The sequence below is a fragment of the Haemorhous mexicanus genome, chromosome 5 (genome assembly GCF_027477595.1).
Source record: "Haemorhous mexicanus isolate bHaeMex1 chromosome 5, bHaeMex1.pri, whole genome shotgun sequence".
NCBI lineage: Eukaryota > Metazoa > Chordata > Aves > Passeriformes > Fringillidae > Haemorhous > Haemorhous mexicanus.
Window position 1 is genome coordinate 51,858,398 of NC_082345.1, and position 273,387 is coordinate 52,131,784.

Consider the following 273,387-nt stretch of genomic DNA (forward strand, 5'->3'; position numbering starts at 1 on the left):
ACATTTTTGTTTTCTTTAGATGTTGTCTAGGGTGAGAGAGGAATTGTTCAGCCTGGAGAAGGCTCCAAGGAGAGTTTACAGCATCCTTCCAGTATCTGAATGGGCCTTCAAGAAAGCTGGAGTGGGACTTTTTACAAGGGTATGGAGTGACAGGAGAAGGGAGAATGGCTTTAAACTGAAAGAGGGTAGGTTTAGGTTAGATATCAGGAAGAAACTCTTTACTGTGAGAGTGCTGGGACAAAGGAATGGGTTACCCAGAGAAGCTGTGGATGCCCCATCCCTACAAGCGCTGAAGGCCAGGCTGGATGGTGCTTTGAGCAACCCGCTCTAGTGGAAACTACCCCTGACCACTGCAGGGGCAGGCAGAGGGGTGAGAGAGGGTGCAACTAGATCTTTATGGTCTTTTCCAATCCAAGTTATCACCTTTACAATATGCACTAAAAGAGATAAAAATTTCAGCATATGTTTCAAAGCTTTTTATTAGAATCACAGAATATGCTGAGGTGGGAGGAACCCACAAGGATCATCAAAATCAAGTTCCTGGCCCTGCACAGGACAACCCCAAGAGTCACACCATGTGTCTGAGAGCATTGTCCAAATGCTTCTTGAACTCTGTCAGGCTGGTGCTGTGACCACTTCCCTGGGGAGCCTGTTCCAGTGCCCAAACACCCTCTGGGTGAAAAACCTTTTCCAAATATACAACCTTAACGTCCCCTGACTCAGTTTCATGCTGTTTCCTCAAGTCCTGTCACTGGTCACAAGAGAAAAGAGATCAGTGTCTGCCCCTCCTGTTCCCCTCATGAGGAAGCTGTAACAGCAGTGAGGTCTCTCCTCAGTCTCCTCCAGGCTGAACAGACCAAGTGACCTCAGCCACTCCTCACACAGCTCCCCCTCAAGGCCCTTCACCATCCATGTTGCCCTCCTTTGGACACTCTCTCATAGCTTTATATCCTTCTTATACTGTGGCACACAGAACTGCCCAGAATATTCAGTGTGAGGCTGTCCCAGCTCAGAGCAGAGCAGAACAATCCCCTCCCTTGCCCGGCTGGTGATGCTGTGCCTGATGCCCCCCAGGACAGGGTTGGCCCTCCTGGCTGCCAGGGCACTGCTGACTCACATTCAACTGGCCACAGACCAGGACCCCTGGACCCCTTTCTGCAGCATTGCTTTCCAGTGCCTCAGTCTGCACCTACATCCAGGGCTCCCTTTCAGGTAAACAGAATACAGATTCAACTCCCTTTTCCCAAAATCCTATACAGTCCTCTGTATAGGAGGACTGTATCTAGCATCATACTTGGCTCTCTACACTACATTAAAGTACATTCATTGTCAGCTTTTAATATAGATTGCCTTAAACTACAAAAGAGACCCTAAAATTAAGGCTGTATATCCTGCAGCAGGAAAAGAAAGATTACAATCTCTATGCCAATTGCCTCAGATTCCTTTCTACCCTAAGGACTCATATTTCACTGGGGTTTTTTGTACCTATAGCCTGGTATCACTAATCTTTAATCCATAAAATATAGTGTCAGGCACGTCTCAGTTGACATTGGGCACACAGATGTGTGCAGCATGCACAGAAGTCAAGCACACATCCTTCAGACTTTGCAGATTTATTCATCAGCTTCTCCCTGACATCAGGGGAACCAGTCCACTGACATTCACTGAAAACACTTCACTGTTTGCTTTGGTTTCCCTTTTGTTTTGTTTTGGTTGGCCAAGAGAAATTCCTGTAAATGTTAACTTTGGTATGACATAGACCTGGCCCATTTTAGTCCATTCCTCTCCACCTTGTGCCATGGGCAGGATCAGGCCCTCACCACTGTCCTTCCCAGCCTCTGCCATCAGCAGGGCTGGACACCACCATGTGACCCCATCAGGCTGTCCACCATACACACAACAAAACCCCAATTTTGCCAGGTTTAGAGAGCTGCAACAGACTTTTGTGACTCAATCAGGATTTATTAACAGACCGTTTGAAAAATCCTTCCCTGGAACACAACAAGAGACAGGCTATATTGCATGGAAACTGTGAAGGGCGATGTGCTGTAAGAAAAAAAAATAACATGAGATCTGCTTCCCTTTTCTCCCCACCTTCCCATTTTCCCACTCCTTTCCTAGATGTCCTCTTTCTTCCCTGTCTCCCAGGAGAATCCTCAGCAGACAAGGCAACGAATGGTGGAATCAGCAGTCTGATGCGGCTCAGAGCAAAGACTGTGACTGAAAGGTATGAAGAGCCAAACCCAGAAAGAAGTGGCAATGAAGAGCTAAAACCACAGATATTGGCTCATACAGCTCCAAACATCCTGTAGAGCACAAGGGGATGGCCAGATAACCACGTGTGATGACATAAGTTGTATGAGGAAGCTGGACTCAGTTACAGCAGTTCTGTATGTGAGCTCAACCAGGTTTAGAAAAAGTTCTAAAGCTCTTCATGTCATCACATCAGCAAGCAGCACAGTGGTCCACCTGTGTCTTACCACCTCCACCATCTTTCCTTCTAGGTCTTTCATAGGTTATTAAACTCCTATCTTCTGCTACCAATAAATTCCAAGAAAACTCTGTCTTGTCCTATGTTGCTCCTGAAACATCTACAAAGGCACCTTGCTGCTTTTCTTCCCCCTTTTCCTAAAAATTACTTTTGAGGGCCACAAAAGTTTAAAAATCAAATAATAGGGAGAGTAGAGAACACTCTTCATCACATGAGATGGTGTTACTCTACATATCTAGATATCCCACTTCTGCTTGTAAGTCTTCATCACTTCATCCTACACATCTCAACAGAAACATGAGAATTCTTTTTTTGCTGCATTTCCTGATCTGCCATGAGAGACTTCAAAATCTCACTGTGAGGAAGGAAGTGGAGCACAGTATTTGCACTAGCTTTCCTCAGATTGCAAAAGCCTGAGCTTGCCATTTGGGAAGCATGTGCACCAGGCTTTTTCTCAGTCTAATACTGATCCATATCTGTCAGGAATATCATTATAGCACAGCAACAGGAATTAAAACAGGCACAGGTATGTACAAATGCAATTCTCTAAAAATTGGAAAACTGGTTAAAGCACATGTGGAAGAAAACTTTGTTCCCTTTCAGGATCAAAAGCATTTTCTTTGTTTTGAAATAATTCTACTAGATATTAAAATTTTTAGTGAGTTATTATTTACTACCAAAATACACTTACAGTTGTGAGGTTTTTCATTCCCAGATAGTCCATACAAAATGTTTTTTAAAGTGCCCCAAACAGGGAAATGACAGCATTTTTTTTGGAGTAAATATAATGATTTATTCCTCTGTGCATTTCTTGAGCCTGGGGAAATGAAACCAGTAAAATCAGACCTTTCATCTTTGCGTTACTTTTTTTTCTGAGTTGCTCTTCTTAACAAAAAAAATACTTCTTGGTGGGTTGTTGAGGACATTATGGTAGGATGTATTTTCTCTGGGTTTGCATTAGAAGTTTGTCAATTGTCTTCATGACAGCTGAGGGAGAACAATCCCTATAACATAATTTACTGCAACAGCAAAAAGTATTTTCCCTTTTTACAAGCTTCTCAGGAATAAACAGAATTGTTAATCTAATCAAAAACTCATTCCCATTGAGATAATCAACAGTGGAAATACTTGGAGCAGGGAGTGCAAATTCTTCCTTCTAAACAAATGAATAAGGGCTTGTCAATATGAAGCCTATGAAGCTGGTCACAGCTGAATTTCAAAACAAGCATTTGTTGATTAATAATGCTTGTTTTGAACTTATTAAATTAATAATACAAGGATAATTGCTGCACTAACTTTGTTATGCCTTTGATATTAATCTTGCTCTTTGCAACAGACCTCTGTATCACTGTAAACCAAATTAAGTAAAATTGAGGCCTCAGAATAAGAAAATGTAGGGGGTTTAAGTCAAACAAGTTGAATGCTATCTTGGGACAATGTATAGTGATATAGAACTTAGCATTCCCACAGACACACTGCACAGTTATCTGTAACCTTCTTTGATTCCCGCTCATTTAATTTAACTGATCTTATCCACAGTCATCATCAACTTCAGAATCCATGTGGGTAAAATCTTGGCTCCCTTGCAGTCTCAAATTTTATATGACAACAGAAAATTGAGAACAATGCAATTACCACAGTCATATATAGGACTATTTTGCTAAAGTCAAATGGCAAGATAAATTCTCCAGTATCTTTTACATCTAATGGGGTTTCACTGTGTTCCAGTGCAGTGTTAAGAAATGACAGATCTCCCAAGGAAGCAGATCTTGGGCTCTAAGGCCACAGGTGAGTCCTGGCTGCTACAGGCAAATTGCAGCACTGTCTCAACCAGTCTTTGATTCAACAGAACACTGCTGAAAAACAACAACAAAAATGGAAAAACAAAACAACAAAAACCAAACAACAAACAAACAAAATAATATACCACACCAAAAAAAAAGAAATGTGTTTTAATAGATCACTGTGATTTTATCAAGACACAACATGACAACTGTTTCAAAAGCAGATAACAGAAATAGTGTTCCTACATGAACATTTAGACACTGTCCTGACTTTCACAAGTATTCAGGACTTTTATTGAGGTCAGAGGCAAGTGTGCTCAAGTGCTTATGCTGTTTATCATTCAGATGTCCAACATTCAAAAATAAAATTATTTTATTTTAAAATCCATATTTCTCTTCCTACTATTTCTTCCAATATGTTCACAAGATCAAAAATTAAGGCCCCACACCACTGTTAAGCAGCAATAAGTACCACTGACTCTGTGAGACATTTTTCTCTACACTAGCCCAGAAATTCTCAGCTCTTTACTCACATCTGCTTAAATCGTTTATCTTTATTGAGATTTTATCTACATAAGACATTCAGTTCTACAGAGAATAAAACAAAAAAGGAATTTGGACTCCTACAGCGAATCTCAACTTCATTAAACAAATCAGCACATTTACCATTTCCTGTTGAAAAATAAAATTGCTAAACAATGTCTCCTTTAAAACAAAAGTAAATAAATCCAGCTATCCAGCTAGAAGACTACACTTCCTTTTTTTTTTTTTTTTTTTTTTTTTTTTTTTTTTTTTTTTTTTTTGAGAAGGGAGTAACTAAAAATATAAGCAAGAACCAGGCTCAGTGAGAGGGAAGGAAAAGAATTTTTATGCTTTCTCATGCAGCTTTTCAAAATCAGGGGGCTGCTCAAATCTACCATTCTATTCCTGTAACAATGTGATGGCCAGGGCAAGCAGTGCTCCTGTGCTGGGGCAAGCTCCTTTGCTTTCCTCAATTTTGCTTTCTCCTGCTGCTTTCTCAATCTATCCTGGTACAGAGCAGAGGCAAACAAATAGGCACACCAAAAGAGAGCAAGACTGGTTGAGGCTGGAGAAGTTTTGGACTTGCTGTAAGGCACACTGCTAACCTCAGGGCCCTCTGTATGGGGTGCAAAACCCTTACCCTGATTCTGGTCTGTTTGCTAATTCCCAGCCTGTTCTCTTCCTTTGTTAATCCTGATCCTGCTCTATCTCCATATTATCAATAGCTCCTGATGCAGCATTCCTGCTGTCTGAGTAGGAGCTGCAATAAAGGCAGTACAGAAGCACAGCCCTCTTGGTACAAAGTCCTTTGTGCATAAATATGTCATTTACCTTTGAGTTCTGCTTCCCTAGGGAGCACAGAGCAGTGCTGAACTACACGTGTAGTCCTCTCTCCTTCCCTTAGCTTCATAACTTCTGCTGCCCCTTGTGCTCTTCCCTTGGCCCTTGTGCCTCTTCTGGTCCATCACCTTCTTGCCTTTTGATCTTCCAACAGTAAAGGGGGATTTGGCTGTCATAATACAGGTACCTAATATTTAGACAGCTGGGTCTGAACTCATATAGACAATAATCTTGTCCTAAGACAGGTGTCTTAACTAGGCCAGATGACTCTCACCTTTGGAGTGCTTATTTCTCCCTGTTGATGGAAGCTGAGGGTCATGAGCAGAGACTCAGGTGTTTATCAGCTAAGTATCAAAAATACTCCCCAATAATCCAAGTTTAAATACTCAATGAGATCTTTTTACAGATTATTCATTTGACCATTCCACTGATTCTGTAGCCTGTATTCTTCAGACATAGGGGATCTGATTGTAGGTTTCTCCAAATGTGTTAGTTATCTTTTCTGTCCTAGTATGCTAGCTTTTTAAAAGCCACAGTGTTAGCTATTCAAATGTTGTCTACAGCGGCCAACTTCTTTTCTTTACCTGTCCTTTGACTCCTTGAATGTATTGTTTGATAAGATTTGCAGACTTGCAAAAGGGCTTAATTCAAAATTCTCTGAAGAAAGAATCCTGATTTCCTTATGAATTGTAAAAGGAAGTAGTCAAGCAAAGAAGATTAATGACTTCTTATAAAAAATCTTTCATTACAGAAAATCTTCAGAATGTAGTACATCCTCCAGGTTAAACAAGTAGGCCCCAAATATACCTCTCATGAGACTGTCCTTTGAGCAGATGCAATAGATAAAATATCAATCACTTGCCTGATGAAGAACAATGAAAACATAATTTATCTTTTCTGCATTGTTGATCTCGATGTTCAGGGCCAGTGCAGAAGGACAGAGGTGTGATGTGCTAACCACTATGCCCTATCACCTCATTGCCAATCTTCAGGAGGGCTTTAGCATAGAAACTGCACTTCTCTCAAGCCATACTGGTTGCCCTGCAGGGAGACCTTGCAGTGAGGAGCTCTGTGCTCTCCCTCCCAGGACCAGGGATCTGGCTCTACAGAGTCAATACAGAAAAAAATGACAGAAGCAGTTCAGCAAAATAGCAAGGTACTTGACTGGTAGTTCTACTATGTCTGATCAGATTAAGTGAAACTCAACAGCTGTTGTTTAGACAGTGGGTGGGTTCTTTTTTATAATTAATTAATTTTTCTCCCACTACATCACTAGTCCATGGTGAGTTTCACATAGTGGGACTAGACAGCTGCTAAGCCATGAGCTAGCTAGTAAGCAACAGGATATTTTGCTGTTCTGTATGTGATTGTAGTGCAATTTAGCCTTCGATCAATGTGTAAAGGCAAGGACACATGAAAAAATATGAATTTTGTATATGAGATTTATTGGCTGGAAATTGGCTGTATTCAATTAAAAGCAGCAAGCAGAGATATATGACTTCATAGAAGATGTGTTTAAATTCCAAATTAACTCATGTATCACTACTATATCCAAAATCACTTCTCAGTCTTGACAGCCTTAAGCCTCATAACCTGAATTTTTTTCTGCATCTCCAGGATTATTTTCAGTCCTCCTTCAAAATCCCTCTGAAATTTCTGTATTCTTCCTGAGAAGACACACAGAGTCCAAAATACTTTAGTCACAAAATATAAAGCCACAAAGTCACATTATTTCTGCATGATTATTCACTTCCCATTAAGTCCTAAGGTCACAGTAAAGTACCTGTGAGGGTACTATTAAGAAGATTCACATCAGTTTCTATGATGACTACAGGGTCCTCCTCTGAATCATTCACTTCATCACGTTAGTTTCAGCAAGCTTCCAAGAAGAATCTGGTGTAAACATGGTACATCTACCAGAAAGATATATTAACTTACAAGAAAACTGTTCACATTTATCTGAGAAGATCTACCTTTATGAAATATCTTCCTGATAGACATTAAATAAAGCAACACCCATGGCAATATATGGCAATATCCCCCTGCTGGAAAATCCCAAGGTGTGTTAAAAATTAACAGAAGCATTTCACAGACCTCAGGCAGCTCCTCTTAAGACTCCTGGGTGGAAGTTATAGAGTACTGTTGCATGACACTGAATGCTGCACAATGCTGTTCCCTGCTACAGACCATTACCTTTTATTATTGAGATATATAATCCACAATACATGCAAAATATTCAAAACCCAGATGTCCCTTAGATGCACATTCTCTGTTCTATACTTCACTCTAAATCTAACATTAGCTTTGGTTGTCATTTATCTTGTTCCTCACATAAATACAATACTGTCCATTATCTTTATCCTCCATGGCTTCAGGTATTTTAAATCTTTCTTCAGCTGTCCTGAACTAGCCATGTTGTCCAACCTATACATTAATTATTTTTACTTATTTTCATCTACATGTTTTCATTATATACAATGTATTTCATATATTATTATGACTTTCTTTGTGCCATTAGAATACCCAAAACATTTGGCTTGAACTACTTTTTGTCCAACTTCACGTTCCTTCACTTTCATGTGGCAGTCCTCTTACAGCATCTAGAGTAACAGCCCTGAAAGATTCTACAGATATAGGCATATTTTGCTCTGCTGCACGTTGGCAGCATTTGTGCAGAACGACAGATGTGGATGAACTTCACAGCATACCAAGATTCTTTGGCTTGAAGCTGGCTACATTCACACCACTAACCATGACCGATGTAGGTGTATCTCAGCACCTGTGATTTTCCCATCAACGATCAGCTTTTCCTTGTTCATCATAACTGAGATGAAGTACACTGTGCTGGACATTAAGAAATTGTATTTTTATATGTTACCAAAGAGGAACCACTAGCCCAGAGGCAATCCTTGCAAGTCATCATCTCAAATCCCGTGTAGCTGCAATGTCACATTGCTGGGTGACATTCCTCACAATTTCTTAGTCTGAAGGTAAAAAACTTTCTATCTACTTATTTTTCTCCCACTGATGCCATTCCACGTCCAATCTTTCACAGTACAAATCACTTCACACATTCCTGTCGCTGGTATTAGACCGAGCTTCCCACAACCTCACCCAGCAGCTGTGGGGTGCCCGGGCCCCAGCCCCAGCCCCGGCCCCGGCACGAACTGAGCACCGGCGGCCATGGGGCTGAAACCTGGACACTCCTCCTGCCTGGGGGCTGGTCTCTTCTCCCAGGCAACCAGAGAGACGACAGGACACAGCCCTCAGCTGTGCCAGGGGAGGTTTCTTTCGGATGTTGGGAGGAATTCCTTCACTGAGAGGGCGATCAGATATGGAAATGAGCTCCTCAGGGAGGTGGGAGGGGTACCGTCCCCGGAGCCGTTTAACAAACTGGATGTGGCACTGATGTAGTCTGTTCGTGTTCGTCATAGGTTGGACTCCATGACCTCAGAACACTTCTCCAACCTATCAGACTTTGTGAGTTTTACTTCTGGCTGCCCACAACTCCAGATGCTGTTCAAACCCTTCGAGGATCCCGTTTTCCACTCCCAACGCCCCCCTCCGCCCCGGGATCCCTCATTTCCCATTCCCCACTCGCCCCTCCGCCCCGGGATCCCTCATTTCCCATTCCCACCTCGCCCCTCCACCCTGGGATCCCTCATTTCCCATTCCCACCTCGCCCCTCCACCCTGGGATCCCCGCCCACCCGCCGCGCGCACGCGCACGCGGCGCCGCCTCCGCAGGGAGCGCGCGGGGGTCCCGCCCTTCCTGCCGGGAAGGAGGAGCGGGAGGGGGCGGGCGCAGCCGGACGGGAAGATGGCGGACCTGGAGGAGCAGCTGTCCGACGAGGAGAAGGTAGAGATGGATGGATAGGTTGCGCCGAGCCGCGCTGTCCTCTGTCCCTCTGTGCCGGCGGGGCTCCTGTTTCGGAGTGGCCGCGCAGCCGGGCCCGGCCACAGGAGGGGCGGGCGGAGGGTCGGGGTTGAGGCCGAGGCAGGGCCGGCCCGGCCCGGCCGCATCTCCCGCCGCGCCTTGTACGGTGCGGGTCTGGCGGGGGCGGCGCCCGGGGCCCGGCGGGGACGGCGGCCGCTCTGCCGGTCCCCGCGGCCGCCCCCGCCCGGCGTGCGGGGCGCGGGGCCGTCAGGGAGAGGCAGGAGAGACGCGGAAGGGCTTTCCCTTCCCCCACCTCCACTTCCCGTTCCCGAGGCGCCGTGCCCCTGCCCGCCGGCTGCTCCGAAGCACCGGCCTGCCGTCCCCAGGCAGCCCCGCGGGCTCCGGGAGGAGATGGGATGCATGTGATTTACGGGAGGAAGGAGCTATGGGGATGAGGAAGGCTGTTTTGCTTCCTGCTAGGAGGCAGTAATTGGGGAAGTGTGAGGTCAGGGAGCAGAGGGACTGCGTTAGAGATGTACCACATACTCTTTTTGTGGCAGTTGGAAACTCAAATCTAAGGCAGATTTTTCCAGAAAAGTCTCAAAAGGATCAGGATGTTTTGTGAGACCTCAGTTATCACTGCTCCTTGTCATCCTCTGGGGGATTCAGCTTCACAGCAGCTGCCTGTTTCCAAGCTAGGGTGTGGTGTTTTGTGTACATGGTGCACTGCTTCTGCCTTTATGTAACGCATGCTCTTGCTCATTTTCCCCTTTAAAAACTTATATTCTCATGTCTGTGGAAGTTGTGAGATGACTCAAATGTGGAAGGCGTCAAAAAATGATGTTTCAAACTTATATGAAGTTAGAAGGATGTCTAAAATATCCAAGTGGTTACAGTAAAACAGATTTTCTGTTTGACCCTGTTTTATAAGTAGAGGTGCATTGGTATGCCTAGGAGTGCATAGCACTAGATCTTGCTATCCTCTTCCCAAGAGCTTTGAAGACTCTGCCTTCATCTACTTAAATCACATTCCAAGGCCACCTCTCTCTTGATACAAGTAGTAATGTGATCCAGAAGTATAAGTGGTAATTGTGTTTTTTCTAGCCCCTTATAGAAAATATAAGCAACACTAATCCAGTGCATTGTTCCAGAAGGTATGCTGAAAATACTTTTACTATAAGTTATCTTGCCGTCAGTGAATGGTTAAGATTGAAAGGGATCCTTGGACATCATATTGTAGAGTCCTCTAGAACAGGCTGCCCAGTACTCTGTGCAGGTGGCTTTTGGAAATCTCTAGGGATGCAGACTCCACAGCCTCCTCGGACAACCTGTGGCAGTGCTCAGTCACCCTTGTAGTGAAAAAGTGTTTCCTTGTGCTCAGATGGCACCTCCTATGTTTCATGTTATGCCCATTGCTTCTTGACCTGTCAAATAATAAAAGACAGAATGACAGTTTTACCTTTTCTCTGTATGATCTTGGCAGCCCTGCCTGTGCTTTTGTGGCTGATGGAGTTAAGTTCTGAACTATCTTCCACTCACTGATTTTGTTTTTTCTTTTCTCTGAAAATGAGTGCAGAGACTCTTCCTGCCTTGGTGTAAGTGAATAGAATGAGCACTGATCCATTGTAAATTTAAACTGATTTCTCTATTAGTCCCATGTAAAATTGATTGTCCTGTATAAGTGGAATTTTCCAAGCCTGAGAGTATATTTTATTGGCTAAGAAACCAAAGATGGGTAACACTGCAAACTCATGGAAAATATACATGTGGCCATATACATGTGATACCTTGAGATTTTATTTCTGACACGTTAAGTTGTGCTGTCATTGTACAATAAAAATGTTATTTTGAGTATTCAGTTTTACTGAGCTTAAAAAAAAATCAGCTGAATGGCATTTGACAAACACACCCTTCTCACTCATCCAGTTGTGACTATAAATAAATGCAGGAGTAGATGCAAAGAGGCAAACAATGATTTTCATGAGAAATAAATCTGATTGCTCTTTTATATACTTTCCTTTCATGATACAGAACTGATAATTGAAGGCTGATGCAGATGACGGTGGTGGTGTAGTTTTATGGATCGTTTCAGTAGAGAACTTAACTAGAACCCTGAAACTCCTCAAGGAGGAAAGAAGGTGAACCAAATAACAATGTTTTTTGTCTCAGACTTGTAATAATGGTGGTGTATGAGCACAAATAAGTAGGAGATCGAGTGATGTAATGAAAGAGCAAGTTCAGAAAGGTCTTTGATTCATATCTTAGTTCATGTTTAGTCAAAAGATTTTAAGTGTTACAAAGGCAGTAAGCAGTTCCATGTACCTTACTATTGCTGGATTTAAGATGACTGTGTTTAGCTGTAGCATAATTCAAGTTTAAAACCTGCAGTGTTCAGCATAATTGAGAATATAGAAAGGGGCATAATTGGAACAGTGGCAAGCCAGATTATTTACCTGACCTGAAACAATCTTTAAAACCAAGGAAGGAGAAGAACCAGAAAGAGCATTTCAATATTCAAGACAGTTTTGAACTCAGTCTTGTTCCTCAGATTCCCGTTTTTAAAGAGATTTTGAAGCCTTGTTTTTCTTTCAGTGATGCAATGAGTGTTGCATCATTGCAACAATACAAGGACTATTTGTAGCAAATAAGGTGTGTAAGATTTGTGTGGATCCAAAGATCTGAAGTTGGACCATTGCCAGTGAAAGTTACTGGTTTTAGCATCCAGGAGCAGCGATTTATCAGTGCTAAAGACAGCTTTTGTGATCCACAGTGTTTTGTAGTTGGGTTATTCTCATAGGTCACTGAAAGTTCAGAAGCTTTTAGGTATGTTGAATAGCATAAGTTTGTTTGTTTATTGATTCAGTTTGTTTATTTAAAAATGGGGTGTAAGAGGTGGAAACCTTGAAACCCTGAACTCTCAAGCAGCAAAGTCATCACTTCTGCACCCTTCCTGTAGATAAAGCATCGTTGCTTAACAAGTTTTGAATGTAAAATCTATTCATGTGTGCAGGATATTTGAAGTAGTATTGTTGAAGTCCATTTTTTGCAGTACAATTTTATTCTATTTTATGTAGAAATTGTTTTCTTACCTGTAGCTACAAAAAACCTAATAAACATATATAAAAATATTTTAATTAGCATATTAGTGGGGATATTAAAGGTACAATTTATCTACATGAGTGTAGGCCATAATTAATGAAAGGTACGTATTTTACTGTAAAAGTTGCATTTGCTAATGTAAATACTCATTTGCAAACAATGGCACAAATATAAAACAGCACAGAAACTATTTAAATCATAAAACTAGTGTTCTCTAGTCCATTTTTGGTGACTTGAAGGGACATGTTTTCTGTAGGTGTACTTGGGATTTTTTGTTTTTAATGTGAATCTATAAAGTACAGGAGTTAAATAGCTGTGTATGAATTGAGATACAGCCTCAGAAAATCAGGATGCCTTCAGGGAGGAAAGGATAACACATGAAGTTTTTAAATACCAAATTAGCTCTTGCACTCCTTAAAACGCTAAACTTTAATAAACATAGGAATTGTCAAACATATTTTTTTTAAAAAGGCACTAGACCTCTTTCAGTAAGTTTATATCTCAGTAGTTTCACTTTTTGGAAAGATGGGGTTTAACAATATGATTGGAAGAAAACTTTGCTTGTAATGAGGAAGTAGTCCTGTTTGTGTAAGTGAGCCTGGATGGCTTCCAGGTATTTCCTGGTGCATTGAGTAACTTTGTAACTTCTTAAATTTGTAGATTTTGATGCCTAATTTACCTAATAAAGTTAAAGTAAACTCTGCAGTGTAGTTTTGTCAGATTAAGAAAACCCCATTTCTTACATTGGTGCTTTGGAGTGAAAAGTCTGTGCCAGTAAAATGAATCTCTCACCTGTAATGTTGTCTTTAGAGCATAATACATTTACAGCAGATTGCACTTACATGTACAAGCCCACCAATCTGAAAGGCTCAGGTACTTTTCTCAGTGCACATATAAACTTCTTTCCTAAAACTGCTTTGAAAGCATTAGCAGAATTTTTGACAGAAAAAAAAGTTACTTTTCTAATTTACATGTGTTAAAGCAATTCCTGTGCTCTACAGCATTCATTTTGAAAGGATTTAGACGTCTGACTTTCAGAATTGTGTCAGATGAGACCTGGAGACTGTAGATGAGAGGAGCTGCATTTGAATAACCTTTTCTGGGTATAATTGCACTGTAATCAATAAAGTAAACTTTCAGTCTTGCAAGTGTACTTGATAACATTTTGATGAAATTCTTTAGTAAGAATGAGGAAGTTAGGAGTGCTTTTCAGACTGACATGTAATTTTGAATATTGGAGCCCTTCCAAGATATAAGATTTTCATGTCCATGTCAGGATATACTTGAAAATGTGTGAAGATAGTATGTTGTCTTGAGTTAGTTTGGGTTTTTTTGACTAAAAATGCATCAATACCATTGAGGTTGAAGGACAGTTCACTTTGAATCACTTTCTTGGGAAACTGTTAAACACTGTCTGAAGAAGTGATCATATACTGTATGTGCAAATAATAGCTTGCTTTGCTTCTACAGTCATTCTGGCTGGAAGAAATTCCTGAAGGTAACTCAAATGCTGGTTAGTCAAATGGGCCAGCTTAGATAAGGTTGCTTAGAGACTTGCCCTTTGAGTTTTGGGTATCTCCAGGAACACAGACTGTAGTAGCTCTCTGGGTGAGGTATTGCAATGTTTGTCTAAGCCCTCGGTCAGTAACTTACCCTAATTTACAATTGTTGCAACTTGTGTACAGTGCTGCTTGTCTTTTACTCCGTACCTGCATAGTAAGTTACTGTGCAAATCAAAATCGTTTGCCTTTTTGATAAGTGAAAAGTAATTACTTGAAGTTTGAAGATGAATACAAATGAAACCTGTTATTATAAATAAAAGATCAGTGATTTCTAAAACTTCAGGTTATATATTCTTTCCTTAGTACTAGCTTGAAGAAACTGGGTGCCTTTGGGGATTATGAATTCTACCATGTTAGGGAGTATTGGAGTATTCATAATGCAGTGGCACCTCGGAACCATCAAAAGTCCCTCTTCTTTCTGTCTTTGTACTCTCAAAACTTCTTGCAGAAGCTTGCTACCTAGGAAACCTCATAGCTCAAGTAGATAATAGAAACAAATTGAAGCAAAAATAGAGTAATAGGACAAGATATCGGCAAATACAGAGATGAAACTGGAGACATTATTTTATGATGTAACAGATGTGATTTTATTGCCTACCAATACAGTGTTCAACCTACAAGTTCTACTGTGAAATTCTGTTTTTGCTTGGTTTCAATTTTGGCAGTCAAAAAAGAAGAGGAAAAGGGTTTTAGCTGCATTATTTAGCAAACCCATGTATTTTTTACAGGCAGCCCTGTATACTATTCACTTTCAGGTTCTGGGAGTGGGATGTAAATGAGTTGAAAGTGCTTTTTGAGAAATGAAAGCAGGTTTTTGAGCATGTGGCAATTACTTTTTTAATCCTTGAGTAAAAATCTTCTGAAATGTAAAAGACTTCAAATACTTTCTTAGCTTGATAGAAGGCATTAAAACCTTGAATAGATAACTTAGAGAATTGTAAGACGCTGGAATTGGGAGGGGGAGACATAACAGTTGGGGTGATCCCTTATTCTGTCCATTTTCATAGAGCAAGCTCTGTTACGTTCTTTTTCTCTTACTACTAATGAATCTGGGCTTAGTGTCCTTGGAGTATCTCATTATAACAGATGATCTCAGTGTAGAAGGAAGAATCACTTTAAAAACTTGGGCTTTGTAGCAGAAGAATACCTTACAAATATGAACCAAGTGCTTTTTAGCTTACAGTGGATACCACTTCGTAAAGACTGCTGAGAAAGAGAGGCCTTGATGCTGCAACTGAGAATCATGTGTGTTGATGTCCCTGTAACAGAACATCTTGGGTTTTTATGTGGGAGATGACACTGGTGGTTTCTTTTGTTGTGAAGTCTTAATTAGCCATTTCGTATACCATTTACTTCTCAAATAAAACTTAGTGCTTTTGTTTTTCATGAAATGTAAAATTTTACTACTTTTTCAGTTTTTAGTGAATGACTTTTGCAAGGAAGTAATTTTTTTATGCTGCTTATCTGTTGTCTAGCTGATCCGTAAGCTTAAGTAAACAGTTGCTCAGCTACAATTCTATATATTTATATATAATTATAAATAGTTGTATATAAATATATGCATTATACAATATAAATAGGCATGTATAAATATATATATAATAAAAGGTTTCCAATTTTATATGCTCAGGAGTAGTAAGAGTAACTACAGAATAACATGGGGGAGATTTATCGTCTCTTTTTTTTTATGGTTAGTCTTGTGTGTTACTCAAATAACATCCTTTGCTTTCATATTCTTTTTTGCTGTCTATGTCTGTTGCAGTGACTTTCAGGAGCCCTGTTTTGAGTTTGGGTTTTTTTAAATCTTCCTAATATGATGCGGTGTGTAAAGTGATTTTAAGATGTAGACTTTTATGATATTTACATACTCTTCTGCTGAAAAGTCCTACAGTGAAGCATCCACCACCTTTCAGAGTGGTTATTTTTGTGAAAATAAATCTCATAATTGAAGTCATGTTGTCAGGTAGAAAGAATGCAGCTAAATTACCACATGTTGTGTAAGATTTACTTTTTGCAGCACTGTGAAGGGCTGGTTACATATTCTTAAATACTTGTGTATTAAAAATAATTGAGGAAAACACATGTTCTCCAGATGCAATGTAGCTTTAGGCATTACAATTAAGGAAATGTCTGTTCAGTCAAGGCCATAGGTATGGAATGTGCCCCTCCTTTCCTGTGCCACAGAACCACATTTTTACAGGGTTTTTTTCCTTAGCTCTTCTAGAAGCAGAAGTGAATTGGATACTGCAGAGACTTTTCAGTTGAGCTTGGTAGGAAGGCAGTTGCAGTGCTACATTTATATTCATTCCCTCTCTACCAGAGTCACTGCCTTTGTTCCATGTTTGTGTGAGATGATGGATGTTTTGGGATGCTGTTTTGCTGTTTGAAGCTGTACCCATGGGTATGGTGAGGTTTTATGAGATGCTGTGAAGGCAGTTTGCTGCTGACATGGGGTAATTCCTTTCTCTCATTTTTGTTCTTGGAGCTTGTCCAGCTGTTTGGAGGCTTTTTTGCCTCACTAAACTGTCAGCAGCAGGAAGCAATAACAATTATTTAAAGCTCTTTTTTAGCTAAATTCGTTGTTATCATCTTGCCACCTTCTAAAGCAATTCTTTAGCTAGATCAATTTGCTTGTCTGAATGCTCACAGAAATAGATGAGCACTGATGATACATAGAAGTTTGTAAAAATACTGGTGTATTATCCTGGGAAGTATCTAACCCAAAGATTTAATGAGCAATTGGAGCCCAGTACTACTAAATATCTAGCTATCCAAAGGGGAAGCTAGTTACATTTTCTTTAAACACTGAAGGGTTTACAAAGTCAGAAACTAGGTTGAGTTTGGATAGAGCATCAAGCATTGTATCCTGCAAGTATTTGAACCTTAGACTGTGTTCCCTTATGTGTAATACATGTCAATGCAAAATTCATTTTGAGTGGTAGATGTCAAAGCAGTTTTGCTTTATAAGGAACAACGAAGGTGCATAATGAAAAATAATGGTGCAGCTCAAGCTGAACTTAAATCGCAAGTTTGATTCAATCTCAGAACTAAATAAAACTAGGTGCTATGTCCAGTATCACTCCAGTGAGTACAAACTGTATCCCTTATTTTGAGTGTGACTTACAGATCTTGAGAGAATTCAAACTTGCTTCATTTAACTGATGGCTGTGTTAATAGTTATGTGACTATGAGCTAATTGTGAGAAAACCCTGTAGCTACCTGTAAATAGTTAAGTGGGTCACGACAAACCCATTTGTTTAGTTGCAGACAGGTTTTTAACAAGAGCTACACAGAAGGCATGACTGAGAATAGCGCTCTCTAGTCTCTACTGTTCCTGGAGCTCCCTACTGGATGTGATATCTCATCATCTTTTTTTTGCCAAACACAGGTTTCTGTGAGTGGGAGATTTATTGTGTGTTGTAAGATAACAAGGGTACCCTCTGGAATTCAGAACGTATAAATGCATGATGTACGATGCTTTGAGCCTGCTGTAACAGTGATAAAAGTAACTTTGGAAAGCTCTTTTTATTCCCCTGTGATTAGCAACAAAGTTGTCTTTGACTGGAAATTATTGTGGGAATCTTTTGCACGCCCTCCCTCTTCCCCCCTCTCCCAAATTTTCATGCAATTTCTTAGGTAAAAAGAGCTTTTAGTATCTATTTCACTATTTCATTTTTATTGCTGTGGAGCAGTGAACTTTAACCTGTTAGGACTGTAGAGGAAGGGGTGGGTCTCTGCCGCAAAGAGTTCACAGCTGAATTTCTGAATCTGAAATAAGGAATGTATAGGAAAGAGTAAAGCTGAGTATATGGTTTCACAGTATCCTGCTTATCAGCATGTTTTTTCTGTGCAGCATGGATGTTGATTGAAGGAGTGAGCTGTCAGGGTGCCTGCCTAGCAAACAAAACTGAAATAACTGTCTTTCAGTCGAGTTACAAGGGGGAAAGAAAAATGGAAGAGGGAGAGTTTTAATGTGTCTGCTACTGTTAAAAGATGCACCTCAGCAGAGTCCGAGGAGCGAGCTGCCTTGGCGGAGCTGACAGTGGCACTGCGGAGCCCTGCGCTGGGAGCACATTCATTCTCCTTGACCATATATAGGCACACACAGCGCACAGGGTCGGCCTTCTCCAACCAGTGGCGCTTCTCATGTGGCAGGAACAGGAAGAGTGAGCTCGGGGCATTTGAAGGCGCTATGTATAACTTCTTAAAAATTAAATTAGCTTCGGAATGGCTTAGGCTGGAAGAGATAGAGGAGTAGGATTTCTCTCATGTACCTGATGGGCAGTGAGAAAAATTAAATTGTGAAATAAAGGCAGAAGTATGGAAAAAAAGTAGATTTAGCATAACTGCCACCATTCTGTATATTACTATGTTTATCTTTGCTTGTGTAGTCTGAAAACTGCAAATATTGTTGTAACTGAGTGTAGGAATTTGTTAATAGATCAATTGTTTTAATCCCTAGCAGAATAAAGAATTAGGCATAATGCCTAATAATTGTATTCATCACATACAACAGTCCCATCCTTTTCTCTTTCGCTAGGCTTCTCTGTATGAATTTTTACCTTACTTGAAATAGTGTATAAAATCAATAAGCTTGTAGGTTTGATAAACTTTGAATTGATGTGATAGGTAGCATTTGGCTTCACTTGAATTCTGAAAGTAAATCTTGCTAGCTCTTACCTACTGAGAGAAGACTTCAATTTAAGCAAGATTGTGAATGGTATAAATGTGAAAACTGGATAAAGAGAGTGGCTGCAGTGGGGAATGCTTCCCTTCTCAGTGTTTCAGAAGTAATTTTTATACTTTTTTTTTAAACTTGCTGTCAGCTTCTGTATGATTTGTGAAAATTAATGCTCAAACCTGTACAAAGACACAATTCATAAAAACATGTGCAGATGGGGTTTTTTTGCATTCAAGAAATTTAATGTAGAAAACACATGGTTCCTTACACAGGTTTGTGGTAAAAGCTGGTTTTTTTGTAAACCACTAGTGATCAGATGTTCTGGATTAGTGAAGTCTGAAGTTTATAGTTTCTTCCTACTCTGAAGACTTGAAGCTGAAAACTAACTCAAATCTACATCAATAAAACACTGTCTTAAACTTTGGGTAGTGTTTTGGGAGTAACTACAGTAATAAGTGGAGAAACTTCAGGTATTTTATGTCTTTGAGTTTTCTAAAGGAAGACTCAACTGTAACAATTTTTTGTTACTTGCTGATACATGTATAAGTTTCTTGTACTGCGTGTAAAGGTGTGTTTCTCTTGAAAGGAAAAAGGTTTTGTCAGCCAAATCAATTTTTAGAAGTCTCAATGCATTGAACAATCGGGATTGGTTGCAATTGTAATGCACCTGATTGGTTTTCCTAAAACTATTTTCAGCAGGTACAACTTCTTATCTCAGATTGACTTAAGAGCACTTTAGTTTTTTGCCTTTCACTTTGTATTACAGGCTATGTGCATTTTTAATTTATCTTTTTTTAGTTGCCCATGAACATAATATTTTATATGGACTGCGCCTTTGTTTTAATTGTGCTTCCCCAGGTTAGCTAGTTGAGGTTTTTTGCTGCCAAAGGGGGGAGATCTTCATCTCGTAGAGGTTCATGGAAGTGCATTCATTAATCCTTCAGTATCAGTCTGGGTTTGAAAAACAGGAGCCTCCTTTAGAGCATATATTTCTGGAAAAAATCAGTGGCAATAAATCTGTAACTGCTTTTCAGTTCTAATGTGTCAAGTGAGACTACTGGATTTGATTCTTTTATATGGGCTTCCTGTATGTATTAATTGGGGAAATAATGGCTTTATCAGATACTCACCACAGAGAAATTAATTCCATTTAGCTGCTGAAGGAAAGTGGATTACTTTTAAATTGGCTTCACAAAGGCAGGTGAGCATAATACAGAGTGTCTTAGCTGTCACATTCTCATCTTCTGAAAACATGCTGGATTTTTTTTGCTTTTGTAAACATGAATATCCTTTATACTTGTTGAGATATTCATTGCAAATTTGCATGATTGTTTATCTGTTCTATAAAACGTTTCATCTGTGATCAATTTTCATACATAAAACTATCAGTGAGAAATTCAATTTACTTGTAAAATGTTTGTAAAAAGTAATGTCTAGGTTGGTCTGTCATGAGGACATCTGTTACATCTGAATGTTTTTGAATTAATATTACTTATAGTGTAGCTAATCTGACTGATGAGAATAGTTCTTACTGATAGTGAAAAAATTAGCAAAACCAGATTTATATTACCAAAGCAGCGAAAAATGAGGTAGTGGCCCAGTTTTCGTATTGACCTAATGTCTCACCTTACAGCTGTTACTAGTTTAAAGCATGTGGCCATTCAGGGTGCAGTTTGGGCACCTATGTTTTGCTTAATTTTGCTTCTATAGCTGCTGCCTGCCCGGAACTGATGAACATGTTATTTCACAACTCCAAATGTCTATAAGTCTTGTTTCACTGCTTGCCCAGAGCTAACCTGGCCTTGGCAGGGGTAAGCAGTCCTGTTCACTTGAAGTCAAGGAATCAAGAATTGCTGTTCCTTCATCTTGAGCTGGGAGTCAGCCCAGTGATAGTCATGCTGAAATCACACAACTAAATACTTGCTTTTCAGGGCTGATCTGTGACCCTATTAATTGGTGTCATGGTTTAACCCCAGGCAAGCCACCAAGCCCCACACAGCCACTGTGGGATTGGGGAGAGAATCGGAAAGGTAAAAGTGGGAAAACTCATGGGTTAAGATAAAGACAGAAGGAAAGCAAAAGGTATGTGTGCAAGCAAATCTAAACAAGGAATTAATTCTCTGTTTCCCATGGGCAGGCAGTGGTTCAGCCATCTCTAGGAGAACAGAGCCCCATCACATGTATTGGTGGCTTTGGAAGTCAAATGCCATCACTCTGAAATCTACCCCCTTCCTCCTTCTTCTCCCACTTTATATACTAAGTATGATTTCATATGGTGTGGAATATCCCTTGGGGTCACCTGCTCTGGCTGTGTCTCCTCCCAACCTCCCATGCACCCCCGACTTCCTTGCCAATGTGTCAGTATGAAAAGCAGAAAAGGCCTTGGCTCTGCGTAAGCCATGCTCAGCAGCAACACAAACAGCTATGATCAACACTGTGTTCAGCACAAATCCAAAACACAGTCGTCTACCAGCAACTGTTATGAGAATTAGTTCTGTCCCAGCCAAAAGCAGCACAATTGGTCATTTGATAAAATGTGGTGGTGATAGAACCTTGGAGCCTGTCTTGTCCCTCTTGCCCTTGTCCTTCATAAGTGCTTTAATAATACTGTAGGTTAGCTTTGGTTCACATTTTTATATTACTTTGGCTCGAGCATTGAGCTGAGTACAGTGCCTTGACTTCAGCAAGAGGTAGAGGAGTGTGGGGATTCGTGATTTGGATAATGTTGGTAACGTGGATAAGATTTACGTTCTTTTAATTCAAAGGACACAATCCAAGTTGCTTTAATAAGTAGCCATAGAAGTCCTCTTGCCTCTCTGTACTCTTTGGAAAAGAGTGAACTCTGTGGCATTTATCTCAGTATAATGCAAATTCATATTTACATGGAAAGAGGAGTTCTGATGGTAGGCATTTGAGGTAGCAGACAAAGGCTGTCTGCAATCCAAAATGCAACATTGAGGTTAGAAAGTTGGGAACTGACAACTTTTCCATTTCCAGTATCCAGCTCAGAATGGTCATGTTCTGTTAGTGATCTGAAAGCTGCCTGGGCTGGTCACATGGGATCTCATGAGGGTTCAGCACTGCTAATGAGGCAGCTAAGTGCTCTCCCAGGACACTTTAACTTGAACCACCTCTCCTGGAGACCCTTGTCTGAAATTTGGGCCCTGTCCAGAAGCAGGGGCCCAAGCATTGACTGTATTGCTACCCTCAGTTGTAAAAGCTGTTTTCTTGTCAGTTCAAGAGCTCTAGCATGCTCAGACAGTTCTTTAGTAGTTTCAAATACAAAGAAATGTGCAAATCTAATACATTCTTTGATTATTTTTAGATATTTCTAATGAAACGTGTGCTTCTCAAACTCCTTAATTTCAAGCAGTGCTCCCTGGTGCTGAATTTTCCAGCTCTTCACTCCATAGATACATGATATAAGGTGTTGGAAAGGGAAACTGTTTCAAGTAGTATCCTGTATTTGAATAGCAACAGCATATCAGGATGCGAGAGCTTTAAGTGTCTGGAGAACTTGGGTAACTGTAAAGGTTAGGAAGTTTCGCCAGGTTAAGTTAGGGAACCAATTTTTAGTTTGTTAGTTTTTATAATGGGTGCCTTTAACAAGGCAAGAGAGAAAAAGAATGAATCAAAGTGTGTCCACTAAGTGACATTCTGCAAGTAAGGATGTCACTTAGTGGAGAAGTTTAAAAGTTGTTTCATATTTAGAAAGTATTTTTGTGGGGTTTTTTTGCAAGCACGTGTGTCTGCAGTAGTGTAGTGAACCAGCTCAGGAACCTGGTCTGGAAAGAAAGAGCAATAACTTTCCTGATTTTGCTCATTGTGCTGTTGTACGAGGGCTTGTGCAAGCAGAAGAAGAGAGAAAGCCAGGGCAGGTGTGCATACTTTCAGTGAAAATACTGGCTTATGCTGCATTGGCTCTGCAAGAAGCTGTGGCTGAAGGCCTTTAATTACTAACTAAGATCTCAAAGGTTTCTGTAAGCTTTATCTGCTGGTACTGTGGTACTAAAAGGTCTTAGGTAGATGCAGGTGAAATTACTTGCCTTAGTGAAATTACTAGCTTCAGTGAAATTATGAGCTTTAGTGTCTATGCCGTGTTTTTAAGTTTTATCTGTTAGTGTGGACCTTTTGGAAAGTACAGAACCATATGATATGTAGTAAAATTGGAAGAGAAGCTTTGAAGATCAAATGCATCTTCATCATGGTTTTTGGCTCTCTTGGATTCTGTATTGATTCCCTGGCACCCATGGCCTGAAAGCTGACATAGATTGTGAATATATTGTTAATCTTATGTGTTATATTCATCTGTTTGCCAGTAAAAGAAAACATGAATGACTCAATTTCACCATCTGCTTCCATCACATATCATCTCTATTCTGTTTGAAGAGGTGAAACTTTATAGTCTGTGTTTTTAATAAAGACCAAGTAGTTGAAATAATGTGAACAAATATGTGAAACAGTGGGAGTTGTACAGTTTCAAGTCTGGCTGTTAAAACTCCATAATGCATAACTGCTTTGAATAGTAATGAATGCAAGTATATACAACCACATGATTGTTTTTGTATTTAAGGTGCGTATAGCAGCAAAATTCATAATTCATGCTCCTCCTGGGGAATTCAATGAGGTGTTCAATGGTGAGTATCTGTCTGCTCTGCCCTTTTATTTAAGGTATCTATATTCAAAATTGCGTTGCTGATTATTCTCCTGAATTTCATGTAGCTTGTATTGTAGCAGCTCCCTTGCTATAAGGGCTGGTTTTGTAGCTGGGCAAGATAAGCTTTGCAGTCACAAAACAGCTTGAAGTTTAAATGCAAAACAAGGGAAGTACTACTTTTCTTTGTGATGTGAGAACAAGCTTTGTTTTGAATGAGTCATGAATTAACAGTTGCAAGGGTTTCTGTTTAGAAAACAGATACTCTTATTTTTCATCTTTGATAGACAATTATATTTTTCAACAAAAAGTAAACTAGCAGAAATTAAAATAATCCTTTTTTTTTTTTAAGAAGGAATATCATTACAAATACTTAACCTTGAATGCACAAAAGACTACTGCCTAGTGCCAGGTGTGGAAAGACTATTAACCTCCAAATATTTCTAACCTTTAAATTCTGGGCACACTCCATTTTACTGAGTGTATTGGTAAACTGATAGGAAACTTAAAATAAGCTTCTTTGAATTATTGTCTGAACTTTACCTAAGATGTTATTTGTTGAAAAAAAATTGGGTTTTGTCTGTCATCAAGATATTTGGGCATACATATAGTATAAAAAGTCAGACTTTATAGTTGTGGATTACAAATGTTTCTGAAGCTATTTAAGTAAAAAATGAATGTTTGGTATATTAAACCTGTAGTCTGTGTCAGACTGGAGAGAGCTTGAGTTTATTAAAGAATGCAATGCTTTTACAAGTACCTTGTTCTTAGTTAAACTGTGGCCAGCTGATTATTATTTGAGATTAGTTAGTAGTTAATTTTTGAAGTGAGCAGCTTACTAACTCAGCTTTCTGAAGATTATTAAAATTTCTTGGAGTAGTACTGCCTATAGATTCATTGTTATGCTAATTCATAGTTGCAACTGCCTGCTCAATAACAGAGTACCATGTGTTTGAAAACACATAATGAACATTAGATCACAAATGCCTGACCAGTGTTCAATGAGATTTAGGCTGCCTTCTTAAATAGACAGAGAAAGCTTTTAATTCCAATTGAAAAATTGTGCATTTGGTTGGTTGGTTTTGTGTGGGGTTTTTTGAGTATGTGAGGTGATTTTTTTCCTTTAGGGTATTTTGTGTTTTGGTTTGGGTGGGGGAGTTTGGTTTATTTCAGGCGGGTTTGCTTGTTTGTTTTTTAAAGAAAAAAATACCTTAAATATGATCCGGATTTTTTTTTTTACTTTTCACTTGAATGATACCTTGGAAATATTTAAAAGAGGTTTACTATGTTCTGGCAAGACTAGTGATTGGTTAGTTAATGAGCAATGAATTAAATTGTTATTCAAACAGTGTCCGGTAAAGTCAAGTACATAAATGAGAAATTAGCTGCACAATAAATATTAAATAATTTTGAGGAGAGTATTGACTTTATTCTATATTCATATGTTTCTTGTATCATGGAAGATAAAATGCTATGGTGGTGTCTAGTCTTCTGCCTAGTAAGTGTTATTTAGGAATGAGACTAAAAACGGTAGGGCTTAAAATCCAGTAAGTTCAGTGCATACCATATCAGTGTCATCAGCATACAGTAACAATAATATAGGGTGAGGGAGTTGGTAATATACATTTTAAAGGAAACTTGGTACAATTCTGTGCTGTTCTCATTCAGAGCTTTTCATAAAACTTGATTGACAGATTCCTAGAGCCTGTAGAATACAGCTTAAATCTCTTTGCCAGATTGTCTTGGAAGAGATCCATTTCTATACTTTTATTTCAATTTTATTCAGTGAAAATTATAAAATATGAAGCAATAAATTTCCTACCTAGTAATCTCTGTGGGTATAAAGTAGTTTTTGGGGGTTTTTTGTTGTTTTGTACAGTTTGTTGATACTTGTTATATGACTGAAACAAGTTTCTGAGTTAATTGTACTTATATGTTGTAAATACTCCTTTCAGATGTTCGGTTGCTGCTTAATAATGACAATCTTCTCAGGGAAGGAGCAGCCCAGTAAGTACCAGATGTCACATACTCAGTTGCATAAAAGCAAGATGTTTTTTCAGTAGGACTTGCATAATCAGTAAGTGGTTCATTTAAAGATGTGTGCTTGGCGAGTAAAACCCTATAGTGTGTGTTGGGCATCTTTGATCAAGATCAAATTCTCGGCAGAGGAGAGATCTGTATTGTATCCTAATGATTAGAGCAACTTCATTTTCTGTTTCAGGGTAGATGTTGCTTGAACATCTGTAAGATACTGCATCCTTAGACCCTACTTCTGTATCAGAACATTATGCCTACTGTACTTTCATACCAAAATTAGTTTCTTCTGTAAGAGTGGAGATACGTGGCTTAGTAGGTTGGATCCCTGTGGAATTTAAACTTTATCTGCTCCTCCAGTTTCTATGGGTTACTATAAAGCTTAGGTGTTTGTTTACATCAGGTTACTTCTGAATGTAAATTTTTGTGTAATGGCAGCTGGAATTTTAATGCAATCACTAAAATGATTCCAAGAATTTTAGAAAGCATTAATAAAGCATTAATATAATTTTTTAATGTGTCATTGCCCAGATTATTAGCTATTATTTATATCCCTTAACTACTACAAAGTAAAAAGATTGTGCTTGATGCAGGCTTTTGTTGGTTTTTTCTCTTGTAGTGCATTTGCACAGTACAACTTGGACCAGTTTACTCCTGTAAAAATTGACGGTTACGATGAACAGGTATGAATACAGTGAAATACTTGCAATCTTCCTTAAACTGTTCAAGATATTCTGGTATTGGAACAGTTCTTGGCAAGAAAATGAAAAGAAATGCATCTACCCTACCAAAACATAGAGATGGTGCCCATTCAGTAGTACCAGTACCGTAAGTTAATCATTCAGGGGTATCTAAAGAGCTTGAAATTTTAGTCTGCAGTGTTGGCTGAATTCAGTGTTTGTAAAAACTATTTGTTCCATTGTTAGTAGCAGAAGACATGAATTTCTGTCTTGCATGGTTTGTTGCAATAAGAGAGTAAGATTCAATATTTGTTTTTCTGAGGCAGTGTATCATATTTGCCTTCTCCTCTCTTGCTGTATGCATATTTTGTTTAAAATGTAAGTTTTAATGATTAAGCTCCCATCAAATGCAGGATATAATTCGATTTAGCATGGCATTTATTTTTTTTCACTGAATAGCAAATGTTATTAACTAATTTTATGGTTTAATGCATCTAATATAATATAAATATATATATAAAAATGAAATTTAAATTTTATAATACAGGTTTTGATAACAGAACATGGTGATTTGGGAAATGGAAAATTTCTGGATCCCAAGAACAAGATTTCTTTTAAATTTGATCACTTAAGAAAGGAGGCTACTGATCCTAGACCCCATGAAGTTGAAAACGCCATAGAGTCCTGGAGAAATTCAGTTGAAACGGCAATGAAAGCATATGTGAAGGAACATTATCCAAATGGTGTCTGCACAGTAAGTGCTAAATTACATAACCACTGTACCAATATAGATAGATATAAATTTTAAAAGGGAATTATTGTAAATCAGAAAGACAGGCAGTTTTGACTGTAAAGAATTTATTCCTGTTGGGGGTTCATGAAAAATGCAGGAAAACTTCAGAAATTTAATGTTTTTGCTGTTGGATTATTAGTGAGTGGTTACTGCAGGTCATAGTGAAGATTTACCTCTGTATTTGAGCATTTTAATTTAAATTTCTTGATGCATTTAGACATTTTGTGGACTGTTGCAGGTTGATCCTGCTGATCTTGGCTGTCTGGCTGGCTGCTTAGAAGGGGAGAAAAATTCCATAAAATAAAAATGTTTACATTGGCTTGATTTACTGACAAAACTGTCTTAGTAAAGCAAACTGCTTTTGTTCCATCATATCTCCTTTATATCCAAGTGCTGTATTCCTATTACCAGAACTGGTGGTTTTGATAGCTTCTTAAAATAAAACCTCTTAGTCTGGACTAAAATAGTATTTGCTTGCTGTTACAAGCCCTATGACTAAATCTCAGCAAACTTATCTATTGATAGCTGATCTGTGCTTTATGTTGATGTGACAGAAAAATTAACTTGGGGGGGAGAAAGTAAATCAGCTGCTGAGTTAACAAGTTGAATTGGATTTCCAGGCAGTCAGATGAATTCCAGTTCCTATAAAGGAAAAAAAGGAAACCAGTTTGGATGCCCGCTGAGATTATTTTTAGTAGTATTTGATTTGGGGGTATAAAGCAGAAAAGAGGCCCAAACCCACCCTTTTTGCTCTTCTGTACAGGTTTAAATTGTCATATAGTTGGTAGAATAACTGATGTTTGAAACCCAGCTGGTAATAAATGTATATTGTCTTAGTAGTCACTGTTACAGGCTTAGAATTCCTGTAGTGGTTGAAAAAGGAGTTCACAATATATAAAATTCAGTTGATTGGCCATCAGGTTTTTAATCTTAGATATTTTCTGCATTGTAATAAATACTTTAATGTTTCATGTACAGAATATTATATATAACCATAATGGTTATAAAACGAAATTTTAGTTATGTAACAATAGTAGAAACAGATATCTAAGCAGTTTGACCAAGGTCTACTCAAACTTTGACTGTTCTTTTTTTTTCCTTCTTTCTTTTTTTTTTCCTCATTAAGGTGTATGGTAAAACAATTGATGGACAGCAAACCATTATTGCATGCATAGAGAGCCATCAGTTTCAAGCAAAAAATTTTTGGTAAGTTCTGTATGGATCCACAGACAGTAAAATACAGCAAACTAAATAATTGCCATTACACTAATAATACTTAGTTCAGATAAGAAGGTGGATGCATATCTTGATTGGGACCCTTCTTCTCTTTCCACTTCACTCCCAAGTTTTTCTGCTAAAACTGTAGAAATCTCTTCCTTTGTGGTAAGTAAAATGGCAGATTGTGTACCTGCATCTTCTTTGTAGAACTTTGCAAAATTCCAAATTACGCATATGACATACGTGATTAATTTTCCTGTTTATCACACTGACACCAATACTCATGGCTGTCTTCCCTAATACAGTTGCTTTGGCTTGTTTTGCTTCCTTTTTGATTGACACAATAAGACCAGTTCCTTTTAGTTTGACTTTCTCAGAGAAAGAAAGTGACCAAAAATCACTTTACGGTGGGACTTAAGTAATCAGTTTTGGGGTTAGACAGATAAAGGTGGTTTTGGATGAAATAAAATCTTACAAACTGCAGCTTTCTTTCTTTTTTCCTGGACTTGGTTCAATGATGTTTTCCACAGTCTGGAATGAACTTTAGCTCCATACAGGAAACTGGCCAGAGTTGACATAAAATGTCACAGTATCAAGAATAGGTTAAGAACGTTATATCCTAAAGATAGCTTATATATGCAGTTGTCAGAAGAAAGGTATTTCATGATTTGGTTTGGTATTTTGCATCTGCTTGCAGTTTATATTAGCAATCCCACAAGTAATGAATGGAACTACAGAAATCTTTGGGTTTTGATTCTGAAGGTGTAATTTGCCCAGTACACTGATTTTTATTGAATTTGCATAGATAATAAATATTTTTCTTACTAAATTAAACTTGACAAGTTTAGTTAAGTCTGCATGTTTTATATCAATATTAGAAGTAACTTTAAATAATACTGGTTTCCTTTTTAGTTTGGAAGTATGGATGAATTTTGATATTCCAAATAATTAATTTTATAGTCTTTTAAGAAGAGAAACAGATATGCAGCAACTTTTTATGGATGGAGAAAATCTTTCTTGAAAGTTTTCTTTATTAAAGTTATGATTGGGCATCTATGGGTAAATATTGACCATGTTTTTAAGAGTTTTTCAGGGGTAGTCAGACTCTAGTGCTTGTACTTAGTAAGCTGTAATAAGTGCTTATTGGTTTGGGAGATTTAGAGATTAAGGAATGGATTCCAAGTTAACCAGATTCCTCAGTTATCCAGCTGTAGGGTTGGTTATCCAGCCCAAGCCACAGCCAATACTTATTCCCAAGGTGTTCCAGCTTTTTAGGCATTTGCAAGTCTGTCATCCTACTATGGGAGTACGTTTGTTGGGTGATAAAAAAATCAAGATATACCAATATATACCAAAGAGAAATACTTTCTGTTTATTTGAAATACTATCAACATAGTAGGATAGATGGAAGAGGAAAGTTAATCTCTTACAAAACATTCTAAGTCAGCCAAGCTAAATAAAGAAATTGTGTTGTTTTTACCTTATAGCATTTCCTACAGAAAAACCCTTCTGAACTTGAATTTTTTCTTTTTTTCTTTTTTCTTTTTTTTTTTTTTTTTTTTTTAATAGCAACTTAAGGACAAAAATGATATTCCAGAGTAGAAACAACTGTGGTCATGTTAACTTCAAGGGACCACAGACTAGCTGAGAAGCAAACAAATTTGTTAACTAGCCATTGAATCCCTGGCATTCAAAAACTAGAATTGTACCTGAGGTATAATCCAGCACGTAAGCTTTCTCATAATCACTGGGTCAGTCTATAAGGCTACTAGTAGTATTAGTGTCACTAAGTTGGGCAATCCTTTCAGTTTTCTTAGCAATGCCCACAAGCTTCTTAATTGTCTTAGTCTATATTTTCAGTGATAATTTAGATATTGTCTGAAATAATAACCTATGCCTTTATAGCTTAGTTACTATTGTTACTGTGGCATTATATAGATTTGTTAGTAGCTCTTAATTTTAATATTTTTTATCTTTCTCTCCCCTTGTTGAATGCACTGGAATTTACACCTAACATTAGCAGCATTGGAACACCTACTATCAACTTTCTTTCCTTCTTTAAGTGCAAACCATGGACTGCTGCAGGGCTTTCTTAATTCAGCTCTATAGTACTAACTTTCCAATCCACTAATCTCATTACTAAATAAGATGATGTCTAGTTTACAGGAAAGAAATCAGGTGAAACTACTCCCCATACTGTTTTCCAGGTGTTTGAAACTCTCTTTAGGCATTTTGGCAAGGATTCTGAATTTGTGGAAGGAAACTGAAGGAAATAGTTGTCCTGGAAGGGAAATGCTAGAAGAGCTGAAAGGCCTAGTTACAGTTAAACACAGCAGAAAGTCTTGCTACTTTAATATTCCTTCTATTCATGTTTTTGATAGCCTGAGGTGAAGTGTGGCTTTGCCTGATCGAGCAAAACATCCAGGTCCTAGAAACAAAATATTGACTGTGTGTGCCTAACTAATGCTATAGGAGAGAAAGAACATTGGAGGCTTTAGGTATTTTCAGAAGTTAAGTCCTCCTGTTAAAAGGTCCTGAATAATAAATCTCCTTGGTCCACATCAAAAACTGAGATTAAATATTTTGGGTAACAGTTCTGTTTTGGTCATGACTGATTATGATGCTGAATCTTTAGGGGGAAATTTTCTGCATGTGTAGTTGCACTGCAAATTTCATTTTCTGACTATCAGTTGTATGTTGGGATTTTTTTTTCATAACCATTGGGGTGACATCCAATTTCTGTTTTACTGTTTTCTTAAGGAATGGCCGTTGGAGGTCAGAATGGAAGTTTACAATCACCCCTTCAACCACTCAAGTGGCTGGCATCTTGAAAATTCAGGTATGCTTATCTCAAACTGTGTCCTGAGCCATAAAGTCTCCAGTCATTATCAAGGGAGACTCAGGCCAGTGTATCAAATATGTTAAGGGAAAATGGGGACACAATAAGCAAGGCAGCAGTGCTCATTCACTTAAGTGTTAATGACTTAATTTGCATATTTATCTAACCCTTAAAAACATAAAATATGTGTTTAATGTAATGATTCAGAGGATTTAGGAATGTGTATTCACCTCAGCTTGGCATATGTCTCTTTGGTTTCCTGTTGAATTCAGTGAGACAAGCCCTTCCTGAGGGTAGGCCTGTTCTGAAGTAGAATTTTTTTGCATTTTAACTGATTGTGGGGGTTTTTTTAATGTTATCGTATTGTTCAGAAAGGTGGAAACTCTCGTTTCACCAATTCCACCATCAGAAATTTTTGAATCTGTGTATTCTTCATTCAGAATTTGGCTTTCCTGTTGGCTTTAGGGCATTCAGAAAGGAGGAATTCCAAGCAGGCAGAAGTTCTGAGACTAACGGAAGTCTGACTGTCATGTGGTAGGCAGGGAGACTCGACTTTCTGGATTGATTCCCTGGAATGTGTACACATACATGGCAGCAGTTTATTGAAACACTTCTGGGATCAGGGACTAGAAACTTGGTGCAGTCTGACTCTCTATGTAGTACCTTTTTTGGGGGGGGTTCTTTGTTTTTTGGTTTTTCTTTGTTACACAACAGAGTCAAGTTTCTTTTTCTTGCTGCTTTTGTGTCCCCATGAGTTTTGCTTGTCCTTACTGCTCAGCGATGACTGCAGAAGCAAGACGCAAAGAAATGTTTTTCTAGCCTGAGGCTAGGACGTTATTTTAAGATGTGGTAGCTGTGTTTACATTCACACAAGCAGGGGGACCCTGAATCTGCTTTCCCATGCTTGTGCCAACATTTGGAATGATAGTCAAAATGTGAACCACCTTTATTATGTTGTCAGATCACAGCAGTCATGGTAAGCAGCACTTTAAGTAACTTGTATGCTTCTCAAGCCTTCTTTGTCACTTAAATCCAACTTGCAGCAAAGCAGGCATTTTCTCCACAGCATGCACTTTTGGTTAATGTCTTAAGAGGTTTTCCAGAACAAGGAAGCAGGTGTCCACCTAATTCTTGGAAAGGTTAGGGCAGCAGCCAAAATAATAGTCTGAACGAGGAATTCATTCAGATTCAGCTTTTCCATTTGGGCACTGCATGATTTTGTCTTTTAGTACTATTTCACATAATTAATCAAGTCATTATTTCTATTGATTAAAATCTGTGTTCTGGAGAGTGATGAAAAATTCTGCTTTTTTCTTTGTGTAGTAACTACTTGTTTCACCAAGGAATTTTGAACTCAGTTTTAAATTTTTAGAAGTTGGATACAATTTCTTCAATGTATGTGGGAATTCTCTCTCTTCACCTCACAAAACAAAAAAAATCACTTTAATTTTTTCTAATTAAGGAGCAAAATATTTTTCTAGAAAGTGAAGCCTCTACAGGATTAGTATAATTTTGGAGTACTGGAATTCAGTGTTGTTTGCAAAATCTTTGACAGCAATACACTATTGCTCTGTTTCTGATAAGACCTTTTATTAATAAGTTGGGAGAAATTGCAGCATCACCTGCTATCTTCAGGTGTCTTCAGTATTTTTAAGATCACTTCCACAATTTCTTTCTTTTTTCGTAAATTCTGTTAATTCTGATGTAAGAGATTCTCAATTGTCACAATCTCTTCTGGTTAATTTTCTTTAATTATATATAAGGGCAAAAGCAAAGGCATAGGTTTTACTAAAACTTAAGTCCCTGTGGCATGTAACATGCTCCAACTGTGCATGGAAAACAATGATAACTGTACTGGTTACTAATTTTATCTCTTAGATAATTTGTTATTCTCATCCCTCCTTAGTTAACCTTTCCAAGAGGTTCTGTTCATAAACATCCTCCTTCTTGTAGTCTTCTGAGCCCAGACCTAGCATTCTAGAAGGAAGTCAGCAGTGAGGTATAGTACAGAACAGTTACTCCTTGTATTTTGTTTAAGATATAACACATCCCAGAATTAGATTTGACTCTCCATCTCCACTAAGCTTTTAGGTCTGAACGTTTGCCAAGAATGTGACTCAGTTACACAGATAAGTTGTTTGTGCTGGTGTTGGCCTCCGAGCACAGGGGAGGTTTGGGCTCTCTGCAGTGAATCATGATGGCCAAGGGGGAACACTTACATTTCTTTGGGTTCTGCTGCTTCATTGGGAGTTCTTAGAATTGTGCACTGAGTAAGCACTTCTTATCTTTTAGGAAATGAATTGAAAAAGACTGGCAGATGTTTTACCCAGCAATGTTTAATTTGAAAAGAAACTTCTTTTGTGGATAGGTTAATACCTTTTGTTCCAAAACAAGTATTTGACAATAAGCAAAATAATCATTTAAAATGAATCACAGGAAATAAAGTTTTACTCCTATAGGAAATGTTTCCTTCTGCGTGTCTTACTGTGTGTCATGTTTTTTCTGTTATTTATAAAGTTGAGGGTCTTTTGCACACATGATCATAATGCAAAGGAAATTATACTGTTTTATATTAATCTCAAAACTGTTGTGTTGTCTAACAGGGTGAGACACAAATGTTTCATTTTCTCATAACATCAGCTATGTTGACTATCTTTACTTTATCAAACTTGTAAAAAATCTTCAAAGATACTTATTTAAATGTCAATGACCTGCATAGATTCAATAGCAATTATTGTCAATGGTCATATGTAGCTTTATATATGCTTCCTGTTTTTTAAGTTTTCCAACAGTTTTATTAGGAACTAAACCCTTTCATATCTGTCCCGACTGTATTTAAAAGTACTAAAGTTAGCTTGGGTAGAGTTTTAGTGTTCTCAGAATAATCAAGGAAGCTGTCCTGTAGATACAAAATTTCAAGCATAAATAATTTCATTCTGCTTTGCTATCTAACATTGGGAACTGCTTTGTCTAGATAAATACCAGCATTTGTTATGAGATACATCTAATAGAGGAAAATATCAAACCCAGACAGAGCCAGAAAGGGAAGCTTAACATTGCACTGTCCCTAGAAAACGAACAATGTGGGGAAGCAGTATCCTGATACCTTCCCAAATCTATTATAATTTTAAATATGTCTTCACCATTTAGAGTGGTCCAGTCTGTTCATTTCAAGAGTTTCTAGTAAGGTCACATAAATGAGGTGTTGTCATCTTCATGATGTTAACCAAAACCTAAACTTCTTTGCTTGAAATACTATTTAAGACACATCAAGTCAAATTATGTTCCTGGACTAGCCTGTTCGGTATTCCCCCTCAAAACCAGTAAATTCTACACTGTTTTGGTTTTCCTGTTTGCTTTTGTTCTGTAACATTCTGTATGTGGTTTTGACTAATTTGTATAGGTTTCTTACTATGATAAATAACACAACACTTTGAATTTCCTGCATGTTGTTGATTCCTAAACTTGATATGCGGTTCTTTGTTTAATTTTCCATAGGTTCACTATTATGAAGATGGTAATGTTCAGCTGGTGAGCCATAAAGACATACAAGATTCTCTAACAGTGTCTGTAAGTGACCTTTAAGGACCTTAGTGGGTATATTGAAGTGATTTTTTTAATTTAAAAATAAAGGCAAGGTTTTGAAAAGCTCACAAGTTTTGAGAAGTTTGTTTTTCTGCATGTATAGAAATTAATGTTCAAATTTACAGATACTTTATATGTAATATTTGCTACTTCCACCTAACATGTAGCTAGGGTCTTAAAAAAAAGTAAAAAAAAAAAAGATCAATGCATGTGGCTTACACAAGCTACATGAATTTGATTTTAATGCTTTAATTAGCTGGTCAGTCTTCCTGCACTTCTGCTGTATTTAAACTTGTCTGTGGAATGACCTATAGAATTCATTTCTGAATATGAAGGAGGTTTGAGTTAAAACAACTGACTTTAGTTGTACATTCTAGGAGATTGTCTCCTTTGCTCACTGGAAGAAGACAAGTATGCTAAAATAGTAAACAAATGGTACCAATTGAGAAGCAACAGCTTCTTCAACGGGTATTCTCCCTTCATTTTCTCTGTTTGTAATTGGTGCTGTCAGTGTCTTGCTCTGTACAAAAAGCCCTTTCAGAGATGGTTCTACTTGAGAACCATAGCACACTTCTTATTTAAAGCACAATTTTTTTCAACTTCTTGCTAAATGGATTATTATAGTAATGAAGAGCAAATAATAGAAATAAAAATTGTTTGGAAGTAGTACCAATTGTATCTTTTAAGGATTGATATTGTTCCACCATGAACAGCAACTACTTTGGAAATAATGTCTATAATGGCATTTATAAACTGCAAGATTTTCTGTTGGAGTGGTTTTTAATAAAATTTAAGACATTGAGATTAAGCTGGCAAAGAGAAATTGTAAAAGTGAACAGTAGAAGTATTTTAATGGCAACGACTAGCAGTGGTCAGTTTGGCTCAATAGCTCAATTCATCAATAAAGAGCATTGTTTGTTAATATAAAGCAAGGCTTGTTGGCTTTTTAGTTGCAATAGCACCAGAAAAAATGGGGAATGTGGTGCCAACTGATAACACTTCTGGACCTGTAGATATAAAATTACTTCTGACTCCCTGGAGCAAAGGGATCTATTTAGTGTTTCATTCAAATAAGAGTTGCTTCAGGGAACTCTTGCAGTTCTCCTGTTAACAGGTTTTGCTTCTCTTACTGTTGGGAAGAAACTTAATCCTGCTTTGCAATTCAGTAAAGCAGCAGCAGACCGATGAGTAGGAAAACATGTTTTACATAACTTAGCTAAAACAAAAGCAACTCTGCTGCTGGTTACCAATTTGTAACCTCAGCTGTGAGGGCAGAGGCTGTACAAGTTCTTATTTCACAGAGAAGAAATGGTAGGTAGATTAAAAGGACGCTCAATGACTCCTCTTTTTTGTTGTTTGTCAGAGAACCCATTTAAAAATCATTAAGAGGCACAACAGAAATAAATGACTGAAGAGTTCTCTTGTTGCTAGAGCTGTGAATAATTTTGCTGAAGGTTATTTTCTTATCCTTTGTTTTCCTCTGAGACAAATAAGACCTCATACCTCTGAATTTTTCCCGTCATTAGCAGAGCCTTTGAAAGCATTTCCTCAGTTCACTGAAAAGTCAAAACTTTTTCATTTGTTCATCTGCTTGCTCTCTGCCTCCTCCTTTCATGTCTCCTGCTGTGTCCAAGAGCACTTTCACAGCTGTTAGGTGCAGTTTCACTGAAACTTCAAACCAGTTATGGTTGAAGTTGTCAGAGTTTTCTCCAAGTCTTTGCTTTTGCAGGAATGAGGGATTACATGGGACAAGAACACTCCTAACTTTCAACAGCTTCTGCAAAAGCACTCTTAAGGAATGTCTCCAATGCTGATTGAAAGTTTGGAAATTCATGAACCCTCACTTCCTGCTGGAGACTTCTCTTCAGCACTTCAGCAAATATACCTTCAGATTGACTGATGGGGTGTATTGTATTTTTTAAAAAAACACACACTTGCATCCTCAAACAGTTTCTTTTCTGACCTTATCCTTATCAGTCATGATGAAATTTGCACCCTCATTTTTGCAAGATGTATTTGAGGATGATTTTGGAATACCAGATACATAAAGTCTAGTGTTTCCCTCAGCTTAGTCTCCAGATTCAGAATGTTTAGTGGTATACAAATCTGTTTTGATTTCTTGGTTATATTCTACTATAACTTCTGGGTTAGACATTCTTGGAGTTTTCTTGAATTTATACTGGAAATGTAGTATTGACAATGTTGTTACCTGTACTTCACATGTTTATGGAGACCTAGGTGGGCACTGTAATTTTTTCAAATGCTGTTCTGTATGTCTTTTTATCACACCATAGAATTCTTAATCAAAAGATGTTAATGACCTTCATGGCATTCTTTATACTTGTTGCACATTGATTTTATTTTTCTAACATCATTATTGTCATCATCATCCTATGGGATATGCCTTTTGGATGAATGGTCAGTTTTGGTTTAGCCACTGAATGGTCAAGTGTTCTCATCGAGTCTGTCTGGCATCACTCATAACTGTAGGAAAAACATAATCCAACTGGTCCTATGTCAGACCTAACTCAAATGGTTTTTTTCCTAGAATGAAGCCCAGACAGCGAAGGAATTTATAAAAATTGTGGAGGCTGCAGAAAATGAATATCAGGTATGTTGAAACAAATACTGTATTCTTACTCATGTTTATAGCATTACCAAGCTTGTATTCTATAACCAGCAAGGTAATGCAGTTCCATATAAATAGATTACATGCTGCTGATTCTGTCTTGCATTTTCACACCTTCTGGTGGTTGTGCTCACCTGCCTAACATTACAACAGAAGCAATCTTTTGAGAGCAGAAAAGTTCCTTGCATGATTAAGTATCAGCAATTCTGATGTCATAAAGCATTAGTGCATGCCCTAAGTGGAATTTTTGTACAGATTATGTTCAGAGGCTACTCTGTCAGACAGCCTTGCTAAATATGACTATAGGCATTACCTCTTTCAATTAGTCATTTCAAAGGTAGAAAAGTGTAACTGTTCTAGATACCCTCTGCAGAAGTGGATACGTGTTCATCCAAGCCCTGAACATAAGGTAAATTTCAGACACTGTGTTGTCAGTTTGAAAGAAATACTCTTTAATAAAATGTTTTGAAGTATCTGTAGTATGCATTATATTCAAGTTCAAATAATGTTGTGGACTGACTTTAGCTTCCCCACAGGAAAAACAGTGGAAGACTTTTCTGTCTGGAATTAATGATGTATGAGCTAACTCTGATCAGCATTTTATTCATGCTGCTGATTAACCACACTGTGGTTTGCTGAAACACCTTGGCTATGGCCAAGTTTTTTACATGTCTCACTCGTTTTCTTCACATAGTCTCAATCTATATCTAGCAGCTTTTCTTCATTAAGTATTATTTCAATTCAGCATGTTTTTATTAGGCCTGTTTAGGAAGTAGCAGGCCACCGAGTCATAGAATGTTGATGTGGCATCCTAGTTGTGTTTTTCACGTGTCTGTTTTGCATGACTTGTTTTTGACAGACTGCTATCAGTGAGAACTATCAGACTATGTCGGACACTACTTTCAAGGCCTTACGTCGACAGTTGCCAGTAACCCGCACCAAGATTGACTGGAACAAGATCCTTAGCTATAAAATTGGAAAAGAGATGCAGAATGCTTAAAGTGAACGTTGCATGACTGGATCATTTTAGTGTCCTTGTATACAAATAAAAATTATTACAAAAAATATTTGGAACTGTCAAATCACCCAGTCAGCATGGGCTTTTGCCATTGAAAATCACTGTAAGTAGTTTGGTTAGAGCACAAAGCTTAGCTAATTGACTTCTTTTCTTTTTCCTTCCTTTCAGAGGGTTGCAACTTCACTATAGCTGAATATCTTCCTTTAGAGTTTCCGTTGTACCTTTATTTTTTTATAATGAAGAGACCATGCCTTTAGTTTTCAATTAAACATTAAGAACAGTTGGAAAAAATATTTTTGCATATGATAACCCTTCCTCTTGCTTTAATGTGAAATGGACAACTTGCAAAATTTGCTGGATTCCTTGTGGAGATCAGTAACATGCATTTCTAGGTCAAAGTCAAAGTGGAGTTTGCCATAGGTGCTGTTTTTGAAATCATCTGTCCTTTCATTGTATGTAAAATTGGGAAAAGCATTTTCTGTATCATTTAAACCTAGAAGGCATACCTGCTAGCCCCATGGTAGCTAATTTTTTTTTTTTTTTAAAGAAAAGGCCAAGGTCTAAAGCTGTTTAAAGGTTTTGAAATTAAATAAAAGTACTTACTCCAGAAATGCATTTAATGCTTTGTTCTGATAATTACGAGCTCGAACTCCATCTGCCCTCCAGGTTTTTTTATCATAAAGCTACAAATGTATTATAGCAAGGCATATTGTAATATATATAATCCTGTACTCATTACTATGTCTGTTTATTTTTTCTTGGATTGAAATGTACTAAAATTCAATGTGACATTAAAACGCAGATTTTCTATTTATTTGAGTATCAGATTGCTTCCTGATGTAGCCTGGTTTTGGTGTTTCTAAATGTTTTGAAAATTCTGCTTGAAACAACCCCAAATTTGTATATTTAGGGATTGTAATATCATTATTGTTTTCACCTGCATTGAAAAAACTTCTGCATATGGAAGTCTACTTTAAACAGGTGTATTTTAGTTTCATATTGGCCACAGAGGATAGAAGAAATTCCAAGACCAAAAATTAATACATTTGTTTGGAGAATTCTTTCGCTGTTTATCTCATTTTGAAAATGGATGTCAGGTATCTAAAAACACAGTTTGTTACAAATGCCGTATAACACTTCCATGAAATGTATAGATTTCATTTTTAATTAGATAAAAACTTGTTTTACAATATGCTACCTACTTATATGCTCATAAATTAAAATTGAACAGCGTTTTTATCTTTTAGAAGGCAGGTGTTTATGCACACTCCTAAACCAGTAAAGCAAATGTTTTATGTCTTTGTTTACAGCATGATCTAATTCCCTTAAACTTTCAAGTTAAGACATAGCAAGAGAGTCTAGACTTGTACTGAGTATAAAAATGTACATATGAAGTAGTTTGTTGTTTGAATTTTAATAGCAATATCCCAGTATTCTGTTCTTCAGTGCTCTCTTACACAGAGGTATAGAAGTTCTAGAGAAGAAACTGCTGCTACTTTACAGTACTAAACTGTATAGTAGAAGAGTGGGATTTGTTCTACCACAGTCTTCCTGGATAGTTGCCCTCTCAATTGTCTTTGTAGTTCAGATCCTGAGCCATGTTGTTCTTTTCAAATTAGCTCATAAAAGCTGCATGTGAGATAATAACAAATGCTGAGTCACTGTCAAGTCAGTCAGTCAGTCTTAACCAAGATCTAAATACAAACAGTACTGAAGAATTTCTTCCAACGTATTAAAGAACAAGGCAAAAAAAGGCAGTGAATGGACAGTTAGGGGAATTGTTAATGGGCAACAACGGTGCAAATAACTTTTCTAGCTGTTTAGAATGTCGCAAATTATCAGAATCAGCACTGACTAAAAGTCAGAATGCTATTTTTCTTACCTGAAATAAAAAACTAGTTTTAAATATATTCCAAATAAAGAGGTATTTTACTGTGAAGTACTCTATTACTGTATTTCTCTCTCTGTTCAGTCCTGTGATAGTCTTAATTCTTTATCTTAAAAGAATTGCTTCCTTCAGGTTCAATTCTACCAGTTGGATAACATAAGTAAATCTGTGTTACTTATGTTTTTTCTTGTTGTGTTAATTTTTAGTCTGTGAGACAACTTTACACCTTGAATATCAAATTTATTAAGTTATAGCTTCAATAAAGCCATTTGTAAGTAAATCAACTATTCTGTTACTTTTTCAAAATGGTGTGCTGTATCATATTAGGGGTAATGACTCCTCAGATGAAGCTGACCTGACTATCAGCTGAAGCACTTGGCACAATTGGAGTTCTTGATTTCTAGCAAAGTTTTGGATGTCACTTGCACTTTTTTTTTTTGTTTCTATCCCTACCACTTCTAAATCGGAGAATTTTAGAGCTTGCTTGGTAGGCTTTAGGGTATTTTCTGTAGGTAAAGCACTTTTTCTGAGAAATTTTGCTGTGGCAATTGTCTTAATGTGAACTACTATTTGTTTATATTCTATTTTTAAATATAAAGACAAGCTTTGTATTGTTGAATCTTGATGTAATAGACATTATGGCTTGTAAAATGGACTTGTAAAATGCTTGTGTTTTTGAAGTGTATTACATCTTATGTATCTTAGTGCCCCTTTATATTAAGGAGTTTTTAACTTCTGCAAGTAAGCAGCTGTTTTTTGCAACATCTGCAACAGAGTGGCAGTTCTGCTTTCAGGTTTTCCTGAGCAGCCCATTTTTGTATGTCTGTCTTAAAATTCATACTGTGGGTAGAGTGAAACTTTAAAATCATTTTAACTTTGATTACATTGCTACTGCTGCTTATCTCTCTTCATGCTGATAACAATTCCACCATCTGGTTCTACTGGGAACATTGCAACACAGTTCATTAGGAGATGGTGATTCAGCCAGGGTTAAAAGCATTGTGTGAGGCTGAACATCCTAAGAGATATGTTCTCTTTAGGGGATGTCTTCTGCCACTTCTGTGGCAGCAATGTAGTTTGTGCAGTTTGGAAATCTCTCTCTCATCCCCTCATCTCACAGACTGGTTTGGCTGTCAAAGCCGTTTTGGTGCTTTTGAGTTCACTTCTTTTTGGAGAACTCAGAACTGGGACCTGGGCTCTGGGTGTGCTCCAGGTGCCTTCCAGCTCTTAATGGTGACCTGAGTCCATAGCAGTGGTTTCTTTCAGGCAGCTTGAAACCACCACCTACCTACCCACACCTACATGTGTTGAGGATGTCTGGAGCTTCAGACAAAAGTGGGCCTCTCACTTCCAGACTGTAAATACTGTAGGTATAGAAGTTTCATCAGCTGTACCATTCTGTGGATTCACTCCTATCGTATTGAATTACTTGCTGACACAGACATAGCTTCTGCTGCATTTGTTGACTGGAAAGACTGAAACTGTTCTTCATCTGATGCAATTGTAAACCTAGGTTTAGATTAAACTTAGTTTGTTCATAACCTTGAAGTGTCAATTTTTGTGTGACAGTGTCAACTCTGAACTTTTTAAGGGGAAAATTTGCATCAGATTTTAACCAAAAAGGTCACTTTTTTCCTTTTACAGCTAAACAAAAGGAACAGTGAATATGCACTTTATTCCTTCTATGAAAATGAATGTTTAACACTTGGTAGGTTCTCTTGTTAGCAATATTTTCCTCTGCTACTGTGACTTGCTTACCTGTAACAGGTATTGCCCAGCATGATGTTAGCCATCATGCTGTGCCAAATTTTTCTGTGCTCATCAGAAAAAAAGGGATCAGAATGATAATCATTGTCTAAAAGGATACATTTCGACTTTGCTCTACATCTTTTCTTTGCAAATCAGTAAAATTGTGCAGGGGAAAATCTGTCAGGTTTGTTCTCTTCAGTCAGGAGGAACATGTAGGGACTTTTTTGTGTGACTAGCTGCAGTTTGAAATAACGTCCGATCAGAAACAACTTCTAGCTCATGGGTTGTAAATATACCTACTAAACTAGGTATATTGTAGTTGGTTGGATGATTTGGGAGGATACCACCATATGTCCATAATGATTTGTAGTAATTTCAGTTTTGCCTTTAAATGTGCTTAATAATTTTCAATTTCAAGTGTATACTGAGTACAGCTGTTCTAGACATCAGTGAAAGAAATGAGACTACTTTCTTTAGTAAGTAGCTTCCCAGTATGCTACTCAGTTTGAGTTACCCTTCAAGATTATTTCAGAATTTACTTAATAATATAGAACACTGAGCTATGGCTTTGCTAGGCTTTGCCACACCACTGTGAATGACAAGTAGCATTGTGAAGAGGGGTTCAGAAAAACATGCTCCTTCTCAGGAAGTAAAATTGCCCCTAGAGGCCTTGTCCATTACAGTGCAGCAGTGTGATTGTGGTGTATCTGGAACCTAAGGTACTTTCTTCAAACACAGAGAACTGAGTTTTAGTCCCCTGAGGTAAAGAAGGGATTTAGCTTCCCTGGAACAAATGTTCTTTTAACTGGCTAAAAGAAAATTAGTCTGTCTCCTCTTTTGCAGATGTGGTGTTTATGAACAAAATTACAGCCACAAGCTCTTGAGTGCAGGAAAAATACTTACATTTCATTCTCTTGGACTGCGGTGGGTGGCAGGTGTTGTGCCTGCTCCAGCAGCCTCCCTGCCTGCTGTGCTGGATTGCCGGGGTGGTGGGTGGCAGTGTTGCATCTGTTGCAGAGGCTGGGTACTAAAAGTTAGATGCCCTAAGGCAAAAACATTCAAGTTGTTACTGTGCTGTGAAAGTGCCAGAAGACTGAACTGTGCAGCAAGGGGCCCACAGATTAGCCCTGGGATTTGGAAGGCTGTCATGCTGCCTTTTCCCAGGTGAGGCAGCACATCCAGTTGTAGCACAAGATGTGTCAGTAAGATGATAAAAGGTACAAGGCTGTGATCACTTAGGATTTTCTTTAAGGAAGAAAGGTGCCATGTGTTTCCATTCAACCACAGTTCCTGCTCAGCCTGTGACAGGGAGCCTGATACTGCAGCTCTGAGGAAAGGGTCAGTTCAGTTAAAGTTGTGCCCCAGGAGCATGGGTTTGATGGAGCATGGAGGTTGGCACAGCCCTCACAGCCAAAGGCTGCACAGGTGCCTGTGAGCTGCAACCTGTGCTACCCACCTGTGTGGTGGGCCCACACGTGCTGCAAGTGTTGATTGTGCTGTTCTCCCTGTCCTAGCACAGTCTGTCTTAAGCCAGGCACAACTGAGGCTGCTGCTCCAAATCCCCTGGTGGCCCTTCTGTTAATAACCTGCTATTTGGACAATGACCTGGGTCTAACCATGCACTAATAACTTCCGCATAATTTGGAAATTTGGGAAACAGACTTGGAAAAGAAGCAAGGTAATTACTAAAATCAATATTCAAAATAGGAACAGATTTTTAAAATATATACATTTTCAACTTTGCTGTGACACAAGGTTAATATCTGCATGATCACTGGAGTAGAAATTTGAGCTTTCAGGAGCCATTAGCAGGAGGAAGAAAAATCTGCTTTATTCTTCCCTTTTACATGTCATGTGATTGTCAAACTTGCTTTCAGATGCTGTAAAACTGGTAAGCTTTGCAAGTCTGTTACTATGTAACAACAGGGACAACGGGTAGCAAAAACAATTAGCCAAAAAAGCAGTTTTGATTACTGATTCCAAAGCTGAATATTCATTTGGAAAGTTTCTGAAAAATAGTGGTGTTAGAAATCCTTGAATGGAATGCGAAAGCTTATCTTGGGGTTTTTTTTTCCAGAGTGTGGCACCCTCAGCTGCATCTTGACTGTATATGGCAGGATAGACTTGTCTGCTTTGAAATAAATTGCTGAAGATTATCCTTCCTGTCAAATTCTTGTAGGTTTTGGTATTACTAGTATTAAGGTAGATAGCAGGAAAAGATAAATCTACCATCTGCCAGACCTTGACCTTTTTTAACTTAGCTGTGAGCAAAACCAAAGATTTTTTCCCATTCTCTTAGCAACATATTTTAGGTATTTGAAGAGTGTCCCCAGACTGTAGCTGTTTGATTAAAGATTGAATACTACAACTCCAGTTTCTACATGAAATCCAATATTCTTAAGTAACTTCCTTACATCCTGCTTTTTGCTTTCTGCTCATTTTGAGATGCTTGGTTTTCTCTGTATATTGTTCATGTCAGCCCTGATGATACTGGAGGCTGTCATGATGTTAAGCTGGTATTTGGATTTCCTTTTGCTAGAATCTGATCTTGATTGTAGTAATATTCTCTAGTATTATTTTCATCAGCTATTAGGAATTTTAAAACACATGCTGAACTAAGGAGATAAAACCAACCAACCAGCCACTGTGATCCTTCTCTACTGACAAAGCAGGTACTGGGAGTGTACAAAAAACGAGAGCATCTGTAGCCTAATAATGTGGACCAGCCAACACATGGATTCTGAACTGAGAGCATCTTGGCATGAAAAGATGGGCTGCTGTGAACTTTTCAGGGCAATGAGCTGAATCCTTATCTAGGATATTGTGCCAACAACAGGCAGTTTGTTTTTCAGTAGGTACTGATGTCAGTTAAAACTGAGTAGTTGAAATTCACTACCCTGTTTTGTACTAGGAAGCACTTAATATGCTGCTTTCCTGCCTTTTTTCTATGGAAAGGGAAAGGAATCAATGATCGGTCAGCTGACAAGCTCTGAGGTGTATCTCACCTGGTGAAAACTGGAGGTTGCTGGTCTAACATCCATGCAAGCACTTTCCATATGACTCAATGTGTGCAGGGACAGATCTCCTCCACCAAGCTAGCTAGAATTACCTCTATAGTATCAGAAAAGTGTGAGTCATTCAAGAGCCTGTTTAAAAGTTCCTGTAGGCGTGTATGAGTATGAAAGGTTCTTTAGCTGTCCTTGGTGCCAGGAGCCAGCTCAATTGCAAAAGGCTATACCTGAAGGATGCTACTAAGGAAATAAATGCCGTATGTTCACAAAGAATTGAAGTGCTGCTCCAACTCCAAGGCTTTGGTGCAAGGAAAAGGTTTCTGCAAGACTGAGTCTCTGGGTGCAACAGAATTTGTTAATCAGTAATTAGTACGTGTCTTTTCCCAGTTCATGACTAAACTCAGTGAGCTATCATGTTCTCTTTAAGAACTTGTCCACCTCTCCTTAGCTCTTTCAGCTGGAAACAGTGTGCCTTGCAGTCCTACCAGCAGCTGATGTGGCGAGAGTTACTCCATCTGAATGTAAATGAAGTGTGCCAGTATATAATTTCCCAAGGAATAAATCCAGCTACCTGATACTGCACCCTCCTGGTAAGGTCCTCTCAGACATAGTAAAGTTGCTACCCAGGTTGTAGCTGCTGACAGAGTGGTAACCCAGTGCCTGGTGTCAAAACACAGGTGATGAAAACATTGAGAAACAGGGCAGTAGCAGATGCAATTGGGGCACTGTCACAATCAAGGATTATGGTTCTAGGAATCATGAAAGTTACCAACAAAGTAAAAACCTGGTAAAAGAGGTTCCAAGGTTATCTATAACAGTGGGTTTTCAATGCAGTTGATGGGTTTGCTACAATCATGTGGCAGTCCTGTGATGGAGAGCACAGGACAAGTATCATGAAAGAACCCATCAGGGAATGAGTAATACTATATCTATAGCAGATTTCAGTAATAGGTAGTAAATGGAGCCAGGGATATGTACTGAATAATGAGACTGCAGGTATCCAGATGCTTGGAGTACAAACACATCTTGTTCTCAACAAGTGGGTGGCCTGTGTGAGAAATGCCCGTGTTTCCTGGGCTGCAGGCACCCACCTCACTCCTTCATCTGTGACAGTCTCAGCTAAGCTGTCCAATCACACTTGGCTGTGCAGTAAATTCAGAGCTGCATGGTAAGAGATAATAGGTAGGCTACCAGCCAGCAGTAATTTGTAATGGAGAAAGTCATTTTATATTGTGCTTACTAACATTAGCAGGTGTGAGAAGGAAGAAAAATCTTCTCAACCAGGTGACTTCATCACCTTACCCTTCTGTGTTCTTCACAATCAGAAGGAGGCTGAACTACAAAAATTTTATATAAAAGTATAGATATAAAGTAGAATTCACCTAGGCCTGAGTTTGGCTAAAGATCTTTATTTGAAAGATGTAGAAGAGGGGAGAGATTAAGAGGGGAAGGAAGGCCTACTGTGTAATCAATAAAATTAGTGATTAGATTAGATATTAGGAAGAAATTCTTTACTGTGAGGGTGGTGAGGCACTGGAAGAGGTTGCCCAAAGAAGTTGTGGATGCCCTATTTCTTGGCAGTGTTCAAGGCCAAGTTGTAGAGGGGCTTTGAGCATCCTGATCTACTGGAAGGTGGGACAGTGGGTTGCAAGTAGATTATGTTTAAGGACCCTTCCAACCCAAATTCTATGATATGATGTTCCATAAAATTCCTTCTCAAAATTATTTCAGGTAGTGAATATGAGCATCCCACTTCAATTCAAGATATGCCATTGGCAACAACAATTAACACTCAGCCTTGTTTTAGGTTGTTGGGCAGCCCTGGGCTCTGTACCAGTGGAGAGCTTTATTCTCTCTCTCCTGGACCCATCACCTGCCCACAATGGGCCTGAGACATGCTGCAGGGTCTGTCAGGTCCTTCTAACTGAACAAAATTATTTTAAAGACAAGGGCTTGCTATAAAATGTCACTTTTGCAGCCAAGAGACTTGAGAAGACTTGAGAAATGGCCATCATGATTTTTCCTTTCCAAACTCTTTCTCCTTAACAGACTACATCAAGGTCATTGACAAGGCTTTCTTAAATGTAATGTGGTATGGTGATTGCATCACTACTAAAAGGGGAGGCAGGATGGACTGAATTAAAGGATGCTGTGAAAAAGCTATTTGGATCTGAAGAATGACTGCTGGGTGCACAAGAAAGAAGGCTGTGACCCAGTGAGAACAGATCAAGCAAAACTGAAGAGCAAAGGAGGGAAGAAAGTAGGATGTGATGAAGCCAATATGTAAGACAGACAATTGTTCTGTATTCTAAATTTAAAGACAAGCTTATAGGGACCTTCATCTGTGGAGATGGTAAGAAGAAGAGGCTCTGAGGGAGTTTTTCTCAGCAGTGGTATACTAGATGGGGCTGGAAAGGCAAGACAAGCAAGCAAATGAGAAAATAACTGCATCAGACAAGGCAAAAGGATATTCTGGTCCTTGATTTTGCAAAGGTTTAACAAGATTTGGCTTGGGAGCCAAATCTAGCTGTGGTATGAGTAAATGACATGCCATTTAGATGCTACCTGCTTCCATGGCTTGCTCAATCCCTTCCTGCCTACAGGCAGAGCTGTTTTTGTCCTCTGTAATCATTGCCAGCCTCAGGCAGCTATAATTACCTGTACATGATCCAGCACTGTGACTGCTCTGTTTCTGTCCTCTGAATTTCTAGAGATTAGGTAAAATGTAATTGCTAGTGGATATCTCTGCTACTACCATTACAGAGCAGGTAAAGATGCTGTGTTGCAAATGCTAGAGAAAAAAAAAAAGCTACACTCTGCTAATTGCAGATTTCAAATGGAAGGAGTTGAGACCTTTTGCCTCACTTTAAAATGCCTTTTCATTAAATATAATATCAGCACTCACTAAACTGAAGATCACACTGAACATATTTTTCCTTAAAAGAAAAAGGTCAAGATACCAATCAGTGAAAAAGGCCATATCTTCTACATCTCCCACAAATGCAACTCCTTTAAAAAAAAAAAAAAAAAAAAAAAAAAAAAAAAAAAAAAAAGTAGATTTACTGTTTGGCTTCAGTCCAAGGCATGGATATGGGGAGCAGAGCTTTTGTCCTTTTCCTCGACCTCAGTAGGGGAGGGAGAAAGCAGTGCTGGTTCCCTCCGGGCTTTCTGCCATCTGTCTCTGCCTCCCTGTTTCTCCCACAGCCTCCCGTGACGTACAGAACATGTGTGGCTGCAGATGCCAGATTCTGACTCGTGGAGAGCTCCCTTCTGACCAGGGGCCAGCCTGGCAGCTCGCATGACTCCTCTGGGAATCCTAAGCACGTCCCATCTTGTACAAATAGGACGTGTCATGCCCCACCACCTCTCACAGAGAAGCTTACTAACATACCTCAACGAATGCGTGTGTCCATTTCGCAAAGATATGTAAATGCTCCTGGGGAAATTTCCATGGATTTAAAATAACCCCAAACAATTTGCTCTATCAAATGTGTGTGTCTGGGGCACTTCCCCACCTAGATGCCTAAGTGTGCTGAGAGTCAGGGTGAAATTCCCATCTCATTTTTAAGGGAAAAAAATGTAATTAGGCAAAAAAGCAGCAGAAGAAAACATGTCTGGATTTTTTTTCTTTTTTTTTCTTTTTGGAATTTGGTTGGGGTTTTCTTTCTGGTAATGAATTATTTTGAACACTACCCAAAAATACTGAAACTCTCCTCTGAGTTGCACCTTCCTTTGCCCTCTCTTTGCACTGACATCTGATTCTTAACTTAGCCAGTTCTAACCTGGGCTTTGTTACTTGTCTTGCAATTAGGGCAGTGGGTTGTTTGAATTTTTCGTCAGTAAAGATCTTAAAACAACTTTCAGGCAGGCTTTCCTTCTTCCCATCCAACTACTCTGACACATGATACAGCGCCCTGTTTTCTGGAAGAGTACCCACAGCTATGGACAACATTTTGTTAATAATGGAGACAATTTTTTTGAGCTTTTTGACAAGAGGTGCTCAAGGCATATTTGACTTTTCTTCATTAGTACTCGTGACATGTTTTTAAATATTACTGTCTTTAAGCAGAAAATGATTGCTGTAATGCTGTAATATCCCACTTTTAGAATAGGGAACAGAAACTTCAGCCTGGGCTCACTGTTAAGTCTGTAGTTGCATACTTTTTTTTTGCAATATCTTTTTTTGAATAAAAATACATCTATTAAATCGTTAATTAAGCATAAATTTTATTTCAGTGTTTCTTTGCATATTTGCAGTTCTCTGGATTGTGACTAAGGATTGTGTGTACTTTAGCTGAAGACAGATTTTTGGTATGTGATTACAGCATTTTATGCAGACTTTGGTATGTCTGAAAAGTTCTGTGTACGGGATCCCATGAACTCTCCTCCAGTGCTTTCACTCACATTGGCACACTGCTTCTCAACCTCTGCTGATTCCAGTTTATACTGCCATCTCCAGTTCAACCCTGGTATTGTTTAATATGCAGCTGATACACTTTATAGGTGCTCTATATGCATATGTATTTTTGTGGATGTAAATCCCCATCTGGACATAGGCATGCATACCCATGTACATTGTTTAATGTATATCTGCATTTAAATGTGTTGGACATAACGCTGCTTAAGGGGATTCAGTTGCTAATGAGGCATCAGCTGAAGGTCAGGGGGATGTCTGGCTCCTTTGAACCAAGCTGACAATGTCTCCCAGTGCTCACATATATATGTGGAGCTCATGTAGGTCTCATTTCTGCCCCTGCTGAATGTCCTTGTGCCTGGCCATCTTTTGGCTGCCAACACCTCAATGCAATCTTATTTTATAGCCAGGTTCCAAGAGGGTTACACATTATAGGCCTAGAAAAGGTCTCTCATTCTGATCTCTGAAATTATCAAACAAAAGATTTTTTTAAGGTTTACTAAAACACCCAAACATTAAAAGCTCTGCTTCTTTGGATCTTGGACTACTTTGGACCCATACAAAGATTGCATGGGCAAAATTTTCAAACTGGACTTTTGCTCCTCAGTGGTCCCATCTATTCTTTCTTATTTGCCAGGTCCCAAGCTCAAGAAATTGTCTTTCTTTTGAAAAGAAGCAAAACTTCACTGTACCTCATGTACTAACTGTCATGGCTTCTGCTTCCTGATTTCATTTAGCAAAGTCATCAACAGTCATATGAGAAATCAGAAACTCTGAACTGGGTTTATGGCAAACAAATTAATAGTGTTTGCACTTACAGGTATTATTTTGAGGTAGGAACTGAGGCCTTGTGTGAGAAACAAGTGACAATTGAGTGGAAAATCTTAGCAGAAAGGTAAAACACTATTTCCAAAATTATTTTTGTCCAATGATTCACTTCAGCTGTATTCTGTCATATCTTGACTTAGCAAATGAGTGCCTAAGCCAGATGACACTCAAAATGGTGTCTTTTCATAGCACTGAACTGTTTGCTTCTGACTTGGAAAATGCATATTTCAGGGCTTTGTATTTATTTGGAATTCATTCAAAGAGAACTGAGAGACAAGAGATAATTTGTGTTAAATAGAGCCTGAACACTGAACTTGCCTTGAGTGTCAGCTTAGGTGCTTCTTTAAAACAAACAGCAGAAATGTAATTTGTCATATGAATGCACAAAGCTAGTCATGAGTCACAATATCCAGCACATAATTGCTTGTCACCTCACACAAACATTTGAATTTGGACACATGCTTTTAATTTCCTGAGTTTTGGGGGGTTTTATTTGGGTTTTTTGTTATGTTGATTTTTTTAGGGTTTTGGGGGATTGGTGTTTTTGTTTGTTTGTTTTGTTTGATTGTTTTTTTGGTTTGGTTTGTGCCACTGTTTTTTGCTGTTGTGTTTGTTTGGTTGTTTGGGGTTTTTTTGCCATTTTTTTTCTTTGTATAGCACCCAATGAGAAATCCTTATTTTTTAAAATACTTTATGCTCACTGTAAAAATACTGGGGATCTAGAATTGAAATGCATAACATGACTGCAAAGTATTAATAACTTCTGTAATTTCAGGGGAAGAAGAAGAAGCAATGGTGCTTAGAGGAAGGAAGGCATAAAATTAATAACTGTGCTTTAACTGGGCAGAGTTCATAGTGTTTTGATCTTCTAGTAATACAAGAGATATAAAGAAAGAGAACTGGAGGAACCAACACAATTCCCTCCTGCCTTTCAATAAAAGACAATAGAATGAAAACTTGTTTATAAATGGAAACTTTGGAAAAGCCCTATACACCATCTCTATCTTTCATACATAAAAGAAATTGGTCATAGTCAATTTTTTAAGATAACCACTAATACACTGAAAATTAAACAATATAGAGAAAAATTTATAAATTGAAAAATTTCCTACTGCCTTGGTCTTCTCCTAATACACAAGAAAATGTGAGAGGAATATTTTGATTTATAAATAGCTGCATGATTGAATAAGGTTGAGGTTTTTTAGATGTGACCTAATGTATTAAGAATTTCTTCCCTTTAAAATTGGAAGGGGAAGCTGAAAAATTTGAAATGTGGTTTTCTTTGGTATGTAATTAAACTATAAATGACCTTTTATGTAGTTGATCTGTATATCCTAATTTTAAAAGTTTTGCAATTTATTAGCAAGAAAAACTTCTGTCAGTCCTGCACCAACATTCTCATAAGGGGACCGTGGTCCCTTAACCAGAAGATCCTGTCACCATCAAACGCAGAAGACACAGCCAGTGTTCATTTATCTTCTAGTCCTGCAGTAGTCTGGAAGAACAAATTTCCTGCCTTCACCACCATGAGAAGGTTGCAACTTGTACAGCTACAGATTTGTTTCTGTTTAATGTTTTTGGGTTGTAATTGTAAACATTCTAGGAAAGCTACTATGCTTTTCTCTGTGATGACTATTTCTTTGGCACACTAGAAAATCTCAGGTCGGACTGGTTACTACCAGAGAATTTTCAGGGGAGAAATTTTCAGGGATTTTTTTTTCTTTTGGCAGTAGTTTATAAATAGTACCTGTTTCTTAAGATGCTGGAGAGTGTTATCCCACTGGATACAGACTGTGAAAACACAGGAGAGAGATCCAAGCAAATTGCAGAATGTGGTGCATATTTACTTAAATGTTTGTAAGCTGTGTGACACCAAAAAAGGCAGGGATCAGCCGTGTTTACCGACCTGAATTTTTATCACATTCTGCTGTCAAATCTTGTTTCATTAATAAACACCTCATTTATGGAATAACCAAAATGTATTTCTCAAATGTACAATTTACTGACGTGAAGTTTATGCTTTACTGACACTACTTGAATGAGACACCTATCTAGTGGGTGTCTTCCCTGCCCCTGGCAGGGGGGATGGAAGTAGATATGGGTCCCTTCCCACCCATTTATTGCGCCATACAGTTATCTTCCAAGAAGGAGAGTTTTGCAGTTCAGGACTGTTCTGAGCACTGTACCCACCAACACACGCACGCAGGGACTTCTGTGCCTGTTCTGAGCAAGAAGCTCAGAGGAGTCAACAGCAGAAAAACATCCTACGCGAGCCCTTTTCAGGCTTAAACTCCTGTTGCGCGGTGAAAATGCCGCCAGAAATCATTGTTCAAGATCGTCAAGACGTGGTGGGGGGAAAGCTGCGCGGCGTTCCTGCCGGCCCGTTCCGCTGTGGCCGCACGCCGCCGTGCCCCGCAGCCGCCGGCGCTCCCGCGGCGGGGCGGGCGCGGGCAGGGCCGGGGTGCCGAGCGCAGGGGCCGAGCCGCGGGGCGCGGCCGAGCTCGGCTGGGGGCAGGTCCGGCGCTGCCACCGCAGCACGTCCCCACCCGCTGGATCGGAGGGGAGCTCGCAGGAGTCCATTTTATCGGGCCAGCCCTCGCCGAGGCTCGGCGGGCAGAGCCGGCAGCGGCCCGGGGGCACCCGCAGCGCCCGGCGGGCGGTGCGTGCGGCGGGCGGGGGAGAGGCGGCCCGGCCGGCGAGGGGGCTGAACCATCCCACGAACACACGCTGAGAGCTCGTGGCAGCAGAGAGCAGCGTTCGCGCTGGTTTCCCCCACACTCTGTTCTTCCCCCCCCCCCCTTTTTTTTTTTCCTCTTTTCTCTCCAAAAAACATGGCTGAAGCTGGGACGGGCTTTTTGGAACAGCTCAAGTCTTGCATCGTCTGGTCCTGGACTTATCTCTGGACGCTGTGGTTCTTCATCATGCTCTTCCTCGTCTACATCCTAAGGGTGCCGCTGAAGATCAATGACAATTTAACCACAGGTAGGCTGTGATCATCTGCCCCCTTGCCCTGCCCGGAGGCGGCTCAGCCGGGGGTGCCCTTGGGGGAGCGCCCAGCGCCGCCCCCTCGGGTGCTGGAGCCCCGGCTTAAGCCGTTTGTACTGTCCATATTGTACTCAAGCGTTCTTATTAACCAGGATTAAAACTTCAGTTGTGATTCTGATAAATATCCGATCTCAACTACTTTTTCTGAGTGATAATGAATAATGAGTGTAAGTTCGCTGGAAGATTATCGCTGTTGCAATGGACTTTGCTTTGGGTGCTTAGGCTCGCTGAGGTTGTGCGCCGCTGCTGTACTGAATCAGCAGTAACTTAGGTACTGTTAGCCGGTCTGGATTGGGCAGTTATTGCTTTATCTTAAAATTGCTTATTTTTCCTAACCATCTACTTTGATAATTTAATTTTTGCCCCTCCCCCCCCCCCCCCCCCCACCCCGTTGGACAAGACAAATTAGTTTTGGAGCAGATGACATGTAAGCCATGTGGCATCCCTGCTGTTGGGAACTCAAACATTATCTGAGCATTTTTCACCCATCCCTCTGGCCTGTTCTCTTTTGATAAGCATCGGCAATTCTAGCATCAAAGAAGAATTAAAAAAAAAAAAAGATTCAGCATAAGGCAGCTTTCACTTTAAGCATAAAGGCAATTATAAATTGTGTTTCTAAATTATAAACTTCAAATGCAATTTTGGTCAAATTTTCACAATATGTCTTTGGACAATATCCTGTTTCTTTTGACACTGCCACACTCTGATTAGAACAGGAAGGAATTCTTGTTGCTTGATTCTTAATAGTTTATGTAATGCATATGTCCCAGGTAAACATTGCAGGCCATGCTTGTCAAGCAGAAATGTCAGAATGTTTTATATTAAAATTTTCGCTATTGCAAAAAATCACAGGCATCCAAGACCTAATCAACCCCCTCTGATTTCTTCCCGAGTTCAAACAAACTAATTCTTGATGCACTTTGTCATTTGAAATGTTACTCCAGCTGAGTCATCTTGGGGTTTACAGAAATGTCTCAAAATGCAAGTAAAATGGCAGTATGAAATCTTTGAGGAGTTTAGAAAGGCTGAAGAAAGTCCCAAAGTGCCTGATAAAAATGGGTTACTGGGGACAATGGTAGGGACAGTATGGTCTTCATGCATCATCTGTTCCTAAATGGAATTTATTAAAAAATTACTACCGGTAATAACATTATCATTTTTGGTTTTATTTAGTTTTTCAAATTATTTGTGAATTAATTAAAACAGATTTAATTTAGTGTGGATCATCTTCCCCCTCTAGTCCCCCTAGCTGATTACAGTTGGATTCTCCTGCCATTAGTTTAAGGTTGATCATGAAGTACCACAGCAACTGATGATGTGATACCAATCACATATATTTCAGTGATGTGAAAATAAATATGTAAATGTTGCTACTAAAACTTCTATGTGGCATAAAGAAATAGTAGGGTGGTTTAAAAAATGACTGTGTGTTTTCCCAGAACAAGTTGGATCTATTAGTGAGTTGAGGTCAAACAAACTGGTTCTCAGTACCACCAGAGGCAGACTTAGGCAGCCAGTTAAAAAAACGCAGTTCCACAGGTATGGTTTGTACTTCATGGAGTAGTGATTTAGAGAGGATTTAGATCAAGCACCTTAAACAGAGCCCACAGTGGGCTGCCATGATAGGAAGGACCAGTGTGTCGTGTGTGGGATGGACCGCAAGGACCTGGTGCTTGCTGCTGCTGTATGATTTTTTTTTTCCCATGCCTAGTGTTAGTATTTCTAAAAGGAAGTGGAAAAGCTGGAGAAGAGAGTGGAAAAATTACTCTGGAGAGAAGGGCTGGAGAGAAACATCAGAATAAGATTACAGTAAGGCAGTATTGTCATGGAGAGAGAGAAAGAAATGGCCTTTTAATAAGAATTACAAGGACTGATGACTAGAAGGAGAGGACAAACTCAATTTTCTCACAATCAGGCATTAGTTAATTTGTAGCAAACTTGAATCAGCTGATAAAGGAGCCTTTGGGATTTGCATGTCTGAAAATCTTCAAATCCAGTGGTGAAATAGGAATCACAAGTGTTCATGCAGCCTTAAATTGCTTTTTGGCTAGGACAGGGCAGCAAGCTGTGCGCCCCTGGCAGTCAGAGTCATTGCAGATGGTTTCACCAAATAGAAGGGTGGTTGGTCACTTGTATCAGAAAGTCTGAGTAAGAAGTGTGGGGTCTTTCTTCCCTCTTTCAGTGTTGTACAGATGTGCACACCCAAGCATTAGTACATGTTGGCCATCCCTTGTGTTTCAGTGAGCTCCCAGGCTCAAATGTCAAGTTTGGCCAAGCATAATTTCAGTGTCCTCAGTGGAGTACATTACTGTGATATACCCAAAGGGAAATCTAGTCTGTCGTATAAAAATATTAATGGTAAGTCTGATTCTGGTGTTTCATGTGGTTTGGGTTTTTTTGGTTTTTTTAAATTTTTTTAAGGTTTGATGTCCAGATCAAATAATAAAAATATGAATAGGAGAATTTGAACTGTTGTACCATACCATTAGCCTGGAAGCAACAGAGGACATTTAATATGCCAGGCTAAAATATTAAATACAGAATGAGCAGTTGAGGAAGCAGATGTTATTATCTTATTCTAAAATAATTAAACATGCCTATTTTATATAACTTGCTGTATTTTCTTCCCATGTTGGCACTTGCATGACTTCCGAATGCCACACTAATCTGAACTAAGACACACCTCTTCTAAAAATGTGCTTGTTTTTCCTGACATGAGAATTTAGATTTCTAGTCAAATCCTAAGAAGGGAAGAGGCACTGAAGTTAAAATGTTTCTGATGATTTTATTTATCCTTTCAAAGTGCAACAGAAAGATGGATTTAATGACCAGAGCATTAAGTGTGACTGGCTTGTGACAAGGCAGACAGGAGGAAACCTCTGGCTTGCTGAGGGTAGAGAAATCAGATAAATTGATTTCCTAAAAGTGTGAAAAAGAAATACACGAGTATGAGCTCTGGGCTGATTCTGTCTCTGTTGGTGTCTGTGGAGTATTTTTATTATTCAGCTGTGCTGGAGCAAGGCCCTGTGGTGTTACAGGCTGAGCTGCTAGAGAAGGGAGCAGCATAAGCCTGCAGAATGGAAGGAAACAAGTAAAGTTGTCCTGCCAGCCCCTGAGGTCAGCAGACCCAGGGTAACCATGGTTGGAAGGGCAAGACTACATCACCTTGTGGTGGCTAGGATAGAGTTGTTATCTGAGGAACAAGGTATATTTTTTCATTATGAATTTTAAAAAACTATTATTATGACATCTCTACTGAAATAATTAGCTAAAATTGTCATTAATGTGGGATTTGTCATCAGGTAATAGACTTCTTAAAGCCAGTATCTGTAACAGTGTGCATGTGCTGGCCATTTGGAGAGGGAAGAGGCTGGTGTGGAGCAGGGCTGGCAGCACCGGCCATCACCAGGTCCCCACTCACCCTGTAGTTTGTGGAACCAGGGGGTGAAGTGAACATCTTAAAAGTCCTGTAAATTTATGATAACAACACTTTCTCTTTGTCCAAGAATCTCTCAGAAGACACAAAATGGAGAGGTTTTTTTTAGTCAGCCTGGACCACCTCAGATGTGTTCACCAAGTGTGTGCATTGCACTGACTTGAGGAAGCAAAGCAGTTGGAAAAGACCCATCTCATGAAACTACCTTGTGTTAAACCATGCAGGAAAGCTGAGGGTAATTTCGTTAGCAGAAATACTGCAGGAGATGGAGAGATGGAGCTTGCCTCTCAGGTTTGGGCTATGCTGTCTTAGGGTGGTGGCTGCTGTCAGCAAAATTCATCTCATCTTTCTGATCTTCCCTTTCTGTGCTTCCTGACTCTGCAAATCTATACTGCACACTGGTGCAATGTGCCCCAATAAGCTGCAGTGTGAGAAAAAAGTAACTTTTCATTCCCATGGTCTCAAATTCAAGTAGCAGCAGAAAACATTTGCCTGTTGTTTAAGTAATTTCACTTTCTCCTTGCTGCTGATAATTTGGCCGTGTGGAGCTGTGCGTGCACAAGCTGCAGTAATACACCACCCTTAGGACAGAAGGGTTTTTTGGGGACTGGACACCTGGGAGTGTGTCTTCCCTGGGCTGGGGGGCACGGCTGCAGGGGCTGGGGCTGCCAGTGCCTGCTCTGCCTCTGAAGCCACCGCCTGGCCTGTCGGTGTGTTTGCTGTGATAGCATCTTGACAGCTGCTCAGGAGGTATTGTTCCCCTTCATAAATTCAAGCTAGTGCAGTTAATCATGAGGGCTGGAAAACATTAACCTGACAAAGGCCAGGGAGTTTCAAATAGTTTGTAAACCAGTGAACAGATTCTTTCTTTTAAGCAGAACTGCAGCACAGTTAGTTTTAGTTCTGCAGACTTGCTGGTGGTTGTTAGGTCTTTCTTCAAAGCAATCTGCCATCCTTGTGCTGGCCTTCCCTGTAAGCATCTGCTGTGCGAGCTACAGAAGTGAGTGTGCTGGTGAGTGAGTCAACAGAAAAGCTGGAGCAAAACTCTCATGCCACCAAAGGAGATGGAAGAATTCGTAATTCCCTGCAAGTGCCATGTAGATTTGTTTGGGGTATTTTTTAGAATTTGACTGTTGAAAGTAAAATTTCAAAAGCATGATCACTTCTGTCAAGGTCAGCATCAGTCCTGCATATGAAATTCACAGAATCAGTTACAGATAGATAGTTTGCTCACTCACCCAAGATCACTTGCATTAATTTTTGCATTTCTTAGAATGTAAATTAAACATTTACTACATACTGATCTTATTTTCTACTTAGTGGAATTAAAGTACACAGTGTTTTCTTAACTGTGAACCCCTCTCTTCAGTTATATCACTTACAGCACCACATAGCATTTGTAGTTGCTGCTGAGCCTCCATTCAGGGTTTGGATATTAGAGGTTTTTTTGGTCTGCCTCTTTGGGTTTTGCAAAAATCAGTTTTTACTGCTGTAGGCTAATATTCAGGAGGTTATTGTAAAACAGGTTTTAACTGTTTTAAGCATGTCATGGTACACTTCAAAACTCTCCCTTTAATTTTTTAATGGAAGAGATGATGATATGCTTCAAAGTAGTATGTTACTTTTAACAGAAAGTAGACAAATCTCAGTAGATAAAACTGGGGATTCTAGGGGGAAAAGCCATATCAAAACTTGCTGAATCAATGCCCAGTGGATGCAGTATACAATGATACTTGTTTTCTACAGATTTTGACATTTCTTCACCAGCTTGACTTTTTGGTTGAGCTAATTTTTTCAGTCAGCATCAGATGCTGGAAACAGAGCAAAGTTTGTAGGAAATGCAAGGTTTTTAGAAAATACTATTTTAAGAAATTGACTTTCTTACTGCAAAAGCTGTAGAAGATTTACAGTCAGTATTTCAGTATTCAAAATAATTTTTGATAACATCTTGAGTGAGCTTTCTGTAACACTGACTGATGTGCAACCATGGAGCTGTACTGCCAGCTTCTAACTGAAGTCTGATGTTGTCTGTGTGCTGATGAAAATCTGTGAAAATGCTCCTAAAACTGCATATGAGCACTGGGATTTTCCCAAAGCATCCACTGAGTCACTGAGTGCCTGGACAAATTTAGCCCAAAAGAGCTTAAGTCCCACATCATTCACAGGGGTCACAGGTCATAACTGTCTGACCTGGCTGTGAGTTGTCTGTCATTGTCTGTGAAAATACCACCATTCTAAATTAAAGAAGGAATTTAAAATAGATATTTTTGGTGGTTATTTTGCAAAGCAAGTGCAAAAATCCAGATCATAAATTTGCATTTGTGAAAGACAAAATGAGTGCTAACTGGAGTCAGTGCCTCAAGGACTGAAAAGAGAGAGAAAATACATAAATCTGTGCAAAGGCTGTACATTAAATGAAAGATAGAAGGTCATGATGCCTGCCTGAGAGCAGCACCTGGCAGGAATTAGGAAGATAGTGTTTCATAAAACAGGGATTTTGGAGGGAATGACCTGCCTGTGTTTTAAAATGGGATTCTCTGAAAGGAGCTATGGAGAGTCTAGCAAAACCACACTGTTAGGCTAAAGAAGCTCAAGCTGTTTATCTAATCACAGAGAAGCTACTTGACAATTGCTGAGGAGATGTAAGAGCTTTAATCTAGTTGACAGACATATAGTGAGCTTCCTAAATATTTGGAGGTAAAATTCCTGTTAACTTGTCAGAATTGGGGCCCAAATCATCAGTGGTCTGAAGAAGCAGCCTGGCTGTGAGACATGCTGTGTGCAGTGCCCTTACTGTAATAGAGAGGTGGTTGCTTATGCTGTAAACTCTGTGGTGGGAGGAAAGTAGAATGTACTAAAGTAGCCTTTAATATAGGGGAGACACATCTTAAAAAAGGGGTGGCTGCAAACTGAACCCAGAGGAGTGCGCATGTGAAGTGTTTTTTATGAGATTTTTTGAAGATGTGTTTTTGGGCCCAGCTGATATGGCAAGGGATGCCTCTCCATCTTTGGCTCTTGCAGTATTAAGACCCTCAGCGTAATGAGGATTGCCAGGCTCTTCAGTGGGAGTGAAATCTACTGGCCCATAGTAAACAGGAGAGATGACTAGTTCAAACACTGTCATGCTGAGGTTTAAAAATCCCCACACTCAGCTAAAAGCACTTGCTGATGGTGTGCAGGTATGTTGTGCACAGAGGCTCTGATGGTCCCAGATGTGCCAGGGCTTTTGTGCCCATGCCAGAGAGTATTCCCCGCTGAGTCCAAGGTTTCTTTGTGTTGTTCAGTCAGCTGGCAAGCTCTGTGCTTAAGGGAGAGTTATTTGTCTTGTAGGCAAGTGGAAAAGCAAATAAAACCACTTCAGTGGTGACTGAGGTTGGAGAGCCAAAGCAGTTTCTTCCGGATTGAAGGAATGAACATTGCTGTCAGAAGCTAATGAAGTCTTTTGTGTGGCTGCCACAACAAGTCAGGATTCACCATTTTTATCCAAGATTAGTCATTTAAGAAGGCATTTTATATTTAGGAAAATCAGACCCTGCTGATACATGTCAAAATGTTGACTACAACTGAGAGTTCTACTGGACGGTACAGGGAGAACTAAGGCAAAGGGAAATGAGACCTTGATGCTGCAAACCTTCCGTGGTTTAGTTTGTTTCACAAGCATAGGCCCAGGGCTTTACTGCCCTGGTAATTAATATGCATGAATTCTCAAAGACTTGGGCCTAAGTTTTTTGCTGAGGTACTGCAGAGTGTCTGTAGCAATATGGGGGATAGAGTCCCTGGTTGTTTCTGCCCAAAGGTAGTTTTTCCTCATGTGGTTTGATGATCACACCTAAGTTTTGCTTTTTTTTTTACCAGAGCTGTTTCAGGAATGTACGTAGGGCATCTGTCATAGAATTCAGGCCTGTCCTGGTCCTGTGGAGAGACTGTGAGATGTTTGTGGGATGTTACTCCTCTGTTGGCTGTTAAAGGGGGTGGCTGAAGGCTCCTTCCACCTGTTTTTAAATTAGCTCTTTGTGGCACTGAAGGCATCTATTGGAAGATTGTGTTATAAACTCCAGCTTGTCCTCATGTCTGTGAAGTGTCATGTGGACCAGTGATGCTGTGTAAATACTAATGAGTTAAAGTTGCTTTGTGAAATCCCAGCACAGGCTAATTGGAATTGTTCTGTGTGTGTCTTAGTTGGGCACTGCAGAAGGGCAACCAGTTTTAACACCAAGAACACTAAGCTTAAGCAGCAATGATGTATTTAAAGACAAGAGTTAATGTCATGCTTTCAGCAGACAGAACAAACAAGTTGTAACTGTTAAGCCTGAGGGAAAGGGTCTAAATTCAAAGTCCAAATCAAACTTTACCAGCTGCTGAGAGAAGACAAAGATTTATTATTGTGGAGTCTAAATTGGAGATTTGTCACTGTGGTAGACTCATTGCTTAAGCGATTAAATGCACTTAAATATACCAATTAGAAGGATGAAAGCTATAGGGCAAAAATGAAATGCAGTCTTCTTTAAGATTCCTGTTCTGTGTAATGTGCCAACTGCCACCATGAGAACTAATTTCCAGCTCACTTTCTACAAATAAACTTGGCTTATTAAAATGTCAGGAATGTTAGGTTGAAATGCAGGGTTTTGTGTGCAGTGGCAAGACACTCAGAGATCATATTTAAAGCACAAGAAATGTTGTTATCATCGTCATCTTATTTTGTAAGGTGGCCATTTATTTCTCAAGAAAATATGCCTGTAACCTGAGAGTGTCATAGATGCTGAACTTCACATAACTAAATGTTTTCATGACATGTCCTCTATGTTTATGCTGAGGGCTGAAAATTGTTTACGGCGTGGCTTGGTCTGAAGCAAGGTTATGTGATCCGCGAATGCACTTAATCTTCATTGTGAAATTTCTTCTGCTATTTTTAATACTGAAGTTAACTTGATAGCAGTGTACCCATCTGGTATGTTTTACACAAATCTCGGCTTAGAGTCCCGGGCTAGTCATTTCCTCAGTTTTCAGAGAGAAGGTTAAATCAGAGAAGGCTTGCAGCTGGCCTTCCGCACCCTGCGTAGGGGACAAGGGGACACCGAGTCCCGGGGTGAGGCTCAAGATACTTCTTGAGCAGAAGCCAACTTTGTGCAGCAGCAGGATGCTGCAGCTGAGCTGATGAGCCCTCCCTGGGAAGGGAAGGACCTGAGGAGGTCCTGTGCAGGGCTGCACTGATAAACAATTACTGATCTTACAGATCAGAAGTGTCTTCTCCGTAGTACTTGACTTGATGGATTTATCTGCCTGCTGAGAGTAGACTCCTGTATTGTGCTGTGCTGTTATAAAAGTGCCTTCTGGTCCCTGTGTCTGACTGTCCTGCTCATTGGGTCACAGGACAAAGGATTGGTTCAAGCACAAGAGAATTGCTTTAGCAGTTAATATTGTTCTACATATTCCCAGAAATTCTTGTCAAGAGTTTACTGCTTAAAAGTGCTGATGACAGCTGTGCTAGCAGTCACCCCAAAAGCCACATAGTCTTGTGGGGAACCCAAGTCCCAAGGAGCTCTGATTTGCTCCAGGGTTTCCTCAGGTGTCCGAGCTGCAGGATTTCCTCAGACCTGGCCAGGAGGGTTTGGCCTGGGTTATGGCTGAAAGTGTTTTGTTAGCAGCTCTGCAGAAGGTGGAGTTTCCACCCCTGATACTCTCCTGTGAAGAGTATGTAGGGGCTGTGCTCTGTGCCACTGGAGAGGCCTCTCTGGGTCCTGACTCCAACGCTCAGTCATATTTTATATTATCTTCCCATAAACTACTGCACTGAAAGACTTTTTTCCAGAACTTGATAATTCTCATCGATAGAAGCTTTGCTGTCACTCTTGACTTAGATGTATTTGTGGCTGGCTTGCACGTGTTTGTGCTCGTGACAGCTCTCTCCTTCACCTGCAGAAGCAGCAGCAGTACTCTGAAGACTGGTTCCCAGGGTACTCATTTGGGGCTTTTCCTGCCTGTCCATCCCGTATAAGATACAGTCAGTTGGGTTGTCCTCATTTGTTCTCCTAAAACTGCTGGATGTCTTTGATTCTGCTGGTAGTACCTTATTCTTTTAGTTTTCTGGCCATTTCGTAACTGGCTTTGTACAGTCTCCATCATATGCCAAGGTAAGGCTTCACTAACTGCCTTATATAGTGTAATTAATCCTTCTCACCTTCCAGTGAAAATAGTTTTCCTTGCTGGTGCCTTGCCTTTTGCCCCATTAACTTTGATATGACGTCCTGTCAGCTCATGCCAGGTGCCTTCTGCACCTCCTGGTTTTGGTAATGAAAATACTCTGTAAGGCTCAGCTGGCAGCTCCATGTGCTCTCCACACCATCCAGACTGGCTGCAGGTTTCTCCATCTCCTGTTTTAACTAACTTTCTACATTACTGTCAGTACTTGACTGAAATCCAGTTTAGAGCTACACATTTTTCTTAGTAAGAGAACTGAATATTTTCAGTAAAGAGGCACATCTGATCGGTCTGGCATGATTTATTTATTCTGTGTTTCATCCTATTTTTTTGTGTACCTCAATTGCTTAATTTGTTGTTATCCTAAAAATTCTCAGTAGCTTGGGTCTGCATTTTAAAAACAGAAATATGAAGTACTCTGGCATAATTTGGGGAATTTTAACAGTTTAGTAAAACAGTCTCAATATGGGGCTTGCTTTTACAAATGTAATTTCCTTCAGCAAGTTGCTTTCTGTACATTCTCTTAATCTTACACTCAACCATGTCTTGAACATGTTAAGTCCTTTGAATTATATCTCACTTTCTCCTGTCACAGTGTCTCTTTTCTTGCCCTTCAATTATTTTTTCCCCAAATTCATCTGTTTTGTTCTCATTCAAAAATGTAGTAAGTATTCACTTTGGAAACTACTATATCCTCTTTTAACCTTGCTGTGTTCTTACTTATTTTCTTGAAATAGTCTTGGTTTGTTGGATTTGGTTTGTGATAACTGTTTTTATACAGATCTTAAGTTATTACTTAGTCTGACTTTTTCAGATATAGTTTTATTTCTCTGTATTTTGTCCTCACCAAAGCAGAAGGAAATCTTTCAGTGTCCCAGGTCTTGCAGGTGTTACTTGTACAGGGTTGATATTCTTTATTTGAAGGCCTTAGCTGATAGACTGGTATCATGAGGTAGAAATTGAAATTAACTTTCCATTATTGTTTTGAGAAAGTCTGTGTTGCAATTCTGGTCTCCTTGAAGCAATTGGTAAAGCTCCTGCTGAGTTAAGGAAATTATAAGTTGCCCTGAGAGTTTTTTTTACATTAGATAGAAGAGGTTATAGAGCATGAATGACTCTCATACCCCTCCCAGCAATCTGAAATGACTTTGCACATTTTCTGCCTTCCTGGATTTGAAACATGACAGGTATCAAGACCCTGAGAACTGATGACAGTGCAGGTTAAATAAAGGCATTTAGCATGAAAAGAAGGTGACCTGTCTAAACCTAATCTGCAAAGTTTCTTAGCTGCTGTTATGTTTAAAACTTTTTAATCAGCTCTCTTGCCACACATTTTTATAACTCGTGAAGTTGTAATATAATTTTTCAGTTTTACAAGGTATCATAGGCTTTCTGACAGTGTGACGAATTTTGCACGACATAAGCCAAACTCAATAATTAATAAATCACTCACTGAAATCTTTGGGTGCTTCAAGTACTATTCTACTCTTCTGTAAGTCAGGTAGGTCTAAAAATCCCAATTTTTCTTTAGGCCACATTCAAACTGGTAATGACTGATTATGCAACAATACTGTTATTGGGTGTTTGTTTTTATTTTTGTTTCTGAGCAATATATACAGTAATAGATAAAATATGTTCTATGATATATACAAAATATATTGATATATATTACATTATCTATTATGTTTATGTTAGTAATGTATATGTAAAAAAATACAGTGCTGTCCCCCTTGTGTTTGAGGCTACACCTTTATCATTTGGGGTGCAGAGTCAGCAGTGATGAGCAGGACTCATTGGCATTGTTTGCTATTTTCCTTAGGTGAGCTAGTGATACAGGCTTGAAATAAATATCCTACAATATCTTCCTTACAAATCTGTTCTTCCCTAGGTGCAGTGAGGTCCTGTTGCCTGATGGCAGCAGTGTGTGGCTCTGGGTGCTGCCCTTGATGTCTGCTGGTGTGAGTGAGAGCAGCTGCCCTCAGTTATTGTGAGGGGGCTCTGGGGCTGGGAATGCTGACCTGGCTTGGTTCACTGGGAGGGCAGCTCCCACCCTGGGGATCACCCAAGATCTCAGCTCTTCCACTCTGGGTCAGGACCCCTTTGCATCTTGGCAGTGGACCCCTAGAGCTGGAGTTTGTGGTTTAGTCCAGGCTGAACACTGGAGACTTTCTTAGTCTAAAATAAACAACCAACAATCCAAAAACCAGTCACAGAGAACCCAGACAGCTGCTCTGGCCCTGAGCTCCCTGGTATACACAGCCCTCTGTACGTTACCATCATCCTCTTTGCAGTGCTCACGTGATCCTTCTGCACGGGCACAAAAATCAATAATAATCAGTGAATGAATAACGAGAAGCCTGCCAACCAAAATCTCTCTTGTTTGCCTTCGTGTTTGTTTTCCTTTTCTAATCTAATGTGACAGAGAAGCATTTAAGGGAAAAGGATGCTGGGAATGATGAAATTTTATAAAGCCTTTTCTCACAAATGCCTTTGTTTTAGAAGTGAGGGAGCTTGGTGGTACCCACAGTGGCCCATATTTTCCTTGCAAAGCCTTGCACTGCAGGCTAGGGCCGTGGGCTTCTGGGCTTAGTCCCTCAGAAACTCTCTCCTTGTGTAAGCATCAAAACCCCATGGCATTGATGCAGTAGCTGGGGATGTGTCTGGTTCAGTGTGGGCTCTACAGTTCTCAGGATGTTTTTATTTCTATACAGAAGGCAGGTTTTATCTGTCTTTGGTCTGTAAGGTGAAGATAAATTCTCATTAAAAGTTTCTTTTCTGTTCCAGTTTGCAAGATTAGTTTGTTTGAGATATGTATTTTAAACTCATAGACTGGAGTTATATCTGCAAGGCAGTGTTTTCAGAAGCACCTGGGATATTTAATTACCTATGCTTTAGTCAGCCATTAGTTTACTTATTAACATGTACTTATTCATGTACTCTTTATACTAAGCTTAGTAATAAACCCAACAATGCTTTGCTAACTGAAAGAAAAACATTTAATATCTGATCTTCAGTGCATTAGGTGCATCTGTTGTAGCGCAGTATTCTTTTACTCATGTGCTAGTGTAATTCTGCACATCACAGCAGTCGCCTCTGCAGGAAGTTATGCTGTCAGTTTGGAATAAAAGTTAGTATTAATGAGAGATGTGAGAATACTGTAAAATAATAATAAACCTAAAATATGCGCCAGTTCAAACAAATCCGGTTATGGTGTTTGCTTTCTGTGAATGCTGCAGTTCAGCAAGAACAGCCTTGGCTGACTCGGGTCCTCAGTGTTGTTCTTAAAATACAGGTCCCTCTGGTCTGATGATCACCAGCACTGCCTGGCAGTAGAGGGGAAATGTCTGAGGTTTGAGTACTGTTCTTAATTTATAGCCAACAAAATAAATGGCATATTTACTTCCAGACACAATTAACCCTACTGTTTGGCATATTGCAGTTTTAAATTTAGTCGAAAGGAATTATTGAATTTGAAATTGTAGTTTTGATACGCAAGATGTTTATCATGCAGAAACTAACTAGAAGCCAGTGCAGTGACATTTGAGTCACGTCCATTTCCTAGCGGTTGCTGTTCAGCTGGGAACAGTGAGATCAGATTTTTGCTCTGTGCTGTTGGTTTGTACAATTTTTTTCCTCTTTGTCTTTGGTGTTTGCCTTCCAGTCCTTTCCTTAGTGCTTGAGCCAGCCCTTCACCGTGTCTTGCCTCAGCTGCCGCAAGTAGATTTTGCGTTTGGCGCTCACGAACGCGGCACAAGTGGAAAAGGCCCTGTTCCTTCTCGCACTAGAGGGCATCATCCTTCGAACGGCACGGCCTCACGCCGCGGCAGGGAGCGGCGGCTGGGCCTGGGGCAGGGCGGTCTGACACAAAGCTGGCTGTGCCTGCGGCTCACAGACCTGGCGAAGGTCACCACGAGCAGGCACATGCAGCCGCGGACACAGCCCCGTGCGTTAAAGGCGTGTGGGGAGCCCCTCCATCCGCCGGCGGGCACCCTGAACTGCCCCTCCCTGAGCTGTTACCCGCGGAGGGGGAGGTACTGCCTTGGGCACAGTCACATGAAATACAGAAATAAAGTGGTAGGGCCATCCTACAACTCATCTGTTTGTAAAGCGAAGTCCCACCCTTGAGCTTCAGAAGTCTGCTTGGGAGGGGGTCCTGTAGATGGCTTTTAGAAGGTCAGGTGAAAGATGAGGTTCATGACCTGTAAATCTCAGTCTGCAGAAAGCTGAAAGAACTATGATGACTGTCATGAAGTCGGATTATTTTAAGTAGGACAAAAAATGGAAAATGCTGGACTAGTTGTTGACTGAAGGTGTCTCATATTTGTTTTCCTGAAGTGACTACCACAAAATAGGTTAAACAGCAAGTTAAAGCCAGTTGTGGCGCTAGGTGCTGCATTTACGTGCCCGTGCTCCTGCAGACTGCAGGCTTTAGGACACTGAGGGCAGTTTACGTGGACGTGCTGAGGAGGTGACTAATGCAGCCTGCCTGCCTTTATTCCACCCACTGCCTCAACTGTTCAGGCCACAGTGTTTTTACAGACATAAAACAGTTTCTAGCGCTCTGGAAAATTTGTGCTAATTGTTGTGGTGTAACGTGTGTCTGACTCTGGCTGACTTATTCTGTACAAACAGCAAAATTATCTTTATTTCCTGAAGTTTTGTCTCCTCCTCAGCTGTTATTAGATAGATCTCATGTCTAATCTGTCCGAGCATTTGTGCATACATGCAGACATGGCTTTGTGGTGGGTTTTGTATATGTAGAAACAAATTAAAGGTGAGCATTGTTTTTTGTGTATCCTTGCCCCCCAGTACAGCTGATCTATTCAGGAGACTGTAACCATGGACACTGATGAAAGTTTTTTAAAATATCCCTTTTGTTTCAATATAAGTCTTATAAAAAGAATATGCATATTGCTTATTTTAGCATTTGGTGTCTTTCATCATTGATTTTTCTGGAAAGAAGTCACTGCCTTCCTTTTATGCCTATGTCTGCCTTGCTGAAAAAACATTGTGTATCAGGTTGTTCTTTTATAAATCAAATCAATCAAGTTCTAGTTCTGCTCATTCAGTTTATTCTCGAGCTGCTTTATATTCTTTCTCTGGAGTGCCATTGATATTTTGTGTGTATGCAACATCATTATTAAAAAATTTAGGTGTTTGAAGCTGATCAGACAGTTCAAACAGACTCTTCAACATCAGGAGCCTCTGGAATAGCATGTCTCCTTCATTGGGATTTTGTCCATGAGCTTATTTGGGAAGTTTCAGCTAGGTTGGTGCTTAAGTGCCTGGTCTTTGCATGGCTGTGTGTTGAATACTAGCTCCTACCTTTATGTTGCCATCCAGACAGACCAAAGATAAATTATAAGTGATAAAGGATGAGAAGCAGCATTGCAGGTAGGTTTAGAGTAGGTTGCCAAGGACTGAATGGGTCTCAAGGGTTTGTAATGCCAGCTCTCCACCTGTTCTGCAGTTACTGGATTGATTTTTTGTGTGTGTGGCTTGTTGTAAATGAACTACAAGGTAAAGAGACTTCTAATGAGGCATACTAGGTACAAGCAATTGAAGTACTTAAAATATTTCTCTGTAAAGTGTTCTAGTGAGAGTAGTCTCACATATGATGTGCTTTTATGGCAGATACTCATAAATGGAACAAAATATTTTCTGGTGTCTTTCAAGGCAGCACCCTAACTTTAGAGAGATTTGAAAGACAAAATAGAAGAAAACAAATTTGGTTGCTGGTATGATTACCAGCAACTTGCATTGAATTTCAAGGGCATGGGCATAGGTGTTCTGCTCTGGCAAGTCATCTCCTATGTCTCTTTTCAAGTCTTGTCTCCTCTCTTGCACTTAACATGGTATAAATATTTAGGAGTGCAGTGACTTCTCAAGAATTGCTGCTTTGGTAGATGAGCCCTTGGCCCTTCCTTAGCTTACTACATCTTCTAATGCTGAACAACAATGGCTAAGTCAGAAGAATTAAAAGGAGTTTGAATGTGAAGTAGTTTGCTGTGGAAATGCTTTTAATAGCTATATTTGCCCAATTTTATTGTAACAACTGCAGCTGAGAACAAGTAAGTGAATGTGAAATACCAGTGGGGCTTACTGTGTATTTTTTAAATTAAAAATAATTCTTCTTATGAAAGGAAAAGGCAAATGGCTAATTTATTGGTGAATTTCTCAAGTATTTCTCTGTATGTATTAGGTTTGCACAGCCAGGTTTTGGTAGCCAGAGGGTTACAGGGATGGCTTCTTTGAGAAGCTCCCAGAACATTCCCATATGTCTGGCAGCCAATGCCTGGCAACTCTAGGGTGGACCCACCACTGGCCAAGGCCAAGACAGTCAGAAATGGAGGTAACACTTCTGTGGTAACAGATTTAAGAAGAGAAAAAAAGGTTACTGCACAGAAGTAATTGTGGCCAGAGAGCAGAGGGGTGAGAATATGAAGAACAACTCTGCAGACACCAAGGTCAGTGCAGAAGGAGGAGGAGGAGCTGCCCCAGGTGCTGGAGCTGAGATTTCTCTGCAGACCATGGTGCAGGCCACGGTGAAGCAGCTGTGCCCCTGCAGCCCTTGGAGATCTACTTGGAGATACTAAGATCCACCTGCAGCCCATGGAGGAAACCCACACTGAGAGGAGGCTGTGAACCTGTGGGAAATCTGCTGGACCAGGCTCCTGGCAGGGACCTGCAGACCCATGGAGGGACGAACCCACACTGCAGCATGTGTCCTGACAGGGCTTGTGATGTTGTGGGGGACCCACACTGGAGCAGGCTGTGCCTGAAGGATCGCACCCTGCGGAAGAGTGAACCACAGTGGAGCAGTCTGGGGAGGGCTGCTGCCCTTGGGAGGACCCCCACACTGGAGCAGGGGCAGGACTCCTCTCCCTGGATGGTGGCAGAAACAACAGGTGATGAACTGACCATAACTCCCATTCCCTGTCTGCTTGTGCCACTCTGGGGAGGATGTAGAGCCGGGAAGGAGTGAGGGGTGGGGGGAAGATGTTTTAAAGGTTTATTTTACTTCTTAGTATCCTACTCTGATTTTGGTAGTAATAAATTCCATTAATACCCCCAAGTTGAGTCTTTTTTGTCTGTGATGGTATTTGGTGAGTGATCTCTCCCGGTCCATGACTCATGAACCCTTTGTTTTATTTTCCTGTCCTGTGGAGGGGAGTGATACAGCAGCTTTGATGGGGGCCTGGCATCCAGCCAGGGTCACACCAGCACCCTGTAAACCAAGGGTTTTTATGTGTTCTTGATATTTCTGAGCAATGTAGAGAGTTTTGTATGTGCAACCAAGCTGTGCTCCAGAAACTACACAGAACACAGAAACCTCTGTGGTGAAGTCACTCAGCATTTCTGGTGTTGCTTTAGGGGAGATGAGGACAGATTTCTGTTTTTTATGGGGGTTGTGCATTTTTTTTCTTGAGAATAGGTAATACCAGATGCAGATTCAGCAAACAGTGGAAAATAACTTTCACTGAGCAGGTGACAGTTGTGATCTGCCCCTCCTTCATTTCTAGTTTACTTTCTCATGTGAGTTTGCTACTTGACTTGCTTTTTTACACACTTACAGATAGTCTTAATATAATTCCAGTTTTGAATTTTCATAGTTCTTGTCTTCAGCAGCATCTTACCATACTGACTGCTGCAAGTAAATTATGTGTTTAGTGAATTCCTGTCTTGTACAATTCTCTTATTGAATGTCTGCCTTTTTGCAATTCTGCTGCTTTATTTTACAGACACTTGCAGTATCCTTTCTCTTTTAATTCTTATGTGACATAAGCAATACTGATTTTTTTTTTAATCTTATATTTTGTATTAACATCTCCTTCCTACACCTCCCTCCACTGTCATGGTTTTGGATAGGTGATAGTACTCATAAGGTGTGAGTAAACTACGATACATAAAATAAATTACTTATTTCATATTCCTTGCCATTCCTAATACCACTTTTTGGTTGGTTAGCAAATCTAAAAGGGTTTATTTTTCTGACTCTGTCTGCAGCTGTTCATGGAGGGAGAGAATTCTGCTTAGCTGTGTACAGCAGTGCTTAGATTTTGTGCTCAGTCTGTTGCTCTGTATGGGGAGAGAAGAAAATGCAGTCGTTGTGTTTTAAATTTAGTAACTTCTGGTAATTTTGATGATTACTTAAGATGCCTTTTCCGATTATAAATAAACCACATTGTTTAAAATATTTTTGACTAGACTGAATTATGTCCCAAAATTGGAACAGGCTGAGAAGAGTTTGGGAAAGAAATTACCATCAAGTTTTTGCATTCTTAACCGTAAATGGAAACAGAAGGGCATTGACTGACCAGAAGCTTTAATTCTATAGCTCCTCTGGCTAATGTAAAACATTATATACTAAAAATCCTGTCAGATTTAGTTTGTCATGCTTTCTAGGTTCTCTTGGAGGTCTGAAGGTAGTGGAAGGTGTCAAGCCCTGCTGTCTGAAGCTCGTTTGGCAATCTGGGTAGCAGTAAAAGGTGGATATGAGTAGGTATTGGTTTCCTCTGGGACAGGCAAAAGAGGTAACCCAACATCTCTTTCACTGGGAGACCAAGGCCAAGCTGGCAGACACCTGAGGATAACCATGGGCTATTGCAAAGACAGTTTGAGGAGCTCAGGAACTGGACTTCGATGATCCTTGGGAAACCGAAGATGTTCTATGACTCTATTATTTCAAGTCATTGAAAGCAAAATCTGAGGAATACAATGTCTTCCTTGCTCAAACTCCTAGACAAAGGCAGCAGAGTTTGATGAGTAGCTAGGTGGTTATTTGAACTAAGAAGGAAAGATTTCCAGGAAAAAAACTAAATTTGGTCGTTGCTTTTGTATCTGTCAGAATGTATTTACTTCCATGGACTCAGCTACCTGTACAGATTACTTAAATGGCTTCAGAATCTTGCTTCTTTTCAAGTAGTTTTGTCAAGATTTTTGAAATTAGGAGATAGCATGTGGCACACTGGAAGGTCATTGAGCTGAAGTTAGTGATGTAGCTGAACAGGAGCAAAGCAGTGGTTTGGTGTTCTGGGGTGTATCTTTGCCTTCCAAGAGCCTGGTTTCTTTCCTCTGTGTACCATGTGTCATCTGTCATTGTGTGCATGTTATGTGAGTTTTAACATCCACGAGATGGAAATGAAACTCCTTCCAGTGTCTGACCAATAAACATGATGGATTTGGGTGTCACTTCTGATGTCTCATTCTGGGGCCAGAACACCTGTCCTGTGAGGAAGGGCTGAAAAGGCTGAGGTTGTTTAACTTGGGGAAGTCTCCAGGGGGACCTCCTGAAGGGGTCCTATAAGAAAAATGGTGACAGACTTTTAACCAGGGCCTGTAGTGACAGGAGAAGGGGCAGTGGTTTTAACTTGAAAGATGGTAAGTTTAGATTGAATATAAGGGTGACATTTTTGCTGTGAGTGTGGGAGGTACTGGAACAAGGCTGCCTGTAGGAGGTGTGGATTCCCCATCCCTGTAAGTGTTCTAGGCCATGTTGGATGGGCTTTTGAGCCACATGATTTAGTGGAAAGGGGTCCCTGCCGATAGCAAGGTGGTGGACTCCTTGAAAAATCTTCACAAACAAGGTACCAAAGTGTTTTACACTTTATTATCTGAATAATTGTGGATATTTAAAGTTTAATGTTGTAAAGTCATACACAGGAATGTTTCACCCATAACAATATGTTAACTGTGTGTTGTGGTTTGACTAATTTGTATGATGTAGACACTTGATGAATTTTTCCATTACTCATTTTCTCTCAAGCTATAAAATAAATACGCAATACTTGCTACTTCTTCTATGGACTCAGAAGAGTTTGTAATTTTGGAAGAGATTTCAAACAGTAGGTGTGTTTGAAAAATCCTGCTTCTCTATCTGAAATTAGTACATAGGGCTTTATTCTAGGTTAAGAGGTTTTTACAAGGTATTTATCTTCTTTCTTCTTTCTGTGCTTGATCTTAAAGTTTTAAATCTTCAGCATTAAATACAAGCAGAAACCTAAGGAATCACTGTAACTTATTTGTTCTTTGCAGATAAGTGAGGATCGCAGGAGCTTTTAGGTGTATGTAACCACGTGTGATACTTCCCCCTATGAAGTTGTGAACTCCATCTGCTGTATGAAAACTACTGCTAGTTTTAACTGGTGTTCTGATTCACACCATTTCTGTCTGATCACTTATGTGGTACTTCGTGGGCATCCAGGGCCAGAGATTTTCTGGCACAACAAGCCAGCAGTTGTTTTCTGCCAGGGAGACCAATGACTTTAGAACGTGTCCTTGTCAGTTAGGTGGAAACCAGCCATGCTTATGAGCCAAGTTGGATTTCTGCTCTATGAACTGTATGAACAGTAAGAGAAATAGGAGACCTTATACAGATTAGATCTTTCATCCAAACAGACAAAAATTACAAGAGGCAAGAGGACTGCTGAGATTTGGCGTTTTGGGTAAACTCAAGGCTCTGGGATGGGATGAGGTCCAGCTTGTAGGGTGTGTTGGATTTATGTTGTTTTTCAAGGTAAGGCATTTGTGACTAGATATGTTCTGCTTAGCCAGTTCCCTTGGATAGATTGCTCCATGTCAGTACAAGTTGGTCAGTGGCACATCCATACTCCTTCTCTGGGAGACATCTGCCTTAAATACACAGGGCTGCAGGAAACTCGGTTTTTAGCTCTGGGTCTGAAACCACTGGACTCTGACAGGAATATGAGAGCTTGTTCATCAGTGATTACAAATAGGTTTTCTGAATTAATCTAATTGAAAAAGTAACTGTGGAAGTAGATTTGTTTTTCTTACCTAATGTCTATTTAAGACTGCCATGGAATGTAGGTGTCCTTGAGAGCTCTGTGGCCATGGAGATGAATGTCCTTCTCTCAGCAGGTACTCAAAAAGGCTGTGGTCTGTGGATGTGTAAGGTCTACCATAAGGCTTGGATCCTCTTTGTTGCAAATACTGTCACAAATGCTGTGATTTCTAATCCTTTTCTTTCCACTCAGCAAACTGCAGTGTTAGCAGGACAACAAAAGCTGTAGCTTTTGAACATCAGACTGTCCTGGTTCTGGCCAGGAGCAGGATTAATTTTTTGCAGTAGTTGGGATTGGCCAGGCCCAAATGTTATTCAGCACCATCTCATGAGACTGCCAGGGGCAGGAGAAAGGGACTCTGTTTCTCTTTAGGAGAGAAGGGGTTACTTTCTGTCCGGAAAAGGAGGTGTAAGTTGTTTCTTATTCTCGTACCTTTTGTTACTAATATTGCTGCTGTTTCTGTTGTTTATTCTCATTCCTGTTTCCAGTAATTTTTTTTTTTAATCTCAAACCATGATCTTTGCCTTTAGTTCTTCTGATTGAAGGTGTGGGGAGTGATAGGCAATTTGGTTTTAGCTGGATTACTTAGTTGGAGAATACAATTTCTAAGCCATGATGTAGACATGCCCCATGATTCTGTACATGTTGCCTCTGTTAAGGAAATTTTAGAAAACAGTGTGCTTATAACTGCCTTTAACCTCTTAATGGAGTTAAGAGAAAATGCTTAATAGAGGTCAGACCATTTTATGTTTTGACTCCCACTTAGTTTTTAAATTCCATATGGCATTATCTTGTTACATTTTTGTCTGAATGGTCTGACCTGCTCACAGTGATGTCAACATGAATTAAAAATATGTGTTCCTTTTTGGTCATGAATTCTTGGTTTCTGCTAAGTTGTGTGTATTTTGGAATAATTTTGTAGGAGAAATAGCAACATTTCACATACAGCCTGTTCCTACTTGGTTTAGTAGAAAGAACCTAAAAATAAAAAGTCATGACAGTAAGCAAAGTCAAAGTAATAATTCAACTAAAGGAAAGAAGTGTAGCAATTAAATGAAATTTTATTTGTAGTAATTTGCAACTTCTTTTTTCCCCAGCTGTGCACGCTAAGATACATTTAGTCAATACAGTATCTCATTTTCTACAAAATCCCTAAGTGCAATGAAGACTTTAATCTGCTTTTATATTATATAGCAGGAGCACTTTTGTACCAAATTGTAATGCAATAGTCAGGGAACCAAGGAATATTTCCTGTTGATGACTGAAATTGCCTGCCCAGATTCTTGGTCTAGGCCCGTGGACTTGGCATTTATTAAATCTTAATTTGCACTTATACTTTGAACCTGACACTACAGAGCTGACATATATTCTCCCTTCCCACTGACACAAAATATATCTTTATTTATCAGTGCTATGTGGAAAAAGAAGGAGAACAAACTAGTTTGGTGGAAGCACCAGTCATTTAACCTCATTTTCTGTGCATGTTTGATGTGCTTTTAAGAACAGGAAATGATGGTATAGGAGACCTTATCACTTATCTGAGATAAAAAAACCTTCTTTACAATAACAGGCCAGTTGCCATGAATGAGAATTTGTTTCAGGAAGACAATTTAGTTTTTGACCTATAATACCACCTAATAAATATTAAACTTTACTTATTTGACAACTTAGGTCTGCCATGCTCCTAACATGGACAACATAATTTAAACATTCATTTCAGTAGTTGATCAGCTATGTCATACTGAAATAAGGTGTACCTTCCAGACAGATCTCCAGCTGATGACTAGTGCTAATGCAAAGAATCAGTCTTAGTATCTAAGTTTTTGTTGCAGCAGTTTATTAATATTGTTGAGATTTGAAATGAAGACCTGTGGACACTTGCTAATAGAAACCCATTGGTTTTTATTCTGTTGGTGTTGTGAATAATATTTCCTGTGAAGGGGTTGAAATATTATGGAAATGATGACTAAGAACATTTGTTTTAAAATATATTACACTACATTCTTAGCTGTGGATTTAAAAATAAATTGTCTACTGAGGAAAAAATGTTGGGCATGTTCCAATTTCACAACAAAAAGCAGGGGTGGGGGTTAGATACTTTGTAATTGTGCTGAAAAGGAAAAGTGCAGAGTTACTGGATACAGGCATTTCATGGAGACCGAAGAAGTCCAGCTGCACATCTTGCATAAGGGAAAAGCTTAAAAGGCTTTTTCAGTATTTCTGAAAGTCGATGCAATTCTCATTATAACCAGAAAAGGAGAGTTAACAGATGGAGTGGCAAGAACTCCACCCCCAGATCAATTCTCATTTTCATGCAGTGTTTGTTTTTTTTTTGATGTTGCTCATTTGAGTCTTATTTATTTTGTGTAATCAGGTTTTGATACAAAGAATTGAGTTCGTCTAAGGGCACAAGGCCATAATTTGGTGTGTTCCATGTCAAATGAAACATGGGAAGAAACTCTTGTGAGTGTTGCAGGAGATGGTTTAGTACTTAAAGCTTCTAGCCTTTGGACATCATCCTTCAGCCTCTGGTTTTAATCCCAGCCTTTCATGGTTTGTGTGATTTAAACAGGCATGAGCACAAGACCTCTCTGTTCTCCGCAGCCTTCTCTTGTATACCAGCAATAAAAGGCTTTGCTAACAAACGATGTGCACATGGGTCAGTGTTGGACTGTTTAATATCTCCAAAATGAAGATGTTCTCGGTTTCCTTCTGTATCGTCCTGCATCAAAATCCTATTTTCAGAAGTGATGTGGCTTTAAAGAAAAGCCAGTGGTACTTAAATAAAGTTCCTTAACAACATTTGAAAAATGTGCTTGGGTTTCTAAGCATTTCAATGACACAGCTGAAGTAATACCCAAATAAATACATGCAGGTAAGACATGAAATGTTTTTTGAAACAGTCATAGTGGGGAAATTAACAATCATGAAAGGGTAACTGAAAGAAAAATGTGTGTACTCCATGCAGAGCACATGGGCATAGCTGGTTTTGATACCATTGGATACTGCTTCTTTCCAGGCTGTAATTTCTTTCTGCAATGCCTTTTTTTTCCCAAAAAAAATCTAGTGGCAGTAGGTAGAGCGAAACAAATATATGTCTAAAGGTCCTGATGAAATGAAAAGATCTTCAAGTGGTGCTTTGGATTTTCTGAGTACCCACACAAAACACCATGAAACAATGCAAGAAAACACCAGGTGCCTTTGGGAAGTGAGTTAGGCTCAGCTGGTTTGCCAGTGCTGGTGACTGCATCCTGGGATGTGGACACCTGCTTCACATGCATGATATCTGCCTTGCCGGGCTCCTGGTCAGCTGAATTGGCCAGAGCAGTGTCTTATAGGGGAAGAAGCCTTGATCAAAGGCTGATCTGCAGTGATTAGTGCTAAAAAAAGGTAGATTGAATGCATCTGGTCCTGAAATAGGGTCCAGTCTCTGGTCTGTCTTAGCCCAGGCTAATGCCCTGCCAGGGGCTCTGAGGGGTCCTCCTCATGCCTCCTGGTTTGCAAGCCTGTCTGGGCTTCCTTGGCAAAGTGTTGCTAAAGTTCATGCACTTCCATGAAATATGTTGATGCAGCTGAAAATGCTGCCAGCAGAAAAATCCCTCCTTGCTCTTCTAGGGAGACAGTGAATAGGAGGCTACTGAGAGATATTTATTAGAATTAGTCTTATAAACCTGTCAGAGTGTAATTTATGCTTTCCTCTCTGTGCAGATTACAGCTTTCCTGCTGTAAAGATTGTGAGAAGACAGAGAGTGGTCCCAGACTGAAAAAAAAACCAAGAGTGTCTGTGAAGTCTTGTACTCATATAAATGCTGAGAAAAATGACTTGAAAAATACATAGAAAGTAAAATAACAGTCACTATCACACATAAGAAGAATAGTCTAGTTCTTAAGAGTACCTAAGCTTTGCCACATATTAGGGAAACTTAGGAAAAAAAAAGGAAGAATCCTGGAAAAATATTTGAAAATGTTTGTTTATTTTTTTTAAAGCAGTGACGTTTGCAATGTTGTCTGCATGGCCATCACCGTATTCCCTTCCCACAGGCAGATCTGTGAGATTGTAGAGGTAAAGAAAACACTTCAAATTCTTCTTAAGTGTTTCTTTTTCTTTTTTCTTCTTTTTCTTATGTCTTTATTTATTTTCTGTTTTATAAATTTTGTTTTGATCATATACATCCATAAATTTCAGACACTTATTTTTATCTGATGCTTGGGGGTTTCTGTCCTTTTTCAGGTATATTAAGATTTAGTCTCCATTCTTCATTTGAGTTCATGTCACTGTGCTGGCCATGTGGGTAACAGCTATAAAATGTGCTGTGCTGTAGTGCAGCCAAAGGAGCGTTGCACTTCACCATTTTAGCTCAGAGTTTCTTCGTGGTTGAGGTTGAATGTGTTCTTCCATCTGCTGGAATCCCAGGGCCGTTACAATGCAATATTGTTCCTGACACAGAGCGATGAATGTGATCTTTACTGTGGGAAAATTCCTCCGCCAGTCGTGCTGGCTCACAGGAGGTTTGTTGTTGATGCTCTCCTCGGTCACAGGATGTGGCTCAGGCAGCTGTGGCTGCACACAGAGGGGTGGCTGATGTTCCCTACCATATTACTCTGTTAACCTTCTGCCAGCTCTTGACATTTTTTTGTGCTCACACCTCAGTCCACCCTGACTCTGTCTGCCTCTCCCCTGCAGTGCACTTTGATTACCAGGTCTGTGGCTCTTCAGCAGAGCCTGTTCCCTGAAGCTCTCCACTGCAGTCTTGTGAAGATTTTAGATAAAATGGTGCTGCAAATACTAGTACATCCCAGCAGCAGGGAAAACCTTTCCTGACCTGGGAAATGAACCCAGTCTTCTGTGTGGATTGCTGCCATACAGCAATACGGCAGTGTTTAATTTGGGTTCTTCAGTACTTGCTGGAAAGGGCTCTGTATTGCACTGCTGTAATGGCACTAGACAGTCTCTTTCATTAGCCTGTTATTTCTCAGACAAGACCTTTGCTGTCCATTGGGTCTTCTGAAAACCCCCTGGGTTTTGATAAGAACAATGTGTGGATGCTTGGTTTAGCTCTCTGTGAAAGCAAAGTCAGGGATTTGAAAAAACTGGATAGCCAAGTCCGTGCTGGAATGGTGAAGATGGGCTCCAAGGCTTGCAAGGAGGCTCATAATGTGGGCATTTTTTTGTTGGGTAGAATGAGTGATAGTGACTGATGAGGATCTCTGGACCCCATCTGGGTAGAGGCTTGTTTCCCCATTCCTCAAGTGGTCACTGCTTCTTGTTCCTTCACTATTTCTCTTAGAAGGAGACTGTGTCTGGATTGGAAGTGAGGAATAGGAACAGAGAGAGGAAGAGGCTTGGTGCAAGGTTTCGAAGGTAAGTGCATGCCACAAGGGAGAGCTAACATTTACTACTGCAGAAGCACATCTGAGTACTGTGTAGAGAGCACAGTTTTGAAATTTGACAACCCAGCTCCTTCTGGCAGGGTCTGAATCTTTTAAATAGAAACTGCGCTGGAACTCTTGGGAAGCTGTTCCCTAGAGGAAAGGTCTGGAGGTGGGGGATGCACTGGGAGGCTCACTGCACTCTGCTGTCAGCACTTCCTAATCAGTTATGCAAGTTATAGAAATTGAGAGTTGTGGGATGGAAGTGGAAAGAGAAATGGTTTCTCTTTGAGTGTAGGAGGAAGTAGGGAGACTTCAAAAGGGCAGAAGCCTTCTTAAGGTCCTGCTGGCATCTTGAAGACAGTAAACTCTGTTCAACAAATAAACAAAAGAACAAAATAGAATGTGTGAAAGATGCCTATTGAGCTCTCTGTCAGCAGTGGGAATTCAGAGGCTGCTGCACCAAATCCACTTTTGTGGGACTATGCTTCATTTCCCTCAACTACCTTTGTGTCTTGAGACTAGCAGCTGTCATTTAAGATGCAGCATTCAGGTTTACATTTAAGCAGCACCTTTAAATCAAGATAATTGTTTTTCAAGCTTCATTCAGAAATTACTTCAACCATCATTAAAATGAAAAAGGATGGTTTGTATTTCCCACAAGAACTGTACTCTCTTTGAAAAAATAGCTTAGGCATTCACTCTGTTGGTGCCTAGAGGCTATTTTAGCCAAAGGCTGGATTCTGCCTGTTCGGAGAATGTGAGTTCCAACTTAATGGTCTGGTATGTGGGAGTACAGAGGTGACCCAAGTCTGTATTTGCTCATGACCACAACATTTGCTGCAGTAGGAACATGCCGGGTAGTGGGAGCTCTCTGATCTCGCAGATGGGTGAAGGTGGCAGAGGTGGCTGAGGGTCAGTAGTGACTTGAGCAGGTTACTGTGTGGGGCAGCCTGTCTTGCTGTGTACTCTTCCCCATGTTCTGCTGGGCCAAGTCCATTCCAAGCCCTGACTGCCCACAGGCTGCTCAGGAGAGCGAGTGGCAGAAGGTGGGTTTGAGGAGCACGGGCTCACCTGGCTGCTTTCGGGGAGCACATGGCAGCTGAAGGCTAGGTAGCAGTGCGTGCAACTGAAGGGGATCACCAGGCGAGGTGTTCATATTCACCCTGAGCTAAAATGCTGCATCTTAAGACAATTAAAAGTTTTGTTCATTGCCAGCACCATATTAATTCATCTGTCAATTGGAAGAAAGAAACATGAGTGTGATTAAGATCATATTTTCTCTGAGGTCAATGGTGCCTTAAATCAAGGAAATTCAGATACTCTCCGTTGTTTCCCAACAAAGGTAAATAACCAATTTAAACAGTTGTCTGATGATTTTCAAGAAACACTAAAAAGTACAGTAATTTTAAAAAAAAAAATATATATAAACCATTACTTGGTTCTCAAGTATTATCTGTCCCATTTACTGTGCAATACCCCAAAGTACATTATGGAAAAGACCTTGGTTTGGAAAATCAAAGGTTCTTATGGTCTTCATTTATCTTCAGAAACTTCAGAACTCCCTGACACAATCTGTTTCATTGGGCTTGATGGCATGGAAGTATTTAGTCATGCCATCACTGCATGGGTCTTTTTCCTTAGACTGTAGCTGAAATGGTTACTTCTATACTATCAGGTCTGCAAAAGTGTCCTGTTACTATTGCAATTTATTTTTTTTAAAAGATGCTAAAAGGGGGAAGCAAAGACACTTCCTATGGCTTGCAGCTAGTATTAATGTATTAAAATCTATTTATTATGCACTCTTAAAACTAGTTCAGTCTAAGCATTATTTCAGTCTTAATTTGGCAAAAGTCAAGAATTGTTGGCTATAGTTTTCACTATAGAATGTTCCTCAGAGATGTATATTTTTCCTTCAGTAGCTCTGCATTAGGAGAAGGCACAATGTTGTGCTTTTAGATCAAGGCTTCCTGCTCCTTTATTATATATATTTTTATACATTATACTATATAGAGTACATATTATGTATATTTTTATTGTTGCTATTGTTGTTACTGTTATTATATAAACTTGCTGACTTTATTATATATTCTTTTGCCTCAAATACAGTGATGGACAGAATACTTTTCTGACATTAATAGTCTTGGACAAATTATAGAAGCCTACAAAATACTGAGCTCTTAAGGCTGAATTTCAGTTTGAGGTTAATTGCAAAGACATGCAGAAAACTTGATATTCAGATTTTAGGAAAAAGGAAGACAAAAAGAATCCAGTTATAAATACATCTACTTTAAGTACCATTATTGAAATAAATTATGCACATTCTTGTATCCTTGTTTTCATCCAAGGACACAACAATGTGCATAATTTATTACAGTAAGGGATCTCTGGTTGAGACAGAAGAATATTTTGACAGAGAGATCGAAAGGAATGGTGAATTCTGGACCAGGAGGCACTAGAATTCACCATTTTTGAGATGGACTTGGATACACAGATTGGATTCCCAGTGGGGCCCAGTGGTAGAACAACAGGCAACAGGCAGATGCTCAAACACAAGAAATATTTGTCTTGTGACAGCATTTCTTTGCCCTGAGGGTGTTCAGACCCCAGAGCAGGTTGCCCAGAGAGGCTGTGCAGTTCTCATCCTTGGAGACATTCAAAACCCAGGTGGATGTGACCATGCATAACCCACCCCAGCTGGTCCTGATGGGACAGAGACTTGGGCACCTTTGTTCTCTGCTCCTGGAGGGCGATTTCAGACAGGCTCAACACAGGGTAGAGAGCCAGGCAGACGAGAGGGGGGATCTTTCTGTGGGCTTGAGGAGGGAGTTGGCTTTGTGTTGGGAAAGGCTGGGTGCCCTTCAGGGGGAGGGATGGATGCTGGTGCCTCAGAGCTCTGGATTAGGAAGCATGGGGGCAAGTGAGGGGCAGATCTGGGTAGAGGGCTGGAATCTGAGCTTGTCTGCAGCCAGGTGTAGGAGCACAGTTTGTGGTAATTGGGACTGGGGCTGTGGCCCAGCCTCATCCCCAATGGGTACAGCTGTGAACAGCTGGTGAGCAGCATTGACAGTAATGAGCCATGGAGTGCCCAGGGACACTGACCAACCACCAAAGGGGACAGAGGGCACACAGGTGCAATGATCAACATGAGGGGTATGAAAGGTTGGGCTAAAGAACAAGAAGGGCAGCTGCTTGCAGCCTTCTGAGGTGATGTCATGTTATTCTGTGTGGGCAGACACCAGAAGCCTTCTGTTGTGGTTTGGTGTTACTCTGTATAGGTTGAACAGCCAGGTGGTTGAACAAGTAGCCACCTTGCTATACCCATTTCATCCAACTTAGATTTTAGCTTGAATAAAGTTCTATGAATGTGCTTTGTTTGAGCCATCCCCAGAGGGCTGCTTCACCGTGGCTTTTTGCAAGGGGGCTGTCCACACTGTTACCTGGCCCTGTAGGCTTTTGCTTGATCTGGTTTTGCTTTGTGTTTACTGCTGAAAGCATAGTAGTCTTTGTCTGTTATAAACTAATGAGGTGCTCTGGCTTAAATTTTAATAGCATTAAAAACTATGAAAAATTAAAAAGATTTTAAGGAAAAGAGTGCTTTAACTGCAGCTTGCTAGCCAAAAATTACCCCTTTAGAAAGCTCCTGCCCTGGAGACATCTGGCTCTGTAACAGTACACAGTACACGTAGTTCTGGTGCACTTTGCAGCAGAGTGGAACTGTGACTGGCTATTGCAGTAAGATATTCCAGTCCCTTTTTGGCTTCCACAGTGAACATGCAGCATTGTGTCTGCCCACTGCCTAAGCCAAAGTGAGCCCCTGCCAAAAGACACGTAAGGGACGTTTCAGCAAGGAGGTTTTTAAAATATTTAATATCATGTCACAGGAAAATAAAAGTTTTTGGCATTTGAGTGATGGTTATCTGTGTTTAAGTTGATGTTAGCTCAAAATAGTAAACAACAATGAAGAGTCCACAAAGGATTAGTTTCCTGGTGAAATACAAATTCACACGTGTGTTGCTTTCAGGGGTAAAGTAGACCCAAGTGAACAATTCTTTTTCATAGGCTATATTGTATGAAAGTAATTGCTCTGATAAGCAGTTATTTCATACAAAAAACCCTAGTGTTCCAGAAGAGTCTTAATTCCCTCTGCACAGACATGAGGAAGATAGTTGGAATAAGGGACATGGTAAACACATGATTAAAACACATAGAAAAGTCCACTGAGGTCTTTTCACTGGGACCTGACTCTGCATGCCAGGGGAGTCTGTATATGTCTGGCTGGACACTTGATAATACACAGCCTTTCCTTATTCAAGTAACTAACCCTTTGCTTTTCCCTATCTGTAGTGTGTTGTATCAATTTCAAGCAAATGCATCATTAGCAACAAAAGTAATTAGGCCTGTTTGTACCAGTTTATAAGTCTTGTTTGTACCAGTTTATAGAGAGATGTGAAGGTTGAGGTCAGAGAAGGTGCCATACTGGACTGCATTCATCCAGTGTACAATTTCCAGTGATGTTTAGTGTGAAGTAAATACACAATAATTTGTGTTTTATTTTGGAACACAAGCCTCTGCCCTTGGGGTGCCCACAGAGGCAGCCTTAACCCACTGAATACAGGAGGCAAATCAGTCCTTGTGCTTGAGATTGTGCTTTGGCCAATCACCAAACCATCTTCTGTGAAGGATAAGTGGTATCAAACAGTACTTGCTATAGTGTAAACAGAGCCAGAAGCTCAAGTGGATAAATAACACTGACAGCAAACAACACTAAGCAAAGCTGGTGGCCATCTTAAAGGCTGATGGGTTTCAGGAAGCATCAAGGGCTGATGTTTGGAAGCAATCTCCCTCCCCTGCAGGCTGAGCAGAGCCACATGCTCCTGCTTTGCTGCAAGGTGAAGCTCTTTAGCCTGGTCTGATAACTGGTTAGGTGGTATTAAGTAAACAAATCAGGTATGTAGGAAGGGCCACAAACACTTCTACTTGAAGAAAGGACTGTATGTCCATGCTTAAATTAGTTAGGAGTTGGCATGTCTCAGATGGCAGGGAAGACTTACTCTGGTGAAGTGGTGCCTGCTGATTTTATCAACTTCTTTTATCTGCAAACTGTGCTCAGCAAGACCTTCCTGCCTGGGCTGATGAAGTTGATCAACTCACTGTGCCACCCGGTACTGAATGCAAGCCTTTGAATCTTCCTTGGCATTGAAGGAAGAGAGGTGTCACAGTGCTTTGAAATATCAGGAGATCACTGATGTAATGGGGATCTCTGCAGCTGCGGGGGGCAGAAGGGTGTCTCTCTCAGCTGAACAACTGCTTTTTAGATTACCTGATCATTCCAGGACTTGTTCAGGGGGAACACCCATAGAAGAGTCACAGTTAAAAGCAGGTTTGGAGTGCAGGGATCTGCATTTTCTTCCTTGAATTATGGGCCCCCTGACATTAGCATAGCCATCTCCTTTTCCAGTGGTTCCCCTAAAACTCCCAGATGCACAGGAGGCACTTCTATGTAGATGTCTGCCCCTGAGCTACTCAAAACTTATTCTGTGTGTGCTCTCTCTGTAGTCAGTGGGGAGAAATGGGCACTGCTGATGTTGACAGCTGCTGCACTGAGAACAAAACTAATTTAGAAAATCGGTGCTCTGTAATGGTGCTGACCAGGACTTTCTTGGGAAGGATGTTGTGGAGACTGGGAGCTGTAACTGCCATGTCTCCTCTCTCTCATTATGCTGTGAAATACAGCAGCTCTGAGGATTCCACCACTCCAGGGGAGAGGCCATAAAGGGTGATACCAGCACCCTAGCAGTGTGGTCTACTCAGAGGGAGGCCCACTATTAGTACCAGAGTTCTGAGACACTTGAATATTGTAATGTCTGATCGTGTAGTTGTCATTAAATTGCCAGTGCCACTTACCGTTTTGCCTGTCGAGTCACGATTCTCCGTGGTGTTCATTCACTGACCATCTCCAGGCAGAAGGAATAACTGGTGGTAACTGATGCCTCATTGTGCTTTGGAGCACCGTGATGTGCTGTGAGAGGAACCCTGTGACCCAGTTAGTGCCATGAGCTCCTGGTAAGGTCTGCTCTGTGTCCTGAGATGAGTTTCCACAGGGAGTTAGACTCAGCAGTCTGTGCATTTTTCCCTTGTGCCTGGTGCCAGGTGAGGAGGCTGCTGGTACACTTCATTGTAATGAGGAGGGCAGATGCCACTACCCTTTTCAATCTCCTCTGCTTTCCTCTAATTGTCTACATAAGGTATCTATTACCATGATTAACAGCTTAACATTTTCTGTAGTGCTTTGTTCAGGAGAGCTTTTCCAGGGTGTCTGTCAAGTTTAAGAGCCTTCTTCTCCTAAAAGCCAGTAAACAGTGCTTAAGTGCATTGCTGGGGCTTCTTCTTCACCATACATTTGTTCCTCAGGCTAGCACTTATCCACGTAAGCCTTTTTTATAACTTGCAGAATGTTGCTTTTCCAGGAGGGGTTTTATTCTTCTGGTGTTGAATGTTCAGCAGATGAGGGTGCTGTGCCCAGGCTTTGTGGCCAGAGCCTGATGGATGGACGTCAGTGCTGCTGCAACCTAACACCAATCTCAGGGCAGGATCAGGAGGACCTCTTGCTATGGTTGTTTTTCTGACTCACAGAAGCAATTCTTGGTCAAGAAAAGCTATGATAATCAAGCTATCCAAGCACTTACCAGCTGTGTGGTTAATCTTTTTTTATTCTGAGAAAAGAATTTTAGATCTCCAGTCTGGGGCTGGTGCTGATTGGAAGTAGAGGGGAACCCCTGGAGTCAGGAGCTGGGACACCACCAAAATGCTGCATCTTGGGAAAACTGAAATCCTAAATGTGCAGTGCAACTAGTCAAACAGCTTCCAGTGGACTTAGTTTCCCCACTGACTCTGCAATTGTGGCTGCAGTATCAGCTCATTCACAGTTATGCACAGGAGTATCCATGTGAGAACATAGAAATAAAACTCACTGTTGATTTTTTTTCCCATGGCTATATTATGGATTCCTTTATATCTGCTAGGGAGAATGCTTAACACAGCACTCACCCATCCAGCAGGGATGTGATTACCTGGTTTTGTGGGTATTCTCTTGTAGGCTTAGAAGTCCTTCATTTTTCCCATATTTATGATGAAATCATGGCTATTTATAATGTCAGACTGAATGTTCATACTGCGTTTGCTCAGGCTGAGAAGTAACCTGAATTTGATCTTCCTCTCTCAAAAATCAAACTTTCTGCTAATCATGAAGATTTGGCATTAAATCAGACATTATTAATGCAGATTGTAATGCAAGGTTGGCAATACTTGCTACTCCTCTAAGTCTCTCTGATTCATTTTTATATGTATAAATTGGATTTTTGTGTTTATGTGGGGCACACATGTTCCCTCTGATTCCAGTTTCCAAGTGATTTATTTTGCGTTGGCCTTAATCCTAATTTTTGATCCATCAGAGTCACATAAAAATCATGACAGTTTGTTTATAATCCTTTGTTTTAATTTGTTATCCACCTCTGTTCACTCTGACATTGGAAACTTTCATGTCTACCTCTTGTGCAGGCCTGTGGCATAGATCCTTGGAAGTGACCTGAAATTAGGATACAAAAAAGAAAAAAAAAAGAAAATAAGAAAAAAAACCCGAAGAACCCAACAACAACAAAAAACACCACAAACAAAACAAAAAAAAATCACCCATAATATTTCAATTATTTCCCTCAGTGTAGAAAAGAAACACCTTGATTGTCTTCCAATATATTATTCTTTTAGAAAGCTATTGCTGGTTATTTAAATTAATTTAACAATAACACTGAAGATATATTTGGTTCCTTTATTTCTAAGTTCTCTTTGGATCATACTGAAAGGTAGTGTATTCTGCTGGAACATTTTTCAGATACAGTAGTGGCCCCATTTCAGCACACAGTTGTGTGCATTTGGAACAAAAAGCTGCTCTTGGGATTTAACAAGACATTACACATGCTCTGATGAGCCATGTGGCTTGATATTATTGAAAATATATTTCATTTGGATTTGATATGTCACACTGGGAGTAGATTGTGACACTGTGTTGGTAACTGTCTTAGATATTTGTGGGTAAACAGTTCTGTGGTCAAAAGGAAACCGACCAAACTGAAAACCAAACCGAAAGGAAAAAGAGGTGAATCACCATTCTAATCTTTTGACAATATTATACAAAAAGTGAGCTGTACTCTGCCACTTACAAAATAATTTTTGCCTTTTTTTACCAGTCTCACACTGAATGACACAAAGGAACTTGTTGAAATTTGACAATTCATTCTGTATCCTCTGCTGTAGGGAATGGGAACACCATACTTTCCTGTTACTGCCTGATACTCCTGCCAGATATGCAAAGAAGTCTAGCTAGAGACCTGCCCATGATCCACAATCTCAGTTGTACTCTAGAATTAGGTGCTTCAGCTGGGCTAATATATTTTCTTTTTTTCTTTCTTATATGCATGTATGTATATATGAATATTCTTAAATTCTTTACAAACAGTTTTCTGTGTCTAATACTCTACCATTTCATAACTGCTGGAACTTCTTAAGTCCATTAGATGTGCCTCAGATGGCTGGGTGGCCTGGAAGAGACAAAACACAAAGAACTTCCTCTTTTAATGGCTGAGCATCTGCTGGGAGCTGCCTCTTCCTCCCCCTGGTGACTGACTTGCAGTAATCATGTGCAGAGCTGTGGTGAAGCTAAGATCTTCACTAAAAGAGATGTTGAAAGGCATTACAGTAATGTAATAATTGATTATTATGGTTCATTGTATCTCTTTTTTGAAAAGAAATCTGTCTTTTGAACTTGATCTCTCTGGTAAGGACCAATGCAGACATAAAAATATTTTTTTGGTGGCAAAAAGTACTTCATCTTCAGTCTGTCTTGTTATTTGTGTGTGCACGCATGTATATGTTTACTCAAAGAGCTTAATTTTTCTAGGCATTAATTGCCTAAAAATTATGAAGAAAAAGAATTTTTACATGAAATGGGGTTGCATAAATGCAGTGTGGATTGCACAGAAATATTTTAAAAGTCAGCACAAGAACAAATAATAATAAAACCAGGAAAACATCCCTACAGTTTGAGAATCAGGCTGGTATAAAATCCTTTGTCTGTGTTGAACAGGACGCAGATCTTAACTTCTTTTCTGCCAGCGGTCTCCTTCTTTTCTGTGCCAACAGAACGAGGGAACGGTATGTTGTACAGAGGGAATGCGGGTGGAAAACATCAAACAAAATGTGATAAGACCAGGCTGTGGGGAGAGCGCTGAGCACTTCAGACAGCTCAGATGTTCAGAGATATTTTCCCCTGTTTGGCTAGCCAGTCCCTTTGTCTCCCTGTCTCAGCTGTCTGCTGTGGTCCTGTGTCAGCCTTCCTTACTCCCTGAGCTGCTCCTGGTTGTCCAGCGCAGCTCCGTGTGGAAACTCGCTGGCATTTGCACAAACACAGCACTTGAGACATTTCATTCCAGTGGGACATACCTTTCTTGGCTTGACTTGGCTCTGAATGCTCTGTAGTCCAGCCTGGCAGACCTCCCTGGACCTGTGCCCTCTGCCAGCTTTCCTGCTGGGAAGGGCTTGTCAGGGCTGTCCTCATCCCAGCTGGCCATGGTGCCCCTCTCTGTTGCCCTGGCTCCAGAGTTGCCATTTCTAGGACATTGGCTTCATTTAGTGATGGAGGTGTTGGAAGCACCTCTGCACCAGGGACTCGATGGTGCAGCATCAGTGCAGGGTATTCGTTCTGATCACCTGGGGGGTTGTTTGTACCTTAAATACAGGCCTCTGTGAGATGAGAAGCTGAAGTTGTTGCACCACACTGGATTACATTGATGTAATCATGATGTCAACTTTTTCACCAAAAATGCTTGTTAAAGATAATTGGGGTCAGCGAAGTTGAGCAGAGCATAAAGCCAAAGAACTGCAGTTCTGTAATACGTGCTGCAGTTTGATTTCATTTTTTTCTGGAGCATAAAAAACCACCTTGCAGTATTTTTGTGGATGCCATGTTAATGAATAATCAGTGTGGCAGCTGTTGCCAGAACTGACAATACCTACAGAAGCTGGAGACTGTCACAGTGTGTGGGTTGCTGGGGGTCTCACTGCGTTTTCAGGAGGGAGCTAACTAACATTACTGCAAAAAAAATAAATTCCTTTTGGAGGCTGCTGAATGTTGTGGAATCATTGCAGAGTCACTCGGAGGTTTCCAATAACACATTAATTGGATTAAGTTTTTCAGTGTCTTAAAAATAAATCAGTTTTCAGGCATTAAAAAACTTACAGAACAGGGGACTTGGTAAGGAAAGGCAAGTTTAACTAATGTAATAAAAATTCTTACCTATCTTTGAGGCTTATTGAGAGTATCCTGTACTTCCCCTCTAAAGACTTGAAGCTGTGGGGCCTGCTTCCTTGCTCTGGGGAGGATACAGGTGAGAATTCCCTTGTCAAGGTGAGCTGCTCAGGGCAGTAGGACAGGAGAACCTCACAGGTTAGTTGGACTTATTTCCTGCTTCCAGAGTTTCTCCTGTGAAAATAGAGCTTAAATGCAAAATGGAATGTTTTTCTGGTGATGAGAGAATAAAGATTTATGCTTTAATGGATCAGCATAAGGCACATGTACAAAGCTGCCTCTGTTGGTAGCTCAGATTTCCTGCTTGCACTGTTTTTATAGAAAGAAATTACTCTAAAGCAGAAATTTACATCTGTATAAAAATTTAACGTTTCATTGTTAAAACTCAAACTGTGCTTTAGGGCTTAGACACACTTGTCCTTACAAAGCAAAGTAAAATATGAGTATTATTTTTCTGCAGTGATAAAGAATAAAGAATATCTGCTCCAGGAGTTGCAGTAATTGAGAAGCACATTCCTTTCTCTGGAAAATGTGAATGTACACGAGACAGCTTTGCATAGCATATATTTTTACTCATTTAAATATTTCATGCTAGTTTGTGGTGGAATGTATGAAAGTACATTGTAAATTAGTCTAATACTTGAACAATATCTTGTGCACATTGTAAGCAAATCACAGCAATGCTGGCTGCAGATTTCCTTTGACATTTTATGTACACCAGTTACATTATCTTTGCTGCTGCATAGGATGAAAAAACCATTTCTTGACCCTTCTTTGCAGTATAAACCAACAGAAACATTCAGCATTGGAAACAAATCCATAATTCTGCTAGCAAATGGAAAGGTTATGGTCTTAAAAGAGCAGTAAGCCAGAGACAGATTTTAACACTTTCTCAAAGTCATTTGATGAAATGTTTTAGGTAAATGTGAAAGAATTTCAGAGAAAATCCTTCAGTAGCCTGTAGTAGGTGACCTTTCCCACCAGGTAACATACTGACCTGCCACGGCTAAGACTAATGAAATAGATTATTATGAAATCCTTCCAGAGATACTGCATGGGTTGTTTGGGCTTTTCAACTACTGATATGCGTCAGTGTACCTAGAACTTGGCAGAGGGCCTGGGCTCTGTGACACCTTCAAGGATGTCATTGGAAAAGCCCTGAGGTTTTGTTTCTTCCTTGGAAACAATGCTGTGGGAAGGTCCGATCTGCTCATCAGAGCAGAACTTATTCTTCAGCCATTGCATGAGTGCACTTGGGATTTTGTTCCAGAGACCTGTGTTTAAAGATGCTTGGAGGCTTACAGATACATAATAGACTCATTTCTTTTGTGAACTTGCCTCAGTTGCTGGAAAAGTCCAGTTGCTGGAAAGTCCAGCCAGAACTTAGTCTGCTTGATGCACTGAAGCTTCTTATCAACCTGTTTTGACTGAAGGAGGTGTTAACTGCTCCAAAAAGTCAAAATAACCAATTCAGTTCTAGGAACAGCAAAGTCCTTGTAAGAGAATTTATGCCACTGTCATGGTCAAAGCCAATTTGGACATGGCTTCTTGGTGCTGTGCATCCATGCACGTGATTTCAAATAATCATGACAATTGAACAGCCAGGCTATTAATTCAGGTGCTTAAGTACATATTTGAGGACATCTAGTTAATTTAAGACATCGTGGGTTGATTTGAGTCACTATGATTATGAGCGCTGATGTCCTGTCTGCAGATGGAGACTAAAATCTGCCTGTTAGAAAGTGTTATGAAAAGTCTCACCACAGGATATGGCCTCTCTCCTGATTTTGTTCCAGCAGTGAAATACAGGTAAATGTTGCCGTGAGCTTGGTGGCCCTAGCTATTTGTGTGGTCAATGCAGAACGCAGAGTGACTGTTCAGTGTGTGGAATGGAAAGCAAGGAAACAGCTGAAGAGCATTTTGTGCCAACAGATGTACCAGGAGAGTAGCTTGGTGTGCCTTGTAGGTGCCCCCCACTGCTGTGGGAAGCACAAGATCAGGCTGGCTCTGTACAGCCTCTTGTGCTCTTCCTGGTCTCACAGCACGGGGCTCTTGGGGGTCCGTAAGGATGTCTGTGGGCATGCACACTCTGTGAGCTTGGGACCATGTACCCCAGGACCAGAGGAGCTGGCCTGGCAGTGAACTGCCGTGGCTCTGAGCTCCATATGTGGCTTTCCTATCTGTCCTTCAGGCTGCAGTGGTCCCAGCCAACACCTCCCTGGTTCCCTGTTGATTCCAGCATGCTGAGCTCCTCCGGTGGCAGGTGCTGCCAGCCCCCAGTAGTACTTGTTTTTGTGGCCTGCTGCTCATGGTGGCCTTGGGTGTTCTGCAAACAGCACCAACCCCCCCGGCATGCAGAGCAGCAGGAGTGTTTGGGAATGGTTAACCCACAAAAACTGAGAAATGGTTGCTTGTAAGTGCTTCCCTTAATGGACCTACATCTGTCTCCTTTCTCCTCATCCACCAGCAGTACTTTCTAGTGTCTGACATCTTGGGAAGGAGACTTTGCAGAAACCTTCTTGGTTTTGCCCCCTCTGGACAGCCATTCTCTGGATGGCCCCCAGTGTCTGGTAGCTTCCAGCCATCAGCTTCCTGCTTGGCTGCTCTCACCAGCACAGGACAGGCAACTCCTTTTGTCTGTGAGAGGACTGAGGGAGCAAGCTTAGGGCTTTGTTTGAACATTTTGCAGTTACTAAATGTCAGGAAGAAAATAAGTTTGGTACACTAAAAAAATGCACTTGCAGATGCACACTAGATCTAGTTGGTTTTGAAGAATAAAGAAAAATTAAGGAGAGTATTTCTTTGGTTGCTAGGATGCCATTTTATCATTGAATTCAGTGTGCTTTGGGTTTTTTATTTTTATTTAGATGTGTGACTCATTTATTGTGTTTAGAACATTGTTACAGTGTATTCTGACAAAAAATTTAAGTAAAAGAGACAGATGGCTAACACTTTGATGGGAAAGTGTAGGTCTGGAGTGTAGACTGGCCCAGGAGTTTAGTATATCTTTGAGAGAAAAATAATAAAGAGAATTCGTGATAGAAATTTGGGGTTATTCTTTACTGAAAATGCTGTTACTACGATATTTGTCCCTGAAATTTATTCTGTTTGCACAGAGATGCTTTGCATCTTGTGCAGCTGAGAAAAGCAGCAGGAATTCAAGGCAGATATTTTCCTGCCAGCTTTACCATCCCGGGTGGGAGCTTTAGCATCACAGAGGGAAATACATGTCTGGCTCTTTGTCCTCTGCTTCTTGTGACAAAGGAATTCCCATCTGAGTCGCCGTGCTGTGTCCAAGCCCCCTGCGAGCCTCTGGGTTAGCAGCAGTCAGTCTTTGCGGTGTCCTGACGTCATCCCGTGTGTGCATAAGCTCCGCTATTGTCTTACGGCCAGCGGGGCTGGGGATTGCAGTATCTGGTGGCCGATACCTCTTTCTGCCTGCCGGTATCACAGAAAGGACAACGGCCTGCCCTTATCGCTCGGATTTAAAACACAGGCTCCTGCTTTTTGCTTCCTGTAGAAGGACCTACCCTGCGGTTGCGAGGAAGAGCTGTCTGCGGTGTGGAGCGGAGCAGAGGAGGAGAGAGGAGAATCTGGCAGCTTGGATAGCCTGGACTGCATTGTCTGGCTTCATGACCCCTGCTGTGTAGCAGTCTCATCCCCTCTCTCATACGCTCCCTCTGTCTTCCACTCTTTTTTCTTCTTTCCTTTTTAAAATAGCAGCATCTGGGGCGAGCCATGTTTGGCACTGAATCGTCATGTAAGTAAATGCATCCCATTTACATCCTTTTTCTGTTGAGAACAGGGCTTGTTTTATCCTTGCTGTACCCGCCACGCTTGCATTCTTTGCTGTGGTCCTTGCCTGCTTATGAAGGGATGGAAGATGCTGGAGGGGAAGCATCTACCTCCTAACCGTGGGTGCATCCTCGATGGAAGCAGCAAGGCAGCGTAGGGCTGTCAGTGCTGCTGAATTCAGGCCACTGGAAGATTGGGGGGAAAAGGCAGTTTTGCTTGAATGTGGCAGTTGATAAGATCGCATCTGTCAGTGATCAGGAGTTGCAGACACTCTAATGAATGCACTGCTCAGATGGTGCATTTGGAGACTGAGAATGCTGCAGTATTAGATGGGCGAGAGCTGGGGGAAAGTGATTTAACCAGCAGGAAAAGACTGCTATCTCATGTCTATCTCATTTACTTCATTTTTGTCTCTGGGAGAAAAAAGGCTTCTCTGCAATTTCCCCCCCATCCCCCCTGTGACTGCAGAATCCACAATTAAATTAGGTGGAATTCTAAATATGAGGTGAAAAATGCTAAAGAAAATGATCGTTTATTTTTTTTCCTTCCTCGTCTTTGTGCTGGAAAATCTTAACTGAGGCAGTCTGCTGTATAATAGCAGTGCAGATGCATGTCATTGAAAGCCAGCCAATTTTGCTTCAGTGGGAACAACAATTACCTACCTGGCAAATCTGGCTGCAGAGGAAGGCTGGGGGTTTATGTATAAATAATGTTGCTGGTGACAGTGTGGCTGTGTGGGGGCCAGTCTGATCCAGTGATTATCGGATGACCGAAAAACAGAAAACAGTTGGTTCATGCTGTATTTTGTGCACAAAACAGCACTGGGTGTTGAAAACATGTCATATTTGGATATGAAGGGATGGCTTTTGTAGAGCATTGTCACATCCAGCATGGTGTAATGTCTCCACACTTCTGGGCTGGGACCTGCTCTGCAGCTCATCTCTTCCTGGGAAGTGATATTATGAGGCATTGGGATGCCTCATAATTATGCCTTCCTGGCTGTCGAGCCCCTTGCTCCCAAAGGGTTAATTGTTCCTGTGACCAGGCTCTGGCAGCTCCCCCCTCCTCTGCCACAACACCCAGTCAAGGTCAGGCAGCATAAAAAACAAATTTGCCTTTAGATTTCTTTTGTTTAGGGACGCATTTTTCATGCACAGTTGTAAACATGTCTGCAGCTCTGGGTCATCAGAGCATGAACAGAGATGCCGAATGTTGTATCTGCATCTGTTTCACCCTGACAGATCTGTGAGCCCCAGTGTCTGTGTCCCTGGGCTCTACTTCTGCAAAATGCACGTGAACAGGCTTTGAGATAAAATCTGTGCCCTACCTGCCCTCTAGCAGAAAGCCATTGTATGCACTTGTTCATTTTCGTGGTCCTTTCTTGGTCTAAGAGGTGCATTGGCTAAAGTCACAGGGGTTGTGCACCAGGAGCTCTGGCTGCTTTTGTTTCCAAGGTTCCCACAATTTAGAAAAGGGCAATGGGAGCATCCATATCAGCCACTGCCTGTTTCCCAGAAGGGTCTAGAAACATTTATTGCTTTTAAAAATGGGATTAAACAGAACATGGCTCTTTGCCATCGATTTGAGCAGAGGCTACATTCAGTCTCTGCCTGAACTCTCTGGTCAGATGAAGAGGAAGGCAGTGTGGTGGCCACCTCCCCTGTGCCTCTGCTCAGGCCTGAACTCCTGCCTAAGAGTTCCTGCTCAGGCTGGACAGGGCTGTCCCTTTGCCTGCTGCTGGCAGGTGCTGGCAGGCAGGAGGAGAGCGGGGTCACTGGTGCCGCCGGCTCACCTGCCTGTGCAGGTCAGTGCTCACGTAACCAGCCCTGCCCTCACCACTGCTGGGGGAACAGTGGCTTTGCTTCCAAAGAAAGAAGGTTGTATCAGAATTACTTCAGTCAAAATGCTGAGAGGTTTTTCGTCTTCCCTCTCCTCCTGTCTTCTTCATACTTCCAGGCTGTCAAATGATAACAGTGCTACTAATTGTTAATGTTTCTGTCTGGCTAGAGCATCAAATAAGACAAAAAAGAGTCAGCATTATTTGGACATTGGAAATAGGACAGAAGCCATTGCTGCTGTTGTCTGAAAAGCATGAAATGAGCAGATTACAGTTTTTTTAATCCTGCTGTTTACCCTTAGTATTTACGGTTTTATTTCTCTCTGCTTTGATTAAAAAGCCAAGAAAAATGGTCAACAGCAAATACTGGTTCAGAACCTTTAGTCTCACTCAGTATCAAAATATTTTAAATGCTGAAACAATTCTCCTTTGGCAATCCTGTTTTGTTTTTTTTTTTTTTTTGCTTTTAGCAGCAGTTAGAAGGGCAGTAAAAGATAGTCTGAAAGTCTTTGTAGGAACAGGCATCTGCTTATCACCTCCTGGATGCAGGGAGAGACAAACAGCCGGTGACAACAGCCCATAAAGGGGGATAAGGCAGCAGGCAGTGCACGAACAGCTGCTGACACTCCCAGTACATCATGAGCAAGGACAGAGTGTACAAAGCAAAAACCCAAGAAGTGTCTGTGCAAGAGCACTGTGGGGAGGGTAGGGTAGTTGCCATGGGGTCGGGGTCAGTATTTTTCGTTGGTCATATGTCCTTTCTGTAATCCCCACAGGAAACATATATGCCAGAGACACTTCCTCTCTGGCACTGCCAGGGAGGTGTGGGGGGCTCTGTGCATGGGGGGCAGCTTTTCAGCCCATGCCATCACTGACCTAAAAGATTTGTCTGCTCACCATAATTGTTTCACATTCTGTAGGGGGTAATCTGGTTTGATAAAAATTGAGAATTAAGTCTTTTTTAAGGTGAAATGGTGTTGTAGGGCTGCACCAGAGCAGAGAAGTGGTGCACCTCTGAACAAGTGACGGGGTGGTCCCCACAAATAGGACACCCTCATCTCAGGGAGAAGAGCCCAGCAGAAATAACCAGCAAGCATCCCTTGTCTAACTAGGAATACTGGCAGTTGCAAGCCTCCAGGAGAGACAACAGAGGCACAGATTAAACTGAACTGTGAGAGCAGCTAGGTTCAGTGAGGCTTACCAGTGCAGGGAGAGGTCAGGAGAATGGAGCTCCATCCCATCTGACTGTGTATTGGTAAGGAATAGGACAGGATACAGAGCCTGTGAAACAACTGGAGAGGCTCAGAGAGCCATTTATTTCATGCATGTCTGAGAATATGCACCCTGTGTGCTTCAGCTACCCAGAGGGACTCAGTAGGAAGCTGCAAGGAAAGGATTCACACACATATGCCCATGGAGCTTGCCCCAGTGCTGTTACAAGGACCCAGATGTGTGCTGTGAAAGCCCCAGGTGATGTTCTCAGTACTGCTGCATTCTTCATGCTGGGCCCTTGTAACCTAGCAGCAGTACTACCCTGTGAGGGTTGTGGGGGTTGTCTGGGAAATGCTCTTCCAGCCTGGGCTCTTTGGGACACACTCATGGTGGTCCCTGTCTGGTAGATCAGCAACTGCACTCTGGAAAGCAGAAGGACTCTGAAACAAAGAAGAGCTGACCAAAGGGCCAGAGAAACACAGAACCAAAGGGAAAGTGGAGCTTTCCTCTGCTGCAAGGTTAATGCAAGAAGGCTGCTCTCTGTGGGGAGGCTGAGGACTGCTGTGAGGAATGGGAACCCTTGCTCACTTAACTGTGCCAGGAAAAGCTCCTGTGCTTGTGCTAGGCTCACTGTACTGTCTTCTGCTCCGTCTGTTCAGGAACAGCTTTTGTTCCTAGGCACTTTGCCCCCCCAAACTTTCTTCCAGCTAAAATGCAGCCAATGGGAAAGGTTACTCCAAGATAAGTGATTTTATGGCATCAGAGAAGTAAGTAGTCTTATAAAACTTGTGCGAAACAGCAGCAGCCAGCAGTAGAGAAATGGGAGATCTTGGCATCAAACATGGAGCTGAAGGACAATCTGATCGGCATCTGATTGCCATCCTGGGTGATGTGCCTGCCTCCTCTGTTCCCAGCACTGGTACTCACCCCAGTTGTTGGACAACTAACCAAAACCTGACCACTCCTGCAGGTTTTGAGCATGTTGGCTCTGCCAGCTTGTTCATGGGGTGGTTAGATGAGCAGCAGCACAAGGAAGGGTGGGACATGACTGTTGAAATTCTGGTGGGAGATAGCAGCCTTGGTGAGACTGGGCTCCACTGAAACAGCAGATGACCAAAATGCTCCTTTTTTGAGCATAAATAACCCACTGCCATCCTAGAAGGCTGAGAGCAGTAAGTACAGCTACAATTCCTCAATGGTGTTATACTGGTTTCTAAGGCAACAGTACACCAAAGAGAGGTTACAGAAAGTACCAGAAGTTGTAATTTTAAACCAGTTTATGTAGATGCTGAGGTTCCTGTTGTTCCCTGTAGAGTTAGAGCTGGTGAAAATATTGCAGAACCAGGTCAAAGAGAGGCTTAGGTACACCGCTGTGAAATGCCAGAATAAACCTGGGTTATGAAAGGGGTTGAGGTTACAGGAACTCTAATAACTTGACAGATTCATCTGTGAAACTTCAAGACACTTGGAGAGAAAATGTAGTCTCACATCCCACTTACAGCAGATTTTGAGGATCGACTGCATGTTAGTATTCTTACATTCTAAATTAATGTTTTTTTAAAAAATACAAACCTGAGATAAGAGAGGGTTCTCCAAACTCCTTTAGGTACAACACCTTATTAGGTGCCTGAGATGTGGTTTCCAAAAGGCTTGACTGCATGCTCAGGAGGACAGGGGCTTGAAGCTCAGCCCGCCTACTCAGGCAGCACCAATGGCAGTTTGAACTCATTGTGCTGAGCTGCTCACAAGCAGGCAGCTGTCATGAGTTTAAGTGCACCTTGCCCTTTCTTTCTCCGAAAACAAAAAGTGAGCTGAGACATCTCACAGGCTGGATATGACTCATGAATTTGATAGTCTTTGGTGGTTTGTCTCTTGCAGCCCTGGATCACCTTTCCTGTCTCATTGGTTTAGAAGTTGCAAGGTTCTGATGTAAAGTTACTGAATACAGTGATGGTCTCCCAGGCAGCTGTGTTCACACAGCTTCTGGAATGGGGAAGAAATCTGAAGGTACATGAAGGGAATTTGACAAGCTTTTCTTCAGCCTGTCAAATTTTTTGGTCCTTGCCATTAGCTAAAAGCATGAGCTATAATTAGTGGAGGAGTCTGTAAATGATCAAAGATGACAAAAGGTCTTTGAGATTTAAAGCAAAAATCATGGAAGAGTTTAGACTTGAAGGGACCAGCACCCTCCTCAGAGCAGGACCAATCTCCTAGTTAGAGCCAGTGAGAGATACGAGCTCCATCAATCTGCATGTTTGCAAAATGGCGTGAGATCAAAGCAAGCTTCAGCTTTGACCAGTGTAATTTACAGAACCAGAGACAGGGAAAGATCTTTATGACCAAGGACGCCTCAAAGATTATTAGAGTCCCTTTGGGCTGTGTGACCCAAATAGGACGAGCAGTACATGCAGGGAAGACTCTGTCATATTATTTGAGCTGGGGTAGAAGCAGTAGTGTTTCATGTAATTTGGGGATAATTAATGGGTATGCCTAGCAAAAAAACTTATTCACAGAAGAATCTAAGCCATCTCTTTTCATCTGAGCTAAAATGCCCTGCTTGATCCCTGAAGCACCTGTCTGCTTCAGGGAAGCAGGAAAAGGTCTGTGAAGTGCTATGAAAAAAGCATGTGGAATACAGAGAGACGGAGTATTCCAGATTTTCTAGATCAATGGATTTCTTTCTCTTTTGGTGAAAATCACTTTGATGTGACGTCACTGTTTAGACCCTTTCATATGAAGGTCACTGTGTATAATATGAAATTAAAAGATCTTAAAAATGGCAATATGTCCCCTATTGAAAAGGATAAGATGCTGTATTAACCAAATAAGTTGGACTAGAGAGAAACACTTGCTACCCACAATCTGGAGGACCCCAGTGAAAAATTGGCTATGTTTGGTCAAGGTGAAACTTACACTAAGAGATCAATTTAAGATGCCTAGGAACTGGGAGTAGAACAGAACCCATATTCTGCCTAGACCAGAAATGTGCTGTGGCTTCCCAGAATTAGATGGCAAATATTTTAGAACTTTTTAGGGCTCTCAAAAATTTGGTGTCTTGGGGTGTTTTGATCAGTACAGGAGAAGTGAAATTCTTGTGAAACTACATGGCAGTGATACAAAATTAAAGCATGATATTTCTGACCTCCTTTGAGAAATAAGAGTGGCTGGGAAAGTTCCATGCATGCTTTGAGAGAGATGCTGAACAGGCCTTTAAAACATGCTAGATCATGTTTCAGCCTAGAGCAGGAGCCTAAGGTGAAAATGACACTAAATCAGTGAGCTTGTGAGAGAAAATATATAGCTATACTGGGGGTTTCCACATTTGTATAGCCCTTAGGTAGTTCTTTTAAAGGTTTGACTGAGCAGGGTAGAGGGATGAGAGAGGGTAAGAATGAGCTCTAGAAGAAAGTGCCTTGTACTCAAAAGGTCTGTAGCCTAAAAAGCCATGAGGAGGTTTTGAAGATGGTGAGTGGAAAGATTAGCTATCTCCCTTTACCTCTCCTGTTCTCCATGCCACTCACTAGCCCAGTGATTTTGCAGTGATGACATGATTTCATGTATGTCATCACTCTAGCAAATGCCAGCTTTCATGTTACCACTAGGAACTAGTCTTGGAAAGCTGTTGTGCAGAATTTGGATTTCCTGCTGCACTCTCTTGAGTGTGGAAGTACCCATATGATAGTACATGAAGAAGTTTTAAGAGGATATAGTCTTAATGTTGTGGTTGTGCAAGTGCAGCAAAAGGAAAATGTATTCAATTATATATTTTAAAAGTTCCTGCATGGGAGTAGAAGGAGGCCAGATATTTTTTTCATGTGCTAGCTGCATTTTTTTTACAGCCAAGTAAGGGATTCTGTGATGAGGACACCACTAGAAAGCAAGTTCTGAGAGGAAGGGCATCTATTACAACTCCAGGGAGGTCAGAAAATGGCAGCAGACTCCACTTGTAAGACCTCTGCTACAAGAGAAGGAAAAACTGCTGTAAGAAGATACCATCCGAGGCAGAACCTCAATTATATAAATCACTGGCTTACAGATACTTAACAAGAGTCACACTGATTCAGAACTGACTTAGCACAATGAAAATAGTGCTGGTCACAAAAGAAAAAAGCATCCTGATAAATAATACTGAAGGATGCTAAAAATATACATTTACAAATCCTAAAAGAGCTGAATGTGAAAAATATTGCACCACTACCCTTTTTTCCTGTCAGCTGCACTCATTACTGTCATTAGTAAGGTATCTAGGACTGTTGCAGTGGCAACAGTAAATTGTGCCGCTGTATTTTCATTGGGGTAGGTAATCATGAGTCATTCAAACCATCTGCTAATAAAACACTCTCAGACTGCTTAGGTTATCAAAGAGAATAAAGTAGCTGGGAAATGTCAAATTAGCTGGCAAAGAGGCATGGCAAATTTTGTGTGAAGATCCCCTGTGCTTTGTCATCCACACAGACATGAGGCCAGGCAGTCCATCTGTTTTATAGGCTGTGAGTGGACACAAAGGTCTGCTAAGGGTTGAATGAGCTGGAGAAGGCATTCCTCTGACTCTGGAACATGTATCAGCCTGGCTGTTCTCCTCATCCTCTGCTGCTTGCATGGTCTGCAGTGATAGCTCCAGATAAGCTGTACAGAGCAAAGAGGATGATAATCACACTGCCTGGGTGATTGGATGGAGAAAAGTTCCAAATGATGGAAATGAGCGGACAGATAAAAAGCAGCAAGATCTGAACGGTAAGCCTCATAATCAAGAGTGGAAGTTTCTCCAGGAATCCACCCAAGTGTGAGAGGCGTGACGCACAAACCTCGCCCAGGAGGATGCGATGTCCTTGGTCACAGGACAGAAGAGCAGTTCCGTGCCAGTACAAACAGGAGCAGATTCTTCTACAACTGCTGACCTGCTGGAGATGTTTCTCTGAGACTTTGGAATGTTCTGATTGCACAAGGAGATAGCAGCGGGATGAAGGATTTCTCAAGTGTGTTAAATAAGACGTACTACATCATCTTTAGTATCATTTGCAGTTACCACATCCTGGTGGGACTAGGGCGTGTTGCCCAGCCCATAGGGATTCAGCAGCTAGGATAACCAAGAGACTAAGCGGCCTGTCAGGATAAAGCACTAGTGGTCTGTCACAGGGGAGGTCCCACAGAGAATGGACATTCAAAGGCCTTTGCACAAGGCCTTTTCTAAACTTACCTTTATAGCTATGAATATTTTCACACCTGGGGTTCTTGCTGTGTTAGGCTACACATCACAGCAGGGAGGTGGCACTGCTGCAGGCACTGCACATCACTCTGACCGTCTGGATGCAGAGAGACATTCATTTGGTTGCTCTGGGGCATTGCATGTATGCTAATGACTTAGTCTCTGTGGGGTTTGGCTGCCTGTCAGAGAGGAATGAAGCGGTAGATTTCAAACCAGTGCTCTGTACTGCAGCAGCTTGGTGAGCTACGTGCCTGGCATTTAGTTAGGTTATGTCTTGTTTGTGCATCTATAGTGACATTCAGTTAATTCTTCCATAAAATTCAGATAAATATTCACACGGAATTATACAAAAAGACAAAAAAAGGGAGTCGTGTTTGGACTTGCCATCCTTAATAGTATCCCCTTAAACAGAGAGGCTTCCCTGAGGCAACAAAGCAATATGACTCTCTAATGTGAAACGTCAGTGCAGCCGCTGTCGCTGTCGAATGAGGCGCTGCAGGCAGCAGCTGCTGTCTGCAGGCTGGCAGCAAATATGGGTGTCTGCATGTGCAGCTATTCTCCCCTAGGCCACGGCTTTGTATGTACTCCTGATTTGGTTTGGTTTACAAAGAAAGAAAGAAGTGTCTTTACGTCATTGAACAATGTAGCTATGGACAATGGAGTTAAAAAGAAATCTGCCAGTTTTTGTTTATGTATGTAATATGTGTGTACATATCTATTATATGTGTGTATTTATCTATTTGTGTATTTATCTATTTATATATTTCTTTTACTTTGACAGCTGTTGTTAGTTAAAGCTACAACCTTGTTTTTAACAGACTAGTTTAGTGAAATTAAAGCAATTTTTTCCCAGTGAAGGAAAGCATGAAGCTGTCTCACTATATAGCATATCATTGCTGATGAGAAGCTGTGGTCTTCCTGCTTCTTGCCAGGGAGTTAGTACCCTGGCAGGCAGTAAGTCTTGTTATTGTTGTATATCAGTATGCCAGAAGTTTATGTAAATACAAAAGTGGACTATCCTTTCATCTCCAGAAACATTTCAGACATACTGACACAACAGGGGTGGAGATGTCTCAGAGATGCCATGGGGAAGCCTGCATTGCAGCTGGCTTAGGTGCTTGCTGCCTTATGTACAAGTCAGGGAAGATCATACTGCCAAGCTGGCTTTCAGAAACTGGAATTGCATCTCTGAAAGTCATCTGCTGGATGTAGCAAATTGCTTTCTAGGGATTTTTAGTTGGTTGGTTGTTTTTTTTTAATTGGCTAAAACCTGGCCATTAGTTCTGTCTTTATTTCTGAAGTTGAGTCTGAAAATACCTTTCAAAGGAAAAGATGCATACCTATTTCAACAGTTAAATTCTAAAACTGAATCACAGTTGTCTGGCTGTCCTTTTGCTTTCTAACATCCAAACTCCCAGAATTGGTCTGATTAAATAATTTTGAAGAAGAAAATGAGAACAGCCAGTAAAATAATAGCTGAAGTTATCAGTGGTTATAGCCAGAATGAAATCGAATAAAAATAAACTTCTTAACAGTAATCTAAGACTAATATTAATCTATAAACGATTGATGAATGAGATAATCATAATAGGACAAGAACATGACAGGTGCATTCTTTGTCCCTTTGCATTCAGCACTGATGAGGCCACACCTGGTGTCCTCTGTTCAGTTCTGGTGCACTCAAAAAAAGACTTTGAGGTGCTGGAGCTTGTCCAGAGAAAGGCAGTGAAACTGGTGGAAAGTTGAGAGCAAAAGTCATGTAAGGAACAGCTGAGGGAGCTGGGGTTGTTTGGCCTGGAGCAAAAGAGGCTTAGGGGAGACCTTATCCCTCTACAACTGCCTGAAAGGAGGCTTAGTTAGGTGGGGGTTGGCTTCTTCTCCTGGGCAACCAGTGACAGGATAAGAGGAAATGGTCTCAAGCCTGGGCCAGGGGAGGTTCAAATTGGACATCAGGGAGAATTTCTTCATGTAAAGCACTGGAATGGGCTCTCCATGGAGATGATGGAGTCACCATGCCTGAAGGGGTTCAAGAAATGGCTGGACATGGCACTTAGTGCCATGGTTAAGTTGATAAGGTAGAGATCAGTGGACAAAGGTTGGACTCGATCATCTTGAAGGTCTTTTCCAACCTAAATGATTCTGTGATTCTGTGAAGAAATATTTTAAACATTATAAAAATTACCTTATTTTCCAACATTTCATTTGCTTTCATTCTTTGCAAGAAGAATGGAGAGCTGGCTATGAGTAAAAGTAGAGGTAACTGCCTTTGTTCTTCATAAAGTAACTTTTTCCAGGGCCTTATAAATGAGTCCAAGGTAAAAAACAACCTTCATAGACTCAAGTTTTATCTTTAAAAATTATTTCACACCAGCTGGTAGAACACTAGTGTGCAAAAAACATCAAGAACAGCAGTTGTTGCACTGAGTTGAGTTTTGTGTGTTGGTCATTTGCAGCTGGTCACCTTTTCTTTGGGGACAGCATATCAAGGTGGGTTTGAGCAATGAGCAAATTGTACTAAATGGGTATTGAAAATCTTTGTGCTGGGTTCTTAAGAGTTTAGGCTGATTCATGAGATCAGTCTTTTCTGTGATTGCTATTCTTAAAAATAGTACATTATCTCTTACAAGGTTTGTCTGGATGTGTTCTTACTTAGGTTTAAATAAAAGTGTGTCTTTTTAAAAGAAGTTTAATTAAGATCGTGTAAAAACTCTACAGAGTCTCAATTAGGACTAGACTGAGTTAAAGAGTGTGGGTTTAAGGTTAATTGAAGTAAACTTCCTTAGCTAAAATAAGAAAGTACATGAACTACTGTACAAGAATATACATACTGCATCAAAACTTGCATGCAGGCAGGTCAATTTACTTGTAGTAATATTAGAGTAAAAATGACAATGTGTTGTATTGTTTTTGTTTACAATGCCTTTCATGAGACTCCTTGTAGTTTTCAGAAATTCAAGATGAAATATCACCTTGTTTCCTGTGCTCTCAGGTTTTTTGACAAGCAGGAATGACCTCTGATAAAGAGTTTGAAGTTCACATCTGCCAAAGACGAACTGCGGTTTCTAACCATAACAAATGAATAACTTTGTTTTCTTTCATCTTGCTGCTGTGCAGTCAGCCCTTTGGTGCTATTTCTGCAAAGCTACTCATTCAGATATTTGGAGGATGCCAAGAAAACAGGTACTAGGAACTTAATTGCCCATCCCATGGATAGGGCCATTCTTCCCTTAGGTGCTTGCTGGTGGGAAGGCCTAGAGACATCCCTCCTGAATCCATAGTGGCAGAGCATCAACAATTCTGAGAACATGAGATGAGAAGGGCTGTCTGTTTGAAGATGTTATCTGTAGTAGTCAGCACTTAAGCTATTGTCCAAGGTACTATAAAAGTTACTCTTTATACAGAGCAGACTACTTTTTATGTACTCTTCAGAAGCTAAATACTAAACTTGAGCTAGTTTTAGAACTTACGAGATACTGACAAAAACAGGAACTGAGCACAAAATATATTTTGCAAGCTGTTGCAAAATCAGTCACAGGTGGCTGATCTGCAGAGACTGAAATAAACTGAAGAGAGTGGTTGGAAAGCTGAAGGAAGAGGTCAGATCATCAGTTTTCTTAAATAGCAAGGAAATTGAGGTGTGATGAACTAGAAGAGAGAAGGAAGTCTGCAACACAGAAGATGCTGGAATAGTAAATTCTTGAATTGTGGATGATTTGGCAAGCGTTAGAGCTAAAATCTCATATGCCAGATAGATATGTGTGCTGTATATGTGTAAGAGAAGGGGGAGAAAGGGAGAGTGAGGGGGCCAGATATGAACAGTTGTGATGGCGGCTTTCTTAATCCTTCCCATCCTTCTTTAAAGAGTGCTGCCATTCCCATGAAGAAACCAAGAGACATCCTTAAAATGTAAAACAGAAATGGTTGAAAATGCTATTTAAGTGATTTTAGTAAATGAGGCCATTTTAGAAGTTAAAAACAAGCCGTCAGTCTCCCTTTATTCCAGTATCTAGATGATGAGAAGGTGGGTGGCAGATGATTTGCCTTACTAAATGATATCACACTGTTCTTAACTGCCATAGGAACAAGAATTCATCATGTCTATAGAACCCTGCTCCTGCTTGGGGTGGGAAGATGGGGCAGGGTCTCTAGGACTGGGATGGTTCTAGAAGCTGCAATGACTGAGATGATCCAGGGTCGGAGGGGTGGACACAGCTCCTACTTTATTTTCAAGTCTTTCAGAGTTTGGAGTGGTAGCAGACTCTGTTTTCCTTCCCTGATAATGGCTGATGGTTTCCTCTGTGATTTTCTCTAGGTCTGTCAATCTTGACTGTGGTCTGTTTTACTGAAAGTACCGATTAAGTGGCTGAGCATTTGCTCTGTTTCCCAGATGGTTCCCTGTTCAGCAGGGGAAGCAGTCTGTGCTGTAGGAGAGGGGCACAGCCCTGGCTGTGATGATGCTCCCGTGTCGCTCAGGCTGCCGCTCAAAGCTGCGCTAGCAGAGGGATGTGCATTCACAGCGCAGCAAGCAGGGAAGGGCAGAACTGGGGCCAGGTGGGAGCTGGGGACAAGAGAAACCACCTGATGCTGTTTTGTGGGAGCCTCACTTGTTCCTGATCCTGCTGGCTGTTCAGACCTGATGGTAGCAGTAAGCCTGGATACCAGCTATGCCTTCCCATGGGCTGCCTCTCTACTTTCAGCTGCTGTGAAAATGAGGTATTTCCATTTTTTTCCTTTCTCTAATGAACACATCAGATGCGTTTATGCCCTACGTAGTGATGCCTCCCCTCATTTTAGCTCCATCTATGGTAAGATCCCTTTCAGTCCATTTCTTCCTTTAGGCCTAGCACCTTGTAGTTTAGGGAAAATACCTGAAAGTATATGCTTATTGATAAGATCTCCTGCAGCTTCCAGCTGCAGCACTAGCATTTTTATTCAGAACTTGGCTTTCTGAGCATAGGCTTGTTCCCCCATTTAGCATCACTTTTATGGCCCCCAGAGATTTTCCTACAGCATAGAAAAAATTTACTCTGCAAAATCTCTTTATTTTCAGAATGTGTATTACGAACTTGCTGAAGAGCTACCTCAATTTTCCTCCCTATTTTTAGAACTCTAAAGATAACAGTGGAGAAGCAAGCATGCCATGTTTCATGTGTTTTATGATCACTTCCAACATCTGGTGTGTCAGGTTCTTCCTGGGCATTTAGTCTTTACAGTCCTCAGCTCAGACCAGCTGTACAAAACACAATGCTCTCCTTTCTATTACTGCCCATATAGCATGCCAGAGAGGTTGCCTGAGTATAAAAGGGTGCACTAAATTAATTCAGTAAATCTATAAAAACATATTTATCAGTTTCTGGTGGAAAGATCTGGTTTAAAGAGCATAATTTGCTACAGAGAGGGCTTAGCTAGGTGTCTGGCATGAATGAGTCAAAGTGTCTGAAGTATAGGTAGCCAGAAGATAGTATGTGTTTTCAATTAACAGATAGGCACTGAGTATTTTGAAAGTAGATACAAATCTCCTCTGAAGCTAAAAGGCTTTTTTGGTACAATCCCTGAAATGGTGAGAAAGATAAGACCTAAACAAGCCTATCCTGTCAGTAATGGGAAGTAGACAGACATGTAGAGAAAATAGTTACTGTTATCTATGACATGGCTTTCAGTTATTTGGCATGGAGCAGTCTATCATATTTTTGTCCCATACCCTCACTTATTTATTTGCTGCTCATGACTGACTCCCAGCACTGCATGTGATTTGGCTGATCAGGCTCAGTCTGATGCACACTGTATCTTAGACACCAGTGTTACTCATTTTGTGTACTACAAACACATCTGACTGGTCTTCAGGCTCCATGCTATGGCCACTCTGGTCTGTCCACTTAGAGTTCATGACATTTTCTAGGAAATTCATGAGTTACTTTGTTAAGCGCCTCGTTTTAACTTTTCATCAAGTCTTGTTAGGTGGTTAAGTTTTCGGCTGAGTGGGATTTTCTGATCTCTTAGGGGACTGACAACAGCCATCTTTAATGGCTAAGGAAGAAAATTTGGTTCTTCAGCTACGGCTTCACAGCCAGAAGCACTTTCACCCTAACAAAAATCTCTGCACAACATAAAGTTGCTTCCAATTCCAGTAACTAATTTCATCTGCTTCAAACAAGATTTGAAAGTTGCTTAGCAGCAAGTGCCTGTGTTGAGTGGAAGGTACCTGCCATGCCTGCAAATCAGCACTTACTTAAAGCAATACAGAATTTTATGTAGTTATTTATACCCCTAGTTTTGTGTTCTCTGATTGTTACTGTGGTAGCTACTGGATGAAAGAATAGGGGCACATGTGTGTGCTAATACTGTATGTTGTTAACATTTTACACATGCATACAATGGGGATTTTTTTATAGCTAGTATGTAATAAAGAAACTTTTACATGACATCCTCTTTTAGGGAAAAGGCTTGTTCTCAGTTGTGGGTTTGTGGGTTTCTATTGTCAGTTTTTGTTGTTGGTATATAAAGAGAGGAACTGAGTTAAGACTGTGAAACATTAATCTGGAACTGAAAACAGTGACTTTAAATGCAATAATTTCCCAAGCAAAGACGTTTTAGTCATATTTCAATCAAATTTAGTTCATATCAGCCAGTGGATATTTTCATTGCTGAATCCTATTTTGATTCTTAGAATAATTTCATTTTCAGATTGCAGGACAACAGTAATTTTGTCATTAATTTGAACCTATTATTTGAAGTAAAACAAACCAATAAAAATAATCAGTTTCAAAATTGGCTGATTGTTTTAAATTATTACTTTTTAGCAATTCTTTCTCATTCATCACTATTTTAGCTGGGCATTAATGTCACATACGTTGGTAAAATACCATGTAAGATACCTTGGTTACGGTGCTATTTGTACACTTAGTTTAAAGCTTTTCATTGTATCTTAAATGTTACTCTGGCACCATTAGGCAGGATCCTGGATGGCAGAGAGCTGAGGCAGGGAAAAAGATTTGTCTTCTGAATAAAGGTAGTCAGGTGCTTCCTGAAAAGCCACCCATCTGATAATCATTCAGATAGTTGCCTTCTCGCATGGGCTGGGAGTGCTGAGTTTAACCAACCACATTTATCCTTGAAATTTTGTGGTGGGTGTCAGTCACCCAGGCTGGGGCCATTCTGTCCCACCTACGTGAGTGACCTAGGCTTGTGTTCCTGCACTGTCCTTCACCAGCAGCAGGATGCCCTGGGACAGGGACTGGACTGCCTGGATCTTGAAGTGTTATCCTTTAGAGTCTTCTGTCGTTTGTGCTAATCACAATTTTCTTCAGACTTGAGCATTGTGTTTACAAGATGATTGCCTTGGGTGAGTGTCTCCAGTATGTGCCTGCCAGAAGGAATACTACAGTTTTAGTCTTTGCAAATGATTTCAGTGCTCCCAAATGTACATACCTTGTGTATTTGTACTTCTGTACAGGTGCTTTTAAATAGCAACACTAATTCATTTTTTATTTGTGGGTGGTGACGCGATTTAAGAACACAAGATATAAAAGGGTCATTTGGGGCTCAGATCAGTTGCCTAAATGAGGCAACTAGAGCCATTTCAAGTGTCCTGGAACATATTTCGCCTGGCCACCAGCTGTTAGTCCCTGGGGCATTTGTGTATGCTTCGTGTCAGTGTGTCAGCTACCCTGTGCATCTCCAACAGCTTTGGATGCACCTGCCTAGACAACCAAATCAACTCCTTTTGTCATCAAGAGTTGTCATTTGTGTATTCTAAAGTGATCCAGTTGTGTTAAGTGAGGTGGGAATTTGAGATTCCTGAGAAACTGCATGTTTTTGGGGGTCATTTGTTTGCACTTTGTTTTGAGCAGCAGAAAGTGAAAGTCACAGTGATGGTGACAAAGTTGGACTCTGGCAAGGCATGCGTATCAACTGTTGCCGTGATTAACGCCGGCTGCTCGGCAGCCCAGGCTCAGGGCTTGTGGAACATGCTGTACTCAAATAATCTGGCTTAGAAATGCCCTCCACTTGCCATTTGCAAGCAGGGACAGACAGAAGACAAACATTTCTACCCCTAAATATGGAGCTTGTTACAGCTTAGTTGCTTGGCAATCCACTTGCCTGTAAAATAAGCAGCCTATTAAGCAATGCTACTGGTTTCCTTCCTTCTATGGCTCTGCAGGATGTTCTGTGATCTTTGTGCCATTACAGCCTTTGCAGCCATCTGTTTAACTGCAGTGGGGATATCCTACTGCTGCCATGGGCCTGCCTTTGAGAAGAGAAGCTCACTGCATTTTTAGGTGTTTCTCCTGTTGTTTTTTTCTCTACATGATGCTGCATTTCTATCCCCACCACTTCCCTTTCTTCTTCTAAGCTAATTGTCAATGTGTTGCTGCTATCTATAATTACACTCGGCACTGGGAGAAGGGGAGACACTGAGTGAAGCAAGTGCCTGTGACTTTCCTGTAGATTTTCATGTGTTAATGATTGCCATGTATTAATATAAAGATACATCTGGATACCTTCATAATTTATTTCCCTTGGATCATAAAAAAATCATTCTTTCTCAACCCTGTATTGACTAATTAGTAATTCTAAGTCCTTCCTTGGTGGGGAAAAAATTGAACTAGCTGCTGTCAGAAAATACATCCCTTTCCATATCAGATTATATTTTTGTAGCATGAATTTAAATTTATTTCTCTCCAAAGGTCCTTAGCCTTTAATGTTGTTGTGTCTCCAGGGTGCTGATGCAAAACAGGGTGTTCTTGTTAGAAATTCTTTCCTTGAAAATAATGCTAAACAGCATTTCAAGAAGGTGGCATGATGTGTGAGAAAGGGTAATATATTATTCTAAAGTGTAAGAAAATGTTAGAAACTATACAGCTATGCATTAAAAATCTACAATATATATAAAAAGCTAAAAATCTTTAGGCACCAGGGTGACTGGCTTATTCCCAGCACTGTGGGAATTTAGATTGCAAAATTCTGCACTGTGAGAAAGATCCAGAAAAGGCAGAAGTACAGAGAACAGTAGTCAATCAAGCAAATTATTATTCTTTAACAGCTATTTCATTAGTAAAGATTCTTGTGAAGTATATTAACACCAAATGAAATGAACTGAGCAGATGTGCAAAATGAAGAAATTGGCTCTGATACAGATGGGTTTTGTCTATCAGGCCTCTCTCTTTGCCTGGAATTAGGGTCTAGACAATGCTTTCTTCTGTTGAATATATATGACTGTTAACCATAGCCAAAGTGCAAGGAAAAAGGTGAGCAAGAACTCTTCATTCTGCTGCAAACACTTAATGATCCCCCTGCTTAACTCACCACTGTTAGGGTGACCGCCTTCTGGGGGCAAAATTAGCAACACAGCTTTACTGGGATGTGAGTTTTTTGGAATTGTTCACCCTACCAGGGAAATGGCAGAGGCAGCAGATTGCTGGGGTGAAACCCTAGTCCTGTTAGCATCAGTTGCAAAACTTCCCTGGCATCAAGATGGGCAGGTGGGTTTCCCCTGTGATTCCTGTCTGAGATCAAGCACAGACTCAGTGTTCATCAGTGATTCTCTCTACATAAGTTTTGCCTTCAAAAATGTGAATTTATTGCCCACTGTTTAGCAATGCATTTTGAGATCTGCAATGGGAAGGACACTAAAGTGTTAAGCAAAATTTATTAGAAGAGATAATCTCCTTAGATCACTTGTTACATTTGGAAGAAAACAAGTATGTGTCCAACCTGTGAGCCTTTCTGAAACAGAAGTCTTGTCGCTGGCTCCTGTTTCCTCTGAGTCATAGAGCCTTGCTTTTGGACATCAAGTTTTGGTGTGTTTCATATTATGGCTGCAAAGATTTTATGATTTGTGATGGCCTGAAAACAGAAATGAGATTGAGAAAGAGATTACAGTCACTTCACTAATTCTTTACCAGATGTTGTTTCGTCCATTCAGAGACTGGGATTTGTTTAGATTTTCCTGGATCTGTCCTTTTTATTTGGGCAAAATAACGTACCAAATATTGAAATACAAAGGCAAATTGCAAAGATAAACATTCTTAGAATGAGCAAAATGAGTATTTAGGCAAAGCCTGGATGATTTTGGTTGCAAGAGCTGTTGAGTTCTATTAATTTCTTTGTATACCTGCTTTTAGTCCTGTCTCATGATAGGCAAGCACCAGTCCATGTACTGCAGATATAGGCAACATGCTCTGCATGCTGTCTTTTCATCAGTATTTCATGTTCCATGCTAATGTGACTAAAAAAAACCAAAACCAACAGGTCAGCAACTGGGATGTTCTGGCCATTCCCTGGAGTCCCAGCTCTTCTTGCAATGTGCATATGTGATTTCATTAATAAAGCCTCCCTTATTAGATACCCAAAAGTTCCTCCTCTATTAGTTTTATATTAGAAAACACTATTATTATTCTGCAGTTTAGCAGCTGCTCTTAATCCCACTTTAGAAAGTGGCTTCAGACCAGACTAGAAATATAAAGTAGAGCATCAGGATGAGCATAAAGAAAAGGAGAACCAGGGTTTTGGGGTGCACTTCTGTCCGTTTAACTCTGATTGTGTCAGTATGAAAACTGACTTAATATTAAACTATTTTTGCAGGATTAGAAAGAGTTTTAATTTCTGTTTAAGTGCACTGAGCATTGAGACAAAAGATGCAAGTGCAGAAGATGGTGTTTATTAACTTTTTATAAAATCTTCATCAAAATTATGACTATCTTCATTTGTTACAGACTTTCACAATGCTGTAACTTATAAATTGAAAGTAATATCTGTAGTTGAAAGTAATATCTGTATCAATATCTGTATTGGAAGGTTTTTTCATTTATTGTTGTATGAAAGGCCAGAATATAGCAAGTCAGAGTCTCCTTTTAAGACCCTCTCCAATGCATTGGGGTGGGAGGGGATAAACTGGAAACTGTCCTCCAGAAGAGACAACAGTCAAACAGATTGGGGGGAAAAAAAATCCCATCAGTAAGATAGGTTATCTTTTCCATTTAATATGAGGAGTTCTCAACCCAGTATTTTCTCTTCACTAGGAAGAAATGTGCCTGTTAAGGCCTTACTTTAGACTGACAATGTCCTTTTACTGTGGAACAAGACAGTAAATTATCTCGTTTTTTGTGGTTCAGAAAAAGAGATGTGAAAATACTGCTCAAGGCCATGAACCTAAAAAACCACTGAGTGACTGCACTCAGCAACTGAGTGTCATGTATTACTGGGTATGGAGCTGTCCTGAAGCTTTTGCTGTTGGAGCAAACAGCTTTGGAGAAGTTCTTGAATTAAATCAAGCAATCAAAATCTCACTAAACCCCTCAGTTTAAATAATAGTACAGGCAAATGCTTGGTGCTACACACAAAGGTTTAGCTGCTGAGCTGCTGGTACTCTTAGAGATGGAAAGCTAAAACTCTGGGCTGGAAGCTTGCTCCTTGGAGTGCATCTTAAGCATAGATTATTTGGGAAACTGGCTGGAGAATCAGTGGCTTAGCATCACATGAAAGTGGAGGAGGAGAAGAAAGAAGCTGAAGACAAAAAAAATTACAAGAAGTGAATTTTGGCTTTTCTAAGATATATTTTAACAAGTACTCTTTTGGCACTAGAAGGTGGGTTAAACCCTACTGTGTCACTCTTTGAATTGTGAGTCAGAAATGAAGCTACATGTGGTGCAGCACATGTGATTGATGAGATTGATGTGTCTGTGCAGTTGTGTTTGCCCTGAGTGCTGGACACTGACACCCGCAGCTGCATCTCTGGTCCAGGCCTGCCACGAAAGGTGCTGTGCCCAGGCAAGATAGTCTGCAGTGTGTGACAGAGGAGCAGAGTCAGACCTCAAGCCCCTTGGCACTGAGCTGGTTTTAACCTCTTTCCAAGTTCTTTCTGAAGGAAGGAGTGGTGTGGCTCTCTGATCCCCTGGTAGTGCAGCTGCGTAGCTCAGTCTGTTGTGATGGTGTAGGAAATGGCAGTACCTGGCGGATTTTAACACAAAATCTAGGAGTACCAGGTAAAAATAAGGCATGTGGATTTTCTAACTGATAGAAGTGAGGGCAAACAGAAGGCAAACTCTGATTTCAGCATCCATCAGGTTTAGGGGTCAGAGCCAGGGGTTTAGTAGCCCATTGCTATGAGACAGAGTTGGATCCCTCTGTACTGCTCCTCCTGCTGCTCTGCTGCCCAAACAGCATCCCCCTTGTTAAAGGACCCAGGTGAGGGGCCTGCATTGCCCTTCACCTGGGTTTGGCTCACAGCCTGTGACAACTCCTTCAATTACTGATTTCAGCTTCTTGGAGGTCCCTTTCAAAGCAAGGTTCAGTCGTACAGAGGCTGCCCTACCTCAAATCAAAAGAAGAAGCTGCTGCTGCTGTACCCCCAGGTTATCTCCATGAATTAGCACCCCTCCAGGAATCCCACTCGCCCACCAGGCAATACAAAAATCAGTTACAGATTATTCTTGCAATAGAGCCTTAGCAGTGATGGTTTGTTTCCTTTTCTTTAACAGGGTTATTTTCCTTCAAGGTTAAAGGAACTTTTTATTCTTCCTTTAAATAAAATAAATATCTGTATTTCCTGATTATATCCCTTTGTCCTTTAATTCTGTGCATCAACCACTTCTTTGTAGTTTCTTCCCAGCCTTTTTAGCTGAACTACAGGGATATCTGATTTCAGGGAAAGCTTTATGAAATAATTTACTAGGAAATTGTTCTGTGTCAGTGGGAGCTTTGACTGGAGTTTTGCCCATCAGCATTCATTATACATTTGGCCCATCGTTGTTTACAATACAATTAGATTTTAGAAGTGGCAGCTGCTGCTTAACTCTTCAGAAATGGGTGTTGTTAGGTATTCCTGTCAGAAAAGACACAAACAGAAGTTTTGCACTCTGGCTCCTTCTCCTTTTGAGACTGTCTCCAATGAATTGGGATGGGAGGGGAGGGGAAAGAGGAGAGGATAAATCTACTGTGCTATTTTTGAATGACCTTGCAAATTGAAACTAAATTGAGCTAAATGACAGAATGCATAATTTACAAGTCCAAAAGGAAGGAACTGCAGTGGAGGTAAGGAAGTGGATGCACATAACAGAAGTGGAGGCAATAAGAGGCTTTTAAACTACTGCAGCATGGAAGAAAGTAAAAATGGCCTTGTGAACTGGATGCTGGTGTGCTGGGGAAATTAACTTACAAACTCAGATGTGCCCTGAAGAGGTGGAGGAGCAAATAACTCAGTGCAAATAACTTTTAACCCATGTGACCACTTCAGGTAATCTGACCTACAGACAGCACTTTGGTCCCACTCATGCTGGCCTCAAGCAAAAGATCTTAATGGGCCCATCTGCTAGCAGAGGCTCTTCTTTCTCTGGTAGCTCTGTGCAGGGCTCCTGGTGACAAACAATTCTAAAGAAAGGGAGTATAACTATGGTGAAAAACTTTGTCTGCTCAGAGCAAAACAGAAAAATCAGTAGTGGTCTGCTCAGAAATAAAATTATACTTTTCAAGACTGTCAGTAGAGAATTCAGACATTTAATTTCATTTATCAATTTTGCTTTCCTTTTTTCTGCTTATTCAATCTTTTCAGTGAGGATTTGGCAGAAATTGCTTGACTCAATATGAACTAAGTGTGAAACTGCAGGATTAATATTCTGTTTTCCCTTTGCAGCTGAGCTCAAGGCAAGCTGTGCTGCTTGGTACCAGTGCAGTCTGTATGGAAAGAGCTTCTCCAGCCCCTGGGTCCTTGTCCACTTCAGTGAGGAGGCTTTTTATGGCCACTCCTCAGGAGCTCCTTTTAAAACACCCAGGCAGCAGGCTGTGTAACCCAGGAGGATTTGCTTTAATTATTCATTTGAATATCTGTGCTATGTATTCACTTGTAATTTTGCCTCAGTGATGCTCAGCTTGCCTAATTTTCCAGAATTTCCCAGAACTTGAGTATGGGAAAAATGTTGTGGCCTTTGAGGCACTTCCATACATACCCGTGTAGTCAGCATTTTCTCACAGCCAAGCAGCATTGATGGCAGATGGGGCAAAGACAGCTTTAGTTTTCTAAACAATGTTTCTTGCCATTTTTATCTTGCTTTACCTCAGAGGAACAATCAGGCATAGGATTAAACATGTTTCCTTGTTTTTAAAACCAGTAAGAGCAACATACTTAAAACTGCAGCAAAAACAACTGCAAATTGTCTGCCCAGCTCTGGTTTGAGACTAATATCTGAAGGATTTACCTGTTTGGTGGTATTAATTTAACTTGGTAAAACTGACAATATTAAATTAAGTTGTGAAAATTCCTACAGGACAAAAAAAAAAAAAACCACTTTAGGGAGAAGATAATGATTCTGTGCTATTAAACTAATTATTAAAAAAAAATAAGTGTATTTCATGAGCAACAAACCTGGAGTAGTTTCCTCAGGAGTCTTACTTTCCAGAAGAAGGTAAGCACCATTTTGGAGAAGTCTAGAAGCCTATAATATTTCCATTTCCATTTCAAGAGATGCATTTTTCCCACAAAGCCATGTTCATAACTCACAAGTAAAAAATACTGGAGTTATTTATTTAATCTGAAAAATAAGTGTCCTCAGGGCAAAGAACTTGTTAATGGGGAAAAAAAAAAAAACATGGATTTTGAAAAACAGTTAAATATTGTTTTTTAGTATTATACTTTGCTGAGAAAATTGTGAATGTTTTTGGGAAAGGGTTACTTTCTTTCCTGAAATAGTCATGCAACAATAAACAAATCTTACCCCACTGCATGTCAGACAAGTACATTCTTTAATGCAGCTACAAGATGGTAACATCTCTTGATACCATTTCAAGCTCACAGACCTGTGGTATATCTTGCCTTTGGCTTCTGCTACCAGTATCAACTCTGAGCTTGGCTTTGCTGGCCAGCTTTGGTGTGCTGTTTCCTTCAGGCAGCAAAGCCTTGACAAGCCCAGATGGTTTTCCTTAATTCCCCTAAATGATGATGTTTCCTATTTTCAAAGTTTGGGATCTTCTTGCTCAGTGGCAGCTCTTCACCATGGGAAAGATTAATTGCATAATATGAAAAAGAGCTCTTTCAAGGGACCCATTCTTCAATAGTGCCAATATTGCTGGAGCTCAAAGAAACCTCCTTTGGGGAGCTGTTTTTGTAAAGTAACAAAGAAAAGAGGGAGATCATAGCCAAATACAGGGAGACCCAAACCCAACACAGTAGGTTATATGTTGTCTTCACTTTTTCTGCTAAAAAAGAGGTTTTTAGTCTGCAAGGCTGTATTAGTTTTTTGTTCTAATCACCTTTATGTACGCTCTCATGCTCTAGTTTATCTCTCAACCCCTTTATATGTCGTGAAAAGCAAGCAAGTTTGCTTCACAGACCACCCTGGGTGTAGACTGCTGTGCTGTCCTGGGACCAGGTGTGCTGGAAAGTCCTGGATGTAATGCCTTCCTTTGGCTAGTCAGCTATTTCAGAGGGTGACACCACCAGAATCAATCCTTGGAAAAGGCCAGAGCAGTTCACTTTGGCTGCTATGTACAAGTGAAGAGTCCAGTAGGGGGCCAGAAATTAGTGCAAAGATCTCTGCTGCTTTTGCACACAAAAGGTTACTTAGGTCTCTTCCCAAAGCACAGTCAGGGATCCAAAGCATGCATGGAAAGACTGCAGGCAAGCCAGCCATGAAGCTGGGAGCAGAAGCCAAGATCCATTGCAAGTTCCATGCTGCTCCAGTATTATATATCCCTAAGCACATCTCTCTAATGGGCACTTCCAGCCAGAAAGTCAGCTGCCCTCTCGGTGGTATTTTGTGCTTTGAATAATAAGCAATAGGGGTTTTGTTGGTCATTTAAATGCTACAGTTCCAAGTCCTTAAACACACTTAACAGGTTCTGAATCTCTCTGTTTCTCAGCCAAATGGCATTTTGAAAAGCATTAAGTTAAGTAGCCTCCTACAATAATTTTGCATTCCCTCTTTGAGCTTTCTGTACCAGAGCCCACTTTGAATGTATGGCTGTATTGATTTTGGTATTCTGCCACTCTCAAAGTTTTGTTCTAGATTTTTCTGTTGAAGCAGTTGCTCATTCAGATGTGTGTTCAGAGGGGAATTGGCTCCACGTGCCACACACTTGGAGGTCACTTTCCTCTCACTCTCCCTGAAAGGCTGGATGGAAAGTTAGTTCTTGACCACAGGTGTAGGGAAAACTGGGAGTGGATGGGAGGTCCCCCAGCTGTTGAATCCTTTTGCATTGGCATTCCCCTACCCAAAAAAACCCTAGAAACTTCTGGTACTTCATTTAGAGAAACCATGGCAAATTTTAGCTTTAGGGACCACTTTTCCAGGGCGGTCTAAATAGGTCAAATTAATGGACAGCAGCAAAAATTATAGTGCAGGGATTATGGTAATTAACCACCAGCATCGGAAGATTAGCATAGCCATGGTCACCAGTCCTAGATACTCTAACGTGACCAGAAGAGGAACAAGCAGATGCAAGGAAACCACAGCATTTTGATGGGCTGTTTTTGCAGCATGGCCTCCTCTGGTCACCGAGTGCAGTGATGGAAGTGGCACTCAGTCATGTTTGGAAATCAGTAGAAGCAATGACCACCAGGTCATGTGCTCAGGTCTCATCAGCCCTAGAGGATGGAAAGCTGAGCTCCTGAGATTTGTCTCACCTCAGTGACATTGTCTGCCTGACCAGACTTTGAAAGCCACTTCCTAATTGTAGATGTTCAGTTTGAGCCACTGTGGCCTGATTTTTGAGGAACTCGCTCTAGTCACTGTCAAGGGGGGAACTTGGAAGGAGGATCTTCAGCCATTACTTGCCGGTTTTGAGACCCAGATCTGCATGAGGCATTGGAATGGAAGGGCAGAGTTGCTGACAAGCTGAGCTTCTGGCACACCTTCCCTTTAGCTCAGCATCTTTCTCACAAGCCAGTGTGCAAAAAACTGTGCAAAACCCAAGGCATGGACATAATCACAATGGGGGTTTTTAAGTTGCTTTCTGTATCATCGTTTCTAGAATCCAGCCACAGTTTTGTACAGTATGACATGCAGAGTATTTCCCAAGAGTTATTTACTAAAATGTGGGGGTGTGCTCTTCAGCTCCTTGATGGCTGCCTGGAGAATTTAAGCAGGTAAATGAGTGTTTACTTCCACACATTCCCAGCTGGATCTAAATGTGGGAGCTTCCAAATACACCTTTGAATTTTCAAATGAGAGGTGATACAGTATGTGAGTGGGGCAAGAACAGGGATGAGAACACAGGTTACGCTAAGTTCTGTGCAGGTGTTGCTTCTCATACGAGTTTCACATCTACCAAGGGTGCCACATTTGGCTAATTTATTCCTGCATTTTTCGCTTGTCCCTCCATGTTGGTTGGCTTTAGAGGAAAAGAAACCTGACAGTAGCTGCCAGGTAACTCACAGTGCTGGGGTTAATGTGTGGCGGGGGTGGGGGTGCTGTTTCTGAACAGCCTGACTGCTGCCGCAGGTAGAGTACCAGTTTGAGTCCTACATGCAAGTCCTGCTCCACCCCTCCTCTGGTCCCTCCTAGCTGCATGAGGAGAATCACCTCTGAAAAGATTCAGTAATTTTAAACAGAAGAAAGGAAAATTAAAGAAGACACTTTTGGACAGAATGCTATTACAGTTATTTTCAGCCAAGTCAGCCATGGTCATGTTTAGAATTAAAGCCATCAAATATTCAATAAGAAAAATAATGGGTGTCTTGCCCTGCCTTTTCTCATGGGATTTCATCAAAGGCTAAACCAAATAATATCATTATTGTTAATGTTAATGAGGTAGACCAAGTGTCATTTAATTTGTCTTCTCATGAAACAAAGCAAACTTTAAAACTATGGACAGTCTGGTTTTGTCTAGCGGGCACACAGGACCTTTAGAGGAAATGGCACTGGAGAGACTCACAGCCTGTGGGGGACAGGAGGATAACCCCAGCCACAAGATGATAATCTTTAAAAGGTCTAACTTCATGCTGTTTGTCCATAAGTCTGTGTGAGAGGGGTGCTCCCTCAAATTCCACTGCGTCATTTGCTTTGCATTCGGTTGGAAATTCTTAATCTGGAGCTCATTCTACTGAAAATCTTTATTATGCAAAATTCCTCCCTGACGTTTGTCTCCTCATCAGTCAGGTCCTGAATGCAGATTGCAGTTCTGTCTGCAGAGTTACTCAAGAGCCTTTTCCATTTTAATAAGTGTTGGATATCCCAAGAGGCTGGTAGACAATGGAGATTATACAGTACTTGTCAAACCTGCTGCTGTGCTTTCTTTGAAATACCCTAAAATGGATGCAAAGAGGTAAAAGTTTTCTACTTGCCTTGTCTTCTTTTTCTTTTGGTACAATTACTGTGTGAGTCACACAGTGTTAAGAATATTTTGAAGGGGAGAGCTGATTATTAGGTATATAGCAATAATGAATCATACTTGCTGGAAAAATAATTTTCCTCTTAATTTTGTGCCACGTTACCCAGGCCATAAGTTACTGGAAAAATACAAATCCCTGCCTCATACAGAAATTTATCATAGGTTGAAATTTCTTATGGAAGAAAACGGCACAAACACCTTATTGATTTTGTGACTAGGTGAGTTTTCAATGATAGAATAATGATATCAGCTATTATAGATCTCCAAGGAATTGTCTGCTGCTGGCTCTAGTTATGAATGTTTTCTAGTCACCTCTATTCCAAGAAGCAACTTCTTGAATGTAAAGAGATCAGCATCTTAGAGACTCTCAAAATAGATTTACTATATAGAGTCAGGCTGCCAAGGTTAGGACAGAAATGTCTGAAATAGAGTATTTCTCCAGAATTTCTTTAAATTTTTTTTTTTTAAAAAGGTTTAGTTAATGTAAAAATTTCAGCCCAGTTTTCTGATTTTTTTTTTTCCCATTGCTGAGACAATCTTTTTTGTTGCACAAATCATGGTGCTCCTGTCTTTTTTATGCCGAGAAATGCGACACACAAGCAAAGATGGAAAGTGTAGCACTGCTCGTATCTGTTGGTTTAGTGCTCATCTCAAATCCTGTCTGGAACAAAAGGAGGCACAAAAGGAGGCTGCAGGGCAGCTGAGGGTGCTTTGTTCATGTGTCTCTTTTGTCTTAGCAGGGCAATACCTCTTCTGAGAGAGGTTCCTGGATAATGGGAACCCATGGGATATTTTCTCTTTTGTGGAATGCTGGTGAAAACGCTTTGCATGATTTGTCTCTCTAGAGCAGATTAGCCTTTGTTATCTCTGGCATTGGAATTAATCACTGTGACAAACTTTTAGTTTAGGATATTCTTTACACAGCTAATGAACCAACATCAAAAAGATTTAATGGTGCAGTTACCTCCCTGAGTGCTGTATGAAAGAAGAGGGCAAAACATACCCATTCTGTTTAGAGAGCTCTACTGATCTGGCACTTGGAACAATAGCCTTTAATTTTCTTAACTGACTCTAGATAATTAGGTTTAGTAATTGGCTTTTGTTTTAATACAGCTTTGAAAGGCTAAACCACATAAATCTGTGTAATGCCTCAGAATAATCAGCAGTTAAGGTAACAGGTGTGTTCAACTTTTCGAAGAGTGCCTGTCCAAACTGGATAAAGATGTGGCAATTCAGTTACATGGTGTTAGGAGTAATCTTGAAATAGGGATTTCTTGGAACACTTTGGGGTGCAGAGTGGAAAAGAAGGTATTTTGTTGCAGTGTTTAAGTACATTTTTGCAATGAAATACATTACTAATGATTATTGGTAGAGTCCAATCTCTGTGCACCCTAAACTGAAGACCTAAAAGACTTTAAAACATCTGCCTGATAAACTGTGCAACAGCCATACTCTTGCCCTGCTCTTGTTTTCTCTTACAAATGTGTGTCCAAGAGAAGGTAGATGTCTCTGCGTGGTGATACTCTGCAGTCACCGGAGAGACCTCTTGGGAATCCATCCTCATTTGGCTGTTGCATCACATCGGGATTTCCTTTGCTTTTGTGTTGGGGAATTCGGTGATACACATGCTGGTATGTGTGTGATTAGAAAAGGAAACCATGACCTAATGGTGAAGGTGCTCTCTCCAGTGTCTGGACTGGCTCTGCCTATGAAGACATCCATCACAAATCTGAGAGAGCACTTCTCATGCAGTGCAATGGTGAACTAAAAATTTGATGAGGATTCATGATTCTTGAAGCTAAATCTGCAGGGGAGATGTGTATAATTACAGTGTTTCAAATCAATTTGCAAGCAAGCTGATTTTAGAAGAATTAAAGCTGAAAGTGTTGCAAGAGAACTTGACTGACAACCAAGCAACAACATGACTTTATACATCCACATCTCTAAAAATCCAAGTATTAATATCTCTACTCAACACGTCATCACTCATCCTTGATGTTTCATTCTTATTTGACCCAGTCTTTCCTTTCCACTTGTACATTATTAATATCACTAGTCTGCTTTTAGCATTAGGACCCCGTGATGGTCATAAAGAAATGCACAGTTCAATCCCTGATAGCTGAGGGCTCCAAGGGAAGTGGTTTCTCCCCTGTTTTCTTTAAATGGAAATGCTGTGGGGATTTCGTTGGTTTGGGAGGAGGGGAGGGTATGGGTGGGTTTTTTTAGAAGGGTTTCTGCTGCCAACTATTAGCAAATCTTGGTGTTCATGCAGCATGCTCTGCAATTAACAGAAGCTATGTCATTAACTCATGTTGCCACTGCATTGTGAAAGCAAGAGCAAATGTCCCTATCCCTTGGCAGGGATATGTGACAGAAAAATTTGCATTATAATAGTGACTTGCATTTGGGAAAGTTGATCTTCTTTTCTTCGTGTTTTTACTCTCCCCAAATCCGCAAGGTAGGGAGCTCATGACCTCAGACAAATGGAATAGCAAAACGCTGTGCTTGGATGTAGTGATACTAGGTTGGCTTTAGTATTAAAACTCCAAGACAGAATGTTTTCCTTGGGCTGGGTATAGTTACAGTGCATTTTCAGCCTGTGTGTCTAACCTCTCCATTCCTGAGGCATAGTGTAGCTGTTGACCACAGCAGGACATTCTGGGAAAATATAGCTGGGAATGGGAACCTTTAGTAGCACCTTTTGTTAAGGGTTTAATAGTTTGTGAGAAAAGGCTTTGGGGTACATTTGGTAGCAAGGAATAACTTCTGGATACCATCCCTTCCCAAATGACCAAAGCTGTTATTGTTGGCAGTCTTATTTCTCCCAGTGAAAAGGTATTTCTGACATGCAAAGCATCTCTTGCTGAAGTAAAAATAGCCTTTGTTTGCATTCATGTTGTCTGTGTAATTTCTTGTGTCTTTTACTTTTGCCATTCTTGCCTCTGTCGTCTTCTTTCTGTGCATGATAATTTTTACTGCCATTCTATTTTCTAATTTTCTTTTAGCTCATCTGTGTATTTTACTAGTCTACCTCTTACCTGGTTTTCTTTTTCCTTTCCCAAGTCACAATTGGGTCTTAAGTGCTTTTTTGTCTCACAGATCTGGTTTCCTTGATGCACCTGTATGCCCTTCTACCCTCAGCTCTGTGTTGGTTCTTATCTCTTATCAGTTACATTTCCCTGTATACTATTCACAGTGAGGATAAGCAAACTTACAGTAACAGGCTGAATGGCTAATGCACTCTGGAGGATGTAGTGTATTTGTCTAAGTCCCAAAAGTTCCACAGCAAGGACAGTCTGATTCCTGCCAGGAAGTGAGACAAGGGTTTTAATTGATCAAATAACTTTTGAACATCATATTATGAATATAGACTTGGTGTTGAAAAGCAAGGCAGCACAAATCATTGTGTCACTTTGGCCTTCAGATACTTAACATGTTAGCATGTTGGGAAGAATGATTAAATAGAATTTGTTTGCAATCCTCAGGCAGCATTTTTTTGGGACTGAATTTAGTAAGGTTTGTTTCAGTTTTCTGTGCTGGATATAATTTGCTCAGTGGGAAACTGGGTTGCAAAGTGGAAAAAATGTTAGTTACCATTTTCAAACTTCTTTATTTTTCAGTTATAAGTAAATGAACCTGAAAGTTTTTGACACCTAACTGGTTCTGTGTTTACTACCATCTGCTTTTTCTTCTCTTTGGGCTGTGCTTTGTGGCCGAAAGCCTCTCCCATCATACCCAGTTTTATTCCAGAAGCCTGTCCCTACTCACTTTCCCTTTTTATTGTGTCACTCCATTGAAAGGGAAAACCTGCATTTAAGATGTGGAAACACGGAAGAGAGAGTGTGGTAGTCTGCTGTCCAGAAATTTTTATTTCACTATTTTGAAATATCTGTATGTGCAGAACTTTGATTATGCACAACTATTTAGTTGATCAGAGCTGAAATAACAGGAGGCTTCTGGTGCATCACCATATTCTCTCACCTGGGCTCTGATCCAGTGGGAACTGAGAGCTGCAGACTCCTGGCCATTAGCACAGGCTCCAGGCATCTGAACGTGACTCTCATTCAGCCTTTAGGATGGGACTGGGTGGCTGAACAAAGTGAGTGGGCATCTGGGTTTCCTTGTGCACAGATGAGACACCAGCTGTTTTTGCCTGGAATGGCCACATTTGTTTACAGGCGAGAAATTTTTTTTCAAATTTTTGGAAATTTTTTGAAAATGTAACCAGACAAAAGGCCTTACTGAAGGAAGCTATATAGCATCTGCAACAAGTAAATGGAAAATCTCTGCAGCATTCTGAAACTTTTGAATGTTTGCTTCTTCTTTGGTAATTCCTTTAAGAAGTCTGAAGAAGTTAAAAAAATCTTAGTAGCTTCCCAGGGGAAATCCTGGTAATTGGTGAAAGTGCTTTTGTTTTTCTGAGACAATACTCTATGCTAGCTTTAAATCTAATGGGGTTTGTATTTACATTCAGCTGGAGACCATCACAGTATATAATCCGTAATTCAGCCTGACTCTAGTGTGTTTTCCCAAAAAATAGGCAACATTCTTATGAGGAAGGGATTGAGAGTTCAGAAAGTTTATGTACAAACAGTTCAATTAAAGTCAAGAGTATGAAGTGTTTCATACTCAGAGAGGGAAAGTTTATACACTTAGTAAAAGAAGTTTATTGAACTTAATTTTGCCCTCTTTGCTGACACTTTGGTGGAAGAGTTCTTCCTTGCTGCTGCAGCTTTGAACTGGGGAGTTTTACTAATCCAAGCAGAGGCCCCTGTGAAACAAGCCAGTCACTGCCCTATCTTCTGTACTGTGTGGAACAGCAGCCTGAATGGGTGGTTGCAGCGAAAAGAAATTCAATTTCTATTGTGTCACAGGTCTCCAATGATAAGTTTCTTAGCTTGCTGCCTGTCTAAGGGATTTGGGACTCTTGGCACTGGTGTTAAAAGAGTTTGCATCAGTCTGCTTACCAAGCAAATATTATGGAATGCAGAGGAGAAAGTACAGCAGAATTTCTTAGTGACTCAGATATTACAGCCATGATGACTTAAGGATTGGCAATGCACTCAAAGGGTTCTGTGACTATAAACTTTTATATATTTTCTGGCAATTTGCTCTTACAGAATTAACTACTGTACCCAGTTATATTTTTTATTTATTTATTTAAGTTAATTTATATATTATTTATTTATGCATAACATATTTTTTCATTTAACAATGTTATTGAGATATATATCATTTTACCTGCATTTTGAGATAACAAAGAAGTGCCATAAATGATACCATCCTGTCTTTGCTTGATCTGTTGGTGTATACAATTTACGTTACTTTGCTATTAAATTTTTATTTGGACCTTACTGTACAGTTCAATCACCTCACATTCAGAAGTAGGTAATGGGGCTGTCATTTTAGTAGATCTGCATGTGGGAATAGTTGGTAGTTTGCAGTGCTTCCTCCCCTAGTGACCTTCTAATGTAAACAAATGATGTAGCAGTTAATAGTATACTTCTAGCAGTTCAATCCCAGTATTCTCTTCTGTGGTTCCTCACATGCTTGAATTCTGAATGTCTCAAGACTTGAAGAAATTTATAAAGTAATAGTGGTTTTTATCATCTAGAGTGATACAATGTACATGTTTCACAGATTTTGTTACTTGAAAAATACCTGGATTTTCCTCTTGTGTTTAGTCCCAGGTTCAGAATGAATCACAAGTATTGGAAATGAATAATATATATAACAGGGATGAAATAGCATCTGCTTTCAAAAACATTTCAATCACCTCTTTCGATTAGTCTCAACGGGGAATGTTAGATATAAATGTTAAAATCTGTAACTTGTTTGCTGCGAATTGAACAGGATGTAAATTCATCTCTGTGAGTTGGCACAGTTAATGATGAAATAACAGTCCTTCCCTAGGCAGTATACAGAAGGGTGAAATGACTTACCAGTGTAACTTAGGCACTTCTGAGAATGTAAATATGCCTTATTCAGGATGTCTCAGATATTATTAAAATGAAAGCAATAAAGAGAAGGGAAGAAAGAGGGGATAGAGGGCAAGGAGTCTCTCATAAGTACGTTTGGCTTTTTTAGACAGAATTCATAGGTCATGCTGATTTTCTTTAAGAAAATACAAAACAAGCTGTACTAACACACATAAAATAGATCATTCACTGTCCAAAGCCTGTGCAAATAATTGGGATTTGACAGTAATCTCAAACAAGTTGCCACTGTATGAACATCAGGCAAGTTTCTTTGTCTAGATACTCATTACTTGCCCTTTTTAAGTCCTACCAGGTTACAGACAAGAGATGATGTTGCAAACTCAATAGCTGCAACATCTTCCCTTTGTGAACAGAAATAATTTGGCATACACTGGAATTCAGAAGAAATTACATACAGTACTACCTTTTGCTGATGGTTCTACCTGGCTTCTTTATTCTGCAGTCATCTGCTATTGACTTCAGCTCACATTTCTGAGAAATCTCTCTGCTCCTCAATCCTGCTGCACCATCAAATGGAAATACAGAAGTAAAACACTCCTGTCCAAATTTAGGCAGATGGACAGGTTTTGTATTGTGTTTTTATTTTGAAGGTTATTGTTTGATTTGTCCTTTTGGGGTTTTTCTCCCCCTGATTTTAGAGGGACACAGACCTGCCTTTGTTATTCAGTTGAGCCAGGTGTCAGTTTATCTTTTTGCTACTTAGCTACTTTTCTGCCAAGTTTCAAACCCCTTACTCCCACATCCAGTTGTTAACCTCTCCTGTCCCAAGCAGTTTCCCTCCTTAGTATTCCCTGCCTTGTGTTCCACCCACAGTTCTTACATTGTATCCTCCCTTGAGATCTGCCCCCCTTTATAACCTGCTGTTTGTCCCCAGCTCCTTGCCCTGGACGGAGACTCGGGGAGTGTAACATCAAATAAAGTGACCCAGTGCCACCCCAGGCCCGTGCTGCTGCTGTGGTCTTTTTGTCCCATGCTGCACCTCCCCTGGTAGCTGGGATTCTGCGGAGCCCCGAAACAGGGGGACTGTCCCCCCCCACTGTCACCATCTAGCTGGGGACTGCGACAGACAGGTTGCATTATCTCATGGCTCTACTTTACTGCAACACACTCAGGAACCCTGATTCCACTGGGGGAATGGAGATGTTGGATATGATAGTGATTTCTTCAGAGTCAGAATGCTGATTGTAAAGAAATGCTCCCTTCTGGATATATATCACAATGCAAAAGTGGATTGATTTTTACTCTTGAGATTAATTATTATGAGAACTAGGCCTTGATGTCGTTTCCACTGAAACAATGATTGAATTTTCATTGACTTCAGAATAAAAATAGTTAGACCACACATGCTTAGTTTTACTGTTTTGGAGATATGTTTCTTATTAGAAAGTATTTCCTTTTGTTAATAATATTTATGGAGACAAAGCAACTGGGAGAGTAGCTAATAATTGGCTAAAAGTGATGCTTTTCAAAAGGAAGTAGAAGATTCTTATATTTAATGAGTGGGAAAAAGAATGGCCAAAGGATTAGAGATACACAGTCTGGATAAACAGCTCTGGTCATTGAGTGCACGTGTATCAAATCTACTGAGTTTTTTCAGTTATCTGGGATTCTGGCCCATAAAATCTAAAAGCATCCAGCATCATATCTGTTCACCTTGCCACTTCCTGTGACTAAGCTGTAAAAGTGAAGAATTGCAGCACCTTATAGTAAGGAGGATAAAGGAGCACCAGTATATGTGCAGGCAAAGAAGAAAGCAGTAATGCTTGTGGAAATTACAGATAAATAAGATCCAATCTCCATTCCCATGTGAGAGTTTCTCTATAAACCAGTATACATTGTTTGTAAAAGAGTGGTGACAGAGGAAAGCTAATAGCATTTCCTATGAGCTGTATTCAGTCTACACAACTGATGAGCTCCATACAGCTAATTTGTTGAGAGGGCTCTTCCAAGTGGGGATGTATTTCCCAAAACAATTTTAATGGATGGGAGTCAGTAATAATCGTTAAAGCAAATAGATATATCCTTATCCAATGGATATTCTCATGTGGAATCTTCACAGTAGACTTAGATGGCTCACAACTTTGGAAATCAAACTAATTCCAGGGTAATGGGAAATTTTAATAAAAAAACATCCCAGCATTCCATAAGCTGTGACTCTGTGGTGGGAGAGTGGAAGAGAAAGATCCCCTGTAAAGCCTCTTTCTGCCTGGCTTTTGATGTTATGTTGGCACTGCAGTAGCATTATGTTACAAGGTAGAACACAGGCATCTATATCCCATTGTAGCATATTCTCTCTCAGGCATATCCTGACCTAAGCAAAGGAAGTTGTTCCACTGGCAGTCTGAAATTTCCCCAGTGACATAGTTTGAGTATGTCTCTGGCTTACATTTGCATTCCAAAATGAGGAATGTTTCTTCTAAAAGACTCAGGCTATGGGTGAAGCCAAAGCTATTTCAGTCTCTTCGTTCTTCTTCCTACTTAGTAGGTGCTGTGGCTGAAGAAAGCAGGGACTACTATTTCAAAGTCTGCTTTTATTGGAAAGGAGAGGAGAGGGAGAGGGAGAGGGGCTTAAAACAGTGTAGCTGTGTTGTGCACAGCAGTTTGGAGGATGTGATGCTGGTTTACACCAGCTGAGAATCTGGCATCCAGTGCAAATGTACAATGGCATTAAAACCCACCAGATTTATTCTTTACTATATCAGCTTGGTGCTTAATGCCACTCCACTGGACTAGGGAAGTACAGTTCCATTTAAACACTTAACTGCTTCTTCAAGAAAAATAAACAACACAGAAAGTAAGCAGCCAAAACCCAAACAAAGCAGCTGAATTGGGCTTTAATCTTCTAGTGATGCATTTCTGGAAAACAGTTTTTTCTTTTTACTTGTCATGGAAAGTGAATCATATGTTTTATGGTTTGTATTCTGCTATTGTTGTCTCCTCTTCATTTTTTGGCTTCATCTTATTTAATTTCTGCTAGGTGTTATTTCTAAAGAGAACAGAATGAACTGAGGGCCTCACACCTACATATCCAGGTCTTTTATCAATGTTATTTAATGACTAGTACTCTGCTACAAGCCTTCTAATTCTACCTGCTAAACTATTGTCAGTTCCCTCCACAGTCCTGGATACATGTACATATACAAATACATATATATATGTGTGTGTGTGTGTGTGTGTATATACATAAATGTATATATATGAGAAATTCTTTGGCACTGGTTAAGGATGAGACCAGTAGGGTTGTTTACAGAAGGTATTCTAACCCTTTATGTGGTTTAATTAGGAATGTTTTCATTTGTGGAAGATGGAAGTTACAGAAAGTTGCGTTTTCTTTAAACATTAAGAATTTAGTAAAACTCCAGTTCTCTCTAGTAGCTTCTGTAGAGTCATCAAAAACCTAGAATATTTTCTAGGTACTCTTAAGGGCAGCCATAGGGGTTTTCTGTGAGGGATGAGCTAGACTACCTGGTGATTTTCTCAGGGGCTTTCAAGATGGGATATGAGTAGAAAAGTCCTTTGGATTTCCAGAAACCTATACTGATGGTATTGCTCATCTGACTTCACTTCTGCCCTAGATTTCAGATAATCTGGACAACTATCATGATTTTCACCCCTCACTAAGAAAGCTAGTTAGGTCTTTTTCTAATCACTTATTCACTGTTGTCATACTGAGTAGTTCACCAACTTTGGAGCAGCAGAACGAATTAGGAAAATGCCATTATTTTCTGCTTTGTAAGTGAGGAACCAAGGTACTGAGAAGTAAAAAGCTTAAAAAAACTTCATCAAGATCTGCAGGATGTTGAGACAATGTTCAATGCAGGACATTGAGATAGACTTCCAAGATTTCTAACTGCAATGAATTAGCAAAGACATATAATAAAATGTTCTCCATATATCATGGGGAGTCCTTAACTCTATGTCAGTGGAGCACTGACTGAAATAGGAAAGTCCCAGACATGTGCAATTGTTTTCCAAAGCCTTGTGATTGACTTTGTTGTGAAATCAAAATTGTGCATGTGGCAGTCTAATGCTCTGCTTTATCACATGTAAGGCAGATGGAACAGGATGTTATTTTATCTGTCCTTTTCATCAAACCTAAGGTAATAATTTACCTGCAGGTGGGAGGAGGAAGTGACACGTGGAGAACATGTCCTGCTCTTGTACTCATGGTTTCCTCTCTTTTCTTTTTCAGTGAGTATGTTTTTGAACACATTAACCCCCAAGTTCTATGTTGCCCTGACAGGCACATCCTCATTAATCTCAGGACTTATTTTGGTAAGTACTACATCTATTAATATCACTTTAGAATTTGATTTTTTGATATCCAGAATTGTATTTCAGGCTTTATGCAGATTAATAGGTATATTTTTTGCTTCTGTAAATTTACAGTTCTGCAGCACATAAAATCTGTCTTTATTTGTATGTCTCTTTCTGTGGCAATGAAAACGAAAAAAAAGTGTTTCAGTGCTGTATCTTTGAAGATAAAAAAAGTCTTGAAGAACAGTGTGACTCACTAACAATCCTACAGGAGTTCTTAATGAGTGTTTGTACATTAAGTGCTTTCCTTGACAAGTACTATTGAAATGAAAAAGGCCAATAAAAGAAAGAGGAGGAAAGGTACCAACCATCTCGGCGTAGCATGGTCCTTTCTGAAAGATACAGCAGGACTTTCTAGAGAAACACCAGTTCTGATGCCAGGATTCCAGGGAATAATTATTTCAGATCTTCACTTCTAGAATCTTTCCCAGTACAAATAGCTGCCTATTTGCTTAAATGTCTGTATTTTTAAACCCTTTAAAAAAACCCTCCTCCCATATTTAATTATTGAGGGTTTCTTTATGCAAATTGATGCAGTGGAGTGAATTATAATACTATCACAATGCATCATAATACTATCACAATGCAGAAGTCCAAAGCAGAGCATTTTCTTTGAATTTTATTAAATATCTTCATAGAAACAAATGGAGATTAAAAATATAGGAATTAACAGGGTGTACATGTGTGTATGTGGTCTCTTTTTGTTTCCTCAGTGCTGAGAGTTGGCTTACTGCTTACACAAATGAAAATAGGATAGCATAACACAGAACAGATCAGAATGATCCTCTAGTCCTGCTGCCTGATGACTTCAGGGCTGACCAAAAGTTAAGACGTTATTGAGGGCATTCTGCAAATAGGGGCATCCACCACCTCTCAAGGAATCCTGTTTGACCACTTTCTCAGTGAAGATATTCTTCCTAATGTTCAATCTTGTCCTCCCCTCACAGCTTTGAACCATTCCCATGTGCTCTGTCTTTAGATAGCCAGAAGTGATCAGCCCCTCCCTCTCCACTTCCCCTCCTCAGGGAATGGTTGCCTTTGTTTTAGTCTTGTTTGTTCAAGTTGTGTGCTTTTAAAATCTTCAGGATACAAGCTGTAGACCCTCCCTCCCCACACCAAACTAGGCAGGTAACTGAGGGACCAATGAAACCAAGTGTAGGCTATTGTAGTGATAAGTGGAAAGAGGAGCGAGAGCAAAACATGGCTAGAGGCTGGTTCACATCACGTCAGATCTACTAATCTCAGAGAAACCTGAAAACAGCTGGGATCCTAACTGAACGCTATCAGTTCTGTTTGGGAAATCCACATCTCTCACTTCCACACTGCCTGTAGCCAATGTAGGTAAACAAATGGCATCCTTGACTGCTTAGTGCCTGTGAGACTCTCATCACTTAGATGATTTCAGGTATAAAGCAGCAGGTGCACTGCTGCTGTGCCTTGCTCTGAGTTTCCTCATAGCGGAAGACAATTACCTAATGTTTACACCTTGGGCATTCATCAGTCTTGTATGGATAGAGCCCCAAAGCACTCGACAGAGCTCCAGAGAGATCAACAGAACTTTCAGAATATGAGCAAGAGCCAGACCTGTAAGACTTGGATTCAGTTCAGAAGAACTCACTCAAATGCACAGGAGGAAAATAATGTTAGATGCAGCACTGTCACTCAGAAAGAAGAAAATGATGCTGGGTGCCACCACCAAGATGAGAAGGATTGAGAGAAATAACATGGGCTTCACAGACACGGTTCTGTATTTGTTGCTACAGGGCGAAGACAGCAGGAGGCGGTGGCAAGACAAAGACGGGGTTTTTTTGCCCTATTGAATTACATTACAGAATCAAACAGGAATAGAAATTTCGAAGAGTGACTAATTTATGTAGAACTAAATTCATCCTTGTGAATGTTGGTACATTTTATACTGTACTGATGAAGGCAATTTCTGAGGAATGAGCTCAGCAGGCAACTTGTGAGCAAGAAATTTCTAAGTGCTGTATTTTGATGGAAAGTCCAAGAAGGAAGTGGCAAGAAGTACTCAAGACTATGATATGGAGAAGGGGCAAAAGGACACCACTAGAAAACTTTCACAAAGAAATCAGATTGAGCCTTAATCAAAAGAAGTCACTTAGTACTACATGAAAAAGTCCATTATGACCAAGTTGAAGAAACAGTGAGGTGATGGAGGTGTAGACACAGTAATCAGACTAAAAGCCTTTTTGCTTGTTTGTTTTTGTATCTTCACTGCTGCGGTCAGTTGTTTGCTGTTCATATGGCACATTCCTAAATGTGAAAAATGTATATAGGCCAGACAGGTAACAGCCAGGAACCCTAGATTGTAGGGACCACTGTCTGTGCTGAGAGGAACATGTTTTCTGTAGATTTGATAATGGCAAAAGAACGAAGCAGATGTGGTTACAGAAAGAAGAAGTTAAAAGTTGACCAGATCACATATCAGAAAAGACAGCTGATTAAGTTCTGGTGAGGTAGTGCTAGCTTGTCATTAGCCCAAGTGTGCTTTGGATTAAATATTTCTTAATCTTGCTGTTTACCAGTGCCCCAGTTGTACGTGCTGTTTACCATGACCAGTAATATGGTGAATTGCCAGCATTGCAACACACATCAGACTACACAGCATCATCAGTTCTAAAGGATTCTTAGTCCTGTTAATGGTATAAAGTGAAGTTCTTATATAAAATAAACATTCTCTTGTCAAATCTACATCACTGGGGTACTTTTTAGGCTAGATGTACTATTATTGCTTGGAATTTTCCACCATATGGGCTGGCAGATTTCTTTCTATTATCAGTTGGCTCCAGTTCCTAATCAGAAGGAGCAATCACAGCACCGCAGGTTATGAAATAGTGGAAAATTCCATCATTTCAGAAGTGTGGTGACTGATGGGAAAGTGATTGCTTTTCCTAACTCATGTTTGGGTCATGAAACAATGACTGCAAAGTTCAGCTTTTGGCAATTGAATACTACATTACTCCTTTGCAAAACACTATACTCCTCTCTTATTTTGTCTCATACTTTGTTTTAATTCTTTAGGTAAAATTCTGGCCTCGCTGCAAACAATGTGACTTAATTGAAGCAAGGATTTCAGACCTTTTTTCTTATAGGTCAGAACTGTGCAGAAAATACTTTTCTATGTGAAGCATTTTCCTTAACAATTACTTGATTGCAGCACATAGTTAAAAATTAACAATTTGGCATGTATTCACTTCATCCATGCGCTGTTGCGAACATCAAAAATAAGAATATTTAGTCCACAGTTGCATTAGAAGTACTGTATTGGAAACTTGGTTCCACCACAGTAGCTTTTAATCCAGTAAAATACAGTGTGCTGTCTCACAGAATACAATGAGCTGCATTGTATTCGATATCTGGGAGGCTGAGGTTTTCCACAGGTAGGGTAATAAAACTGTCACAAAACACACCTGACATCCAGTAAATGCTGTGAACTTGAACTATGCAAATGCCACTGAGATTTCTAAATAAAGCCACATATTTAACATACAGTTATCACCAAAGTTGCTCAGCAAGCATGTGAGGCACTTGCAAACTGATTGAGTCTCAGTTCTAACAAAGCACAGGTAGAAGCGAACCTCAGACCTAATCTTCACAAGAATTCCTCATTATTCTATTTCTGAGCTTGGGAGAGTAGTGTCTTCTGCTACACAATGAAAAACATTCTGCAATGAACAAATACCAGGTCTTTCAGATGCAAGAATTAGAAAGCCAGCCTACAGAGGTAGAGCATTAATCTAGACACTGCCTAGCACTGAGCAGGTAGGCTGTTTGCTATCACCCAAGTATGTAGCATGCTGTCAGAGTCACAGCCTTTTGTAGCCAACCACTGGTAATGGTACCAGTACAGGAAGTCTGAGAGAGAACCTGAGTAACACAGGACTTATTTTCTGTTGATACTAATTGTTTCACTACCTTTGTGTAGTGTGCTGCAGAGAGCCGAAAGGTGGCTGAGTTCTGGGTGCTGCCCCAGGCTCTGCAAAAGTCTGGCAATTGTGCAGGGACAGTCTTTGAGGGCTGAAAAGCAATACATGGTAACTATTCAAAATTTCTGCTCTGCTCAGAGAAGGCTCAAGCTCAGGAAGGGCAGAATCATTGAAGGGAATTCCTAAGAAACTGGAAACACTTGCCAAGGAGCAGATGAGAGAGGAAGGGTCGATTGGAAGGCAGGCTGTAACCCAGTCCACAGACAAGAAAATGCTATCATAACTAGGTGGGGTCTACACAGTGTTGAGAGAAGTAATACACTTAATCCTGGCAATATGTTATTGTCTTTTAAGTTTCTGTATTTCCAGAGGTGGGTGAAGTAAACAGCTTTTTATTTTGAATATGCTGCCCACTAGCACTGTGTGTATGTTCTCCTGCTAACTCTTTGAGATGAGACGAATGGAGGTTCAGTAACCAGGAGCAGAGTCTGAGAGGATGCTGAGTGGGTGTATTTAATTTAGAAGGAAAGGCTGTGCTTATCCTTCAAGGCTGTCATCAAGGACACTCAGCATGGTCAGAGGCAAGCTGTTTCCTAGATCCAGGATGGGCAGGACTGGAGGATCAGGAGTCACTGGCTAACCCTAACAGCTAAATAAAACAGACCAGCAGCTTGCTTTGTTGGAAGGCAAGTAGCATTGTATAGTCACATTCATATGAATAAACACTCTTGCTTCCCAAAACATGGATGGCCTTTTCCATAGTGTCTACTGGAAACAGCCCCTGGGCTGTAATACACCTGGAACATTTGCAGTCATTGCCTGGGAGAGTTGACACAGGCCAGGTAGTGTGCCTGCAAACAAACAGCATGGATTATTTGAACCAAACCTGTGTTGTGGTCCCTTTTATTTATAAAATAGGGTTAACCATGGAATCAAGTCTTGCCAGCACTATACTTACTCTCTTCCTCCAGAGAGTAAGTTTCCTTTAAATCCATTAGATTGGTTAAAGAGTACTCCAAATCTACCCATCTGAGACCTGAAAGTCTCATTACTAGGCTGAAAGAGAAATCTGAGCTGTGGAAGTTGCTGGCAAATGAAATCCTTTCCTGCTTCTGTTGAAGACTCCGTACACATACACTAGGAGGGAATGATAGTGTTTGCTCTAAGAGAGGATGCCTGTCTCAGATGTGAGAAACAGAAAAGCATAATTCAGGTCATGGACAGACATTGCTCCTTGGTCCAGTGAGAACCACTGCCAAAACCATCCCTTGTGAATTGATGCATATATAATGGGATATCTGTTCTGAAAAACTGTGCAGGAAGATCAGATCTGATGGCCAAGTGATGTGGAATAGATTCATTGCTACAGAGCTAAATAAAATTATCTGGGATTGTTTGTATGTGAGAGCAGAGATAAGAAAGATGATGACTATAACATTTTCATTGCAGAAGGGAAGAGAAGTACATTAAGAAGACAATGTTTCCAAAATCAAATACTCTCACATTAAGCAATACCTATACCAGATTTAAAAATAAGAATTCTCAATTGCACTTCTTAATGCACAAAGCGGGAAATGTTCAGAGCAGGGCTTTAACTTGGCCCTTGGGAACATTATGGTCCCAAAAATCCCTTGAGAGTTTGGAGATGTTTGACCTTGTTTCAGTTTGAAAGCACAGGCACCAACTAGAAAGACCCCCAATAAGTTTGCCCCTGCTGTGAAGGGGAGATCTTTGAAGATGAGCTCCCATCCCACTGTATGTATATGACAGAAATAAGGTGGCTTTTTCTTTCAGAGGTGGTGCAGAAATTACCTTTCTGATAAATTTCCTCTCTACTCCAGATCTCTGTCAATGAGTAATTAATCCTTATAGTAATTTATTCTATCAGATGATCTCTCATCTGCTGAACTGTCAGAAGATTGTTGACTTCACATGGCTTTCAAACTAGATGATGCAGTTAGAAGTCAAGTCTGATTTATAGAAATTGAGTTTCAAACCAGATGATGCTAAGATGCAAAAATTCTCTCAAAAGAATTTATTGTTTTGACTTAAGTACCAAATTACAGATTTTACCTTTTCATACATGCTGAACAAATCACTCCAAGCAAAGGCTTGTGATGATGAGGATGATTTATGGCTTTAATTTCTAAGAGACAGTATGCATTGAGATCTGGCTGATGTTTCCTGGCATTGGATTCACTCAACATAGCAAATATTTTTCAAATCTGCCTTAAACAATTTATGAGCATTTTTAAAAATAATTAATGTATTTGTAAGTCTAAGGATGCAGACTTACAGCTGTGTCACATGTTTGAGCAAGTTTCTGTCACTCAGCTGAACTGTAGCAGAGATTACATTATGTATATGCATGTTCTTTGTGATTGTCCCCTCAGTTTCATTGAAATTCAGTGTGACAGCTTCCCAGCTGGTATACATTTGTGCAGGACAAATGGGCTCAAGTGTCTTTTTGTGCTGCTCACTCCCTCTCTGGGTTTACTGACCTCATCTAAAAGCTGATCATGACTAAAATAATGAGCGAGAATTTATTAGCACATTTTGCAAAACCTTTTTTATTTCCTCTCTTAGAGAAAGTACAAAGCTTGTTAGATATGGTCTGAGTTTTGCACAACAGTCTGGCAGCTGTGCCTGAGTCCCTGACTTAGGCTGTAGTGAAATTCTTCCTGAGTGTCCCTTGCCTCAGTGCAAGACTATAAAATCCTTCATTCCTAGCACACTCTCCCTCTGAGGCTTTGGACAGGTGGAAGTGTGGCTTTTGTGCCTTGCTTTGTTCCAGGGTTTTCAAAGACAGGGCAAACAAATGTTCACAGCAGATCTCTGACTGTATCTTACAGTCAGCCACATGCTTATGATGCTCTCTTAAATCATAAGATAAAAACTTTACCCCTTTAAAAAGTGTGGTGTGCCTAAGAGCATGAGAATAGCTAAAATCAAAGCTGACACTCCTGTGCCAGTTCCCTGTCCACCATCTCCAGCATTCAGAGACAGTGATGCATGCCAGGGGAAGCCTATCAGTGGTGTGGAACAAGTGTTCAGTGACACTGCATCAGCATTCTCTCCTTGGCACTTGGCATTCCCACTTGGCTGCTGCTGTGGGCACATGCCAGTGGAACCAGAACAGTGACAAATGCACCTCAGACTCTGTGTAAGGAGGAACTGTCCAGGTTGTGTGGGGTTTTGGTGACTTGGGTGGGAAAGAGTTCACAAATATCTGAATATGTTAATGCTCTGGTTTCTCTATGACCATCTGTTTATTTTCTCAAATTATATGTGTTCACATAGTCCTTCTGTCTTCTTCCCATCTCCATTCTTGTTGATGTCTCCCAGAAATGCCATTAGATTATTCTGGGAAGTGATCTCCAGAGCTGCCACACAATCTCGTGTGAACTCATCTCAAGTAGCCACCCTTGAGACGAGTTCACATATTCACACATTCATTCCCTTTCACTCCTGTACAGATAGAGTCCTTCCATATGAATCCTCTAGATGCTTTAACAACACATTTAAATTCAAGGGAAGCCTCAGTGCAGAATGTATTTGGAGCATCTTTTGGAGAGAAACATTTTCCTTCTATGTCAGAAAATTTATTTCCCCCTCTTTTAAAAAAGGGGGTGGGGTAAAAAGTATGTCTTGTCTACAGACAGTCCAATTTCATGGAGACAGAAGTAATTTCAACTATATAAAGAGGTCAAGAGAACTTTAAAAAAATTGAAGAAAGAAGCATGTGAAGCCTGGCCTGAACTTTTCTGGAGCAGGCAGACCCCGAAGAGGCCTTCCAGAGCCTGCTGTCTATTGACTGACCCACCAAAACCTGCCCAACAGCACACTGATGGTGACAAGGATGTGAACACAATCCTTTCCCTTATTGTTGTCTGTGCCTAGTAGGAAGAGATTTTATCAAAGCTTTCAGGACTGGTGTAACACATGATGATACCAAGGAAAACGGAAGGGCAGAAACTGTTTGTTCCCAATTTTTAGTGTAATCTTTATTGCAAAATCCTGCCAAATTTCTCAAAACTCCTTAGATTTGCTTTTGTCTCCTGTGGTATGTAGATGTTTGGGTGATGATTCAAGTGCAACTTATCTATTCATTATAAGCATGAGTTTCTTTACAATTTTTACAGTCTAAACCTTTTCCATATTTATATGAATTATTCTTCATTTCCAGGTTTATGTGGTTTCCTGAAATGTGTGTATTCTGAGTAATATATTTTTTGTGAAAATACCACAGATACATGTTTATGTGTATAATTTCAATTACAAGGTGTTCTCTTAGGTTGTGAAATTATTTTCCAAGTAGAGTTCTGTAAATAAATTATTTTTCCTGGTTTGCTAGCTCAACCAAATGCTTGAAAATAAAATTAATTCAGAGTCAGCCCAAGTCAGCCAAACAAAATAAAACAGTTCAGCTAGGGGGTGGAAAATCCTGAAAGGAACAGGAATCAGCTTCCTGGAGTTTGTTTGGCATTTTTAACTTTTTTTTTTTTTTATTAAATTCTTTGGAAATTAAACTCATTTTAAATTAAACTCTCTGGAAGCATGTTCTGGGGAAACAAGCAAGCCTGCTTTCCCTCACATTCCCTGGACTGCAGAGGGAGTTGAGGCAAGGCGAGGCAGGCTCACCCCTGGCTGCAGCATCCTACCGGCGTGCCTGACATCCGGCCCAGTGGGGAGGTGTGCTCTAGACGTAAACTTAAAGAAAGAGGCCTAACAGCTGAAACAATTTGAGGTTATAGAGCTTATTTGGGTTAAAAAAAAAAAAAAATAATTCAACATTGCGTTGACAAGATTCGAGATGTTCCACCTAAACTTGGGTCACATTTATCTTCTCCGTGTGCTCGGGCAGGGAGGCCGCGGAGCGGCCGCGGCTCCCTCCTCGCTTCTCGGGCTGCGGCGCAGCGCTGGGAGGGAGGAGCGGGCTGCCGTCGGGGCGGAGGGGCGGGCGGAGGAGCGGGCTGGAGTCGGGGCGAGGGGCGGGCTGGAGTCGGGGCGGAGGCCGGCGGCCCTGACGGCGTGTGTGCCTTGCAGATCTTCGAGTGGTGGTACTTCCGCAAGTACGGCACCTCCTTCATCGAGCAGGTCTCGGTGAGCCACCTGCGCCCCCTGCTGGGCGGGGTGGACAACAGCGCGCCCAGCGCCGCCAGCGCCGCCGGCGGGGACGCGGACTCGAACCGCCAGAGCGTCTCAGGTGAGCGGCGCCGCGCCCGGCCCGGGCTCCTGCTCCTGCTGCCTCCTCGGTAGCGGCTCATTGCACCCTTCCGAATTCCCGCGGTGTGTGTTTGGTTCAGGCTGCGCGGTTAATGCATTTGTTTTCTCCGTGTTGTGAAAACCCTGCGAAATTGCCCGTGCCCTTTCTGCAGTGTCCTTTGTCCATACCAAAGATGATTGGACAAAGAGACGCTGGAGCGTCTCTTAGGAGGGAAGGCTGAGGGAGCTGGGCCTGTTCAGCCTCGAGAAGAGGCAATGCGAGGGGACCTGATCAAGGTCTATGTGAAGAGAGGGTATCAAAGGGATGGAGCTCGGTGGTGCCGAGCAATAAGACAAAAGGCAATGGGCAGAACCCGGTGCACAGGAAGTTACACCTGAGTATGAGAAAGAACTTCTGTACTGTGCAGGTGACCATGCACAGTCAGGTTACCCAGAGAGGCTGTGGAGTCTCCTTCCCTGGAGATATTCTAGCACCATCGGAATGCAATCCTGTGCCATGTGCTCTGGGATGGCCCTGTTTGAGCAGGGAGGTTGGAGGTTGGATGAAGTCAGCCACTGTGGTCCCTTCCAGCTCAACCAATTGTCTGATTCTGTCATTCTAAAGGCAGGCAGTACTTTTAGTGAAATCATTTTAAGTAACAACAAAGTTGTTTAAAAAAATAATCAGACTAAGAAGTTAGCAATGTTCATCTGGCTTTGCATCACTTTTTTATAAAAAAAAATAAAAAATTACATTTTGTAAGTAGGATGTAAACAACATTTGGATTTCAATCCAACTTAGTAAGTGGAAGCAGGGTGGCTTTTAACAGCTTAAGGGCTTGTTACGTTCCTGAGTCTGCAACAGATTTGCTTTGTGACTTTGGACAAGTCCTAACATAGTCAGGCTTTTTTAAGAGGCCTCCAGTTTAGGAGGCATGATTTCAGGCATCTGTGGCCTGAGTTTTACAAGCTTCCAGGCATTCACATCCCCTACAAGTTTCAGTGCAAGGAGTGAGGGCATCGGACCCAAAGTCCTTCAAGCCTGAGGCACTTTGAGTCAGGTGCCTGGGCAATGGTCCCAGCCTGCCTAAAATGAATCAGCCCCTTAAGCGCTGAAATTTGTGGGCAGAAGGAGCCACAGAGGAACTTGTCTCCCTAATTGAGTGACTTAGCTGCCTGGGGATTGAAAAATTAGCCCATGAGTGATGAAAATGCTGGTATGTTGTTGCTTCTGGCTTGAGTGGGAGGTACTCACTGTTAAAGTCAGGGCAGTAGTGTCTGGGTTTGTGTTCCTCATCTGTAAAATGAAGCTTATTTGTCTCAGTCCTAGCTTTGCTTACAAGCTTGCTTACATCTCAGGGATGTGGCCCTAGAATCAACCAGAATTTTATTAAATTTATTTCATCTACAGGCTTTTAGAATATATCAGAATTTACTAGTGAAGAAAAGTGAATGGAAAGAAAAAAAATTCACTTGTGGAGAAAACATTGTTCTGCTGCTGAGCTCCCTATGTCTGTACCTGGCAGATTTTATCTCATTTCCTCAGTGTGCATGAAAACAGGCAAACAAAAATTAGCTCTGAACTTACATGTTAAATAATATAGGTGGCTTCACAAAACCTTGTTATTTACTAAGTCTACTTAAGGAAGCCTCCATGTAGCACAGCAAATTCAGCTGTTGCCATTCTCACTGAAGAGAGGCTGTGAATAGCAGCACTGCATGGTCCAGGATATTAGATTTGGGTGAACTGGCAGAAAGCACAGGATGGCTTGGAACCACCTGTGTGCACTTATCATGGGCTCAGTCACACTTCAGCAGCTCAAAATAACTCCTGTCATTTTAAAGCAAAGGCACAGTATTTTAACCAGTGAGGTTCACACAAGCATCTTGAATTTTCTGATACAAAGAAATAGTGAAGGAGTGTGTTTGCTTTCAGTGCATTGACACTGAGCTGGGACTCTCAGTGTCTCTGGACAGCGTGTCTGTGTGGATAGCCTGTTATTTGTGCCTTCAGGTGGCAACAAAAGGCCTTCTTTACTTCCCCTTCTTGTTGCTCACTTTAAGCTTTCCCTGCTACAGTGCCAAGATACTTCATACTTTGGATGAAGCGTAACCACTTGAATTCAAATAGGGTGAACAAAAAGTGTCACTGCAATCAGATGGTTGTTACCCATTCTCATTGGTTGCAAACAGAGCAGGTCAAGACACCTGGAACTGAGAAGTCTGATGTTGGTTTAATATTTATAATGGTCTGGAAGTCCTGTTATGTAAAAACTGTGGGATTGAAGCTTGTCAAACAGCCATGCTCTCTGGCTGCACTACAGAGCACAGCAGAATGTCACTCAAGTATTTCTGCTGAGTAAACCAGTGGAACTTTCTAATATTAGCTGAAATGTGTACTTCAAAGATGCCTCTTCCCTAAAGTCTGCCTGTTCCTATGTCTGTTCCACGCACTTGCTGGGTAGCCAGCAAACTGAGGGCCCCCCTCCTATTCCACTTGACTGGTTTCTGTGTTGCTGAGGGTCTCCTTCTGTTATTGTGAATAATTTATGCAAAATGCTTTCTCTCCATGCCACTGTAGCCCCATACTCAAATGTAGGACCTGTGTCCATGAGAAAAGAGGAGGACTTGACTTGCTGTTCAGTACTTCTTCTCCTAACAGAACAGGCATAAAGGGAACATGCATGTTTGTTACCATAAGGACACCCTTCTGATTCAATATAATACCAGAAAACTGTTGGTTTGACCCCTTCAGAAATAATGTCAGAAAAATTCATAGGGAGAAAAAAAAAAATATATATATATACTGGTTAACATTTTTAGTAGAAAGCACCTAGTGAAATGCTGGAGGGCCAGTGTTACTGGTGAGCTTTTGCAGAGCCCCATGTAAAGGGTGATGCAGTAGCAGACCTGAGGTGGAATGACATCCTGCCACTCAGTGAGTCTTTGTGCAAATAGTGGGGGTTATTCTGGTCTCACCTTCACTGGAGTGAATTGTCTTTGTTGAAAGTTAAGAGAATAAATCTGGTGCTAAATTAAAGGAAAAGCCAGAATCAAGACCTCGTTGTTTCAAAGGCTGTACAATTTGATGATATTTTTTCAATTTTTGCTTTAAATTGCATTGTTGATTTCCATATCTCTTACTTCTTGTAGTGTGAAAAATTCACAATTTTTCCCCCAAGGGAAATCTATAAAATGTTCTAATATTCTGAAACCTTTGGAATGCAATCAACTTTTCTCTGCCAATCAATTTCAGCATCTGCTTCTATCTTAAGTAAGATCAGCAGATGTTTCCATGGATTTTTACTTCACAAACTAAGGAGGAATTAAATTTGGCAACTGTAGCTGAGATTCACAGTGATTTACAGCATTAACTGGACAGTGATGTTTTTCTGGAGAAATAACAAGTCCGTAGGGACTGAGTTAATTGCTGTTTTTTCAGTGCAATAACCCAGTGTGATCCCTCTTCAGTTCTGCATTATGGTAAATGTGAGTCCTGGAACTAATCAGTATTATCTTTTCATGTGGCATTTGGGGCTTTGTTAGCAGTTATTTGTCTGGAATGATTGCATTTGTTGACACTAATTTATAATTAAATTATTATTTAAGGAAGGAAGAACAGTCTGATTACCTTCATCTCGGTGCTCTTGATGGGTTTTTGCATTTGCACCTATAAAAAATAAGCCATTTGATAAGCCTCATTGTGTGGTAACTGGTGTTTTTTATAAACCTCAAGTACCATTGTAATTTGTGAGAGATTAATTATGTGTGTGTCTGCTTCTTACAGAATGCAAAGTCTGGCGAAATCCTTTAAATCTGTTCAGAGGAGCTGAATATAATCGGTAGGTGCTACAAAATTACAGTTTTCAGGCATAGTACTGGCTTAAGGAGCTTAACTGTACTTTTCCATTAATCTAACTTAAGAGATGAAAAAACAAAATCAACTGTGTATAAATGCACTCATGTCAGGTTTTTCTGTAATTCATAAAATTATTCCTGAATTAAAAGGAATCTAAATTTATGCTGATGCACTTTCTTATTTCTCTAATATTTGCTATTTCTCGAATTTTGGGCAACCTTATAAAAAAAGATGGGGTAACCTAAGTGTGTTGTATCTGGTGTTAATGCAGCATTTCTGTTCAAATCCATTATAGCAAAAATCCGAATGAATTCCATACGGGTTTCATGGAGTCCACATATATTTGAATACATGTGTTACTGAGTTCCAGTGTGTACTCTTCAACATCCTCATTCACTTAGGCTCAGCTACCATTGCGCCATCCCAGTACAGTGAAATGCATATATATATACATACATATACTGTATTTCACCAATATATTGGTGAAATATATTGGTATATTGGTTAGAAGATTGGCCAGGTGAACTTACTTGGCTGTGCCTGTCTCAAAGGTCTGGGTTTCTTTTGTGGATTTGTTTTGCCAAGTGTGACCTCATTAACCAAAATGTCTCTTTGTTGGCATGTTTGCAGGTATACATGGGTAACAGGAAGAGAACCTTTGACTTACTACGATATGAATCTTTCAGCACAGGACCATCAGACATTCTTTACCTGTGACACAGATCATTTACGGCCTGCAGATGCTAGTAAGAGACCTTGTGAACAGCTGGATTAATAATAGATTAATGGCTGATTTAAACTGATGCAAGAAAAATGCAGTGAGACATCAGCTCTTTCATGTAGATAAGAAAAGTTTAATTGTGCTGAGAAACCACTGTTGTTGAATTTATAGAATTCTAGGTCTGAACAAGTGTCTATATATGTAAACGATCTAATTCGTGTTGCTGTGTTGTTCTGCTGAGTTGCTGGACTCATTCAAGATCATTTAAAGTGTAAAGGCTTGTTCCTTTCGTCCTCTTTCTTGCAGTGGCTTCAAACATACATAGATTAATTTGCCTCCAGCTGTAGTGCAGTAGGTTGAGTTGCATTATCCAGGTTCCATTTAGTCTACACTGACAGAAGAGAGAGAGCTGATGTAAAATTTGAGACCCGTGTTTCATTCCCTGATGTTGTTAGGTTAGGTCTGTAAAAAATGGGAACGGCACATTTACAACTGAATTTGTATAAGCAGCTTTTGTTGTGTTAAGCCTGTACTGTGAAGTCCATATGCAGACTTTTATTCTACTAAAAATATACAACAATGATTTCAGTCATTAGAATTTGCCTCTGAAGAAATAAATCTTTATCTCTTAGGAAGGGAGGGATACTAACAGTTGGGTGCTCCATTCTGAAGGCATAGTTACATAGGAGAGCATAATATGGTTTTTGGCGCATGATAAACGTGAATCCTGTTATCTGAACTCAGTGGTGTAATTATGAGGTGATAATATTAGCCTGGAAGTTGTTTCTATTTAGTATTCACACAAAGCAACAGCTCAGTGAGGAGCTAGAATAAGAACCCCAACTATCCCTTTATTGTTTTGTTCCCTGTGGAATCTACTACACCAAGAGGAAGTAGCTGCTTGTCACCTCTATACTTGGCAATGCAGACAGCCTGATCTCTCAGCCAGACTTTCTCCTAGAAGAAAGTTGAATTAAATGAAAAGAAAAAACACTGAGTATTTGGGACAAAAGCTCCTGTGTTTTATGTGTCTTTTTGAATGATAACTGAGCCATATGAAATGCTCTGTAGTGAGTTAGGCTGAGATCAATAAATTCTTTTGTTATAATGCAGTAGATTCTCCTTATTAATCCTTTAATAACTGAAATTTCTGTCTCCTCCTTTGTTTATTGACTAGTAATGCAAAAAGCCTGGAGAGAGAGAAATCCTCAAGCCCGAATTTCTGCAGCACACGAAGCTTTGGAATTGAATGAGTGAGTGACAACAACATTAAGATTTATTTCCTGTCTTTTAAAAATCCATTTGATGATATTTTAAGGCTGGGGGTTTGCTGTAGTAATTTTTAACCACGATTACAGGCCTGTAAAAGGAAGGCTTACAACAGAAGGAAATCAGCACAGCTGCATGTCGTGCTAGCTACCCAGAAGATCCTTAGGGTAGTGATGACAATGGGAGTCTTCCCATTGATGTCAGCAGGCTTTGGAACAGCATAGAAAAATGCTAATTAAGTTACCTCCTGATGAGCATATGAAATATGCATTTACAGGATGGAGAGTTCCCTTTTGGATTTCTCAGTCATCAAGAACAGAAGCAGGAAAGAGGAGACTCATAAACACATTCTGAAACACTCGTTTCATAGTATGAGAGAACATGATGTAATTTGCTGTGACTTTTGGTCCTTGAGTCTGTTATTTATTTTTTCAATGAGAAGTGTAGTATTTTGAGATCCCACAATAAACTCAGTGCTGTGATGATTTATTGATATGGCAAACTGTATAAATGCTGCTAGCATGCATTAAAGGAATCCCTTGTGAGATTGCTACCTTCTAGAATTCCATAAACTGGTGCTTTACAGATAGTCCTTCAGGTGTTTCATCAGAAGAAAACAAAGAATTTTTTTGTCTTGTATAGTGATTTAACATGCATAGAAGGAAAAAGCGAGCTATAAGCCTGTCCTACTCACATTTCACAGAATTACAGAATGGTTGAGGTTAGCAGAGATTTCTGGAGGTCAGTATGCAATGTCTCCCTTCAAACAGGGCCACCAACAATGCATTGCACAAAAACATGCCCAGCAGCCTTTTGAATGTCTCCAAGGAGAGAGACTTGACAACTTCCTTGGACAGCTTGTTCCAGTGCTCAGTCACCTTTACAGTAAAAAAAGTGGTTCTGAGATTCAGGGGGAAGCTCCTGTGTTTCATTTTGTGCCTATTGCCTCTGGTCCTGTCACTGGGAACCACTAAAAGAAGCCTGGCGCTTTCCTCTTTGCCCCCTCACTGCAGGTATTTACAAACTTTGACAAATTCCCCCAAAGCCTTTTCTTCTCCAGACTGAGCAGTCCTAGCTCTCTGAGCCTTTTCTCAAATGTGAGAAGCCTCAGTCCCTAATCACCTTCATTAGACTCTCTGCATGTCCATGTCCCCCTTGTACTGGGGAGCCCAGAGCTGGACACAGCACACCCACATGTGGCCTCATCAGGGCTGACTAGAGGGTAAGGATCCCTCAGCCTGCTGGAAACACTTCTAGTGCAGCTCTGCTGCAAGGGCACATTGCTTTTTTAGGTTTATGTTTGGTCTGGGTTGGGTTTTCTTTGTTGTTGTTGTTGTTGTTTTATCTTTACAACTACATCTATAATCAGTTCTTTTTATATGGCAAGTGTTGCAGTTCTGTTGATTCTTTTCATATCATTACAGTAAGGGATATGGTTTATATTAAAACAATAGTCCATAAAACTAGTCTTGATTTCCAGAAGGAGTTTTAGGGATGTAGGCTTAGTGAGACAGCTGCTTTACTTTCTGGGACAGTTGTCAGTGGGTGTACTCAAGGGCTGAGTGATAGAGTACCTAAAAATGAGAGTCATGGTGTTGTTGACAGAATTATTATTCATTGGAATAGTTCATCAGAAAGGTACATGGACAACATTTCCTTGCCTCTGTATTTAGTACATCCTTTCCAGTCTGCATGTCTTCAAACAGTTTTTACATCAGATACCTTTCTCATGGTTTTTCTTTTGATATTTTTGCAGGTGTGCTACTGCTTATATCCTCTTAGCTGAAGAGGAAGCAACAACAATTGTAGAGGCAGAGAAGCTGTTCAAGCAGGCTCTGAAAGCTGGAGAGGGCTGTTACAGGCGCAGCCAGCAGCTACAGCACCATGGTGCCCAATATGAAGCCCAACACAGTAAGTTTTTTAGGAAGGAAAGAACTTCCAAAGAGTTCTTTGGATTTGGGGTTTTTTGTTTTCCCCCTAAGAACTATGTACTCAGTGTTTGGCATTGGCTGGAATGTGGTCCTAGAGCCAGACTATTCTGTTTTAGTGTTTTTGCTTGTGTTGTTGCTGAGATGTCAATGCTCAGATTACAGATGTACCTTTATTTTGTCATGGCAGAAGATGCATAAGCATGTACTTAACAGAAAAGAAAAGGTATCAGAGCCAAAGAGATATGACATTTAAAAAAAGCTGAACACCCTTTAAGGAAGTTGCCTTTTTGCAGACTGGGCTCATGTTGTGAAAAGGCAGTATAGAATGGTGTAAACGGGAGTGAAGTGATGCTTTGCCTGCTTTTTTCCATCAGCTCTGGGGGTAAATGCTTACACTGCGTTGTTCTGTGTAAAAGTTAATGAGACCCATTAGCCAGTGGGACATTGGTAGTTAGTTGCATTTATTAAGAAAGGTCACAGAAGCCTAAAATTTAAAAACTGGAGTAGTAAAGTGCTTTAATTGGAAGTCTAGATTTTTATTACTTTTCTAAAAAGTTTGAATAAACAGGTTTATCTTAAATCTAAGAAAATACATTCACTGACAGTAAATGACAAAAAAGATAATAAAGAAAACAGTCAAGGTTATTTCTAGACTACAGTCGATACCTTAGGCAAAATTAACACAAATTAATTACATAAATACAAGCACTAGCATACTTTTGGGCATCTTCAGGTTTCTCAGGACCTGATTTCACAGCCTCTGGCTATCCTCCATAATTTGAAGATTACTGATAAAAATTGTACATAGTAAAATTGTCTCTGATCACTGGTTTCGATTGTGTATGCAAGTCTATACCAGAAAACCTGAGGTTTCCTAAAGCTTGGGGATAGTATTTTAAGCATTTGTTGTTTGTAAAATCATATTTAGGATGATTTGTTCATTTTTGTTGAAAGTAAAAATAGAAAGCATCTGAGCTCTTGAAGCAATTTTTGGGCTCTAGCAGGCTTATGGTTGTCCATGAAACCTTAATTTGTGCATTCAATCCATCCTGAGTGCAACAATTCTATGAAAAGTACACAATAAGTGGTTAGTAAGCACTGTCACGATGTTTTTGTCCAAGGTAACCTGGGAAAGTTTGTGCAGGCAGATACAAGTATGGTATTTCTGTAACCTGTGTGTGCTAGGTGGCTGCTGTCATCATCAGATTTGACACCCTTCAGTACTGCAGCAGAGGAAGTAACCACTGAATCACAAAACTAAGTGCACTGTCACACGGCAGGGAGGCTGAAAAGTGACTGCCAGCTCTGACCGTGTCTTCAGGAGGGGCTAGATCATTCCACTATTCTGTACAGCTCGGTCTCCCCTTGAAAATGTCAGTGTGCACCCACAGAAGTTAGAGAATCTCCAGTCTCAGATGTTGCCTTGGACACAGGGGCTTCACGTAGAATTCTTTTGATGATATGCTAGACTTCTGCATGGTTTACAAAGGTGGAGAGGAGAGACTGTGGAGGAGGGACCTGTGTTGCAGTTCCATGGTTCTGAGAAGTCCTGCGTTCCATTTCTGGTCTTTAGAGTTAATTCTGGGATGAAGAGTAGACATTTCATCTTTTAAAGATGAAATACACTGTAATCCCTTGAACCACAGCATATTGTTTTATGTTTCTCTTTATTCACGTGTTCCATCCACCTCCTTCATAAAATATCTTATTAAACCATAAAGAATAAATGATGACTTTGAGTACCCAACTTGCCCTCTTTCAGAAGGTGACAACTTATTAAAAGCAAGGGCAGCTTTATTTTTAAGGTTGCTCATGTTAGGCATCCCAAGTCATTAGTAACCTCAGAGAATTTTGGCCTGAAAAAATATCTTGATTTCATAGTAAGTGGATGCCTTTTGACCATTCCTGCTCAAAATCCTGAAAAGAAGCTTAACCTGAAATGTATACCTCATGGCACATTACATAAACATGTTGAAACAGATGTAACTAATAAATTGTGTATTAAATATATAGGAATCAATAGAGAGATAAGGAATTAGGTAATACAGAATACAGCTAAAGAAATTCTTCTCTCCTTATTTATTTTTTCCTCTAAAGGAAGTCCTTTTGACCTGGTGCTTAATCTATTTGAAAATTTTAATCGCACCTTTAAAACGATTTGTAGGTACTGGGAATGTTTTCAGCACACATGTTGTTCTTATTATGAAAGGCTTGAAAATGTTAGGAATAGGCTAAAATCTTAACAGAGCACATGCTATACACAAAGATAATTTGTAGCAGGTGTATTTCATTTTCATGATTCAGTAATTTTATAGATTATTATCTGTCCACTCATTTCCTGTTGGTCCAGAAGCATTTTAAGAGTTCACATTAGAAGTGGATGAGAAGTAAGGAGTAAGAATTCTCCAAGAGAGTAATTATAACTGCTGTTCAGTTTCTGTCATCTTTGCTGTTAGGGAATCTTCTGGCACACAGGACTATCATATCTGAAATACATTAATTTGCCATCCCTAATTAGTGGTATGAGGAATTTGAGGATGGTAATTGGGTAATGAATAAAGGCTGTAAACCAAAAGTTCAGAGTATACTTTTCTTCTAATCATTAAGAGGAAGATTCTTAAGAGGATGAGGATTTGCTTTAATACTTCTTTTTGACAAGCATGTACGTAACTGTACTTTCAGATCTGCTTATATTTCACCAGTGCAAGGCCAAGCCAAGAGTACTTATTTTTGCCACTGTATATCTTAATTATTTCCACTGATTTCAGGTCTATTATGCCACATCTAAATCTTCAGATTTTGGTAACGTTTTATTAAAATTCCTGTGAAAGCATTGATGGTAGTGAGTAAGAAAAAATGGAAAAAAAATCTGTGTTTCCTTTTGGTTTGGAATACTCAATGAAACTTTCTTTTATCTTAATGCTGTTTCTTTTTCCTCTTATACAGGAAGGGACACCAATGTGTTAGTATATATTAAAAGAAGGCTGGCAATGTGTGCAAGGAAGCTGGGAAGGACCAGGGAAGCAGTGAAAATGATGAGAGATGTGAGTTCGGATTTCTTTCACATGTGATATTTACATAATTGTAGTATAGAAATTATAGATTTTCTTGCAAGTTAGCAGCCTCTCCTGCTTCAGTCAGCAGTGCTGATACTTCTTTTGTATATGTAATGTACATAAAGACTAAGTGATCATTTATTTATAGGGTTATGAAAGCAACATCAAATACCAGATGGATGGTTACTCATGCAGACTGAATTTCCCATCCTGGTACATGTGCAATGAAGTGCAGTCTTTAATTATTTGATGATGAAGTTAGTAACATTTTTTTTGTCTGAGCCATGTGATGAATGTTGCTAACTTCATAAGCAGGTCTTAAGTATTCTGTTTTCTCCTTCAAAGCTGCAGTTTGGCTCTGTGCATTGTTTGTGTCACACTGTTCAGCTCTGAGGGTGTTACTTATTCATGCAAAACCTATCACTGGAAAGTCAAACCCCACGTTATGAATCTGTAATTTACTGACCCCCCCTCTGAGTGTGTTCTGTCTTTGTAGGCAGGGGAGGGAGCTACCAGTGGTAGTTATAAGCCACAAAGCTGCACACTTGAAATGCTGAACAGTAGCTATTTTGGAGATGGCAGAAGGGGCAGCTGTTCACATTAGGCAGTGTATGTGTTTCAAATATGTAAAGTGCTCAAATTTAGATGTAGCAGTGAATGCCCAGAATTTCTTTCAGTGATATTCCCAGGATGCAGATTGGGTGACTTACATCACTTGAGGTAGCAAGTCTGTGACAGAAGGAGGAATGGTGTCCTGCACCTCTGGGCAAATGATGCTAAAACTACCTCCCAGTTTCCTTTGTTTCTTACACTTCATATTCCAGCTCCCACAAAAAAAAAAATGGAAGAGGTGAATCCAGCAAGATGCATAGTTCTGCAAATTGGGATGCAGGTGTCAAGTTTAAAATGCACAAAATTAAATTCATTCCAGACTGAAATGAAGCACCTGTAAAGTGTGCTTTAGGCAGCTCAGATGAATGGTCCAGGAACCTGCCTAGTGAAAAGGGAAATTCTTGTTACGTGTCAGTGGGAATTTTAATGTAGAAAGCAAAGTGACTTTCTCTGGAGCTGAGGCACTTGCATCAGGGGCAGTAGGGCAAATGTGTTTGCCAGCTTGGAATCCAGGACTTGACATCTTCTCCTGAAACTGGAACACTCATAAGCATTTTTTGAAAACACGGAGCACAGTTCACAATAATAATGCAGGTTCTCATCCTAAGTATCTACAGATGCCAAGTGGTGAGTGACTTTGTTTTCTGACTCTTGCTGGGACTCTTCAGGCACACAACTCTTAATCTCCAGAACCACTAGAATCCCAGACAGAGTTGTTGAAAAAGAGCTTGTCAAAAAAAAACCAGCCATTGTACAGTTAGGAGTGAGAGAAAGAAGGATTGAGGAAGAAAGACCTGGTTTAGCAGTCTTCTGGTCAGCTGGGAGAATGTTGGTTTCAAAAACACTGTTTTCAGTCCAGCCAGCTCCACTGATTCTTCATGAATTTTGTTACACAAGCACTGTGGGACAAATACTGAAATGTTTTTGGGACAGACATTGGAATTCTAAGTTCTGGCATTAATACACAAGAAAGATAAAATTTTGAATTTCCCCTTCAAATATCACACATCATAATTATGGCAAATTCTGGAGCTTACTATGGGCTGCTAAATGTGTTTTGAGATCTGTAGATAGGGCTATGGGGAACAGATACTCTGTGAAGCATTCTTCTGCTCATGTCAATATGTTTGGATAGTTGTGTATGCAGAGCACTTGGTCTGGGGACTTGGGTGGTCTGTCTAGTCCTAGATTTCTTAGGCAAAGTGTGAAACAGACCTTTGATTAGTGAAGGACTTATTTTTTAACTAGAGATAAAATTGTCTGAAATTTATAATCAAAATAGAAAATCATAGAAATTAAGTACAACGTGGATTTTGAGAGGCAGCAATAACAGGGAGACAAAGTCATCATTTATTAGACATTTAAAAATAAAAAACACTCTTCAACAGGAATGTTTTGTTAAAATGAAAGGACTGGATGCAAGACAAAGGAGGTATAAAGATGGAATTTCATCTTAGAGAGTTTTAACTCAGATCAATGCATTCTGTGTTTTTCCACATAGAGACACTGAGCCAAATTCTCAGAGCTGAATTAGATACCTTTACAGCTCTTCATTTTAAGCAAGCAGAGCTGAGAATCAGCAAGTCTCTAGATGAAATATTAAAGCAGCAGTAACTCTAGGTCACAGCTCCAATATGCTGGGAGCAAGATAAGGGTCAAGTCAGCTTTGCAGATGCTTCTCCTAGACTGCCTTGGAGCTACTTACTTCTGATGAATGCATATCCTCCATTTCTTCATAGAAGACATAAATAGTACACTTATGGAGAGTTTTGAAGAACATGAATCTGTCATTGAAAGTTTCTTTGTGATTGATGAGGAAGGAGATGAATTTATTAATCCTAAAAAGAGTACGAAGAATATGTTGGCTGGGGCTGCTGAATCTAACATCAGGGAACAGAGGGTGGAGGCCCTGTTTGTGTTTGAAAGATTGAAAACAGGTTTCTCAAGACATGGAACATGATGGAAATGAAGTGTTAAGAGGTTCATGACACCATCTGGGAAATATGATTGGGATGTAGTGAGTTTTTGCCACTTCGAAAAAATAAAATATTTGAGAGTGTTTAATTTATTGCATATATGAGGCCATCTTGAGGACATTACTGATGGATTAGTTTGTCTTACTTGAATTTTTTGTAAGAAAAGACTGAGATCCTAGGTAAAGCACATTAATGGAAGGAAAATGAGCTGTTGGTGACTTAAATAAGAGTTTTATTTTATGGTTATATACACTGCTGATAGGAAAATCATAATTCTTATTATTATATTGAAGGTATTTAAAACCAGGGGCTTGTTAAAAAACTGATTTTAAAAACTGTTTAAAATCAAGGGTGCTTTAATTTTAAAAAACTGGGTAGGAATTTCTGTTGCTTCTATGATTGATTTTGAGACAGTATTTTTTTGCTGGCTTTGCTGCTTGGACATAATTCATTCAGTTGAATTAATGAGAATTACAAACCTGTAGTTTCCATGGAAGCATGTAATGGAATCATACATAGGTGTTGCTTTTGCTTGTATTTCTGATGATAGTTATTTACTATATTTTGCTATAGAAACCAGCAGCTGTCACTATTTGTATATATTGAGTTAACTTGTGATCTCATTTTGATTAGTGTATTGTTGGAAAAACTCCAAAGCAGTCAACAGAATTATTCCAGTTTTATTATTGTTTATACAGAGCGTGATATGGTCTGTGAGGGAACTAGATTGCTTTTACTGTCCCCGAGGAGAAAGTCTACAGTGCTCGTTGTTTTATTTGTTGTGCTGATTATGTTAGGAGGATTTTAAGTAGTTTGTTCTAAATGATGTTGGAGGATTTAGTATGTGCAGAGGCAAAAGGCCATCATGGTGGCTGTGAGTAATCTTTAATATCACTTGTGTTGAATCTTCCTTGTGGACAATGTTGCAAGCCAGTGGTGGTGATGAGCAAGGGTAGCTTTTTGTTCCACCTGCTTTCCATCTGCTCTTTTCAGAATCCTTCACCATTACAATGGAAGAAACAGGAATGTGCTAAGTTTGCATCTTGTGTTTTTCATTGATTGAAAACAGAGAGGATGTGGAGGGTATGCAAAGGAACTTCCCTCTCTGCTTTGTGGGCGACTGAATCAGTGACTGCACCGCTGAATTCAGGAGCAGGCCAACACAGTCATTTTTCTTAACTGGGTCACTGGAGTACCCAGATAAAAATGTACCATGCAAGAAAATGAATTGTCAAATTCATTGGAGCTTCTTGGGATTGTTGTGGAGAATATTTGGTGAAACAAGCTTTAATTGAAGGGAGATGTATGTTTATGAAAGAGAAGGGTGGCAGGCAAAAGGTGTGCTAGTAGACAAAGCAAGTGGAAGTTCTTAATTGCTTCCTCCTTCATAGAGAAGATCAAAGAAGCTCATTCTAGAGTGTATTTATCTCCTGCCTCATGGGCATGCACTTCCTCGAAGATTGCTTTGTGTTCTTATTAAGTACTCATTTCTGAGACACAGTGGAATTGCAACTTGCTCTATGCTCAGCAACTTTGTTCAGAATTGAGTGAGGTTTAGGGAGGGAAGAGGGTCTCCAGGTCTTCCTTAAGTCTGGAGAAGGAAAGAAAGAAAAACACTTTTTCAGGGTCAGAAAAGGGTATTTTATTTCTAGTATCAGTAATTTCTGCTGAGAAATTACTCTTCTGACCATGATAAAGGACCTAGAAGTCTGCTTCTACATATTTAGCTCTGAGAACCTTGCTGAGGATATTTCAGTTGAATGTGTTTTTGTGTTCATCTTGGTGCTCACCTACAGTCACTCTTTTATGCCACGGAGGACACCTAAGCAGCTTGTATTGTCAAGAGTGCTGCATGCTTTTCCACTGGCTGCATGAACAGTTCTGTAAACAGTTGGGCTGCTCTAAGGATGTGAAATAGTTCAAGAGGTTATGTTACTTGAAGGGTTTGAAAGGGTACTCAACCACACTAAATCAGTTTTAATGATGTGGGTAGGTTGGGTTTTTATCTTCTGATCGGTTGTATTAGTGATTTTTGCTGGTGTGATAGTTCTGCAAATCTAGCATACTTTCTTGGCAACTTCTTTTGCTGAGCTTTGAATAAGGATTTCTATTCAAGATTCTGTTGAATTCTGTATTCTTGTGTGCATTGCTGATTACTTTTTGAGTAAGACTTACATGTAGCCAGAACAGTGTTCTGCACCTCAAATTATCAAGTTGTGTGAAACAAAGTGAGTTCTTATTCCTAATAAAGATGTTATGATCCCTAGAAACTTAACAACACAATTTCTGCAGCTACTTGCATGACAGCTACTGTCTGTCTCTCCCAAATGCTTCTGTGCTTGAGGCAGGGATTAGTGAATCAGACTCTTTGGCTTGTGTTACACAGGTCAGGTTAGGCAGGCTGTGAGTGGGATTCTTGTTTTATTAACATCTGTAGCAGTTGTTTCAAGCACCATTTTTTAAAATTTGAAGGGAAGGTACTTGGTTCAATGAGACCAGTGTTATCTCAGAGATTTTACTGTTCTTTACTATTGTACTTTTACATATATTTTGCTACTCCTGTGAATGGTGACATTTGCCAGTCTTCACCACAGATTGATATCTTCAGTTAATTCTTTTTCTGATCCACAAGCACTGCAATAATGGCGAGTGATAAATGCTGATTTTAACATTTTCTTATGTCTCTGTATTCAAATACAGTTTGTTTGTTCACAGATTCACATGATATGGTTAGTGGGTAGAGCAAGTTGGAATATCCCTCATTTCAGTGTGCTCTTGAAATGGAGACTTCTGTGATTCCCCTTATGCTGTTTATCCCTTCCTTTATCTTCACATGACTCAGACCCCTCACTTTTAGTCATGGTTGTGATTCTGCCCAGAGCTCTCAAAAGCTAAAAATTTGGTGACTACTAGCTAAACTGACAATAATGTTTCTCCTATAAATTACAGGTTTCCAGCATTGTCATTCTATTAAGACATGGTATTGTCACATACTCTTGGTGGGAGCCCTGGTAACCGGACTCCTTTTTGTCTGTCTTGCATCAGTCAATATTCAGAGACTTGTATAATACTTTAATTATGGTCTTCCATCTCTTTGGATCATTCTAGCTCATTTTTGAGCTCCTGGATAATTTCCCTCACTTTTTTCACTTAAAAATCCACTTCTAAAAATGTGTCAGTTTCTGAAAGAAAGTACTTTGGGATGTTGTTTCAGGGATTAATTTTGCTTCTCTCAACTGCTTTTGCCACCTCTTAGTAGTCACTTTTACGTTCAGGGAGAATTAGATGTATTTAATGTGAATTTTCATGAGCAGGTAATTTCTAGTAGATGGTATCCCTGCCCTCAGCAGGGGGTTTGAACTAGATGACCTGTAAGGTCCTTTCTAAGCCAAAACATTCTGTCAATCTGTGATGCAGATAAAGGAATTTTTTTCAGCAGGACTGTGAATAATGACTTTATTTTCATTCTTTATAAAGTTACTAATGTTTGATGTAACAAACATTATTATAATTTAGAACTGTTACACGTTTTATATAACATGATTGTTTAGTAGTAAGTATAAAATCTGGAACAACTTGTGCTCTTCTGGGCTCATGCCACATCTGTCTTTAAAATTCCCTTTATTCCTGAAATATATTCATTTTTTACAGCATAGTCCAAATAACAGCATTTTCATAATTGTATTCCTTAAAGAACTTGTCATACTCTAAACACTTTAATCCTCCAGTTAAGAGAGAACAAAAAGGCTGCATGCTCTAACATATTTCCTTCAAGTTTGCATATTTAGTAAGATTTTTTTTTACTTCCTTTACTCATTTTTAATCCTACACTGAAGAGAAGTCATATTGTCTTTGAATATTATGCAGCACTAGGCCTAAATTCAAGTTTAAAATGGAGTGTTGGCAAGTTATAAACCCATGCCACCCCAGAGTTAGTGTGAACTGGATCTGGGTCTCTTCTGACACTCCAAACTTGTCAAATTTCCTGAATTCCGCATTTGAAGAAAATACAAGGATCCTACTGCTAATCATTTCCAAGCTTCAAAACAACAGGATCTGGCGGATTTGGTTTCTTAGCTGGTATCCTCTCTGAGCTGTAAAAGGGTAACTGTAGAGCTGCTTCCAAACAAACCAGTGATAATTTACCAAAAGGAACGCAGTACTTAAAGGAAATAATGAATTGACAGAATCCCGCTTTTGCTATAATGAAGCAGAACTTTGATTCAGGTAGGTCCAGTGAGTTTTAGATACTTTTCCAACTCCAAGAGCTATGATGTGTTTTTATCACATGAATCCCACTCATAAAGAGACAGTGGTGAAATGAGTTGCATTTTTAGGACCAGGAGTTGTACTCATTTTTAAGCATCTGAGACTTTTTGTATGCTAACTTTAGTCTGCTGATAGTGTTTCTGCCCTTCTGTCCTTGCCAGTTGAGCTGGCCAGGAGAACAACTTAAGAGTTAGTGTATCTAATTAGACATCAGAAGGTCAGCATGGAGTGACATGTTGCCAATGCCTCAAGCCCAGGGTGAGCTTCAGTCAGAGCTTAGACATCTCAAAGGTCATTTGCAGACAATGAAGCTCAGAGAAATGGAAACTTCTGTTTTTCTACTCAGAAATAGTTGGGAGTTTTACCTTTCCCACCCTTGTTCACTTTATCGATTAGGGTCATATACCAGAAAGCAGTTTATGCAAAGCACTTGTGAAGATGCCAGTGCTATCCATCCTGTGTGCTTGGTCCTTCAGTTTTGGTGGACAGCTGCATCTGAAAGATGGCAGCCTCAGTCATTCTTTCTTTAGGAGGCAGTTTTCCATTTCAGATACCCACTGCAGAAACATATGCACTAGTAATTAAGGTTGTAGCAGTTTCACTGTTTGCATTGAATTCCCCTTGTTTTCTTGTTGTCTCTTTATTTTGAGATAAATTCACACTTCCTTTTTATGAATGCATTCGGTTGAATACATTGATGTGACGAATGTTACTGTTTGTTTGTAGAGAAGATAGGAGTACAAGCAGCAATGAATGATTGCATGCCCTGCCCATAAAATTTGTGACCATGCATACAGTAGTAATGCAAATGGAGAATAAATGTGTCAACAGCAGGTTATATATGACATTAGTCATTTGTCCACCTTTGTATTCCCTTGAGTCCTGAGGTCTAGTTGCAGGCATAAGCTGGAGGTTTTAGTGGGTTGCTACAGAAATAATGTTTCTTGGTTAATTGATTCATGATGTTAGTGTTGTCACAGGGAGAATAATGGATGCAGACATTAAAGCTACATTCCTTGAAAATGTTTTAAAAATTAGATCTAAATGAAAATGCCAGTAACTGAAATACTCTCACTTAGGGAATCTTCTTCAATAAATGTCCTTTGGGAGATGAAACTTGTTCCTCATCCAACAAATCAGATGAGGATTTCCTTGTACCATAAGGTATTTTTTCCGATCATAATTTTTTCATATCTATCACAAAATCATTAAACCTACACCCTGAAATGGGAATTGAAGTGAGTCTGGGAATAGGGTGCTTCTGGAACTAGTGTTCAGATATGTTCAGATTGTGTCAGACTTATTTTGAGAATTTTTCTGCAAACTTATTTTCCCAAAATGCTATTTACCTAAAAAATTAAAACTGAATTACCTGCAAAACTGCCTTTTCTGTATATTTGCAGAATACATAATGACTTTTTCAAAGAAAAGCAGCTCCACTTTCTACACCTGTACCTATCTTCCCCCAAACACACAGAGCAATTGGAAGGGAATATGTACAAACCCAGCCCCAGGTCTGACTTTGATCTTCAGAAAGTATTTTGACCAACAGAAGTTCCAAGTAAAATCCTTGTGAACATAGATTTGGCACGATATGTTCAACAGCTGTATGACTATCCTCATGTTGTAAGGAGGGAATACATTTATAGCCATGTGGTGTCTGCTTTCACATGGTGTGAAAATTAGTTTAGCTCAGTGGAACACTTCTCTTTAATGCCAGCCAAGAAACCAACCAACTTGAATTTTACAATGGCATGTTTAGTCCTAAGTAGTGTATATGTGAAAAGCTGTAGTGGCTCTGTGGCTCAGGAAATCTTAAGTGCTGAATTTGGTAGCTGTCTCTTGAGATCTGAAGGTGTGGAGAAAAATGATAGCAGAGCCTTCATCTTGTCTTGAAGTGCAGTGCTTGCCACTCAAATAAAACTATTTCTCATGTTACAGTAAAGTAAAAATAATTTAAATTTATAAGCCAAGCAAACTGGCAAATAAAATCTGGTCTGTAACTTTGCAGGAAATAAATATTTGGGTGCAAAGGGATGTCTGTGCCTCTTAAACTGGAGGCCCAATTAGAGCTCAGTGATGTACAGGTCTGGGGAACTCAAGGGTGTGTTTTTCATCTTGTCTTCGGGAATAATGTGTCCATCTTTACATCTCTATGTGGGCATGAACCAGCTCCCCCTTTATCTGCTAGGGAGGGGAGCAAGCAAGTGGGAGCAGTCTGCTCCCACTGCTCCTCAGCTTGACCCAGCATGTGGCCTTCCCTGACCAGCCACCAGACCTGTGTGGCAGTTTTTTCTTTCCCAGTGTTTGCTTTCACTATGAGACCTGAAAGATGACCTGTCATAATATTCTTCCATCCAAGTGGCTTTACTTTCTGTCAGGTTTCTCAGTAAACAAATTTTTACTGTGACTGAAAATTATTTGCAGTGAGAACTAGAAACTCTGCATCCAGATATGACATAAAAATGAGTTCATGTCTTCTTTTTCTTTTTTTTAATAGCAAACATGCTGTCATTTATGCACAGTCAGTGTACAAATAGCTGAGTGGTCGCTTAGAGATGTTTTATTCTTGAGGCTGCAGTATTAACTGAGTTCAGTGTTACTGGGTTGGACTTCTTAACGCTTAACCTTTCCCAGATGAAACCTTTATTAACACTTCAGTTTGGAGGCCTGGCAGTCCAGACAGGAATAAGTGACCTTTATCCCTCTGCTGTCTGAGACAGGCTTTATCACTCTGACAGAACCTAATTAAAATAGCAAAAAAAAAAAAATCAGTGAGTGATGTCAGTGAGAGGCAGAGACCCAGAGTAAGAGCTTTTACTGGCCAGAGTACATCTATAACTAGCAGCTCTTTCCTTCTCTTCACTGATGGAGGGAATGTTATTTTGCCAGCCATTATTCATTCTCAATGAGCAGGGATAATCTTTCTTAATCCCTTAGAGAGGTTTCTTTGCAAGATGTTCATTTTGAACTTTAAATCACATTTATGTAGAGCCAGATTCTGTCATGCTCTTTCCTGCCAAATAGTAGCTTCCTCTCTTAAAGATCCACTAGTGAGCAAGGGCAAGAATGAAGAGAAGTAGACTTAAGGATGGATCTTTAGCTAATGAATCCAATTATATGAATTTTCACCTGCGCTTCCTTCTCTTCACAAACAATGACTTAAACTTTTTATTTTATTCTCAAACCCTTTCACTTAATCTGCGTATCAAGATCTCAAGGTCTGTGGTCTTTTTTTTTTTTTAATGGAGGAGAAAAGCTTTGCAGTTTTGTTTGTTCTCTTTTTCACAGGTTCAGCTCCTACCAATGAAGCTGGGAATTTATGGCCCATGCCATTAACATGAAAAGTTCAGGGGCCTCTTTCAGCTTCTCTCTCAGTGATCCTAATTCTCACCAGAAATTTATATAACTAGTTAAATAAAACACTGCCATTCTTGCCTGTCATCTTCTAATAACCCTCAAACTGCAGCAAAGTCAATGCTATTCCAGACAGACAAATTTAGAGCCTTAAGGTCAGAATAGTTCCTGCATTAGCTTATACCAGACCATTTCACAAGAAAGAAATAGTTTGTGCTTTGCTTCTCTGTTTACCTGTTAAGGTCTCTTTTCTTAACAGAGTGAAGAAGCTCCAATGCATTACCTTTTTCTCATTTTTTGAAGTTCTTGGTGAATATCCATCCCTCGTTTCAATCCTTTTTACTTTTGTCTTATCTGTTTGTGAGATTAAGATTTGCTGGTTCTCATCAGTTTTACTGTTTACATCTTGAAAGGTAGGTTTATTAACTGTCAGAGTTTTCAGATCTGGCTTATTATTTTCAAATAGAGCAAGGCTGACCTTGAATCATATTCTTTACTTGGCATGTTGCAGTATTTCTGTTCTCATGAACCCTATCAGAGAGGCTGTAAATTTTAGTGTTTCCCTGCAAGTTCCTGAGAAGCAGTGGTAATATCAGCTACCCCAGTTCTTCACTGTCAGGGACTTCCTAGTGCTGAATCTACATCACAAAAGCAGTTAAACAACCATAGAGGGGACACAAGGAAGGAAGGATCCTTTAACACTTCAGTTCTTTAGAGAATAGCTCTGACAATAAAAAATATTGTTTAATCAATTCTGCAGTAAAAAACATGGATGGTTCTTATAGATGTGACTTTAAAAAGAGATGCGCTTGAGTATCTGCTTCATCCATTTGATATGGAGATGCTGAAACTGCAGGTATCTCAAAACAAATTCCTGATATCTCTCAAGGGCTTAGTTAATAAAGTGAAGACACTTATGTGTGAAAAGATTGTTTATCATACATGATGTATTCCTTGGTTGTGGTGTTTGATTTGCATAAGCTTTACCTTTCCTATTGTTACTATCCCCTCTTTTCTTTTCTTTTCTTTTCTTTTCTTTTCTTTTCTTTTCTTTTCTTTTCTTTTCTTTTCTTTTCTTTTCTTTTCTTTTCTTTTCTTTTCTTTTCTTTTCTTTTCTTCTCTTCTCTTCTCTTCTCTTCTCTTCTCTTCTCTTCTCTTCTCTTCTCTTCTCTTCTCTTTTCTTCTCTTTTCTTCTCTTTTCTTCTCTTTTCTTCTCTTTTCTCTTTTTTTTTATGTTGGCCACTGTTGCAATTGCATTCTTAAGTATAAACAATTACAAATCCTGGTATCACATACTTGATAATATGGTTGCATGTATGTAAGTTCTCTGTGTAAGTAGATATGTAACATCTCTAATTTGATGTTATTGTAGTTTTTTAATGTATTTTATGGTTTTACCAGAGAGGTGCTGGATTACATACTACTGGTACACTGGCAGTACTCTGGTGAGGATTCTTCCCCAGAACAATAACTCTTTTTTACTTTGAAGAAGCCTGTTCATTGAAGGAGTTATGTGTTCAGATAGCTGGGTTGTTGGATTTGACTAATTACATCCTGTACAAGCATGTCTTGACAAGAACCTGACCTTGTATCCATTATGAGCTCAGAAATTTCTGAGGTAATTGTGAGCTTTGGGAAAGAACTAAGAGCAAGGAGAACTGAGGAATTTTAATTTGGTGTTGTCTATTTCAGTGCATTTTGAACAAAAAACCCTTCTCCATTTTAATAATCTAACCCTTTTATATGTTATTGCTTGTAGTTGATGAAGGAGTTTCCCCTGCTCAGCATGTTCAACATCCACGAAAACCTGCTGGAGGCTTTGCTGGAACTGCAGGCATATGCAGACGTCCAGGCAGTCTTAGCAAAGTATGATGGTAAGTTCAAATAAGTATTTGTATTTTCTCAAGGTGATACACACAGAAGAAATATATTTAAGTCAAACTCCTAATATTTATGAAACACTGTAATTAAGTTGATAGGCATGAGCTTCATACATGCCCTTACACAATCCTTTATCCAAAGATTAAATACTGTGCATTTTTTTCTGCCAGCCTATGCTGAAATCAGGGTGATGGCACTCACTAGCAGCTCCCCTTTGCTTTCTTTGTTTTCTGTTGATGTTTAAGGAATGACTGTTCAGGTTCTGCTGAATTTTTATTGCATGCTATTCAAACCTTTTCTGAAGAAAGGATTATCAATTCCCCCCTGGACTTACAGGATTGTTGACTTAGTAGCATGGAAGAGAACACTGATTTAACTTCATAGCAGTCTAGTGAGTAGCAGACTTCATTTCTTATAGGGAAACTTTGGAAAGCTCAGAAGACTAGGTGAACATTTTGTATTATTTTGTTTTGGTTTTCAGTAGACATTGGTTTATGCTGCACTGCAATTCTTTTCATGTTCAAATCACAGCTGCTGGAGCTCTAGGTTTTTAAACTTGAAGGCTATTAAAAAAACATAAATAAGCAGCTGGTTACAAGCAACATCAGTGATAATCACTCATACCAGTCCAGTCTGAAATGTTTTCAGTTCTTTTTGGAGTCAAATCATTCTAAGGAGAGATCAGAATGTCACCAAGGCCCTTGAATACTGCCATTCAGTAGCAGTAATGACTCTGGAAGAGATCTTGGTTGTACTTAGTCTGACTGAAGAAATTGGCAGTTAAAGTGGTAACGTCAGAGTCTTTCTAGTATCTTCTTGTATTTCAGTAATTCCTGTGATGCTGAGAGAGATGCCTGAGTTCTTTATTTTGCCATGTTAAAAAGCAAATAAGTAGAAATGCTGTTTTTTATTCCCCAGGCATCACAGTATGTTGGCACTTTCTAGTCTTCAATGTAGTTATGAGGTAATAGTCCTGGGAAATAGCAGAACTGTGACAGAACAGGCTATTAAGCCTGTATTCTCAAATCTCAAGACTAAACTCCAGTGCGAGCTCTACTTTGGCATACTGAAAGCACTGATCCCTGATTTTAAACAATACCATGGCAGCACTTTATGTCATGGAAGTTGATAAAAATTGAAAGTGTGTTTCATTTTCTCAAAAGCATATGATAGAGTCAGAACAAATGAGACTTCTAAGAATAAAGCTCTTACTTTGGCTGTTTGAGCATAGGCAGTTTCAGCTCACACTTTGGTATGGTGTGTGTATGCAAGAGGTTTGCAAAAGGACTCAGCAAACACAGGCTTAACCAGTATAACCCTTAGAGTTCATGAGTCTCAGAAGGCCTGTCTCAGGGAGTCTCAGCTCATTTTGGAACTCATCAGCTTCATGTGTTGTAAGATTTATTGGAATATAAAACACTGAACTCATTTATACTTTCCTATCTTCAGTTTCTGTTGGTCCCACTCCACTGCTTTTTTTTGACTAAGACCAAACCTGATTTATTGTATTTTGATAACATATGAACAAATTATTTCCTCGAGCAGTCTGCTCCCACCCTGGGCTAAAATTTTGGACCACATCATGTGAAACCTCAGCCTCTGCAAGCAGATGCACTGCTTTACCAAAAGCCATGTGTTAAATTGTGTTTATATTATGTACCTGGCAACAGAGCTGATGTCCATACTCATTATTCATGGAAAAAGGGTCTCATTAGTGGAACAGCATGCACTGTTGCTGAGCTACATCATTATGGTTTCAGAGTTCAGTGTCTGTCAATAGAGTGAGGATGACCTAAATACTGTTGAATTCTGAAAATATTTTTGGCTCTGGTTTAACACATATCCATGTTATTTACAGCAGAAATAGTTATGGCTGGGGGAGTTGGTCTGCTTGTAGTGATGCTTGGAGCAACTGATTTATAAATTTCCCTGGGCAGCCAGTTGCTTTGATAGATACTAAGTGATAACCTGGGCACTGTGTGAAAACTCAGACATTTCTGGCGATTTAAAGTCAGGTTTAGAAAGAATTGATGCCTCTGTGTTTAATCTTAGTGATGCAGTGGTTCCTCTCTAAACCTGTCCTTGCCTCATTTTTGAAAGTACATTTTTAAAAGTGTTTTCCAGTGAGACTAAAAGTCTTCTGGTTTGCAGGATGAACATCTTACACAGATTCCTCTCTCACATACCTCACATACCTCCTCAGAGAAGGAAAAAGACCCCATTACCATGCCAGAGTCCCACATGAAGAGTTCACTTGAGACAATATTTTAGAGCAAAGGACACACAGAAAGAAAATGTGGTTTAAATACAAAAGATCTCATTCTGCTCTATGCTTTGACGCTTTTCTGTTTGGTAACAGCTTGTTCAAGCAGAATCCTACTTCAAATTAGTGTTATATCAAACTGCAGGCCTTTGAAGAAACACTTTTGTCTTGGTTTGAAAAGACAGGTGTCTGCTAAGGAGGTAGGAGCTTCCCTTGAAATGGAAAATGCAAACCTCTTCCCTCAGAATTATTATAATTTTGAAATTAAGGCGTTCTCAGGCAAAGATATGGGAATAGGAATAACAGTTCTTTAATAAGAAAATTAAAAATACAAATGTTATAGTACAAAAAAAATCCACTGGCAAAGTCAGAATATGACCTGACACCCTGTTGGTCAGGGTGTTGGTAGCAATCTGATTAAATGGTGGCTGCAGTCCTCCACCTGGAGTGGCAGGTGTGGTTCTGTTGGAGCAGTGAGCCTGTACCAAACCTTTGAAGGTCTGGTAGGGGTGTAGATGGGTCTGCTCTTCCTCTGGGAATCCAGTGGGAAAAGGCGGCTCCTCTGGTGTTCCAAATCTCAGATTATATCCAGGTAGGAATGCTTGGCTCCTCCCCCTGGGCAGAGCATCTCCCAGTGGAATGATGTAGTTTTATCAGTCATGCAGTGACACTCAGTTTCTCATTAACAGAAGATATTTCCTGGAGGGAGGATTGGTTGTGGAAGAGATAAAGAAAACTGCCCAATTAACAGAAAGTAACTGCTCCACCTCTAACAGATGGCAATAGAATACACACCCCCAGCTATATCTTGTAACCCAAGACAACTTTAGAAACAGAGACTTCTTTTTCTGGGAATACTTATAACATAGTGAAATCGTAGCAGTTAACACAGTGAAGCGACTTTTCTAAAATGTAGCCAGTTAAGGGCTACTCTCTTTTCTCTGCCCCCTTCTGTCCAATTTCTTATTGTCCATACAGATTATGCATGTAAATTCTATTTATATTGAAAGCAGTCCTTTTGTAGAGAGTTGCAGATTGATGAAGAAATTGCATGCAGCTTTCAGTTACATTAGCTATGGTCTCCAGCGACTTTGTAAGATAGTTTCATTACTTGCCACGTTTATATTTGAGGTTTTGGAGATATTCTGCCTGGTGGAGCTAATTGGGTGGGTATTCCAAGTGCAATGAAGAGTTTTCTTCAGAGTTAAAGATGTAGCAAGTGGAAGCATGGAAGCAGCCATTCCCTCATATACAGTATTTTATAACCCTTTTGTTTCTTTGAAAGAGATATCTTAAGAGAAAGTTCCTTTTAGTTATGGTTATACCAAAATCTAATCTCCCTTCTCCAAGAGACACAAATCAAGACCTCCAGTTTGTGTAACAGTAATATCAAGAGAATAATTGTCTTTGTTCCTATCACATCTTTTCCAGCTTATGCTTGCAAGAACTGATTTCCTTCCTCCATATCAAAATCACTTGTCACTTCAGCTAGGTTTCAGCAACAGTTCATGTCTGTTCATACCATCTGGTTTCTTTTTTTTTTTTTACCAAATGATTCTGTGCCATTTTTTGTTTTGCCTATTTGTGCAAAAGCACAAGAAGTCTTAAATAATTATACTAGTCTTGCTCTAACTTTCTTAAGCAGAAATGATTCCTTCCCCTCTACAGGCATTTAGGATTGAACTTGGTCAAGTTAAAGTGGCTGACACTTGCTTGGTCGCTGAAATGCTTGTCAAGAAGAGTGGCATATGAAATGTTTAAAATCAGCAGTTTTAAATCTTTCCATATCTGAATAGTATAAGTTTTAGTTGTGGTTATGGAAAAATAAAGGCTACTTGTGGTTTTCCCACTGTACCATAGGGGCTATGTTTGATTGGGGTGTTTCCCACTACTGAGAAAGAATGCCAAAAGTACAGAGAATCAGGACTGGTTTTCATAAGCACCATATTCATAGTTGTGCTCCCTCCAGCGTGTTTTCTACTACATTTTGTAGGAAAATGTGATCAGTGTTCTAATGGGATATTAGAACTTTCTGATAGTTTTCCCCTGATATTCATCTCATACTTTTCTTTAATGATTTCCATCACATTACTCTTGTTTTTAACCATTTGTTTCAGCTTAATTCACTTTCTTTCTTAATGTTTGTGTCTTTATAGATGACTGCGTCTCTCTTCTGTCATCACTGATCCAGCCTGCACATATTTATTTGCTAGAGTGCTCTCAATCTATAAGCAATTCTTCCTATCTACCTGTGCAAAATTGGGAATAATTTGTGATTAGTGACTTATATTTTTGCAGTTATTAATGACTAAAGCAATTGCAACGTGCCTGTCTCTTCATGTTTAGAGCCTTCTGCTACCTGACTTGGTAGGGAATGTTGCATCATTCCATATCCAGAGTCATAGTTTTTTTCTTTTGGTTGCTATTGATAAGAAGAATAGATCCCATGACCATATTAGATGATATTTTGCATATTTTGCCTATCTGTAGCATCTTTCCATCAGTTCAGTCTCATAAGCAACTGCTTAAGAAGCAAATGAATTGTAAGAATTCACTTTCCCAGCCCTCCTCATACATGACTGGGGCTTATTGAAAGAAAATTCTTATAAATTAAGTCTAGATTTTTGTATTCTGTTTAATGATACAAGCAATAAGAAAGGAGAGTCTTTTCTAGATTGACACATCAGTTTCTATTAGGCAAAAATGTCCTGATGGATTTGACAACAGAATAGCAGTCACATCTTTCAGCACATTGTGGGAGCTCCACAAGTAATCACAGGAGGGTGGGAAACAGTATATATGAAGATATTTTGCCAGATGGCTCAGAGAGCTGGACACAATCATTTATTAAAACTTCGCTTTGGTTCTGACAGAGTACATATCTCCTAGGGCTAGTTTGGACACAATTCCCTTGCTAAATTCAAGTTGTTACCAGACAAAATTGTTTATGCCTCTCTATAAAATATGAGGGTGAATTTTTGGAGATAAAGCCAAAATTATTTTAAAGTATTGTAGTCACAGACCAGCATATAGCAGGACCAAATACTTTTGGTCTAATATGCAGCAAACAAAAAGAAAAACACTTTTGAAAGCAAGCAGGCATGGACCTGTTAGGGCTGTCTCAGCTGGGCTAGATGATGTCCAGAGCTCACTTCCAACTCCAACCACTCTGTGGTTCTATGATAAACATGAACATTTTTATCTATTTCTTCCATTGCTAGGAGTCTATAAATATTATCCTCAAACAAGTGCTGCTTGCTCTCTAGGAGCATAGTACTGCAAGAGGCCTCCTGGGTGAATCAGGGCCCCTGCTATTGCATTCCCTGCATGATACTGCCCCTTCCATGAGCTGAGCAAGCTCCATCTTAGAATTAGTTGGTTTTTCTGGCCAGTTGGCCCTGCTGTTCTACCTGGAAATCTCCCTCAAATGTTCATTTCACAGAGATTTTGTTTTAGTTTGCAGCCTAAATTTAATTCTGAACTCTTTCTCCTTGTGCCAGTGCTGTCCTTTACCTGAGCAACCCTTCTTCTCTCCTGGTGTTCCATGAGGGTCTGCATAGGAAATCTTCTCTCAGTCTTTATTTCATTTTGTTTGATACAAAAACAGTTCAATCCTTCTGTTTACTTTTTCTGTTCTTGGCCATGGGTGATAAGATTTGAACACAGCATTCTTTGAGAAATCCCATTTCTTCTGCAGAAAGGCCTCCCATGGTGTATCTGAGCATTAGCTCATCTCACCACATTTCTCTTCCTTGCAGATGCCAGCTGTTCGTTTTGAATCATCTTGCAATCTATGTGCACAGATGTTTCCAGCTCAGGAACACTTACTGTCTGTTAGAAGACAGTGCTTTGTGATGCTGTTTTAATATGTTTAAAAGGCTGGAAATAACTTTTAACTCCTGATGTTAAGGAAAACTTGATATAAAAAGTGTTATTGGATGTGTTCAGAAATATTTTCTCTTCCTGTCACTAAAGATATGCTCATGCCTGTGTCTGTAGTTGTCTTCTGTTACTGGAGTAATTAACATATCTGTCATCCAAATTGCTCTGCATGCTGCTGATTTTAATTACTTTAGTCACTGCAATTACATACTCCAGTGAAATTATAGTTGCAATATATTATAGGGAAGCCTCCAGCAGGATCTGTACGTCTCATACTTGAAGTGCAAATGCATAAAAAGATAACAGGATTTAACAGGTAGCCTTTTCAAAGTGCCACAGTCATTCTGGCAGTGTTTTCTGTCTCACAGAATAACATTGAGCCTGGTTGCTTAGTTATTAGTAAGTGAAGGATGGTGACTGCTGAGATAGGACTTGCATGTTCTGTTTAACTCCCTTCTGGAGCCCTATCTTGCAAGGCACATGAGTTCAGTGAATAACAAGTGTCTGTTAATCCTGAAGTAACCAAGTCATCATCTTAATTTCGTATTTCTAATCAAGTTTAATGACAAACCAAGGGACAGATAGTTTCTTAGAGCAACAGTCAGATTAGCTGCTCCTCACTTCTACAGTGGACCTACCTCAGTGCCTTGTGTTTGCTGTGCTGTGTCTCCTGTTTGCCATAGGAAGTTATTGGCGTGTACAGAAGGGTTTGCAGAATCCAGCCTTTAGTGGATGTGGTTTGTTGTGGTTTGGGGTGTTTTTCATGTAGCTGTTATCTTTAAATTTTTAATGCTGGAATATTTCAGTCTCTGTGACTGCTGGGTCACAGTCTCAATATGTGACTGCTACAGAATCACAGAATAATCTGAGTTGGAGGGGACCCACAAGGATCATCGAGTCCAGCTCTTTGCCCTGCACAGGACATCTCCAAGGATCACACCAGGAGATTAAAAATGTGGAATTCTCTGTAACAGTGAGAACAAATGCATCACTCAAGTCTGTTAAGCAGCATTTCTCTCTACCTTTTGAATGCATTGTGCCAATTCGCTTTTAGAAAATATGTATAATTTAACTAATTGAGTAAGTCAGGTTCATGGGTCCTGTGTGTTTCTGGAACAGGATAAAATGGCTAGAGAGTGTCTGGTGAATGTGTGTTTTGGTCCAATATTTTCTTAAGAGGCAAAACACCTTATTTTACTGTAGATTTTGAACTTCAGTCAATCTACTGGTTGGTTGCTTGCAAGTCAAATCCATTATTACTTGAATAGCTGCCTTAACTTGTACAGCTGTCACATACTCATATTAGACAGATGCTTCTCAGTGAAAACTTGAAGAGTGAAGTAGATAGCCCTCAGGTATTACTTAGATATTTTGTGAACTATGGAAAAATCCAGGTATTTCAAATTATCTATGTATTTATCCATGGAGTAATGAATTCTTTCATTATGCCTCTATCACGTCACTCTTCGAATTAGTTCTCTAATGATACCAGTTGCTGTTTAAGTAGCACTTCCAGAGGTCATTAGCACACATTTTAAAGCCTGTATATCAGGTGGAAATTTAAAAATCCATGTGACGTGGCAGCATAAGTCCCAAGATGAGAAAGTATTCTGAGTTCACATACTAATTTTGTTTATGTCATGCTTACTCTAAAGTATCAGTCAAACACTTTTCTTCTGCACACTTTTAAGTGTTCAAATGTTTAATTTTTTTCCTTTCTTTCCAACAGATATAAGTTTACCAAAATCAGCAACAATATGCTACACAGCTGCATTGCTCAAAGCCAGAGCTGTCTCTGACAAGTAAGTGCATAAGAACCACATTCCAGCAAAATTCCTGATTTAATGTAAGATTTTTCTTAGCTGAGCCCACACCCTAACAATCTGCTGATTTAGAAGGAAAATTAAGACCTGCGGTAAATTGATAAAATGACTTTATATATAAAATATTTGTGGTGATCAAACATTGCTCTTGAGATGCTAAGGAAGAAGAAAAGAAGAGAAATAGCATAAATTCAGTTCTTGTTTCGGTTTTATATATACTGTCTAGGTGAGCTTTGGCTTCCTAGATAGTATAGTGAAGATGCAACTGAAAAGGGTTGTGTGGCTGAACCTCTTCAACTTTGTGTAAACCTGACCCCAAAAAGGTAAAAACTAAATGTGGATGCCCTGGTAACAATGTCATTTTGCAAGTGCTGCCAGCAGAGTGCTCATGTAATTAAATAGCGGCAGGTGGATTTAGCATTATTAAATCAGGGATTCTGAGGGGTAGATGGCGTTCATATTTTTAGAGACACAGATATCTGTTAATTCCTTTTATGTTTTTCTCTTGGGTCTCAACCTTCCAAGGTGCTGAGCACATCTATTTGATGCCTGTGGACTTGAGAGCACTGGCCCTCTCAGAAAGGGTGCTCAGTTCCTCGTGAGATGGAGCTCAAAAACCCCCATTCTGCTCTCAGATGCCTTCACACAAATCTCAGGCAGAGTTGTGTCTGTGCACCTGAGGGTCGAATGCCCCCTAAAGCTGAAAAGCAAGTGGAGTGGAAAGCCATTTTCTTGACTGACATCCTGACAGTTTTTGCTTTTAAAGTGTATGTACACATCAAGATCTAAGTAATTTTCTTTCATTCTTTTTATCCTGTAGATCGCCAGTACCTACTGCAACATCTTTCCTCCCTACACAGCGACTCCAGCTTGGGAGGGCAGGGCTAAGGTTGTCACAGCTTTCCCTGTGGTGTCTGCCTGCCAAGTACAGCTCTGGAGTTAGCCGTGGGGTGTGAGGTGAGAAAGAGATTGCATGGTCTGGTTTTTTATTCACTGGGGCAGATGATTTGCCCACAGTTTGGGCATGCTACCCTCAATGGTGCTGCAGCCAGTAGACCACCTGCTACTGCTGCTGCATCGTGCTTCCATCTCAGCCTGACCCAGGGGCATTGGGTTGGGAACCTTCCTAAAACTTCCCCAAACCTGTTTTTAATATAAACCCTCCAACAATAATTTGGCATTGGTTTTTTGGTCTTGTTATTTTTTCTTTTATTTTCTTTTTTTTCCCTGCAGTTTCAGCCTTGAATATGCCCCTAGCAAGGTACCTAGAGCGAATTTAGGTTAGTGACAGAGCAGGGACTGTTTGAACTGACTTTCTGCCGTGATTAGATGCAAACATGCTTTCCGCTTCTGCTGGGATTTTTATTGGCCTTGATGTAATAGATCACTCAGAGTTTCCACTTGCTATGGAAGTTTGGAGAGCATAGGAAAATTACTCAGTTTGGTTACATGGGCCCATGTTCTAGATTCCTTTCCTGACTGTTTCTTACTAGCATTTCTGACCTAATGTGTTTATTTCTTTGCTTTTGTAGATTTTCTCCAGAGGCTGCCTCAAGGCGAGGGCTGAGTACTGCAGAGATGAATGCAGTAGAAGCTATTCACAGAGCAGTAGAATTTAATCCACATGTGCCAAAAGTGAGTATTGAAAAAACATTGTTGTAGCTCTAACACTGCTGAGGATATAACTCCTGATTTTTGTGTTAGAGTAATGAGTGATGTTGTGGAAAAGTGAGCAAACAATGGAAAGGGGAGAAAAGCAGATAGTATGCACAGTTTTTTGGTTTGCAATGTCATGTTCAGGACTGTGCAACTTGAAATTTTAACTGATGTGGATTTCACCAAATGCTGAGCTGCAGGCAGCTCATGCATAAGGATAGATTATTATTTGCAAGTTAGTTATTAAAGATCTTCTAGTTCAAATTAGCATATTTTATTTGTTTTGATGATTCTACGTAAGAAAATGTTTTTTGCACACTGTATAAAAGAACCTATCTTTGGAGTTCATGGTGTACTTCATATAAGTTGCATTAGTAATTCCTTATGCAGCAACCTGTCATTAAGTTCTGCGAATGCAAAGCTTAGAGAGGAAGAATTGCTGAGAGCTGCAAAGTAAAAAACAAAACAGATTTGTGTTCTAATTCCCATACCTGCTCTCTGGGGTTTGTATCTCAGCAGTAAGAATGTTGCCAAGAGGTTGCTGAAGGCTAAAGGCAGATATTTTTGGCAGTGGGACCTTTTTTGGCCTTTGAACTTCACCCCACCAACCTTTGGGCTAGCGTTGCCCTTTGAAAGTGAGCAGCGGAAAACTGGGATGTGTTAATGTAGGGAGCCTTGTCATTGGGGAGCCTTGGTTGAACACCAAGTCTGGTCAAGACAAACCCAAACCCCTTTCCATATGTACACATGGATTGCAGAAAGTTAATTCTCATGCACTGCAAGAATTAAATGTTTTCTCTGTGACCTTTGTCTGTAATGCCAACCACTAAATAGCTGCCTGAAAGTTAGGCTGTTGGCTTAATAAAATCATCTAGATTCCATCTGCAGGCAGTGGAAGGAATGAGCTGCCTGAGACATCTTTAGACAGACTTTTCCTCCTCAGTGTTTCTACAGTGAATATGAAAGGAGTAACTCTTCTCCAGTAAAAGCCTGACTTTTAGACATCAAAGTTTAGGTGAGAATGAGTCTTTTTGTAATATTAGCTGAGCTTCTATTATTGCGCCATACCATAAAAGTAGTATCTTAAATGAAGCTTGATTCCAGGCATTCTCTGTTTACTTTCTTCCACCCCAATGGTTCTTGCAACAGCACAACCATTGGTGTTTCTCTTCTGCCCGGTTGCCAGTTTAACTCTAGTGCAGTCCCACTCTGGGTGAACCCTTCTAAATGTTTTACTGAGGCCCAGTTGGAGATCTTGCCAAGGAAAAATGCCTGTTCAGCCTGTCATGAGCAGTCCCTGGGAACCTGTTCCATTTTCCTCACTTAACTCCATGCTATTGATAAATGTTTCCATCACAGTCTCTTTTAAATTCATGTTGTTAATTGGTTCCCTCTATTTTTCAAAGTCTGACACTCTGAAATTGAAAACCTTTGTGAAACATAAATTACCAGGATGACAAGGTAGGATGATAGGTGCAGACTCCAGAGGTTCTTTTAGATCAGATTATAATATTAAAACAGAATAGCCTGGTACAGATTAATATACAGCTGATTTCACACTCATTCCTGCTGCTATTACCTTAAGGTGTGAAAGTTCATTTTTGGTTATAATGTTATGCAGTGCGTGGATATTACACCTCAACTTCCACTCAGTTGTAATTGAAGTCATATCCCATTTGTTTTTAATGGAATGGGGATAAGTTTTAGCAAGCAGCATCACAAGAAATCTGACAGGGCCACAAAACAAATGTGTTGTGATCAGTGCTTCTCTAGGATCTAAGTATTAGTGAGTCTTTTGTTCAGAGTGAGGAAGAAATAAACTACAAAATATGACAAATTATTTAACATACTACACAAAAATTTAGGAGTTAAACAGGGTTGTCATGCCACTGAAGCTGTGATTCCAGAGGGGTTTTTATGTACATACTATATCATGAAGAGTGCATAATTTGTGGAGTGGTTGGGGGAAAAGGTATATGTATACACAGACACACAATTTCATCAATATTATTTATATGTGATTGGGGCTTCCCTACTTGTACGTAACAGGACTATAAAAAGCTAATGCTGATAAGCTACCATAGCTGTCTCTTGGACATTTATCAGTTGTGGAACACCCTTCCTGAACTGATTTGCAGAGCTCTCTCCCTTCATTCAGACTCCTCCTGAAAAGCACTCCCTTCCTTTCTGTGCTGTATGAGACTAGAGGTATTCATTTAAGAGAAAACAGATGATGGTCCATATATCTGATTGTTAAAAGTGAGCCAAAAGTATGTCCTGCACACAGTTGTATGGGTTTGTATGTAAGCCAGGAGCTGAGTTGATTTGGAGAGAGTCTTTGCTGAAGTATCCTGCATTTCAATCAGACAACTTAAATATTGATATTACTTTAGGAAATGCCAATTTTGTCTATAAACAATCTCTTAAATGGATGTAACAAACCATGGACTTAAACACTTTGAAGATTCATCTGTTCTCTGTTGCATTCCTTCTCAATTTTTTCTTCTTTATTTCGATTTTCTTAGTAAGAACTGTGTCTGTCCGTATGCTTGTGTGGTTTCTAGTAAGTTGTAGTTGCTAATAGAAACAAATAATGCAAACAAATTCATAGACCAGATGGGAAATTAATCTGTTCCACACACCCCATGATATTACAGAGAAACTATTTGAGATATGTTTGAGAGAGTTTTTAACTCTTCAGTGAGACACTGATTTGTTGTTGTATTTCCAGCAGAAAGGACAAACCTCTTAATTACAACCAATTCAATGAGAATTTGAAAGGTGACCTGAAAGTGGCTTCACTAGGCATGTAGAAACCAGTGTTTTGGAACTTTCTTAAGCTTGGGATGCTGTTCATCCCACTGGGAAAATGTGAGTTCCTGTTCAAACAATGTTAAATTCTCATATTCTGGCCTGGAGGGATGCTGTCACAGGTGCAGGAGTGACTGTTGCCTGTTTGCAACCTGAGCTGTAATTTCAGCGTCAAACTCTGCAATTGAGGAAAAGAAGGAAACCTGCCTGAGTTAGGTTGATTTATTTTATAAAAGGTCATTGGAGTAATATGGAATGCTAAAAGCACTCCCAGCAGGAGAGAATTAGGAGCCAGAGAGCTGTCAATATTGTGAAATAGATCATGTATACTCGATTGATTTAAGCAAGAGAAGTATGAATTCCACCCTGTTGCACTTCATGTGTACAAGGTCCATTGTCATTCTCCAAATGCTCATTAAAACACATTCCTGTACGTGCACAGAATGGCTGTAGCTGAGCTGTATCTATCACACTGTCCTGTAACTGGCCCAGAAGCCCTCTGTAGAAGTACATGAAAACTACTGTTACACTGTAACTCCTAAATATAGGTTTTGGCCAAAAAAAAAAAGGTTAGGTTAGAGGGAGAGAAGAGAGGGATCTGAAAAAGCAAAAAAAGACAATCCAAAAAATAATCCAAGCCAGAGCAATGCAGTGGCAAATGGCTAATTGAGCTATCTCATGACAGCAGGAATCATTGTGCTACTCCAGTATTTGCTTCTAATGTCATTGAGGCTGGGTCAAAGAATCATCAAATCAAAGAAAATGCCAGGGTTGGAAGGGACCCACAAGGATCATCAAGGCCAAGTTCTGGCCCTGCACATCACCATCCCCAAGAGTCACACCATGTGCCCAAGAGCATTGTCCAAAAGCTTATTCTGTCAGGCTTGGTGCTGTGACCACTTCCCTGAGGAGCCTGTTCCAGTGCTCAACAAGTCCTGTCGCTGGCCACAAGAGTGAAGAGATCAATCTAGCTGAAATTTTCTAGGCTGTTTGTTTCTGAGCTGGTTCATTTTTTAAAGGAACATGATAAGTCCAGATGGTGATGGCATTTTATTTCTTGTTCTAGTTAGTTAAACTTCTTCATTTGTTCCTGAAAAATAAAATGCAGTTGGAGATATGTTGGTCTTACCATCTAGATTTCCTCCATGAATGCCTAGCTCTTAGCTAGGTTTCTTACTTAGCCTGTTGTTTGATTCTCCCTTTGAAGTGGAACCAAGCTTGGGTTCAGAGTTCTGTCAGGATGAGAGAGAGCTCCCCTCTTTTCTGTGTTTTCAAAGGATTGATAAGGTATTGATGCTTTATTACTTAAATTGTGAAGGTTGTGGTTCAATCTGGGTGGATGCCAGTGTATCAGGAGATAGAGTTAATAGGGAGTCTGTCAAGAGATGTAGGTTACTAGTATGAATTTTAGTGTTATGATTGGATTTTGTGTCCCTGTTAGTTCTGTGACAACAAGGGCTGTGTTCTGGAATAAAGGCTTTGGAAATTTTGAGTTATAAATAGTCAGATTCCCACCCTGAAGTCTTTGGTGGCTCAAGAGAAGACTGCACTTGTCTAGCCTTTGATTAAGTGCAATAGCAGCCTCTTGGAAGCTATAGTCAGATGTCTTTGGCTGATTTTTTCCAGGAGCTGGAGAAGTTTGTTGCATGCAGTAGTCCATCAAGACGGTAGTTCACACATTATATTGCCAGTATGAGGACTGCAGCTCATTGGATGGTTTTTAAGGAAAGATTTGATTTTTTTTTTATTATTTAGTTCATTTGCCTGGAATTTGTCTCCTTGTCCAATACAAAACGTTTCAGAGGGACTGTGTTGGTTTCACAGACAACCTGCTAGAAACCCAGCAGGGGGTTGCTGGGGCTCAGTCCTGCCTCTGAAAGACCCAGGAGCAGTAGCCTGCAGTTACCAAAAAAGGGGTCTGCCCTCGCTGCCTCTAGGTAGACCCTTAGCCCTGCCAGCCAATAAATGAATGCCCTCTGAGCTCTTGAACTCTCCTTGAAAATACAGCAGTGCACCAATGGTATGGTATTCGTGGACATCAAGACCCTTCTCATTTTCATGGACAGTCATGTCTCTTCTTCCACAACAATCAAGCCCTAGTTACAGCTAGGGAGCTTTTTGGTACCTTTTACTAATGTTCAGAGAACTTGAGTAGATGGAGGCCTTCAAGTGCCATCTCCCAAAACCATTCCTTTGCATTTCTTTGCTTGAGAAATTTGATCTTTTTTGTTTTGCAAAGTGCCTGATGAGAACTGTACAAAGTGTTCCAGTCAGGGTCTCTCTGGGGCTGTGTACAGTCAGTGTTCTGCTGGAAATGCCTCCAGAATAAATTAATTAACAGCTTGTATGCCCAAAAGCTGTGGCTGTCATTTATGTGTCAAATAAAAACATTTAAGAGTCACAAATGAGTCTTGAGCCACCTAACAACTTTGCATGGGGGTCTTATTAAATATCACCAAACCAGGTTATGGACTTTTTGTTTGGGAAGGTAGCTGTGATACAGTAACAAGGGAGGAGGGGTTCACGTTTTTGATCTGAGGCACTTCTAAAAATAATTTCTTTCTGAAACTGAGAGAAATGCAGATTTAACTGTCTGAAAAGTCAACTGAGTGAGGACTAAGCTTGATTGCAAGTGTCAAGATATATCCTTCCATCTTCTGTTTCCACTTGATTTCTTTTTGATTGCTGATAACAAGCAATACATTAGAATCAAAACACGTTTTCTTTTAATGCTCCTGGAAATACAACATTCCTTCCTGTTTTTTCTTTCCCTACTAACCCATGTCATTGGGTTTGTTTATGTTTTTTCCTTTGGTTGAAATATTTGAATATTGAGAATTTATTTTCTCATTTAATTTTGCAGAAAATATGGAAATAAGAATTAATGTTCTAAATTAATAAAACAGGTAGAAACTTGCAGCTCTTGCAGCTGTATTCCATTCTGCTCAACAGGTATAATGTGTGTTTTTAAAAGGGTGAGGCATTCATTAGGGCAGTGAACGTTTGCTGTATCTGTCTCAGCCTGGCAGCTCCCTCCCTCTTGTCAACTCTTTGTTCTGTTCTCTCTATCACCCTTAATCCCCTGGACTGCCTACTAAATGGCAACTTCCTCCATTAATCCACCTGCTCTGCAGCTCTTTCAGATTTTTCTGAAAGGCTTTAGGCAAAATCCAGTATCATATTCAACTACTCCCATTGCTGATTCAGTTTCTCCTCTTTTAATAGTTACCCACATCAGAAACATGTGATTTCTCTTTGAGGTATTTATTTATTCCCCAGGGTTGACAGTTCTCTGTTTTGATCATGAGCTCTCCAAATCCTTTACCTGCATGACAGCTCCATCAGACAAAGGGGTGACACTCTCTCGGACATCCTCCTAAATCATGCTGTTGGTGCTCATTTCCCTCTGCCCTTTTCCTTTTCACAAGGCTGACTTTCAATCCTCATTCCTTTCTTTTGCCTTCTTTTCTGCACCAGCACATCCTGTTCACAAAACCCAGCATTTATCAGGGGTTGGGCAAGGCTGACACCATGCTGACCCCTTTTGCCCCTGGTGCCAGGTTGCTCCTCAGGGGTGCCTGCAGTAGGAAGCTGTCAGCCCCTGGGTCCTGCAGTCCTCCCCCTTCCACTCCCTCCTTCACTGCCAGGGATCAGCCATACCTTTCCTTTCCCAGCCTTGTGCTAGGGCTGACTCACCTGCTGCCTTTTGTGTTAACTTGAACAGTCTGGCAGGGAGAGGGTTTGATCTTGGGCATCCTGGAAGAGAGCAACAGTTTCCCTGTGCTGTGGAAGAGCAGTCAGAGCACAGCTGGGAAATGTTTCACTCCTCAGGAGAACTGACAAACGAGAGCTGATTCAGCAGCTTCTTTTCTGTCTGTTGCTCCTTTTCTGTAAAGGATGCCAGCAAGAGGTGTGTCTTTACCCTCTGCTGTTTCTTACCCCTCCGGTAGCTGGAACGTAGTAACACCAGGGATGTCTGCTGAAGTGGTGTTAGTTGTCTGTCTAGTTACCTGTTAGTCTAGTTCATGGATTGAGGAGGGAGAAAAATCACCTGCTTGGAAAATGTCTGAGACCTCCATCTTTTCCTGTGTCATGAACCCTCTGTATGTTTCGTCTGCTTCTGCTGGGTGGGGGGAGCCAGTTATGGGGAAATTTTCTGTGAAAATTGCTTGTGGGTTTAGTCAGTAGTTCTTTTCATCTCAATGACACATTCAATAACTGTTACAAGTAGCAAGCTTAAAGGTCCTATACTTTTACCCCCACCTCACCCCTGGAAATCAGGCACTTGTTATGTTTTGTAACATTTTACCTTGTAACTTGTTATTAGCTGCTAAGGTGGCTGCCAAGCTGGCCTGTTCACAGATCTCACAACCAGTTAATGACAGTGCAGTAAATGTAGCAACCTGTGTGCAAGCTAGGAGCCCTCTATGTTTCCTTATAGAAAGACTTTGTGCATCAAAATGTTTAAAGTCTTCTTCATTTTATTATAAACACTTTTAATTAAAAAGCTCTTGTAATTTAATTCCATTTTCTGCTTTGAGCCCCTTTTTTCATCTCCTTCAATAAGAGAGATGTTTAATTTTGAATTTCTGTGTAGTCCCAATACCACTGCTGTAGAGCAGAACCATCTGACAGCATATCTAAGTCTTTGGGAATAATTCAGTAGTTGTCTTCAAGTGCAGTTGGTGATGTTGCGCATTTGATGAAATCTTTTGAGAAAAAGTACTTTAGGGAAATAGACCTTTCAGTGTGCATTATAGAATTGTAGTCAGCTTTCTGTGCTTTGTATTTACCTCTGCAATAATTGTGCTCTGCTTTTTTATTTCAGTATCTACTAGAAATGAAAAGCCTAATTCTGCCCCCTGAACATATTCTGAAGAGAGGGGACAGTGAAGCAATAGCATATGCTTTCTTTCATCTTCAACACTGGAAAAGAGTAGAGGGGGCATTGAACCTCTTACACTGTACATGGGAAGGCAGTAAGTAATCCTGTTTCTTACAAAGGAGCTAATAAAATATTTTTATTGAATTTCATGAAAAAATAATAGTTTTTGTCAAGTATAGTATGTGAGAATTTTGGACACCTGTTACATCCTCACCAGCACTGAACTATTTGAAATTTGAACTGAAAACACGAACTTCATTTAATGGGTAAAAGGGGTTTGAAGTCTTGTGTTTACTGTTTAATACTGAACAAAATTACCCAACTTCTTAGAGACTTATTTTCCTGCTCTTGGATAAGGAGATAATAATTTAACTTACTTAATTCCAGAGATTTGTTTGTCATTATTTGAATGAATAGTTTCAAACTGAGAGTATATTCAGATTGGACATAAACAAAAAATAATTTGCAATAAGAGTGGTGAGGCACTGGAACAGTTGCCCAGAGAAGCTGTGGATGTGCCATCCCTCCAAGTGTTCAGGACCAGGTTGGATGGGGCTTCAAGCAACTTGGTCTAGTGAAAGGTGTCCCTGTTCATGGCAGTGGAGTTGGAACTAGATTATCTTTAAAGGTCTCTTCCAGCCCACACCATTTTGTGATTCTGCTTTGATATTTGGGAATTACGAGTGTGCCTTACAGACTGGTATATATTAATGTGAAATATAAAGCAATGCTGTATTTTTATGACTTTTTTAATAACTGACAAACTGGAGTGAATTCATTGAAGGATTGCTGGGATGCATAGGGGACTGGACTATGTTATATAGGACGAAATGCTGAGGAAGCTGGTTTTGTTCAACTTGGAGAAGTCTTATGGTGGGTGAAGAGATGATCCAGTTGCTGTCTTCCACCAGCCAACAGGGAGATGATATGGAAGAGAGAGTCACAGTCTTCACAGAACGGCCCAGCATAAGGACAGGAAGCAATACACACCAGTTCAAACCAGTTAAATTTAATCCAGACCTAAGAATCATATTTTCACAGTGAGAGGGATATGTGGGATCTGCTGCCCCAGAGATCCTCAGAGCTCAGCTTGACATAGTTCTGAGAAATCCAAGGTAGCTTGGAAATGACCCTGCTTTGAGTGGGAGGTTGGAGCATATGACTTCCAAAGCTCATATACTGACATTCTAATATATCTTATCCTGTCTTTGAGATGTGTTTTTTACCAGGTTTCTGAGAATTTAAAAGTACAAATTGTAATCAGCCTTTGTTGGCCTTTTTTCTGATTTAGTGTAATCTAGTTCCCTGTTTCTGCTCTGCTTTATTCAGTTCTTTTTCATCCTCTGTGTATGTTATTACACCAACTCATTTGTATGGGTGTGTTTCATCATTTTTTGTCATCATTTAGCTTTGATAGAAAAGATTTTTGTTACCATGATCATTCCTAAGAAATGCACATAATACCTTCAGTGTAAAAGTGACTTACTATGTCAGTTACAGTATGAAATGACCTGAACTTGCCTAATTTGCAGTGTAGGCTCCCTGAGGATCCACTGGTTTTATTTTTAGGTGTATGGAGCACCTTGCTCAGTAATGCATACCCATGCTGCCTGGGGTTTACTCTGCTGCATTGTTCTCTGTCAGATCTGCCAGCTCTTTTCCCATTATTTCTACCAGTCTATTATTTTCTCTGTCGTAGGTTCATTCCCAATGGTTTATTTTCAGTGATTTGCTTTTACGCTGTGTTCCTTCTCTTCTGGATTGTTGCAGAAGTCCTGTAGCTCAGGGTTCATTATTCCAGCAGTAAAAGCAGTGCTTTGCAGGGAATCCTGAATAGATCTTCTTTTGCTTGGTCAGGCTGGGGAGCCCCTAAAGGGCTTTGTACCAGGACCAGGTTTTGGCACAGGAGCTGGCTGCCCTGCAGTCCTCCTGCCACTTAGGAAACAAGTTATCTGTGCCTGAGGGCAACATAGGGAATTCTCATCTAACTACATTCCTCTCCTTATTATCTCCACATTCAGCAATCTGAACTCGTAATTTATTAGCTAATAGCTGTATAATAGCCTGTAAAGATGTAAATGAATATCATTGCATAACTTCTGCAGAAAAATCCATAATTCATTTTGTACAGTGACTTCAGAAAAATACGAACAGTGCACGAATCCTCAAAATTTTTGTTCAAATTTTGCTCACACATGAGGACAACCAGGGGTTTTAATGGTTTCACAGTGTCCAATAATCATGTTTAGTCCATACCTTGGCATCTTTGCATAACTAAGTGAAAACCAGTGAAGATGTGGCAGAGAAGTTAAATGTAATTAAATACTAGTTTTAACCAACAGTTTACAAACAATAGATGGTCAGTTGCCCTTGCTTTCTTTCTATGTGTTTGAAGGTATTTTATTTGTAGTACAACTATAAAAGCCCAAGTGCCTCCAGTGTGTTTGGGTCAGGTTCTCTGTACAGGAGGTCTGTAGTTTCAAGTGTAACCAAGTTTCAGAAGTGTCTGGGGTGATAGTTTGTCACTATTGGTTTCTAAACTTGTGTTAAAATTCCTACTGTTTGCATGAGGAAAAGAAACCTAGGGGTTCCCAAATGCTCCAGTAGCTCTTGCAGCTACTGTACATGGTGAATGGCAGACTTGCTCTGTGCTACCTGAGTCAATTAATGTAAAATAGGATCAGATAATACCGTAGGAGTACAGCAGAGAAGTACCTACATAGACACAAACATCCAGATGAACCAGAGCACTTCCTTCCGTGGCTGATAACATGCTAAATAAAGCTGTTTTGCTGTAAATATCCCATAGTTGGTCTCATGTCAAGCATAATTGCTTAAATTGAGTAACATCTATTCAGACTTTTTTCACTTGCTTTGTAAAAGCAACATCTTCAGCTCACATTTTATTTTTACTAAAATCTTAATATGACTGTGGCTTAGGGTAAGGCAGAAGAGGCTTGATTGTCTGTTTCAATATTAAGCCAAATTGGAAGGAAAAACTTGTGTTAGGGATTTTGAAGAAATGAGCATTGAACGCGTTCCACATATGTTGTTGTACAGACACTCAAGTTTGTTGTGTGTTAAGATCATACATGGCTTGGATTATTGTATTTGTACTTGGCTTTTTGGGTTGCTATGGAGAGGGGTGGTTAAAGCTGGAAGAGCATTACAGCCCAGGTTCGTTTACCATCTTTTATGATCTCTGCCTTCTTTGCTATTGCTTTAAATACAGCAATCAAGAAAAAAATACAGTTATGTAATTTCACAAAAAACCACAGCTAACATTATTTCAAACTCAGTGTGCACAGCTGAAAATACAGGGGGACTGTGTATTCAAACAAATCCTTAAATGGCCTTGTGAGCCAGAGGTAATGTAGTGTTACTGTGTGGCAGTGGGCTGTACCTAACAACTGAAGTGTGCAGAGCTGCTAGGACATCTGTGGGGGAAATACTGCTTCAGTGGCTGGTGTTCATAGCAGTAGTGAGAGTAACACGTTGATGACATTTTAACAGTGAAAGTAATGTACAGGATAATGGAAAAGGATGCCTTGATGCAAAGCTATATTTCAGTCAAGTATTCTGATGTTTCCATAAACCACACTCAGATGGCCTATGACATCAGCACTGAGATTTAGTAATCCATTTCCTTCCCTCTCGGTTATTATTTTCAATTTTAAAAATTCATAAGATTAAGTATTATTTAATCCATGACCTGAAGATTTATATTGGAAACCTGACTTGATCTGCTGCATTTAGAAAGAATGCATGAGAGGAAACTGGGTTTAATAATTTAGTAATAATCTTTGATTGCCAAATAGAAAATGAAAACATGACTGTGTTGGAAAACTGATCCTCAGAGCTCATGTCATCAGTGTTACCTGGCTTGCTGGAGTGTGATGGAAAAAGAGTAGTGTATTTTTTCCATGAAAAACCTATTATTCTTGATGCACAGGGACTGTGAGTATTGGTCTGCATTTACAGGCTTGGCTGCTCATTTTTGTAGGCTATACCGGTTATATCAGATACACTTCTTTGCCCTGAAATTTAAAAATACTGCAGCCTAAAAGCCTAAGACAAAATGTGTATATTTGGCTATGGAATTGGAAGCATAATGGGCTTTGATTATGCAAACATTTTTGTATGTCCTTGTAATGTGGTCTCACCTGACAGTCATGAACATTGTCTCAAGGATAAAAATAAACATAGGAGTTCTTGTGATTAAAAGCTCAATGTAGATTTCTATTTTGGCATTTCATTAAGCAGTTTATATGCTATTTGCAACCAAATATAAGTGTTTTGTCTGTTTGTTTTTCAGAACTGCAAGTATTCTTAAGTATGACTGCCACATTCACAGTAACTTATGCACCGTGTTTTCTTTTCAGCTTTCAGAATGATCCCCTATCCACTGGAAAAAGGACACCTTTTCTACCCTTACCCTATTTGTACAGAAACTGCAGATAGAGAACTACTACCATGTACGTTCAACGTTTTTCTTCTTATGATTGACACCTAAGAATTGTTTACCTGAGTCTTGCAGCACCGGTCTCCTTTGATGCCTTTTAAATTGAGCGCACTGGATTAGAATAACCAGATTGACAGTGAGCCTCTGGAGCTCCTGTGATGGTTCAAGAGGCAGGTCCTCAGCATAGTCCATAACAATTAGCTGTATTTATTATTTTTGACAGCTTACAGACAGGGAGAGAGATTACCAAAGAGATCCCAATCAGTTAGATCTTGCTGTTCTCCCTTGCCAAGACACTGATCTTTCATCTGGGTTAACATCCCCTCAAACCAAAAGCACAGTGTCACAGCCTTGTTAATCCTTGGTACACACACGAGCTACTTGAATTCCGAGGCAGGATCCAACTTGCTTGAGGACAGCTGGATCATTCCTGCAGCTAGTACTCATGGCAGGCTGTGCTTACATTTTCCAAAAAGCAGTTTAAATAGCAAGGAAGGGTTTTCTTCATGTTATGGCGTGTGCACTATTATGAAGGGGTTGATGTGAAGTCATCTCAGTCACTTTTATGTGCATTTATAGCGTGCATTAGGAAAGTGCCAGCAGTGTTCCCAGATACAGATATAAAGAGAGACCCAACCCTCAAGAAGCATTACAGTCCAAGCTAATGAGACTCATTGCAGTGCATGCAGTGAAGCACAAGAATGGAGAGGAAGAGCCAAAGCAGCCAATCTTGCAGTTACACTTCATTCCCACGTGTTCTCTCTGTGGGACTTTGTGTGAGCACGAGTGGAACACACACAAGTTTGCTGGGTCAGGGCAGAGGAGGGAAATAAAAGTTGATCCAAGGAAGATTTTTCTCTGACCTTCTTTATCCCAAAGAATGAATAAAGAAAAATTTGTTCAGGAACAAGTAAAATGAAGCCTGCTTCTGCTGTGAAGGCTGCATTTGAGGGCATTTGCATCCTTTATAGTCTTTTATTCAGAACCTTTCTGGTTTGGGCTGAAAAAGATGTTGCCTCTTTTTATAAGCCTACATGAGTAAACATTAGGTGAGAATAATGCAGCGAAAATCCACTCATTGCAAGTCTCTCCTTCACAGCACATTCTTGCTGATATTACGCAGAAATCCTTGGCAACTGACAGGATCTCCCCACCCCATTATAATCATCCTAATTATAACAACACCTCTCAGTGCTCTGCTTGCTTTACTCAGAGGGATGCTGAGCTAGGGAGGGTGGAGTGTCAGGAGATTTAGGAATGACAAAGTCATGCAGAATAGCTCAGCATTCTCTTTTTAGATGCAAAACTAATTGTTCTTGTCAAATGTTACAAGCTAACAAGGGGATCTTTAACAGCATATGCAGGCAGTGTGTTCTGCTCTGGCAGCTGTGGGAAATGCCTTTCACTGCAAAATCTCCTGGGTTAGAGGAGGGAAGGGTTTAGAATGCCTGAAAGACACAGGTGGGTTAGAGAGGTTTTGCATACCTGTCCACACCCTTTAATTGTGTGTGTTTTGTGGGAGAGCCAGATGGAATTATATCAAAACACAACAATCTGATAGGCTCTCCAAATTAAAAATATCAATTACAAAACTTTTTCCCTGACTGGATAACAGAGTGGGACAGCAGTGTTGAGCCTGAGTGAAAAGATAGTGCAAGAAAAGTGCAAGACATCCTAGACTTACAAAGTCCGTGTTCTGGTATTTCTGATCTCTACATTTATTTTAAATCAAAGAGTAGTTGTAATTTATCCCTACTTTTGCTTTTTTTAACTGATCAAACTAGCAGACTCAAGAGTCATACACATTTTTAGTTTTAAATATTCTAATTTAAACTCCTGCAAATTCCTGCTTTTGGTTTTGAGAACCACTCCACTTTGGATGAATGCAGTCATGAATGTTGCTGGATTTCCCTGTGTTTATGTCATCTGCAAGTACAAAGAGATGAGAGCTGATCACTGAAGCAAATAAAGCAGGCAAAACTACTCAGGCAGAGAGTAATGTTTCATATACATGAATAGCCATAGGATTTGAGTATATGGGAAGCCTTGAGGTTGATCCTATATGAGAAAAAAATGTTTCAAAGTTTGCATTTATCTTGACTGTAGCTCTAAACTACAGACTGAAGGTAAGAGTCCACCTGACCTTTTGCCAACCTAGAGGAATTTTCACCTTGAATCTGAGCTGCCATACAAGTTCAAGGGATATATCCCTCTGATAAAATAGTCATTATCCTTTTCTAACCCTTTCAGTCATCTCAGTGCTGTTTTTTCCAAAGTCCAGTGAAGGCTTTTTTATACCAGAGTCAAGGAAATTTCTGTATTCCTATCAGTGTATATTAACAAACATCTTAAAAATTCGCTGTTCATTTAATTTCCAGGTTGTAAAATACATGCCTATATGTCCTGCTGTTAGGATATTTTTTCTTGCTCTGCAGATCAAACCCTCAGAATTTACAGTTACAAAGGCTGTAGTTTTACAGCCTGCTTTAACTGGACTGCAGCAATGCTTCCATGTGGTTGGGCTCACTGCTGCTCCCAGGCACATGTTTCTGCACTCTCTGTGTATCAGCATTAGCAAACATGCAGCCATGGGGTTACTGAATGATGTACATTAAAAAAAAATTAAACATTTTAATTTCTAAGTCTGTTTTCTGAGATTAGCTGTTGCAGAGCAGCATTACAGTTACTGCTGACACAAGGAAGACAAAATTGATGTGTGCATAGCACCAGAGTAAACCAGAAAGAGGATCTTTAGAGAGAATTATTTGGCAGAGACAACTGACACAATTATGTCCTCAGATGTATCAGACCTTCCATCTTCTTCTTCCTTCAAAAGCATCTTTGTGTGTCTCAGGTTGTGCAGACTGTGTAAGAACATTGGTTTGGTTTTGCTTGGTGCTATGTTTTGTTATCTTTTTTCTAATGTATAACGCCTTCCCCTTCTCACATCTTTTTCTACAGCATTTCATGAGGTTTCAGTTTATCCCAAGAAAGAGCTTCCCTTCTTCATCCTCTTCACTGCTGGACTCTGTTCTTTCACAGCCATGCTTGCCCTCCTGACACATCAGTTCCCAGAGCTCATGGGGGTCTTCGCAAAAGCTGTGAGTATTCTCTGCTGCTGCTCCCTTCTGCTAAATAAAGACACCAGGGCAGGAAAAGCTGAGCTAAAATACTTGCAGGTATTAAATATCTGCCTACTCAGAAGCATCAGTCCATATCTGAGCAGGGGATATATGCACAACTGTCAAGGCTGCTAAGCAGTAAGACCTGCCTGTTTGTCTTCTCTGGTTTATACGGCTCTGTTGTTAGGTTTGATGTCTTGTGATTTTGCAAAAAAAACAAGGGCTTGGTGGGAAAAGTGAGTATCTGTATTTTCATATATCATCCACTAAAATAAACTAATAACAGTTAGTTCTTAGTTGTTAGAGCCCCTCTATTTTGTGTAGAGTCATAATGGCTGATGTGATTTCCTGTGCATTAGAAGCTCTCAGTATGAGCAGAAATAGAGTCTACTCTTAACCAGGACAAATTTCTGTGTTTTTTCCCTGAACTGCCAAGGAGGAAGTAGTTTCAATATTTCCCCCATAACTTTCCTGAACTACATCCAGAGAAGTCTCTCCTAATTCTGCTTTTTTAATCCACCAAGGATTAATAAATTTTGGAGTATGAGTGGGAAGAGCCATGAATTATTCTAAACCAAACTTTTTTCTTTGCAAAAACAAGAACATCACTGCTCCAGCATGCTAGGATATGAAAAATCCACTAACAGAAAATCTCTAGGATAGTAAAAAATTCCTTCTCCAGTAAATACTGAGTATCTTTCATTGTAAAACATTTTCTCAAATATATTTATCTCTGTTTTAGGTCTCATGTTTCCAAACTGGCCTCCTTGCCTTTGTTTTTAATGTCTTTGGTACTTTTGATTTGGAGGTATAGGGAGTGGGGTGGAGGAGGCCAGGCTGAAAGGTTTTGGCAAATTCCAGATTGTCACTCTTTGAAACCTTTTGCAAAGGGCAAGAGACTCCCTTTGCAGGTGAGCTGGGTCTTGTGCTAGCCCAGGCCTGTGAGTGGGGTCTGGTACAGCAATGGTTCATGCAACAAGCATTTTTTTCATTAGCTCCAGAGGACACAAAGTAAGATCATTTGTAGCAGAAGATGTCTCTTCCTTCAGCAAAAAGTGCTGAAATGTACCTGAAATATTATTACTCATTCTTGTTTCTTGAGTGTGTCCGTGGGTGTTGGGTAGACAGTGAGTGTTGAACCTGGGCATGGATCATGAACTTCTCTGTAAGGCTTTTCTTGGATTCAGTGGTTGGGTATCTTCTGTTCCTTAGTTACTGAAGTTACTGAAATGTATGACCCTTGTTTGGCTCTTTCAATCAAATCTTTAGCTTTCTGATACTGTCGCAGTTATAGGTCCCAAATCTGTCCCTGTTAGCCTTGTTCCTGTGTTTATCAGCCTTGTATCCTGGACAAGGACTATATGCTGGCAGTATAATGAGATTTTGTACTTAGTTCTTCTGCCACAGAAGAAGTTAACATGTATTTCTCGAATGTATTAATAATTAATTAAAATATGTATTTCAATATGGATTTCAGGAGTGCTTTGAATACCTGAGTTCTGTGACATGTAGCTGCCAGTGGTTTTTTCCTGTGATAAAATGCCCTCCATCTTGATTTTTTCATATGCCTGTCTGAACACTAATACATTGAAGACTCTTTGAATGTTGTGTTCTGTACCAGAGAGAAGATGTTAAGATAAATTTTAGTCAGTGATGCAGAGTATGTTAGGATAAATTACAGTTAGTGGCCTCAGTGTATAGAGCAGATGTGTAGATAACCCTGAACCATTTTAAACCTGAATCTCAAGACATGATGTTTGTCTCTGTGAGGTGGCCTGGCATACCCCTGTTATGAAAAAACCTCTCTTTCTCTTCACTGGGTTTTGGGTTGAGCTTTTAGTGGCTTCATTATGAGCTTCAGTCCACGATGTGAGATGTCTGGAAACTTCTGTAGTTCATCTTTGGTCTTTGTACAAATGGGGCTCTTGCTTTCTTTACTGCAAAATCCATAAATCTCTCTGTATGTGCAAGGTTCAAGAATTTGAAAGTCTTTATGTGTGAATTGTGTAATTTTTATCATGCTGGAGGATTTTACAGAGGAACACAGCAAAAATATCTTATCTTATTGCACAGCTTTCTCCTGAGGTGTATTGTCTACCAGATTTTGATCTGAGTTTGTATCTGATTTCTTTGCAGTTTCTCAGCACCCTCTTCGCCCCTTTAAATTTTGTGATGGAAAAAGTAGAAAGTATCCTGCCCTCCAGCCTGTGGCACCAGCTGACAAGGATCTGAGGGAGCATGCCCGCTGACTGACTGCTCTGACATCTTCTGTGCCAACTTTTTGTTGACCACAAGAAAGCATGATAAAAAAGGGAAGCAGTTATAAGACTTAAAAACTCTTCATGGATTGTCTGTTCTCATATAAAAACTGTTTTGTTGTACAAAATACATTGATGTTAGGTTCTATTATATTTTGCCTTCAGAAAAGAAAAAAATAAACTTTTGTGTATTGTAGCATTGCTGTCTTTTGACTTTTTCAGAACACAGATCCTGGGTTTTGTTTTTTAAACCTATGGTATCTGTTTGGCCATAGCTAGGGCTAGCTGAACATTCAGGTAATGAAACAGTGTTACAATTAAACGACATTGTCACTGCCTTTTCTTTGCAGTTCAATTAGGGTGAGGCCCTCACTTCTGCAGTCTAGGTGAGGCTTGAAGACAGGTAAAGCTCCTGCTTTACACAGCTTTAGGCTCTCCAGGCAGTTTGGATGGCAGCTGGGCTCCCGAGTCCCTTCTCTGCACAGAGGCCACCATATCCTCAACTGAATTTTCAAGAAGCCCACATACTTAACAGATTTTCTTCATACCCCTGGTGTTTCAGTTACCTTCTGAAGGCTCATTAGCAAATTGGGTGTTAGTTCATGCACTATTAATAGAGAGGCTGGTGTTTCACTATTAGTGCTCACCTCAGGAAACCTTATCCTTGTGCTGTGACTGCTTAGACTAAGTATTCGTTTATGACTAAGCCACAGTTGAAGGAAACTTCTGAGGCCAGCTCTAAAATGAAGATTTTGATCTGGAAGCTGAAGGAAGTAGTCCTCTGTCAAGAATTTGAAGTGCATCCTTACAGATGCCTCAAGGATATATATATATTTTTTTCAGCTCACTTCCAGATAAGGAAGCATAACCCTAATGCAGTGGATCAAAAATGCCACTTCACCATTTCAACTTCGCTGTTGCTCTTAAAATGCTGAGCAGTTTAAGGGACTGTGATCACTAGCAGATAAGTTTGTTTATCAGTGAGGAAATGAGTGAGCAGAGACAAAACTCCCAGTACTAGAACTGGTATAAAAGGAAAGTGTTTCTTAGCAATAGAAGATGCATTACATTATTTCACTTGATCACAGACACATTAGTCTAGACAGATGTTTGTCCAAGTGAGCAGAACCATGCAAACACTGCTATGCTACAAGATTAAGAAAAGGCAGCCCCAGCCAGGAGAAATCAGCTGTAAGAGTGAGACCTGGGCAAGCCCCAAGGTCTAAAGGACCAGAGAGCCCCACAAACAAATGTTAGACCTGGTGTGGCTGTTGGGTTTCCATACAGGTTTATCATCTCTGGCTATTACTCCTGCAAAACAATTCACTGTAATGTTGAACTTAGTCTGGCTTGCAGTTAATGTAGGATGTGGCATAAGATCAGTGGTAATGGACTGCTACTGGATAAGCATGTGGAAGTATGAAATGGACCAATATTTGAGTTCTCCTATTTTCATCTGAATTGCTAGAGCAGCCACAGCAAACACCCTCACGGCAGGAGCTGCTATCTCCAACTGAAAAACTAGGGATAACCATACTGATTTGTTTGCCTCAAAATAGGACTGCCAGAATCATTTAAGGCTGCTGAAAATCAGAAGGATCAGGCATAGTCAGCTCTTGCCCTGTGCTGCTTCGTATCACTTATTCCCAGCCACCCATGCCCTACATTTCAAAAGAATAAATTGCTGTGATTCACAGTCCTAAATGCAAACGTGCTTGCATTTGCACATCAGTGTATATACCAGCTATGTACAAATATCCATATTTGTCAGCAGTTGAGGTAGTAATTTGGCCTTCTATTCGAAGATATTATGATCTGTGTGGGAATTACTATCTGTATGACTCTGATAAAGAGGAATGCTTAACTCCTAGAAGAATCACTTCCTTTCCTTGAACTATGGGGAATATTTAGGAATTCAAGCATAATTTTATGCAATTTTATTTCTACTATTTTCTAGTATCTATCTCCCTAATAAGCAGTAATGGGTCATGGATTTTTTTAATCTGGAAAATCTCTTTTTAATTATAGTACTAGGCATCTGGAAGAGTAGGCAAATAAGACAAAAGAATTTTCTTTTTCATCGGGCAGAGTTTATTGCCTTAGGCTTTGCTGCCTCTGACATGTTTCCTGTGAAGTTCAGTATGGCTTAGATCAAAAAGCAAACAAAGCCCATGATTATAATGATGGAAAGCCTCTGGCTTAGTGCAGAGATGAGCCTTGTGGAAATCTGGTTCAGATAATAACTCATCTTCAGATTTAAGGGTGGAGGAAGCTTTTTAACTCCAAATGTTAGCAGTTCCTATTTTGTTTTTTTTTTTTTCTTTAAAGACAACTTAATAAAATTTGTGTGCCCATTATCTCTTTACACTATAACCTGCAGAGAACAAAAAAGGAGAGGACCCCCCCAGGAGTGTCAAGTCAAGCTGGCCCCTTCTGTCCCTCCCTCCCTCCCTCCCACTGGGTAGAGTAACAGCTGCTCCCTGCAGGAACTGCACTCAGGGAGGTGAGTGCTACACCAAGGGACGGGCTGCTGCTTTCTCTTTTTTATCATTTGGTGTGTGTGCTGAGCATACATCCAGTTTTTTCAGAGCATGGAAGTCCTGACCCTCGAAGAAAGGAGGGAAATTGTCAGGAGTTTTGCCATGTTGAAGAAACTGCAGAAGCTGAACATCCAAAGGGAGCTGAACTCTTACACTGCCACACACACCCCTTCACACCCAGTGTGGCTGTCACCCTGTGGTGGCCCTGAAAGCCTCAGTGGCTCTAGTTACAGCAGATGATTGTAAAAGATAGCCCCTGGCTCCACCCAGCTTCCAGCAGGGCTCCTGCCCAGCTCCCACAACAGAGGGAGCTGTCAATGCATTGACTCATACGGATTTGCTTCTTTCTCACAAGAGATCTTAACTTTATGAAGTTGCATCCATTTCCCCAGGCAAATGAGCTTTTACACAAAAGCAACAACCCAAAATCACGTTTGTAGTTGCAGCCCACGAGCTGTCTCTGTCTTTCTGATAATTAGTTCATTTCTGTCATTTGAAGGGGCAGGTAAAACCGGCAGGCTGTGACATGTGACCACAAAAGCACTTCTGCCCTTGGAGGCGGCCACCACCTGCATGCAGCCCTTCCAAAAAGTGTGGGGCACACACCATGGAGAAGAGAGAGCCTTGGTACACTTTGTGCTGCCACATTGGAGTAAGAGCTGGTTTTTCTTAGCAAAAGCACCCTCCCCAGCCCCAGCTCTTCACTGATCCCTGAACATTCCCTTCCCCCTTGCCACCATGCACTGAGCCCCACAAGAAGCTGGGCACGGGGCCGGCAGGCAGTGACCAGCAGCTCTGGTTTGGGCATGCAGGCTGGATGCCCTTCAGCAGCTGTGCAGTGCAGTACCAGAAATGCAGCCTTTTACTTCTAATCCACTTCTGCAAAGAAGTGCACACAGGGATGGGAGGCCAGGATGAGATGCGCAAATTGGTTTTTGATATTTTTCCAGAAAGAGAAAAAGCAGCAATCTCTCAAGCTTCAATGCCCACATGCCCACCACCATTCCTAAGTCATTCCTCATTTTCCATGTGGCAAAGGAAAATTAAACTTTTTTTATGAGATTTCACCTATAACAGTGCAACACACTTTTGAGGGTAAAGTTTGTTGAAAATAGTGGGGAGGAAGCAATCCCAAAAAGCTTGGCAGGCTAACGGTGTTTCAGGGCGCTGCTAGATCCTGAGTTCATGCAGCAAATTAAAGGGAACTCCCTCAAGAAAATTGGACTGTGCATTTAAAAAAATAATCTTACAACCTTTAGCCTCAGCTAACATTATTCTGACATTAAAATGTCTACCTAGAGACAGCTGTTTCCTCATCATGACTAAGTACATGAGTACATTTATTCCATAGAACAAAACTACAGTATTATTTCATTTGCCATGCCTATTTCTGTTTCTTCTTTTTTTTTTTTTTTTGTTTTCTGTTTTCTTTCCTTATATTCTTTTTTGGATTTGCTGGAGATCATGGAGGCGCCTTTCCTAGCAATATTTACATCTCTGAGTGTCTCTTGCCACTAAGAAATAGCAAAAGTTTCTAGGAGTGGAAAAAAGTTTCTAGGAGTTTCTTTCTTTGTGGAAGAGGCAGCAGAAATGCCTACAGCTGTGAGAAGTCTACCTTGAGCTCTTAAATAAAACCCAAGAAAACCCCATAAATGCAGAAAAAGCTGTCATCAAGGAAGTGGCCAGCTCAGCACCCATTTGTCATGCTGTGAAATATTCTGTATTTCCTCTACTGCAGTGGTTTTGATGCAGGCACTGCATCACAGCCTATCAATATGGCACGTGCCCAAAATGGGAACATGAGCCTGCTGTGCACACCTGGGTGGCCTTGCTGCTGGACAGGGTGACAAGGACACTGAAAAGGCCAAGGGACTCAATGCCCCCATCTTCCTTGTCTTACTGGTAAGACCAGCCTTCAGGAACCACAGGCCTCTGACTCAGAGAGAGGGTTTGGAACAGGAAGATGTGCCTTAGCAGAGGAGGACCAGGTTGGGGAATAAAAGTTAATACACTTTTAACACAGTGACTTCAAAACACTTTATCTGGGACTGCAGAATTCAGGTGAGTTGATTTTCTGGAATATTAAACAAATAACAGATTTAAGAAGAGATCTGATTTCATTACCTTTCATTCAATTACCTATAACAAGTTCTCTTGTAAGAATGAGCCTTTTTTCTTTTTTCCAGAACATTGAAATATTTTCAGCTTTATCAAATAGATAATCTTTTAGACTACTCAGGCTCCTTAAATCTTGAAAAAGAAATGGCTCTAAAAGGTTAAAAATTATTATACTGCTTCTAAATTCTTTAAGGCTTAAAGTATGATATTGCTGAGACTATGAACTACATGTGGATTTAATTTCACAGTGAAATCTCAATAAAAATTCTCCTTGGAGCTCACCTTTAAATACAATTATGTATGAAATTTTCCTTATCCAGCCCAGAGCCAGAATTGGCAGCAATGAAGAGGCCAGCAGTATAACCCCTGAGCTGGCCGTGGGCACATATCTGCATCTCATACATACTCTGCATGTGCATGGACACATGGGCAGGGCTGTTCCCACCAGCAGTTGGTTTACAGACAGAAGTGTGATTATTGTTACCTCTAGCCATGATCATTTCCATATACAGTAACTGAAACATTCTCTTATTGTCCAAATAAAGAACTTTCTGGAGCCTCCTAATCTTATAACACCAGCTGTCTTCTGGAGATGAATTACCCATTTCAATGATACAAACTTTTCTGAAAGCCTTGCAGATGTAAATGACTGCTCCCTCAAGGCCACTTAATGCCAAACCCCCTTCTTTTTAAATAGTCTTTCAAGAAAGTTCCAAAACCAAAACATTCCCAGAGTATTCACTTTATTGCCTTGGTTAGCTACTTTGATATTACTTTTTCCTGCACAGTTTGTACCTGCTAGGATTCTTCAGTCTATTTAATTTTCACATGAAATTGTACCTTCATCTACAGTGTGTTCTATCACTCATTCAATCTCCTTTTCCTATGTTATTTTTTCATTATCTTGCCTGTCTCTACTCCTCATGTGTGCTTTTTCAGAGCCTTACTATACTTATTGGCACAGAACCCATTTTTCTCTTGGTTCATGTTGCTGATCTCTGCCCTGAGGAGAGGCAGCTGGTCCCTCTCTGACCCAGTTCCTCTCCACCAAGGCTACAATTTCTGGGCCTCATGTGCCTGCACATTTTTACAGGAACTTGTTTTGTGCTGATCCCAGCCCAGCATATGGACCTGGCACAACCTGTAACTGCCTCCATTACAAGCTGATACACTCCAAATCACAGATACGTGGTTTTGCAGAAAATATGCAGAAAAAATCTAAATTGGATGTCCCCATCTGAGTGGAAAGTATCATTCTGAGCACATTTAATAGATTTATTAACTTTAAAAGAACATAGACGTTGATAACTTCTTTAGAATCCAAGTCATTACTGAGGCAAGGCATTTCCTTCTCCATCACTGGTCGCAAACATTTTTCCACTACTGTGTATGTGAAAAAAGAGGAAACCCTATCCTTAGGTAGTTGAGTGTCCTGTATCCAGCTTTCACCAGGGTGAAAAAAACACTCTCTTCAACCCTTCAGGTCAGAAAAAAACCCAAAAAACTCAGCAATTAATTATTTTTAGAAGCTTTTAAGGCAAGTTTTCACAAACATAACTAAGACATTTGCTTTTGACTCTAATAGTTCATCAAAGTGTTGTGGCTGAATATATCTCCTGCAATTTCCTTTGCTTTAGGCCATGGGTCAATTCCTGCCCCACAGGAAGCCAAAGTGTGCTAATGGTGGCCAGGGCTGCCTCAGGTGGCCACCTTACTGGAAACTTCAGTCCGCCAGGGATGAACAAACACCCTTCCAGTAAAGTTTTTCACCAATCTGGCTGCAAATTTTCTTTCGTGGAGAAATCACCAACCAGTGCTCAAACTCCTGAGCCATTCAGTATCCAGGGCCCAACTGTGACCTGCCCAAGATCCTTCAGAAGATGCTTGAGCAAGCCTAGCCCATGCGGTTGGTGGTGGTGATCTTGTAAAAGTGCCATATTTTGTATCTTCTCGTGTTCCTGATGGCAGGAATGAATTGCCACAAGTGTTCTGGGTGAGAGTTACACGGTGGTTGGAAGAGTCCTGGCATAAGTACATCCTTCCAGAGCTGCATCAGTTTATACAGACAACTCCGCAGCAACACTGTCGTGCAGAAATGCAAAGCAAACGCTGCAGGGTTTATATCAATTTTTCAGCAGCAACTCTGCAATGAACAACAAAGGCAAACCAGGCATAGAAATGAAAAAAGATCTCCGATGCGTTCCCTGCACGGACCAGGAAGGGCAAAGGCTGAGGTCCCCAGCACCAGCAGCCTGTGTGTCATGTCCGGGACATCCAGGCAGCGCTCTTTGGCGCCTTGCAGGTGTGAATGTCCACCACTTCCAGGCAGTCCTGGCAGCGCACAGCACAGCACCAGTGGAACTTGCACTCGCATTTGGTCATCCTGCTGACGCGGGAGGTGTCGTAGCCCCTCCCGCAGCACATCACCTCACAGCTGTCCATGCCACGCGAGGTCTGGTTGCACACCCGACCCGCTGTCCCCAGGGACCCTGCAAAGGGAACGCAGCAGAAGTCAGCAGGCAGATTCTAAGGAAAGACAGCAAGCATATGAAAATAGGTGTGGGAGACATAATTTGTGATGTATTTGATCCTTTAACATCACATTGCCCAGGATTCAATATCAAGCCAGGAAAATGCCTATAAAGGTAAAATTCCTCCCATATTTCCCCTAGGAATCAGGCCTGAAGATGAAGAGGAAGAAAATGGATGAAATACTTGAGAGTCTGCTTGATTCTGTTAATATTATCATGTTTTGCTTCATCTTTCCCAGGAACCTTCTTCCCTTTGGGAAGGGTGTCTGCCCCCCAGGGACTGTCTGAAATGCCCAGGTGGAGCCTCTTCATGGTGCTCAGGATCTCATGAGCTTTGCTGAGGAGCTCTGGGTGTGCAGGAGAGGGCTAGGAGAGAAGACCACAGAATTTGGTGGCTGCAAGGGACTCAATGGGTAAAGTAACTGTGCTGCCTGTGATTAAAGTCTTGCAGAAGTGAGTGCAGAAGCACCCCGGGCATTCGGCATCACTGCTATGTCCACCCACAGGCCCCATTCCACCACTTCAGGTGGCAGCTGAAGAGATGCTGCTCTGTGTGCCTCTCATCTCTGTGGGGTAACACCAAGGGTTCTTCTCCCTTTCATGATAAGATTAGAAGAAACTAAATTATAGCCTGCTGTGGACAGAAAGAGGTAAAGGAATCATACCCCACCTTGTCATGTTCTTCAAACACTCAGGAGGAGTGGCTGAAATGCCTGTGCCAAATCCACATGGCACAAAATGGCTCTGTAAGGCATGTCTGAGTCTGAACAATGACTGTACCACTGTTCATCTAACACAAACTGATTTTAGGATCAATACCACAGCTGCTGACAGGTTATTACCACCAAACTGAAAACTTCATAAAAATTAATTGCCTCACCTAATTTCCTATGTATTGCTATTATGAATCAAATGCAGATATATCCAAAAATTAACATTCTTCTGACATTTTCTACAGACCTGATTACAACTCCCTTCTCTTCTTGGGCAAGGTGATATTCCCTAAGTAATGGCTGTGGTCAGTAAATTAACTGGAATGATTTTACAAAGTGTATTTGCAGGTGCACACCAAACATGAACAATTTACCTTATTAAGGAAAACTAATACATGCAATCATTAATTAAAATTTGCATAAACTAGGATAGCAAACCAATCTTAATTAATAAAATGTAAACAGCAGTTAAATTGTAATTATTAATAATTTAGGTTGAATAAATTCCAATTTTCGGGTTTTTTCCCCCCTATGGTGAATTTATGGTTGTATGCAGTGATGCTGCTGTCTCAAAGCAGTTTATAACATACAAGTCTTCACTGTCCCTCCATTCCTTGCTGCCCTCCCAGCATCAGGAAGACTTCATCTTATATGGGGGCTGACCCCAAACCACTAATGCAATGAGAAGTCTCAGGAACTGGACCAAAATCACCTTCTCAAACTGTGTTTTTTCATGGGACCAACACATGATCCAACCTCTCAGCCATGGGGGTGCAAATTTTCCTCTTTTTGCATCAAACTTAGGACAGTCTTCAGCTGCTGTCCTGGAGAAGGGCTTCAGCCCCGAGAACACATCTCAGCTTCCCTCTCCCATGGCCTAGATTCCTGTACTTATTTAAATATTTAAATATTCATAGGTTAGAGGTATACACCTGGAGAGCTTCACCATGGACAGGCTGGTTGATGTCTGCTGCAGGCAGAGCAGAAGGGTGTTCACGGCCACCGGCCCCCGGCTGAGCACAGGGCTCCCGGCCCATCCCGGAGCCGCTCCCAGCTGCTGAGCCCGGCCCTGCCACAGGGCTCCTGAGCTGCAAAGGTGCTGCTGCACCAGCCAGCAGAGATGGGCTGAGCCACCCCAGAGGGAGTTGGCAGAGGGAAGGGAAAACACACTGAATGGAGCCAGAAACAGGCTCCTGCACCTGCAGCCTGATGAATCCCAAATCTCCTCGGGGTCTGAGCATGTTCATGCTGCTGCCTATGGACCAGTGCTCTGCATAACGTCCTTGGGGAGGTGGCTGAATGGTACTTTAAAGTTATCCTCTGATATTTGGGGGAGCATCTCCGTTGGCTGTAACAACCAGTGATGTGGTGCATCAGGCACACCCTGCACCAGGAAACCAGCAGTAACTCCTGCTCCTGGCCTACTGCCCCTATAGCCAGTGCTGGCACCTGGATCCCCTGCAGGAAGGGAGGAGAGGTGCCCCCAGCAGTGACCCACACGGGCACACACTACGCCCAGCAAGCCCTCAGCCATGCAGTTCTCCCTGCAGAGCCAGCTGCACCAGGGGAACTGGCATAACAGGCATAGCAGTGATGCCAAGAGACCTCTCCCAGATCTGTTTTTCAGGAATCACTCCATGATGGGGGAAGAGAGACTTCCAGTGGCCTCCAGTGACCCCAGTCTAGGCAAGGCTGAGGAGTCAGGGGGATGCAAAACTACATGATGCACCTATGGTCCCAAAGGAAGCCTGTGACAGAAAAAAAGCCAGATCCTGCTTCCCAGCCATCACACTCTCCTCCATCCATGATGCTGAACAAACAGCTGGGATACCTGAATGTAAGTTCTGCCATTTGTGTCAGCCCACAGCAAAATCCATCACATCCCAGACTGTGCAAAATACAACCAAATTCACAGAAAGGGTGATTAGACATCGGAATGGCTTTCCCAGGAAGGGGGTGGAATCACTGGCCCTGGAGATGTTTAAAGAAAGACTTGGTGTAGCACTTAGTGCATGATCTAGTTGACATGCTGGTGTTTGCTCAAAGGTTGGGTTTGATGATCTCAGAGGTCTTTCCCAACCTAATTGATTCTGTGAAGAACTTTTAAAGGTGCTTGTCCTGCTCTCCCTGTTCAGACCAAAAAAACGTTACAAAGGCCAAGCTTGTGACCCGCGTGATTAACATTCTGTATCAGGAATTCACACCAGTGGAGGAAAAGCAAAGCTGCCCTCCACCTCAGCACAACTCCCAGCCAGGAGCAGAGGGGGTTGTGTCTGGGGTGAAGCAAGACCCATGTTCCCTCACATCCATCAGGAGCTGCCCAGAAAGGTCTGACCACATTCCTCAGCTGAGGTACAAGTTAGTTTCCAAGTCCAATGTTCTTGTTTCCAGATGTAAGGGGAAATCACACAGCACTAAAGGACAACCTAAGCAGGATGCACCCACTGATTTCAACAGGAATTTTGCCACCAGCTTCAAAACCAAAATTATTTCAGCCACTAACAGACAGAAAGTGTTATCATCTGATGCTGACCACAAAGCATCAACATTTCCTACATGACTACAACAGGGGACTTAATTGTCACAGATTGTGACAAAAGTGAAAACAAGTTCATACAATGGCTTAGTTTTTGAGCAAAACCAACCTTTTTTTAAAGTTCAAAAAGCATTTTCAGATTCTCTGCAGCTTCTCTAGTGAGAAGGAAAAGGAACAACAACCAACAGTGAGGAGCCAGAAAAATTGCTGCACTCCTTGGCAGGCCTGAGTGATGAAGGCAGCAGAAGACACCGCACAAAATAAGGCAGAGTTTTCTGCCTGCTACCTGCAATGCACTTCCTCATCACTTATGAGGCAGGAGTAGGTTCTAACTTGTAAAAAGTTTTTGTACAACCTCTTTGTTTTTATTTCAAATGTTGGAACTGCCATGCCTACACACATTTTACCTGCCAAAACATCCACAGCTTTTCATACTGCCAACTTTATAGCCTGTACATGAAGTCCTTTCTTTTTAGTTTGCACAGTTATTTTTGGAAGTCAACATGTGTTATGTTGAAAAATATTTTCTATCCATTCCTAAAGGCCTAAAATATATTTATTAGTATATAATGAGAGCTTTTTCCTTCTATTTCTATTGATTAAAATCTGGTGTCAGGCAAGAACATCCACTATTAGACTTTCACATACACATATACACAAACAAAAGCAAAAAAACCCAGTGAAATCCCCAGTGATAGTTTCCTCACATGTATTCTTGGGGAAAAAACAAGGGAAGCAAATGTTCACAGACAAGTAGCTCTGGACCTACTGGATCTTATAGACAACATCTAGTAGAGAAGGGCTGGAGAGAACAGGCAGTACACACTGGAGGCAGATTTCCCTGGAGGGGCTGGGATTTCCCAGGCCAGCACTGAAGAGATGGCCATGTGTTGATAAAAACAAGAGTTTACCTAGGATGACTTTTAAAAGCTCTCTGGGATGTTCTATCTCTGTTTCCATCAAATTTTGAGTATGAAATTTTGAGCAAAACCTATTTCAGCAGAGTCATATGTGCAGGGTTAAATGAATTCTGAACACTTCTGAAAAATCTTCATTTAGTCCTTTGTGAAATCTTAAGGCAAGGAAAGAGGTGGTCAGGTTATTCAATTGTGTTGGCATTGAGTTACTACTAGTGATTTCCCATATTATACCCCTCCTGAAATCAATTTTTCCTCTTTTTCTTTCTAGAGAAAAAAACCCCCAAAAAAATCCAACAAACTACATTTTGGGGTGTTCCATGTCTGTATGTCCAGCTGCCCCCTCACACAGAATGCCAGACCCAGGGTGGAAGCTCCAGTGGGGAAGAGAAGGTATCTGCTTTTTTCCTGGGTAGCCTGCTGATGGCAGAATCCTTGAGCACTTTTAACTCACTGGTTCCTATGTGTTAGCACAATCAAGCCACAGAGCACACTGGCTTGGACATTTTAGTTTGTGAAGTTGTCTCCTGGTCAAGTCATGATGCTTCATAAGGTTTTCTCTGTGAATCCTTCATTCAGCTCCAACACTAACCAACCTCCAGATAATTTTTTTTCCCTTGAAGCCCTAAATCACTTGAATTCCCTGGAGAACTGTAGGCAGAACTGTATCCACTGACATACTAAAACACTGTGGCATTACATTCAGCTGACACTGAGATGCTCCCCACCTATTTCCAAACTCTGACTTCCATAATCTCATTTCATTTGCAGTCATTTAACAAGACTGGCACTCAGGAATGCTCAACAGGGCAAACCAAAAAATGGAAAAAATGTGGTGCAGCTGCCAAAATCATCCCCCTCCAAAACCAGACCAGGTTTTGTTTGTGTGCGTCTTTCTTTTCTCCATACAAGCAGCAGGGCATCCCACATCCCAACAAAGGTTTACTGCATTTTTCTAAGAATATGCTCTTCCAAACAACCACATTCTCTGAATTCTGAGCAGCAAAGAAACACCACCCCAGGTGCAGCATTATACTGAGCTGAGCCAAAAAAACATATCAGACTTTGCCATCTCTGGGCAGGCTTGTCAATGCCTGGCAAATGCATGTAATACACTGCGGTGAAAAATGCCCGCTCTCCTCCACAGTAACAAGACTGACAGATGAGATTTGGCTTAGGACAAAGAGATTATTAAATGGCTTTTTGACATAGAATTGGGTAGTGTACAAGTTCTTCTTCCAGGGGAAAAAAATCATGTTTTTTACAATGAATGAGGCAACATCAAGAGATAAATGTTTTGAAAAAATCCTAGTCTGCAAAGTTAATCTCTGCATGATGCCACAATACATCCATTTATTCACTTGGATTAGACTTTACAGTATCAGCCACTATTCAAGGAATGGTATGTGCTCATGCAGGTAATAAACATCACCTGCCAAAATAATAAATAACATTTAAAATTATGCTGACGACTCAACTAACCAGAAACACTGTACAATGTAATTGTACTGGATGAAATTCTGCATTCACTGAAGTCAACAGTACATGACCAGGAATTCACATATTGTTCTTATTTAAGTACAGCTGTTTTGCAATGTTTATTCCAAGCAAACTTGGACTGTAAACATGCAGCAGTGCCAAAAAGAGTTGAGCTGCATAGCTATCCAGATACTTACAGATTTGTCATATGGGGTGCAATCTGGTCCATTATACAACCTATTAATTAGTTCCACAACTTCTCTCGTACATTACTCAGTCTGCCTCTCTTTTCCAAATGTCTGGTTTTCTAGTTGCTAGTTTGTAATTGCCATATCAGGAAATACTGTACATGGGTCAAGAGCAGTTAGCAGGTTTCCTGGTGCTTGGCAGGGCCTTGAATTCTGTAACACTGCTAAATGTGTCGCTATCGAATCTCTGAAGCAGGAAAATCCAGTGTTAACAGCAGCATCAATACTTTATCTCTTTCCACAGGGGCTGGCACAACTCTCCAGAAAATGTGATGGTTGTCATGGACAGAGCCAACACTGCCTCAAAAAGAGGAATGAACAGCTGTGTCACTCAGCCAGACATGCTGTGTCCCACCCAGATCTACTCTTCCATCCACCTGCACATCCTCAGCTGCCTCACCCCAGGTTACCCACAGCTGCCCTGACTGGTGCAAGCAGGGCTGGATTGTCACAGGCTGTACCTCCCACATTAGAAGGGTACAGGTGTGTCTGTGACCAGGCTCCACAGTCACAGTGAGCTCTGGGAAGGTGCAGATAAAGGAGGGCCCCACAGTGGCAGCATAACTACGTGGAAAGGAGCAATGCAACAGGAGGTGGCATCAACGGGACTTGGGGCAGCTCTGGAGTGAGCTGTGTGGCACAAGAGAGAGTGTGGCTGTGCCCAATATGGACCTGCCTCTAGAGTACAACTCAAACTTGTACTGAAGCAGCTCTGCCTTACAGCATCTCCAGGGCTCCATGGCATCTGGCAGAAACTGCTGAATTATATTAGAACAACGGGCTGCTGTACACCTAGAGACATCAAGGAACTATTGTTCTTGTATGGAGTCCTTCCAAAACATCATCTTTCCTCCTGGTTAAATGCATGGATTTTTATTTTTTTATAGATATATATATATATACACACATATATACATATATACATACATATATATATATATATGTATGTATGTATATGTATGTGTATATATGTGTATATATGTATATATATGTATATATGTATGTGTGTGAGTGTATTATAATTTTTGACCTTTGAAGTACAAATGTCTTAAATAAAAGCATTCACATCTAATGACAGAGGCTTACCTACATCCCTGTCCCTGATACAGTAGTCTGGAGAGCTCTCAAAGTATACCAGGTCATTCTTAGTTGGCTTCTTAAATTTCTTATTAGCCACAGTGAAACCCGTGCCATCTTGATTCATGACCACCTGAATTGCTCCATTGTATTTCTTCCACAGATAATCTCCTGTCTTCCTGAAGTCTGCCATGGCCAGCCAGCAGGTCCTTAGAGTGCAGGATCCACTCACACCGTGACATTTGCACTCCTGTTTCAAAAACCGCTTCACGGCCTGTTTAGAAATGCACAGGTTAATATAAATATACACAAGTAAAACGAAGTGCAATTAATTGCTTCTCTGCCCTTTTCCATCCATCCTGTAGTGCCAGGCCAGCGATGGGTCTCCAAATTACGGTCTGTAGTGACACCCACTGGTAGCATCAAGTCATCCCCATGTGGTTGCTCGGCTCTGGTTGCTTGAGTCACCGCACACCCAATCCTGCGGCTGGTGAGCTTACCTTCCTGCTCCTGCCAGTCATCCCTAGGATCGGCGGGGTCTCTAGTGCTAGGACACAGACTGGACAGGAGCAAATAATCAGAAATGGCCAGAATCATTCAGCCCCTTGGGAGGTGAAGGTGCCCCCTTTCCCCATTGTTCCAGCTGCAGGATCATCGCGCTGACAACGCTGACCCTCTCCAGCTCATCTCCATGAAGCTGTCCTTTACCCTGAACAGCATTTCAAATATTGCCCAGAAATTCACAGGCATTTCATATTTAAATTATTTTTAAAAGACTGTGTAAAGCATTGTACCTGTGCTAGGCATCAGATCTATGCAGAATTTTAAAATACAGTATGCTTAAAATGCTTATACAGATTTTAACAAACATTTTAGGATAAGACCTGCATTAGTTTGCATTGGAGAGATTACCCTTATCATTAATTTAACATCTGGATATTATTAAAGACCTTTCAGCTTCATCTCAGACATTTAAGCTATCTGTATGGTGTTGGAGAACAACAGATGGGTTCATAGATAGTAAATAATTCATTCCTAATTATGTAGATATGGATATTTGATCTATAAATATTACACCTTAAGGGTTCATGAAATATGAACTTTTTAGAGTTTGTACAAGAGGAATGCCATCATGGGAGGAAGGTAAGAGAGAGGAAAGCTCCATGATTAGAAGTGAGACTGATGCACAGTGGGGCAGCCTTTTTCAGTCAAGCACTTAGTAATAAAGTGAGAATGTATTACAAAACCAAAGGACTTTCAATTTTCTTTCCAACTTGTAAATGATATGACTACTTCAAAGGAGTCACTGGCATTCCCATAGCCCCATTTCATTGCCATACCACAAATCTGGGATTTAAGCAGATGCTTGGTTTTAATTATCTGAGCAGAAATCAACTTAACTACTTGTATGTTTAAAATATTTTTCTGGAATAGTGGAAGAAGCACATAGGAAGATGGTTTCTTTTTTTGTCAGTAATGTTCCTATACTGATATACAGCATATTATGTTCTATGATTCATATGGGAATATTAAAAATATTTGTTCTATTTATTTTTTTAATTAGCACAGTTGGAATAGTCTAGTTTTAAAAGACGTACATCAATACCTCTTTTGGGGGAAAGAAAAAACCAAGGACACATATGGTCTTACCCAGGTCAAAATTCCAGGCTTGTGGGCAGCTGAGGTGGTGAGATCCCTGCAAAGCTAAACCTACACAACTGCACTGTGAATACAAAACAGTGTCTCTGTCCATAAAGCAGGTTCTAGAGCATATGAGAACATACTCATTATTTTTAATTGAAGATATTTAGTAAAATTTCTTTATCTTTTTTTCTAAAAATCTACCAGTATAACCTTAGTATTTGGCAGAGGTGTTTTTTAAAACTTAAAAATAATAAGATGCTCAAATACTACCGAAAGTACTTCCCATCATGAAACTTATTCACGCCTAAAAAAAAAATCTTTGTGTTGTAGCAGAAATATGACCACAGTACTGCATGTACCTATCACTGATCTGAAAAGACTCATCTGCCTACATTACAATTAATTGCACCTACTGGCAATAAGCAGGTGAAAGAAAGATGCTGAAGAACAAAAATTTTTCAGGAAAATCATCTATTTGCAGTACAAAAATCGATTAGAGTACAAACAACTTAATTCCTATTAAATATACGTTAAGGAAGACATTAAGGAAGATTTTATGCATTAAATAAACATAAAGATAAGACACAAAAAGTCTCTACAAATAATTCCAGAAGTGCTTGGTCCAGCATAATAAAATGGTTTTTTCTGTATTTCAGATGTCATGGGAGCAGCAAAATTTTAACATGCTTTAAAAAATGAAGCAGCATATTCCAGTTTCATGTACCATTCTTACTTTTTATAGCTACCACCACAAAATGTTAGTGCAGATATTCCTCAGCCATTGCACCAGAGGTGGGCAATACACCTGGCAACTGCTCCTCCTACTCACCCATGATGTGAAAGTAAAGACTTTTTTAGCTGAAATTCAGGAATGGCACTTTCATACAATGTTTAGGAAAGGGGTTGCAGGTCATGCTCTGAGGCCATTCACTTTTGGAGGGACATGTATTTTGGATTTTTTTTTCCTTTAAAAGTGAAGCAGTTACCTTTTATCCCTGCTCACTTTGTGATTAAGTTTACCATATACATACAGAAATGGACAGAATGTTTTTTTTTCCTTGAGATTTATTTTGGATTTGCTCTTTGTCAAGCCTGTGTTTCAGTGTGATCTTCAGCCTCTCTTAGGAATTTGTATTCTGTATTAATGAAAAAATAAAACTGCTTATATAAGAACTAGGCTCAAAACAAAACCTCCATCCAAACTGATCCTGCAGCTTAGACTCCTGCTTAACTTCCCACACAAGGAGTGACTGAAGTGACTACAACAGGAATACTGTTAGGCAGTTGAATTCAGTCTGTTTGTAGATCTCTGTCACACTGAACTTCCAAGGAAGCTAGGAACAGCAGCTCAGGCTTCTGCTCTTCCTGTATTTCTTCATAACTGCTGAGACCAGACTGCAAGGGCCAAGCATTAACTCCCCCAGACACAAGAGAGTTGTCCAAGAACATCTCTAGGCATCTATTGCATGGACACCCACCTTCCTTCCAGCTCTGTTGTTGTGAAGGTTCATCAGTGCCCTGGCATCTTTTCCTTTTCGTTCTTTGGCATCCACAAATGCTCTGGCAAATTTAATGCCATAGTCAATGTTATCACTGCAGCCACCCCAGTCAAAATGGCCTTTGCTGTCCTTGGCAGAGCCTTTCTTCTTGGGATCACAGGAGCAGGATTTCAGCTCCCCTTGGCTACATGCCCTCGTGATGGCAAAAACAACTCCAGCAGAGGAGATGGCATGTACAAAAGCAGATTCTCGACTACCTGAAACAAAAAAAGTCACTTTAAATATCATTGGGGTAGCTACTTTGAGTGGGTGTCCTATACCCAAGACAGCTAGGTTGGACTTTTTTTGCAGAGCAAAAGATAAACTAGGCTGAAATCACACAAATACACATTCACTGGAGCCAGAATTAGTCATGGCTTAAGCTTGGACCCCTCCCTGGTAAAAGCTCATCAATATAGTGTTAGAGTTGGAAAACATTAAACATTTGCTTCTGATATTGATTCATACACTTTCATGGATCACTTGTTTTGTACAGATATGTGAATAGGACAGCTGGTATTCCTATCATGTTTCATGGATTTAGAAGAATATATGAAGTGCTATGTGAGAGATAAGTTTAAGAAATTATTAAATAGGGACACTAAAACAACACACATATTGCAAAATACTGCAAGTAACTCTTGAAACTAGATTTTCCTCTCCTGAAGCTCTTGGAATAGACTTTTCTGTTTAAAATGTGCTAGAGAGAAAACTTGGGTGTTATTTTCTGAAAAATAAGTTAATATTATGTTTTCTGCCTAGAATCAAGCCTGTAACTGTAATTCACACAAATAAGTTCCATTAAATCAATGGCACCGCTTGTGTCATGCTTGAGGCAGGATTTGGTCTGGCAGCTGTGACTTCTTCATGCCAGCTGCTCTGGCAGCTTTCCCATCTCCTAACTAAGATACTTTATTTTACCAAAGATTATCTGAATTTCTAGACTATATCTACTCATAGGCAATCAGGTACCTATTTCAATGTAATAATTGCTTTTATTTTAGGATGCAGTAGTTTACAATACAGAGCTACATTACACTGCCACAAATCTATTTAAGGTAATGGAATATTTTCCTACTTTTAAAGTTTTTAGCATAGGAATGACAAGAAGTAGATTTTTTTGGCAAAATCTAAGACAACTTGCAAAGAGAGAGACCTCTTTGCAGGGCTTGTAAGCCTTAAGTAATGTTAGCACAGTAAAAGAGGATCCCAAAGACAAATGCCAACAGTGACTTTTTTGTAGAGGCAGAATTACACCATAGAACTTAATATTTAGTATTTCAGTTGAAGTAGCATCAAGATGTTTAACTTATTAGTAAGTTAATGCTCAACTTCCACATGCTGTGCAAGTCTTTTGCAAATGGCAACTGGGCAAACCATGCCTTCCCTACACTGCCTTCAAAATCAGGCAGAAGTTGCCATGGCTTGTTAGAAATCACGCTCTTTTGAAGACTTATTTCTGAGAAAACTTATTCAGAAATATCAAAAATTTTCAAAGTGTTAATTAAAAAGAAACATTTGATATTGTTGGAAAAGTTTTATGTGAGTTTATTGAACTAATCAATTTTATTAGTGCACTATCAAGCTACATTTCCATAGCAATCACAGCCTGACCAGGCTCAGTGCAGAGCTCAAAAGCCTGATGCTGTCACTCTCTCACATGAGCCAACAGTGAAAACTTCACTTTTGGAAAAACTGCATTTTTACTTTTTTTATTAAATAGCCTCATCATTATTAGGCTATTCTGCCAGACATGTTTTCCTGAGTATCAGACAAACCTCACTGAAAACTTCAGCCTATGGGTGACGTTACTGGTTACTCACAAATAATTACTAAGGGAACATGAAGCTGGTTACAGGAACCAATGGCTCACCAGCAGCATGGAATGAAAATCCCCCTGCCTGGGTCAGCATGCCTAGTGTCTGCCATCCTCCCCTCCGTACTTTCCTACTCCCCTCCTTGCAGGTGCCAGGCTGCTCACAGCTTAGAATGATGCCGGGACACTCCAGGGACACAGGTGCCAGGGCAGGGTCAGCCGCACTGGCTGCGCACCAAGGGAGGCCATGTGGCACAGGGTGTGGCACTTGGTGAAAAGAGCTGCAGTCACTAAGAGTCTCAGCAGGTTTATCCCTCGGCTAAGGACATTCTGACACAGTAACAAATCCCAGCCATTTCTTAGGGTCAAAGGGCCACATCTGAGATCCGAAGACTCACTAGATGCCTTACTCCGACTTTTAGATGACAACACCTCCCTGCTTAACCGTCTTCCCTCAGGGTGGGAAGCACAATGTTGCTCCCTCAGTTGCTTGGGGTCTGCACAAGCCTGGCTCAGCTCTATCAGATGTGTGTGCCCTGCCTCTCTCTCTCCCGGAGCCTGACCCGAAATGCCGCAGTGCCTGGAGGGCAGTGCTGCCCCGGCATGGGCGCAGACGCTCACTCCGCAGACAGCACAGCCCTGGAGGCACTGCACCCTGGGGCTGCGCTTTCCCGGAGAAACGCTCCAGGGGCAATCGGCCTGCAGGAGGAATTCTCCTGCCATCCCAATGCACTGGGCTCCTATTTGCACTTGAGCTGCCCCTCTCAGCAGGCCCCATCCCGAGTCCTGGTATCCTGAGGCTGGGCTGTGATGGAAAGTCTTCTGTCCTGCTGCCACATGCTGATGCCTCAATTTCCCTGTAGGCTTTAATATGTGGGTTTGATATCCATTATGCACCAAAACAAAACAAAAAAAAAAACCACAAAAAAAAAAAAAAAAAAAAAAAAAAAAAAAAAAGAGAAGTTGGGAGCTGCAGAGCTGGCTCCCAGTATGCCAAAACTCCACATTGTCTCCCTGATTTGATACAGGTTTTTAAGCAAAACAGATGTTCACATTATCATATATGCTGTTCTGCTGTCTGTGAGACCCTAAAATAACTTTACATGTCCTCTTCCTTTCCTCCTGAGACGTAAAACCAAGCTTCACCCTTGCTAAGGATGAAGGGTATAGGAGGATGGCAACCACTTCTCATCCTTCCCGCACACTGCCCAGGGGGTGCCAGCCCCAAAACAGCCCCCGTCACCCTTATGAGGAACACTTGTACCCTCACGCCGACTCTCCAAAGCCCCTTTTAGCCCGGGGCCGTGGGCGCGGGGGCTGCACGCCCCACCCAAGCCCGGGGCAGCCCCTCCCTCAGCGCGGCCCCGGGACTCACTGCGCAGCAGGACGCGGCCGAGCAGGCGCTGCCCCCGCTCCAGGGCGTTGCAGTCCCAGCGGTGCCGCCGGAACTGGTGCTGGCACTCGGCCGTCCAGGCGGCCACGCCGCGGCCGATGGAGAGCATCGCCTCGGGGTGCCGCCGGCACAGCTGCCGCTGCCGGCTCACCAGGCCCGGCACGTTGTCGCACATCACCCGCGACGAGCCCACGGCGCCCATGTACCTGCGGGAGGAAAGGGGCAGGGCAGCACCGGGGGCCCGGGCCGACCCCCGTGCACCGACTCCGAGGGAAGCAGGGTCCTCAGCGCCCCGGAGCCTTTCTCCGGCGGGTCCCAAGCTGTAGCTACCTCTGCCTTTTTGGTGGAAATCCTTTACAATTAGTCATCGACCCTGTGTTTTTTTAATAACGTGAAGCATTCAGGAGAACCCCAAGCCCTGCTATTGCAGCTCCGTGCAGCACTTAAAAAAAAAAAAAAAAAAAAAAAAAAAAACAAAAAAACCAAACCTTGAAAAAATTAAATTACATCATCTATATCCAGATGGTCTCTATTAGTCCTGAAACGTTTCGAAAGGTACCTTTCATAAAATCCAAACTTCTATAGGTGTCTTTTGAAGGGATCAAACAGAAGAAAATGTCCTTTTCTTGAATTTTCATTATTTTATACGATCGTGAAATCGTTAATGCCGTAACTTCCAAAAAATATACAGTTACGTCACATTTAGAAGACACCATGAAAAAAAGCCATCACAGTAAATAACGTTTATACGACTTAGGACACAGATAGTCATTTTATTGAAACATGCCCAGCCTGATAAATCGGGCTTTGATCGCGCGTTAGCCAGAGTCAAGGTTAAATGTGTTCTTCAGGATTACAAGAAGGGGCTTAACTCCTCTCCTACACCAAGACTTTCCAGCCTGGGCTTGTTCGGGGTCCCCAGTTTGAGGGGCAGCTTTATGTTTCCATTCTAACGCGTTTTGCAGCGAGCTGCCTGAGACGCCCCACGCACACACCAACTATCACTTGAAGTCGGGCCCGCTGGGCTCTCAGCCCTCTGCTCTGGCAGTTTGCAGTTCAGCGAGGACTGTGAAGGAGGGAGGGGCGGGGGAGGGCGAGGAAGAAGGAAAAAATAAATTAATAATAGAAAAGTAGCGCCGCTGTAGCCAATTCCCAGAGCCGCCGGGGCGCGGATGGGCGGCTGCCAGCAGCGGCGGGCGGCAACCCGCGCCCGCGCCCCTCGGGCGGATTCCCCGCCCGCCTCCCTGCCCTCCTCCCGCTCCCTCCGCGGCCCCGGGCGGTGCCCGCTGCCCCCGCCGGCCCGGGTTCCCCCGCACCGCTGCCGAAAGCCCGGGTAGCCTCCGCAGTTGCGCTGTGCTTATGTGGAGGAGGTCGGAGAGCCGGGACGGGGTGTGGAAGGAGGTGCCGGGACCGTCTAAATCCGCTCGTTTTAAGGCCGGACTTTCTGGACCGGAGCAGCTGGGAGCAGCGAGCTCCGCTTCTGCAAGACTAAGAGGGAGAGGCTTCCCCCACCTTCCCTAAATCACAATAAATCCGACCCCACCTTCCCCAAGAGCAAATAAAAATTTCTGGAATTGCACAGCTTACCACCATGAGGAGGTGACTGGTGGGGTCGCCCAGACCAAGACCAAGGGAAGAGACCACCAGATCCCAGGGAGAAAGTTCATGTTAGAAACGCTTCGGTCCACATCAGGTCAGTTGCGGGGGACAGAAGAAATCCCATGGAGTATCAAGGACGAGCATGGGCAAAGGCAGCTTGGGAGCTACTTCTTTCCTGTGGGTCAAAAGCACCTTCGCATCTCTGCGCGGTATCGCGGGGCTTACTGATCCTCTGCCGGGACACGGGGGATGCCAGCTGGTGCACCGCTCTGGATTCCTCTCGGTTCGCCCTGCACCAAATCCCTCAGGATACAGAGTTCAGCCCCGCTCCCATCCTTCATCTTTGCCCCGATACAGCTCTTCCCCGCAGTCACGGCGAAACTGAGGGGCTGGTGTGGGCTGCTCTCAGACTGGGTGGGTTCTGCTTTGGTTGGTGTTTTTTTTCCTCTGAAACTCTGATGGATGAAATGATGTCAAGAGACACTGGGGGAAGAGGAGGAGGTAACACCTCTGATTAGGCAAGGAATCCCGAGGAGCCAGTTGCTTTCTAATAACCCTACAAGCAGACAGTGAGTTCAAACCCGCCAGCAGATGCTACGCGACCTGCTGCGGAGCCGGCGGCGGCCCTGGCACGCTCTTACAGACCGGCAGCACTCGGCACCTCTCGGGGTTTGGCACGACGGCAATTCACGGCTCGGTACGCGCACCCGCGAACATCGAGCACGGAACGGAACCGCGATCCGGTGCAAGCAGAGGACAACGAGAGCAGTCCCGGTATAGGGTGGACACCGCCCGGCCGCCTCCTCTCGCCACGGGCCCCGCAAAGCCGGGCCGGCTTCTCCGCGGGCACCGGCGCCGAGGCGCCCCCGCCCCAGGCGTCCCTGCGCAGCCCCGCACCGCGGGGACTCCCGGCCCATGGGCTCCGACAGCGGGACGGGCTACGCGCCCCATCGCGCTTGAACCCCGGGATGGGGGAATCCGCCGCCGCCGCACCGCTCCCCGGCCCGAGAGGCGACTGGCGGCCCCCGCCCGAGAGAGGGGAGATGTGGCCGGGGCTGGAAGCAAAGACAAGAAGAAGGGATTTAGCAACTTTTTCACGTCGTATCATCTCTGCACAGCAAATACAGGGTAATACATATTTCAAACAACGAACCCTCATTATCAATCAGGAGATGTCCCACTTCTGAGACAGCATTCGTTGGCTGAAAAAAAGACAAATAAATGCCCAAGGTTGCTAAGTGAGTTAGGGACTACACAGCTCTTGTTACTAAAAGAAGCCTGCAGTTGTTAACTCCAGGTGAAAATCCTGGAAGAGCAACCAAGGAAGCACCCTTTAAGAGCTGGTCTTCAGGCTGTGTATTACAGCCATTCTCATGTTTCTCGGTACAACTTCTCAAGATTCCAGACACTGTACTAGATGTAGGCACCATTTCAGAAATAAAATGGAAAATGTAGAATTATGTGAAGTTTTGAGGTGCTAACATTCACCCACTACTAACTTAACCTGAATAAAGTACCCCAAATAATCCTCAGAAATCAACATCAAACTACCACCCACAACTGCAATGTCAAAATCTTTTGACTGCAAAGACCTCCAAGTAAGAATAAATGAAGATTGGGACACATGAATGCTTCTACAACTGTACTTGCCCAGAGGCAACCACAGCTCCTCTTACTAACTCCAGCAGGTCTTAAAAGCAACAGATGAGCATTCAGTATCTATTTGATAAAATGCAGTGTAAAAACACTCAAATTTTTAGCTTTTGGCCAACTAATTTCTTACATTTACAATACACTTTGGATCAATTACTGGGACAGAAAAACACCAGTGAGGACAGCAAATTCCAGCAGTATTCCAGACCCATACAAAAAGAGGCTACAATCCTCCCTGCTACCAGCTTTCTCAGGCTTGCAGTAAAAAGCTGGCTTCTCAGAATTTCTCACACCCTTCTGTATTAACAGGAACTCCTTTACCTGTGGCTACTGCCTTAGTGGCTTATCAAAGATATCCTTTTCCCCTCCATTAGTCATTTGCCCCATCTGCATTCCAGCTTTACTGCTATTCAGATTCTTTCTCCACCCCCTCCATATTGTCCTGGCCCTACAGAAGTTTACCTTGGATCCATTATTTCTACCAACAACCACACTCTCAGTATAGAGAATGACAAAACAGGCAAGTTTGGAAAGGAACCTGGGGGACCAGACTGGTTTTGCATGGCCACGTTTAGGTAGCAGGAGGTCACAGGAGTGGTTTTGTGCAAAGGTGCCAGAAGCTTCCCACATGTCTGACAGAGCCAATGTCAGCCAGCCCCAAGACAAATCTGCCACTGCCTAAGGTCAAGCCCATCAGTGATGGTAGTTGCACCTATGGGACCACTATTTGATGATGCAAAAAATTGCTCTGCAACAGCAATTGTGCCAAAGAGTGCGTTAGACAATGTGAGAGGAACACCTGTGGAGACACTTAGGCCAGTGAAGAAACAAGGGGGAGAAGAAGGTGCTCCAGCTGCCAGGGCAGAAATTCCCAAGCAGACCATAGTGAGTCAGGTTGTCCTCCTGCAGCCGACAGAGGTCCATGGTGAAGCAGCGATCCATCTGCAGTTCATAGAGAACCTCATGCTGGCTTGAAGGAGGGTATGACCCTGTCGGAAGCCCATGCTAAAGCAGGGCTGCAGAAGGACTTGTGCCCTACAGGGACCCACAGTGGAGCAGTCTATTCCTGAAGGACTGCACCCCGTGGGGGGGAGGGAGGGGGGGGAACCCACATTGGAACAGTTCATGAAAACTGCAGCTTGTGGAAAGGACTCACATTGAAGAAGTTCATGGAGGACTGTCTCTCTTGAGAGGGAGTGCTGGTTCCTGATGCAGCCTGGAGAGACTGTTGGCCTCCCTTGCTGCAAGAAAAGACTGAACCTAGAAATCTGTAGGTGTCTTCAACAAGTATTATGTGCAGTTTCTCATACAGTTAAAAAATCGTGCCATATGCAAAATGTGACAGTGGAGTAGCCAGAGCCCAGAAAGCCTTCTGCATACCTTCTGAAACTGAGCTGAGATTTTTCAATACAGTAATGAAAATAATGTAGTTAAACCTGTATTTCTACATTCAAAAAAGACTATTTTCAGGAAAGATGAAGGCATGGAAGGCTCATCTGATTTTTTTTTTTTTTTAAGAAAACCCCTACCAAACTCTTAAGTAGAACACCTCATCCCATATATACTACAGCCAGTAGCACATCTTAAAAGGACTGAAAATCCTTCCCCAGAGGTATCTCTCAAAGTCCTACTTTCAGGGACTATGGCTCTATATTATATGAAACTACACCATTTGGATCAGGATAAAAACTAGAAGTAATTTATCAGGTATTAAACCTGCTGAGATCACATAATTTCATGTCAGTGATACCCCATTGTCGTATCTCACTCAGATCTCAGTACAGCCCCATCACCAGAAAATTCCTATTTCTGGAATAGGGGAATTAAAATTTTCAAATACACACTTCCCCCCCCGCCTCCAGGACAAAGAAATAACAGCACACGTCTTTAAAAGCAGAAATCTGCAGTTCGGATACCTGTTAGGCCTTCAAGGCTTTGTAGCTTTGCTACCTACTAATAGACATCAAAACTGTAGTCTCTGTACATAAAGATCCAAAGCAACATTTGTAGTACTGTACAGTGTGTACTGCTACATTTGTAGTAACACAGGAGTTTTATTTGAGAAAGATAACCTGTAGCTTTTGTAGAACTGGTGAAGCAGAAGGCAAATGCAAACAATCACCTGCTCATGAGGAAGTGATAGCTTTGGGAAACACCTGTAAGGGTTCAAAGACAACAAAAGATAGAAGAATAAATTGTACATTTTAATTCTTGTCCTCCACAAGGCACTTGGATGAAATTAAAAGATAAACCAAACACATGCTGAGGGTAGTGGAGAATATAATAGAAATACACCCTCACTCTTTCTTAAGAATACACATACCCCAAAATGCTCCTCATTACTTGTAATTAGCTAGCAGTAATAATTAAGGGTGATGCCTTACAAAAGGTCAGGTACTGCACAAGTCAAACTAAAAGAACAGGCAAATCCCAAAGCACAGATGAGAGACACAGGACACACAAGTCACAGCCTATCTTAGTCAGGAAAATTAAAAAAAAAATCTTGCAGTTCCTTCGGATCGCCAAGGTATGACCCAAGGCCCTAATTTTACACAACAGCCTATAGATTCAGAAAAGCCCATGGTATGAATAATCATCCCAATGAAGACAAGTTAGGTATCCAATGACAGCTGCAAGTAGGAACCTCAGTGCATCTTTAAGAGACCAGGTATCCCACAGGATTTGGCCTGAGGTTCAATTCACTCAATCCTCAGCATCCCAATTTGCACTACTGTAGGAGGAGAACAACAGCAGCAGAGCCTTGCAGTTTACCTGCTTAATACATGCAAAGCTCTTTAGCATTCTCCTCCAATCCCCTCATAGATGTGCAAATCATTGTATTCTTACTCTTCTGGGATAATGACTGCAATCTGATGACTTGCAGAAGGAGGCCTCTCAGCAGGGACATTTTAGTATGAAGGCTCCCTTAGGAGGTGCTGGTTGGGGTAAGAATTCTGAAAGCCTTGCTCAAGGGCCAGACCTTGAAGGAATCTTTTCTTCGCTTCCTGCCCTATCACTACCATATTGTGACACCTTGTCAGGGAATTTGAAAGAGGCACTGCAACAACATGACATTGAATAAAGGATACTGAAATGCATAATCTAAGTTTGGAATCCAAGAAGGTAAAGGTAATTTCATTTTTTTAAAATGATATGGTATGTTAAAGTGTTTTGTTCTTTTGTCTCTTAAAATGTCCTCCTCATGCAATGCAGTTTCTGATTGACCAATTAATGGAAACTTAAACTGGTTACTCCAAGACCCTTGTTTCTTGAGTGAGTGGTTTATGGAATTTTGAACACTCTACTTGAACAGTACTGAGGATGCTGCTGGCATAAAGCCTATGTTTAACTCAAATGATGTTCACATGTGTGTTTGCAATTATGACTATAAGCATTAGAAACAGGTGATTCATAAGATAATTCAAAAAGACCAGCTTCTTCCAAATGTATTTTGGGACATCATGTCCTGAAGTTCAGACCTTTGACTCCCTTCTCCAAAAAACACTCTATTGTAACACTCACTCTTGAAAAAAAATTACCAGTAACTATCACGCATTACTTTTTTCTCCGCCAAGTACTTTACACCAAAGGCATAATAATTTAGTTAAATGCGGATAAAACTTTTCTGAAGCAGATTTTCGGTTCAACTGCAAGAGTTCCAAGTTAAGCTTAAAAGGCCTCCAGCTGACCAGATCTTTTCTTCAAATTGATGGAAAAAGAGTTTGAATTTTTGTTGTCCCAAATGTCAAGTTCTGCTAGTGGCAGGAAATACATCTCTTGAAATGAAAGCTATATTCGGTGTCCCTTGAAGTGGCTTTGTTAATGCAATTTGTCACTTAAGTGGGGAAGTAAGGGCTAAGAAGCAGAATCTTTTGAAGGGCAGAAACCTTATGAGCAGTTGAAATAATTCCACTTAACTAATGCAAAAGTACATGTAGGAAACCTGGCCGCTTCCCCTCCATTACCAACCCCAGAAACCCCAAACACCTTCACCCAACAGAAACTCCCAAAAGACAATACATGTCAAAGTTCTAGTACTACCTGTGAGCCAACCATCACTGAGCAACTGTGTTTGAACGGCATTTTGAGCTGATTAGAGGAGGAGTGGTGTGTATACAAAAGGTGATGTTCTTTCCACAATATGTGCCCTGTTAGTTTAGGATTAATTCTAAGGTAATATGAAGAAACAGAGAACTATTTTTTAAGTATTTCCTTTTATATACTTTGTTCATGCTGATAAAGTGTTCATTTCCATTTCTGGTAGACGGTGGTGGTGAATACAGCTTATCCCCTCTGACACCAGTTTGGGAGAGAACAGAAAAAAAAAACCAATTTATGTTGTTTTTTCCTCTGGCCTAATCACTCTGTAGGATGTTCCTGGCATCGAAGGACGAAAGGAGGTAAAACAATTGCAGTAACAAGAAAACACACTAACACCCAATGCAATTCTCTAAAAAAAGCAGAAAACAGCAGTAACAATGATTAGAATTGCACTCAAGTTTTTATCTTCTCCTTACTAGTCTCTAGAGGGAATATTAAAGGTTAAGACTCTAGACACCATTCTGAAAACTCAGAGACCAAGTTTCACACATCCAACAAGGTTTATGTTTTTTAGACTCTTTTGTTTCATTTTGAAAGAAAAATTTTCCTTCCAAAATATTCAGCATTTTTACAAATGTTCACTGGAACCTGCAAAAATATAACTAGTTTGAATTCCCTTACACCAACTTCCTTTTTTCCCAACATACCTGGTTTAGTAAGCAGATCAAAACCAGTTACAAATGTTTCACTGTGGGATTGAAAACACCTTTTTAAGTAGAGAAAATATTAAGAATAAATTTGTAGCAAAAGACCAGACCAACAAAAACCAAGCTGCTACACCTTCTAAGTTGTCTGAATTCTTACAGCAAAGTACTACTATAATCCTTTTAATAGATGTGATGAAACTCTTAATAGAGATGAGTATTCCTAAGGAAGCAGATTTCAGGCATAATTTAAGTATCACAGTTCAATGGGAAATGACTTTTTAGACAAAATGCAACAAAATCTCCAAAATTCTCTTGATTGTGAAAAGAAAAAAAATACATGTATCTCTCTGCAAGAGAAAAGATCTTTATCAACATAAAATTGAAAGTGATACTTAAAATATTTTAAACCCTGCCAACCTCCAAAACACATCTGCATTATAATTTTAAATGCAAATATGTGATATATAATCAGAATTTGCTTATATTCACCTCTGAACAGGTAAAAATAAAAAACATAACTAGTAATTAGTGAGCAATAATCACAGTTTTATGCCAAAAAATGAAAAGCAGCTTTGACAAGATTTTAGACCTACATTTTGTACCAACAATGAATTTCAAAACAAAACCCTAAGACACTCTTAAGTAACTGCTTTAATTTTTAATAACTTTTTTTTTTAGATCAAAGTACATACTAGATACAATTACTACAGATATGATGACAAACAACACTAAACTTAAATTTGGGTTCTCTTTGCTACTAATTTAATTACACATAAGAAAAAACCAAATCCAAGCAATGTTACCACTCCCATTTTTACAAATCTTTTTTCCAAGGTGGCTGCTTTTTCTGGAAGTTTCACTTGGTTAGGTTTATTCTCCTCTTCATACTGAGACAGATGTTAAATCCATGTAAAAAGTACAGGGGAAAAAAAAAAGTTAGTGAGAAAGCTTCTTAAGTAGATTATAAAGTACCCAGTCATAAGAATCTGCATACATCTAGGATTGATATTACTTCTTTCTGTCTCTGTCCTACTTAATTTGAAATAAATGTGTGCAAACTTTCATCTTATCTGATGTTCAATTATTCTGTAACATATATAAGAAAAACAAACTGTTCATTTACAAACTTACTGAGGAGTAAACCACTGCTACTTACTGAGGAGTAAACCACTGCTATTATTAGATGCTACAAAAATCTAATAATAAAACAATTGAACCCTGACTGTCAAATGTTTCAACTAGAACTTCTGCCATTTAATTACTAAAAAACCCTGTTTATTTAAAAAGAAAGTTAAATAGGGAACGGATTAGACTTACTCAAAATTAAAGGGAGAGTGGAAAGTACCTAACAAGTGCCTTCTCAGATACATGTTGAACCTGAGTGGAGCCTCATCATAAAGAACAGCAGGGTTACGTTCTGATTTCCTACCTTAGTTTACAATGCTTGGAAGGCAGTCTCATTTACCATACTTTCAAAAATTATATGCTAAGACATTTACTGCTGGCACAGTCCTGTCATGACTAAGCTCAGCAAACAGTACTGAAACTTCAAGGGAATTTATACAAACATTTTATGCAGGAGGTTACACTCTGTCACTTAGATTCACAGGTTCACAATAAACGCTAGGGTGCTCTACATTCAAAAGTGCTCTATCATAAATTAAGTAGCACAAAAATGTCTTGTATTATAGCCTTCACAAGTGAAATTCATAAAACCTAACAGGATTTTAAAAGGATTTCCTTTCTTGAAGTAATTAGAAGGCTGCTTCACACAGGATACAAAGACACTATGCTTCATCTTGACAGCTATAAAAACTTGGAACCCTCCCAGCCCTTATAACTGGTCTGCATATATAGGAGGCAAATATATCACAACTGATGATTGCATATGCAAAAAAAGGAATAAATAGCTAATAAGTTATTTGCCACGGTTGCTACCTCTTAATATATTTGGTGTTAAGTGATTTATTGGGAGAAGGCTGTTACATTACATTAAATTTACTTAAACTACAGGAAATTGCATTAGTAGCATTATACTCAAGGTCTGAGTTCCACATGGCTTCGTTCAGCAACAGATTCCTTTCTGACACTGATGCTCCATTTACCTTACCCCAGCGGCTGTTCATTTTACCAGCCTATTACTTAAAATGACCCCATCTGACAAGAGAGTGTCACTGTGTTGGCTTGAGAATGACTGATGTGGTGCTAACATCTAGCCTTGACCTCTCCCACCCTCTTCTTTTGTCACTCTGCAGAGTTATCTGGGATGCCTCCCATTCAATCCATAAAACCTTAGTATCTTCCTTTTGAGTCAATAATTCCAAACAAAAGATTCCTTAATTAAAAAGTAAGAGTGTAAGTATTCAGCATGGCCTCTATGCCACAGTGGTTGTCCAAGAGTACAGGGATACATTCCAATTAATTCCTTCATGCAGCAGAAAGAAAAAAAGAGATTATGCTTTCTTTTGGAGATTCTCCACACTTCCATGGAATAGAGATTATTTGTCTTTCTGTCCACGAAAAGGTGGAAGGGGGAAGAGATTGATGCAATGTCCAAACTAAGGCTAAACAGTTTTTGGCAGAGCAAGGTATGAAACATTTCCCTGACATATGTCACATCTGAGGTTGCATCAGAAACTTGTACACAGTATTTAACAGCCTCACTCACACACACTCACCTCCACCATGAGGTCGTTCAGTTTGCCAACTTCTTCTCCCAACTTTTTAACATTGCAAATCACATCTTTGCAGACTTCAATATAACAGTCAGTTGATGCCCACTGCAGTACCATCTGTTAATAAATACAGTTGTTTGCCATAATTACATAATTATATATTTTAATTTAGTATTCCACAGTTCATGTATATCACAAAAGACAGCGCCAGAAAAGGTCTATAATTGAATTTATGCTGGGTTGTAATTGTATGATTTATGTACAATAAGCTACTACTCCCTAGCAGCCTTTGTTGGAAACTTTTGTTACCTTGACTCTCCTATCAGTAGAAACATGAAGAAACAAATTTATCTCATTTAGTTGTAAGGCCTAACTCTTTGAAATATATTATTTTTAAGAAGTGTCTTTTAGAGAAAAAGCACTGGACAACTTTCTATAACTATGTAACAACCTAGATGGTTGATGAATACTAATAGTTTTATTTTACAAGGTGGAATAATGCACTCTAAATCAATCTTTCGTTTGGTTGAATACCTTGTGAGAATTTTTGACGAAATGGTTATTCATTTTCTGCACAGGAATGATCAGCTTGCTACACTCTCCATTCAACTTCTGAAGAAACTTGAGAAATTCGTCTTCACTAGAAAAATAAAATATTTTGTTATTTGTCAAATGCTGTAACTTCTTGCAAGCTGAATATCACATATGAATTTTCAACACTGGCTAGTGAGTTAGACATGCAGTTTCCTAACATATAAAAAAACCCAGTATCATATTAAAAGTAAATAGGTGTGAGACATTTAACATCTTAGCAAGTTATTGGGGTTTTTTTCCCCTTGTTTGGTCCCATCCTTTCCCACCCCTGCCCTATTTTTGAATGACAATATTTCTGACCTGCAGCTTACATTTTTGAGGTAGATGTGAGGGAAAAAATCTAGTCTGTACTTTGGAGCTAGGACTGAAATGACTAAGTTTAGGGTAACATAGTCTCCAACAGAGTTGAACAAAATAAGAATTCAGTAATACTGGCTTGGCCCTTGGATCTGGAAACATATACCTCTGATCCTAAAAAATCTGATGTTATCTATTTAAAAGAAAATTTTTACTTGGTGCTCAAACAAGCAGGAAGTCAACTCTCAAAATTAGTTTGGCCCATGTCTCCAAAAAGTGGAGAGAAGGACAGAAAAAATTAACAGATTATTTTCAGCTTTAAGTTTCTAGAGCTTCCATATGAAACTGACTCAACTTTACTGGAATGTCAGAGAATTTTAGTCATAAGTCATGGTGCCAGCCAGAAATTTGTTGCTGTTCACCAGGAAGAGGGAAAGAGGGCAAGGAACAAGATCATCCAATTGCTTTTACTGAGTGAGCTCTCAAACTGTGAAACTCCCGAGAAGTGTCTGTATCACCAGTAGGAAAGTTTCTGCTAACTCTAAGATATTTGGGTCAATAACAGGCAGGGCCAAAACAAGAGACAATTACAAGTTCCTACTGCAGAACTTCTTGTTCTGCAGAGCGATAGTATCTGAATAAACTAACTCAGACTCCAACATTCCTCCATTCCCTAGGCAATCAGCTATAAAATGCAGACATATACCTAAATGCAACATACACCACTTGCTTCTTTCTTCTGAGGTCAAAAAGGTATCCCCAAAATTTTTCAAACAGCTAAACTAAGCTACACACCAATGCAGTGCGTGTATCCAAATGGAGATGGAATTTAGGCCATTGAGTGCCGAAGAGTGCTTTCCTTCAACTTTGGGCACAGGATCATTAGTGAGTAAAATTTCTGCCACTGCTCAGGACATCTGTGATTTGCAATAGCGCTGAATACTGCTAAGACTTTAACATTTAACACAGAAATAGAAAGAAACATTAATAGGTATGCTGGAGGTTTAAAACCAGTACTGGACATGGTTTTCATGAAGATGGAGAAGTACAAAAGCTAATTAGCTTGTTTTTATAAAATAAACTATTGCTTGTTTCAGAACAATGTAACTGAACTGAGTATTTCAGGTAACAAGCCCAAACATTAAACATCTGGAGACAGTCTAAAAACTCCCACCATACTATAGTCAAACCATAATCATAAATACTTTATTCTACTTAGATAACTTTTTAGTTGGCATCTCTTGTGTTTCATTACAAAAGAAATTATCTTTTGGAATTCTGGAAGAATTCTTGGCAAATACAAAGTATGTCATAGGCTTGAATTAGGGAAGGGGAAAAAAGAAAAACATTTATTCTATTATACTACTTCACTACACCATAGCTCTTAAAAAACTCCCCATTTAATAGAATTTTATACCCATTGTGGTGACATGTTCTTATATTTAGAATGGAAATAATGTTTTCAAAAAATTATCACTTTAAAAAAGAATTAACGGCTGTCAAAACATCAGTGGCTACACAGTGTGGACACTCCGTAAGTTTATAATCAATCAGTTCAAGATTTTCTACTATGTTAGTTTTTCTATGACTTAATGACTGATTCTCCTTCTCACAGAATGACTTTGAACAAGTGGGAAGTAAAATCTTTATATAATAGCATGTAAACATAGTCTAAGATTTTAGTCTAAAGGTCAGATGCCTAGAATACATGTCAGGCAATTTTCTAGAAAACTATGCAGTGTTTGCCATAACTGAAGTGCTGTCATAATTTGTGTACTTCAATCTTTAATTAATCAATTATTTTCTGGTTTTGAGAACTACATATGATTCCACACTATACTAGGAATAAGATATGTCACTGGTGTGTGAGACTGCACCAGATACTGCATGGGTATTTCACTGTATTTGGCCATACAAAGTGAATGGATAATTTTTTTCTATTTCTCTACTTACTCCCTCTGTTCAGATTTTTAAGCTGCTCTGCTTGAATGTATGCACTAAACACTACTGTGGAACAATCTGAAAAAAGCATACACTTTAACACAAAAATGCCTAAAGCTTAAACTGGGAAAAGCCCCCTTAAACTGTAGCTAATTTTTGCTTGCTGAAGAGTCAACATCCATTTCCAAAGGCACCCAACAGATCCCTGGTCTACCACCTCAGCTCAGCAGCAAAGCTTCTATTTTAATACAAATGGCTCAGATGCTGTTAAAGCATTTATGGTGTATCTGTATCATACTGGCTTATATCCTCCTGCATGCTGGAAGTTTAGTTCTTTAGTACTGCAGCTCATGTACACATTTGCAGGATTCTCTTCTGAAAGTACACGTTGTTTTGATGGAGAATTACAGAACCATAGAATATCTGGGTTGGAAGGGACCTTACAGATGATTTAATTCCAATCCCTGTGCCACAAAATGGGACACCTTTCACTAGACCAGCTTGCTCAAAGTCCCATCCAAAACGGCCTTGAACACTTCAAGGAATGGGACACCCACAGCTTTTCTGGGCAACTTATTCTAATACCTCACTACCTTCACAACAGAGAATTTCTTTAGCACATCTCATCTAAACCTGCCCTCCATCAGTCTGAAGCCATCCCCCCCTTGTCCTACTGCTACATGCCCTTGTAAAAAGCCTTTCTCCAGCTCTCTGGTAGACCCCTTCTAGGTCCTGTCTCCTCCAGGCTGAACACCCCCAAGTCTCTCAGCCTGGTGCTCCAGCCCTCTTGTTCATCTTTGTGGCCCTCTCCTGAACTCCCTCCATGCTGATGTCCTTCTTATGTTGGGGGTCTTGGAGCTGGTTGCAAGTCCAGGTGAGCGAATAGACAGGGAGAATCCCTCTCAACCTGCTGGCCACTCCAGCTGCAAGTGCACATTTGTTGTGTCATGTAGAGCTTCTTCCAGGAGCTGCATTTGATGATCCTTGTGGGTCCCTTTCAACTCATGATATTCTGTTTCTGTAATTCTTGTCAACCAACACTTCCAAGTCCATCTCCTCCGGGCTGCTCTCAATCCACTCTGTCCAGCCTGTACTTGTGCTTGGGATTGCCCTGACCCAGGACACTTAGACTTGGCCTTGCTGAATTTCATGCACCTGCCACTCAAGGATGTCAAGGTCTGCCCTGGGTGGTATCCCTTCCCTCCAACACACCACACAGCTCTGTGTCATTGGTACACATACTGAGGGTGTACTCAATCCCAGTCTCCATGTTTCCAGCAGAGATGTTAAACAGTACCAGTCCCAACACCAACCCCTGAGGAGTGTCACTTGTTACTAGTCCTCATCTGGACATTGAGCCGTTGCCCACAACTCTTGCCCAGTGTGAATATTCAGACAATTCTGTATCTCTGAGTGGTCTCTGAATCAAACCTCCTCACAGGCCAGAAGAAACATCAAAGTCCTCTATCAGGACACGAACTCTCTGCTCTTGCAGCCCATCTCGGCTGTTCAAGAGCTTCCTCAAATGCCTTGCACGTCTCCCAAGTCCCGAGTTTGACAGCTCAAACTTCACACTGTGATGCAAAAATGTTCCTCAAGCAGGCCACAAAGTCTCTTTTTCATAAACACAGATAAAGATAAGATATCCAAAGATAATGGATAAAGATACCAGCAGAGCACTAGCACTGAGAGCAATCAGTGTTTGAATGATTGGTTGGTAGTGGAATACATACTGGACAGTCTCCATGGAACTGGGACTCTAAAGACAACATTATGGCAGGATCACATTGTGACTTCACTGCTAATGTGTCAGAGCAATTCAGTTTCTCCCAAAGCACAGAGACATGTACAGATTGAATTTGAAGCCAAGCATACTCTTTGAGCCAATGAACAACATAACTAACAGGGGCTCTAGCCTTACAGCATTCAAGTAGTACAGATAGCTCTCCCCCAGTATTTTGAAGAGGGAAGGGATATCTATGAGAGTACCAGCACAGCTGTCACATCACTAGTCAAGAGAGAAATACACTTCAAAGAGGAACTGAACCTTTACTGTCTAACCCATTTTTACTAGCTGTACTTCTATAAGTTGGAGAACTAGGAAGAGGAAAGATGTGAGCATGAAATTTAAACTGAGGGAGGTCTAGGTGTGTCTTCCAGGAAAAAAAAAATTACTTACACATAAAGGATAAGAGATTTTAGAAATCTTAAGGCTCCCTTGTACTTACTATTTACTTCATTTTGTGCTGGATGTGGAGTGCTCTAGCAGTGCTTAAGGAACTTAATAAGTTTAATAAGGTTGCTAAGGAACACACCTCTCAGCTCGGGCCTGGCTTCTATGGTACTGCACAAGACTATACTAGAACTATGAGAGGTGTTGCAGAACTGATGCCTTAATACTATAATGGGAAAAAATACCAAGTTGGAATGGGAGTCTGAAAGAGTAACACTTTCTGAAAAAAAATTCTCCTTATAAACCTACTGATATATAATCTATGATAAGGAAAATAGCATCTAAACTTGCTTAACTGGTAAGATTAAAAAAAAAAAAGATATTTTAGAAGCCAGTTAAGCTTCCAGTGGAAGACAAAAACAATGAAAAAATCTGGAATCTAAACAGAAGTAGCATTTATGATTTAAGATACACACATACAAGATATTATTTTATGAGTTGAAAACTAAGGGCCTTTGCAGAACTTATATGCATCTCTCCCTCCCACCTTTTTTTTAATTGCATCTTAAAATCAGACAGGTTTGACTGGAAGACTAACAGAGCCTACCTTGTCTAAGCTTCCAGCTTTGTGCAAAACACACCCATCACCAGATCTCATAATCTACTAAATTGCATATTCTCATGAATGCTAGGCATTAAAGGTAAGGTGAGACAATTTTACCTTTGAGCCACAGAAAACAACACAGTCAACTTAAATTGTTAACATTTCACTTCCATTTCTTTAGATACACTGTTAATACCTCAATTCCAGCTTCATAATTTGAGAGATGTCTTCAAATTTTTTTTCTTCCACTTGCAGATCGTTAATAGCATCTAGGAGTTTCTGTTGATCTCCAGGATTTGTAATGCCAATCTAAATTTAAAGAGTAATTCTAAATATGATTTACTTTTAAACTTACTAGACATAACAATACAGTAACACATTTCACTAGCTTCTAAATATTAAGATTTAAAAGAAATTATTTTTAAGTTATTGCAAACAGCTACAATGTATGTAAGTGACAAAGGAAAAAATAAAACCACAGAAAATATTCAATTATGCATAACAAAATGACAAGAGATGAGGAACTGCTGAACTGAAACTGCACAGGATACTAAGAAAATCTGTTTAGGGTTTGTTAAAAAAAATAATAGCAGCTTGCCTAAGTACCCCTGTCTTGTTAGGATGTTAGGCTTTCCATTTCAGAATGATCTGAGTCATCTCTGACAGCAAGATAACGAATCATCATGATTGTGATAAAGCATTAACTCAGAAAGAAGAGTGGAAATTTTCAAATCAGCATCAAATGGACAATTTTAGAGGAAGACATCTTTTTAAGGGAAGGAAAACAGAAAAGATACATACTATGTAACAGATTTTCCAAGTGATGCCTGGAGCAGAAAACACTGGGAGCTGTGCTATCCATCAAGCATCTCAGATTAAATTTTAAACCATATTTAAATTCTAGACTAAGAGTTTTCTTGCAGAACACTTAGTGAAAAAGAATAGTTCATTTTTTTTAAATAAATGCTTCTGTGACACATTCAGTATTTCCCTTGCTCATCTGACAGGCTGCTGTGCAACACAGGACTTCTGATGTTAACAGCCCTAACATGCTCCCCTACACAAGTGAAAAACCTCTTGACTTTGCTCCTAAGGCACCAGTCAGTACCTGACTCAACAGGAGCAGACCACTCCTGCATTTGAGACTGCAAGGATCTCAGTCTCCAAACCTAAACTATATGGGACCCTCACTAATATTCTGTGGACTTGAAGTTACCTTCTACAACCTCAGAAATCTGGAAGATGTTAGTGCTTGCAGTCTCCCAGATTTCTGTCAGAAAGAATTTTGAATGAACAGCTGATAACCCACATAAGATTGACATTCTAGGGAAGAGACTGTGCCTAGGGAAAGACTTGCTTTTTTCTGAGACCCAATGTTATAATACTCATTGTTCATTGTGACTGCATAAAACTGTCCTCCAGGTTCACCACCAATCAGAGCTAAAAAATAATTAAAGGTACACTTGTGAGCCCATAAACATATCAAAACCGTGTTAAGTTTATAGACAAGTAAGTTCTACAGTAATGAAAAAATCCCAATTAATCTTGTTGGGATTTAACAACAGGTGTCAAGAACTTTTGAAGGTTTTAATAGGTTTCCAAGGGTCCTTGAAAGAATTATACTTAAGTCTTTTTAGCAAATATCATTAGCAGCCTTGAAGATAGAAAGATCTGACTTTTTTATGAATAATCTGCTCCACTTGTGTTGAGCTGTAAGATTGCTCAATTCATTAGATTTCAGGTTTGCCTTGTAGAGCCTTATCTGGTATGAACTAATATTTCCTTAAAGCTTACAAAGCATTACAGCAGTCATTTTGTCATGAATAAGTAAGCAGATTTCTACAACAGCAGTTATTCTTGAGGAGTTAAAATATCTTGCTTGAAGTAGGAACTATTGTGAAGACTGCCTTTGCTTGTGACTCCACCTTCTCATTCCTGAAACCAGCAAATCAGGATGCAGCTTTCTGACCAGCATATCAGGAAGATGCACTATGTTCCCCTGGAAATAAAACACCATTTTGTTCTTCTGCAAATGGATCACTGAGCACTACTGTATCTTGAAAATATTTGTCAGGAAGTAAAGAATGTAATAAATGTCACAATAGATAAAGCCTTCTACCACCACACTGATTCTGCATTTAGTGGTAAAAGGTGCATAACTTAGAGATGGAAGGTTGATAGATCCATCCAACTACTTCCCAATTTCTAGATCATCTCTGCAAGAACATGAAGTGACACAGAACCAGACTGTTCATGCAGTAATGAATGCATGGAACAGCCACAGTGCAATAAGCCCCTCTTGATGGATAAGTGAATTTTTAAGTTGCTGTTGGTTCACTAGTGTTCTGCAGTCCAAATAATGCAAGAATTATTGTGAAGTGGCCATGTTTAAGAATGTGCGAGTGCTGTACAATGATTTGCTTGTATCTGCAAAACAGACTATATGCACTCTCAATTTTAGCCAGATCAACTCTAGGAACATCTATTTTATTCTTTGCTTAAATACATACAAGGCAGCCCTTCAAAATCCAAGCCCCAAGTTGACTCCAGTAGGAATGTGACAAGATGGCCTCAACACATGAAAGATGATACACTGCACAGATAAAACCAGTGAAGCTATGCACAAACTCTTACAACAATGCCACTTTGCCCAAGTAACCACTAATTTTAACGATCTGACAGGTTTCTGTCAAATATTAAATGCTTGTTTCAGGGAGTGGGGGCAGAGGAATGAGTCCTGGAACTGTGATATAGAAGCACATAGACCAGATAATTAATTATCCAATTATGTAAAGTTCTGGATTATATTTTGAATTTTGACATGGCAACTTTTCATTACACAGTCTCAAATCCAAAACAAGATGTCAATTTCTCTTATTCTAAATTAAATGAAATGTAAGAAAGAATCTGTTTTAGTCCTAAATGCATCCAGAAGCTAAATTACTTCTGTTTTTATCTTATCAGAAAATTGCTTAAAACAAAATAAAAATATGTGTCATAAGTAGTGGAGAAAAATGCCTCCAAATGTTAAAAAGACATGTCCCAGTATATCGAACACTTTTTTTCCAGAACGGAACAGTTTATAAGCTTAAGGAATGCAAGGATTTCAGCTTGAAAGACTCATTGTTTAGGCTCTGTTGTAGAATACAGATAAAGGTATTTACAGAGAAAATATCTTCCCATATTGTTTGATGGAGGAAAGCTTATCATGTTAATGACAGTATTTCTCCCCAGTTCTCTGGATACAAAGCAGCTTGGTTCAGAGGCATCCATCAAAGGTCATCATTAATCTTTGTAGTAATAAGATCCAGGCTCTTTAAAACAGCTGGCTGTTAGCTGAAAGTCTGCCATCACAGTAAGAACTTTCAACTCTGAAGTTACAAGGAAACAGATTAGCTTTCTTCTATCAGCAGCGTGGGGAGAAACCGTTAGCAGAGCTCTAAAACAAGACTGCATAAGGAATTTTGGATAACTTATGAAGAGCTAATAAGCCAGGAGTGTTATGCTATTTTTTAACTTCTCAACAGAAGACTCACTAATTAATTTATGTCCATGCACAAAGCATGACTTATTTTTCAGGAACTGTTTGCTGCTGTTGCAAAGTTAACAGACAAAGCAATTAAATTCTTACAGATATTATCTTCCTGTGTAGAAGTAGCTGATCTCTGTAGTTACTTCAGTTTTTCACTTTTATAATAGCAAGCCTCAAACAATTTCTAACATTGAAACAGAAGCTTTGATTTTGAGTAAAATTCCACCTCTTTGGAGAGGGAACCATAAAGCTTAGCCATTCACTGAAATCCACAATTCTCTCCTCTTTCCCCAATGTTCCCTGGACAAAAACAAGCAGTAACTACAATACCAAAGCAAGTGATCAGTATGACCATACACTCTGACAGATTTACAGTTTAATGCAATCATGCCCAACACAGCAGTTCACACAGTAATGAGAGGAAATCCACAAGAATCTCCTTAAAGGACAAAACTACTATCAAGAGGGGCTTTAGAGTTCTAAAAATCCCAAGACACCAGGATGCTGTCCAATGATCCTGAGGCTTCAGAAAAGCAGTAACATCAAAACACACTGACACGTCTTACAATATTTTGCCCCAGATGAACTCTTGAAAGTCTCTTCATTGACAAAGCTCCCTATATGAACATCCCCTGAGAACACAGAATTACTTGAAAGTTCTGTCAGAAAAATTAACTACTCAGTTACAAGACAAAACATCAAGCAGATCAATCCTTGTTGACATCCACTCTAAAGGAATACAATGTTGGATCCAGCTACCAGAACACACACCTCCCTGGTACCGGGATTAGGAGAAAAAAAGCCGACACTAAGGACATGGCTAGCTCCAGTACGGGGAGCAGCTTGAAGAAGTTGTTTTTACGAAGTGTCTTTGGAATCCCAGAAAAGAGATTCCAAAGTTCCCCAGTACAGAGTGCTCAGAAGAATCCTGCAGCCTGAAGCACTTACGTTGTTCCAATGAGGCTCCTATAAGTGGATTTCATCATAGCATCCTCCAGTAAGCACAGAAGGTCCTTTCACTTCCCAGAGGAAAATTTCCAGCAAGAATAAAGAAAAGGAACCACCACATCTCAGCTGAGAACTGAAGCCTTGTAATAATGCTTCATTTAGTCAGAAGACCAACCTTCACAAACAGCAAAAGACCAACCTTCCCAGCTGCAGTGAACTGTAAGAAACAAAATCTTCTTTCTTCCCTTTTTTGGGGTTGGATAAGATTTTACAATTTAAGCAATGGAAATGTAAGAGCTCTTCTTTCTCCACCAAAAATTACCACCTCACAAAGGAGGACCACATCTAAAGTAGTTGTTTAGTATTACTACTGCTTATCCTAGCACTGACTTCCCTTCAGAGAAATCACAATTAAAAACTAAAAATGGTAACAACTAACATTTAAATTAGAACTATTTCCTGCTTATCCCTGATCACTTATTGATCTGTGAGATTACATACTCCATAAAAAGCCTGTCTATATTCACATTAAAATTCAAGAAGTTGCAGAAGATGTTGAAAGAATTCTTGCACAATTAGACATTTATAATGAGAAGATAAGACATTAAAAACACTTAAAAAAAAAGAAAACAAAATTAAATTATATTCTAAAGTAGTAAACTGACCTGTATTAAGTCATCTTTTTGCATGGTCAGAAGTTGTCTTAAACCTATATCTTGTTCCTGTACAAAACAAAAGGGTTTCTGCCATCAAAAAGAATTTCAGAATAAAACAGTTTCAAACTTGATTTTCTTCCCTGTTTTACTTCAGTTTTCAGGAACAAAACCAGCTACAAAACATCATTATTGAAGCAATGAAAGATCTGTCTAGTTTAGAAATATCAAATGTTGTGACAAATGCATGTAATCAAGAAAACCAATTTAGTCCATTGCAGTGGACTAAATTTAAAAAAAAAATCCTTTTAAGGAATTTATTTGAATATATTAATGGTAACATAACTTTTTTTTTAATGCAGTATGTGCGTTTTACTTTCATGAGTTACTTCACAGGTAGCAAATATACCACAAATTTACCTGCAATAATTCTCCAATGTGTTCTAGACCAAGACCATGTAAAAACACTTCCATGTCATGAAAAGTTGAATAGGAACTGTAAAGATAATTAACAAGATTGAAGTTAGAAACAGCAGAAATTATTAAAAAAAAAAAAAAAAACAAAAACATCCATAACAAAATGTTACAGAAAAACTCCCCAGACATAGCACTTGGGAGGAACCCGAAGTTGCACACACCTGCTGATGACAGAAGTACCTTACAAACATACAGCTTAATCTATCAAAAATTTTTAGATGTCTTTTCTGTCTAATAAGTTGAATTGAGACCAAAAGGGGATGACTTTCGTACATAAAGGTAATTTTAAGTAACAAAACATTCCAAATGAACCCTAAAGTTGGGTCACAAAAGCCTGAAAAATGTGGAAGTGGGGTTAAGGAAGACAATTATGTACATAATATTCATATTAACTGGACTCAGTACTCAACCGGTACCCTTCCTGTTCCAGTTAAGCCAAAAGAGGTTCTCAAGAAAACAGGACTATGTGTAATTAAAAACAGTGGAAATTACTCCATCAAGAAACTTGTCAGAAGACTACTGTTCAGAAGGTAAACTGAGGAAGTAGTTAACACTGAACTGTAAGTTCAGAGTTTAACATTTATAAACAAATATAAAGTATCAATTTTGATTCCCTACTCTACCAAGGGATATAAAAATATAAGAGGAAAAATAACTAAACAGCTTTCAACAATCAGATGAACTGTAATGTAAAGAATTAAACGGAAGAGCAAATCCTACAAAATCCTGAAAGGACTACTGTATTGGCTACAACAAATCTTTTGCCAAAATCCTTCGTTATGACATACTTTGCTCTGTCTTGGTGTAGGCCCTGAAATGAAGGTCTGCCTCTTCTTCCCCTCAAAGACTGAAGGAGCATCTTCATTGCCATCACAGGGCACATACAGGGCAGCCAGGGAATCGGACCCAGCCAGCATGGGTTTAGGAGAGATGAGTCCTGCTAGACCAACATTACCTCCTTTTCAGACAAGGTGACCCACCTAGCAGATGTGAGAAAGGTTGTGGATTGTTGTCTATCTGGACTTCAGTAAAGCTTTCAATACTGTCTTCAAGAGCATTCTCCTGGAGAAGCTGGTAGCCCACCGGGTTAAAAACTGGCTGCATGCCCAGGCCCAGAGAGTGGTGGCCAATGGAGTTACATCCATTGGTGGCCAGTCACTGGCAGTATTTCCCAGGGCTCCGTGTTGGAGCCAGTCCTGTTTAATAGTTTATCAATGATCAGGACGAGGAGATTGGGGGTACCCCTGAGTAAGTTCACACATGACACCAAGCAGGGTGAGAACGCTGATCTGCTGGAGGGTTACAAGGCTCTGCAGAGGAATCTGGACAGGCTGGATCAATGGGCAAAGACCAATTGTATCAGGTTCAATAAGGCAAAGTGCTGTGTGCTGCCCTTTGGCCATAACAACCCCATGCAGTCCTACAGGCTGGGGGAAGAGTGTCTGGAAGGCAGCCCAGCAGAAAAGGACCTTGGGGTGCTCACTGACAGCTGAATATAAGCCAACGTGTGCCCAGGTGTCCAAGAAGGCCAATAACATCCTGGCTTGGATCAGAAATTGTGTGGCCAGAATGACTAGGGAAGAGATTGTTACCCTCCACCCAGCACTGGTGAGGCCACACCTCAAGTTCTGTGTCCAGTCCGGGGCCCCTGACTACAAGAAAGAAATTGAGGGGCTGAAGTGTGTCCAGAGAAGGGCAATGGAGGTGGTGAAGGGTCTAGAAAGTGAGGAGTGGCTGAGGGAGCCGGGGTTCTTTAGCATGGGGAAAAGGAGGCTCAGGGGAGACTTCATCACTCTACAAATACCTGAAAGGAAGCTGTATCCAGGTGGGGGGGGGGGGGGGGGGTTGGCCTGTTCTCCCAGGCAACTAGCAACAAAACGAGAGCTGACACAAGGGAGGTTCAGGCAGGACATCAGAAGGAATTTCTTCACTGAAAGGGTGGTCAAGAATTGGAAGACACTGCCCAGGGAGGTGGTTGAGTCACCATCCCTAGAAGAGTTCAAGAAATGACTGGATATGGTGTTTAGTATTAAGATTTAGTTGACATGGTGGTGTTTGGTCAAGAGTAGGCCTCTATGGAGGTGTTTTCTAACCTAAATGATTCTAGGATTCCAAAAACAGAATCTGATGAGGCTTTACCTGATGTACTCTGTCTGGGACTACCTCACTGTGAACTGCTACCCTGTGAGCTCCCATCAGCTTAATGCTACAAAACTTTATTCCAAATTCAGCAGGACTGGCTGAGCAGGGGCAATCTGACCAATCAGAACAGACTATGGGCACTGCAAGCTGTCTTTTTAAGACCACACAGCTCAAGCTGAAGGATGCAAGCAGATTGTTTGTTGAGGACTTCTTAGCCAAGTTCTTGTACAAAATTGTATCAGAAATCTCTGAAGTTGCTGAAGCAGATTCTGATTTCAGGCATAGGGCACCTTCAAGCCTCAGGGTCAGGGGCATACTCTGTCAAAACTTCCAGAGCTTAACTAGTGTTCAAACTTAATTTTGACTCTCCAATTGATTAAAGAAAAAATAAAAGGGCATAGCTCTTGGTGGCAATGAAGCTGAACACAAGCATTCAGTGAAAGCATCAAAAATTTAACATCAAATGAAGATAAGCACAGAACAAGAAGTATGCAACAGGGGTTTAACAGAGCTGAAACGAACTGAAGGGACATTGGACCCTGGCTCTCCTGCATTTTACACTAAATGAGAGGTAAGAAAAATCTAGAGCATGCTCTTTGTTTATACTGCCAAGGAACTTTGCAATCTTGAAAAATTGATAGCTCATTAATATACTTACTGTGGACTCTTGGCAGCATTCCAAACAAGACACATTATTTATCAGAACAACTTTATCACTGATATGAACAAATACAATATTTTAGGAATGCTTATAAGCTAAAATTACACTACAAGTGTATTTACCCAACACTGTGGTCAGAAACAGCTGTCGGAAATTTGCAGATAGCCTTTTGCTCAACTGTGTCATGGTATCTCCCTTGCAAGGGATTTGCAGCCAACGAGAGCAAACTAAATATCTGGAACAGTCAAAATGAATTAATTATTATTAAAACTCAAAGTGTATTAAAAAAATATATGGGAGTAAGATTACAATCAATTACTACTTACAGGGAACATGGAACATCTGCCACTTCTCTAAAGCATACATCTATTATGAGAAGTTAAGGCTAAACTAAGAGTTTACCAAGAGCATTTCTAAATTAACCAAATTCCAGCACAACAATGAACACTGAGCACAGTAGTATCTATCACATGGTCTAAAAAAACCATCTGCCACTATGGAAAAAGCCAAACACCAACATAGCAATTTTTGCTGCTTGTAGACAAGAATTCTATGCAATAAGTTCTCTAAAGAACAAAATAAGTTCTCTAAAGAACATGACTCTTAACATCTCCACTTCCAGTGCATATAAAAACATAAGAATTTACCAATCTACAACCGGCAATCTAAGTTAACTATATCTGACAGACAGGGGTTCTTTTAACTGATTAAAGAAGAAGCCTTCTGGTAGGCATCACTACGCAGTGGTGATGGATTGCAGACATTGAACTGCCTCTGTGTGAGTTTTGAGATAGTTACAACAAAATTCAGCAAAAGAAGTAGAACCTCAATAAAGCTAAAAGAATGGTGAAACCACTTGCCTAGAATTTAAAGCTGGACTGGCCAGTTTTATACACACATACAAGTATGTGGGTTGATCCTGGCTGGAAAATAAGCCCCTACTAAGGCTAGCAGGATGGGGGAGAATGAGAAGGGTAAAAGTGAGAAAACTTTTCATGGGCTGAGATAATACAATTTGATACGTGAAGGCGAACAAAAAAAACAAACCCAAAAGCTAAGTAATGCAAAAGCAGGCCCTGACCATCTCCCACCAACAGACCAATGCCCAGCCACTCTCCAATTTTATTGCTGAGCATGACGTTATAGGGCCTGGAATACCCCTTGTGCCAGCTGGAGCGAGCAGCCCAGGGCTGCTCCCTCTCCAAACCTCTTGCTCGCCCTCAGCCTACTTGCAAGAGATGGGGAGCAGAGTGAGAAATAAAGATGGCCTTGATTCTGCACAAACATGGCTCAGCAACAGCTAAAACACTGCTATGTTATCAACTCTGTTTTGGTCACAATCCTAAAACACAGCACCATACAGGCTGTTTGGAAGACAAAATAACTCCCAGTCAAATCCAGAATACAAAAGAAAAATATTTTCCCTCCCAGAAACAGTTTCTGCAGATATCATCTGTATGACAGCCCCTTGGGTTGTCAACAGCCTGAAAGCAGACTCTGAAGCTGGAAGAAGCTCATGACCGTTAAATAGCTCAATACCATCTGCAAGACTTTGCACCAATTGTGTGAAAGTAAGCACTTCAGGTCGAGAGGCAAGAGCCATCTCAAGTGTGACAAGCCTGTATTCCCTCCACGTCAGAGAAAGTCATGTTATAAGACTGTATGGCTGCAACCTGCTGAACAAGTTGTTTATCAAAGGCAGAAGGTACTTGTAACCCTTCTCAGTAACCTGAGCTAGCAGATCACTGAGCCTCAGACACAGATCTTGCTAGCTCCTACTGACAGCTCTGCACATAGTTATCATTTTTGCTCCTGCCTAGCCCTTGAGTCTGGCATGGGAAAAAAAAAAAAAAAGAGATAAGAAGCTGTAAATTACAATTCATAAGAGTGAACTATACATCTTTGAAGAAGCCATGTAAAAAGCCACATCATTGGTAAGAGCAACTCAAAACAAAATACACAGGAATATGGTCTGACTGATCCACCACGTATCATCTGATAACAGCAGCAAACATTTATTTTAGGAGAATACACATTGTCTTCAGTAGCTCTCTGTATTAGTAATTAGCAGCTGCTCTTTCCATGATCTGATGGCCAATTTACATTACTTCACACCTTACTCCAGAAAATGGACTTTGAAAATGGCCACTACCAACTACTCCTTTTTTGGCTTTAGCCTTTTTACTTCCAAACTCAATGAGAAGCTACACACTACAAATCAGTTTGATTTCTGCATTCTCTCACATACTTTGGCATATAGGTTAAAACACATTTTCTACTTCTCGTATCAACACTGCAAACATGAATTACCCTTGTTCTGAATTCTACATCTAAAGTCAATGATTCTGAAAGAATAAAGAAAAAAGGTTTCCAAAACACTACAATATAGCCTTTACAGCACCATGAAAAGCCATGATACAGCAGAAAATAGTCTGTTATAAACATAAATGTAACAGCACTAGTATTCAACAAGCTGCTATTATGCAGTTATTAAAGTCATACTTCTACAGAAAATTATATGATTAATGAAAACATTTTGGACACAAAAACCAGAATTTGCATTTCTAAGAGAAATTAAATACCTCTAAATGTTTGTTGATTTTTGCTAGGTCTGCTGCTGTTTTTTCATCCTTGGTCTGTAGATTTTTGTCAGCTCCTAGCTCAAGCAACTTCAAAATCACACTTTTATGTCCATGCTGTGCCGCCCATATTAATGCCTGCAAAGAAAAACTTTGTTTTACCAGTCTTAAAAATGAAGCAAACCACCACACTTTCAATCAATAAAACACAGCCCAATATGGAAACAAAGACCATTAATTCAAGAGGATCTCAAAGTAGTGCTAAAGGAGAAAATTCTGAGAAATATTTCTCAGAAAATTGTACTTTGAAACAAGCTGGTGGGTACAAACTTTTAAAATTTTTTATCATTAAAGACAACACACAAAATAAATCACTTACTGTATATCCATTTTCATCTTGGGCATTTATGTGTGCTCCATGAGCAACAAGAAAAGCAACAACCCGAGGATAGCCTTTTCTAGCTGCATACATCAGTGCAGTCATTTGTTTTCTGAAAGAAAAGGTGCCAGGTGAAATGAAGTATGTCAAAATGCAAAAAAAGTTGGCACACTTCTATTTTCATTAAAAAATATATTTTTAAAATACACTGCCTAAGTGATGTGCTCTACATGCAGAACAATTTCAATCCAAAGTTTGGAAAAAATGTACAGTTTCATTGAGGGCAAGATGTAAATCACAACTGAATACTTAAGAGAAAGAATATTAAAAACAACAACTATGTTCATAAATGCAAAACTCTCTCTAGTAGAATTAGTGTAAGCAAAATATCTGTACCTTTAAGACCCTGCAGCAGGGGACTTCGTGTGTGTGCGCGCGTCTGTCTGTGTGTCTGTCTGTGTGTGGGTGTGGAGGTTGCTTTTATGCCGGAGTTTTTCAAAGCTCTCCAGCAAGGTTTCTTGGGTCTCTTCCCAGTGTGGTATTTGCATCGCTGACTGCTTCATCTTTGCTCAGGTAATGGCCATTCTGTTTGGTTTTTTCCCCCTTGGCTCAGAGAAGCTGCCGGAGCAATATCTGAGCTACTCTGAGGGTGAATTATGCAGCTGCCTGTCTGAAAAACCAGGTGGGCACCATGTTGGCAGAAGTGTAGCAGAGCCACCCTGCTCCAGCCCAAGACGATGTTGACTACATGAAGTTGGGGAGAAGATGCACTGAGTGGCTTCAGCCCAGCTGCTTCACCTGTTGTGCCCACTCTACAGTGCCTTGCCATGGGGAAGCTCTTTGCCTGCTGCTGGAACAGCTCTGTGAGGCCCCTGCCTTCCAGGGAGGGCTCTCACATCATCTTGTCACTCTGTCCTACAAAGCCTGAAATTCTCCTGCTGGGATCATTTTGGGAACGGATAGTTTCCACCATTTTGGGTCTCTCTTTGTTGCAGTGGGGTACGAGGTCTAGCAGCTATTTACTTTTTTTCCCCGTGCCTTTCGGTATTCTGTTTGTTAAAAAAACCACTGTTTTTCTCTTTCATCTTTCATCTATTATTATTAATTTCTTATTGGTGGGAAGGGACTGTTGGAATACTTAAATGAGATGACTCATTTCAAAGTGTTCTCCTCCGAGTATCTCAAACCAAGACATCATCTTATGCTTCTAGAGATGCTTACAAGATTAAGCCATTATGAAATATTGCTCAAAAGCTTCTGTTTGTAAAGTATCTTTCCAGATGCCTGACACATTTTTTGGTGGAACAAGACAGCAGAATTAAGGAAAAAAAAAGGCAGTATTGGAGGAAAAAGATTGTAGAGTTTCTGGTTGCTGCTAAGTAATAAAATTTAAGGTAAAATATTTTACTACTGTTGTTTAATTAAAATCTATTTCATTTTAAAGAGCAATAGTTTCTAATGAAAAATATTATGTATTGCTTGTAATGTATAGCTCCATGTCAAAAACCTGCTTTCTAAAGATTATTCTATTTTGCTAGGATACACCTGATGGGAGGACTGTTCTTCCCAATAGTGTGTTTCTTAATAATAAGTTCATCAGCCACTAGAGGGATCCCCAAATTCATATGTCTAAAAACAACCGCCTTAAAATTTCTGCCTCCTTCCAGAGAATACTGCTAGAATTAAGGCTTTGCACATCTTTCTTTGGTTTTGATCATTCATACAAGGATAATGTTTTGTATTACGCAAATAGAATTAAAATTGTACTGAATGAAATCCAGTAACATTAAAAATTTGAAACAACCTTATGCTAGGGGAAAAAGGTCAATCCCAGAGAAATAAGCAAAATGAAAGGTAACCAGACCTTCAAGACATACGGTCAACAACACAAAGTAACTTGGTAATGAAGCAAAAAGACTTGCATCAGTCTAGAACAGAAAATAAGACTTTCTATTTCTTTCTATTTTCTATTTCTTATTTTCTAGAACTAGTCTCTAGCTTAGTTCATCAACACTACAAAAGCAGAAGTTCTGACGTATGTGAGGTGATATTTCACCATGGAGCACAGCCAGTCAGTGGAAGTGGCTGCTCAGAGAAATTTTTTACTCTCCAATCTCATTGACCAGAGGGCAACCCAGCCAAATTTTACAGCAGACATAGCTTTAAAGAAGTTGGACTAGAAACCTCCTGAAATCCCTTCTGACATGAATTACTCTATGGAGATTACTATAAAAATAGAGATAGATTATAATCTCCATCTTCAACTTAATAACTGATATCCATATATCTCACTATCTCTATAGGTCTCTATAGAGCTGTCTCACAGCAACAGAAGATATTTTATTTGCCCATTTTTTGGCTTAGTGGGATTTAGTGATGAAGTGGGAAATCCTATATAACAAGTAATATTGGAATAACATACCTTAGTATAACTTCAGGAAAGCATTGCAGGTTAAAAGGGGTTTTTAAAAATACTACCTAAAGATTTCTAGGCCAAAGGGATAAAGTATATCATTTACATTTTGGAGCAAGAGGAAGGTGAATGTCATGAGGTAAGTAAAACCTCAAGGTAGCAATCACTTAAATGAAGCATTCAGGCTATTCAGAGCAGGTCTTAAAATGCCTTGTCCCACCTAGCCATTACTTGTTTGACTTTGAAAACCCTTTAGCACTTACGCTTTGATACAATACATTCTCATCAACAAAACTGTTTTTACAGCCACCAGTATACAGTTTCCAATTTTGATTTTACAAAAATATCCTAACTTATGCTACTAAATACTTTCTGCTCAGAACCATACCCCCTTGCAAAGAAACAATCTACCTATCCATTCCTAAACTCGCCTCCTTTCTTTGCATTTCAAAAATCACGTCTTTCCCACTAGTCCTTCCCTACTCCACACACACTTAATAAATTAGACCCACTGCCTCCAAGTTTCTGTGTATCACGTCCAGATGACATGAAATAAAAGAACCTGCTGGTTGCCCTGATGGAGCAAAAGAGAAAGGATAATCATTAAACCCTGCTTACATGAAGTTTAAGTACACTGCTTTGCATTTACACACATTCCAGTGGCTGGTGGACAAAAGAGAAGCTTCCTAGAATCATTCTGGTTCTTACATGCTAAGAAAACCATGAGACTAATGAGAACCTTAGTTCTTCACCAGCTGTAAGCTGATCACACAGGAAGTACTTTCACAATAACCTCAACTCACTGACAGTTCTTGATCACCCCCACAGAACATCCTGCTTGCTCTAATGAAACAGGTGGAATGGGACTGCAGTGCCACAGAGAGGGGCTCTTTGATCCCTTATCATCACATAAAGCAGTTTATTGTGTTTTGTTCTCATTTCTGAGCACAGAGCAAGAAGTCCATGAGAAACAGCAGCTGTTGTCTGAGCAGACCCAATAATAGAGGGGCATGCACATATGCCAAATACTGGAAAAGCATAAAGGCAGCTCAAAGGTTTGAGATTACAAGGTTTGGATTTTTCAAGTCTCTACTTTTATTTAGCAAAACTATGACATTTCTGATTGTCAGTTTTCATTTTATCTTTTCATTTGAGAAAGACTACTACTGCAAAAGTGAAAAAACCACAACCATATCTGCTGGATGCGTAGATAGGTCATGTTAGCAAAAGGTCTACGGACACAAAAAGGTAGTAAATTAATATTTGTATATAAAGATCAACCATGCAAAACATACCCTAAGTTTATAAATAAAATTTAAAAATTAGAATTCCTACCTCTTGTGTCAGCTTTCACACTCTCTTCCCCCAAAGTTTAGCCAAAGGCCTGTCCAAATGCAAACCTGCAGCTCTGCACTCTTGCTTCCATTTCCAACACCCAAAACAAAGTCAATAATGCAAAGCCTTCCCCTACTTTTTAAAGCAGGATGTTTATTCTAACACCCAGGTATCTGACAACAATAATATGTAATTATTTCAGAGTATATAGCTTTCTCTTCTCTTGTGAAGAATTTCTAGTCTCTCTGATTAAACAATGGCATTTAAATTTGGTACCAGACATCAGTTACACTTCAGCAGAACTCTGTTTCCTTCTATTCTATCAGTACTGTGCTCATAGCAAGGTTCAGGGCCTTGAGTAATTGAATTCTACTAAGGAAAACCAAAGGCCTTCAATTCTATTCTTTCTAGAGAGCTACTCAGTCCGTATATCCCAGGTAATGTGATGAAAGAGGTTGGTACAAAAAAAAAGCTGTTAGATGAAAAACTAGTTGACCTAAGCAGTATTTTTTTTAGCAGAGGCTAGACAGTTTATCCTGGGGTCAGTCCAGAATTTCTTTCTTTTTGATGTAAAATGAAACATTTCATCAGAAACATTTCATCAGACAAAACTACAGACATCTCACAATGCACTGCATCAAACCGCTGAGACACAAAGTTGTATTACTTGTTTCTAAAAGGAGCTTAACCTCTTTAATCCAAATTACTCCACACTGCAGTGGAATAAATGTATTTTATTTACAGAATTTTGTTTCCCACAGGAAGCACTCTGTGAAAAGAATATAGCCAGACATCCACAAGAAAGTTCCAAAGTAGGATATGAATTTAAATAAAGAATGAATTGATTTGACTTCCATCCCTATGCAGAAGAAGCAATATGATTTAGGAAAGGCAGACGACATATTTCTTGCCCTTATACTTCAGTCAAGTGAATAATTAAGATTAATTTTTATTTTATTCAGCTGAAGAATATATTTAAAATCGGATAAAGCTGATCACAGTCTTATTTACTCAGATTAACAACTGTACTAACAGGTATGAGTTACTGAGTACTAATATTTTCTTATAAAAACAGCAGTGAAATCACAAGAAGTATGTGCACTTCATCTCAATCACCACCAAGATCTATGTCTATAAACACATCTCTGTATAATAATATTATTTCTGTACTGTATTCACAGGTGTGAGGTTTTCATTACCTGCAAGGAAGGTTAGGGTCAGCATTCCTTGATAAAAGCAGCACGACAGTGTTCAAGATGTTCTCCTCTGAAGCTTGTGCAGTACATGCTGCCATCAACACATTGTATTTATCTGTTTGGAAATTTGCAGTTAGGGAATTACATATGTAAATGTAAATACCATGCTAATCCAGAAGCTCCTTTAAAAGTCTTTAAATTTACTAGAGTTGCTACTGAGATTTTGATACTCTATGATGTTTGGAAAAGGCTAACAGTCCTGTTTTCCTGTCTGTGAAAATCACTAGAATGATCAGGTAAGAAAAAGGCACCTGAGGAGATACTCAGAAACATGAGAGTGAATCACAGTAGTAAAACATCCATTCCTACTGAAATTTAAATTGCTTGAAAGCACCCCAAAGCTACAATAGGAGCTTAACTATAGATGCTTATTTCTCAAAACACATTCTACACCAGTATAGTCACTCCCTGTTCCTCCCCTCCAGTAAATGGAGGTAACAACTGCAATGGATAGAAAAAGGTATTACAAGAAATGTATTATGAACACACAGTGACACCAATTTTGGGGAGAACAGAGGCTCATACAAAAGACACTGGAAGCAAAACGGCTTCATGATAGGTCTTAAGAAGGAAGAATTAAATTTATTAACTTACTATGGTCCAACAATGGCAAGAGAAGTATTAAAAGTATTGGTTTAGATGTGGATGTAAATAGCACCTACACAGTCCATAGGAATACCAGCATATTTACTTCTCCAGCTCTGAAAACAGCTGGGTGTTACACACCATCTTGGCTCAGAAATCAAACTGCTGCTTGCACACAGAACACAGGAGACCGCTTTTCCATGATTACCATGTTTCCATCTGGGAAACACAGCATCCTATTTAGCTGGCCCCAGTGTCATTTAGAAGACTGCCATTTGAGTAACTGCCCATTTTGTTTATTGCACAAACTTGTTCACAAGTTCCAACATGCCTTCATCCATTTAAGAAGTGTAATATTAGCTGCATATCCTACCAAATGTTACAACATATATTCTAATGTTCTTTTAGAAATTTTAAGACTGTGTATAATTAACATCTTCATTCTTCAATGAAGTCAGATTGCATTATATTTAGACGTTAAAAGTTTGTCACGTACATTACCCCCACTGTTCTTATCACCTCTTGTCCTCCACTTCCACAACTTAGTTCTACATTTAAATTCACTTAGTTTTTTAATATACCATTGTTTAATTTTCAACTACCTCATGAAGAAATTACTTCATATGCTGACAAATTTTTACTCAAAATGTTTAACCTGATTATCAACTACAACATGAATGGAAAGATGGCAGGATTTTAAATAAAGCACTGTTAGTCTAGGAATGGTATTTGGGAGGGACCTGTAGTTGTATTTGTATTCATTATCTCAGCAGGGAAAAATGGAAAATTAATTTCTGTCAGCCTACCTATAGCTCATACATGTGAGCAAGAGACAAAAGGAAAGAAACACCTTGGAATTCTTAGATTTCTCTTTTACAGAGAATAATTGCTAAAAGACTGCAAAAATATAAGTTTATGTTCAGACTACATGAAAACTCCAGTAATTCGGGTGAAATTATTCCTCAAGGATGCCACTTTGAAGGATGTCCATTTTGAACCCACCACACAGTGAATGATATATTAGTTCTTGTGGACCACCAAAAAGGGTAAAATTAAGTAACTAGTTATAGAGAATGACTGAAGTGTGACTCAAGTTGATTAACAGTATAGTTGTTTATTAGCATTATAGGCATTAAAGGGTTATTGTTATAGAATCACTTGTATGATTGCCTGCTGACATAAAAAATAGCAGGAGGGCTGGTGAGATTCAGTACCCCTTAGGATAGCACAGCTTTACTGAACATACATGACCTGACCCAAATCAATGACTTACAAGACTGCTCCTGGCTAGACAGTACTTTGCTGCCCATATCCCTAGTTACAGTTTCCCTATACAGTCTAACAGGGAAACAAGCCAAGAAATATGATCCTAGGGAGGTGCCACTTTGGGCAAAGATAGTCGATCACACACATGGGAAAATGCCATGCATTTGGCTACCTGGCCAGCCTAAACTACTGCCCATAGCAGTTTCTGCCCCATTTATAGCTTTCTATAGCCATAAGAAAGGAACGGGTACAAGCTGTAGGCAGACACATAGAAGTTCTCTGAAAATGGCTACAAAGACAGTGACTAGAAGAAGGCATTAGTGCTTTTGGTGTAGGCAATCTACTCTAATCTCATACTCTGATCAAATGCTAAGAGGTTATAGAAAATTTTCAGAACCAGATTTGTACCATCTGCATTTCCCTCTACTACTACTGCAACTACTGTCAAGTTACTGGAAAATATGATTACTGCTCTTACATACTTGGCAGTACTGTGGGATAAATATTCCAGTGCAAGGGAAGAGATTGAAAATAACCCCAATTTAAGAAGAAAAGGAGTTATTATTATGCCAATAAAATTGACAGAGGAACTGATACTACTCAGAAGCTACACTGAAGTCTTGCAGAAAAAGGTGATCTAGCAGCACTCTGAAGAAGTTTTCTTAATAGAAAAATTGCAGTCTAGTTTTAGAGAGGCCCACATTAGTTTCCCATGAACTGGAGAGCTATTCATGTTGTTCGAGATGTTATCTGGTTTCTGCACATAGTTCATAACAGGATCAAATACAGTAAGATTTACCTGTACAACTTTATACTACAACTTTTGAGCAAGTACTTCCAAACACTTTTTAAAAAAGTACTTGGGATTTGGGAGGCGTGGGAGAAAGTGGAATTGAGAGAGAAAGAACAAGAAAACACAGCAACTGATTCCAGATCAATTCCAAGAACACAATTTTAACTGTAAAACTATTACTTTTCCTTCAAAACTGTGAAAGGTCGAGTGGGTCTCAGTTCTGCTGTGAACTTTTGTTTTCCCTACACATATAAACAAGAGAATAAGGATGAGGACAATGTCTGGTACTGAGCATTACCAGCCAGTATTTTTCATTCCCATCTTACCTATTTCAAAACATGCATTAGCACCTCTGTCCAGAAGAAGACGTACTACTGCAAAGTTAGCCACGCTGGCTGCACACATCAGGGGAGTCCATCCAAACTGAAAGCTAGTTTCAATGCTGATACCTGTCACAATTGAAGAAATTTCAAACATCAACCTGCATTACTACAAATATGCTTTTTATAAAACTTACTCTCAATATATTTCATTACAAAGGTTACACCCTGTTTGCATTTAGTACAAGGGAGAGAAATCTCTTATGGCATTTTCTTTTTTATAGTACACCTTTATTTAGAACACCAGAAAACAACTTTAAAACTGACATCAATGTAGCCCAGTTCTCAACCCAAGGAGTCAAGTACCACAGAAAAACTACACTAAAAACCTCCAAAATTTAGCTGCAAAAGTAATTTCATATAAGCACACAGAATCTGCTTTCTATACCTCTGTGCAACAGCTTTCTTTAATCAAAATGAAAAAAATTTGACTCTTGCCAAGCCAGGAAGACAGCTGTGGAAGCAAACTGCTTGTCAGACAATTAGGATCACAACATCTAGGATTTCCTGCTATACAGCTCCTTTTATTCTCTGTCCTACAAGACAGTTAGCTGCACATTTGTGTTCAATACTAACAAAATATTATCTCAATAAAAAGAGAAAATAGGAGACTATGCAAGGCTCAAACACAATCACCAGAATTGTTTGTTACTCTTTGCAATAGCCAGAAAGGCTAAAAGGGCTAGAAGCATGCCTGTCAGCCCAGCCCTTCCAAATGCACTGAGAACCAAGTACCAAACTGAGAGAGTCATCTGACAACTTTCTATTAAATACCTGCATAGATTTTTCAATCCTCCAACAAATATTAGCTCCTCTAGAAAAGTTTCCATCAGTTGGCTCTATATTATTCCTACAGTGACCATGGATAATCAAAAATACTTATTTGGGAAAAAACACTCCAAAAAAGGCCCCCCAACTATCCTAAGAAATTTGTGACAGTTAAGCTACATGCATGCTTTTTCATGCAAAATCTGTACTTTCCCTGTCGCAGTAGTACATCAAAGACGTGCTCAGTGTAGCAAAATAAAGTCATTAAAGCTGAGGGACTAACAGGTCACTGCTCTTGGATCAAGTCTTAAATTTCTCAAGATCACTGGAACTGCAGAATCAATAAAGAGGTAGCAATCCAATGAAAGCCATGTGTTGAAGCATTGTAACACCTGCAAGCCACAGAATTTACAACCCAATCTCCTTAGCAACCTACACATACTAGTTGCATACTAGCACACTGGCCTATGTGCATTGTATAAAACTTTTCATTGAAAACCACAGAAGTTCTACAAGGGGAGCCAGCAAATATCCTTTAGCAGTCATATTAGAACTTCCTTTTAAGTCACTTCAAGAATTTAGCAAGTCTGATATTCAACAGCCCACTGAAGTAATACTAGTAAGAAAATAAATACCCAAAACCTGTCACCCTGTCAGTCTTTAAGTCTCTTTTCCTCATGAGAAGAAAAGCAGCCCCATCTAAAACCTTTTACTTTAATACACATCAGAACAACAGTAACAACCTACTTGGCAGTTTATATATGACTTATTAAAACACTTGAGAAGGATTTTCCTCAATGCTTTCTCTCCATGGACCGCAGTCAGTATCTGCTATGATGCTGGTGCTTTTTCCAACTTCCAGAAGTAGAATGGTCTATTTGGCAATATGTTGTTTGTCCGGCATAGTTGCCTACCATCCTGGTAGTGACTGTCTAGAAGTATCAGTCAGTGGCACTGATGGTCTCAATGCAAACAAGCTGTAATCCCAGAGGAAGACAAAGAAAGGACAACTGAAGCAGTAAAAGTCATGTGGCTTCTTGGCTGCTTGGTTATAGGAGTTGCTGACTGAACCAGAAATGTCTCACCTTAATGACTACTCAAATAGGTTATTACTCCCATTACATGAGCTGTTATTGAAGTAAGCAATGTTAGTTCAGCATTTAAAATGACCCTTGAGATTTTCTCAAGAGAACAGTGAAGCCCAGAAAAAAATTTTTAGTGAAAAATCAGGCCAGATCCAACAGCCAGAGAGAAGAGAGGCTGCTGCACTCCAGAACCGCAGGTCCAACCCATATCAATGCTGAGTATGTATTCCCAGCAGGGGCACACACACACCCCACTGGTCACAGTGATCAACACAGACAAACAGAGCACTCTTACAAACACAGCAGCACCGATATTAGCATGCCACCCATCCCCTCCAGGTGCTGGCATCACAGACACACGAGTATCTGACCTCTGGTCCCACTCCTGTGACTGGCACAGCTTTCACTCACTCCTGTCTCTACAGTTCCTTGGCACTCAGGCACAAGGACCTTTTATTAGAGCTAGGAGTCCCTTGCTCTGAGTCTGTAACTTGTCTGCACATGGTCTCAACTGGATTGCATGATGGGCCTGAGAGGAGCTGGACCATGGCATTATTTGGACTCCCCCACCTGCCATTATCCGTGTTCCTCTATAGGTATGAGCAGAGGAGCTTTTCAGTTACATGGCCCCACAAATTATAGCTAGGCAAGAAACTAGAGGCAACATTCTTCTTTACAATCTGAGTTACAGATAAATATCTTCCTGTTTAAGCAGCAAAGAGGATAAACACATTCTGGCCACAGACAAACACAACAGCAGAAATCATGTAAAGAATATGAATAACAGCGAAGCAAAAGAACAGCAAAGTAAGAATCTTTTTTTGGTGATTATTACTGTTTCTCCCATAGCCCTTCCACATACTTTCTTGACGGTGGCTAATTACAGCTATAGTAGAAAGGCTGTTTTTATAGAGAAAGATGTAACTCTGCTAAATAATTCCATGTTTGACACAAAAAATATGAAGTCCTGACTTCCATTCAGTTAAAGAACAGCTCTCAGTGTTGGAATCCATTCACATTCAGACACCATTTACCTGACAAGTTCTAAAATGCTTCTTTCTAAGACTTTTCTCTAGTAGAAGTATGAAGTCTGTCTGCACTTAGGTCTGTTCCCACACAACCTTAAAGCTGAGTCCTATTAGAGCTGCTGATGTCTCCCTCTGCTGGGCCAGCTATGGTGGTCACCTGATTCAGGGTTCAAAGTCCTAAACTAGCTGAAAAATTACTCTCACACACTGGGCACCCTCCCATTCCTGTTGTTTACTACTACTTATAATTCCCTGAACTGGCTCACAAAATATGAGATGAGCTCCAGCACACACTCAAAGATATAGGTGGAACAAACTGCTGAAGGAAAATGGAGGATTTGACTGTAGTTATATCTTTATTCAGCCTAAACTGTCATGAGTCGTAACTTCTAATTCCATTTTAGGAAATGGAACACATGGTGTTAATTATTTTACTTCTAAAGCAAACCAAAATGTCTAAATCATCTTTGAAGGCACTACTTGCTTGCATTACTTTTTGTGACATGTACTTCAGAAACTTTTTCCTAAGTTGCCATTTAACAGTGGTAAGGAAAACCATTGTGCTTGTCCATCTCCTAAAGAAGCTCTGTAAAACTCTTTTAGCATCAAAAATACTAAGGCAACATCTAACCAAGCCAGAAAACAACACAGTCTCACTCTACCTGAAGGAATAGCCCCAGCACTTGCTAGGAAATCCACTTTCAACAAAAACCTTGAGTTTGGCTGACTGCTGGTAGTGAGCCTCCTACAAGCTCTTCTATACTAAAGGTATTGCTGGTGGCAAAGATTTAATCTGAGCACAGATCCCAGATGGATAATGTCACCTTTCTTCAGGAAGACCTCCATAATAGGAACTGTGTTATAATGCTTTGCAGAACAGTGCTGGATAGGTCAGAATATATTGCTGGTCCCATTTTAAGGAACTTACATATTTTTTTATAATAGTGCCTTGCTTGTTTCAGGAGACAGGAAACTAGACTGCATGAATCCTCGGCCTGAATCTATGCTCTTACAGAAACCTATTATCATCTTCCAATAGCACAAACACGTCCACTGTGTAGCAGGCATCAGCACAGAAAGTGAACTATTGCTGTTTCACTGCAACACAACAATTTAAAATAGATGGTGTAGCAAAACAAAAAAGCAATCTGAGGCACACACATCACTACAACTCCAGTCATAAATAAGAAAATATTTTCTAAAAGCAAGACAGATGTATTTCATGCTTGTACTGCACTTCTTGTGTTTCAATCCATGCAGTAGTTTTGCTTAATTTAAAAAGAAAACCATTCCCCCATTGTGGTGAGAAACAGTTGGCATCTAAAAGGGCAAATAATGTCATTGTTTCAAAACTCAGAAAAGACCATTGCTAACCAAGAAACTACTTTCTTCCCTAAGACAAATTTTCCTCAGAGAACAAGCTCTTGGTTACTATATTCTCCTTGCTTGCTGAAGCAGAACTTCCTGACAATTATCACTAGGCAGGTCAACTCAGCTATGCAGTTTCTGATTGCCCTGGATGCTTGAATAAGTGATCCAATCTTCCTAACACTGATTAACAAACACATTAAAGACAAATACTGAGTAACAGAACAGGGAAAAAGGCTTTCAGTGTTAAAACAGACTACTTTTTAGTGACAAATGCCACAAAAAGCCTGTTAGACCTTTCAGAATCACAAAATCTTTGTTCAGCTGATGTTGCCAGGACAGCAGTTATACATAGGGCACATACCAGACACTTACCAGTGCTGTGAAGGAGAGAGGAAAAAAAAAAAAAAATAAAAAAGAGGAAAAGGAATTTCCAAACTGGGGAAACATGAAAATAAAAAAGCCTAGCCTCCCTTCTTACCCCATGCTGTACAACATTCAACACCAATGACCACCCACTGAATTTTTCACCTCAATTTAAACCACCTCTAATTCAGTGCTTCTAATTGCTATTTGGATGTTAAAGATGTATCTGAAAACAAGGAAACATGCTATTTCACAGTTCAAACATAGTTTTCTTAATTTTCAGGTCTCCTGACTGACAAAAGAAACATATATTAGAAGGAATGTGCTGGAATACCAAATCTGAGTCACTGAAAAAGTAATTTAATCTTTCAAAATAATGTGTTGAGTGCATGTAGGAACACATGAATCTTTCCAGTAAAGGATATAAAGTCTTTTTTTAAATGAGAATTGAAATTTTCACTGAGTTCAATAAAAATTATTCAACTTTGTAACTGACTTTTCCTCACCTGAGTTTAAGAGTTCTTCAATTAACGCCACATCACCACGAAACAGAGCCTTCTTTAATGCCTCATTCTTGTCTGCCTGCAACATTTGGCTCAACTGCTAGATAAACAAAGAAATATTAAGTCAAAATCTGGAGACTGTTTCAAGGCAAAAACAATATAGCTTGGTTTCAGCATAAAAGCACTGATAACCTCTGAAAGGACACAGCACAGAAGAAGAGGGAGAAAAGTATCATGTAACTTTTGTTCTTTCATCTCCATAGATCTGGGTCTACTATAAAGCCTAAGTTGTAAAATCAATTTTTCTGAGAGGTCCCTTTCTCTGAAAATGGAAATATCTTCTTTCTCAACAGACCTGCTGTCCTCCCATGCTGCTCTCAATTTTACTTACCATAATTTGATTTCAATTAAGATTATTTTTCATCTTATGACACTAGAAAAAAACTGCAATGCATGTATATACCTTTTTATTTTGGTACATTTCACATATTGTTACGTACAACATTAAAAAATGCAACTAACAGATATGAAGCTTTGAGCTTGAGTCAGGGGACCCCAGTGACTAACTGTCTGGCCTAACAGCACAAGCCCACTGCTGTGAAGGCTTACAGCTCCTCTGTCATACTAATTCTGTGGTAACAGAGGGATTTGTAGTGCTGCATCATAAAAGTTCTGGCTGAAAAAAGCACTGACCAGTTTATGCATCAGACAGCTACCTAATTTAAGTTGTTTTCAAAAGCATCATAGATTTATGAGGCCAATGTCCCAAAGCTGCAGATGCAGCTGAAGATTGCTGCTGGAGCTATATCAAGTGTACAAAACATTTACATACACTGGCAAGCAGAGGACGGATTATTCACTAGTTTCCTTAGAGACATTAGTGGGTATGAAATGAAGCTGTCTTTTATCATAAATTTTAAAATCCCAGTTTATAACTTAGAAATATACAAATCTTACAGCACATTGTAGCCCATCTTTCCAATAACTAATTGTAAAGACTAACAAAAGTGTCTAGGGAACCATAGGTGAGAAACAGTCAACAGAACAATCTAACCCTTTTTTTATTCTACTCAGGCAATAATTTTCAAACAACACATATCTTTGGACAGAACATCCATCTTAAGGTCAAGGCCTCTTAAACACTAGCTGTAACCTTTAGCCTAAGACCTCAAGAATTCAGTTATACTTCCATTTTTCGATTCTGGTCATGAGACAAACCCATGCTTAAAAACCCTCACAGATGGTGAGGGTTTCTCTCCTCTGCCTCACTGATGGATACTTCACACCTGTTAGATGCAATAAAACTATTGAAATCTTCAAGTTAGCCAGAAACAGTCTCAAGAGGTTTAAGATATGAAACAGCTTTACAGGCCGCCGCTCACTTTCAAATTTACTCTCATCCTGAAATACGATTAGTACTAGGGTCGGCTACTTAAGCGGAGAAAGTTTTCAAATAAACATTAAGGGTTTCGGTAATAAGATAAACCCCGACAGCCCAGGTTTCATCAACTGGATTGAGGGTACACTACCATTACCCTGGCAGAAAACAGCCTGGGAGGAAGCACCAGCCGCACCCCTCCGTGCGACCCACAGCGCCCGGCTCCCCTCACGGTTCCAAGCCGAGGCCGCCCCCCATCCCGCGACCGCCCGGCCACAGCTGGCGGGCCCCAGGCGCAGGGAGGCTCAGCCCCACCTGCGGCTCCTGCCGAACGACGCCAATGTCCCAGTCGCCGTCATCGCTGTCGCTGCCCTCGTCGCCGCCCGCCACGACGCGGAACGAGCACACCACGTCGGCCATGCCGGCCTTTCTCGCGCGCGGGGCGCCTCAGCGCAGGCGGGGCACGTGGCCGAGACGGCCGTTTTCCCGCGCTCCGCCCGCGGCCCCGCCCCGCGGCCCTGAGGGGAGCGCCGTGGGCAGAGCCGTGCCCGGGGAAAGGAAAGGAAGAAGTCCAGTCTAGCCCAGCCCAGCCTAGCCTGGCCTGGCCTGGGGAGGGAAGGGCAGCGCCGTGCCGTGCCGTGCCGCTCCGCGCCGGGCACGGCGGCACGGCTCCGGGTACAAGGAATCGGGGACAGTGGTGCTGTTAGCACGTGGGCTGTGACACGGCGTACTCGTGGCTCCGCTGCTTTGTGGGTGCTGGGAGAAGCAGCAGAGCCGTGAAGTTGTGTCTTCAGATCTGTGGCTGGTCTGTATGTGTGGATTCAAGGTAAAAGATACGGTTCCTCTCTTTAATTGCTGACATCATTAACATACTCCTTCACGTCACCTCACCTAGCAGCAGCCTCTGAGGTCACTTACGTGTGTGTGTCACGCAGTGTCCCAGAGCCCGAGCCTGCCGTGGGGACACTCGCGTGGGAACGCTGAACAGCAGCTGTGCATAATGAGCCAGACTTTGGACCTCCAGCCCTGCAGCCTGGCTACACGGGGCACTGCTTTAAGTTCCAGAGCTGTGGTTAGAGCTCTTTCTAATGACCGATAATAGTGTCTCATCCATCGCAAGGTTCCTGTGAAAGTCTTTGAAGAACAAATGAGGAATGATGTTCTTCATTTCATCCACCGGCATCATGGCTCCTTGAGCTCATCTCAGTCTTTGCCCCAACGAAATTGAGCATTCACTGACAGAAAAGGAGTTTGGTCTTGGAGAAGAGTACAAAATGATAAGTGTAGACCTTGTGCCCATAACACTGTAAAAACGTAATTAAAACATGTTACCCTTATCTTGATCAGGTGTCTGAAAGTTTTCCTATTTATTCTATTTTTTGCTTAACTTTTGTTTTTTAATGCAATGCAATGTGTAAGGCAACTTTTCGATGTTGAGATTTGCAGGTTAGCTAGCTTAGAACATACTAAGTGCTATAAAAATTGCACTTATTAAAAAAGAAACCCACACGGTCTGCATGTTTCAATAGTGCCCACTTGACATTATTAATAGCTGCATTTTCTGGATTTTATTTGCTTGTCTGTTAAATATGACAGCCTGTTTGCATTAAAATATAATGAAAGTCAGATTCTTAACAGTGAGGAACTCTGGTGTAAGAGCTAGGTGAACATTTTAAATTAACTCCCATGAGAGCAACTTCCAGTTCTGGAAACTTGATAGAAATGCAAACCCCTTTCTTTTCACACAGCCTCCTCAGAGCAAAGGTTGCTAAAATTGACTCAGCTCTAGTACCTGCTTCTATATGAAGGCTTAGCTTTTATATACTTATTTTTTTTTAGTTGTATACACTAAATCTCTGTTTAAAATATTTTGGTAATGAAGATATATTGTTTACCGTGTGCAATAATTGAATGCTTTTGTAGCCATGTCACTTCTCATAACATTGTAACTTTTATTCCAAGTTTTCAGGCCTTTTTTAGTATTGGTCTGAATATTTCTTGTTTTCTGCAGAGGAAAAGTAGTACTTATGTCTTTTGTGTGCAGCTTCTCTGTATCTGTATTGACTCTACCAGTGCTCAACTTTATAATAACCATAACCAGAATCAAGCTTCCATATTATTATTCATTTAGCTTAGCTGTGTTACAGAAGATGGTCTTGCTAGTAGAACTTATATCCCCAGTGGCTAAAGTCTAAAGACAACTGAGTGTGATGTTTTACAACTGACATCACACGTTCCAAGACAGTTATTACCAACTGGTGCTGGTACTATGAATAAATTCATTACCTTTAATACACTACCAATTGCTTAGTATTTGACAATTGTGATTTGTTTGTACTGGTTCAAGTTTCAGATTTGGAGATGGTTGATTGGTTTGTTTGTGATTTTTTTTTTCCTTTTCTCTGCATTATAACCCATCCAAATTAAAATGTCACAACAGCAACCTGCAAGCTACTGCTTTCTCAAAGAGCACCACTCTGGAAGGTCATTTTCAGTAACAGGCCTGATAGTACCTCGAGTTAAAAGAAAAAATCCTAACTCCTTTCAAAGGCTCACAGTGTAGAAGAGGTGTACCCTTGCAGCCAGTGTACCCTATAGCTGTTTCAAATGTGAACAAGGCAACCACACAGAAGCTGGTAGCAGGTGATCTCTCCTTTTGTGTTTGCTTGGTACTGTAAATCAGACATTATTGTTGATGTAAACTCTCCTTTTTCACATTCTTCTTACTCCAGCTTATTTGTGACCTTGAAGTCTGTCTTGATTTTTCAGCCAGGCAGACTTATTTTGGTTGATAGTATGGCAAGTCCTGGCTGTCATCCATATTTGCTAGATATCATTATGTTTTTACTTACTCCTGTAGGAACTTCCTAACATCTTTTCCTTGTTGTTGTGCAGTACTCATTTTACATGCAGGAGGTGATTAGAGAATGGCTCAAGCTGGGAAAACTGTAAGAGATCCTCATTCTCACAGAGGCTTCGTAGCTCTCAGTCTACAGAATTGCCAAATTGCCACTAAATGTTTAAATGGGAAATGGTGAACTAGCAGCTGTACCAATTCCATGGTTAAGAGCAGTACATCCAGGAATTTACATAATTTGAAAAAAGTCCAGTAAAGTAGCACAAGTGATTGCAATTTAACAGGTCACATTTATGAAACAAGTAGGAAACAATGTAGTTTGTATTGTCCTGGATGATTTTTCAGCTGACTTGTACATAGCTGTAGCATCTCTTATATTTAAGGTATTTCAAGTATAAAGACGGATACTTATTCTCTAAAAAACACTTAAGTGGTCTGTGTTCTTTTGGTGATCTGAAATCACCCTTAGTGTTAAATCAGTTTTAGTTTGCCATCATGAAATTTGGTTTAGATGCTGCACTGCAGCAAATTGAGTTGTTCATAATTATTTCAGTCATCATTCCAAAGGACTTTAAAAGATGGAAAGCATTTCATTTTACCTGTTTTACTTATGATTCATTTTTTACGGCTGTGTTCCTCCTGTACACTTTACCAAATCTATCTGGATGGTGCCTGATGTAAAATTTTCAATCTGCTGCCAAACACAGGAGTATAAATTATATACCAACTGGTTTTCTATTTGTAAAACCTGTTTTCTGGTAGAAGCATTAAACCATTGTCAAAATTCCCCGTACTTAGTGGGGAATTCTTGGACATGATGTAAATCTGAATCTTGTTTTGAAAATATCTCTTATTATGACAGTAATGTATAAAAAAACCTAGAAAAAGAATTAGGGTGTTGAATATATTTTCTTTTATTTTAGTGTCATTTATGCAGATTTTTAGCTTCTTTTCATATAACCTAGAAGCTTTGGTCTGTGTAGCAAATCCATGTCAGAACAATTCCTGATATTACTAGATGCAACCTCTCTATTAAAAATTCCTCATTCCTTCACTATCTCTAGTCTGTTCTATGCTGTTTCGTCCCCTTAATCTTAACTGGCAGTACTCCCACTTCGTTATCATGGTGAGTGCCTTCTTGTTTCAGCCTGTTGACTCTCTGCTGGTACTCAGGCAACCACTTGTAATAGTATTGCCTGTCTCTTAGAAACTCAAATGTTTGAAGTTTCTAAAGGCAGTTTATAATTATCAAGTGCTGCTTTGAGCTTTCTACACCATTTACCTTTTATTCTGATATCTCACTTTGGCTTACCACTTTTGTCAGGATTGAAGGTTATCCACATATTTCAGTATATTCATATATGTAGTATTTTTATTGGTTGCCACATTCTTATTTTGCTTTGACCAATTCAAAAGGAATATGGCTTCTTGGAAAAGGGACTGGTTTTGAATCAAAAGCTGTTTTGCTTTATCATGTTTGGTGGTTTGTATTGTTTTTTTCTCTTTCTTTTCTTTTGTTAGTAAAGCATACAATATAATTGCCATGTCTTCATACTGAATGGCCTTGCTATTTACCACAGGATGTTAAGTCTTCAGTTATCTCTTACTTTTCCAGCTGCTGGGGCTGCTCACCAGTAGTCTCTGGGCATTGTGAGAATTCCCACACATATATCCTCTTTTAGACTTGTTTTGTTTGAGTTTATTAAGTCTGGATGGTATTTTGTATTATGATCTATTATTCTCCAAAGTGATACTAGTAATTCAGAGCTCCTAAAATCTCAGTTTCTCTTCTGAGAGGAACTGTTCAGTCCCTCACTGAATTCCTAGGATGTGCTAACTGGACTTTGCTACCGATTCATTTGATCTCATCCATCTTTTTCTGCAAAGTCATCATATCCTTTACATCTGCTTTAAGGTCTTCTCTTCAAGAGTAATTGTGATACTGTCCACATCCCCAGTGGTTTAAACTAAAATTGTTACAAATGCCAACAGTTGAATCATGAGAACATACTGTGTGGGAAAACCATTCAAAGATGTAGTACTGTTTTCTAGCTGTCTTATACTTGCATTCTTACTCTACTGTCCAAACTTATGTGCAGAAGTGTCTACCTGTGGAAGAGACTTTTATAGGAATTTGAGCTATTCTATAACAGCTGGTCCAAGTAAAAGAAAACCATAACTCTTCCTTATTGGGCATGTGGAAGCAGGTATACACCGGGAATGCCCTGATAGTCTTTGGCAGCAGACTGAGACTGAACATGACCAAGCAGTGTGCCCATGTGGCCATAAGGCCAGTGGCTCCCTGGCTTGGATCAGAAATAATGTGGCCAGCAGGACTAGGGCAATGATTGTCCGTCTGTACTTGGCACTGGTGAGGCCTCAAATCCTGTGTTTAGTTTTGACCCCTCACTACAAGAAAGACATTGAGGTGCTGGAGCAAATCCAGAGAAAGGTAACAAAGTTGGTGAAGGGTCTGGGGCAGAAGCCAGACCAGAAACCACTTCTTCTTATGAGGAGTGGCTGAGGGAACTGTGGTTGCTTAGCCTGAAAAAAAAGGAGGCTCAGGGGAGACCTTATTTCTTTCTACAACTGTTTAACAAGAGGTTTTAGTGAGGTGGGGTTCAATCTCTTCTCCCAGGTAAGTGATAGGATGAGAGGAAATGGCCTCAAGCTGCACCAGGGAAGCTTTAGATTAAGTATTAGGTAAAATTTCTTCACTGAAAAAGTGGGCAATCTTTGCAACAGGCTGCCCAGGGAAGTGGTAGAAACACCACCTTGATAGTGTTCAAAAGGCATGTGGATGTGGTATTTGGGAATATGGTTTAGTGGTGAACATGGCAGTGCTATGTTAATGGTTGGACTCAGTGATCTTTTCCAACTGTAACAATTCCATGCTTCTAAAGCAATGATTATTTGGCTTATAATAAAAGGTTCCTTCCCTCTAATAAATCCCTAATATTTAAATGGCCATAGTCCAGCCTCCTGTGTGCTCATATAGAATCGTGTTTGTACATAGGATCCTGTAAATCTATCTGCAGCTTTTCCTTCCAAAGTCTCTAACCACTGACATAACTCCTTCATTCAAGTTGCTGTTGCCATAGATATAACAGTTCTCTTGTTACAAAAACCTCATTAGTTTCAGTGCATGAAATCAGCAGGCACTAGTATATGAAAAAAGATACCTTCTGTCTAATTGGTGCAGTAAATACTCAGCAGTTCCTATCTACTTTGATACTGTAAAATTCCCTGAGTCCTAATCATCCTACATACCAGAACTGTCCAGGTTATTGAAGACAGCTTCTTTGTTAATGCAGCTGTATAAGCTGCCAACAACTGTTTAATATCGATTTCTTTCTCATAGTGCTTTCCTACAAAGCTTAACTTGCACTTAAGTTTTGGAAACCCAATTACCTATGAAGCTCTGCAATAAACAAATTTGCCTCTGTCCCATGTAGTTATTTTCTATGCTTTTCCTTGAAATACCCATTTCTTTACCAGATCATCCAAACTCATCATGGAATATTGAGATGTATATGAGGGAAAAATGGACCATATGGCTTGCACTAAGGAGCCATGATCATCGGTTTCCTTGTCCACATCAGCCAGTTGTAACAAACCTCCATTAACCCTTTGGCTAACTTTCTGCAAAACCTCCACGTGCTCCTTTGGCAGCAAGCTCTGACTGGTCATTTCAAGCTGACAGGATTTTGTAATAGGCAAATATTCCCACCAAAATGCTTCATAATTTGCTAATATCTCTACTTAAATAATTCATGATATAATAGAATTACCTTGCAGGAGTGACACTTGTGGGATTCTTATTATTGTCAGGATCTAGAAGAACAGACAAAAGACTGCGTGCTTTAAATAAGATTTTCCCAGTACATGGAAATTTCATCTGGGTGTCAGGATATCTAACCTCTGATTCTGAATTTAGGAGAGTCCTTGGGAAATCAATGGTTCTAGCTAGCATCTTTTTTTTGTTTGGTTTGGTTTTCTTTTTGTTAGACTTACTTGGTTTCTGTTACCTGGAATGGGATGGACAGGTTTAGATTAATTGGCAACACAAGTAAAGGCTGTATCATAATGCTGTGAAGAAAAGAATAAAAAGGGATTCAGTGTGCTTGCTCTTTGAATTTTTTCTCTGCAATGTTCGCATATTTACTACACAGGTTTTAGAAGTGTTTATATTCTAGTTCTTATTAGGCTTTGAATTTTTCAAAGTCGAACACTGTATATTTTAACAAACAGTTAAAATAAGTCAGAAGACTTACTGCCCTTTCACCTTACTTTTACCTAGCCTGCTTTTCTGTTTATTCCTACTTTTAACCTTTCTTATTCCATTCCAGCTCTGAAGAATAAGGCATGCTATTCCACTTCCTCCTGTACGTGGAAGATTTTTCTGCCTCTACGGTTGATCTTGCTTAGTTTTACCAGGAGCTAAAAGTATCACAGCAAGCAAGAAAGAAGGCTGTGTTAATGATACAATATCGATTAAGTTCGCGCTAAGACAGGGGAAAAAGGGGGAAAAAAGACAGGGTAGGGATGGGAAGTAAGTTGCTCTTTGCAGTCATCACGGAGGTAGATAAACCTATGTTTTCTAACAGAGGGCAGAGAAAGTTCCTTTTGTTAGGAACAGGCCAGTGGACCAGGAAAACTGTGCAGCTCAGTAGTGCTGACTGTTTGGAAGCCCTTTTGAGACTTTTTCATTTTTTAACAAGTCATCACTTTTTCCTTGAGCCCTTTGTTACGTCATTAACTAACAAAATACCATTAAAAATGCATCAGTCCTCTCTAGGCTTTGCTTTGGCTAAAATGAAGTGAGATCAACACTTTAAAAATGGAATTTTAATGTTTTACTAAGCTGTGTTTATACTGAACTGAGAAGGCCTTTACACACCAAATCTTTTACAGGAACAAGCGCTAAAAGAAATACAATAATGAAAAAACATTTAAAAAATGTTTAATAGGTTGTGATGATAGAAATATTGTGGTTACATACCTCTTAGTCTGTCACATGTTTTAAAGTATGTGTTCTATTGAACAGTGAACTATTAAAACCATCAGTGTACCTGTTTAGAGAGAGGGGAAGACATATTGAGAAAGAAAATACATTCTTGAACTTGTTATGTTCTTGGGCTAATAATTTCTTTGTTGCAAAAATTAGCTAGTGCTGAAAGTAACACTTGAAATTGCACATTATGTATAGGTTTAGGTGGCCAGTATGGGAAAGTTCTATTTTTCCATAAGCCTTGACTCTTTTCAGGACTCTTTTCGGTCTGTTTAATTTAAGATTTTTATTTTTTTCTATGTATATTTGGTGTTCTATGTAAAGGTTTTAACAGAAGTGTTAAATGGGACAAACCTCATCTAAGTCTCATCCACATTACCTAAGCAGCATAGGAAGAGTATTTACAAACAAATCTGTAGACTGCAGTGTTTGTTGAAAGAAACGACTTTTTTAGGGAATTATTGTGACTTTTTAAGCATATTTTATCTTGAGCAGCACTAGTCTGGGAAAAAAAAAAGAAGACTTCAATTTCTTCATCACATTTGGAAGCATTCTTAAGGCTGTCTATGCTTTCAAGTAATTTAGAATGATTTTTTTTTTTTTTCTCCTGCTTGCACTGTTTCTACTTTTGGTGCGTAAATGCAAGTTCTGTTTAACATCAATTTGTTATTCTGGCCTCTTTATTTGTATGCAGTAGCAAAATAGTCTTGTTTTATCTGCCCATGACACTGCTGATCATTTTGCAACACCTTCTAATGTTACACCTTTGAGGTTACATAGCTGTGAGTCACTGTGTGGAAGAGAGTATCACAGTCAACAGCAGAGTCACATCATGTTGTGTGGTGGCTATTAACTGGCAATGAGCTGGCCAGAGCCCTGACAATTCAGGGACCATAGTGCTACAAGTAGGTATTGAGAATGTATATTCCCACAGTGAGTCATTGCAACTCCACTTCTTGCATCCCTCTTTAGATCTGTCAGAAGCACTTTCCTGAATTGGTACCAAGATATTTTGCTTTCATCTGTTCTCAGGGTATGTGAGACAGAAGGTGGTGCAGTGAATACAGAGTCGTGGTAGGGGCAAGGCATTAATGATTGACATGGTGTGCTTGAAGGGCAGGTTCCCTCTGAAGTAAGAGTTCCTAGATGGTTTCTAGTGTGAATGCTTGATTCTAGTATCCACACTGTCTAAATTCAGACTTTTCATTTTTACTTGAGAAAAAGCAATAAACAATCTTTTTGGATTAAGGACAATTTTCTTGATTGTAGTTTTTGCTGACATATCTTAGTTTATTTGGATACCGCCAACAGGAAGTCTTCTGCCTTATCTTGCTCAAGTGAGTGGCCTTTTTCATGCAGAGGCACATAGCTTTAATTCCTATAAAAATTCTTTTTGTCTAGATGTCTCTGAAATTTAGAGTAATGGAGGAAAAAGTTCACAACCTGGGAACCTGTCTAATCTATTACCAAGAGGTCTTGAGGAACAGTGTTAAATTTTATCATCTTTGTTATAAGATGATAAATACAGATCTTGGCTTGGGGAGTTTTTTTGTGAAACAGTAGTTGCTTGTGATTCATTACACTGTTTTTTGGGAACTTCTGGGAAGGACTGCTTTTTATTACAGATTCTTGTAATGATTGTGTTATGAACATCCACTTGCTCTACTGAACTGTTACTCTCACTGCTGTACTTGTTGCGATAATTTCAGGAGACTGTTAAAAACTGCAACTATTCTTGAAATAGTGTTAAAAGTTTTTAACAGGAAATAGCATAAAAAAGAAATTTTTTTCCAGAAAACCTGAGGAATCAGGAAGAGTTTTATACTAAGGCTTCTAGAAGCAATGAGTAATTATTAAGCCACTTCTGGTGATACAGTTAATGATCAAAACAGCAGTGACAGAGGCATAATGAGAACAGTGGATTAAGTATAAGGAAAGGCATTTGGTAATGTAGAGTTCAGTTAATGGCATTGAAACTGCTGTTTGAAAATAAATTTAATCATGAGCATAGCATGTGGGAGTAGTACATCTAATTGATCCAGAGATGATTAAAAGGCAAAAAAAGAGATTTTTGATTGATCAGACAGATGGATCACATGCTTCATCTGTTACTGAGTTGCAGCAGAAACTTAAGGAACATCCCACTTACTTTGGTTGGGCTGCTATTATTTACCTTTTCTGCCTTCATTGTTTTAGCACATATATATATATATATATATATATATATATATATATAAAAATTGCAGGAAGTAAGATCTGAGGGCTCTTTTTAGATAAATGATATCTGAAGCATTCTGGGTTTTGCAAGCCTCTGATGGGTGTGGATCCTGGCTTGGGTTAGGCTGAATGATTAAGAAAAAAAACCAACCTCCTAGAAGAACACAAAGGATATTTTTTAAAATAGAAACTCAGTACCTGAAAATCATAGTTTAGACAGAAATATCACCAAGTCGTTGCTCCCTTGTCAGGGCAGCACTGGTCCACACCAGTTTTAATTTAGTTTCTCATGAATATGTTATGGGGGGACATCCCAAGTGGGAATAAGTTGGTCTCTATGTGTATACAACTGATATACCTACACAGAAAATTTTAGCACCCCCTTCTCATGAGCTCTGTTATATGGAGGATATTTCTTCTTCACTGTTCTAGAGATCACCTTTTATTCTGATGTTAACAAGGTTGTTGCTGGGGGTCAGCTATGTCCAGATAGAGGTAGGTTAGTCTTTCCTTTTTAAAAGGCTGTCATTTTGCAATGGAATCTGTTTGCTGTTCCTGTCTGCCCAAGCAGACTATTTGTGACTAGCTACCAACTCAAGCTCATTGGATATAGACAATGTGCTTGACTGGGTGAAGGCACTTGGTGTTCTAGCCTCTGTTTTGAGAGGGAACTTTTCCCCAGGCATTTGTAGAATTGCTTATTGTGGAATAAGCATTTTTATAATTAGGCAAGAAGGTGCTGGAATGGTCCCATTGCTTCAAAAAGCTGCCTCCCCATATGCTCACTGTTCAGAATTTCTGTGTGATAGCTCAAGACAAATATCTTCTTTTCCATTTTGGTGTTTGGGATTTTTTTTTACTTTTTTTTTTTTTAATCGATGCATACATAAAATGAGGTATGTCAGCCATGCCAGTGGTTCTATCTGCATTTTTCAGCATGGTATCAATTTATAAATTCTCTTCTTATTTTCTTTCCAAGCTTAGTCTTTGAAGAATAAAATTTAATTATTTCTCTTAATCCCTTTTTCTAGTCTTCAGTGTTTCTACTCTCAGCTTAGCATCTAGAATTCAGGAAACACAACCTTCAACGTTTTTTTTTAGTTTTGTTTTTTTATTGGTCTTCTTAATAATCTCTTAAGGAAGGGAGTTAGGAATCTCACCACACCTCTTTTTAACTACTCCTCTTTCTAAAAATCATAAATGTCTACTTTTCTTTCTGACTTCTCGCCACTTACAAACCCCTGCCCACCTTCTTCCCACCCAGGTATAACTGGGTGAACCTGCTCTTTCAAAAGTATGCTTGATTGAGACAAGCAGAAAGGGAGCTGAGGTTGGGTAAAGGGTGAAAGAGAAGCCTTTCATATGCATGTTGCTGGCTCTTCTTTTTACAGGTTTTATCACAATCTAAAGGTTTGTCTCACTTATATTTTATATCTTACCTTGAGAATGAAAGCAGTTTGAGGAGAGTGACTAGAATCCTGATTTAGCTGACTTCAGGTAGCACTGCAATAATAGGGAAAACAGCTTACAAGGTATTAAAGTAAATAAATGGAAAATATATCTTATTTCTGATTTCCAAAATGAAATTATTTTATAAGCAAAGAGATGCATAAGTGTTCATATTATTTCATTTTCTTGTACTTGTACTTTTCTTGTACATCTTGTACTCAGGTGTTGCTCCTTGTTTTCCAGCTCTAAAAGAAGCATCTACACCATTTTATATTTCTGCCAGAATGAAATTGTATTTTTTGTATCAAGAAAAAAATATTTCATTTCCTGCTGCCAAAAGTATATGACAGACCTCTCTACTGTGGTTGCCTACCCCAGCCAGGATCCTGTCCAGGATATGACAGTGAAAAAAGTAAAGCTGTAGTAAGAGATGTTTTGTGATAAACAACATATACCAGATGTTGCCTCCTAAATTCACAGAAATAGAGGTCGTCTCAATAAAAAGGTATTTCAGATTTTAATTTTTTTTAATTTCAGATTTTAATAAATAATTTTTGTAAATGCATTAAATATTTCCCTTCCTCTGCATGTGTCTGTTTGTGTCTTGACTCCTTATGAGTTTAACAAAGCTGTGGGCCATTGACTTCCACAGCCTAACCATCATCAAATAAAAAAGCATTTCCCTTTACTTATGTATTATGCAAAAGTATAAACAGAAGTCTTGAAACTGTCTTTCTTGATTATTATTTCGAACACATAATTTTTTCATTGTGGTCTTTCCATGCTATTGTTCTGAGAAAACATGAATGAGACTGAAACAAGTATTTGATGAGAAATCATTTAATTTCTGTACAATATAATTCAATATTTTAATTATTAGTTTCTATCTCATAACTTACAGCTTGTGTTGTCCATTCTTCTTTCATTGTGCTGTCTGCAATTAGACCCACAGAGGCTTCTTTCCCTCAATGGTTATACTAATTTATAATCTGTTAGTGTGCATGAATAGATTGCATTTTTCCTTCCACATAGGCGCAGGGAAGTGTAAATTAAGTTTTTGTTAGTCACCAAGGTATAATACTATACCTATGTAAGGGAATAGTATTAAATTCCTGTTTTTAATTTCTGTGGTAAATGCGGTTAGAAATAAAACTGCAAATATTTTCCCTTTCTTAGGTAATAAGCCTGGTTTGTTAGTTATAACAATTTTCATGTATACCTGGCTTTTAAAACTCTCCTGTAAAAGTATTGTTGGTCAGTGCCGGCACTAACCAACTTTATAGTCCTAATTGTAGCTAGCTAATTATAGAAACCCCTGGGTAGGGAAATAAAATGGAACTTTTAAAAGAGCCTTTTTGATTCTAGAGTCTAATCTGAAAATGCTTTCTCTGATAACTCCTCAGAACTGCTTGAGTCTATCATTTCAGTGCTCAGTGTTGTTAAATTTGTCCATTTTTTCTTGTTTTCTCTCAGAACTCATTATTACCATGTCTCTCTCATGCAAAAAAAAAAAAAAAGAGATTATCCATTCTTCTGTGGGAAGAAACTGACACCTGAGAAGTGTGATGTATTTGGTTTTGTTGGTTGGGTTTGTTTGTTTGTTTTTCTTATATCAAATGACACATTTCCTTTCAGAAAAAAAAAAAAAAAAAAAAAAACCAAAAACCAAACAACAAAGGAACAAAACCAAACAAAAGAAAATACCACATTGTGCCTCATTTGAAAGATAGAATTCAAATAAAGGATTGCAATTTGGGTTCCATAAAGCAGCTCATGACTGGGTGCTTGACTGTCTTCAAGTCAAGTAGCTTTAGCAGAGCAAACTCAGAAAACTCATCTTAGAGTTATCATCCAGGCAGGTCTCTTACCTGACATGGGAGATGGTGGCACTAGTTCATGGGCAGAACTCAGCGGAACATGAATTTCATCACCAGTTTGTAAGTCTCTGTAAAGGGCCTTAGCCTTTTCTTGACCAGCTTTTTTTCCCTATATATATGTTATTATATCAGTATGTAAAGTTTGGGTTTTTTAGTAAATAAGTTGAAAGTCAGGAACCTGAGTTGCTTTATATGTCCTTGTATTGCCTGCTCCTTTATTTTTGTAGTGTTAACAACGACAGCCAGTATTTTACAATAAGGCTTAATTTGCCTACAGCCCTGGGAAGTATTTTTTGGTCTGCATCACCTAGGGGTGTGTAGGATTGAGTTGCTCTGCAGGTTTACTTACAACAGTGGCAGACTGGTGATCAAACTTCATGTTCTGTCCGTTTAGCAATTTTTATTAAAAAGTGTCATCTTAAAAGATCATTTCTTACATCTCAGGAATTCGTTTTTAAGTGGAGGAATGCATTTTTATCAACCAGTTCTGTGGACAGCTTCAAGACTGATGCCTGCTTTGTCATTGATAGCACACACCACTGTGCTGTGATTGTCTAACACGATTTTCTTATGCTATCTAACATGATTCTTATCCTGTATTATGAACTTTTTTCTTGCAGAAAAGTCATAGGATAATTTGTAAATAAAGAGGGGGGAAAAGGGAGTTTTATCCATAGCTGTACAATGGTGGGTTTGTCCTGCTGTCCCTCATGTAAATCACAGCTTGACATAAATCTACATAATTTCAAGAAGTCTTGCTTTTAGCCTTGAAATTCTCAGCTATTCAAAATACAGCTGTACCTGTTTGGTTTATCACAAGTAAATTCAAGGTCTCATTAAGATAAACTTTTAACTTCATATAAGTTTTTCACTGTGTCCACTGTGAAAGGTTGTTGATTAAACTCATGATATTCTGTTGACATCTGCCATTAAAAAAAAAAAAACAACCAAGAAAAAGAAAAGACATCACTTCTCATTTTGGCTGGAGAAAACCCTTTGTGAAAATGTCAGTCAGTGACCCAATGCTTGTTCTTTTGTACTTGAAAAGATTATTGATTTTCTAAAGCTTGACTAAATACAGGGCTTTAACCTACTAACATGGATCTCAGTGTGGCCTCTGGAAATGGTCTGGATGTGGGCTGAGAAGGCTGAGAGAAGTGCATGGAAAAGAAGGGATTGTATGCTGCCCCACCCTTTGTCTTCATGTGGAGCCCTGTCTGCCCTTTTAACCACACAGTCATCTCAAAATTCTTGGATATCTTTAGGGGGAGCAATTATCTCACATTCCCTTTCCTTTCCTTTCCTTTCCCTTTCCCTTTCCCTTTCCCTTTCCCTTTCCCTTTCCCTTTCCCTTTCCCTTTCCCTTTCCCTTTCCCTTTCCCTTTCCAACTTCCTAATTGAAGAGGCAATTGCAGAGGCAATTTTAGACTATTTCAAGACTAGAAAAAAAGACCAAGTCATACAGTTCTTTTGGAGCTGGAATAATGGTTTGCTTCCAACTTTTTCCATTAAGTTCAGAAAATATTTAGACCCACATACAGTTGTTTTAGGCAAGAGTAGCATACAGCAAACTAATCATACTTTCAAAAAGAATGGCTAAAGGATCCATTGTGCTGCATGGATTCACATGGTAGAGTTTATACTGCATGATCTTTGCGGTAACATTCCAGTAAAGATGATTCCAGTCTCAGGGCTCTGACAGGAACTCAAGCTCTTTCTCTTTTAAGCAGTTGTAAATAATTAAGCACTTTTTTTTATGCTCTAGGTAGTTCAATAATCTTTGTTGCTCAGCTGTTTAAGATTGCCAGCGTGTGTCTTTTATTGAGTCACAGAAGGTATCAGTCTTGGATTTTTGCCCTTTTAACTTCAATAATACCATTGTTCTGGGATTATTACATGACAGTATGAAGAGGAAGAAGTTTGAGCTATCTTTGGAAACATAAACCTTGCAAGCTTGTCTGACTTGGATTTTCAGGCTCTTAACTCCCCTCACTACTTCTAGACTGAAAGCAAAAGAAAACCTGAAATTTTCAGAAAACTATTTTCTACTGCAACTTCCAAAGAACCAAATATATTTTATCAAGTGAAAAGTGGAAAAATGTACCCTACATTTAGTACCTGTTGTTTTTTCTATTAGCTTCAATATTTGTCAAAAGTTGTCTCTCTCTTTTTTTTTATTTTTTTAATGCAGACACCCTATCTGCCAGGACAATTATTGTTTTCTGATTAAGCTGTAAATAAACGGTTAAACCCACAACAAGTCTTGATATTATGAGAGTTACTAACAGAGGGTTTTCACAATTTTAAGAAATCTTCTAGAAAAATGAGCAGTGTCATTTTCTTATGTAATCAAGGCCAAAGTCTGAAGTTCCTCAGTTCAGATTCTAGGTCCTTTAGGACTTTATTTGACATGAACTTAGCCAGCAAGATTTCAGTCGGTACTTTGATAGATCATGAAGAAAGGCAGATCAGAATGACACTTTGTTAGGTCTAAAAGTTTATACTTGTTTTGATGTATTGGAAAATAAATGAATAGAAATAGGTTCCCTCAGAGTCATGTGCTTCTGAATGAAATAATACATTTACATTTCCCTTATAGTGTGTTGACAATTTCAAAAGGCTTAAAAATACCTTCCAGTTTAAAAAAGTATTCTTGTACTAGTTATTAACTCCATAGACCAAATGACAGCACATGAACATATCTGACTTTTGTCTGATAGTTCCATGTAGTAAAATGTTACAATTTTTGTTGAAAATTGTGTGCAATTTGAAGTGCTTTGGAGAAGTGGGTGTGTAGTGCCTGAAAAATCAATCTCTGCAAATTCAGTATGAGTTGCACCATACTGGACACCAACACACAGCTATTCTGCTATTCCTTCATCAAGCCTGTGCTTGATGAAGGAATAGTATTCTTCACTGTTTTCCCTCTTGTTATTTCCATGTAAGACCTTACCAAAATGGGATCTGCCCATTTTACCTGTCCAGAATTACAGGTCTGATACTGTCACAGTACTTCACCTCCCAGCTGCATGTGTTGTGCCACAGAAGCACATGCCTCATTAAAGATCTGTTTCGTTTCTCTGGAATATTAAACTGTTTTCCAGATTTTTTGAGACCAGGTACTGAATTAACATAGATACTGGTGAAGCATACATAACTGCTTGCCAAAAGCATTCAGTGTGCACAGATTAAGAATGTTAATCTGCAAATACTTGAAGCATTGGCTGAATCAATTTTAGTAGTATTAAGACAAGGTACTAGAATGCAGTTTTTTGCTTGTGAAAATGGATCCAACAGCTGTCAGTCTGGCATTTTCTGCATGTCCATCTATATTCTAGAAGTATTATGAGTGTGGACTCAAAAAATATTTGTCTGGTAAATATCTGAGAATCGTTTACTTTGGAAGTGAATGCTGCTATAGGTTTTATCTTGGTTAAGATTCAATTTTCAATATATTTCCCAGGAATAGAGAAGCTCTTTGGAATTCATGGTGGTATGAGCAAAACTGACAAACAGTATGTAAAGTAAGATGTTGCTAATTTGTCCATAGCTAGAGAATACTGTGAGGACTTCAGCAACTAGTAGTAGATATTTATAGGTCATCAGGTAGAATGCTTGTGCTGAATAATAAATTATACATTTACTTGAAACTGTAGTTGACAGAGATCTTTCATTGTTGCTGCCTTGTTTTGAGTAGTTTATTAATGTGTGCAAGCAGCTCTGAGACAGAGTAATCAATTTGTTGTGACTGACAACTACAGGGTAGATTAAAGCCCTACCCTATGGAAAAGTGGCCAGACTACTTTCCCAGCTTGTAAGAGATTTGAGGACCTATACCTGACCCATGTGTTAAAGTCATTATTTTAAAAGGATTTGAAGAAAGGCTTCCCACCATTGTTGAAATTACTTGGAATGATGAAGGGAACCCAGGTCCAACTGACTGTACAGGGAAGCTTGAGAGAAAGACAAGTGTCAGATTTGTGGATAAAGTTCTCTGCTTTTATTTTAAAAATAAATATAGAAAATAAAGCAGATTTCTTTGGGGTTGAATGAGACATTGCAAAGTAAAATTATTATTACAAAACAAGCAGTTTCCAGTTAATTAAAATATTCAGAAAAAAAATGAGGGTTTAGTTAGAAATATGATTGATAGGTCAGTGCAGCACTTTTTTTCAGAAGATCAGAATTGAGAGACTGAACAAAGAACTTTTTCATTTTAAGCAAAAACAGAAAAACAGTGACTAAAAGTGTTAGTTTTGACAGTTCTTTAGCTTCATTTTCTGAGAAGATTGTATTTAATGTGATCATGCTGTCTACTAAAAATTTCTACCCCTTTGTCCAGTGATATTAATCAAAAATCCAAATATAATTATTTTTTTTAGAATCATAGAATCATTATGGTTGCAAAAGACCATCAAGATCTATAAAGTCCAGTCTTTGAATAATGACCTCCAATCAACTAAACCATCTTCTTTTCCTCTTCTTGAAAACCAGCAGCTGGATTAAAAAACAAACAAACAAGCCCCAGACCCCCAGGGTATTACTGTACCTAGGGAAGGGAATGCAAAGCTCCTTTGGTGACTTCATGGCATGTAAAGCAAATCCATGCCCTACCATTCTCTGCCTTGCCCCATGCCATGGGTTTGTACCCTTACTCAGCATGGCAAAGAACTGAGTTCTCCTCCTCCTAAGTTCAGATCCCAGTGAAAATGCATCACTCTGGTGGGGTTCTCAGCTAGATCAGAAGCCTTACACAGCTTTACATGCAGTCTGGTGGCTTTGGAGCAGAATGGGAATATGTACCCAAAGGCAGGAGAGAGGTCAAGGTACAGCCCCCAGGGCAGAAATCACTTTAAGTTGCCATAAACATGGAAGCATCCTAACCAGCCAGTCTGTTCCCCGCGTGTGTGACTTCAGACTGCCCACAGCCTGTTGGTTCTCACCTGGTTGAGTTACTCCTGCACGAGTGTGGGAGCCAGGGAACCAGCTCTGCTCACATACTCATCCCTGTGATGATGGCACAGGGAACCAGCTCTACTCACATACTCATCCCTGTGATGGCACAGGGAACCAGCTCTACTCACATACTCATCCCTGTGATGATGGCACAGGGAACCAGCTCTGCTCACATACTCATCCCTGTGATGGCACAGGGAACCAGCTCTACTCACATACTCATCCCTGTGATGGCACAGGGAACGAGCTCTACTCATCCTCCCATTCTCGTGCCTGGCTGCCTAACTCAGCCTCACTGTTTTCTTGTGAGCAAAGTCCAATAGATGGTGGATGTGGATACATCTAAAGGAGAAAATAGCTCTTTTCTCAGTGTATCAAGCTGCATTTCTGTAAAAGTGAAAGAAGTTCATTTAATTGAAATGCATAAATAATACTTAAGTTGGAGGTTTTTCAGTCCCTAGAGAAGAACTGAAATATTACAGTTTATTCCTGCTCACAGTAACGTTAATGACAAGTTTTATGTTCATGTCAGCTGAGTATGTTCAAGATCCTGGGAAGGCTAGGACTCTGAAATAAGCAAGGAAATGTACCAGTGGAAATTTTGTGGATACATGAGAGAAAAATGACAATAAATATGTTAAAGAAAACCAAGAGTTTAGGAATTTTTGACTGAGGGATGTGTGAATATGAAAGCATCTGATTTATTTGCAAAACTATTGGATCACAGGGCAGGGAAGTCATCACTCCATGGGTTTTGATGAACCATACCTGGTACTTAAGAAAGTAGGCAAAGAAATATTCTAAGTTTAGAGAAGTAGTGTTCAAAATTAGGGAAAGTTCGTGGAATTTTTCATGTAAGAAAAATTACATAATCGATGATGATTGATGGGATGTCTTTGTTAGTCCCAAATTTGCTACGTGTGTGCAAATCAGCTCTTATGGTAATAGCCACAGGGAGATACTGTTATGAAGAATACTTCATTACCAATTGACATTTTAACTAGTTTGGACCTGATCCACTAATGGTTTCAAATGACTAACATACCTCACTTTCTAATGTAAATTTAAAAATAAAAAGTCTAATCTCCTTCTCAGTTTCTGCTTTATTCATTTGTACCAGAGATCCAAAGGCTAGGGAAGGGAAGAGCCTATAGCAGGTTAGGGTGTACTGTTTAGAAGATTGGGTTTCCAGTCTGATTTGTTGATCTCAAAGGTCTTCTCCAATGAAGTGGATTCTCTGATTCTGTCTTTAAATTTAACATTTCACCATTTTTTAGTGAAGTGAAAAAATTTGGTAAGTTTGGGTGGTCTGCATGTCAGGGCCTACCCAAAGAACTTCTTTCAGAGGCCGATGGAGCATGTGGGATCCCAGCCTTGCCCCGGCTCATGCAGGGGAGGGATCTGGTTCGCGTTCCTACTTAAGCTCCCTGAACTCTGGAGGGGCTGGGGGCTGGAGGGCTGTCACTGCTGCCCAGGGCGCGGCGGGAGGTGCCTTTCAGGTGGCCAGCGCCGAACGGCAGGAGAAGCTGATCCCGCCTTCTCCCGGCTGCCGCGGGGCGGTGCGGGGTGCGCTGCGGTGCCCAGTGCAGTAGGGAGTGCATTGCGGTGCGGGGTGCGGTGCCCAGTGCAGTAGGGGGTGCATTGCGGTGCACTGCGGTGCATTGTGGTGCGGTGCCCAGTGCAGTAGGGAGTGCATTGCGGTGCGGGGTGCGGTGCCCAGTGCAGTAGGGGGTGCATTGCGGTGCACTGCGGTGCATTGTGGTGCGGTGCCCAGTGCAGTAGGGAGTGCATTGCGGTGCGGGGTGCGGTGCCCAGTGCAGTAGGGGGTGCATTGCGGTGCACTGCGGTGCATTGTGGTGCGGTGCCCAGTGCAGTAGGGAGTGCATTGCGGTGCGGGGTGCGGTGCCCAGTGCAGTAGGGGGTGCATTGCGGTGCACTGCGGTGCATTGTGGTGCGGTGCACAGTGCAGCAGGCGGTGCATTGCGGTGCGCGGTGCGTGGTGCGGGGCCCAGTGCAGTAGGGGGTGCACTGCGGTGCATTACGGTGCGGTGCGGGATGCGCTGGCGCCCCGGGCCCGGCTCCACTAGGTGGCAGGATGCCGAAGGGCTCCGCGCTGCTGTCCTGGAGCCTGGGCGGATTTAGCCCTGCCTCTACGTATTGTCTGAGGACATGATAAAATGCGGACAGTTTCCTGGAGTCCTGCCTGCCCCGCGTTTCTTACTGGTTTTGTCATTAATAAAGCAGAATCGGGAAGGATTCGAGGGAGGTCTGAGATACAAAGGAGCCCGGTGCCGTGACAGGGTAAGAAGGCACTTGTTGGTTCGGCAATCTGCGAGGAAGAATTGCCAAGGCAAAGAGAAATTCCTTCGGAAAGCACAGCGGGGTGTAGCGAGAAACTTGAAATAAAAAATGTCGGCAAAGTTTGCAAAGAGTAACAGCTGGTTAAATTGTAGCGCAAGCTATAAGTCCGTGGAAAAGTACGTTCGCTTCTCTACGGAGTCAGTTTAGAGGGCAGCGCCTGCATGATTAAGAAAGCATGGTCTTTTCCATTCGTACTTTTTTAAGTTACAGAAATGAAAGGACATTGAGGTGTGTAAATATAAAATAAAGCAGCAAATAAAATAAAATCCTGAATTAAATCACATGTTCTTTTTTCTTGCTTCTTGTCATCTTTGTCTCTCTAAAGTGTGCTTTCTGTTGTGCGCCATTAAAGCAGTGATTTTGTTTGTATGTCACACATATAAAGCTTCAGAAATAGCCTTAGTGTTAGATCTGGGTGTTTGAGCTAAACTTACTAAAGATACAACTTCAGTTCCCATTCGTCTCGGTTCAGGTACGGGCCTGAAGAGATCTTGAAAAGCTGAAGCAAGTGTATTTTAAAGTTGATCTCGTATGATCAACTTTATGATCGCGCTTGCCCCGCGCCCTTCCCTGGGCTGACCGCCCGCCC

At 40.2% G+C, this 273,387-nt stretch overlaps 4 protein-coding genes and 2 long non-coding RNA genes across 8 annotated transcripts; 2 read left to right on the forward strand and 4 right to left on the reverse strand.

Annotated features, from left to right (window-relative positions):
* Positions 1–7,061: 7,061 nt before the first annotated feature.
* LOC132327705 (uncharacterized) lies at positions 7,062–8,932 on the reverse strand. The gene is made up of 2 exons (XR_009486579.1): positions 7,421–8,932; positions 7,062–7,304 (listed from the first exon to the last, which is right to left on the reverse strand). It is a non-coding gene; the product is annotated as an uncharacterized LOC132327705 (long non-coding RNA).
* A 134-nt stretch (positions 8,933–9,066) lies between these two features.
* On the forward strand, positions 9,067–41,734 carry CAPZA2 (capping actin protein of muscle Z-line subunit alpha 2). Its single transcript, XM_059847147.1, has 10 exons — positions 9,067–9,495; positions 23,429–23,492; positions 25,465–25,516; positions 26,163–26,226; positions 26,771–26,977; positions 28,143–28,222; positions 30,995–31,073; positions 34,572–34,643; positions 37,207–37,269; positions 38,147–41,734. Exons 1-10 carry the CDS (start codon positions 9,082–9,084, stop codon positions 38,285–38,287), a joined length of 1,236 nt encoding a protein of 411 aa, XP_059703130.1. The 5' UTR covers positions 9,067–9,081; the 3' UTR covers positions 38,288–41,734.
* An 11,160-nt stretch (positions 41,735–52,894) lies between these two features.
* Positions 52,895–189,537, forward strand: ST7 (suppression of tumorigenicity 7). Of its 3 annotated transcripts, none has more exons than XM_059847149.1 (15): positions 52,895–53,177; positions 129,972–130,054; positions 139,090–139,249; positions 143,036–143,090; positions 143,738–143,853; positions 145,006–145,081; positions 146,854–147,008; positions 149,975–150,072; positions 162,058–162,172; positions 170,054–170,126; positions 171,680–171,782; positions 179,443–179,593; positions 183,882–183,974; positions 186,923–187,062; positions 189,220–189,537. In XM_059847149.1, the coding sequence occupies exons 1-15, from the start codon at positions 53,027–53,029 to the stop codon at positions 189,313–189,315; spliced, it is 1,665 nt and encodes a 554-aa protein (XP_059703132.1). In that variant the 5' UTR covers positions 52,895–53,026; the 3' UTR covers positions 189,316–189,537. The 3 variants fall into 3 exon arrangements, with proteins under 3 accessions (XP_059703132.1, XP_059703133.1, XP_059703134.1); XM_059847150.1 differs by lacking the exon at positions 52,895–53,177 and adding an exon at positions 92,798–93,169; XM_059847151.1 differs by lacking the exons at positions 52,895–53,177; positions 139,090–139,249.
* LOC132327706 (uncharacterized) lies at positions 77,632–88,789 on the reverse strand. The gene is made up of 4 exons (XR_009486580.1): positions 88,545–88,789; positions 87,584–87,643; positions 84,954–86,634; positions 77,632–80,280 (listed from the first exon to the last, which is right to left on the reverse strand). It is a non-coding gene; the product is annotated as an uncharacterized LOC132327706 (long non-coding RNA).
* A 5,723-nt stretch (positions 189,538–195,260) lies between the features above and the next one.
* On the reverse strand, positions 195,261–211,887 carry WNT2 (Wnt family member 2). Its single transcript, XM_059847152.1, has 5 exons — positions 211,479–211,887; positions 209,874–210,097; positions 206,623–206,900; positions 203,510–203,774; positions 195,261–196,488 (listed from the first exon to the last, which is right to left on the reverse strand). Exons 1-5 carry the CDS (start codon positions 211,556–211,558, stop codon positions 196,259–196,261), a joined length of 1,077 nt encoding a protein of 358 aa, XP_059703135.1. The 5' UTR covers positions 211,559–211,887; the 3' UTR covers positions 195,261–196,258.
* A 6,730-nt stretch (positions 211,888–218,617) lies between these two features.
* ASZ1 (ankyrin repeat, SAM and basic leucine zipper domain containing 1) lies at positions 218,618–252,490 on the reverse strand. Its single transcript, XM_059847890.1, has 13 exons — positions 252,386–252,490; positions 250,696–250,792; positions 245,521–245,643; positions 242,494–242,605; positions 237,547–237,658; positions 237,171–237,305; positions 234,711–234,823; positions 231,729–231,804; positions 231,321–231,377; positions 226,372–226,484; positions 221,101–221,206; positions 220,570–220,683; positions 218,618–218,778 (listed from the first exon to the last, which is right to left on the reverse strand). Exons 1-13 carry the CDS (start codon positions 252,488–252,490, stop codon positions 218,626–218,628), a joined length of 1,416 nt encoding a protein of 471 aa, XP_059703873.1. The 3' UTR covers positions 218,618–218,625.
* Positions 252,491–273,387: the final 20,897 nt, after the last annotated feature.

Bases quoted from the DNA above. Each gene is read 5' to 3' on its own strand.
- CAPZA2 (XM_059847147.1), top strand. From the start codon at position 9,082: ATGACCTCAGAACACTTCTCCAACCTATCAGACTTTGTGAGTTTTACT. The intron at 9,496-23,428 runs GTAGAGATGGAT...TTTGTATTTAAG, and splicing joins AGCTGTCCGACGAGGAGAAG to GTGCGTATAGCAGCAAAATT. The intron at 26,227-26,770 runs GTATGAATACAG...TTTATAATACAG, and splicing joins TTGACGGTTACGATGAACAG to GTTTTGATAACAGAACATGG.
- ST7 (XM_059847149.1), top strand. From the start codon at position 53,027: ATGGCTGAAGCTGGGACGGGCTTTTTGGAACAGCTCAAGTCTTGCATC. The intron at 145,082-146,853 runs GTGAGTGACAAC...ATATTTTTGCAG, and splicing joins GAAGCTTTGGAATTGAATGA to GTGTGCTACTGCTTATATCC. The intron at 170,127-171,679 runs GTAAGTGCATAA...TTGCTTTTGTAG, and splicing joins GCCAGAGCTGTCTCTGACAA to ATTTTCTCCAGAGGCTGCCT.
- WNT2 (XM_059847152.1), bottom strand. From the start codon at position 211,558: ATGAACTTTCTCCCTGGGATCTGGTGGTCTCTTCCCTTGGTCTTGGTC. The intron at 210,098-211,478 runs GTAAGCTGTGCA...TTCCTCCCGCAG, and splicing joins CCAGTCACCTCCTCATGGTG to GTACATGGGCGCCGTGGGCT. The intron at 196,489-203,509 runs GTAAGCCTCTGT...TTCCCTTTGCAG, and splicing joins TATCAGGGACAGGGATGTAG to GGTCCCTGGGGACAGCGGGT.
- ASZ1 (XM_059847890.1), bottom strand. From the start codon at position 252,490: ATGGCCGACGTGGTGTGCTCGTTCCGCGTCGTGGCGGGCGGCGACGAG. The intron at 231,805-234,710 runs GTAAATACACTT...TTATCTTTACAG, and splicing joins GTTTCTGACCACAGTGTTGG to TTCCTATTCAACTTTTCATG. The intron at 221,207-226,371 runs GTATTAACAGTG...TTATTTTTCTAG, and splicing joins ATTATGAAGCTGGAATTGAG to TGAAGACGAATTTCTCAAGT.